Here is a 288,358-nt window from a genome sequence, read left to right on the forward strand (position 1 = left end):
ATAAATGACTCGATTTCGACAGTTCCGTATGATACGGATCTTTGAAAATAAAAATTGACATCTGACGGTTAAAAGTGTATGCACCTATAAGTCATTTAAAGTTTAATTATTTTCCTATCGAGAGAAATACTCATATTGCAATAATAGTAAATCGTGGTTATGGGAATATTACGAGTATATGACATATACTCGGGCACAGGCGTTAGTGTATTGTTATTGTATTGAAAAAAAACAATAATTATAATGTGTGATACTAATGATAATAATAAGATGAAGAATGTGTATGGTAAAATAACAAAAATAAAAATATGTTCTCATTGTCTAGACACGCAACGAATACGCGTAATGAAATGGATTACAAACGTGTCTAAGACAACTTTGCTAAGTAATAAGTATAAACTGTACAGCACGATTCTCTTATTCGTAATTGTGAAAAACTTTCGTCTACCACAACGATAAATAATATTAATATTATTATACCCCAGGAAAAACCGAGTGTGAGTAGTAAAGTTTTAATAACTCGTCGTAATCGATTTTCACAGCATCCTGCACGTGTGTATATTAAATAATATTTCCGTTATCGATAATGTTAAACGTTCAAGTAAATATTAACAAAAAACATTTCTTCGATGAAGTGAACATTTAAAATATATTCAATGAATACTTGACGTCTTACCCAGTGCCGTACCGATGGGAGGTGGGTTTAGCGGTTTAACCCCTCTTCCCCATAAGTAAACATGTTCCTAAAATGATTTCTTTTATGGAATATTACTTATGCCTGATTGCACAAAAATCGTTCGACATTTATTTTATTGATCCCATAACTTATTGGCTCCATAAATTTTATCAGTTAGATAAAATTTTTTATTGTCAGGTAAATATTAAAAACCGTTGCACAGACCTTTATTAATACTACCTATTATATTTTTAATCACATATCATAATGGTTTAGGGTGATTCAATAATCTAAAGATCATGGTTCATAATTATTATTTTGATAAGATGAATGTGTTGATAACTGAAGATATTTGATAATTACGTTTTTATTTTCTACACGAATGCAACATGGCTATGTTGAAGCAATAAAAAACAAATATCTCATTATTTCGTTATTATATTGATAAACTTTCATTAATTTTATTTTATTGAACCAAAATCAGACGTATAAATTAATGGATCAATAGGACTAATGGTCTGTAACTCATTAATGCAATAGGATAATGTGGCATCGTGCAACGTTTATTCATTTTTATTGATTCAATAACTCAATTTATTGGGTCAATGTATTTTTGTGCGACCGGACCTTAATACAGGTAATATTACATTAATAATATTTTTTATATATATAAATAGTAAATCCCCCTTCCATAAACGAATTCTGATTACGCCACTGAGCTTACCCATATAAAATATATAATACCTACACAAATATTCTTAACTCGCCATATCTAACATATAACATATATTATTCTAAGTATAAGCGATAAAACAGAATATACAGTGTATAATGTACCTATATATATAACATTATAACATAATAATTGTCATGTTGTGTAGTTTCAAATTTTATTTAAATGTAATATTTTATAGACTAGTAGTATAAATATTATAAAAGGTATAGTTATAGTATATTCTACAAATAAGACGTTCACAACAATAATCATTATTCTATGAAAATATAGATAAAATAAATTATATCATGGTCTCAATTGTTATTCAGTAGATGGGTTTTTTTTTTATTCGAAATGGTTTCTTGTATATATTTCTTTGTTATACCTGTAACTTTTGCTGTATACAGTATGTACTGTATCTCAATAAAAAGATTGTATATTTTTTAAATAAGACTTCTAATCTACCAAAATTATTAATTGTTTGAGTATAGTTAATATTAGTATATTCACTAATAGGTATAAAAAAATCAGTATACACGCTAAATACATATGCTTATATAGTAAGGGAAATTAGAAAATAATTTTAAGTAAAAATGAAATTTTATTTCTTATTATAATACATATTATTATGTATGAATCATTTTCTAAGCTGTTAATAAAATGTCTGAATTTTTTTTTGCATAGATATCGTTTTTGGAAATAATACGCATATTATTGAGATAACAACATAAAGGGATAACGCATATTACACATATATTATTAAATACCTATTACGCATTGATTGTCATTTAAAAAAATATTGCTTTTCGTATTTAACTTGGCATTAACTTTAGATTTTTTTTTAAACGGGAACTTATATGCTTTTCAATATTTCTATAGAAATGGAAAAAATAGCTTTTGAAATTTAATACTTTATCGAGTATTATATTTTTAGAATATAATGCCATTTTTTATAAAAAGACTTGGGGTAATTCTGGTTTACAGTAGGTTTCGAGTGTTCGATTGGTTAGCTTACTATAAAGTTTGTGTACATTTGAATTAAATATTTAATTGTATATACTGTCGTCAGAAAAAACGGTCTGTTAGTCGGCCTATGTTCTTATAAGGATCCTTCGTATTTTTATTTTTTCAATTATACGGTTAGGCCGCTTAAACTTTTGTCATAAAAATAATATCAAATACTGGTCGAATCGCGTATAGTGGCCATCGTAATTTAATTATTTTCTAATAAATTATTATTAGGCGACAGAGGGATGATAATAAATAATAATATCGATATTATGTAAAATGGGGTTACGTTAAATATTATTTTAAGGTTGCCCATTATGAGTTTGTGTATTATTATTATATCGCATGTTATAATATTCTGTTTGCCATATGATCTCACTCGTGTATTGTACCTATATATATATTATACGTTTTGCGCCTAATTCTTGTTGGAGTGGCCTTTCCCGACCGCTCGTTAAATTTCCAAACCCCCCCTCAATGGCAAAGACTCGACGTTTAACGTCCACCCACAACCTGCGAGTCGCAGATGGACGATGCGGAGGAGCGCACACACTTACGGTCTCCCGTCGGTTTTCTCGGTTTGCGCTTTCCACTTTGCCGCCGTTATAATTGATTCGTTAAACGTACGTAGCATGCGATGAAACGAACGTCGTAGTAATACATAGCCACGCGTATTGTTACATGCCTGAAAAAGACGTAGATTTGTACGATTGCTGCACTGTTGTGTCAATGTTGTTAGTTTTGACTAAAGTCTATGGTATATTAGTTTGAGTATACCGCAACGATCGATTGGGGGAAAAAATAATTTATATGATATCTGTTAGGTAAACATTGAGATAAAGAAATCAATAATTTTAAGAGTAGTTAAAATAATACAATATTATAATACTCTTATGTTATTATAATAAAATTAAAGTAAGATCTATTAATTATATTAATCGTTAATTGCTTAAAAACCAGAATTAATGATAAATAAAAAAAAAAAATTATGACAAGCTATAGTGAGTACTCTTGGTAATTATTTTTATTTATGCGTAACCATTTGATTAGTTATAGGTATGTATAATGAAAAAAAATATGAATAATATACCATAATTCTAATAACTATAAAAGTAACGTAAATAATATGAAATTTGTAACCAATGGCTAGGCACTACTTATATTTTAAATAAAAAAATATTCGAATTTCGTGAGCTAAAATTAATTGAAAAAGAAGCTATAAAAACACCCCTCGAATCTCAAGGAGATTAGTTTTAGCAACTTACGTCTGTTACGGTAAAGTCACTAACAAGTTTTCGTTCATTTGTTAGAAATTATTATAGTCATTGAGTGTATGGAAGAGGTGCATATAGATGTATGTATAATCAATTATATAAAATAAAATTTATATTTCTTAAATTGAAAATTCACTGAACTCAAGTATCTTATTAAAACAATACTTATTTTTATTGTCTTGCACTATCTTCAATCGTTATAGTTGTTGTTATTATTATGGTTACAACTAATAACAAACAGAACACAAATTCGACTCTTTTAATATTTAAACTGAAAATAGTAAGTGTTATTCTAAATAATAAACGTGTTTAAATTATCCACCGTTGTTTGTTGATGTTTATAGTTAAATTCCATTATTATCGCATGATACATATTTCAGAAAATGTATTGCATTAATCTTATTTATTATTCAAACATTTTAAGCTTTTATGGGCTCACGCCTGGAATTGAGTAAAATTATACTTTCACTTGTATTCATATTTATTTAATTATTAACTGTTTTTTTTTTGTGAATTTGGTGCACCAAACAAACTTATAAAGGTACTTATTTTTGACGTATAAAATAATTATTTAAAAAACTACCTACTTATACTTGTATAGAATTTTTTCATTTTTTTGTATTTATTTTATGAAAAAGTATGTAAATAAGAAGTCCACTATTGTTCTTGTTTAAATATAGTGAAATAAGTCACAATTAAAACAAAATATAATTGGTGGTACTTTTATTCTAAAAACAAAAGATATCGTTAAGAAAAGAAACAAATATTTCTTTTTAAATTAAAAAAGTTATACAAAATAAATTTCACAGCAAATAAGAAAATAAAAATGGAGTAAAAAATAAATACTAATATTGTCCAAACTCGCAAACAATTTCATAAGCGTTTAAGTTTATTATCTACACGGCTGTAAATTGTAATAAACAATACATTTTCCATTTATGGTTTACCATTATATCAAGTATACTCGTATAGGGCATAAGCACTATAATGTTTTTTACAATAGTGTTATAAAAAATAGATTTTAGTAGTTCAGCAGTGAAAATAATATTATACGCGTATTAGGTTTATGTGTGAACTGTGCGAGTAATGATATAAAATGATCTCTAGGACATGATGATATTACAAATGTTTGCGTTTGATAAAAATTGAACAAAAATAATAATTTTAAAAATAAACACTTCAAATTTCTATAAAATACACTGATCGCTTATTGTTGGATTCTTGTAAATTCAATCGGTATCGTGATAGTTAAGTATTTATCAGTAAAATTCGCTATAATTTTCAAATGCATCGGTAAGACTATAATATGTCGAACATTTTTATTGTATTTACGCGACTTTAATAATGGCAATGGTATGTAATTGGATTTGGCCTATGGGTATTACAACCGATAAATACTGTAAGCGGATGGGAAATGTTAGAATATTAATAGCTGCGTGTTAAACTATTGCAGGAAAATGCCGTCGGGATTTTATTAAGGTTGTGGTTTGGTCGTTGATGAATGATGGTCATCAGTGTCTCCGTTCACTTGGCGATTTATATTGATACATCATGAGAATGTATGGTACAATGTCATTTTTACTACGATTTCAGATAACATCGTCATATGATGTAGAACGTAATCAATAATATTATTTTTTGACCAATAACATTTTTAAATTTTGATTTAAAACTGAATTTTGACTATTATAATTGCATGATGCATATTTAAAAAAAAATATAAAAAAAATAATACAACGCGTTTAATGCGGTAGAACCTGATTGAGGATGGTTCGTATTTTTGAATAACTTGATTAAGCACTGTCAATGTAAAAACGTTAGATTCGTTGTCAATATTTGCGTGAATCGGTAAAATATATGTTTATAGAAGTTAGGACTTACAATTCACAATTCTATAAGTCTTAAACATAAATATTATATATAATACGTAATACGTATACTATATTATTACATATTATACTTGGCGATTATGGTTTCACTAAAAACTCAGGTTTAAAAAATGATAAAAATAGTTCAATTAAAAATAATAGTCATAAAAATATGAATTTTATTAAAAAGCAAAAAAATTAATTTGAACACAATGGTTTACGTTAAATATTTAAGAAATAAACATTTTGTTCATTTTGATGATTTACTTGGATATATATTAAAAGTAGGAATTAATTATTTAGAAATACCATTCTAAAATGTGTGACTTATTTATAATATATGAATATGCATGTATATTTTTTTATGACATTTACAAATAATTGTTAATAATTTTCAACGACAAATACAACAATATTATATAATATAGAAGTATACTTTCTAAAATTGGGAAATACGCGTTTAAAAAGTAAAAAAACAATATTGACATTTATTTATTTTATTAATAATAAAAATGTCAACGTTGTATGTATTTCTGTACTCAATTGTATTGCATTTTAATATTTTTTGAATTCATATTGTCTGATTGCACTTGTTCTCAATCGGACCGTGAAAAAGGTGAACTGTGCTCAATTGGGTTAATCCGTTCAATGTAATATATTATAATTTGTATTGCTGACATTCTTATAAATTTTTTTTTAATATTATCGTGTATGATAATACATCATCATGATTATATATTACATTGTACTAAAAGATTATCAAAGATTATTATCTACTTTTAACATAAAATTAAATATTTATAGTAAATATTTTTTGAATTAAGAACATTAAAATCCTTATATAAATTGTTTGTTGGGTAAGGTTTCTTAAGTATAATTTTAATTAATATGATTACTGTAAAATAGATTAAATGTATATTATAAGTTCCACCTCAAATTACTATACCATAACTTACTATAGATTGGGTAAGAAAAAAGTAAACAGTTTTTAACATTAATGAGTTTAGTAAAGATTTTAATGACTTTAAAAATATAAAATAGTTTTCGAATTTAAGTTGAAATATGTTGAACGTGGTTACACCATTTAAACTTTTCATCGAAATTAATGTCTATGCATTTAATTATTTTTAAACTATGAATTCCTGTAGAACAGTAATTATCATTCAGCTAAATCGATGGAGTTATTAACAGAGAATTGAAGGTCGTTTGTTGTATTTGATAAACGGAAATGAATATAATAAATTAGTCTTATTAAGATTAAGTTCCAATATACTATTATCTAACCAACTTTTAATTTTTTCAAACAAAGTGCTTCTGAGTTGAATTATTTCCTTCGATTTGAACTACTATGCCATCAGCATAGGACATAAGTTCACCATTTATTTTTCAATTGAAAACTTCTTATTATTAACGTATATATTATGAATAATGTAGGACCAAGTACGGTACTTTGTGGTATACCATGCATAATTAATAAATGATCACTAAAAGTATTGTTAATCCTTATTAACTATGACCTATAATTAAAACATGAAGTAGAGAAGTCTAAGGCTTTTCCTCTTGTAGTTTATACCATAGAAATCTAATTTCTTAACCAATATTTTAAGATTAATAGAGTCAACAGTTATTTTGATATCTAAAAACATTCCAATCACCTTTTTATTATTATCCAGGTTGGTACATATGCACACAATTAGAAAACTTAATTAATATATTTGTTGTAGATTTTCTAAATCTAAAACCAAAATTAATTTACTTAGAAAGTCTTATGACTTTTTCTTTAAATACTGCTAAAACATTTTGGAGATTATGAGAGTCAATGAGATAGGTCTGTAATAATTGCATTGTTTTTTATCTCCAGTTTTATGTAAAGGGATAATAATTGATTCCTTAAAACGACGAGGGAAAATATCAATTGATATTGAAGGTTATATAATATATTAAAGATAGAGGTAATGAAACATATATTATGGGCAGTTGCCATGTTTAAAACTTTATTTGATAAGTTATGTTCATAAAACTTTGTCGATTATTTTTAGATTATTTATAGAGTTTATAATTTCAATAGGAGAACATGGAGATAAAAATATAGAAGCAGGTATAAAATAATTCTTATTAACGCCTTTGAAATCAGTTTTTATTAAATTCTTTTCCAAATTTTTTTTCAGAAATGTTTTTGCTTACATCACAAACATGATTAATAAATTGAAAATTGGTAGATTTTAATAAATATATTGAACACATTTTAGTTTAGAGACTAAAGAAATAAATACAACACCCGTGGACAAGCTATGGCAATATTGTAGGTACTCTAATTTTTAAGTAGTACCTATATAAAAAAATGATTATACTATTGCAGTGATATCGAATTTGAAGTTCAAACTGAGACAAACTGACTTCGTATGATATCCTGATATCTAATACAAATTATTATTGAAATAGCAAATTACTTTTTAACATAATATATTTATACATGTTTTGGACTGGGTACAGATATTTTGATTTATTGACTCTAACCAATTATAGTTAATACTAAATACCAATTACCAACACTAACTATAATGTTTAATCATCATTACTTTACAGTTTATTATATAGGTAGTTATACTTTATAATAAACTACGATAATTATATTATAATATAATTTTGATTTGACACAAAATTTTAGGTACCTATTTAATGTATAACAAAATATACCTAAATTACAAAATAATGACGAAAAACCGAAAACTTATTAAATACGATTCATACATATTCTCCTTGAAGTAGAAAATATTGAGTATTTATTCTTATTGCTGTTTTACAAACACACAAGTTATTCAGTTTAATTGTATATGCACATTAACTACTTACATATTATAATGTATTTTGTTATGCGTATGTATCGATGAGTGTGTTAAATATTATCTAAGTATTTAATTTCGTTATCAACCAATGTAAATGTAATGAATATTATACAATTACAATACCTGATAAACCTGTGTGACCCATAATGGATAGAGTAGTACATCTAATTGGATCGTTTACGCTCACGTACGTTTTCTAAGCATCTGTTAGGAATTATAATACGGAACTAAACCGTAATGATTGTTTCTCGATGAACAAAGTAATCGAACTTTAGCGAACTGGCTGCCTTAGTTTATATGATATTATTGGCCCGTAAAACAGATTCTATTGCGACTAAATTTATGGGAACTAACAACTCGACGAAATAAAAGGAGTCAACCACGGCAGAAACGATCGATTGGACGCTACGATTGTACTCGGACCCATTAGGTACTGGACTTGTTGACTGATGTGTTTGACGTGCCGATAACTTACAATACAAAGTATGTTTTAGATTCTGACTTTTGAGCTTATGAAATTTATAGATTTTACAATGATGGGTGTTAACATATTAACAATTAACATAATATGTAAACATTATCCATATGAGCATGCGGTGTATAATGTACACATTAGACATCCAATTAATTTATACCTAAACTAACTAGTGTGCTGTAAATAAAATATTAACTATGTCAATATTATAATCGTGAACTGATAATTTCGGTAAAATATTAACGCACCAAACACTTCAAATTGTTCAATTATAAAGATTACCGAGAGATTTATTAATTTATTGATAAAGTATTAGTTATATAATATTATAAGTGGCGAATGCTGACTCTGATGTATGGGCATGCTCATTTATCATAATGTATTATAGTTCTATTTAGTTAATAATTAATAAATAATACACATATTTGTATTAATTTATAAATAAGACGTTAATTTAATATATATTATATAAAATAGCACTTACTTAAATAATACTTTAATATTTGTAATTGACTAACTCTTTTAACTAAAATAAAAAAAAATTGTCATTTACTCGTACATGTAAATTTTATAAATTACGTTGACAAAGCGCAACAGAATGAGCATGTTCCGGAAGATTAATACGTGGCTGCTAGTAGAGGGGCTCTCGGAGTAACTAGTTTTTTTTACAGCGATAACAAGGGTCGTATAACTTTGCACACACATTTATCGCATGCTCTGTCATTAAATGTTAGAATAAAGATAAACACAGATACCTTAGTATAACAGAAATAAATGAAATAATGTAACATATTTTATTTCTTTTGAAATACGTAATATATTATTGATTATAAAATAATTTTTGTATTTTGATTAATAACGTTTTTATTTCTAAGCATGCGGCGCATGCCTGGAGAATTCGCCACTCTATATTATTTAGACAATTTTACAACTTAATTGAAATTCAAAAATGAAATTATTTATTAAATCTGTAGTATAAGTTCGGGCGATTCTGGCTACATTCTTTCCCGATAATGTAGCACGTTATTATCTCAACCATCATGATTAAATTTGTAGAGTGCACTTTTACTGGACACTTATAGGACCCAGCGTGCGTTTTAAGCATAATTATGCTGTGCAACGGTCAGACGTTTACCAAAACCCAACTGTTGAAAACTGAATACTTTTGACGATTAGGGTCGACAACATGCGTTTCGAGAGCTTACGATTAGTCTCGTGTAATCTGTTAATGGTAATCGCTCAAATTATATATTACGTGATTAAACGTCTAAACTTGCTTCGATAAATCTGGAATTCGTGTTAGACTTTTAGTTTAATTCAATATTTATATAGGTATTGATGGTAATAAAATGTCTATAAAAATTGTAGTGCTCCAAAATAAACGAGAAAGTCATTTGATTTGGGTAAACACGTATTTTATTGCTATTATTTTAATAAAACATGTTTATTGTATTGCGTGATATTTACGAGGTCGCCACACCCGTATCAATTGTAGTGTTAGTTTTAAATTTCTAACACAGTTGCGTTTAGTGGTTCAGGTTAAATTGTGTTGCTTTTAATATTAAAGTTAATATTATTTAATTACAAAGTAAAAACGCTATTAATGTTCTCTCAAAGGGATTTTATCAATATTTAAATTTATTAATGATGTATCGTAAAACCGGGCGTATAGAAACGTCTATTAATTTTAAAGTGTATCATAAAAACCATTAAATTTGTAAAGCCTAATTGATGATATATACATCACAATCGTCGAGTACTTAAAGTAGGTATGCATATTCAAAATATTTTTATTATTTGATAAATTACCAAATTTATCTATTAAATAATTATAATATTCATTGGTTTATGGTTGTTTGAATTAATAATGCAAATGAAAAATATTGTAAGTGAGAAAACTTTATATATGCACAATTTTAACACGATAATAAGTACAGGTCCATTTATTTTATTATGTTTGTAAGAAGGAGATAACAAACAAGAGTTTGACCATCATCTTAAATAAAAAAAAATACGGTTTAAAAATTAATTTAACAACAATCACCTAATATGTATATGTATTATAGTTATCAGTTGAATCTTCTTAAGTATTCCTCGCAAAACCTCATAACGACCACGATGATGGTAAGCCGTTTGTACACGTCCGCGGTTTTGACACTTGTCCTGTTGATTGCGGCTTGTCGATGGGTGTTGCCGGTGGAAAACGCCAGAATATTGGCCGTACAAACAATAGGCGCCAAAAGTCACTGGAACTTCATGAGAGGAGTGCTCCGATCGTTGGCGGATGCTGGTCACAATGTTACAGTGTTCACGCCGTTTCCGGACGGCGATAGGGAAAACTACACGGAAGTGGACACGTCGAAAGAGTTTCCAGTGAAAACAAACCTTAACCTAAAACGGGTGATGGAGATATACGGTCGACCGGTCACCTATTTCTACGTGTTGACAGACTTGGACAGCATGTACTGCGACGCGGTCTACAAAAACCGACAGTTCGACCGGCTCGTACACGGCGGCGACGGCGGTGACTTCGAAAGGAAGTTCGACTTGATCATTATGGAATCTCGGCACTTAGACTGTACGTCGTACTTGGCTAATGCTTTAAACTTGCCAATCATATTTACGATGCCGTCACCCATGATGACTGCCGCCGAACGTTCTTTCACCGGACACATGTCGAACCCCGCTACTGTATCGCATTATTTGGCACTACAAGCCGTGCCAAAGACCTTCGTTCAAAGGTTCGCCAATGCGGCCTTGTTGGCGTACAGTACGCTTAGGACGACGTACGACGGTTGGATTATGAACATGACCAATCCCAGGCGGTACCAATTGTCACCAAAAGTCAACCCGTCGATAATCTTTCTGAACACTAATCACTTAACCGAAGCTTCGAGGCCTGTTGTGCCTAACGTCATCGAGATAGGCGGAATTCACTTGAAACCTAAAAATAAAATACCAGATGTAAGCAATATATCACATTCAATTGACGGTTCATATTTTAAAAGTTGACTTACAACAAAATTAATTCGATTACATTAAACTATAATACTGATTTTATTTTGCACTGTATTTTTGTTTCAGGACATATTTGAGTTCATCGAAGGAGCACCAAACGGTGTGATTTATTTCACATTTGGTTCGTCTATTAAATTAACGTCATTACCGGTACATATCGAAAAAATATTTAAACAAGTATTTTCTAACGTTTCCCAGAGAGTTTTGTGGAAATACGAAAGCGAAATGAAGGACAAACCGGAAAACGTGATGATAAAAAAATGGTTCCCTCAACGAGATATACTCTGTACGCTTGCGTATATAATATTATAAACCATTAGTTTCTAGAAGAGAAATGACATATTAATAATATTGTTAAAATATATTACAGTGCACCCGAAAGTCAAATTGTTTATTAGCCACGGTGGTTTATCCGGAGTGTATGAAGCAATAGACGGCGGTGTTCCTGTACTCGGATTTCCTTTGTTCTATGACCAGTCGAGAAACATAGACAATTTAGTTAACTCCCGAATGGCTATTGCCTTGGACCTGATGAGTGTGACCGAGAAAACGTTATTAAATGCAATATCGAAAATCATCAATAGTCAAAAGTGAGTTTCAAATAAACTTATATTTAATATTGAAGCTTTGCAGTTTTAGTTAGGTGGTATGGAAAATAAAAAACCTTTCTACGATAAAAATTACATTAAAGAAAAAAGGGTCACGTCTTGTGGAATAGATATTAGGTAAAATTTATGTCTGACTTTTAAAATAATTTTAAAATCAGCACAAAAAAATATTTCAAAATATTGAATATTATAAAATAATATATATACATTTATTAAAATTTTTGGAAATATAGTTTTTATAATCGGAGATCAATCCCATCTGAGAAGTCTTCATTTTTAAAATAAAAAAAAAAACAGACGAAAGTATCTAGGTACTCTATAGCAGGTATAGCAATGATAAGTATGCAATGATAAATCATGGGTTATGAAAAATGATTCTGAGTGAAAATGGTCTGTCAGACTATTTTGATAAATATATATTATTTTATTTTGCAATTTAAGTAGTTTATTTTACTATTGTCTATTAGTAAAACTATAGGTTTGTATTATTTTTTACCGCAAAATTTTATTTGAAAATATCATTATTTGTTTAAAGTAAAATAATATACCTAGAATTTTAAGTAATCACGAATTAAATCATTAAATTTCAACAAAAATATTTTTCATTTAACTATCTTCTAATTTTGTTCAATTTTGAACACATATCTATAAAAATATTGTGTTTACGAATTTCGTGAAAATTTTATTTTAATTGCTTATGAAACAAATTCGTGCATATGATGTATATATAATATTATTTTAAATATCTATAGGAATTACATAAGAATAAAATTACATTACATTTTCGAATTGCTTACAATCAATATTTACCTATTATTTACGAGATGTAAGACTTTCTCCTGTAAAGAAAATTTTCCTTTTGAAAACTTGTTGGTTTTAACAATGATGATAATTGTTGGAATTATAAACAAAACACCCTATATCATATAGTGTATAAGTAAAATGTTCATACTGTAGTTCAGCAGACGCTGACTATACATTATTATAAATAATATAGCATGTATGTTGTAGTATAGTCGGTATACACGCAGTTAATCGTTGATTTATATTACGCCTTATAACACTATTGTACATCGTTTAATTATACTTATTATTATATTATATATGTCCGGTCTGATTATTATTTACCTCCAACTTCTGTATATCTGTGTACCTACTTCAACAAAAATAGTATTATCCAATAAATCATTTTTGTGTTTTCTAGTTACTCGATAAATGCAAAAATTGCTTCTGAACGATTCAGAGATCGACCGATTACACCACAACAATCCGTCGTATATTGGACTGAGTATGTCATTCGTCATAAAGGAGCTCCTCATTTGAAATATCAAGGTCTAAACCTCACGTGGTATCAATATTTTCTATTGGACGTGATTTCTGTAATATTAATTTTTACTTACTGGTCTTGTTTATTACTTATAAAGTATTAAAACGTGTTTTTAAATGCGCTTTGAAAAATAAACAAATCCAAAAAGTTAAAACTAAGTAACTTATTTAATTTTAAAATATTATATTCAAATTTTGTTGGAATATCGTGTTATTGAAAAAAATTAAATACCTAGTTAATCAAATAATTGTATTTCAATAAATTAAGTATATATACCTACATATTAATTTATTTGTTAATTTTTGAATAAAATAAAAAAACTTGATCTGTATTCTGTATATTTTTTAAATCAGAAAAGGTACCGATGGGATCGACATTTTGGTATAGCTCTGCCCTGAAATAGATTACTAGAAAATATATATATTTTAATCAATATATTAAACACATTCAAGTTCAGAGACTAAACTAATAGATACGATTCTCTTGGAAAGGCCATGGCAATATTGTAGATACTCTCATTTTTAAGTCATATATAAAATAATTATTATTTTATTGTGATACCGAATTTGGACTATGTTGTTATCAAATACAAATTATTATTGATATAAAAAATTACATTTTAACATATATTTATATTTGTTTCGGTTGGGTACAGATATTTTGATTTTTTGACTCTAACCAATTTTAGGTAATGCTAAATACCATCATGAATTATAATGTTAACTCATTATTACTTTACAGTTAATTATATGGGTTGTATAATACTTTATAATAAACTACGATGTATTATATAATTTTGATTTAACACAACATTTTAGGTATTTAATGTATAACGTAAATTATTACAAAATAATGGCAAAAAACCGAAAACCTATTTAATACAATTTATATATATTTTCTTTGAAGTGGAAAATATACACTTTTTTTGTATTTTAATTTTCTAATTATTAAAGAACTCAAAAAATACATTTCTAGCCAGTCATTAATGTTATAAAAAATAATAGTTATACAAAAATCAATCCAAATATAATAAATTTAATAATTTAAATAATACATTTATGTACTTAGCGAATACGTCATTTAAAAAAAAAAAAGGTTTTTTAAGTGAAATAGTTTTAAGATAATGTAAAGAAGATAAAATATGTAATTTTATTTTTTAAGTTGTTTATTTGTTCATCAATAAATTCTTGTTTTTTTTTGTATACTTTACTCTTCATCTTACAGATATACATTTATGACTAGACGTTATTTTTATATGTGTATCTATCTGACATTGATTTAAGACATTTGATTTTTTAGAAATTGATGAATATTCGGATGTGATGTATAGAAAAAAGAGTTGAATTTTGAATGAAAGCTTTCACAAAATCCATGTGGCTAATATTTTCATATATTTACATCATATGTGACATATATTAGATTTATCATGTCAATTTACGCTTATCTACTATTGCTACTGTATAATAAGACGCAATCGGAATACAGAAAAGGTAGGAAAAAAATCGTTTACCAGTGTCCGGGACGCATAATCGACGAACTCTGGAAAATATTGAGTATTTATTTTTTTTATTGTTTTACAATACAAACACTCAAGTTATTCAGTTTAATTGTATATGCATATTATTAACTACTTACATATAATATGTTTTGTTATATCTGTATCGACGAGTGTATTCAATATCTTGGTTTTTAATTCCGCTATTAACCAATGTAAATGTAATGAATATTATACAATTACAATAGCTGATAAACCTGTGTGACCTATAACAGATAGAGTAGTACATCTAAAATTGTTCGTTTACGCTAACGTACGTTTTCTAAGCATCTGTTAGGAATTAGGATGTGAGTTGATTACGCGGTTTCCGGAAAACGACCACAAAAACTATAATACGGAAGTAATCGGTAATGATTATTTATCGATGAACAAAGTAATCGAATTTCAGCGAACTGGCCGCCTTCGTTTACATGATATTATTGGCTCGTAAAACAGATTCTATTGCGACTTAATTTATGGGAACTAACAACTCGACGAAATAAAGTGAGTCAACTACGGAGGAAACGATCGATTGGACTTTACGATTGTACTCGAACCCATTACTGGACTTGGTGACTGATGTGTTTGACGTGCCGATAATTTACAATACAAAGTATGTTTTAGATACTGACTTCTAAGCAGAGTTATGCAATTCATTGATTTTACAATGATGGGTGTTAACGTATTAACAGACTAATGTAAACCTTATCCGTATGAACATGCAGTGTATAATGTATAGGTATCCAATTAATTTATACGTAAACTAACTAGTGTGCTGTAAATAAAATATTAACTGTGTTAATATAATCGTGAACTGATAATGACGGTAAAATACTAGCGCACCGAACACTTCAAATTGTTCAATCATAAAGATTACGGAGAGATTTATTAATTTATTGATAAAGTATTAGTTAAATATTACTTAGACAATTTTAGATCTTAATCAAAATTCAAAAATGAAATTATTTATTAGACCTGTAATATAAGTTCGGGTGATAAAATTAGAATTTCAAAACATTCCTCCAGTTTTGCATTACCTAATATTTATTGATAAATGTTTATTTTTACATAGACATTTTTTTAAATCTTTACTACATAAAAAATAGTACATTAATTATTAAGTCTAAAATGTTTAAAATATCTATTATTATTTATTGCATACATTTTATAAAAAACAATTATTTATAAAATATGATGTAGGTACTAATTTATATCTTCTATTATGCGTAGATATATACTTTTTAAATTATAAATAATATTTTTAGCTTATTCAATAGGTATATCCATCTATTATAAATTATTATTTTATACATAATAAAATATTTAAGACATAAAAATAAGATTTTTTTCAATGTGAATTTGACATAAATATTTAGTCAAAGTTAGTAAAAATTATGAAAATGAGCAAATTATTTTGTTATTAAAATTTATACAATATTCAGTTTTTACAGATAATATTCAAAAATATAATAAAAGGTTTCTCTCCTGTGTTATGCAATATTATAAAATTTAAAAAATTTATAGATGCACATTTTTTTTATAGACATTTTAAGTTAAAATTTGGATAAAATTAGATATTTAAACGAAGATTAATGAGTTTAGTTGTTTTTTCGTAATTCAAAAATATTTTTTGAGAGGATTTGAAACATATACTTTCATCATTAAATTAAATAAACTATTTAGGTTGATGTTATACTACTGCCAATTTTTAGTACGATTTTATTTACAATGTTTTACGGAAGTCGGTATTTACTCACAAGTTAGTAGGTAAAAAATTATTCACTATTTAACATAATGTGTTTTAATGTAAAAGCTAAATTCCTACACAAACACAAAAAAAAAAAATGAATTCTGGCTACAGTCTTCCCAGATAATGTAGCACATTATTACCTCATCCATCATGATTAAATTCGTAGAGTGCACTTTAACTGGACACTTATCGGATCCAACGTGTGTTTTAAACATAATTATGCTGTGCAATGGTCAGACGTTCACCGAAACCCAACTGTTGAAAACTAAATACTTTTGACGATTAGGGTTGACAACTTCCGTTCCGAAACCGTACGATTTGTCTCAAGTAATCTGTTGATGGTAATCACTCAAAATATATATTACGTGATTAAACGTAAAAGCTTGCTTCGGTAAATCTGGAATTCGTGTTAGACTTTTAGTTTAATTCAACATTTATATAGGTATTGATGGTAATAAAATGTCGATAAAAATTGTAGTGCTCCAAAATAAACAAGAAAATCATTTGATATGGGTAAACACGTATTCTATTGCTACTATTTTAATCAAACATTTTTATTGTATTGCGTGATATTTATGAGATCGCCACACCGTATCAATTATAGTGTTAGTTTTAAATTTCTAACACAGTTGAGTTTAGTGGTTCAAATTAAATTGAGTTACTTTTAATATTAAAGAATTAAAGTAAAATGACCTATTATCTAATTACAAAGTAAAAACGCTATTTGTGTTCACTCAGAGGAATTTTATCAATATTTAAATTTTTTAATGATGTATCGTAAAACCGGGCGTAAAGAAACACCTATTAAGTTTAGAATGTATCATAAAAACCATTATATTTGTAAATCTTAGTTGATATTTTATACATCAGAATCGTCGAGAACTTCAAGTAGGCATATTCAAAATATTTGTATTATTAAATGACTAATATTTGATATTTTTGAAATTATCAATTTATATTTCTTTTAGCAGATGTGGTCAATAAAAACATTTATGATTTTTTCATACAATTATTATTTTTCTATTTTACCAACCGAATGATGAATATTAAATTATCTGATAAATTATCTCGAATTTTTGATCAATGTTTGGCTCCGAATGTAATAATATTCATTGGTTGTTTGAATTAATAATGCGAATGAAAAATATTGTTAGTAAGAAAACTCGATTATAAGGATGTCGAATAATCGATTTAATAACCTTAATAATCCGATTCTATTTATTTTTACACAATTTTTTCGCAAAAATAACTACAGGTGCATTTATTTTTATTTGTTTGTAAGAAGGAGACAATGGACGCGAGTGTGGCCATCATTTCAAATAAAAAAAAATTACAATTTAAAAATTAATTCGACAACAATTACCTAATAATTTATGTATATGTATTATAGTTATCAGCTAAATCTTCTTAAGTATTCCACGCAAAACCTCATAACGACCACGATGATGGTAAGCGGTTTGTACACGTCCGCGGTTTTGACACTTGTCCTGTTGATCGCGGCTTGTCGATGGGTGTTGCCGGTGGAAAACGCCAGAATATTGGCCGTACAAACAGTAGGCGCCAAAAGTCACTGGAACTTCATGAGAGGAGTGCTCCGATCGTTGACGGATGCCGGTCACAATGTTACAGTGTTCACACCGTTTCCGGACGGCGATAGGGAAAACTACACGGAAGTGGACATGTCGAAAGAGTTTCCAGTGAAAACAAACCTGAACTTAAAACAGGCGATGGAGATATACGGCCGACCGGTCACCTATTTCTACATGTTGACAGCCTCGGACAGCAAGTACTGCGACACGGTCTACAAAAATAGACAGTTCGACCAGCTCGTACATGACGGTAACGGTGGTAACTCCGAACGGAAGTTTGACTTGATCATTATGGAAACTCGGAATCTAGACTGTACGTCGTACTTGGCTAATGCTTTAAACTTGCCAATCATATTTACGATGCCGTCACCCATGAAGACGTTCACCGAACGCTCTCTCACCGGACACGTGTCGAACCCCGCTACCGTATCGCATGTTATGGCACTACAAGCCGTGCCAAAGACGTTCGTCCAAAGGTTCACAAATGCGGCTTTGTTGGCGTACAGTACTCTGAGGACGACGTATGACGTTTGGATTATGAAAATAACCAATCCCAGGCGATACCAATCGTCAACAAAAGTCAACCCGTCGATAATCTTTCTGAACACTTATCACATAACCGAAGCTTCGAGGCCCGTAGTACCTAACGTCATCGAGATAGGTGGAATTCACTTGAAACCTAAAAATAAATTACCAGATGTAAGCAATATATCACATTCAATTAATGGTTCATTGAAAAGTCGACTTATAACGAAATTAAGTGGATTACATTAAACGATTGGCGACTTATCGTTATGAGCAATAATATTGATTTTATTTTAAACTCTTTTTTTCATTTCAGGACATATTAGAGTTCATCGAAGGAGCACCAGAAGGTGTGATTTATTTTACATTTGGTTCGACTGTTAAATTAACGACATTACCGGCACATATCGAAAAAATATTTAAACAAGTATTTTCTAACGTTTCCCAGAGAGTTTTGTGGAAATACGAAAGCGAAATGAAGGACAAACCGGAAAACGTGATGATAAAAAAATGGTTCCCTCAACGAGATATACTCTGTACGCTTGCGTATATAATATTATAAACCATTAGTTTCTAGAAGAGAAATGACATATTAATAATATTGTTAAAATATATTACAGTGCACCCGAAAGTCAAATTGTTTATTAGCCACGGTGGTTTATCCGGAGTATATGAAGCAATAGACGGCGGTGTTCCTGTACTCGGATTTCCTTTGTTCTATGACCAGTCGAGAAACATAGACAATTTAGTTAACTCCCGAATGGCTATTGCCTTGGACCTGATGAGTGTGACTGAGGAAACGTTATTAAATGCAATATCGAAAATCATCGATAGTCAAAAGTGAGTCTCAAATAAGCTTATATTTAATATTGAAGCTTGCAGTTTTAGTTAGGTGGTATGGAAAATAAAAAAACCTTTCAACGATAAAAATTACATTAAAGAAAAAAAGGATCATGTCTTGTGGAATAGATATTTGGTAAAATTTACGCCTGACTTTTAAAATAATTTTAAAATCAGCACAAAAAAATATTTCAAAATATTATATACCTATACATTTATCATAATTTTTGGAAATATAGTTTTTATAATTGAAGACCAATCTCATCTGAGTAGTCTTTATCTTTCAAATAATAATAAAAAAAAAACAGACGAAAGTATCTAGGTACTCTATAGCAGGTATAGGAATGAAAAGTATGCAATGATAAATCATGGGTTATGAAAAATGATTCTGAGTGAAGATGGTTATCTTGATAAATTTGTATTATTTTATTTTGCCATTTAAGTAGTTTATTTTACTATTAGTAAATCTATAGGTTTGTATTATTTTTTACCGCAAAATTGCATTTGAAAATATCATTGTTTGTTTATTTTATTATTTTACATACGTATAAAAATATTGTGATTAAGAATTTTGTGAAAATTTTATTTTAATTGCTTATGAAACAAATTCGTGCCTTTGATTTATATATTTAAATGTATATACATTTTAAAATTGTTTACAATCAATCCAAACTATTATTTACAAGATGTAAGACTTTTTCCTGTAAAGAAAATTTTCCTTCTGAAAACTTTTTGGTTTTAACAATAATGATAATATAAGCCGATCAATTATTTTTGTGTTTTCTAGTTACTCGATAAATGCAAAAATCGCTTCTGAACGATTCAAAGATCGACCGATTACACCACAACAATCCGTCGTATATTGGACTGAGTATGTCATTCGTCATAAAGGAGCTCCTCATTTAAAATATCAAGGTCTAAACCTCACGTGGTATCAATATTTTCTATTGGACGTGATTTTTGTAATATTAATTTTTATTTTACTGGTATTGTTTATTACTTATAAAGTATTAAAACGTATTTATAAATACGCATTGAAAAATAAACAAAGCCAAAAACTTAAGACTAAGTAACTTATTTAATTTTAAAATATTATATTCAAATTTTTTTGGAATATCATGCTATTGAAAAAAAAATCAAATAGGTAGTTAAATAAATAAATGTATTTCAACATATGAAGTATTTTTTATTAAAATTTATTAGTAATTTTTTGAATTTAGAAACAAATAAAATAAAAAAACCTTGATCTGTATTTTTTCTCTTATAAAAGATTAAAAAATCTAAATGGTTTGATGAAATCCAAAGTGAAAAATTCGACAACCTTGGGAAACAAATTCAGAAGTATTATCATTAATAATTAATGAAGATGAGGTTTGAAAGAGCAGAATATTTAATGAAAAAGTGAAATTTCATCTTTGAAGAACCACGTTAATATTCTGGATTATAAAGCTTTTGGAAATTGTATCATCATTTTGCATTACCAATCAATTTTTCAATTTGGCATTCTAGTTTTAGGTGAAGTAACAAATACAATTTTATTATCGTAATAATACGTTAAAACGCTTAAGAAGTATATGATATTGAAACACCCAATTTTTCACCATTATATAAGCGCAGTCAAAGTATGCAAGTAGGTATGCTATAAAAAAACAAAATATACAATATAAAATATAATTACAGTTGTAATATCAATAACCGGTTCCCGCCAAATGTGTTATACTACTATATATCAAAGCTCGTCCGTCGGTTGTTGCAGTTCTCTCGCGGATCTGATCGGATGCTCACGTACTTCCACATAATAAATGTACGAACGCACGGAAGTGACATATAGAAGTGATAAATAAATAAATTATTGATATCCTTATACTCAAATATTGTAACCATGAGTTACTAAACCGAGCAGTATACTACTTTTTGTAATACCGATACTATACAGAAATATAAAAAAAAAAATTCAAATGTCGATCGCGGTCTCTCTGTCATTACTGTTGTGTTTATCGATCGACTTGCAAAAGATTCCGGTTTCGGAGGCCGTCCGAATACTAGCCGTCGACACGGTGGCGGGAAAGAGCCACTGGAACTTCATGAGCTCGGTGTTTATATCGCTAACGGATGCTGGACACAACGTTACTGTTTTCACGCCGTTTTCGGACGGCGACCGGGAAAACTACACGGATACGTCCCGCAAATTTCCAATGAAGCTCGACCTAGATGTGATGCAGACGATAAAACAGATCAGCAACCCGTTTGCGTTGATCGACTTCGTAGCTAGTCTCGCCTGATTATATTGTCCCATTATCCATGGTAATCGGGAGATGACCGAATTGTTAGCTTCCAGAACAAGTGACAGGTACGATTTGCTCATAGTCGAGCCATTAAGTTTCGATTGCGTTTCTTACATGCCACGTTCTGCCCGTAATCTACTCGATCCCGTCAACAATGATGACATTCAACGAAAGGCTATTTACGGGTTATTTGTCAAACCTGTCTCCCGTGTCCAACATATTGGCCAACTATGCTGTGCTCAGCACGTTTGTTCAAAGGTTTACCAATACAGCTCTGTTGAAGTATAGCTTGGTCAAGACCAAGTACGACCAGATAGTCACCCAATTAACATGTGCAAGACCGTATGATCTGGCTCAGAAAGTCAATCCATCCATAATCATCTTAAACAGTCATTTCGCGACCTAGACTTCGAGACCGCTCATGCCCAACGTCGTCTACGTGGGTGGCATACACCTTTAACCCGCTAAAACCATACCGAAAGTAAGTGATCATTAAATTACCGAATAACGTTAGATATTTATTTTTATTTTTTATTTTTTAGAATATACGGGCAAGGCCCTTTGTACATAGTCGAGACAGGTAATAAGTTTACAAAGAAAAAGAGAGAGAGAGAGAGAGAGAGAGAAAATATATATACATATATACATGAGTTCTAAAGAAAGATACATGGAGATGTTTAAGTGTGATATAACAAAGTGAATAAATATATTTAACTATTAGCTAACTAAAAGAGAAAAGTAAGGTCCAAATTGGCATTATGCATAATACGTTTAATTATAGGTTCATTTAGCAAGTAGTTGATAGAACAAAAAAGAAACATAAAATGTAGTAATGGAACGAGTGGTGCGTTGAGGTACTTTAAAGTTATATATCTGATATATTATGTGTGTATGTGTGTGTACAGATGTACTGATGTTCGATTTTTGAAATTTAATTCCTAAAAAGTATCTATGGTCCAATTATTGCATTACCGAAACCTAATTATTTAAAAAAATGAGTTTACATTATATATAATCATGTTGAATGTTAATAATAAAATATAAGATAGTGTTTTTTGAATTTTTAAGTTCAAAACGCTCGGCTATACAAAAATTATATTTAGATTCTAAAATTAACTTTGATAATAAATATTATATTAACACAATAATTTACTGTCAAAAAATTAATTATTAATTGTAAAAAATATGATGTATAGAACGCCAATAATCGTGACATCAACAGGTTAAAATGTCAAGGTTGAAACATGATTATAATTAACAACATTAACACAGTATGTCAGTATCACTATTAGATAAACATATATTATTAGATAAAGTGAGTTTTAATTTCTTGATCATATCAAATATAATGGCAGGTATTTGAAAATATAATCATTAATATGTAATAACACTAATAACTACACCATAAAATGATTTAAACAAGACGTTGTTGACTGTTGCAAATTACGCTATAGGATATATGATATTGTGCGAGATATCAGATTTAGACGTTCGGTAATGGTTATATTTACTTGATTTGTCATTATATTTTTTTATTGCATTATCATTATTATTAATAATATAAAAATATGATTTTATAGCTGAATTCTATTACTGAATAATATTCTGTAAGAAAAATTATAATATATATATATATATTAATATATTTTACTTGGGTAGGGCATTTAAAAAAGGTTTTATAATCTAATACTTAAGACAAGTGAACTAAATTATAAACAATTAATTAAGTAAAACGATGAGAATATCTCAAAGTTTCAAATCTATTAAAATATTTAAATTTAAATTAAATAAAAATCATTATTTTATTTAACTCTACGACATTGTATAAAACGGTTGTTATGATATCGGAACTTTGTATTTAAATAAAAAACGTGTAATGCTTATAAGAACTACATAATTACATAATGATATAAACGTTTTAGAATTATTATAACTATTACTTTTACTATTATTACTGTATAAATTACTAATTAGTATAGTAAGTGTTTGTACTGGTATACTGTACTGCTTAGTTTTATAAAAATTGGTCAATCGGAGAAGGAAACAAATTCAAGGACTTGTATATACATTTTCGCTATTCAAAATAAAAGTGTGTATTATGTTAAGTATTTAGGTAGGTATCTACTATTAAAGTAGTGTGTATATTATGACAAAGACCACGTCAAGAAAAAAAAATTATTTCACCTTGACAATGGACTCAGTATAATATACAATATATATTATTAAAACAAATACCTATAGCATAAATATGTAATTAACAAGTTATTCATAAGTCATATAACACAACACGATCGTAAGACTCGTTAATAATATCTTGACAATAATTTCAGATTTTTTTACGTGGCTAAAGTTATCTAAAATCTATCTAAAAACTGATTTAATAATAAATAATAAACACATAAAATACTAAAATAATAAGCAAGGTGGTTATTGGGGATTTTATACAATTTAATTTTAAAACTAGTACACTCGTACGATTGTTTTTTATATACACGCAAAAATATGATGCAACAAAGATGATATCTGAACATGCAATTTTTTTATTATTATTTTAAACACGTATTCAAAGTATGCAAGTAGGTATGCGAGTACAGGAAAAAATTTTTAATAATTTAAAAATATATAAATACATTTGTAAATATTAATATCAATATCGGTTCCCGCCAATTGTGTTACATTACTAACAAAGGTCGTACGCCGATTGCTGCAGTTCACGTGCAGTGCTGATCGGACGCGTACGCACTTTAGTATACCTAATAGTATAATACACGCTCGAACGCACAGGTTAGTAAACAATAGAAATGACTTATACAACACATATACAACAATTATAGCTACCCTTATAAGCAAATATTTTAACCTCGTGTAACTAAATTAAGTCGTATACCGTTTTCCGTAATACCTACAGAAATAAAAAAAAGCATCGATGGTGGCGATGCAAATGTCGACCGCGATCTCACTGTCGTTGCTGTTGTGGTTGTCGATAGACTTGCGGACGATTCGCGTCTCGGAGGCTGCCCGAATACTGGCTATGGAAACGGTGGCGGGAAAGAGCCACTGGAACTTTATGAGCTCGGTGCTCAGATCGCTAACGGATGCCGGACACAGCGTTACCGTTTTCACGCCGTTTCCGGACGGCGACCGGGAAAACTACACAGAGGTAGATACATCCCGCGACTTTCCGATCAAGCTCAACCTAGATGTGATGCACACGATAAAACATATCAGCGATCCGTTTGCGTTGATCAACCTCATTTGCAAAAACATTCGAGTCTACAGCTCCATAATCCACGGTAATCGGGAGATGACCAAAATATTAGCTTCTAGGACACGTGCCAAGTATGATTTATTTATAGTCGAGCCATTAAGTTTCGATTGCGTTTCTTACATAGCCGACACGCTTGGTGTTCCTGTAATCTACTCGATCCCGTCACCGTTGGTATCATTCAACGAAAGGCTATTTACGGGTCATTTTTCCAACCCGGCTTTAGTGTCCAACATGTTGGCCAACCACGCCGTGCCCGGCACGTTTATTCAGAGGTTCACTAACACGGCGCTGTTTACGTATAGCATGGTCAAGACCAACTATCACCAGATAGTCACCCGGTTGATAGACCCAAGGCCGTATGATCTGGCTTCTACCGTCAGCCCATCCATTATCTTCCAAAATAGTCATTACGTCACCGAGTCTTCAAAACCGCTTACGCCCAATGTCATCTACGTAGGTGGCATACACCTGAAACCCGCTAAAACGATACCGAAAGTAAGCGATCATTAAATTACCGAAGCACGTCTAATTTACTTGTGTGTGTGTGTGTGTGTGTGTGTGTGTACCGATGTTTGATTTTCAGAAATTACTATAATCTAAGTATTAAAAAAAAAAGATTAGATTATTAGATTATGACCACGTTGCATGATGATAAAATAGAAAATAGTGTTTTTTGACTCCTTAGTTCAAAATACTTGGCTGAACCAAAATGTTGATTTGATTCTAAATTAACTTCGTTCAAAATATTATATTAACACAATAATTTACTATCAAAAAATTAATTGTTAAATGTTATAAGATATGGTATAAAAAACGGCAGAAATCGTAACATCAACAGGAATATCGAGGTTGGAAGTATGATTACAATGAACAATACTAATATAGTATTTTAGATAAATATAATATATGATTAAGTAATGTGACATAAAATTAATTAATCAGAAACGATAGAAATGTAATGGCAGATATATGTAAAACATAATATATTAATTTGTAATCACTATGCAATTTATTAGAACGAAAGTCGTTGACCGTTATAAATTATATTATAAAATTTACAATATTATGCTACTCGCAAAGTATCAGACTTAGTCATTAGGAAATGATTATTTAATTAAATTTATCATCACATTATCAATAATTTAAAATTTTAATTTCATAACTGTGAATTTTATTATTAAATAATTAATAATTATATAGGTAGTATTAATAATTCACAATAAATAAATATTTATTATATTTGGATATAGCGTTTTTAAAAACGGTTTGATAGTCTAATATTTAAGAATTTAAAAGTGAAATAAAATACAAATAATTAACAATAAGCTAGTGCTCTATAGATTAAAACAATTTTACTTAAACAATTAATTAAGTTCAAAGTTCCAAAAAGTATTAGAAGATGTAAATTTAAATTTAATATAAATGATTCATTTGATTCTACATCATATTAAATATGATTATAATGTGATCTGCAACGTGTATGATTTAAAAGTAAAATAGGTAGGTACGTAAAAGCTATAATCACCATTTATTAACATGTCGAAATTTAAAATTTTTGGCGTTTTGACCACTTCACTCACTAAATTACGAAAGTAGGTACATAATTTTAAATACTTAAATTGTATATGTGGTAAATCTTGATAATAGAAATAAGATTGTTGTTTACAACACTTAATTGACAATTGAATTTGTATAAGTTTTCAAGAAAAGTATTTTATTTTTATAAAATACGTATGTTACAATATTATACGCAAAATAACAGAAAAAGGAAAATATAAAACTTGTCAATGAATAATTAATTAATTTCCAAATTGTATGCATTTTTAAAAGAATAAAGCGATTTTATTGTATTAAAAATCGTATTTTTGTTTAAAAGTATTGACTGGAATACGAAATAATAATGCATAAAATATAATTAAAAATGTATTCTTAAGTACGTTTTTAAAAATGATAAAGCTAAAACTGAGTGATAATAGTCAACGATTGATATGATATCTGGACTTTGTATTTAAATAAAAAACGTGTAGTGTTTATAAGAACTACACAATAATACAAACGTTTTATAATTATTATCACTATTACTTTTACTATTATCACTATATAAATTACTAATTAGTATAGTAAGTGTGTAAAATGATATACTGTACTGCTTAGCTTTTAAACATTGGTCAATCCGAGAAGAGGACAAATTTAAGGACTTGTATATGAATTTCGGCTATTCAAAATAAAAGTATATATATATTAAGTACTTAGGTAGGTACTATTAAAGTAGTGTGTATATTATGACAGAGACCACGTCACGAAAAAAAATTATTCTGCCTTGACTATGGACTTAGTAAAATATATAATAGATGTTATTAAAATAAAAACCTATAGTATAAATACGTAATTAACAAGTTATTCATAACACAACACGATCGTAAGACAAGTTAATAATATCTTGACAATAATTTCAGAACTTTTTACATATTTCAAGTTAATATATTGAATTACTTAGTCATAATGAAGTCGTATAAGTAAACATACTATTTTAAGATTTTAAAACGAAAACACAAACAAAAAAAAAAAAAAACCGAAAAATCTAAAAACCGATTTATATTAAATAATAATCACATTAACTACTATAGTTAAAACACAAGACGACTATTGGGGATTGTATACAATTTAATTTTACAACTAGTACACGCGTAGATGCGATTGTTTTTAATATATAAGGAAAAAAGCTTAAAAAATATATGATACAATAAAGATGATATTGCTACACGCAATTTTTCATTATTATTTTAAAAACGTATTCAAAGTATGCAACTATGCAAGTAGGTTCGCGAGTACATGCAAAAAATGTATAATTTAAAAATATATAAATAATACAGTCATAAATAAAATTGTTATATCAATACCGGTTCCCGCCAATTGTGTTATATAATTAACAAAGGTCGTACGCCGATTGCTGCAGTTCACGTGCAGTGGTGATCGGACGCGTACGCACTTTCGTAATAGTATAATACACGCTCGAACGCACAGGTTAGTGACCAATAGAAATGACTAATACAACACACATACATTTATAGTAACCCTTATAAGTAAATATTATAACCTCGAGTAACTAAATTGAGCTATATACCGTTTTCCGTAATACCTACAGAAATAAAAAAAAGCGGCGATGCAAATGTCGACCGCGATCTCGCTGTCTTTGCTGTTGTGGTTGTCGATAGACTTGCGGACGATTCCCGTCTCGAAGGCTGCCCGAATACTGGCCGTCGAAACGGTGCCGGGAAAGAGCCACTGGAACTTCATGAGCTCGGTGCTCAGATCGCTAACTGATGCCGGACACAACGTTACCGTTTTCACGCCGTTTCCGGACGGCGACCGGGAAAACTACACAGAGGTAGATATGTCCCGCGACTTTCCGTTCAAGCTCGAGCTAGATGTAATGTACACGATAAAACAATTCGGCAACCCGATTGCGTTGATCAACGTGGTTAGCAAAATTTTTCAAATCTATAGCTCCAAAATCCACGGTAAACGGGAGATGATCGAAATATTAGCTTCTAGGACACGGGTCAAGTATGATTTGCTCATAGCCGAGCCTTTAAGTTTCGATTGCGTTTCTTACATAGCCGACACGCTTGGTGTTCCTGTAATCTACTCGGTCCCGTCAACGTTGGTGTCTTACAACGAAAGGCTATTTACGGGTCATTTGTCTAATCCGGCTTTAGTGTCCAACTTGTTGGCCAACCACGCCGTGCCCAGCACGTTTTACCAGAGGTTTACCAACACGGCGTTATTGACGTATAGCATGGTCAAGACCAAGTACGACCAGATAGTTAACCGGTTTACATACGGTAGGCCGTATGATCTGGCTCAGATCGTCCATCCATCCATTATCTTCCAAAATAGTCATTACGTCACCGAGTCTTCAAAACCGCTCACGCCCAATGTCATCTACGTAGGTGGCATACACCTGAAACCCGCTAAAACGATACCGAAAGTAAGCGATCATTAAATTACCGAAGCACGTCTGATTTACCAGATTTATTATGTGTGTATGTGTGTATACCATAGTTACATGATTTTCAGAAACGACCATAACCTAAGTATTAAAAAAGAGATTAGACTATAAGCACGCTTGCATGATGACAAAATAGAAAATCACTTGTTTTTTTGACTCCTTAGTTCAAAATACATGGCTAAACCAAAAGAATTTTTAGGTTCTAAATTAACTTCGATAAACAATTTTATATTAACACAATAATTTATTGTCAAAAAATTAATTGTTAAATTTTATAAGTTATGATACAAAAAATTGCAGAAATTGTAACATCAACAGGAATATCGAGGTTGGAAGTATGATAACAATGAACAATACTAATATAGTATTTTAGATAAATAAATATATATATAATTGAATAAAGTGAGATAAAATTACTTAATCAAAAACTATTGAAATGAAATGGTGGGTATATGTAAAACATAATATATTATTAATTTACAATCACTATACAATTTATCAGAACGAAAAGTCGTTGACCGTTATAAATTATATTATAAGATTTAAAATATTATGTTATTCGCAAAGTATCAGACTTAGTCATTAAGAAATGATTACATTAATTAAATTTATCATTACATTATCAATAATTTAAAATTTTTATTTTCATAACTGTGAATTTTATTATTAAATAATTATATAGGTAGTATTATTAATACACAATAAATGAATAAATATTTATTAAACTAGGATATAACGTTCTTAAAAATGGTTTGATAGTCCAATATTTAAGAATATAAAAGTGAATAAAATACAAACGATTAACAATAAGCTAGTGCTCTATAAATTAAAACAATTTTACTTGAACAATTAATTAAGTTCAAAAATAAGAACACTTCAAAGTTCCAAAATTATTAGAAGAAGTAAATTTAAATTTAATATGACTGAATCATTTGATTCTACATCATATTAAATATGTTTATAATGTAATCTGCAATGTGTATGATTCAAAAGTAAAAAAGGTATGTAAAAGCTATAATCACATGTTAATACATTTCGAAATTTACATTTTTGGCGTTTTGACCACTTCAGTGCTTCACCCACAAAACAACAAAAATTTATTGAATTACACATGTGATAAATTTTGATAATAGAAGTAAGATTGTTGTTTACAACACTTATTGACAATTGTATTTGTATACATTTCACGAAAAATATTTTATTTTTATAAAATATGTATGAAACAATATTATACTCGTAAAAAAAGAAAAAAGAAAATGTAAAACTTGTATAATTTATGCATAATTTATTAATTTTCAAACTTATGTGTTTTTGAAAGAACAAAAACGATTATATTGTATTAAAAATTATATTTTTGTTAAGTAATTGACTGAAATATAATATAATGCATAAAATATAATTAATTAAGTAATATTTTTATTTTTGCACAAGGATATTTTAGATTTCATCGAAGACTCGCCGCAAGGAGTGATTCTCTTTACATTCGGTTCCACGATTAATGTCTCATCTCTTCCAGAACATATTAAAAAGGCATTTAAAGAAGCATTGGCCGACGTTCCTCAGAGAGTTTTGTGGAAATACGAAGGCGAAATGAAGGACAAACCAAAAAATGTAATGACGAAAAAATGGTTCCCTCAGCGGGAAATACTATGTATGTACGATTTATGATAGATAACCCAACACACTTTTTTAGGGAAAAGTAAATAATAGATACAATTATATTTTTTACAGTGCACCCCAAAGTGAAACTGTTTATTAGTCATGGGGGTATGTCTGGAGTGTACGAAGCAGTGGATGCCGGTGTTCCAGTACTGGGAATCCCTGTGTTTTTCGATCAGCCGAGAAATATTGAACATTTAGTGCTCGCTGGAATGGCGATATCCATGGACCTGTTGTCAACGTCAAAAGAAAAGTTGTCAAATGCCATTTCAAAACTCATCAACGACGAAAGGTAAGTCTCTGATGATATTTGTTTCGTACAATACATACAAATATGATATCTACCACTTGTTTTTAATAGTGTTTTGTTATATATTTTTATCTTATGTGTATTATGTTGTTTATATAGTTATGCAAAAAATGCCAAAATTGCTTCCATCCGATTCAAAGACAGACCGATGACTCCTCAACAGTCGGTCGTTTATTGGACGGAGTATGTGATTCGTCACAAAGGTGCTCCACATTTGAAATCACAAGCTCTAAATTTGACGTGGTATCAATACTTACTATTAGACGTGATGATTGTTGCGTTAACTTTTGTTTTCCTAGTCACATTTTTAGTCTATAAGGTTTTAAAATTTATTCGTAAGTACGTTTTAAAGAACGACAAAGTGAAATCTCATTGACAGTACATACTACCTTATCGGTAATCGGTAAAAAAGTAAACGAAAAAAAATTATAGGTAATAAACGACAAGGTAAAAAACGTCAAATTCATTTTACTTTAAATTCCAAATATTAGCTTAAGGATTATAACAACTCTTAGACAATTGTTAAATTAAATAAGTAAATAATGATACAAATATCAAATATTATATGATAACGTTATTAAAAATATTTTTAAATAGGTATTAGTATATAGGAATTCGAAAGCACGCTTGTTGAAATAAACTTTACATTCATATTATGTTTTGCACTATAGGTTTTGATTTAGTGATGATAATACCTATATTAAATAAGTAATAATATATAAGTTGTATTTGTTAAAACAATGATACCTGTGATTTAACCAAATTTTATCGTTAAAAATGTAATCGTTTTTAATATTTTATGCCTAGTCACTTATACGTAGTTTTGATGAGCGAAATCGTGACGATAGTAATAATAATAGTGAACATAATATTATATCCCTCCTTGTACGTAAAAATCTACTACTTATAAGTAGTATAATAAAAGAGTATAATAAAAGTTTAATATACGATTTTGGATGATGAGAATATGGATAAACAGTGTTGGTACAACTTCCATATAATTTGTGTAAAACGTTAAGCGTCAGTTATATCTTGATCTCGATTTCGATACATTACAGTAGGTACATCTTTACATTATACTAAGGTACCTATTTAATTTAACAATAGACTTAGAATATACTTATACGTTAACTAATATTTAAAATTTTAAAGTAAAGTGTATTTGACGTTTTTGACCCTTGTTATTACCGTGTCGTTTTTTCCTAGATTCTATCTTATCATATAAACATTTGATATTTATTATCTGAATTAATTTTTCTCTCATAATTATTATTATTATTATTTTTATTATTAATTTGTTGATATTGTTATCTATTAAAAAGTAGTTGGTTCACTAAAATAAATAAATGTGTTGTTAAGAAAAAAGTTTTTAATGTATTATAATAATGAGTCGTATATAGGTAATATAATAAACATTATTCTGGTATACTGTTCGGCGCATTGTTAAAACAATTGGTAAATCGAATAAAGAGATAAATTTAAGGACTTGTACATGAATTTTCGTTATTCAAAATAAAATTGTGTATTATATTAAGTACTTAAGTAGGTACTATTATAGAAGTGTGTATATTATAACGGAGACCCCGTCACAAAAATAAAAAAATATTCCACCTTGACAAGAAATTTAGTTTAATGTATAATAAGTGTTATTAAAATAAATTCAGTATAAATACGTTATTAACAAGTATTTAAAACACTCAAAATGAGCGTAAGACACGATTATAATCGATGGACAATAATTCATAGAACTTTTCATGTCTTTCAAGTTAATATAATATAGAACTTCCTTATCAAGGAAGTTGTATAATATATTAATATGTAAAAATAATGTTTTAGAATTTTTAGAATAAAAACACGACCGATCATGCCATAAAGAACAAAAAAGAAAAATCTATGAAAACGGATTTAATATTAATAACAATGAACATTATTAATATACGTAATATACCATAATAATAAACAAGACGATCGTTGGGGATTTGATGTGATTTAATTTAAATACTATAGTTCACGCGTACAACTGTTATTATTATACGCAATAACGGTTAAGAAATATATGATATTATAATAAAGATGACGTCGGAATACGTAATTTATTATCATTAATAAAAAAAAAAAAAAAAACGTATTCAAAGTATGCAAGTATGCGATAACAGGATAAAAAATTTATAAAGTAGTAAATAGTTGTAATAACAATAACCGGTTTCCGTCAAATACGTACGAACACTAACAAAGCTGGTCCGCCGATTGTTGCAGTCTGCGTCCGGAGCTCGTAGCGCGCGCACAGCAGACTCGTACGGTATACGCGCTGTGGTAACCTATTGCCGCAGATACCTATATTATATAGGTGTCCCTGTACAGAAAAATCATAACCGCGCGTAACCAAATCCGACTGCATATCGTTCACCGTATTACCTGAATATATAAAAAAAAAAAACTCCGATGGCGGCGATGAAAATGTCGACCGCGGTCTCGCTGTCGTTGCTGTTGTGGTTGTCGATAGACCTGCAGACGATTCCGGTCTCGGAGGCCGCCCGAATACTGGCCGTCGAAACGATAGCGGGAAAGAGTCACTGGAGCTTCTTGAGCTCGGTGATCAGATCGCTGACGGACGCCGGACACACCGTGACAGTTTTCACGCCGTTTCCGGACGGCAACCGGGAAAACTACACGGAGGTGGATACATCCCGCGACTTTCCGATCAAGCTCAACCTAGATGTGATACAGGCGATACAAATGTTTGGAGAACCGTTCCCGTTGATCAACAACATTGCCACTATCGCCCGATTCTATTGCGACGCAATCAATGGTAACCGGGAGCTGGCCGACGTGTTAGCTTCCGGGGCGCGTGGCCGGTACGATTTACTCTTAATCGAACCGCTGGGAGTAGATTGCGTTTCGCACATGGCCGACGCTCTCGGTATACCCATGATCTACACAATTCCCTCACCGATGATCACATTTATCGAACGGCAGTTTACCGGTCATTTGTCCAACCCGTCTTCTGTGCCCCACATGTTTGCCAACCACGCCGTGCCCGGCACGTTTGTCCAGAGGTTTACTAACGCAGCTATGCTGACGCACAGCTTGGTTAAGACCAAGTACGACCAGATAGTCATGCGGTTTACGGACCCGAGGCCGTATGATCTGGCTCCGACCGTCAGCCCATCTATTATCTTCCAGAACAGTCATTACGCCACCGAGTCTTCGAGACCGCTCACGCCCAACGTCGTCTACGTGGGCGGCATACACCTGAAACCCGCCAAAACCATACCGAAAGTAAGCGATCATTAAATTACCGAATTATATCTGATTTATCTAATATATTATGTGTGTGTGTGTGTATGTCTATAATGATGTTAGATTTCGGATATTGAATTCATGAAAAACTGCTATAATGCAATAATTACTAGAAATTACCGAAACCTAATTATTATTATATATAAAAAAAATCTGTTTTATAACTACTATAATGTATACATTTTCTTAAAATGTAAAAATTTAACTTAAAAAAATCTTATGAATATTTTATATTAGAAATACATACATTGTATACCTCATTAAAGTAAATTGGCATTTATTACAATATTTTAAAACAATTTTTAATCATTTTTCAAAAATCAAATATTACTATTTTAGGTACATAATTTTTAGTACATAATAAGTACACAACATACTTTCGATGTTTGTGATATATAAACACGCTTGCATGATTATAAAATAAAAATAAAGTAATTTTTGACTTCTTAGTTCAAAACACTCGGCTAAACTAAAATAATATTTAGATTTTAAAATTAAATTTGGTAATACATATTATAATAACACAATAACTTGCTGTCGAAAAATTAATTGTTAAATGTAAAAAGTATAATATATAGAACGCCAAAATCGTAACATCGACAGGTCAACATTTCAAGATTAGAGACATGATTACAATTAAAAATATTAACACAGACCACAGTACTACTTTAGATAAATATATATTATCAGGTAAAGTGTTATCAAATTACTTAATTAGAAACGATAAAAATGTAGGTAAATAAATGGGTATAAATAGGTATTTGTAAAAAATAATAAATTAATATGTGATAACTATACATTTATTAAAACGAGAATTCATTGACCGTTGCAAATTACATTATAGAATTTACGATATTGTACGAAAAATCAGTTTTAATCATTCAGAAATGATAATATTAACTTGAATAGTCATTATGATTTTAAATTGCATTATCAATACTATAACGGTTTGATTTTATAAATGTGAATTATATTAGTAAATAATTATATAGGTAAAATTAATTTGATAATCTAATACTTAAGAAAATTAAACCAAAATAGAAACAATTTACAATAAATGATCTATAAAAAAAAAAAACAATTTTACTTAAATAATTAATTAAGTCCAAAGATAAAAATACCTCAAAGTTCAAAAATGTATTAGAAATTTACATTATGTAAATTTAAATTTAATACTGTTTTGTTGTTATTTTTATACTTATTATTTTTGTATTTTATTTTTTTAAAAGTATTTGAATTCCCTGGAATATAATATAATGCATAAAAAATGATTAATAAAATTCCATTATTATTTTTGTACAAGGATATATTAGATTTCATCGAAGACTCGCCGCACGGAGTGATTCTCTTCACACTCGGTTCCACGATGAAAGTCTCATCCTTACCAGAACATATTGAAAAGGCATTGAAAGAAGCATTGGCCGACGTTCCTCAGAGAGTTTTGTGGAAATATGAAGGCGAAATGAAGGACAAACCAAAAAATGTAATGACGAAAAAATGGTTCCCTCAGCGGGAAATACTATGTATGTACGATTTATGATAGATAACCCAACACACTTTTTTAGGGAAAAGTAAATAATAGATACAATTATATTTTTTACAGTGCATCCCAAAGTGAAACTGTTTATTAGTCATGGGGGTATGTCTGGAGTATACGAAGCAGTGGACGCCGGTGTTCCAGTACTGGGAATCCCAGTGTTTTACGATCAGCCGAGAAATATTGAACATTTGGTGCTCGCTGGAATGGCGATATCCATGGACCTATTGTCGACGTCAAAAGAAAAGTTGTCAAATGCCATTTCAAAACTCATCAACGATGAAAGGTAAGTCTCTGATGATATTTGTTTCGTACAATACATACAAATATGATTTCTACCACTTGTTTTTAATGTTTTGTTACGTATATATTTTTATCCTTTGTGTATTATGTGTTCATATAGTTATGCGAAAAATGCCAAAATTGCTTCCATCCGATTCAAAGACAGACCGATGACTCCTCAACAGTCGGTCGTTTATTGGACGGAGTATGTGATTCGTCACAAAGGTGCTCCACATTTGAAATCACACGCTCTAAATTTGACGTGGTATCAATACTTACTATTGGACGTGATGTTTGTTGTGTTAACTTTTGTTTTTCTAGTCACATTTTTAGTCTATAAGGTTTTAAAATGTATTCGTAAGTTAGTTTTTAAAAACGAAAAAGTAAAATCTAATTGATAGTACTTACAACCCATCATAATGCCTATCATCTAATCCTATCATATAATCATTTGATATTCATTATAACAATTAATTTTATTGTACTATTGTTGTTACTGTTATTATTAGTTTAATATACGATTTATATTTTTTGTCGTTGTTATCTGTTTAATGGTAGTTGGCTTACTATAATAAATAAAAGTGTAAGCGAAAAAAAAAATTTATATTATTTAATAATAAGTTAAATAAATATTGTATATAATAACTGTTTATGAAAAAAATTATTGGTACGTATTGTCTTTCACTTTTAAATAACAATTTGTTAAACCTAACATACATGACATATAAATAAATAAGTATACATACATATATATATGTATTTATATATACCTACACATTACATATTATATACATCTATACAAACACTGTCTTAGCTGTAAGATAGAAATAAAGGTACCTATATATGCGTAAGTTGTTAATCAAACATTTGAACTCATCGTATAATAAGTATGGTACACAAACACTTACAAATATAATATTGTATTCATGGATAAATCACCCAAAAAACATGACAAAAGTATCTACTTTATATTCTCACTTGATAAAGATGGAATTGTTCATACTTTCCTTGAAAAAAAAAATGTCAATTTGCACGTTTTAAATTGTTCTAGATCATATAGATTTCGTTGAGGTTGGTCTTCATTCGTATTAAGTGGTGATGACACGCGCTAAAACCTTGAAGTCTTGTTATCGTACACTCTAAATTAATGACTTTATAAAAATTTCATTTTGGTCGACATAAATAACTGAAGAGTATATAATATATATGATACCATACGTCTATCGTTTTACAGACGTAATCGAATCATATATAATATTTATATACGTTTTGTACCTTAGTACAGTTTAGTCTTTAAAGGTTAAACGTTTAACTATTGCAAGAAAAGTGTAACACAATTTTTATGGTCGGAAATGTTTTTATTATATCTAAACACACATAATAAATTATCCACTGAGGTCAGTGCGTGATAACCGTTCGCCTGTCCACGTTTAGCTGTCACAGGGCACAGACACTCATATACGGCATACACTTGCCGAACTCTACTAAAACAGAGAGATTCTCCTCTCCCGTGGTAGTGGTTTTAAATAATAATAAAACATTATTTCGCTTACCCGTATAGTTTCGCTTCTCGGGTCCTACTCAAATTTGTAAATTATATGCTAAAATGTTTATTATTCATATTATATTATAATGTTTTGTCCCTAAGTTACATAAGTATTGTATTATAATGTCAATGACCGTCTACTATGAATATGACAGAGCTTACATTACATAATTCATGAAATAGTTTCTCAAGTCATGCAAAGTTGGTAGTCATGAACTGACTTTTCTTGAGAATGTCTTGTTAATGTAAGTTCGAACTGTAAATTCCTCCGATATACGTTTAGCGAAAAGTTTGTGCCTATTTGTTTAAGTCCTTTACAATATACTATTTTGCAATGTAAGTTATCGTAAACGCTTTTACACTTAAACGCTTGTACAATTAGCTAGTAATAAAGCTGACTTGGTATTAACATTAAACATTACAAAATCATACGTATTAATTTATGGATAATCGATATCAAATGAATCTTTACCATTTAATAAAGGAACCAATTTATAATGGCTGTTGAAACCTTCCTCTTTAACAAGTATCTAAACTAAGCATTTGGTTATCTTTTTTAATTACTTTTGTGTATCGTATATACTTATATAATCCAAAGCTACTGAAGTTGTAATGTTACTACTCTCCTACATAAAAATATAATGATTTTTAATTTCTAGATCTTTTGTGGTATTTTTTACTTTGGAGAGTATACGACTTAATATTAGGACCAAAATATTTTAAATACGTAATTGTCAATTTATTAATTTTAGAAATGTTATTATTTTAATCTACTTTAGATGTACTTTGGTATCAATCACTGCAGTTATCTATTTCCATTATTTGATCGAGTAAACACACATTAATAATAATTATTAATAACTAAAATCAAACAAAATAAATAACGATAACAACAATAATAAAATATTAAGTTTAGAATCATGCCAATGGGTCAAAAATAAAATAAAATAAACTAAGTAATTTTCATACGTTCGAGTTAGTGATAATTATATTATTGTAATATAATGTATAAAATATTTATATACATACATGGTATTGGCTATTTATATTACCATTGATTGCATATTGATTGGTTTCTTTGATTGATTATCTGAATCCCTCGTTGAATTTTTCTCACATTTCTATGTGTCGTTCCCACGTAGTCTACAAGTTTTTTTGTTTGAAGTTCTATGCTCCGAAACCATAATGATGTGTTTTGTGGACTTATAAAGGACTAATTAAAATAATTTCTAATTAATCGATGTAGACAAGACATAGTGAAATATAATATTTAAAAAAATATGTGTACATTAAACATTAAGGCTATATTGTGTATTTATAATGAACAATATATGTGATTCAGTATTTTTTCTGCGTCTCAGTTTTACGAAGAATATATAAAATAAGTAGATATGATAAAAATGCATCAATATGGATTTTAATTTTGAATTGATGTTTAATGTATACTTATAATTAAAAATTCGAATATATCACTCTAAAATAATGATTTTGGTTTCTTTATTGTAATTTAAAACATTATTTATGAGTACTTATAAAACTTTGAACGTATTCATTATATTATTGTATTTTACAAACACAATGATATTTTAATTTTTTTTTTTGACTAAAATCAATTCATAGGTACTACCGTTTATTAATAACTAAAAAAAATTAAAAACTTTAATAACAATATAAAAATAATAAAACGTAAAAAAATATCATAAAATGTACGTGGTTATATAAGCTGACAGATAGTCTTCGCTCAGATTCGTTTATCGTACTGATTTATTATTAAATTCAATTTTTATACGTCATATAGTACAGTGAAGGTACAATCAAAACATATTGTATCGAATTGCGGTAACCTACTTTCACTTTTTATTTTAAACTCATAATGTATTAATTGTCCTTATAAGTAATATACTATATTAGAGTAACTACCTATATGAAAATACTATTAATAAATTTATATTTTCTTCAAATATTTTTTAGTAAAATGCTATTTCAAAACTCACCAACGATGAAGTTTACCTCTGATGATATTTTAATTTTTGAAAAAAAAATGATGATTCGAGAATATAAAACTATATATTAGATATTATATGTGTAATAGTTAAATAGAAATATTACAGTAGTGCTCATGCACATATTGTTCTTATTTTGGCAATGAACTTGGTACGTTTGATTGTCATATAAATAAATAATATACATCCGTTTTTATTTTGAACCAATTCAAAACATGTATCATCACGAAGTAAGTATAAGATACGCTAATAATGTCTCATCGTTTGTAAAATTATTCATCGTAGGTACATTTTTCATTTTAAAAGTGAAAATATACATAACTTCCTAGTCGTAGGGAGTGAATTATCAGAGATTAATAATAGGTACATATTATTTTTGAATAGAAACGGCAGAAACAGTTGACTAGCAGTATTGAAATAATACAATATTATAATTGCTAAAAAGAACCGTAGAACTCGAAACGGCATTGAAACTCAGTTTAAGCTTAACAAATAAACTAGCAGAAGGCATAATTATATAGGTACTATGCAATTCGATTTAAAAATTTATACACGCGTATAGCGTATAACATAATTATATAAGTAATTTAAAACAGCTATTATTAATAAGTAAACGATCTATATGTATAATAATGTACTATGATGTTATAATGTGAAACTTGTCAGCATTACTTTAATAGCTTCGTCATTGTGGGTTGTAAATAAAAAAAAATAAATTGGTACCTAGGTAATATTGTGTACCGGCTCACCGTCAAATGTGTAATAGGTAATCGACGAAAGACGACCGCAGACAGCCGCAATTCGCGTCCGGAGCTGTTCGGGCGTACACGAACTTGCATAATATACTCAAGAACACATGGTAGTGACTAGAGACTTATAGAGGCTTTACATAATAATATAATTTTATAGCTATACTTGTAAGGAAATATCATAACCAGGCCGTATACCGTTTACTGTAGTACCTTCGGAAATAAAAGAAAAACTCCGATGGCGGCGATGCAAATGTCGACAGCGGTCTCGCTGACGTTTCTGTTGTGGTTGTCGATCGACTTGCGGACGATTCCGGTCTCGGAGGCCGCCCGAATACTGGCCATCGAAACGATAGCGGGAAAGAGCCATTGGAATTTTATGAGTTCAGTGCTCAGATCGCTGACGGACGCAGGACACACCGTAACCGTTTTCACGCCGTTTCCTGATGGCCACCGGGCAAACTACACGGAGGTGGATATGTCCCGCGACTTTCCGATGAAGCTCGAAATGGACGCGATGCAAACGATCAAAGACTTTGGAGAGCCGTTCGCGTTGGTCAAGCTTTTATCCAGGCTGTCCCAAATGTATTGCGACGTAATACACGGCAACCGGAAGCTGGTAGAATTGTTAGCTTCCGGGACACGTGACCGGTACGATTTGCTCTTAGTCGAGCCATTATGTTTCGATTGCGTTTCTTATATAGCCGACACGCTCGGTCTGCCGGTGATCTACTTGATTCCGTCACCAATGATATTTACCGAACGGCTATTTACGGGTCATTTATCTAACCCGTCTTCCGTGTCCAATATATTGGCCAATCATGCAGTGCCCGCCACGTTTGTCCAGAGGTTTACTAACACGGCTTTGCTGACGTACAGCATGGTCAGGATCAAATATGATGAACTAGTTACATGGTTTACTGATACGAAATCTTATGGCCTAGTTCCAACTGTCAATCCGTCCATTATCTTCCAGAACAGTCATTACGTCACTGAATCTCCGAAACCGCTCACACCAAACGTCATCTACGTGGGCGGCATACACCTGAAACCCGCCAAACCCATACCGAAAGTAAGCGATCATTAAATTACTGTATTATATCTGATTTACCTAATGTGAGTGTATATAATGATGTTAGATTTCGGAAATTTAATTATTGAAACATGTCTTCGATCAAATGATTACCAAGGATGTCCAGAAATCAATATTGTTTTAAAACAAAATCTATTCAATTAACAGATTGCTTATATTTTTGAAACAGAATTTATAAAAATTTTTCGACTTTGAAAACATATGTTATTTATTTGAATGGCATATTTCACGGTATGATCTATTTCTGTACATACTAAAATATTTTATTTAATTATTTTTAATTGATTTGTTTTTCAAAAAATCATAAACTGTCTACACATCACTATTGATACCTACAACGTATGTTTGATAATTATGATACAATTTTATATTTTATATACGATGAATACACATCATCATTATCAACAATCGCGATTTGGGGGTAATAACCATGCTGATAATGGTGTGCATAATTGTGTTATACCAACAACTAGAGTTCAAAATACGACATTCGTTTTCTATAATATTTAGACTTAAATGGTTCTAGCAATTAATATAATATTTATTCGCTATATTATTTTCTACTATCTATTACACAATAATAAGTTCCTAAAAATGAATTGTTAGGTATGTAATAATATTTATTTACTATCACTTATTATTTATTATAGAATGCGAGATATTATTAAAAAAAGAAGACTATAAAAAAAAAATATTGAAAGATTAAAATTTCAACGTTAAATATCATAATATAATTAAAAATAGATAACTTAATAGATAATTATTAGATAATTTTATATTATTAGAGAAAGTGAAAATAAAAATGTCTTATCAAAAATAATAAAAATGTATGTTTAGAACAAAAAGTCATTGAAAGTTACAGGTTGTATAGGATATTAAATTTAGATATTTCATACTTAGCTGATATATCAATCCAATGGATTATTACATTTAAACTAAAAATTATGAATATTATAAAAATGTCTTTAATTTTATGATTAAAAATTTTATGTAGATACAATTTATTTTTCCTTTATTTCAAAAAATGTTGTAAAATTTTAATTATAATTATTTTTAAGGACATATTAGATTTCATCGAAGACTCTCCTCACGGAGTGATTTTCTTCACATTCGGTTCCACGGTTAAAGTCTCATCCTTACCGGAACATATTGAAAAGGCATTTAAAGAAGCATTGGCCGACGTTCCTCAGAGAGTTTTGTGGAAATACGAAGGCGAAATGAAGGACAAACCAAAAAATGTAATGACGAAAAAATGGTTCCCTCAGCGGGAAATACTATGTATGTACGATTTATGATAGATAACCCAACACACTTTTTTAGGGAAAAGTAAATAATAGATACAATTATATTTTTTACAGTGCACCCCAAAGTGAAACTGTTTATTAGTCATGGGGGTATGTCTGGAGTGTACGAAGCAGTGGACGCTGGTGTTCCAGTACTGGGATTCCCAATGTTTTACGATCAACCGAGAAATATTGAACATTTAGTGCTCGCTGGAATGGCGATATCCATGGACCTGTTGTCAACGTCAAAAGAAAAGTTGTCAAATGCCATTTCAAAACTCATCAACGATGAAATGTGAGTGTCTTCGATGATATTTGTTAAGAATTATACATAATATGATTTTTGTCACTAGTTTTCAATAGTATTATTTGTTATATATTTATTATGTGACATGTGTATTATGTTGTTTATAGTTATACAAAAAATGCCAAAATTGCTTCCATCCAATTCAAAGACCGACCGATGACGCCTCAACAGTCGGTTGTCTATTGGACGGAGTATGTAATCCGCCACAAAGGTGCTCCACATTTGAAATCACACGCTCTAAATTTGACGTGGTATCAATACTTACTATTGGACGTGATGTTTGTTGCGTTAACTTTTGTTTTCCTAGTCACATTTTTAGTCTATAAGGTTTTAAAATATATTCATAAGTTAGTAGATAAAGCTAAAACTGAGTGATAATAATCAAAAAACATTATGATATCTGAACTGTGTATTTAAATAAAAAAACATATAGTGTTTATAAGAACCACGCAATTACACAATAATACAAACATTTTGTAAAACTATTATTATCAATTACTTTTACTATTATTACTGTATAAATTGTTATTACTATAATTACTATTTTGATGTTAGATTTATGGTTGTTGTGTATTCACTAAAATAAGTAAATGTTCAATTGAACAGAAAAAAATATTTTTATTATTATAACGTTATAACATACATCAGGTATAAATCGTTTATAATAATTTTGAACAGACCAGAAAAAATAAATCGTTATAACTAAAAACCATAATATAGCTTTATCCGATTTTGTAAAAAAATTTGGTTCTATTGAAACACTTTTTATAAATGATTAATTAAACATACATATATTATAGGTGTATTTTATACTTATAATTATAAAGTAACTCCAAATATTAGATTTTCCATATTATACACAATTTATGTAAATTACACTATTATAAAACATAGTTCCTTGGGATGGGACCTTACATTTTAGATCACTACAACCGATGTCATAAACGGTTTTTACTGTTGTAATAGTATAACCTATAATACGTACCTACCTAAAGTCTTTAAAATTTTTTTTCATTAAATCGAGTACGTGACTTCTTAATGCCCATTAACTGTAACAATCTCAACAAATTACTTCCCGAGTTGATAATTTATGTATTTTTATTGTATATAATGCGGAATAATGGTACTACCATAATATATTATGTAGTGTATGCAGTTACACAGTAACGACCTCTCTAATCTCCGAATCTCGCTGCGACGTTAAATAATTATTCATCGTGTGTCGTATGTCGTGTTTACAAATGCATATTATAGTCATAGGTTGTACATTGTAAATAATACATTCTTTTATATTCGCATAGTGTATATGATAATATAATATTAAAGGCGTTCGGCGACATCGGCGGAACTCGATTAGGAATTCTTTGTGCTTCATCTGTATACACAATACGTATATTTATATTTTATACTACTTGTATATAAAATATTATACAGTCACGACACGGTTTTTCTGACTTGTCAGCGGATTTAATAACGCCTAAGTATACCGTACAATAATAATACATGATATATCGCGTCAAAATCGCTGTATATCAAAATCAGCCACCACTGTTGTCGAAACGGAGCCCAGACGAGCTTTACAGGTAAGCCTAACTGTTGGCCGAACCAATAACGAACAAATCTTTTGGCCGTTCCGAGATTACTATTTCAATTTGTGGTCAAAAAAAAAAATCGTATCGAAGAAAATAAGCTACAAAAACTTTTTCAATGTCTATATTTATGATTATTTCATTCGCATTGATGATATAATATTACAGTATTCGTAAACCGTTCCCGACACGATGCGTGCGGGATAGCAAATAGGTATAAATGCACTCTAAATAAATTTCAATTTATAGAATGAACGTTCTCCGGTTGTAACGGTGATAGAGCGGAAACGATATAATTTATATCATTCAATAACTAAGTTTAGACTTCACGTCAGTTTGAGTTATAAAATAAATTTCAAATTGCGTTTGATACCTAAGTTTAATAATGACTTTCTGTTTATAATAACCGTAAAACATTTCATCTGACTGGTATTTAAATTCAAATACGTTTTTTAAAAGTTATTACGGTGATTAAAAATTCTATACAATGTTTATTTAGTAAGTACCCATACAACTACTGAAGATGGGAAGAAGGGGGCTACGACTGAATACAATTTTTTAAATACGATTCTAGACTCTTGATACAAAGCTCTACACCCAACAACTTTAATTTTTAATTAAAATATTCAATTTTAAATTTTTTTTTTTTATAATTTTCTTTATGCCAAAACAAAAAAAAAACCAAGGCTCCGGCCAAAAAGTAATCCGCCCACCTCGTGAATTCGCCACTAGTTACTGCATTGAAGTAAATATACACATATTATGCACTTCACATATAAATAATTATGTAACTATAAATATTAACCGAGTGTATTTCAATATTTTAAATAAAAAGGCATTAAGTGTTTGCTTATAGTGTAAAGTTCATTTTTAAATCAATATAACATATATTTGTATACATCATGTTATATTGATCTAATAAAACAGACTTTATCACTATAAATACTAAAATATTAGTGTTTCAAATTATATCTAAAGTGTCTCTCATTAAAAACTGAGTTTGAGTTAATAAATTATTTTGTAAAATATTATTGATAGGTGATAAACCTTTTTTTGTTATTATTATTTAAAAGTACCTTAGTTAATATTTTATCATTAAATTATATTGTTTTAATATTCATTATTGTGCGCGTTGTATGTATTTAACTTGTTTAATTTCATTTTGTACGAAAAATATTACTTATGTTTTTTTGAAATCATTTTAAATTTATCTTAAACTCTAATAACATCGCAGCTATATTTTTTCCCTCTAATGTGAAAAATTCAATTTACTCAATCATTTTACGAAATTAAGACAACAAATAAGGCGAATCAGAAATTAATAATAGTCAATACATCAATGATTTATCTCTCGTCTTAAATTGTTATAAAATGAATTATACATCCAGTTCCCAGTTAAGTTTTCGTTCATTTTATTATACACTAGTAGATACAACACATGTGCAATGGTTCATTTTTCAAAGTACTATTAATTCGTTGTACATATTCATAATAATGTTGTGTTAGCAGATGTCGCTATAATACTATTATTACTAAAACATTACGGTTACTCTATTATATATTTATATAGAACGAAGTATAATTTGAAAATACACATGACCTTTTTGTGAAAAAGTAGGATTGAACATGTCAAATGTTTTCCAATAAAAAGGGCCCCAAACGTAAAAAAAAACCTATAAAATGGTCAAAACCATTTAAAAAAGAATCGTGCTTGATTAATATACTACATTTACGAACGGCAACTGTATAATATTACGTTTATCAAAATACGTAAGTACGATGAATCGAGAGTTGGTATTTATAAGTAGCTTACCTATTATAATGTATTGAAATATTCATTTGATAAAAAAAAAAATGCTTACAGTTAAACACTTCAAGTGCATTATACCTGAATAACGCTACAATGTACGAGTTGTTATCAAAAAGGCTTATAAATAATAGGTATGTAAGATATAATATATAGGTATATATGTAATAACTTTTGTTTTTTTAATAAATATCTTGAAAAAAATTTAAGTATAATATTATCATACAAATGTCAATAATAATAGTAATAAAAATATATACATATACCTAATTAAGAAAAATTTAAATTTACGCAAGAACAAAAATTATTACATTGATTTTTATTAATAAAAATGTAATATATAGGTAGCTAGTAGATACACGGTTTATTATGAAGATATGCCAATTTTACAATACAATTATTACATTTGAATGACGTGTCAGATCATATTGTGATCTACTCCGTTTATTATATTTTTACAATTATTATTATTAAAATACTATTACAGTATTACCTTTGCGTACCTGAAGAAATCATCAAAATCCACGTTAGAATAATGCTAGTATAGAATTATTATAGTTAATTCATTTAGCCACTTAGATATATATTTTTAAATAGGATATTATAAAATACCATAATGTGATAATTGATCACTAATATTGATCGTATGTCTGCGAATTATCTATGTATAATACTCCAATATGACAATATTAATAATTATGGGTACAATTTACATTTCGTTCAATATAATATTATCCTTGTAGATTATTATACCAAAATATAATACATATTCAATATTATACACAAACATGATAATTTTTATTTTTAATTTTATTTAACGTATCATCACACAGTATAATATTATAATGATATGATGAATTAAATCATATATATATATATTATTTAATTCTTCTATCATAATAGTTTTTATTGTAAAGTTACAAAAATGCTTTTTCGTACGTAGATAGATATTATATATTTATTTTACTTTTTATTTTTATTCTTAAACGTTAAAAACATGATACAATGTTGTGCACTCGATCGTAAGAAACACGTACTGCGACAGTTAGATATTATATCAACTGATTTGATTGGCCATTTTATTTTAATATTGCTTTCGGCACGAAACTCAGATCGGACATCACATAACTCACGGTTGTGCGATGTGTTTCTATCATGTTTTCTTTTTGCCAAACCGCCTTACATAATTAAACATAATTAACATATAATTATTGAAATATAAAATATTATAAAGAAAAAAAAAATTACACAAAACTTCGTTGACGACCGTGAGCTATTCATATCGTACTACGTAATTACTAATTACAATAATATTATTATATGATTGTAAAATATAACTACTATATTATTATTAAGTACATTTGCATAATAATATTAAATTATTCCGTCATAATATCTTTGTGGCGGAATAATAATATATGATTAACATCATAGAAATGCGACTACTGAACATCTAAGGTCGTGTGTATAGATTGGTACCTACATATTATATACTTAGGAGCTCATTAGAGTACGACATTGAATATAACTCTAATCATTAATTAATAAAGTAATCTTCAAATACAATAATTATTATCATTATACAATATGCATGATACATTTAATATCACATTAGATTAATTTATTCATAACTTGTACAGTATTTAATTTATTCATTTTCTGTGCTTGGCTATATTTGGTCAGATCGAATACACAATAATTTGTTGGATTGTAACTAAAAATAAATAAATAAATAAATAAAACAACGAAACGAAAAAAAATACATACTAATAATGAAAAAAAAAAATTAATTTAGTTATATAATATTATTCTTATTAAACAATATAAGTTTACAGAAAAATAAAAGCTTGTTAGTTATATTAAAAAATATTTTTAGGTTCTAAAATGGTGTACCTATCTTAGAAAAAAAAAATAATCATAAGCTACTAACAAAAGGTTGCTTTCATGTCATTCAGAAAATCTTCGAATATTGAATCATTTGATGGATGCCATTATTTCTTGCCAATGCTTTTCAATCAAAGGAGAAGCGGTATTGACTCATATATTACATTTTCGTTCGGTAATACCCCTAGTCGTACATATTCAATGTGGTGGGTCCTTACGCCCCAGTTTGTGGATTTATAAAATGTACCCTTTTTTTTTGGATAAACCCTAGTTCATTCAAGGTTGTGTAGGGTTTTAATTTATCTCAGTGAATGATACAGTTCTATTACCTGTACTCTCTTAGTTACGGGTGAAATGGTTTACTAATTAAACCTGTGATAATTGAAGTTTGTACAGTGGATCGTCAAAAATAAGTTATAGATTACAAAAAGCTGTGTAGATCATTTACGACATAACTAGGTGCGCATAATCTTATATTATACATTTAATTATAAAACGCAAACGTATATGCTTTAAATAGGTACAAAATCGATAACAGTACTAAAACGACTGTTATATCAATAAGTCATAAACCATAATTAGTTTCAAATAGATACATTTCGAAAAAGTTTAAATGGAATAAAAATAACAAAACGAAAATTATATACATAATTATTTATATACATCTTGTTTATTTTTACGACAATTTGACATGTCACATATTTTGAATGTTACATAGTTGTATACATCTACTATGGTTATACTACGTGTAATTTATTAAATAGCGAAAGTTATGTCTCGCTAAATTAGTCGACGAAGTAATAGTAACATTGTTAGAAGTACGATCGCATTCGTTGAATTTATTTCTGCTACTATCTTAATACGTATTACCACGTATTAAGTCCGTTTTAAAAACGAAAATAATTTTAACACAAAAAGAATTTTTTCAATTTTGTTTATTCGATTGAACGGACTACATTCGAGAACATATAGACTTTTAATATAAAAACACAAACTTAATTTGTTTTAGACTCGACGTCTGACCGCAGTCTCGAAGGTCTATTTTATATTGGTTACCTATATATACCTTACCTATATAAAAGAAAAAAAACAATGTGTTTTTTTGTCGAGTAAATGATTTTATGGGCAATTACATAAATTCGGCTCAATAGATCGGAAATCGAATTGATTGTGTTTAGGCGAGGAATCAATACACTGCTACGAAGTTAATATTGTTTTACGATGCGACATCGGAGTAATGACGACGGCGACCAACACTAATAGAATATTATAACAACCGCGTTGTAATGTGGTCTCCGGTGGGGTCGTAGTTATTTTACCACCACCGTTTTATCGGTGAATTTTTTCTCTCTGTAAAATATTCTCGATGAATTTTCAACCCCGGAAAAAAAATTTCAAGGCACAAATTTCCCCGGAGAATATAATATAATATTTTATCCCCGGTAACATTCCTCTAGTAAATATCTCAAGTGAAAATTCAATATAGTATTATTTTCTCTATATATTATAATATATTCTAGTGGTGGGGTTTTAGTAATATTCACTAGGAATAATTTAACATGGGCGGGAGGGGATTAAAATATCACTGGAATAAATTTGAGCAGTTACACCGGTATCGAATTCATCGATCGACACCTGTTTCGAGTGTGTGTATGGTTTCTATTATTTTGTAATCGACGTTGGTTTTGATATTGGTTTGTTCACTCGGTTGATCTATACCGAAAAATAATTCTGACGAAGTATAAATCTCCGAATAATTCGAGTGAAATAAAATTACGGTCGTACAGTATATGTTTCGCCGTTTAGTGTACTATATTTTATCGAACTCGATAGAAATTTGGGTTCAAAAACAGACCAAACTTAATTTTTTATTTATTGTTTTTTTTTTCGTTTTTCGTAAGATTGAGCAAATAACAAATTGAGCAAAAATACGTGTAACGAAAAAAAATCTGTTGTTCGTGCTGTGTTGGCCTAAGTACGGTGTTCGCACCTTATAGCTTGTCTCCGGAGTCTTTTCTCATTTATATTTATTTCGCGCCATGATGGATTGAGTTATTTTGAACGCTTGCCATTTGTTGAACACTGAAATAACCGTTTTTGTGTATACGCTTCTAGAAATATTTTTAATGATGCACTTCATTAATATAATCCTATTGAACGTGAAACTGCCAAGTGTTTTAGCGATAACAAAATTAATTCATAGTCGATGCATATCGATTATATACCTATATCAATTATATAATATTTGCGAAAATACATAATTTAGTAAGGCGGATGTTATTAATTATTTTAACAATTAAAACTTGACAATCATAAAACTTATAAATTATATCGTTTGGAAAACATAAATTTAATTATTTTAAATTAAATTTAAGTGCGAAATTATATTATCTGTATTCACAGTTGGAAGAGCATATTTTTATTTGTAAATTGTATTACAAAAGTATTGTTTGAATCTCAACGTTGTATTCAGTTATAATTATGTATTTTTTTTAAGAATTTCTCGTATTCAAAAAAAAAATATATATATATAAAATATGTATTAAATAATATTATATTTCAACACGTTATTTAATTTCAATACGTTTATCAAATAAATTAATATTTTTTAATGCTTTTGAGGTTCTAAAATTAAACTAAAATTAATTTGCTGCATAATTTGTTGAAAATATTTTAGTAATTCGAGTTTTAAATATCTATCTATACCGCGCTATGCAAATTTCTATAGAAAAATTATAATAAACCATATTTTACATAAGCAACTAGTCGTTAATTTTTTTGTGTATCTATAATGATTTTTTTTACGATTTTCATACAATTAAAAAATATTTATTTGTTTTCAGTCTTTAAGCTGGGTATTATATTATATTAATTTAAATAATTGTAGGGTGTTGTATAATTATTAGATGAAAATAATTAATATAAAATCTTTTAATTATTGGTACGAATTTAATAGATAGCCCTAATATAAGTAGGGCTCAGATTTTAAAGCGTAATATGCTTCTTTTTTATATAAGAGATATAAATTTAATTTTTATACATTAATTATTCGTTTCACGTTATTCTGATTCCAAATTATCCAATTTATTTTTGCTTTTTTTATGTTAATGCTTTTTTTTCAATTATTGTAGCTATGAATTTTTTATATGTTTATTATGTTATTGAAATAATAAAAAAAAAAATAGATAATAAGAAATGTAAAAACCCAGAATGCGGATATTGGATTATTATTGTTTTCGTTATGGACTTGTTTATGTAAATGTATTAAACGTATAGATTATCGATTCACATAGGTTCAATAGCCTTCAGTGTTCAGTACCTATACGGTCAGTATGCCTACAACATTGAACATCGATAAATTTAAAATTTAGTGTTGTAATTTGAAGCCGCTTGTACGTATGCAGTATGCACCGATCATTTCAGTGGATGTAGAGAGTTCGTTTTCTATGTATAAAAATATTCTGTAGGGCAATATAATAGAGTCAGTTTTAATACTGAAAATTTTGGGAAATACATGGTAGACGGTAGGTAATTCTTTTTTTAATTTAAATTAATTTTTCAAATTTTTTTATTCATTTTTATAACTAGCATATGTTAATTTTTAGTCATGTTGTTTTTGATTTTTTTTTTTTTTTAAATAAATATGCTTCTTTTTTGATTTTTTAGCCCTACTAATAAGTAATATTGATGTATATACATATTTTTAAATAATGTACTATTTGTGAATTTAAACTATAATATTATAAGGTTACAGTATTTCGATGATATCCTATAACAAAATATATATTAGATACAAAATAAAGAATATATATTTTTTTTTTGTTATTAAAAACGATAAAACTGTATGCAGGTTATAGTGGTTATTGAAAGCGTCCGACGCGACCTAGTGAACGCGAATCACGAATATTATTATTATTTACGGTGGTTTAATTAAAAAACAAATCACTTTGTACACGATACTCGTGTACGTATTACAGTTTAAAATCGATAATATTATTTATTAAATATAAAAACAGTCAACCCTCAGTAACCCGGAGCTCGATTCATTAAGGTTCGAGTTATCAAAAGTCCGTCTCTATTACGTATAGTCGGTGTACCGCGGTGTTCTAATTTTTCCGTACAAAACAGTAGGTGTACAATGATCCGGAAACCGCATTAATTCTCGGAATCACTGCAGGGTAAACGTATATTTCAGAAAGGACGGCTAACCGCTGTAGACGACAACAAATCGTTGACAGTCGATAAATAACTATAATAGAAATATTATATTGATTTACCAAATATTGTTTTATATTTTTCATAATAGTGAGTCGGCGAGCTATTATTTTTAATATCGACCGACATTATTATATATGCGTAGTTACGCTTATATGTTTATATTATGGTATACACCAGGGCCAGTGCCTAATGTGGGCCAGTGGTCGTTGTTGCCAAAATTAAACAAAAAATAATTTTTTATGTGCAATCAATACGCTGTGTATAGATGTGGTCACTGCGATTCTAAATCCCGGTGACAATTTTAATCCCTGTCCGCCCCTGGGTATACACAATATAGTAAAGACTTTGCAGACCAGTGACATCGTTGCAAAACGTACGTAATAATGTAAGAAAAAAGGTTAAAACGCGATTTACCTGTTGCATTTGTAGTATACGATATTAAATCGCCCGTAAACGGTCTCCGCGTATCTGCAATAATATTATTTTGTTCTTAGATGCGGCGCTATATTAGCCATGATTACAATAGAAACAACTATTATTAAAATGTATACGAATCCACGCTGACGTCCGTTAAAAAGTAATATGAATAATAATAATAATAAATCAATAGGACGTTGGAAGTAAAAAAGTTTACGTGTTACGCGTTTCAACCTCTCGTGATTATTATAGTCAATCAATACTTATAATTTATGTATATATGTTACATTTAATGTTTTTTTTTTTTTTTACAAAACTCTGTGCTAATAAAACTGTTACTCGTGTACACCGTCAAAACTTTAACCATAGTTTTGACTTTTGACCTAAATTTGTTCAACCCTTGATGTTTTTACCTTTGGCCGTATCGTCGAGAAAAATCCATTCAGAAATTCGGCTCCGCCTCGTCTTCGACGCACGCAATGCCGTCACACGGAACGAGCTACATTATATATTATATTACATGGAGAGAGAGAGAGAAATCGAAAGAGGTATGCACAAAGTCGTTTTACCGTAAACTACAATAAATATTTATGGTACATAAACTTAGTGGGATACGTTCGATTCGTGATTAACGTTATTCGTTTTCTAGTTAATTTTCTGATAACAGTTAAGTACCTATATATTATGTATCTTGGCATTGCGTACAGCAATTTAGTATGAAATATTTATAAACAAAATAGTACCTACTTTTAATTTTATTTTGAAAAGTATTGACGATTTTTATACGAGTATATTAGATAATCTAGTTATTAAAAAATAAAATTGTTGAAATAAATTGTATAATATATTTCACTGTTTTTTATCCTCGTAATTCTTCAACAATTTAAATTTTTTTGTCCGATAAGATACCCTTATATTTTCGATTTCATTTATCAAAGTAAAATATTTTTTTTTCGAATATTAATGTATGTATATTATATAACTATAAATATTAAATTTCAAGTAAATTTAGTAAGTTAATGAATTATATAAGTATACTTATTTTAAAGTTATATGATGAGTGGATTATATTAAATTCTTACCACTTAGCAGTTACTAGTTATAACTTATAATTACTCCTTAGAAATTCAATTTTCATACATTAAAATTAAAAAAATATATATTTTGCTTATGAATGTGAAAAATATGCCTGCTGTTTTCAGAGTTTTTTTTTTTTCAGAAATGTTTTTTATCGACTAAATTATTATAGTCTTTAGAAAAAGTATTCACAGAAACGTTATTACTTTTTAATAAAAGAAGTGTTTACTTTTAAAAGGATAAATTTATGCATAATTTAATATAAAGTATCTAGAAAGACCTACGTTTTATCATTATTTTATTATATATTACGAACGAAACAAAATTAAAACAAACAAAATATGTTGTTGCTATAGATATTTTAGGAAAAGACAAAAAGTGATTTCGAATTACTAAACAACAATACATTCAAATATTTTATTAAGTCCAACACGTAATTTACCATCTATATTTATAATATACATGTATGTCATATATATTTGTATAGAATGTTTAAAATAGTATAATATAATATATATATATATAATTTTTTTTTTAATCATAATATTATTATTTAATATCATCATCTACATCATAATAATAATTAGTGTTTTTAAATGGAAATAGTTTCATCAGTAAGATATGCTCAACTGGGATATGTCATGTTACTTAAATTTTTACAATATAATATTAATAATCTATTTAATAATAGTTAATGAATAATAATGATAATTATAATAATAATAATAATAATTAACAATTTACGCGAAAAGCACGCGTTAGAAGTTGAATACAAACACTCGACATCCGTTTACTTGTACCTATTTTGGTCAGGGGAGGAAGGCAGTATAAAGACGGGATATCGTATCGTACGGGATTTTTTTGGGTAGTGGTCAGGAGGGGGTGAAAATTCGATGTTCGCGGTGACGTTATATCATTACATATATCGTATACGTATGTACAAGGCACCCCGTTAAATAATTGATCATCGCGTGTTTGCTCTCGGCGTCGTCGTTAGGAAACGCGCCCGAATGACCTCGAGCGAGTATTTTTTTTCCAAATAAAAATATACACCTATGGACGTGGTATTAAATTCGCGTACGACCAGTCGTCACGCGTCCGGTGCCCATTCGTGCGGTATGAAACGGGCGACGAGCGGCATCACCACTAACATTATCAGTAGCGTAGTGTCCAGAGACTTGGGTGGCGATGCCGGGTTGCAACCGTCCGCGTCGTCGCAACTCTGCAAACAGCCGTCGACATACCTAATAATGAAAAAAAAAAAAAAACACATAAATTATAACATTTCTATATACTCGCTAAAAGTCCTAAATACATATTATACAATTGAATTGAATAATAAAACACGACTGTCAGTCGGTACGATTACAACTTATATATATATATATATATACTGACTGCAATGCGTTAACATAGCAATGGTGGATTTAACGGTCGTTTCGTTGGCAAATACAGACAGTCCCGCCTACATTTAATTCCGGAGCTCGCCTTTATCACAGTGAAACAATTTTGTAAAAGGTAGCCGATGTGTTACGACTCACTGTAATTTTGCCCAGCCATCGTTTCAATTTTAAATCCAAAGCTGTGCAAGTTTATGATATTTTTAACTGAGTTAAAGTTATCGAGAAAAGTTTTTGTTTTACTCAATTAAGTTTATAGTTAGGTGTATAGAAGCCAATAAAATATACTAGCTGAGGTTGAGTTACTGTATTATTTTATAGTTTTATACAAATAAATGATCAATAGATGACTTAAAATAATTACCCTTATGGTATTAAAAGTAAGTAATTTTTAATAAACGATTCTATTGAACTAATGGAAAAAAAAGATATAAATTTAAAAATTACGCTTTTAATTTTCTATTGCGCACTATCAATAATCATTTTATTGTACAATGTATTTATAATTAATAAACGTAACATGGATCTAATTGAAAATAATTTATCATTTATTAAATTGGTACCAATAAAATAAATTAAATTAAAAATCTAGTTAATAAAAATTAAATGTTAACATTTAAAATTAACTTAAACTGTTAACTAGTTAATTCTTAGTACTATAGCAATTAAATCAGTCAATAAGGACAATAAGGTTAACATACAATATAGTATATAAGTACTAAATATATCAAAAGCCGTTGAACAATATTATTATTATATGCGTATTAGTTTGCGATCTGTTGACGATAAATGTCACTGCCTTGATCACTAAATAAATATTACTCGCAGAATGTTTCGATATGCTCAGCAATCATCCATAGTGAGTTTCATTATTTATTAAAACGACAGAATAACGATATATTATCCATACTAATCACATTGATTAATTATTTATATCATATTGTATTATATTCCTTGGCCTATTCATCCGAACAACGGATATTCGCAGTGTTCTATACATCAGACCCTGTCAATTACACGAGTTCGTTGTTTTTTGTGAAATACATTGTGAAAAATGAAAATGTGCATATTTCCAGGTTAATCCTAATTAATCCAAACTGTTAAAAACGCACGCAAATGGAATAACTTATTATATTATGGTATACTACCAAGTGCAGAAGTGAAAACAGGGATTCACGAAGTAGTCCGAAATGTGTAAAAATTTAAATATATAATATAATATACCTAATCACGCCTCTTTGTCACTTTATTTAAAATTATACGTAAAATAATATTTTTGAATTTATTAATTTTGAGTAAGACAATGGGTGCACATTTTTATTCATACTATACCTACAGCTGACATTTGAATACTGATAGACTGATTTGATGTCGTCGCAGTACAACAAATTTCGATTTGCGGATGACGTAACAATAACAATAACATCAAAACGAGAACGAAATACAAAAATATTACCATACAATACGGCTGTCGTAAAAATATGTCTCCTCTTTGATCGCAATACGATAATAATATAATATGCAACAACAAAACACCGCCTATAGTACTGAAGCGAGCAAACGAATTCGACTACCTTCCTATATTGTAGGAAACCAAGATATTGAATCGTCTAACGAGTATCACGGTGGCTGGTGACGCACAAAAGAAAAAATAAGTATAATAAACTGGAGAAAATGCGCACTCGATGTAAGAAAAAAAATGTATTAAATAGCACTGGCTTGAGAGTGGAGGAAAATCGATTGAAAACTTATGTCTTCATTTGGACAGAGTGAGACAGCAGGAAAATTGAAAATAAAATATAAATAATTTCATGCATTTTAATAGAAAAATACGCAAACCAGCTGAATAGATAGGTACACCAAACAAACGTAATCACAATGAATTTTTGAATATTTAATTAAAGTTAGTAATCAAACTTTTAAAATATTTACATAAATTTATTCTCTGTAATTTGGTTATCTTTGACGCTAATTATTAAAAAAAAAAACATGAAAACACGAAAACAACGATTTTATAATATTATGTATATTGTATATAAAATAGTTTTTTTTTATTTTGAATTTAAAAATATACATTGTTTGTATTATTTTGTTATGATAACTATAGTTTTAATCGATGAATAACATTTTCTCGTCTAATTCTTTGTGTTGGACTATAATAAAAAACCGTTTTAAAATAAATTTCTATTTCATTAGTAAAATTATTTTGATATAATATTATAGGTAGTTATTGAGAAATAAATGTAAAATGCGTGTTTAATATAATATTTAAAACAATATTTTAGTAAAATTTGAAAAAAAAATCAATCGACGCCAGCACATCTTATTTTGGTATTTTTATATAAAACGGTCTGTACTCGGTATAATAATTTTTATTATATGGATATATTTTATCAACAAGACGATTCGCCTAACTTGATTAACACCATATTTTTCTTTTAGTCAGAATTTGAATAAAAATTCGAGTTAATGTGCTTTGTTAATCACACCGTGTATTAGAAATTAGATGTACTTACTTGTCATCGAAATAGAATCCTCCGCAATGTGACATCCGAATAATTTCTGTGTCTGTGGTCAAAGTTCCGCTATCCAATGCACATCCTCTAACCGTAACGTGCTGTCCGGTTGTTTCTAAACAAAAATGTTACTTTAATATTATAGCGATTATCTAGAACAAGACCACCATTACAATTCAACATAAGTGAAAATAGCTGTAGAAAACGAATAAAAGATGGCATCAAGATAGTTTGTGATTTGATTTAACTTAGCACAATTTATTATGATTGCAAGTCTGTTGAAAATCCTAATGTGGTCGTTTCGTATTGAAATAATATTGTGAAATGTGAAAATAATTGGTAGGAAAATATAAAATTTCTCTAGAAATTATTAATTACTGAAAAATCGTAAAATACAAGATTAATATGATACGATTTTTGGCGCTCTTATATTATATACTCGGCCCGATTCGAACTGTCGAAATAATATATAGAAAACTCAAAAATGAAGAGTTGTTTAGGAACCATAGCTTATAATAAGTAATATTATACTAGGTATGTTGGCATACCATCCTTCCGAAAAAAAATACGATTGGAAACACTATGTTTGAAAATGTATTACCATTATTATTAACCTTTTCAGTCCCAAATTATGAAATGGTCAAAAAAAAATATATTATTTAAATCAAGAAAAACAATAAATTTAAAACTAATTTAGAAAAATGTAACAATATTAGCTAAAATCTGACAAAAACATGTACAGACCGTCGAGACGTCGAGTGATTGAGGAAATTTGTGAAAACAAGAAACAAAAACACTGACGTTCATTTTCCAATGTTTGATTACTATATTATATTATATTTCTGAACATTAATTCAAACAAAACTACCGTTGACGACTATTTTTTTTTTTTATTTATTACTTATTACAGTCATATAAATTTATTTTAAATGTAAATTATACAACAAGACGCATGGTTTTTTGATTTTTCGATTTTGAGAGGGGGTGCATATAGGTACATATAATATCATATATCATATCTTTGACATCGTTGGAGAAAAAAATAGAAAAAATAGAGTACTATATTGTATTATACCGCATGCGTATAAAAATACTCACTGTAGTAACCGGTGAGCTTGATGCACGCGGTAGCCGGAAACAAACCGTTGCGGCCTTTCCGCCCGCCCATGCACGGCGACTCTAAAAGCCCCGAGCTGAAATTGTTGTGGAACGGGTCGTCGCACGCACGGTTCTGCCATTCCAATGAGACACACTTGAAACAATCGATACCGGCGTCTAAAAACGATAGAATCGCGTGCCAATTAACCATAATAATAATACCTAGTAACAAGTAATAACAAGAATAGAATTTCGGTTATGGTTATACTGCGCCTGTTCGTTCTATAATATTACACTACCTACTCGTAGATATTATTATCGCGTTGTCGTCGTTGACTTTGTAGGTATTCGAAACGAATAGGTACTACGACGACGTTATGAGGAACTGATCCTGCTTAAAAATTATCATTGTAACGTGCTTACGCCGCGGTGATTTCTATAGATCGATATCATAATGGGGCGTTAATGTCTATTACCAAGAAGAGCAGGAGAATACTTCTGAGAAAATGACGTACATTATAATATCCTTTTTCATTGAACACAATAATGCTGTCTAACGAATACGAATATAATAATATAACTATAGCTGTGCAGTAGTCCTCGTGCAATCGGTTGCCCATTAAAATAACGCCTCTCGTGTGATTCAAACTTTGTTCAATTTGTCGTTAGAGTTCTACGAACTCGTCGTTCGTAGACGACACGGCGTTCCTTTTAAACCGTTATGTGCGTATTTACCGATCATTTAAAAACAATAATAATTTGATTATTAATCACCTTATAAGATTAGAAAATATAGACTTAAAAACTTCTTCACCTGAATAACCCGAAGTTCACCAGTAAAAAAATGAACTAACACTGTGTTGTATCTCATTTTTAGTGTAGGTACCTATCAGTTCACCGGTAAATAGTTTATTTTTTAATAGCCTTTTTCAATTATTATTTTAATATTAAATGAATGGTTTAAGTCAATAAAATATTGATCATTTTTTTAGCTGTTTTAAAACTCAACTTCGCCGAGAAAAAAGTTGTACTAAAAGTTTTTTTTTATATTAAATTTAAATTTTATTTTCTTGGACGCCACTAATATATTCCTATTTTATTATTCAATATACCTTAGACGAGAATTGAATCCATAAAATTATGCTTATAATCTGATCCGTGGCGTGCTATCTAATTAAATCTAATGGGATGTGCGGTTCTCGAGATCATTGACAGTATCGCCTAAGATTAGCAAGTGTAATTTTTTACATATATATTATATGTATATATACTTCGTAACTTTATTCAAGCGAGCTGCCCATTTCTTGGGTTTTCAGAATACACAGTTTACATAATCAATATTAACATAGGTACTTTGTTTGGTTATACGATTATAAAATATTAGTTTAACATTAAATAAACAGGATGTTCGAAAAATATCGGAAATATAACGTTATTGTGTATTTTATTAGAGTAAAGTAAACTACAGGAAAACGTTAAGTTCATTAACTTCTTTATTAAACAAAATAATACATACATATAATATTCTAACATTATATGAAATAGATAGTATTATAATAATATTAATCTCATCTCTAAATATTTGTATCTTAAAATTTGGTAATAAGACGATAAAACTGGATGCCAACATTTCGATTCTGTAAATTATACATTTTGCTAAATCGGTTATTACTATCTACTTATATACATATAGAAAATATAATATGTAAATAAATGTATTGCGTAGACACGTATTTCTCCTTTAGAGTATACTACGCCGCAATACACATCCATAAATTGTTTATTTAAAGTTGTTTAGCGTTGGTAAGAATGACTTGGACTATAACTAGTAAAAAAACACATTTTTGCCGTATAAATAGATAAACTTTGATCTTACAATATCTCTTTTATTTTTTTTAATATCAATAAAAAAATATTGTTGTTGTTTAAAAAAATGTTGTTTTTAAGTCTTTCAAACTTGAATAACTTTTTTTTGCAAACTTAATATTGGAAAAATAAAAACGACATTGCACGTTAAGGTTTTGTTTGCGGTAAAAGTGTGGTTTTTATCTATAAATGTAGTCTTTTCAGTATTTTTCTGCGCTAAATCGTTGAATTTTATAGTTTCGTAGTTAAACCATATGAGTTCATAAATGTATCAAATATATTTGGACCTAAGTAACTTGGCACTAGTATTAAATAATTTAATAATAATATAGAAATTTAATTAAAATGTCCTATATTGCTTCCTAAAAAAATGAGTGTCACGTTCTTTATAATGAAAAACAAGACGAATAAACACAGTGATTGAATCTAAAATATATGGTAATGCAATTTATTATTCTATACGTAACGATAGTCGAATTGTTTTTATAAAAATCATTATTATTACCGTATTATATTTTTTATATTTAGTTCCAATAGCTAGTTGTTTTTTGAATTAATTTGTCGTATGCAAAAACAAATATTTATCATGTTATATCAACAGAAATAACGCGTTTCCCATAATATATATAATAGTACTTCCTAAGTGGATGAAAACTATGTTTTGTACGATTAATGTGTACATGAATTACCAGTGAACGTCGAAGATAGAATATAATTCAATAGATCCTTTTTTTATTTTTTTTTTACAAAATATCGTAAAAAATCCATTTGCACGGGAAACCATTATGTATGGGTACCTTTTCGCACCCGTTTTGTTATGTAAAATATATCATTTCTCTAATACGTATTCAATGATGCTATACAGATAAATATGATATTTTTTTTTATATAAAATTTGATACAACGATACCGTTATACGAATATCGTGTCATATATTTATGACGCTTGAATATTAAAAAAAAAAAAAAGTAAAAGTTCAGCTTATATTTATGTATAGCTGGAATGTTAATGTTCTGTACACAATATATTTTTGTTATATTATGTACGCCTACTCACCTGCAGGTACTCTATTAGAATATTATATAACGTGGATAAATATGAAGATAAATCCTGTTTTTTTATATAGTTTGGAAGTAAAACTTTTTTAAGTAACTAAACATCAAACGTCCCTTGGCTGCCAGCTATTTATTACAGTTATCGACTTATCGTTGTGCGATATAGAGAAAACTTGCAGACTTTTTACTAGTTTTTTTCTTTCCATACTAATAATTATTAATAAAACTTGACTGCGGAGATGAATTTATTTCTTTTTCTAGTCGTATTATTATTATTAACTTTGCACTTATGTACTAAGATAAGATAAACATCATCGGTAGATTCACTATCGTTACATTACGTACCTATATATTATAAGTATAGTGGCGAGTTATAACTTATATAATTGTATTGAAAATGAACATAATGTACAAAAGATGTATTAAGCATATAAAATAATATTAACTTTCATCAAACTTAAAAATAATTCTATGCGAATAATCCCATAATAATATTAAATTACATTAATATGTCTTTGAGAAAATTAATTCTTCTATTAAATTTTATCACGTTTAAAAATTGGTACTTGCAATGAAATATGCGATCATCATCTTCGAATAATTGTATTTATCTCGGTAAATGCTATTATTTTTATCCATCAATGGTGCATTCATATTTCTTTGCTGACGTATAACCAATAACCATATACATTATTTGCTATGATAGTATGATATATTATATTATTATGATGTATCATTATAATTTATATGATGTATTATTCTGTATCGGTGTACAATTTTTGCTTGTAATAATATTATACAAACTACGAAAATTGACTTTTATTCACGAATAAGTTTTACGAAGTTAATTTATTATATCCACCAGGCACCGACCAATGTTTGTAAACATATCAGTTACCATAATATTATATTTTAAGTGGATTAAACTTGATCTCGGTCCTATGTATTCTATACACACTGTTACTATATAGATTAAGTAAAATAAATACATACACATTTACGATAGTTTTGAACACCGTATATGTCACATTATACAAACATAATATTATTATTTTTTAATAAAAGATTCACTCGCTTTTTGCGTATTATAATGTAGAATATTATATCATGGAGCTATGTATTACATATCCAAGTAAAAAAATATACTACCGTACAGAAAAAGCAAATATTAAAAAAAAAATATTATTAATAGCATTTTGTATGAATTTTTTTTTTTAATAGCATTAAATACCAATTATAGCAATATGCAATACCTAAGTTTTGAACAATTTAACATGTTTCGAGCTTAATAAGTTAAATAATACGAATTTTAGGAAAGTTATACTGAGTAATAAGTATGTATGTACAATGAAATTTGAAATTTGATAATACTGTATAAAAAGCTTTCGAGCTGAGGGGGGAAAACTCCTATCTCTCCTTTAATCCTCAAATACACCTCTTATATAACATAGTATAATATAATAATATGTTCCCTGTATGATTCATTATTTCAAAAAAGAGCGCAAAGCTTATTTAAAAATCATAATAATACTGTTACAGTCTCGCAGAACACGCGATTTATAAATAGGAGAATTAAGTCGTTCTTAATAAGTATGTACAAATATTTAACTCACGATAATCTTGTTTTAATATATAATAATAATTACTACCCTACTTTGAACGTCCACCCGTCATCAAAACATTATATCTTAATTATTTTATAATTATTTTAATACCTAGAAACCTAGTTGAAGTTGAATCGGTTGTAAACATTCATATGCATAAATACGAGTATCTGTCAGAATTGTCTTTTTCACAAGAAAATTCACACCGCAAACGGAACGTCGGCCTATTTCACGCGTTTTGTTTATCCCTCGGAAATTTAATGCTCTTATCCCAAATAAATCGTACGCATTTATTTTCGTCCCGTCACTGATATCCGAACATGGGAACGTTTGTTTTAAGGTTTAACACTTGGTATACATAATTTAATAAGATTTACAACTCGCCTCATGTGGACGGATAATGTAAATAAATTGCAACCAACTGCCGTTTAAAACGTAACAAATAAAATATAAACAAGCATGTACGAATGAAAAACGATAAAAATACAACACCAGTGGTTGGTAAAAAGTAAAGAATAATATTTTAAAAACTATTGTTATGTCGTAAGTATTAATACATTTTCTTTTCCGATTTTTAACTGAACTGACTGATTTGCCATGACGTTTATCTCGTATGAAACGATTTGAACAATATCGTACAGATTACTTGATAACAACAAGGAACCCCGTTGATATATTATTTGCTTTGAACCGTTTGAATCGTTTTCAGTGCAATTTATTTTATTTTAGTTTTTACATCGTTTTAACAATAATAAATACTAGATTTTATTTACGTTACACTCAGTAGTGTCGTATTTAAAGCGAGAGATCTACGAATGATATAATGTAATGTACATGGTTCTTTTTAATTATTATTATTGAAACATTAGGCTATAGGTAATAATATAATTTATTATAAAATTAAATTGTAAAAACGAATAATGCCATTAATTTAAAAATTTTCAAAAAGTTGATTGATGTTGGTCGTCAGGGGGATTCATTTGTATCAGAAACTATACTTGAAAAAAATTAAATTTTAACCCTTGGTCGAGTTTCAGACACGCCACCGAAGCGTTAAATCTGCTATAGCAATCCGTTTTAAATACCTTCTCAACTTTATCGCTTTTACAGCAGGTGTGGCGCGTTCAGAACATGCCAAAATTTATATCGACATAAAAAAATGTTGAATCACCGCTCCGCCGTCGTCGTCATAGGAGATCGGCAGACAGGTATAGTGAAATTTGGTTTTCTATTTTTGGATCACGTACGTAATATTATCAGGCGTTAAAAAATAACAAATAAAAAAAAATGTACATTTAAATAACAAAAAAATAAAAATGCACACAGTAATAGTTGTCAGACAGGGGTTAAGGTTTTGGCAACAATTGGGATTACTACATACATACTGGCATGAGAGCAACTGACGGAATCGAATACAGCGTGCACTGCTAGTTCGAAAACGGTTGATATACATATTATGTTATTATAATGTATAGTTTGACAGATCATGCCGACGGAAATAGTAGTACGATATATTGTCGATATAGTCGACGTGTGTAGTATATACCCACATCATTATTTATGGTATTCGCTATAATAATTTAAGTTTTCAACGAGTGAATGATTTAGTAATTCACGTAAAACTACTTTTCATAGTAGCAATATAAGTATTTACCTAACCCGTTACGATGGTGTGCAAATTAAATTATAATAATAATAAAAAAAAAGGGAAAACAGAAAATATTATAATTTAACTTAATATTACGACAACCGGTGTCACAGTTAAATCATACCTACAGGTATCCTTTTTTTTATTCACTTGGGAATATCAGTGACATTAAAATTTACAACTCTGAACGAATAACGACACAACTAAAAAACACTCAAAGTCTTGTAAATAATAATCCATTTGCGGTGTTACATCAAAATATTATTTTTTAAATTGTATTTAATTTCAAAATGAATGATAATCATTATCAACATGGCTATCTAATACAATTCCGACAAGAATAATTAAATCGAAAAAGTAACACTATATTCTCTCGGCGATTAAACAGAAATAAAATACATTTTTGCATTGAATATTATTATTAAACGTATGGAAATATTATGACACAATCACATGGACAGTAAATTTTCCCTTATATTACTTCAATACGGGCTGTAAAACAATTAGAAAAATTTCGTTTTTTGCGTATGAGGGTGCGAATTATTATTAAAGGTATTTAATATTATATGACTAAACACAGCGTGGTCGACGGTTAAGGGGAAGATAACGACCTACGTGCGGTAAAAACGACGGGGGTAGGTTAGGTATATACGCGCGCATCTATATATAATATCGAGTGTATAATTTGCGTTTAATGAAATTCTAAGGCGTCCGCGATATAAAATGTATAATAAATCGTTGGCCCGCGACGACACGAAAATATATATAATAATCATATCGTAGTTCGCGACTTTTGGCGTGCGTATGTGCGTGTGACGTGTATAATATATATATATATACATATAATAAAGGTATATATGATGGCTTACTGGCGTCGGCTATGCAAGACAGGGTGCAGATGAGAGCGGTGACGAATGACGTGATGCTGTTGGCCGAGAGCATTTCATAATAATAGTAATGATATTGTTATCGTCGTGAGACCGTTGACTACATGTATTATACTATATATATTAATATATGTACAAATAACGTCGATATGTAGTGCTCGTGAGGGAAGACGGAGCTCGTCTCGGCTCTCGTGACCACTGTGCCCGGCGGCGGCGAAAACGGTACTGAAGTCGGCGGCGGCGACGACGACGGATTTCGCGCGAGTGCAAAGCCACGGCGCGTGCGACTGTGCCGTAACGCCGGCGCGGCGATTTTGGCGTACACGCCGCGTGAAACCGCCGCGTCGCGCCACTTACGCCACTGCCCGTACACCGCCACCGCCGTCACCACTGCCTTTAGCACGTAACTATATATATATATATATATATATATACCGAACAGGCCTTTGCGTGCGGTTTGCGTATTATATGCATTATAATGTGTGTGCGAGCGTGAGTGTACGCAATGACTTTGTGTGTATATACACCACTTGCACATGTGTGTGTGTGTGTGTACGCACGCTCGCGGGACTCAACAGTTAATAAGTAAAACGCACACGCCATGTGAGCCCGCCAACGTTGCCCCTGCGGCGGCGGCCGCCGCCTCTGTCAGTGATCAATAAAAACCTGACGTGGCGGCGGCGGCGGTGGTTTACATTATCTATTTTATATCGTTTGTCCAGTCACAAACGCACACACACACACATATATAATACGTGAGTGTTAAATAATATAATAAGTTTACGGGTATATAGGTATACTGTGAATCGGGCGACTTTGACGACCTTTGTGTGCCAACGACCGGAGCGTATACCTAATTGTCTGCACTACCCATATTATAATAATATAGTTACCTATTTATATTATATGAAACGGTTCTAATATAATATTATAGGTACTCTATATTATAATATTATGCCGGTCACGGCGACAATCGGTTTTTTTACGCACCCCGTCGCGGCCAGACGACCGTCTCTCTTCCGATCGAGACGGAGACGGATTTTACTATATATATACTATTATACTGTGTGTATAATAATCGATCCGGCGGAAGTGACCGTTATGACATATTTATTATAAAAACGCACGCAGCGGTAAAACGATTTTATTTTTATTTTTTCAAGAACGTATCGTTTCGTACAACAGCATAATAGGTACAGAACATTATAAAGTATATTAAAAACGGTTTTCTAGAAAAATCGAAAACAAACGAATCGCGTACAATACACCAGGGCACTAGGTTTTATACGCAAGTACTTATACAGATGTGGAGTTTTTACTTGCTTTCTTTTACTGTGGAAATAAACTCACGAATTTCGACACTTCAGGATTGTTCGACATCAATCTCAACTTAGTGGTGTGGCTTTTGTGAAAAAAAAAACTGAATGTGTTCGTACTAAGATACGTTATCCCTGTAGTAACCCGGTCTTTGTGTTTTTTATTAAACTTGAGCTGTTAGGAAACTGTAATATTAGCTATATAAGTTATTATATTATTATACTATATTTATACTATTTTAATGTTGTAGGACTTAACCGGTTTAGAAGAGTAGTGTACAGCATATCTCGAAGAAAATGTTATACGTGAATCTAGCCCACGCGACCATCAGGAGACATCGGAACGTGTTTTCGTCCGATTATGACTACACAAATTAAAATTACAAATTAGTAAGTGTTCTTTTCTACAAAAAAGAAGTATTGTACCTAGGTCATGTAATTAACGAAACCGGTATCTCGCCGGACCCCAGTGAAATCGAATGTTTTAAAAGTAATCCAAAACCTAAAAATGCCAAGGACATTAAGTCGTTTCTGGGACTATTCAATTATTATAGTCGTTTTGTTGATAACTTCGCAAATATAGCTAAACGACTCACATATATTTACTTTTAAAAAAACATACCGTTTAGCAATAAGCAAAACAAAAGTATTATATCGACATATGATCAGTTTCATTATTCAGTATGTAAAACAGCTCATAATTTTCTTTTATGACCCAACATTAACCAATTACATCCTAGAAATACAGACCAATATGTGAAGTACAACTACTACAAGATCCAATCAACATACCAGAAAGTTGTGAAGTAAGACAAATACAAATAAACACAACTATTTTTCATAAACTCGAGTTTCAGAACGCATGGTTGTATGTATTTAGCAGAGAAACAATTTTCGTTACATATGATTCGGACAAAGAATTAAGTAGTCATATGATGGAAAGGGTAGGAATTCTACGCCTTAATGAAACTCGTAAAAGTTACGCAGCACGAGATATGTTGGTACTAGATAAAACTAGTCAAGAAGCATATCCTGCAGATCTTATACCTAGGTAATTCAATAATAAAAACTAATAAAAATATGACCAATGTAGCAACAATGGAATCTAAAAACATTTTAATAACGAAATGGACGACTTGAATGAATTTCCAAACATACATAGTTATATTCACAATTTTATTAATAATAATATACGTAACTTTGGAAATATAAAGCATAAGATGAGCATATAATATATGAGTATATTATGTTTATAATAGTAATATCAATTGGAAATTGTAGTTTTATTTTTTTATGATTAATTTCGTGACACAAACAGTGCAACGACACAGATGTCGTAGTTGCTATTTTGAATTAGACATGATTTGACCACAGACCAATACTGCAGTAATTCTAAATTAACGATTTATCGGGCTATAGTTTAAGCTTGTCTCAGTAAATAGACGTATCTATTAACTTTACCAAGTGTTAATTATTTACTACAAACTTTCCATTACCGGAGAAAACCTACGATGAAGTGGACCTCGTCGTTAAATCGTGCCGAGTCAATCTCTACCGAGACCGGCTCACTACATCTCGCGTGTGTGATGTTCGAACCAACTGCAGTGAGCGCGTGAATCCTTACACGTACAACTCATCTACATAATATTGTCATTTATAAAGAATGTCTCAGAGGTGCCGTTTCACAGGTATTTCGGTCGGTGGACTCCCTACACACAAACGTCTATTCCGCGTCAGGATCATCCTTTCCTCTAGGCAAAACCATATCCGTCCTACAGTACCGAAACAACGCATTTACGTAGATATGTATAAAAGATTGCTCGTTGCATGATAGTAGCTCGTCAGACGATTATAATATCAAACCTACCTACCTACTGTCGAGAAAAGTTTGTTGACAGTGCGACCAATACGAACGATTTGAAAAACCAAAAAAGGTCAGACAAGACAATAACATAATACATAGTATATAAAATATCATATCGTCTCCCTAAACTCTCGTCGACAGGACCCGTGTCGTTAGCGTGGCGTGTCGTGATTTTAAATTATTCGAAAGCGACGATGCAATAATAATATGTACAGGTCAACGTTGGTCACGCACGTGAAACTCTCCTAACGATTTTGAGTTTAGTAAAAAGCTCCCTTTATATAATATATATACTCTGTAGACATTTGTTTAAAACTGCTTGACTGTTTCCACTAGATGGTTGTTCCTCACAAAATTTGCTTGATGTTAAAAAATAAATCGAAAAACGACCTCCTCTAAATGCCGACTCGATTCTATATATTATTATATAATGTTACCCGTAGGACTACGCAAAACTTTATGAACATCACGCCTTTTCTGCTACGCCAGTCACTATACTTAAATTGTACACTGAAAAAGATAATAATTAAAACTTTTAAAACTCGTGATTCTTTTTCACCCGGAATACAAAATATAAATACGACAGGTGTGACGTCCATCTTCTGTTCTATTTGTATTGCCTATGCCTATGTAAAATTCGTTCTATATATTTTCGTATAATCATTATTATTAGCACAAATCGATTGCATATTAAAATAAATATAAAGCTCTACGAGTCCACAGTCCTTTCGGTGTAGTAAATTACGACGAATCCTATTTGTGGCGAAGTATAATATATTATTCTGATGGACTCGTAAAATGTATACATATATAATACAGTTAATCATTATTTTCGATGTCTCTGTGGAAAACCGCATTCCCGCTATGTTCCGAAGCTTCTGCCTATACAACACGAACACAATAGCCCCAACATGCATAATGTAACTGTATTGTTGTACTTTTTTCGTAGATATATGTTGTCGCTTATACGCTATAATATAATATAAATTATAATGCATGAATACACATTACACAGATGTTGTCGCGGATTGATATGATACCTATGCTAATAACAATACTAAAATAGCTGCAATTGCAATGTCGTACCGGTGAATTTGAAAAATGATGATTTACGTCAACCATAATATTAGTTATTACGGCGTATATAATACAGGACGGCCCGACGTACTTTGCAGCGTCCTCCGGTTAGACCGACACAAAACGAAAACGGGAAAAGACGAAAGGATATAATATATATGTATATAAATAAATGTATGTGATTTTTGCGTGCGCGTAGGACGAAACAATAAATCAAGCGAAAATGTTTTCTGGATTGATAGGTTTTATATAAACATTAAACACGCGTATATTATTGCAGTCGTATTTGCAAAGGCTTTGAGCGACGCATGTGTACTTATATTATATAAATATATGTCTACAGATATCTATATATTTTATATACATAAAACAGACAAGCAAAGCTAAACAGCCAAAACGCGGATCTTTTAGGATTTTCAATTGTATTCGTAATGTGTATATACAACTCGGAAATACGGGATTATTTACATTTGCGTTTTTGCAGCATGTTCGATCATAATAATATATAGACTTGCATATTATAGATATTAAATAACTTCATATTATATTATAATTAATTATAGTGATATAGATTATATAGGAGGATGGCTCTCATTTTCTACGACGACGACGAGCGACGTTTGTGCGTGACTGCCACTATGGGTTACGCTATAAAACATATACTATAATATGGTATTCGGATACTTACCATACCTATTATTTAAAAATACTTTTAAACAAAATAAATAATAATAATGTATTGTAACTAATCTAAGTGCAGACGGATATCCCGAAGACAAAAGTGGTGCTTTGAATCTTTTGGTTTTGCATATCCCATTCGATAACTCTATCGTCCATTTTCATATGAAAACTATATTACAAATGACTCATAAAAATGTAAAAGAAAGAAAAATGTTTGACTTTATAAGAATCGAACGATATTTTTAACTAAGCTGATACAATGCATAAAATAATTTTAAACAATATCCCATGATACTGCTGATGAGAGTTTGGCTTGAAAGGCAATCCATTGATGAATTTTAAATTTAAAATCAAAAATAAAATAAACGAATCGTATGTATAATACAAGCTAGGTATATTAAAGTTTTTATTTCGTTTTTTTTTTTTTTTGAAACGAAATAAACTCACGAATTTCGACATGTCCGGAGCAAGGCGTGTTTGCAAAAGTTTTGAGTGACGCGTGTGAAGGTACACATAATATGTGTATATTATTATATAAAAACCAACGCGCTAAGCTATACTAACAGCTGGAATACAAATCCTTTCCAGTTTTTTTATCAGGATTTATCGTACCTAATATATTTACAAGGTGACGTTCCATACTATGGCATACCAATACAGATATCACGTTTGGGTTTGGAACATATTAACCACCTCCGATACAATTGTTTGATTTATAAAATCAATTTTAATTGTTTTCTATATACCTACCTACATAGTTGGTAATTAAAAAATGATTTATTCAAAATTAAAAAAAGCTTTACAACTTTTGACTCTTACACTAGACGTTAGCCTATTAATAATTATATAATTTTTTTAGAAAATATATTCGTTATAATATTATAAAAACAAAAATATTGATAAACATTTATTACTTATATTATTTACATTCATGACACATAAGCTTTTTAAGCCACCCTTTGAATAACCACTGTTAACCTTGTACAACGTACCAATTGTCAACACATATTAAATTAGTTATAAAGCTTCATTTTGTAAGTAACTGTAGGTTGTTTTTTTTTAATATTTAAGTTCCCTAGAACCTTAGAGCTAAGTTGTGACCAAAATTAACTTAATAGAAGGTCTAACTTCACGCTAGATCTTCTCTCCACTTAGTCCAAATTACACAGCAAGTTTCAAAGGTTAATTTGTAAGTACTTTTCAGTTGGTTTTTAACACATGAAAGTTTCTTGGTGCTAAGTTGTGACCAAAATAAACTTTATTTATTTACATTTAATTACTTACTCTTATTTTTTTTTATTAATTTCGCTCCACAACATGAAATTTAGACTAGGTAGAGTCTCCACTTCTAATTTTATATATATGCTTGTAGTGCTTTTACAGTTATAAAAACATTCAATATTTAATTCATTAACTCCCAAAATTGTTGAAATGTTGTGATACATTTTCTAATTGATTGATTTCTCCGTTCATTATTGATTTTGTATGGTTTGAAATTCCGGATCTTAAAGTATTGGCTTAACCTTTTCAACAAATAAATGCAATTCGAAATAAAAACTATTATAAATTTAATCCAAAAGTTTAATATAACCTACTTTTATATTTGGTTTTCGCGTTCTTCAAGCGTAATATCCCTTGAATTTATTTGACGGTTATTCATTTTTTTTTTAGCTTAATAACATTGTAACAATTATTAAATGTATGTAATATTTAGAACTATTCTAAAAATAATTGTTGGTGATTAAACTGAAATTTCTGATTATTTATTATTGTTTCATCAGTGTATTTTGTATAAAAACAAAAAAAATTAAAAATCAAATAAATACAGTATACAACATAGTACAAAAAATGTTGTTTATATAACGCTAATTTTCTAAAATGAATTGTTAAAAAATACTAAAACACAAACAAAAAACAGCATTTTCCTTTTTTTCATACAAAAAAAATTGTATAAAAAGAAATGAAATTAAAATAATATGTATTATACATTTTTACAATACTTTTCATGGTTTTCCTTAGCTACTTTATAGGAAATATTATTAGTAACCATGGGATCCTTAACTGATGGTAACTGAAACGACATGTCTTTGTAAATTATAGTTTTGGTGAACATTTAATATATCATTAGAATAATAACTTTATTTCTTTATATCGATTTGTTTGATAAAATATTTAAAAACAATAATTGATAAAGTATGCCATATGTTTAGTTTTTTTAACATATAGAATAAAAATAGATAAAAATATAATACAGTGAAAAATAAAAACCAACTGATAAAATTATGTATGGTTGGAAATCAGTTTTTAATAATATTTATTAATCGATTTTTCTATACGTCATACTGTCATGTTATATTAATTTTTGTAAACAACGAATGCTTTTAAAATTAAAAAAGCTTACTGAGAAAAAATTCTAAGTGAACGCTGAACTCGTCAGTCATCGATGTCATATATCGGTCTATATATCAACTTTCATATTTTTAATCAGATTAATTACAACGTTTTTAATACAATTTTACGTGATTAGATATCTGTACATTAGTTTTTTTCTAACGTTATTTTATTATTATTATTATAAAGTTTGTATTAATTTAATAATACTTTTGCTCTATCAATAATTAACTTAATGGTTTTAAAATTCAAAGATACATGTATTTTATTTATTAATTCATAAATATAATTAATATTTATTAATTGACTACTGTCAGTTTATTTTATTTTATTTTATTGGAATTATAATTATTTCCATAAATAAATTATTATTGTTATTATTATTATATTATATTTACCTACATAGTTGCTAAATATAGTGATGTGCACGAAAATCAACCGACCAACAAATATTGTTTGAGTATCTATAGAAATATCAATAATATCCTATAATATAATATGTATAATGTAGTTTTGTTGAATAATAAATAAGTATAGGCAACATTTTTTAAACTATCAAAATAATAAAAATGTTTTTTACAACTTAAATATTTTTGATAATAAATAGTGATAAGTGATTACTCTATGAATATTTCTTAGAATTTGCCGCATTTTCGTTATATATTAGCTGCAATTTTTCAACCCCGTGTTAAGTTAGTACATATGATGATAAATTAATGAAAAATTAGAAATTTAGAATTGCTAAATTATTATGATTATAATAAAATTGTATGTCTCTAAAGAAAAACTGTATTAAAAATGTAAACTAATTTTCTTAAACATAGGTACTTCACGAAAAAAATGAACGAACAAAATTATTATTTTTAATAAGCCCTGTTTAATTTTCTAAATACTATCATGTCACTATTGTTTAAACTTTGATTAAAGTAAATTGCATAAAGTTTTAGGTAGTCCAATATATGGCATTAACGTCAGTACTTGCGATTCATTAGGTTGAAAACTTGAAACAAGTAATAATATATTTTTAGAGCTTGTTTATAAGAAACTTATCTTAACTTTAAGACCGAAACTTTTTCAGAGAGTCTTGCAACAGAATAGTTAAATATCCAATGCGTACTTTAAAAATAAACTTTTGACTTGAGCTTAAGAAAAACTATGATAGAGAAATAATATTTAAATATAAATAATCAAATTAAAATTCAAGTACGTGTATATTATATATATCACATTTGTGAATACATTTTTAAACACTGAGTGTAGTTCAGACATTTTTTTTAATGACTACAACTGAATCCTAAAAGAATTTATTTATAAAAAAATTCTTAGTTCTTACATCAAAAATAACGTTAAGATTTAAAATCCCAAACTGAAATGAAACGCCATAATAATACTATTACAATTCTGAAAATATGCAATCATACATTTTAATTATTATCATACGTACACTGCGTAATTATGTCTTCGTTATATAAATTGTACAAATAAATACTATGTTGATTAATATGACAATCAGTTGTATATTATTATAGATTTTTATGGCTATTAAATATTTTTTATACTTGCAAAGTTTAGCGATTTTGACATATTTTAACCTAACTCGTAAGGAACTTTGTATACAATTTTCGAGTTTTTTTAGACACCCAAATTTTTTTTATCAACACTTTGAAAAAAAATTCTCAAAACAATCGAAAACTTCAGCTGTTTATAAATAGCTTAAAAAAAGTCAAAATACCTATTTTGGATATTCAACTGTATATACTATATGGGTATCACTAATATTAACATTTAGTGAAAATTTCAAGTATTTACAGTGATTAGTTTTTGAGTTACAACCATATAAAAAAATCGATTTGGTTAAAAACTGGTTTTGTGTAAAAAATCCCGTTTTACCGTTTTGACCTTTATAATACACCAAGGATATTCACTTTGCCATCGAAAACCATACAAAAAAGCAAAAAAAAACATTATTGACATTATTGTAAAATCAATACATTCATCACTTCGTTCAGAATCTAAAAAGCAAAACAAAAATAGTGAAAAAAATATTATTACCAATAAAATTAATATAAAAGTATAATAAAAATATGTATTTTTATACATAAAATCATAATATTACATTTCTAGGATAAAGTTCAAAGCAAATTTAAAAAATATAATTCAAATAGAATAATAAGCACAACACTAAATCGTCACGTCGTCGAACGTCGTACAAAACTATTTGATGTTCATATAGCATACACGGTGTACAACACTATTCACGACAAAAGCGATAACGGATCTTACCTTGAGTTACAATAATAATGATGGACTTATAAAGATTATATTATTATTTATATTTTTTCCCTATTCCCTGTTCACTGTTTACTAAAAAACCAAGAGTTTGTCCGTAATCATTTGATGTTTTATTTTTCGCTATAATTTACCTAGTTTCTTTATTTTTATTTTCGATATTTTTAATTCGAGATTATTTTTTTCATATTTTTTGCCAGTCACCAAACTTCTTGGTATGCAAATAAATTGTATTAAAACTTCAAATTCTACGTAATAAAAAATATATTAATACAAATTTAAAGTGTATACATACATTTTTTAATATTATATTTTTCTATTATGCGATACTATAAACTTATTAAGTATCTATACAAAATGATAAAATTGAAGACAATTTCTAAATCATCCTTTGAAGTCCATTGGGCATAGCACAATACTGCATAATATATAACAGTTTGAGAACTCCTAGTTTTAAAGGTTATTCAACCATGCATTTGAAGTTTCATTTGATTTTAACATTCTAAATAGAATCTATAGAATCTATATTATACATCTCGCACTTCTAACTTGTCTGAAATAACTTTTTAAACACAAAATAATGACTTGTTGGATAATTTTAAAATTAAGACTAATTGAAATAAAAATCAATATCGGGCTGAATAAAATTAACAATATTTTTAATTGAGTTGTTACACTTTTTATAACATTAAATCTGTGTAGAAATATTTTTAACTGCTTATATTTTAAATTTTGATCATATTAAAATTATATATTTTTTTATATTTTAATTCTTATCGACAGGAAAATGGTGTGTATGGCCTTTGAAAATAATTCTAAAATTTTGTGAAAAATGTAATAGTTGCCTCAGGCAAACTCGAAAATAATTAATTATTTTTGGGCAGAACTTGATCGTTGTGGTAAGTAAATTGTATGACATTATAATTTATAATACACGTCAGCGGTAAGGAATAATTAATTAAATTTAGTTTACAACATAGCACATAACTCAATATACTTGCATAATAAAATAAATACATTAAAATTATTAACGTTGTTATTGACACATTTGTAAAATGGGTACAAAATATTATATTCTTGACATGGCGCATAGGGAAATCTAAAATAGGTGATGTTTCCTTAAACATTTCAAAAATAATAAAAATAATAATTCCAAAATCCCTTATATCAATAGAAAAATATACGTTTTAAGAACAATTTCTACTCGTAAAACAATGGTAGAAAAAAAGAAAAATTTACAATAATTATTATTTATTGAACTTGAATTGACTTTGTTTTTCATCTCTGAAACGAGTATATTTAAAAAATTGCTGATCAGGGTCAACAATAAAAAAAATGAATTATGAAAACATTTTTTATCATAACAATTCAAATTACTTTTAAAAAATAACGGGTAAAAAATGTAATTTTTCTTCCTATATTATGATTCTTAAATCTCTTAAATTGTGTTATCATAATTGATTGTGATGGTAAAGTAATTTTCAATTTCAATTTAATATGAATATGACTTAGAAATTTAATGATAATGCATTTATACATAATAAAATACAAAATACAAAAATAAAATACTGTAAGAAATAAGTGAATGTAATTAAAATACCTATAGGTTGAAAATATCTAAATAAACAATAAAAAATTAGCCGCCAGCCAATAAAGTCACTCCTTGATACGCTTATTTAAATACAGCCATGTATACAACCTATTTAAATGTTCAACGCTAGACTTATGTCCGAAATAAAATACCAAATAAGAAAACGATATTATTTAGAAAATGTAATAAAACATACGTGGTTCGAGATAAATGTTTCGTTGTGAAAATTGCGCTTCTCAAATAGTTTTCTTGACAGTTGAATAATCACTTTTTACTTTCTCATCCACGACGGACGATAACATGGGTAACCTAACGTACAAACGTCGGATTTAGTGCAGAATATAAATTTTCGTGATTTGCGTTTTACCATTTCGTTGGTTGTTTACTTTGTTTTGTTTACTTGTTTTTATTGCTCATCACTTGTATGCGGATTAATATAGCACAGGTTACGCCGATGTATGTAGATTAATTATTTTATGAGTAAACATTTATTATCATGAAAAAATTAAACATTTATAGAAATATATTTTTTTAGACCATTTGAAAATAATTATGGAATATTAATTTTGAAAAAATAAGTATTTTTAGCCTTATTAATTTTTTTTCTTTTTATATTTTTTCAAATGGTGCAATTTTACATTTATTTTTAATACTACATTTTTAATTTTATAATTATTTGTGTGTTTTATTTTAATGTCTATATATATCTTTATAAATATATATATAAACAATTAAAAGGCATAATATTACAACTTATACATTAAAGTTTGTAATTTTTATAACAGTTTAAAATAACGAAAAATTACAAAGTGGAAAGGTATTCAGTAGTACCACTAACTAATACTAATATTTAAAAATTAAATTTTAAATGAATAGTTATCATTAACAATTTTGTTAAGTTATAATTATAATTAGTATTAAACATATAGATGAGTGTGAGTGTTCTACGTGAGTATTTCACTTTAGTAGATCGGAGATCCAATTACAGTAGGTACATATTTTAAGTACTGAAAATAAAACTATTTAAAATTTGTGAAATTAAATTCTGTATTATAAGAATATGAAATAAAAATGTATACAGTCGTTCAAAAAAATCAAAAATTTAAAAAATCTTAATTATAATAAATTAAAAAAATTTCAAAAATATTACAAACTGTCTAGAAAAAGAATGTTTACCTTTACATGAGCCACATCATATTTAATTTATATGCATAAACCTAACACATATAAGCTTGTTTTGCATATTAAGTGGCTGTACAATATTTAGTATACAGATAAGATAAACACAGCGCCGTATTTATGTGAGCTTGATCGAATGCGCGATGTGATTTATTAAAATACCTATAGACGCTACAACGAGAAAATTACAAAAATAAAAAGTCATTCGTTTGTGTCGTCATTTATTTTATTATTTATTTTTTCACATTAATTAACTAAATAACTGAAAATATAACGGCTATTAACACATATTTTCAGAGATTCAACGTCGTATAATTGTTTTAAGAAATAACTTGCACGATTCTATGCATAAGTAACTATAGACTGCCCTGTTAAGGAAAAGTATCGTAACTAGAAAAAAGTTTGAAAAAATGAATTAAAGATAACGAAACTGATAGGTTTCTCAGTTTAATATAATATTTGTGTAAAGAATATCCCTGTAATTATATTGAATAGGCTATAAACTCAATTATCTTTCTTTTAAAAAATCGTAGGTACCAAAATATTAAAAGTACTAAATAAAAAATAAGAATGCCGTTACTTACTATTCAATAATATATGCATAGGTAAAAATGTGTATATAGATTTGGCGTTTTCGCGTAACGTTTTCATGTTCTACCCGAGTTACCTACTGCTCAGCATATAGTATAGCTTATATTGCTAAGTAATAATATTAAAGTAGCTTTTATTCGTATAATAAGTGAATAATTCTTTTTAATTATTATTTTATTGCATCCCTCGTCAAAAAAAAAAAAAAAACTATAAAGGTGGATATGATTTACACCAAATTAAATAGATTAATAAACAATAATAAAAGTATCAAAAAAAAGAAAAATATTGATTTTCATAGCACTTTCACTTAGCAAGGCAATGTATAATATGTCTTACTCAAATTACTTGTTTATTTTATAATACCTAAACAATATTCTAGATTAGCCGGGAAAACTTATTTATCAAAAATGTGCAAAACTAATATTATGTAGTACATATTATATGAATCGTTGCCAAAAGAAAAGCCATTTCGATAAAGTTCTAGGACTTTTTATTTTTAATTTAAAACAAATGTTTGATTGGATAATTCATTTGCTGATAAGTTTTTTTTTTTTATGATTCTCGTGATTTTTTTGGAAAACTACCACGACAATGATATCAATATATAATACTGAAAAATTATATCCGTCTAAAACACAATCTGTGTTCAGCAGTTAGTAATCTATGGAGGTACGGTGTGAAACATTTTACAAGCAATTTTACCATCTAAAAAGAAAATATTTCATTCCATTGAAAAGAATTAGTTATCGTATTGTCGAATATGCCAAATCATAATACGACATAACATGGCGATAAGATTAAACCGCGGTCACACTATACTCTCATATGGATCGCAGTGCAGTGTTAATTTTAGATATCTGAGTAAGATGTTGTTTTTTATGTAGTTTCAAAATAATAATATACATTGTATATAATGAATAAAATATTTTAAATATTTCGTATATTTGAAGAATTCATCACTTCACTATGTCGTATAATGTACCTATTACTTGTACTTTATATCGGTTTGTGTCTCAGGTTAAATATTTGAATTGACTTGTCAAACAAAATAATATGTGATAGATATGAACCCGAGAGTGACATTCCAGAAAATTAGTTTCACGAGAGATATATTATTACATAATATGTTCCTGTATAATCAAAGGCAACAAATGACTTTTCATAATCTTGTGTTTGACAGCTCTCCGTGACATGATTGCGTTTTATACATCGACCATATGATAAATATTAATAAATAATATATGGTTTAATTATAACCGTTTCCCACGCAAAATGTATAAAAATAAAATAAAAATTACTTTTTCATTTCATTATTACTTGGTAGTTGGTAAAATGTTGACAATATTTTATACTTCAAAAATATGTTTTATATTTACAAAATAAAAAACAAAAAATGTTCAATTATTTAAATACTATATTAAAATACTCTAAAAACTCTAAAAGTTGTTAAATATTATTAATTATTAAATTTATGTGTTTATAGATACTATAAAAATTAAAATATATCACAGCTGTACTTTGATACAAAACTAAAAAGGTATACTTTTTATGTATATAATTATGTAAAAAATTAGTAAAAAATATACTTAAGTTACGGTTATGAAGATGATTCCAAATAAAATATACTTTTTCTTCGAGCAGCCAAAATAATATGATATATTTTATTAAGATGAAATAAATAAAAAAAAAGATACTTAAAGTGTATAAGAGTCTTCAAGGAATTATCTGAATTTCGAACAGAACGGACGGCTGATACATTTGATTGTTCTGTATCCATAAAATATATTTACATAGCTTGATGTATAACACGATTTTCATGACATCAAATATAGTGCATTAATCCATCACAAAGAAATGATTTAGTACTAAGAGTATACTTTGGTGAAAAGGATATTTTTGTTGATAAATGTTATAAGATATTCATAAGACAGTAATAGAACTACATCATATACTTACAAAAGAGAACTTAATATAACTATCAATATAATCGAAAATGCATTAATATATTTCTATATTTTTATTTAAATATCACCGTTCAGATCATTACTAACGCTTACTAAATATTATAGATTAGTATAGTAGCGCTTTCGAAAACAAGAAGTGAAATATTTAATTAAATTATCAAAAATATTATTATAGAATTATAATAGGCTTGTAAACCTAATACAAAAATTAACGGTTATTTAGATTCAATAAACAATTTAAAATATTATCATGTAATTTAAATAATAAATTAAACAATTAAAATGAAAAATAAACATATAATATATATTCTATATTTCTATAATCTATATGATACAATTCTGTATGATTTAATTGTACGTGTTTATTTTGTACTTAAGATACATAAATTACAGTATATCTACAATTTACGTCACAAGAGATTTAGAATAAGATTAAAACCCTTAAAAATAGTGTATAAGTATAAAATATAGTGAAATGTGCTCAAAAACCGATTAACCGACAAATCTTAATCTAAGATTGAATATCTGAAGCAGAATATAAATCGCATAAGAAATAATTATGAAAAATAGCCATCAAACTTTGGATTCCGAGCGATGAATATTATTGTCAAATCGAAGAATGTATTATAATAATAATAATGTAAATATCATATATTATATTTTTAAAATTCAAAGGTTCCTTTAGTAGGTAGTAAAAATTAATCAACTAATTATGTGTTTTGGAACGATGTTTTATAATTTTACTTAATGCAAAATAATAAGTAAAATATATTCCCATTTAATAATTCAGTTACAATGCATATAAAATATCAATACCATTATAGCTAGTATATGCATTGAAAAGGGAAAAAGAGTACAATTTTTTCAAAAAATCGATACTTGCTAAAAAATAACTATGAGCGGTACCATGATATAACTAATAAAATTATTTTTAATTGAATTGTGTTAGTATTTGTTTATTCTATTTTACATTTTAGAGTTAATTATATTGATTGTACACTATAAAGTTATAGACTTATAAACTATTACTTAACGTTTCTCAATATTGACTCACTTAGTTACCTTACTACATTTAATTTGTTTTCATTAACTATAACTCACTCAAGGATATAATATTGCAAATATATCGTGGTATTTGTATTGGTGTTTTACAATGATGTTTTTTTTTCCGTGTACAATATTTCGACGATTAGATATTATGAAAAGAGTGCTCCAAATGTTTAGCGTAACTCGTTTATATGGTTTGGAAATCTGATTTGAGTAGTTGGTGCTTTGGAGGCGTATAATAATATAAAACCGTCAGCGTAATTCCAACTCACAACGTGGTAAAAATACTGTGTTCCGCTCAGAATATCTTTATCGAACGTGACGAATCCGGAGATTCGCGTGTGTGTGTCAGGTAATTGGCTAGTGGGCCGGAATGTGATAAATAAACAATAATAACATTCGTGGCTGACAAAATAATCATCGTCAACCCAACCACCGCGATAACAATTTGCTAAAACTTACCGTAATGCGCACCGAGCTATCGCTATCGTTTTGCATAAATCTAAAATCATTAATATTCACCCGAAAAGCATAACTAAATTGGTATGTTAAACAATATTACAATATCATATTATTATAATATAACCGCGCATAACACCGCCGTTGATTATAAATTATAATTAACGATAATACGTATTGGACGCCTTGAATATTGTATAATATAACATGTAGGTATAAGGCGGTGAGCATAATCATTGATAATATTTTGTATACTGTTATAATAATATTGGTGTATACGCGTAGATCAGAACTTTAAACGTCTGTAGTGAACATAAATAGAAAAAATCACACCGGGAATAACCTATAGCACAAAAATAAAAAAATCTGCGTTTGAGAGCAATTTAAAGTTTTTAAAAATGTCGCTTTGAATCGTGCACTCCGCCAGGCGGTCGCCGGTAACACATCAATTAGATATTTTTATTGTATGTATAATATACTTCGAACATAAAATAAAAATGATGATAAATTTAATTTAGATGACTTTTATAGTATTTACGGATATACGGATATACGGCGGGATATTATTATTAATGATTACTAGTGCGATTAGGAGGTGCGTCATTGGCTGCTCGTGGCGTCGAGAAATGTCTAAAATCTTTAAAATATCACCTTCCAACACAGAGTTGTACATTAATCAATTTTAAGTTAATCATTAAAATACGCCTTCACTTTATGTTAGTGGAAAAAAAATTATATCTGATTGTAAAATATTATACAATATTAATTACAAATCATTTTATATTTTGCTAAATATACACAGAGTATTTAAATGATAAAATTTTTATGATATATATTTTGAACAATGTTGATGTTTATATATAATATAGTATATTAATTGATATTATTTTTCGTATTACTATCAAAAAGAACTTAAACATAAAAGGAATAGTTACAGTTGAGAGATCGAAACATCTGTTTGGTTGACGTGCGTAAATGGAAAAAGTATGTCCTCGTTGGAAAGACTAAACAATCTAAATGTCATGAAATAACTGATGGAGTTTCGTCTTGAACTTATGAAATAATATTTATGTATAACCAAAATATGACATTATGTCAAATAGGTATTTATAATCAAACTGTGCACATAAGTCATAACAAAAATGTTCTTACCCTTAAATGGTATGAAATATACACAGAATAATCATATAGCTATTACACCTAGTCAAATTTAAATAATCATTATCAACGAATATTGTGTTACAATGGACTATTTAAACCACATTGTTAATAAAATATAGCGCAATATCAGAAGTACGAGTGTGTTTTAATTAATCTAGAAAAAAACATTACTACTTTTATTTATTTTTTTACTACCTCAATAAAGAATAAAAGGTAAATAATAACTAACATAACGATGAAAATCACGATTACTTAAGTAAATAAGCGTCTTAAAAGAATTAAAGCAAACGTCAAGCTTCAGCTTATGTTTGTGTACTGTTTACATAAAATAATATTATGAACATTATTTACACGAAAAAAAATAATGATGTTCAGTTTATATATTAATATAATGTAGTAATAAAATTAATGATTAAAGAAGTACCAGTGTGCAATGATGGGTTTAAGGAAAATGGCCCAGTCCGCAAATACTATAAAAGCCTAATAAAATGATTACTCAGGCTTACAGCAATATTTCCATTTTTTTAATACCTAGATATTTTAAGTCAATTATACAAATTAGTCATAAAATCGGATCTATCTATTAAATTTACAGTCAACAATATGATATTGTTTACAAAATGTTATTTTATAAAAAATATTCATATTAAAAGAAATCGTATACCCTAACAATATTCAAAGACAAAGAAATAAAAATTTACTCATACCAATAAAATTGGTTATAAAGTCTCACTCTTTTTATGTTGTTAATTATTAATAATACCTATTTATAGTCATAGATACTCTATATTATACAATAAAAATAAAATAATTGATAAATGAATCATAGATTGTCAATAATATACTGGTACAGATGGCCAGTGGTACACGGTTTGAGATTGAATCGGTATAAATCAGTTGTGATCGTGATCCAATAATACGTCATGATTTTTTTCTCAACAGCTTAACAGTCCATTAAGGACTTGCGTTGATACTAATAAGCCTATCTATTTTTCTCTGCCAAAATTCCAGCCTATTGATTGCCCTTCTATCTATCAGTCTCGTGTTCTTTTCTACAATGTCTTTCTATCTTGTTCTTTCTTGGTATGATGAGTGGGTATTTTCATGATCTATAAAATATAATATTTATAGCATTTCCATTGTATTACTCGCCGTAGATCAATATCATTATGATTATAAGTTGTAAGTATAACATAATGTACTTATCTTATAAGATTCGAATGAAATAATCTGATATTGATTTTTTTGAAAAAGGCTATGTGTATAATAATATTTAGTCGATTAATACGTAATTAGATTTATTATTTTGTTATTAAATATAATAAACTTAAGAATAAAAATGGTAACATATAATATAACTTGTTTTATTTTTGTATAACTTAAGCAATCAAGCACAAAAGGATATAATATTTTTGTATACATTAAAATATTTAATATAATATCGTGTTTTTTGGAATTCAGTGACTTTTATATTTTAGTATAGTATCTATGCTATACGTCTAAATATCCAATTTCCGGCACATGACGTGTCTAGAGTATACCCATAACTTACTGTAGATATATATATCAAGTTCGATATCGACACCAAAATTGGCTCGAGACATTGACACACAAAAAAAAAAAAATACTTAAACTTAAATTCAAAAAGTCAGCATTAAATCTAAACAATACAAACAGTTGACATATAAATAAAACCATTGCCAGAACGAGATGTCGGCTAAGCTCTTAGAATTTATTTTAACACCAGCGAGTAATTTAGTAATTACTATATAATATTTTATACACGTATAAATTACCCATGGAATATAATCATTTTATTCGATTTTTTTATAATGATTCGGTCCTTGGCCCTTGTGGAGCTATAAAATGAATTAATTTGACTGTAAATTATAATATAATCGAAATGCGAGGAGCTTGACTGGAGGGATAATTGTGACAGATCCGTTATCAAGGCTTTGTATTTTCCGACCTAACGTCGACAATTTTGTATTGGACACATATTATTTTAGACAGGTTGTATTCTTCATATTATATTTCACATTATTAGCTTAAATAAACTAATAACTATTGTTATTATATCAGTCGTCATGACGACATAAAGTTAAAATAGTTTTCAATAGAGTGAAAAAGTATATAATATGAAATTAAAAGACTAATATTTTGTTATAGTACCTATACATTTATTATATTGATATACAACCCTTATATTTAACGTTTATATTGATACGCAAATTTAAACATTTAATTAACTATTTAGGTATACCTACGAGTATACTTACAATATTTTATAAAATTAGCTCATTTTCTCTTAACAATATTTTTTCGAGTATTATATTATACATATTGCACGCGATAAAAAAAAATATAATATCTCGATTAATTTAATGATATTGAAAAGTTTTTTATGACAACAATTATTTAACTAATGAGACAAAATGAATGTTTCTGTTTAGCTGAATAATATATCTTTAAATAGCGAATACACAAATTATTCTTAATAAAAACAACTTAATGTAGTCAATGTATAAGTGGAGATATTCAAAAATAAAACTATCTGAATATTATGAAAAAAATGTTTTTATAGAAATTTTCTATTACCTACTTCTACAGAATATAATTCATATTTTCGCTCTCAAGGGTTGAATTTGTAAGGAGTCAAAAATTCGTCATAGTAATATGAGCTTTTATTATTTTATTATTCTAAAAACTCTAAAATAAAAACATAAAAATGATTTATAACTCATAGATATTATAATAAAATTATATATTATTTATTGTACCGTATACAAAAGAAAAACAATTGTTTAATTCCCGATAATACATTAAGCGTGCTTATAGTAATATATACATTCGTCACAAATAATTTTCACCTCGTGAACTGAAATGGCCTAACTACTTCTTGCGTAACACTAAACTTCATATTGATAAATCAGTGTATCATTTCAAGTTGATATTTCAGTTGATATCATGGTATAAAAAAAAAAAAAAATTCTCGAATGAAGTGTAGCTAAATAGCCTATCTTATACGCCGTGTCGCCGTTATTATTGATATGTATCTGTTATAAAAAATAAAAATACATTTAAAAATTATTTTATTTTTTTGTTGGTAGTTTGATACACGCCCCTTACTGGTAAAATAGACTCGATATCTGTACAAACGACGAAAGGATTAATCACAAGGATCTCGTGGAATGATTGAATATCTAAATTTAGTGGCCTAGTGCTTTATTATACAAGTAGATAGTAGCTAGTAAGATATTTTATGTTAGATTAGGTAACATAAAATTCTATAATTTGATTGAAACAACTTAGTGTTTTAAGCGTAGGTTAATTTTTAAATTTGAATAGATAATAATTATTAATTTCTAAGTATCAAGTTTGTCTGTATTTTTATTATAATCTAAAATCAAAATATATTCAAATACAATTTAATTTTAACATTAAATTGATCATTAAGTGTACAAAATAAATAAATAAAAAATGTTTTCATGCTTGAATGATATAGAATAAAGTAATAATTATTATTGAAATAAATATCTAAATGTTTATGGTAAATTAAACTTATTTTTAATAATTGTATTTTTATTTAAATGTATATTATTTATTTTACCTAAGATAATTATAATAATGCATCAGAGGTCTACAATTCACATACGTTTATTAATTATGGGCGTTGGTAAAAATAAAAATTAGATGTATTCTACTACTATTTATTTTTTAATAATAACTATTAAAATATTACCGCAGAACATTATGAACTTTTAATAGTTATTGCATGTACGCATCGGACAGTGTTATAAAAATATAATCAACATTTTTCTAGATAAGATAACAGATAAGAACTTCATTGACATTTTATCGAGGTATAATAATATAATTATACTACTTTAAATATTTATTTAGATAATATATAAAGGATAACCAAATTTATCTAAATAAAAAAACATATAATTTAAAGCTTGCATTTATAAAATAACATTTATGCTGTTAATGTATGTGTTCCGTATTAAAATCACAAACATTACGGTAAAAATAAAAACCGTGACATTTTTTAACAGATAATCATTTCAGAATCTAACATATTAAACTCAATAATAATAATAAATAATATGTCACAATAATATTAATAATTACCTATTGCCTTAACCGGTTTCATAATAAAAAATAAATGAATAATTATGTATTGTCATTGATTATATGTATATCGCTATGACATTTTCGTTCATTTGACTGAAAATTCCATAATAATTAGACGACTTTAATCTCGTTATAAATATATATATATAAAAAAAAAATGATAATAAAATCAAATAAATTGGCTATAATAGCTTCGAAAATTTAACACCATTTGGAAATCCATCACAATGTGATGAAAGTATTACAAATAACAATTTCATTTAAAAATTTTGTGAAGAAGATACTTTAATCTACAAATTATTATTTTTATTTAAATAATGCACAACTCTGATATCAGATATATTGAGTATACCTATCTATGTATTATATTTCTCCTTCGCGAATTACCATAATATAGGTTTTCAAAACGAAACAAATACCTATAGGTATCCTAATACATTCAATACCTACTGATATATTAACAGTAATAAATTTATGTGATTAGTCTTTTATCTGATTATCTTTCAAAGCGATTTCCTTTATATTTAATATTATTTATTCCTGTTATATAATAATATACCACATATAAATAATAACTAATAATAAATAATGAAGGTCGTAGCCAGGGGGGTTAGGGTTCAACCCCCCTCCCCGTTTTTTTTTTTTGAAAGAAGTGTGAATAGTTAGAATTTCATATTTTATTACATAATATAACATATTTATACATTAACCCCCCCCCCCCACAAAAAAAAATATTTTTCTGGCTATGGCCTTGTAAATAATAACAATATGACAATACCCGCTGAATATATTGAATTGTTTTATCAAAATCTGAGAAAGGACATCAAAAAGATGATGATATATATAAACTATAACAAATAATATAAAAGTAGCTTAAAAAACATATAATAATATTATACATATTACATAATATACAAATATAAAATATTTGTTTGGTTTTTTTTATTTTGAAGCGTTGTTGAAAATTGGAGATTAACTATATACAACAATAGTGAGTATATATCATCTGTAATATACATGCAACATCGGCATCAGAAATTCCACTAGGGATTTGATATTGGAGGTTCAATAACCCTCTGGGGACCACGCGTGAGATCGTAACAATTCGGTGCCGGCCTCCATTCTTCCTTATTGGATTACACACGAGCGCGGAGCCCCCGAGCACGAATATGTTTCTGCGACGCCATTACCACAATAATAGTCGAGAGAGAAAACAATTCACATCTCTGGCGGATTCGACGTGACTCTAATATCATATCATTGTATTTTGTATATATACGTATGCTAAAGGTACATAAAATTACTATATATATACACTTCCATCATACCTATATAATATATTGTGTTTAAAAGTGAGTGACACGTAAGATCTATAACAGATAAGTTAACTGTATATAACTTTAGTGTTTGTTTTAATACAGATACGCATACTCGGAGATTGTTTTTTTTCGAGAAAGAAATATTCTTGATTTAAATAAAAAAAAAAAAGTTGAAAAGATTTTACGGGTGATACGAGATGAAAGATATTCAGCTCTTGTACATATAATATTATTATGCACTCATGCAGTTATAATTCCCTTATCGTATACCAACTGCCATGTAATAGGAAATGGTTAGAATAAGGAATTTGAAAAAATATAGTTTTTATTTTATTTTTTTGCGTTTAAAAAAAAAAAACAATTTACCTAGAACTGTTGTGTTAATATCGTCATACTTAGAATTAAGTGGGAGACTACAATATCTTATAGCAGCAAATCAAAATTGTATTTATATGTACACTATACATAATATACTATTCATATTATTGTATAAACAATTTAATATTTTATAAGTACGTATCTACTACCGTCTATCAACACATTAATGTATTAAATATACATCACTCATGTCATCATATAAGTATATCTCTAGGTTGAACAGTAAGTTCAATGAAACAAAATAAATATAAACTTTTAATAATCAATAACTTATATTATATCTCTAATAGTTAAATTATAATATGAGAAAAAGTACCGAATCGAAAATAACGTACCTACTACCTAGAGTTTAGTTATTTTTATTTATTTCTTAAACACGAGTAGTTTATATAATACTAATACCAACTCAAATATTAAGGTAACTACGTCACTTTTTTATATAATTTCAATTATATTACATAGTCATATATATTTTAGTTTGTGTAAATAAATAGTTAATGTTTATTGTATGCGGCCTTCATAGTCTTTCGCTTTCTTTACAGATAAAACCTTAATGCACTCTTTGAACAAATAATACAAAAGCTGTGAAAAAAAGATTAAAACAATAAAGTGCAAAACCTGATTCATACATATATTATGCAACGAATAGCTACATATTTTATTAGTGCACTATGGTTAATATACGAGGCTCAAAGAAGACAAAATAGATAATGCAGACAAACAGTGACAATATTTTAAGACTACAGTTTTGATATTTCTCAAAATGACACCTCGTATTGATCGACCGAAAAAGCTATGGATGGCGGATCTCACATAATTTATGAGAACTAATAAAAAGTGAGAACAAACAAAATAAGAGGTATCAGAAAATATCTTCTATTAACTATTAATCAAGAAAAAAATTAATTTATAAACTCAATATGCAAATAAATAGCTAGAACAACATAAAACCAATCAAGAGCCTATAAATTTCTTTTTTAAAAGATGTCAATGTTATTTAAGTTTCTAACCATACGTATACCTATAAATGATGAAAATAATTTGATACTATCAACAAAGACGGAAATAATTAAAAAAATGGCAACAGTATTGCGAGAAGCTTATAGCGTCAAATAATACGAACACAATGAATCGAAAAAAAAGTATGGAACAAATCTGAACCACCTTTACTTCGAAGTGAAATTGAAATGGCTATCAAAAAATTAAGCAACCACATAACTGTAGGTTTGGATGATATTGTGGCTAAAATGATAAAATCAACTGCACAAAAGGATGTTTAATGTTTATATAACCTACAAGATTTTTTTCCAAGATATGGATCACAGATGAATGACCAAAGAAATGACGCGAGTCTATAAAAAATAAACCAATCTGTTAAAAGAGTGACAAAAAAAACTGCGACAACTATCGTAATATAGCCCTAATTCCTCGTAAAAGTAACATCGTGGTATATGTGTTTAGTGTTACATAAAATGCTATAAATATATATGCTTCCAAAAATCTCTCAAGAACAAGAAGGATGTGTACCAGGAAGATGAACAAAGGACCGAATCATAAACATCCGATAAATGATAGAAAAATATTATGAATATAATATATCAGCTATTTACTGCTTTATAAATAAAATTATAAATGAAAGGTTTTGATACCATTAAATGGACTATTCTATGTCTCATTCTAAAAGAAATAGGAGTTCCGGTATACTTAATATAAATAATAAAAATGGTATAATATGCTAATAACCAAGCGTATATCCATGTGGAGTCCGATTTTTCAAAGAATTTTCAAATTGAATAAGAAGTCAGAAAAGGCTGCATATTATTATCATAACTGTTTAACATTTATGGATAATGATTAATAAGGATAAGCTACACAAAATTAGAATAGAGTAGTGTCCATTGGTAGTAAGAGAATGTCTAATTTAAGAATTTTATGAAACGCTGATGACATGGCGCTCTTAGCAAAATCAGAAATGAAAATAGTCAATTTTCAAAAATTAGTATAACAATTTACTATTTTATCATAAGGACATAAGGCATACCTAAAACTTAATAAACCAACATTTTAAATAATCACTATTGATGGTACAAAAACAATACCTCCTAGGACCTAGGTTTTAACTTGTACCCAATATAGATCGTAAAGACTGTATAATTTATCCAGGCACAGTTTTATCAAATAAATGTGGTTCAGAAAAGGAAATCAAATGAAGCTGCGATTGATAAACTTTTTAGAGTATAGAGAATCTAAATTTTAGAAATTGAGCGAAGTTGTATCTAATGAAAAAACTGATATTCCTAAGGTATAATGACACGTCGTTTTGAATCATGAACCTTAAATCCTGTATGCTGACAAAGAATAGAAGTATTTTAAAGGACTGCATATGGAATAATATTAGTAACCAAATGGACCGATCAAAGAACGAATGTATCTATAAATCTATAATACAGGAGTACAAGCCCAAAACATCCCCTTGATTCACAATTCAGAGTCAAATACTTAAATTTGTTGCCTACAATATAAGAAGAGGAGGAATTAAAAATGATTTTATACAAGGAAAAGTCGAAGGAAAGAAAAGTAGAGGAAGGCCCCTGTTTAATATATAGACCAGATTAAAATCCTTACACAAATGTCAATATCAGAAAACATCCGCAATTAGAGAGAATAGAGAGTTATGGAGAAGTTTATCCAATCGGAATAATATAGGTACTTGCACGAATGTCACGACGTTCGAAATTCGAATAAATATTAAAAAGAAAATCGTTGGTATTGGTATAGGTATAATAGGTATATAGTATATTACAGGAAGTGATTCTTTTAAAGATAAAAACATAATTTCTAAAAACATTTTAATTTTTATTTAATTATTATAATTATTATTTTTTAGATAGTTTGAAATTATTATATAAATATATATTTTTTATAATGAATTTGAGTGTTTGATACTCAGATTGTTAAAAGAGAATGTATGCCTATAGACAAAGTTTAAAATAAAATTGTAATAAGTACTTTTTTTTAAAAAGTTTGTATTAACAAAATTACCATAAGTTTGCTAATTTATTATAGGAAAATTAAGTTTTTGTTTGTCTGTGAATATAGTTAAAATAATGAGATGAGTAATTATTTTTATTTTATTTTTTTATTAGGTATTTAGGTATAAGGCTTCAACAGTGAGGTCATTAGCCTACATCAGTACTACATTTACATTAGCACATTACTTATTGTTGTTTGCTTAGCAATTTTTTATTATTATTATTTACCTACATATAACCTTAACTTATTTGATTTAAGATTTAAGTATCGATACCGATAGTTTTAAAAAATTAATTTACGTTATTTGAATATTATACTATTAAATGTTCTAGTGGTGTATTTACGGGGAGGGAGGGAGAAATATCTCCCACCTTGACCTTTTTTTTTAGCTTATATCACTGCATTAGCTTGTATGAAAAGATTAAAAACATATTTAAGAAATTCTATGGAAGTAAATATTCCCTATTCACTAATGAAATATTTGTTATATTTATTAATTAAAAAAAATATATTAAGGTCGATTTACTATTGTAATAATAACTCGTAACAAATCACAATTCACTTATTATTCACACAACGTTCTCGGTTAATAATAATATTATGTTTCTTTGTCTCGTAAATCGATAGTTTATTTTTTACTTACATTTTGATATTACATGAAAATAATGTTTTTCAATGATGGCTTTTAACGCTTTTGCTGCAACAAAATGGTAAAAACTATTATTTGAACATTGAAAAAATATAATATCACTCACGCCCAAACATGTATATTTAAATTTTTTAATTCTCAACGGCTCGCGAATCGCGGCTGTGGAACAAAATTGAAAATACCGTAACGTCGTAGTAGTTGTGGAAACATCGATTATTTCATTTTTATACGGTAACAAACATCGATAGTTCGTGCATTGATAACATTGTTTTCAAGACAAAATTATTATTATTATTTATTTCCTTATCATTGTCACACGATTTGTTGTTTATAAACATTGGACATTAGTCATTCGCGGGTTTTCGATTTCTGAGTTTCAGACGCAACTATTCGAGTTAAAAACTGACGGATTACGACAAGCGTCGACGGCAATATGGATTTCGAGGAATCGTTCATGAACGCTCAGGATTTCGACAATCTCGTTCAAGTGGTAAGATACGCGTGTTTCATACCTCTCAACGTCGGCCATTCTCGATGTTGACATAATAATATTATAGCATTAAACATGACGTCCGTACGATTGTATTACAGGAACAAGCGCAGGAGATGAAAGAGAGCACCACGACAACTCCGCCTCCGGTGGCCAACAAACGAGGACGTAAACCCGGAAAGAAGTCTAGCGACAAAGTGGACATCAGAGCCAAACTAGGTTAGGTTCAAACCCAGGTGGGACCTAAACGTTCGTCGTCGTTATTTTTTGTTTTTTTTTTTTCATACGACGTTAGAGAGGAGCCGGCAAAGCGCTCGGGAATGTCGGGCCAGAAAAAAGTTACGGTACCAGTACTTAGAGGAGTTGGTTACAGACCGTGAAAAGGCAGTTATATCATTGAGACAGGAACTGGACAAAGTATATTATTATTATCATTATTATCTTACGTACATCATAATATTATACAGTTGTTATTGTTGAATGTCTAATAACATTGGTGTGAATGTCTTATTCGGTGTATTGTAACTTTATTTGTGTGTCTTATCATTCACAGTACAGGACATGGTGTGTCGAGGTCGATGAAGGCAGGATTCCAGAAGGTCTTCCAGGGCTCTTAGATGAATTGGGCGCTGTAAAACAAGAATCTGCAGGCGGTGTACTTATTATGTAAAGTTTCATTATTATTTTTATTGTTTGTGCCATTGTTTCCATTACACGTTATGGGTTTGTTTATATTTTTTTCTAAAAACTTTTCAATTTATTATGTTAAAATGTTTAATATTACATGTATATGATATTGTTTTGTTTACAAATAATTAATATTTGATATTAACTAATAATAATATGTTTTACTCATTCACTGTTTTGTTATTATTTTATTTGAATTTACATCATCATTAATCAGCCACCTTAATATTATTGAATAATTTATTTTATAACAATAACTCCAAGTATTTATGTCACCAATGTGACATACTTACATAGTAGTTATGTAACTAATTACATATTTGAATTATTAAATATGAATATTATAATAATAATATTGTACAATACTACAATAACACAGTTACAGTGTACAATAATGAGATTTTATGAATGTGAACTATTCAACTATGAACACTGATGTCAATGTCAATTGTCAGTCAACAGTCACAACTCACAAATCACAATCATAATATTATATTTTCTTTATCAAGAAATAAACTCATGGACTAAACACATTTTTAATTTTTTCTACTTTCAAAATAAATTATTGTGGTTAGGGTCGAAAATTATTGAACAGCCGTGATTTTTATGATATGTTATCACAAATTTACAAATCATAATACTATTAATCTATTCGGTGTTATAAGTTATAACTCATTAGTGGTTTTAAACAAACTGTATACTGCCGTACTCAAGAATATTATGAAGTTCGAAATCAAAATGAATAGCTTGAAAAATATGTTTAGACCGACGAAACCAATTTCGAAAAATGTTTCATTTAAACCGGACGAACTCATATCCAACAGTCAAAAAGTTAGTTCACAAAATTTGAACTACATACTTTTGTCTTTCACAAATATATAATAGATGAATCCGTTAATCATAATATGTTTCAGTTGATGTTGGAGCTTGGTATCATCAGACAAAGTACTAATGGACTCTACCACTTATTGCCCCTTGCTCAGCGATCTTTAGATAAATTGATCAATATTATAAATAAAAATATGATGAATATTGGTGCTCAGAAGATTTCCATGCCCGTATTAATACATAGTAACTTGTGGAAAAAAACAGGTTTGTCTACTCATTTATTTTTATTTATTTGGACAGAAACGCTAATAAATATTAGCTGTATTATTCTAGCTAATTGATATTGTATTGGTAAAAATAAACTTTTAAAATTTTGTTGTTACCACTTCTTTTAACTTGCAAATTACCAAGACATGTTAATACCATAAACATTAATATAACTTAGTAATGTATATAATATCATCAGTGGTATATTGGAGGGTATACGGGGGTATATGGCGTATACTCACTTCTCAAGTTTTTTTTTTAGCGTATAGTTTCTAAATAAAGGCGATACGCGGGTATATGGCCGTATAGCCCCGTATACCTATAAGAATTTTCAGTGATAAAAACAAAATGTTCTGTAAATTTGTAATTTTCATTTCTCAAAATTGATAAACCTGTGCAAGAGCTACAATTGAGTGTTCACACTACTCATGAATCTTGTGAATTTTATTCTTAAAATTAAAATGGACTAATTTGTTATAAGAAAATCAAACATTCAATTCGTTTGCCTACTTTGTAGTTTTTATGATTAATTTTGTAATATGTGAGTAACAAAATACAATTCTCAACACTTGGAATAAAAAATACTCAACATTTTAGTGCATATTTTGACTATTTTGGTTTTAAAGACCATAATATATTTAATTTTAAGAGTACATTTAAAATAAAAAGGCTTGGTTTAATATGTTTATGTTCTTCATTGAGTGTGTTGTTGAAAAGTATTAATTTTGTATATTTGTAATCTGATAATTAGAATAGAATTAGGTTGTTATTTTATTCGAGCGAAGCGAGAAAAAAAATGTTTGATTTATTTTTATTGTTACAATATCATTGACACCTAAGATCTAGAAGGCGTATACCCACAAATATTTTTAGCAATACAACACTGAATATCATATTACTTATATTCAATTCACATTATCAATGACTTAAATTTAAATTTAAAACTGATATTGCAGGATTTTATAGCTATGGTATACAAATAAATTTGAAAATCTAACCATGGTGGCGATGAAATGAATTAGTTATATCGATACTCTATTAAAAAATTTAGAATTTCTAGTGAAATTTATTTTTGTATTAATGGAATTGCCAATTACCATGTATTGTTTTTCTATTTATTATGATTTATCTTGCTATGACTTGAAGAAGAGCGCTCTTAGATTACCTTAGTTTAAATAGGGTGCTGTGAGCCAAAAACGTTTGGAAACCTCTTCATTAACTTGATTTTAATTACCAAAAAGTATATGAATTTAAACATACAATTAATATATTATATAGATAATGAAAAAATGTATAACTTGGTCAATAATTAAAAAATTGAATAGATTAAAATTTTATAGTCAACATGTTTACTTAATACTGTATTATATCGGTTATACTATTGATACATTATTTTTAAAGTATTAATTCTTTAAATTGTGCCATCAAAGTTTTTAAAAACATGAAACATATAAATGATGTCCTTATCGATTTGATTTTACATTGTCAACTAGATGTACTAATTTATTGTTTTCTTCCTTTTACAATTACCTACTTAATATTTAATTAATTTGATTTAAGGTCGGTTAAGCAAAAACATAGAAGATTTATATATAGTGAACGATCGTAAAAGCAAAGAGTTCCTACTAAGTCCGGTAATACATGTATATAATTAACATTATAAGTTATTTACAATATATATTTGTACAGACTCATGAAGAGGTCGTTACTGATTTATTTAGTTCAGATCCTAAGACGTACAAGCAGTTACCTTTAATGTTGTATCAAATTGGCACAAAATTCAGGGATGAGATTAGGCCCAAGTTGGGAATTATCAGATCCAAAGAGTTTCTTATGAAAGATTTATATTCTTTTGATAGAGATCAAACTAGTGCCATTACCACGTACAACAAAGTATGTCAAGCCTACGAAAAAATATTTAAGCATATTGGTGTTAAATTCATAAAAGGTAGAGATTATAATATTATACATACAATTATGCAACCTGCTAATGTTATGAATTTGGTTTTAGTTGAAGGTACGTCAGGAATGATGGGTGGAAATCAATCTCACGAATTTCATTTTCCGGCTGAAGTTGGAGATGATACATTATTACAATGTAAAAAATGTGAGTTTGGAATGAACAAAGAAATGTCACCAGAGTTGGTTCAGTGTCCTAAATGCTCTAGTACTGATATTGAGTTTACAAAGGCTATTGAAGTTGGCCATACTTTCAATCTTGGTACATTTTATTCAAACGCCTTGTCCGCCACATATTCAGATACAGATGGAACTTTGAAACCACCATATATGGGTAGCTATGGTTTAGGTGTTACTCGAATAATCGGTGCATCTGTAGAATGTTTGAGCACACAAGAAATAATCCAATGGCCACGGTCATTATCTCCATTTACTGTCTGCATAATACCAGCTAAAGAAGGCAGTATAGAGGAAAACACTTCATTGAATAACATACAATCTCTTTACAATCATTTTACTAAAATATTTGGAGATGATATTGTTGTTGATGATCGAACCCATATGACTATTGGAAAGCGATTAATCGAAGCAAAGAAATTAGGATTTCCATTTGTAGTTGTTATGGGAAAGAAAATAAATGAAAACCCCTCTTTGTACGAACTGTATGAAGCCAGTACAAATAAGTTAAAACATTATGAACTAAGTAACTTAATTAATTATCTTAAGCAACAATGTTTAGATAAAATATAAGTGTTTTTTAATATAATTAAAAGTTATTTAATTATCTTATTAATTAGGTTTAGAAATAACTTGTGATAATTGTTTTTTTAAATGTTAATGTTAAACATTTACACGTTTTGTTAAATGTATAAACAATTTGTTTTAATTTATTTTAAGTATTTAACTTCGTCTAAATAATATACTTCCATTTTTATATTAATATGGGAATTTATGTTGTTTTTATTCAGATTTGTGATAAGGACTTTTTGGGACTTGTCACTACAAACAAGAATTAAATATTAATATTATTAGGTATAAAAATTCAAAAATACTACTTAATCAAAATTGATTGCCATTACGTTAACCAATGTATAAGTCAATATTCATTAGACATAGTCAGCTTTGTGGTAACATGTACAAAATGTACAATGTACATCATATGTTAAAAAATAAAAAATATTAACACATTAGAAATGTTAATGATATCATAAATCATACTTGTTTTGCCTTTTTTTCTTTGTTAAACCACAGAACTTTAACATAAATGTTAAAAAAAAAAAAAATTAATTCCCTTAAAAAATACATAATTCGAAGCATTTATATTGATATTAAATGTTTAAAGTCTGATACTAAGTAAAGTTCATTTTTACGAGTTTGTAATATAAAGCATACAACCAAAGAAAGTTTAAAAATATTATGCCAGAACAGAAAATAATATGTAGCACATTATAATACGCATGGGACAGAATTTATTTGATATTTGGAAAAAGTATAAAACTAACATACGATTAAATGTTTATAAGCATTATGTTATTTATAATTTAAAATTGATTGACATCAATAAAATACATACCATTGAAACAATATTTATTTAACTGTATTCAAGTACATAAATGTCAAATTGAAATTAATAGTATCTGGTGTAATAAAAAAAAACATTGTTTGAACTATAAATATATGAAAAACATTTCAGATTAAATTTTAATTTTCTCCAAAGAATAAATTATATTTAATATTTTAAAGAGAAGTCGATTTTCTTGAAATTCTTATAACATCTCCAACAATAGGAAACTTATTGATATTATGTTGTAAATGTATTATATGCTATTACTATATTAACCACATATTGCATCTTAAAAACTTTTTTATTCTTAATCAGAGTAACATATTTAATTTTTATTTGAGTATTAATATTTAATTTATTAGCAATTCATAAATGTATGTTTAACTATTTGTCAGCATTAGTGAATTTTTTATGTAAAAATCAATTTGAAATATAAACATAAAATAAAAAATAAAACATGTTTGGTACCTAACGATTAAACTGAATTAATTATCAATCTAATTTTAAAAAAACCCTCAAAAACGTTGTTATAGGTAGGTAATTTAACCATTCACAGGGCTAGTATATACTTTCCACCAAAAATTAAAATCTTAAGAGGACGTCGTTCTCACATGTGTTGTCTCCGTCTTATTCACGTATGACATGGCTAATTATTTTTAAGTAATTTATGACCTTTTTGAAACTATATTTTAAAATGATCATAACTAATTAATAATTAATTAATAATTGATATCAATACACCTTGTATAATACCTATAATATTATTATCTATTTAGCTATTTACTTCACAAACACAATTTTAAATATTGTTATTTTTTTGTTTTGTTTTTTTCTTGTACCTTATAAAGGGTTAACTATTAACTATCTTGCTAAAAGTATAAAAATTACTCATATTAAGAAAATAACTATATGTAGGTAAATATACAGTTGAAATTGTATGTGATCCTTATAAAATAAAATTACAATCATTGGCGTCTACAATGAAATTAAATGTTCTGATTAATCTGATTATCAGTCAGTCATTATTGGTAAATATGAACTATTGTTGACTTATATAATATAATACAATAAACACATTACTTACTTAATAATTTTTACAATTATTAATTTAGGCAGGTACCTGCCCATGAATTGTACTTAGATTTAATTTCATATAATAAATCTTGAATGGTAGATAATTATATATTTTAGAAAAACAGTATATATATAAACATTTTGTTAGAAAAAAAAAATGTTTTTATTTATTTCATTATACCTATAATTGTATAGTGTATGTGTATCTACTAAAATGTACATTAAAAAAAAACTATATATCTTTGATTACCTATTGGCTATTACAATCAGAGAATACAAGTTATAAAATGACAATACATTTCGCCATAACAAATAGGTACCTACTGTGTATAGGTAACATGTAAAAAAAATAAGTATCTATATAATTAAATGTTTAAAAATAAAATAATTAAGGTAAATTACATATCAAGAAAATTTAGTAGTTTAGCACAAAAATACACAAATAGTATAATATTTGTGGTTTCCTTTTGATACAAAAATAATTTGTAAAATATAGAGCTTTTTTGTTTTATTTCTTTTCTTATACAAATAATAATACTCATTACTCATGTCTTATTAATTATTATGTTAAGTATCTTATAACTAACAAAAATGTATTTTTAATACTTAATATTTAATAATATAGTAGATATTGGGCTGCAAGTCGCTATTTACAACTACACAATAATAAATAATATTAGAATTATAATAATAATAACATTTACTTAATGAGCAAACATGTATACGTGTAAAGTATATACTCAACAACTGGATTAGTAGGCGATAGTAATTTATTCAATAGTACAATAAGTTTGAAAAATATAAAATGTATTCTATGTATTTAATAAGGTTTCTTATTAAACAACTAGATTTTTGTTTTAATTTATTTGTTTTGTGTTATCATTTTTATATAGAAATGTATAATTATTAATTTATACAAATTATAGTTTTTAAATTTTATAATTTTAGATTTTTACTACATCGTGAAAGACTGGTAAAACTGGACCTTAAATCCGATACCTACAGTGACACCAGAATGGTGTTACATCAATGATTCCAGAGTGTATTTTAGAGTAGGTACTTAATAACGAATTTGTTTTTTAAACAATTTTTATAGTTTTAAGTAGGTAAGCTATATATTATTATTTATCCAAATATACTCTATTATGTTAATTATAATACAATACATTTAAAAAAATAATGAATTTTTGTCAATATGTTAGAGCTCAATATAGGTACTTGTGTGTTCAAATGAATTTTGGATTTATAAAAATAAATCTGAAACTAAAGATTATTACCTACGATATTAATTATTTTACTTTATAGCTTCGTAATAATTTTGCATAGTTCGTATCAAAACTGTAATACTGGAATCAATTTCATCTTTCATAACACACGTGGGAGGCATAAACTGCAGTATTTGTAATAATGTTTCGTAAAATACAAAAATATGATAATAAAATAAATAAATAAAATAATACAGTTATTACTCAAAATTAATGATGAAAATCTTACTATACATCTGTTTAATTAAAACCCACCGATCTTAAATAAAAGTTTAATTTTTAAGAAATTTTTTTTAATATAGGAAATAGATCGGCAGCTTAGACTGTTTAGAGGATAAATCATAAACATGTCGCTATTGTCATGGGATCGTTTTAGTCTATCGACTCTACACCGATAATCAATCATTTGCCTCGAACTTAAAATAAAGCATGCATACATATTGTTTAGGAAATACATGATCACAATATCACATTTAAAGTGTTTTTCTGTAAACCTTTTTGTCGATTTCTGATGTCATAATTATACATTCTATACTCATATAATACTTATACTATAGTAATTCTAAATAAATGTTCGTCTACCTAATACAATTCAAATTAGTTGTTTATACTGTTTATAAGTGGTGTGTCGCGTTATAATAAAAAGACGTCGAGTTAGAAATAACGGCAAATTCATATAAATACAGTTTTTTCAATAAGCAATGTATTTTAATACCCCACTTTAAACTCTCAACACAGTTGGAGCAGTTTTGGCCATTAGGATAATTTATAGTTTTATGTTACTTGCAAGTAGATATACTCAAAATATACTAAAAGGAAATAAAAATCAAAGAAACCCCAGAAGACTTTCCTTCTCTCACCGAGATGTTATTTAAAACCGAATCTCGCAGTCACCAGTTAGACAAGCTTTTATAAATTAGTAATATATTCATTACTACTTAGCCAAGTATTTAGTTCCGGAGTCAAAAAATTGGTTTTAATGTCCAGATCAGTAAATAGTTTATATGTATTATTTGTTATAAAGTGGTGCAATTCTCTAAAGAGAATACGATGTACAAAGAGCTTTGTTCTTTGTTCGGCATAATCAGCTTCAATTTTATCTATAGCTGTAATCATTTAACCACTTATAACAATTTGATAAAAAAAAAACCAATCTATCAAAGAAATAGTAATTTTTGCTTTTTATCGTTTTGATAATCAATGTTTGTTTGAAAAATAAAAAATAAAATAATAAAATGAAAACTTAATAAATTATGTGAAGTATAATCGTTATTTTATTTTTAGATTTAAAAATAAATTAGTACCTAGTCTATTATCATTACATCGTACAAATTAAATAATCATACTGGGACGTATCTTATAACAAAAGAACCAATTTTAATGTTTTAGAGTGGTGGTTTCCAAACTTTTTTTTCGGGTTATCCTTTTTTGAATCAAATTCAGCCGCAGTGCCTTTCTGTAAATACCATAAAAGACGAAACACTAAAAAATTCTATACATTTTAAATTGACAATTGTTTATTATGAGTCGTAACCGCGGTGCCCATAAAAAGTACTCGCGGTGCACAGTTTGAGAACAACTGTTTTAGAGTATACTTATTATAAAATTTAGCTGTTTTACAAAAAATATGCATATTTACGATAAGAAACTAATAAATTATAGTATTAGAATTTATTATAATATACAGAAAATATAAAAGTTTAAATAGTTGCATAATTATTGTTTTTCTTCTTGAGTTTTTACTATGAAATAATTGTTTAAAGTAAATATAAGAATAACTATTAAAAATCAATCAATTTTTACCTTTATATAAAGTAGCTTATACATGCACAGCAGTTAATAGCTATAAACATGCATATAGTTACTGAATAGCTATAGTAGTATAGAATATACGTAGTTTAACTTCCAACCTTTAAAATTTTTAAAATACATAATATATCATTCGTATGAAGTTCGTGTAGGTAATAATATTTATGAAATTATCATCCAAACAACTGTCTATATCATGGGTTCTCAACCTGGGGGGCGCGCCCCCCTAGGGAGGCGTGACAAAATTTCAGGGGGGGGCGTGAAAAAGTTGGAAAATTTTTTTTTTCTTACTTATGCAAATAAATTCATTTAATAATAATAAAACCCATATTACCTCATAACCTCATATTAATCCATTAACCAGCATTAAAGTAAATTATAACATATATATTATATATCCATATATTTATATATATTCACATATAAATGTTATGCATACGTCAATCTTATAGTAGTGAGGGGGGCGTGAATTCTTACAACAGTTCGAATGGGGGCGTGAACCTGAAAAGGTTGAGAACCCGTGGTCTATATGTAGTTTGTTGTATTAAACTATGCGTGTTAAAAACATAATATGTTGTACTAAAATGTCAATAATATAGGTATTGCAATGTGTAATCATATGTTATAAAAGTTTGAAAAAGCTGCATCATAATTATTGAAGTAGGTATTGAAAATTTATAAAAATGTTTTTAATCGACTATTTGCTAGAAAAACTTCAAGACATACATTTATTTAATTTAAAAAAAATGAATTTTATTCCATTAGCCAACATTTTGAATATTTCTATCATTATTTTAATGATGATAATCTTTTTTAATAATTCGTCAGCAAAAAAATCAACATTATTATTTCGTAAGTATTTAAATAAATCATTATCTCATAAAGCGAAAAACATTATACGTACTTGTAAGTTATATTATACTTTTTAATATTCATTAAATCTACATATTATGTATTGATTTATTTACGTAATGTAGTAGTTACTTTAAGATTTCAAATTATATAAAATTTCGTTTTCAAATTTTTACATGAATAACTTAAATATATAAAATATAAATGATTTTTTTTTTCATACAAAACTATGATTAATAATATTATAGTACACTATAAGATTACTGCTATATTAGCAGACCTAAATAATATTCTTGAAATGTCTTTAAACACTATCGTTTAAGATAAAATTAATTAATCTATGCGTTAAATAGTAGGTAACTTATGTTTTGTTAACTTTCCAGAATATGTCAACGCTTATGATAAAAATTATGATGATTATTTTAATAGAAGTAAAGAAATCAGTAAGACTTTTATAGATTTTATTAATACATTTTATTTGAATATTAACCAATTTTATTATATATTTATATCATACTTCAATTTTTTTTTTTTATTTGATATAATAATTTGGTATTGTTTAAAATAATCTTAATATGTAGCAACGCTTTTATGTATAATTTATTATTAAAATATTTAGTAGATATCAATGCAATAATATAATTGCATGAAAGTCACGACGTTCGAAATCGAACAACGATAAAGTAGAAGAGAGATCGTAGCGTGAATCACATAGATCACCAGTTTTCTTATCATCAAACGCGTTTCATTGCATATATTTGTTTGGTTTAGATTTCGATGCATGATGACTACCGAGCCCACCTTCAGTTGTCAATTTTGCGGTGGTAAGCCAGGCACATCCAAAGAGTTTAAAAACTCAGTTGGATAGTTGGTGGCTTCGTCTTCGTTTGTTACACAATCAATAAATGCAGAGTACTGACGATTTGATTTTGAATTATAAAGTATTTTAGGTCATCCGCATATTTATTCTTAGCAGTTAAAATGGCGCACTCACTCAATCATTCGTTACTTTTGTACCTAGTTAGCAATGATGTTTGGGAATACTTTGTTGTTAAACTCATCTTTCGATGAGATAATATTGCAAAAATATGGTGGAAATGTAATTAAATGCTCGATTCGTCGATAGAAACAAGATCATTGCCAACAATTAGCAATTGGTTGGAAGAATCTTGAGTAGATGGATCGGTCAGCAAAGCAACTTCTATGTTTGCTGACATCAGTGACATCTGACGTTTCTTCACATAGCACTACAGATTTGATGATTTGAGGCAAGTGTTTATTTCATCAGCAACAGTTGATTTTGGAATGACTGGCAGTATTTGGTGAAAATCGCCAGACGGTAAAATGATTGAGCCTCAAAATCATCTCAAGTCTTTGCACAGATCTTTCAATGTTCTGTCAATTTCTTGCAATGCGTGTTTGTGCGCCATTGTGCGTAATTTCCATATGATTATTTTAGACGCTACTAAACCTTTTGTCATTCCGGATTGTGTATAATGTTACATATTGTCAGTTGTTTATTGGTTTCCACATGAAGTATCCAAGAAACATAAGCCACCATTTTCAACATCAATTGTCAATGTATTATATACTTCCTTTTGTTGTAGATTCAACACAATGGCGGATCTAGCATGTATTTACGGTCGGGGCATTTTATAGGAAAATTTATATAATATAGATAAAGCCCCTCACCAAAATTTTTTTAGGATTACTTTTTTCCAACGAGGGTGGCACTATCCCTCAGTGCCCCATGGATCCACCCTTAATTCAACAGGAGTACATACGTTTTAACTGATTGATCTTATTCATGTCTGTGTTCATGGAGCCTAATTTTATTATGGCTTTGTTGAAAAAGATTAGATAATTTGGATCGTGGCAATTGTTTGTTGCAAAAATATATACTGTAGTATCGGCAATACAATAATTAATTTCTATATTTTTTCGATACTTGAATAGTAATTCTGCTATTTGGGGCTGAGATGAATCTAACAAATTAGGTATCATCAAAATTGGTCCAGCCGTTCTTGAGTTATAAATTGTGTAACTAACCCAACTTTCTATTATACACGTTGATTATTCATATTTAAACTGATTCACCATTCGAAATAGATGTTCAGCACTATTAAATAACCATAATATGTTGAAACGCTTTTACATTAAATTTTTTATTGAAATATTTAGTAGATTTCAACGTTTGTGCTTTTAATAATTATTACCATTGCAAGGACTGCATTTAATACAAATGCATAATTAGTGATTTAAAAGTATTTTACTGGTCTTATTCAACAATACGGATACGCAACGAGCAAGTAGATAAGCAAAATAAAAAAAAGTAGTGCTTTAGAATGTAGAATCGACTATTCATAGGCATACACCGTAGATCAACCAGTTCAGTATCCGTTTTACATTATTAATTATTATTATTTGTAATTCATCGTTATAGGTATTACTTCAATTAACATATCTTCGACGTCTCTTGTGACTAATTAATCACCATATTAATGTATTGTTTAACTACTGTATCAACGCTTGTGCTTGTAAATTGTAATTTGACTATAGTAAAATAAATTAAGAAAACAATCAAAATTGCATACTATGTACTTTAAGCAGTAGTTGTTATGTTTTCAGATGAAATGAAATTGACCGTTTTTGAATTTTATGTCACAAAATATAGTAAGTTAATAATCAATTGTTAAACTTAATCAACTGTAACTCGATAGTTCAAAATTTAGGAGACTGAGCTAAGCATTTGATTTATAGAGGTTTTTGATTTAATGTTTGAATAATCTAGGGTAAAAATAAATACTTCGAACTAAAGAGAGATGAAAAATTGTATTACATACATGCATTGTCGTATTTATTATTTATTATTATAGTAAAAGTGTCAATGTAGTAAGTTGAATGCGTAAAAGCTGAGATATAAAAACGTAGGTAATCTTTTTTTTTTACCAGCCGCAACTACTGGAATCATACAATCACTTCTTATTATCGATGAGCGATAAACTCATCGGATTTACGGGATCCATAATATTCAAACTGACTGACTACGTTATACACATATAATTTCAACAACTGTATAGTGTACACAGTACCTATTGCAGAGGTTTATTTTAGTAATCTGATATGATTTAGGTCGAAAAATATTAATTAAATTTAAGATAATATTTTATGGTCGTTAGTTGTTTGATTACGAGTATGTAAATAAATTAGGATATTTATAACTGCTATGATAAATTTATTTGAACTGTTACATACCTAATAATAAAATAAATTCGTATTACAGAGTTTTTGCCATATTGTAAAGTGCCTTCAACCAGCTGACATTTCGAATTATTATCTAGAAGACCAGAATACTTGTATTTTCTTCTAATTGATAACTATATTTCTTAAAATTAATTTTCAAATTTCGTATTACTTATGTTTTAATTCAAATATAAAGAGCTATAAATTACTTGGAATTTTTATTAACATTTATACAAACATTTTCATAAATATTCGATTTCATACACAACTTACATACCTAACTCTTTAAATAATAATTCTAAATGTTTTTCATTACTAAACTATTCTTTTAAGAATAACCTTATATCCAACTAACATTAATTATAAAATCGATCTAATAACAACAGATTAGCCTTATTTGTTGGAATGTTTAAATTTTTGAGTTAATCTAAACTAAATCTAGTTTTCTAACTAACTATGTTCCTAAAACTTCTTTATGATTGTTATTACTTGATAATAATATACTTGTGGCAATTAGGAAGTATGGTATTTTAGTTGATAATTAAGTGTAGGTAAAAACTATTTACGATATTAATTATATTTTGCTTTATTTATGGTCTTATGGAAAGTCAATTGTATCACTATTAATATTGTAGCCTAAGTATACCACACATTTAATATTAAATAGTTTTGTATCTTTCAATAAAGAAATAATAATAATAAATAAAATTATTTATATCATTTATGATCCACTTATTTATATGTATTATTTATAGATTTAGATGTCAAGCGTAAGTATGATATCAAATAATATTTTAAAATATGCTAAAAATGATTTAACTACAATAACAATTTTTGGAGACTACCAATAATTATTTTTTCTAATTATTCTTACTAGGCACTATTTTATGTTATCTTTAATAATTACCTACTCATTTTAGTAAAATGTATTAGGTACATAATATTAAATTAGCTATTTAGCCAGTAAACATGTGAAAGGTTTAATTATGTTTATTTTATAAAAAAAAATGTAAAAATATAATATTTATGTAATTATGTGTTCGAATTAGAGATACACACAAGGATTTTTACGCAATGATAGAAACTATTATATAATTATTATTTATTACAATAGTGATTACTGATTGGAAAAAATTTATCCCGAATAAGACATATTATACAAAACTTGACGATTATATTATTCAAGAATCAACAATTGATAAATACTCGTATAGTTATTTATTACCTGTTTTTTTTTTTTATTTTTTATTTTTGTTTTATGACTTATTCCGAGCTTTGTAGGTCCATCTCCGCTTCCACTACACCTCTTCATACCTTAGTCATTCACCAGTTGTTCTCCTTCTTTTATTTTCAGGAGCTTGTGGTCTTCTCTATACCTCGCTCAATCCACCGTTGTATTGGTCGTCATATCCGTCGTTTTTTGTATGGCTTCTATATTGTGTGTGATCTCATGCACTATTTTAGCCTCTACTCTCTATGCGTGGCCATCAGTCTGCTTTTAAGAACTTCCACTTATGTTTGGTTCATTGAATATATCTTTTGGCTCTGAATTTGTTTTTAGGTGGTATTTTTCTTTCAAACGCTTACAATCTCTTTTCATCCGGCTTTGTTTTTTTTAGATTCTGAACGAAGTGATGAATGTATTGATTTTACAATGATGTGTGTTTTTTTTTTTTTTTTTTTTTTTTTTTTTGTATCTGTGTACAGCATAACTAGTCGAAATAATGATCCAATTTCAAACTATGGGGGTGGTTTCCGATGTAAAAGTGAATATCCTTGGTGCATTATAGAGGTAAAAAGTTAACATTTTCCAACAGTTTTCAAAAAAATCGAGAAAAACAAAAAAAAAATGACGGAAAAACGGCAATTTTTAAGCAAAACCAGTTTTCGACCAAATCGATTTTTTTTTATGGTTGTAATTCAAAAACTAATCACTGAAAATACTTGAAATTTTCACCAAATGTTAATGTCAGTGGTATCCGTATATAGTTAAATTTTCAAAAAATTTTGACTTTTTTTGAGTTATTTATAGACCACTGAAATTTTCGATTTTTTTGAAAAATTTTTTTTAAAGTGTCGATAAAAAATTTTGGATGACCAAAAAGTTTTGAAAATTTAATACAAGGTTCCTTATGAGTTGTTTTTAATGTAGCTAAAAAAAATTAAAAATCGTTAGTCACAATTTTTTTTTATAAGCGTTTTTAGTTCAAATTTTTACGAAATCTGTCGAAAACGCGAAAATTTGCAAGTAATTTTGAAGTTGAAAAATCATAAAATTTTTTTCTTTTATAACTAAGTTTTGAAAATTTGGTACAAGGTTCTCCATACATTTTTCTTCAAATATCTGTAAAAAAAACTCTACCGGATTCAGGCAAAAAAATTTTATGAGTGTTTGAAATTTAAATTTTTACAAAAACCGCGTTAAATAACAGTTTAGCCTCAAACGATTTTTGATATTTGTTATTATTCAAAAAGTATAAGTCGTAGATACTTGAAAATTTTACCAGTTATTAAGATTCGCGTTTTCTTTACGTGATTTAAATTTCAAAATATTTTGACTTTTTTTGAGCTATTTATAGACAACTGAAATTTTCAATTTTTCTGAAAAAATATTTTTGAAGTGTCGATAAAATTTTTTTGGCCCTATCAAAATACTTGAAAATTTAATACAAAGATCCTCATATGTTATTCTTATAGTGATTGAAAAATTATAAGAATACATAGGCACAATTTTTTTTTATTAGCATTTGAAGTTCAAATTTTGACGAAAATTCGTCAAAATTATGAATATTTGCGAAATATTTGAAGCTGAAAAATCATAAAATTTTTTGTGTTTATAACTAAGGATTAAAACTACAACACTAAGTTTTCCATAAGTTTACCTTCAAGTATCTATAGAGAAAACTCGAAGCATCATTATAAGAAAAATTTTAAGTGCGTTTGAATTTTAAATTTTAACGAAATAGCGTAACGATAACGATTTATCCTCAAACGATTTTAAATATTTGTTATTATTCAAAAAGTATAAGTCGTAGATACTTGAAAATTTTACCAGTTATTAAGATTCGCGTTTTCTTTACGTGATTTAATTTTCAAAATATTTTTTAATATAAGCTGGTTTTTTTAAACCACCTTTTTTACCAACCACTAGAAATTATATCCTAGGCTGACAAATCATCTTCGTTCAGAATCGTTTTTCGTATACAATGATAACTATCATTGGATTCAAATTTAACACTCCTATAATATATAATAATGATCCATACGGCACCTAATGTACAGCAGAGCGGTACTCACTTGCCCACTTTTTTGACTTTGTATTTGGCCTAATAAGTACTTTATAAAATCTTAGTTTCGTATTTTTGGATAGTTATATTGACTTAAATAGTAGTACAAAGCGAAATAGCATTTATTTCCAGCCATTATTCTTCTAGTAATTTTTTCGTGGGTATAAGCTTGTTGATTTATATCTAGCTACTAATCAGTAATCGGTATTTAAAGTTTGATACACTTTTGAAGGATAAGTCTCAAACTACTTTCGAATATTGAATGTGTTCTCTTCGAGATGTTATTAAGTATTTCGTGTTTTGATCATTAACCTGTATGCTTCTTTTGATTCGTCAATCAACTATAATATGGTCTATTTGGTTCTTTATTTGTTCTGATATTCAACCCAAGTTCGTTTATGTATACCTATCTTTATTATGAATTTTGTGCTACTTACTACCATATTTCTAGTCATAGCAATATTCTCTAATTTAATTTTGTACCATTATCGTTTGAGACTCTACGTAGATTTTCTTTCGCAATTATTGGTCTGTTTATTATTTCTTGCCCTATTTCTGCATTAAAATTCCTTAGTAGGATCTTCAATTTGTTGCTGGGTATCAAGTCGCACGCATTATCCATGGCTTATTTGTAAAGCACTCGTATATTTTTTACCTTATTTTCTTTATTTTCAGTTGGAGCATACCCATTAATTAATACTACATTAAACCATCGGCATTCCAGTTCAATATAGATGATTATGTTATTTATCGCCTTTAACTTTATGACTCTAGATAATATCTTGTCATCCACAATGAAGTCAACAACCACTTGGTGTCCACTGTGGAATACCGTCCAATTTAAAATTTTTAAGCTTTCTTTTCACGGTCAACTAACTTCTTGAATCGCAATGATGTCCAGCCTGCAATATCGTTCAACCTATTCAATGTTCACACATTCCATGTTCCGATCGTAAAATCCTTAAGCTCCACATTTTTCATCCGAAGCAGATTATTTATTACCCATTAAAAGAATAAATTTCTGATATATATATATAACAGCTACAGGTTTATTATACTCACACATGAACATGAACGTATTTAATCAGTTTATTAAGTGTTACGAACTCCGTACTGTCCGTACTGATATTACATATAAGGTGGTGTGATGACACATCTATATAGAAAATAATTAATACAGGCATGTGAGTACAAGACACGAGAGTGTGGAATATCTTATTAATACAATAATTTAACAATTAAAGTAGAAACATACGTGCCTTTGATAAATAATCAAAACTCGATATCTCTTCGATAAGAATCTCGTGTATAAGAATACACAAGCAGTCTTTTCAGGACCCTCGGATGACGGAGTCGCCATCCTCTCTTTTATGACAAATCATACAAAAAGAATACCGAGACAAGAGCCCGTTAGACGATTAGGGTCTAGGGATATCACAGACATTCTGAGGCAGGTCGTAACACCACTCACAGTCTTGATATCAGTATTTGGAGTCAGATCGCAACACCGCTCAAAACTCGTATTTAATATTAAGCTTATATTATTGTATTCGTGCAACTTATTATTATTTTAATAAACATTTTAATATACCTACACTGAACTAGACGACGTATTCATTCCGCGCGTTGATGTATGTATCAACCGGTCGGGACGTAACATAAGAAACTTGTGTTTTTAATTTTTTATGCAGATAAAAATTATTTTTTTCGTCAATATGTGCAACACTGTACATAGATACGAATGATATGATACTGTTAATTATTCGATAAATTATATTGATTATTAATTATGTAATATACAATAAAATATTTTAATATTTATATTTATGTCTTACGTAAAGCATAAAATGTATAAAATATTTGTCAATACATTATTATATTAATTTTACCTACATATTAATGTATAATATGAATATTCTTATTTGTTCAGGAATTCTAATATCAATATCTGATGAATCACTAAAAAAAAAACTGGACAAAATAGACAACTATTGTAAACGTAAGTAAATACTCGTAGTTTATTGCATATTTAATGAAATGATTAATTATTGTTAAATATTTTATACAAAACATAATTATAAATCATCCTACTAAAAGAAAATTAAAAAAAAAAAACCCATCTCACGAGAAAAATAATTTTGAGTTGATTGTTCAGTGTGTTTTAACATTTCTTTAAATGTTTTACCTATATCTCATTTTTACTTAGAAGTTTATCCTGATCTATGGCATCGAAGGCTTTAGCTAGATCTAAATAAATTATAGCACAATTTTTCCTTTCTTTAAAGTTAGGTTAGTTTTATAGCGTAGATAAGCTTTGTCACATTAGCTATGGTTCGGTTAATGTTTTTATTAGGTCTAATACCAAAGTTATATAAAAAAAAAAATAGATTTTTTGATTCTAAAAAAAATATTACTTTTGGTTTTACGATTTTTACAAATATTTTTGTTATGTTTGAGCTAACTGACATTGGGTTATTGGACGATAATTATTGAAAGCTAAGGTGGAAACTTTTTTATTTAAGTTAACTTTATAGCTACTTTAAAAACATTAGGTAATTTATTATGTGATACACGTAAATTAAAAATGTGGCTTACAAAAGGTTAAGATATATTTTTTTATTAAATTGGAGTATATCTTATCATTCTTCTCATATAGGTAGAAGTTAAGTGTAAGGAGGTTAACCTATAAACAATTAATACTTGTATTCAATAATCAAATATTTAAAAATAATAGACATACCTATACAAATTTGATCTATTGAACGACAGTTAATATCTGAAACATTAGAATTAGATTTTGTACCATTACAACGTGATCATTAATAACTTCGATAACTGGAAGGAATGCCTTGGCTACACCTTACAATATATATTTTACACACATTTTGTAAGTCGAATTTTTTCTTCACCCCAACGGATTCGAGGGGTATACGCAAATTGTGCCAAATGACCTTTCTTTTTGTAATTAGAAGTTTTAGAAATTTTATCTATACTAAATGTCAAGAAATACCAACACGTTATCCAAAAATGTTCATGTTCATAGAAATAAGTTAAAAGAAATTTAAATAGAATTATACCTATATCATACTAAATAGTATAAATGAACCCTTTAAATACCAAAATTCTAAAACAAAAAAAAAAAAAAACGAGAAAAGTTACAAAAAATGTTATTAATAAATATAATAGTAGTCAAACTCCAATTAATGAATATGTGTATTCAAAATATTTTATTGTTTGTAATATTTGTAATTATTTTACTTTATATTTTTTTTCAATTTCTAATTATATTTTATTTTCAATTATTCATATATGGCTGTAATGAATTAAGTATACACTAAAGATAATTTTGCAAATCTTGATTTTTTAAATTTTACCCAGGCGCAGTTTACATTTCACCTTTTTACACTTGATAAAATCTCGGGCGCAGTTCACATGTGTGATTTTGTGTTTACCTGTATTTTGGGCGCGGTTTACAATCGCCGGATTCAAGTTATCGAGGCGGGCTCCACTGTAGTTTATATTCTTATAATCATATAAAATGTAAAAATTCAAACACAAAGAAATCTTATTAAATGTTAAATACAAGTCGTGAACAGTGAACATTTTGGTATATAATTATAAGAATCTATTGATGTTAATTTGTTAGGTTAAATTTAGATCGAATGAAACAATTTATTTATTATTTATTACAATACCTATTTCTTGTTTTTAGAACATTATCTTAGATAAATTAGTTGTGACTATTTTTAATTTTTTTGCGTCTTATACTTTTCCATTTATTTTCCTGTGTTGGTTTCAATTTTTAATTTTCTAAATATCCTATAGGGAACTATTATTTTTTTATGTTAATTTCAAAAGCTTATGCGCCTTGATCACATTAATTATTATAAATAAAATAAATGTGTTATGTGAAAAATACGTCAAACGTTAAGTTGCCTACTAATAATTATTATTTTGAATATTATACATTTATATGTATAATTATTACCTATTTAACAACCTTATTTTAACAACCTTACAAAATAATTGATTTTAAATTTAGATCCAGGAGAGTATAATGAAGAGAAATTTTTAAAAGGTAAGTTTTTAATTTCGTTTGAAATTTTAATTCGTATGTATTTTTTAAATAATAATTTAAAGATTTCAATAAAGGTTTTGTCTAAAGATCATTTGGATTATAATAGCGTAAACATTATTGGTTCACATTGGTTCACTAAACTAAACTAAGTCATTATTGTTAAGTTGTGAATATTTTTTTTTAACAACTGATGAACATTGCTCATGAATCGATAAAGTGTTATTCTAAATACGAGTATTCGATGATTTTTAAACTAAAATTTAAATGTGACATAAATCTTTTACAAAAATCTGTATGTGATAGTACCATATGTGTAGTCGTGTAGACCACATAATAGTTTGCATGGCCGTCCGGATTATTTTCATTTTCATTTTTTTTTTTTTTTGTGTTATTGAAAATTAAATCAACTACTTTCTTTTATATGATAAATACACGAGTTTAAGATTTTTTCAAATATATTATTAAATTTAGATATACATATTAATTGTTTGTAGTATTACACTATTACATCGCGTTAAGGGAGTGTATTTGAATAACTTTGGCGAGTTAAATACATTGCAAATGAATTGCAGTGACTCACAATTAAAACACACTAAAAAGCTTAAATGTTTTATAAAATAAAAATAATAAACTATTACTTAATTATTAAAAATGCAATATATTATATTTTTTATAGTTTACGATATTTATGTTTTAATATAAATATTATATAAATAGGTACATATTTTTCGACCCAAGCAAACAATAAATTGCTAACGATATTAAATGTATATTTTTTTTTTTTTTATTGATGATTAGTATTGGGAAGTAAATTTTGAATCAATTTGGTGATGGAAGGCTTAGTGTGTTTAAATTGATTTTCATCAGTAACTACATTACACAAACACACTACGCTGCGGGACAAATTATCCTAATAATAATTATCCTAGAAGGAACTGTTATTTTTTATGTTTAACTTAACCTATGCACTTTGATCACTTTAATTATTTTGAATAAAAAAAGTGTGATATGTGAAAAATATGTTTAACATAAAATTATCTACTAATTATTTTGTATAATATACATTTATATCTATTATTATTATTTAACAAACTTAAAAAATAATTGATTTTTAATTTAGCTTTACAAGAATCTCATAGCCCGGATGTCGCAAGTAAGTGTTTAATTTTGTTTAAAATTACAATAAATTCGTTTAAATTGTATAAATAAAAATTCAAAGATTTTAATTGAGATTTTATTTATGATTTATTGATTTTTGTTTATAATTTTATAAATATGTCAGTAATATCGTTCATAATAGTATTATCTATATCCTCTTGTTCTAATAATTCGGTTAAATCGTGGACAGTTCGTTGTCTATAAAATTAAAAAATAGCTATACATTGTATTTAAAACTAAGTTGACTCAGTGAGTACAACACACAAACACTTTATGCTGCGGGACAATTTTTCGCAGGCGGATTAAACAGTTGGATATCGATTACTTACATTGGTTAATGAATAATTATCGATTGCTAGACATTCGAGAAATTTGCTTTCATAGTTTTTTACGCTTTTATAACAAGACCATTAAACTATCTAAATACCAAATGAGTGGTACCAATTTCGCAAACATTGTTATTACCCAGCTTATCACAAAACTAAAATTGTAACTATAAGACTTATTATATTTTTTTTAAAGTCGTGTTTCCGACCTAGGGTACCTACTCACTTACAGCCAATTATATGGGCTGATAGTTTATATATATAATTAAGAATGCATCATCATAATTAAATATTTTTAAATATATAATAAGTAAATCTCATACCAGGAACATAACTAATAATAATCATTTATCTCTCATTGTTGTGTACTTAAATAATTTTATTGAATATTCAATGATTAATGAGTATTGAGTATGTTAAGTATTAATAAATAAACACGATTGTAAGGTTTTAAAGAAGATCAAAATGCTCAAGAGGAGCCTTTACCAACTTCTACAAAACCAGCAATGGAAAACATTGAAACAGGTTAATTACCTATTTAAGTTTCTATTTTAGATTGGAGATTGGAATTATATTATAATAGCACAAATCTTTCAATTATACTTAAACGTTTTTATTGCGGACATAATTAGTAATATTTTGAGTTTATTTTATTATTAATGTAAATAAATTAGTTTCGATGAATTAATATTAATCATTTTGTGTAGGTATACAATGCTTTCCAAATTCTATAGGACATTAGATTTCACTAACAATATAACTATTAACAATTTTGATTCATATAATCTAGGTGAATCTGATATCAAATATTCTTTTTTATTTATCGAAAAATGAGGTTTTGAAGGCTTACATTTAAAAGAGTAACATCTAGTAAAAATAATAATTTTTGTTTGTGACTTTGGTAACTTAACTGTGTGACTGAGAATAGTTTAAATAAATAATGTTGTGTACAAACAAAAACAAATAATGTGCCAAACAATTTGTTTATACAGTATACGCCATACGGCTATGAAAAATATTCGCAACAACAATAATAATAATTTGCATATGCGATTATATAAAAAAAACAACAGTAATATTATAAAATAACGCAAAAATTCCAGCAGGCTTACCAATAATTTGGCTGTACACTACCTACTTTTAGAGCGGATAGTACGTAATGTGGTGCGGGATCTGTAATAATAATAATAATTCATACTAAAAAAAATACTAATATGATCATTGATCCGGATCATACACAAAACATCTCTAACTGAACCTGAAGAATAAATCACAAAAAAAATAGCGAATACGACAGTAAAAACACCAAGAGGAGTATGAAAACAAAACTAATGTTTATTCACGATTATTTCTGACTCCTTTCATATTATTCTTTAAGGAAATGTGAGAAGGTATAAAAACACTTTACTGTTGTATTTAATAATTAAATATTTGAAAATAATATAAAAACTATAAAACATATAAAAAGTTGAGCCACTGAAAGACAATTAAATTAATATGAAAAAGGTTAGGATTGGATTTAATACCATTATAACGTGAGCATTAAATAGATTATATTCCTATAAAACGTAAAAATTATTCAAATCATAAAAAATCCTTATTAGTTAAGTAAAATTCAAGAAAAGTTAAAATTATAGTATAATCGAAAGAATGTAATAATGTTAATTTATTGGATTAAATTTAGAGGGAATTATAGAATTTATTTGGATATTTTTTTTTTTTTAGAACATTGGGTTCATTTTTTTGTTTTGTATATTGTCCCATTTATTTTTCTTGTGTTGATTTTATATTATTATATTATTTTCTAATTATCCTAGAAGGAACTGTTATTTTTTATGTTTAACTTAACCTATGCACTTTGATCACTTTAATTATTTTGAATAAAAAAAGTGTGATATGTGAAAAATATGTTTAACATAAAATTATCTACTAATTATTTTGTATAATATACATTTATATCTATTATTATTATTTAACAAACTTAAAAAATAATTGATTTTTAATTTAGCTTTACAAGAATCTCATAGCCCGGATGTCGCAAGTAAGTGTTTAATTTTGTTTAAAATTACAATAAATTCGTTTAAATTGTATAAATAAAAATTCAAAGATTTTAATTGAGATTTTATTTATGATTTATTGATTTTTGTTTATAATTTTATAAATATGTCAGTAATATCGTTCATAATAGTATTATCTATATCCTCTTGTTCTAATAATTCGGTTAAATCGTGGACAGTTCGTTGTCTATAAAATTAAAAAATAGCTATACATTGTATTTAAAACTAAGTTGACTCAGTGAGTACAACACACAAACACTTTATGCTGCGGGACAATTTTTCGCAGGCGGATTAAACAGTTGGATATCGATTACTTACATTGGTTAATGAATAATTATCGATTGCTAGACATTCGAGAAATTTGCTTTCATAGTTTTTTACGCTTTTATAATAAGACCATTAAACTATCTAAATACCAAATGAGTGGTACCAATTTCGCAAACATTGTTATTACCCAGCTTATCACAAAACTAAAATTGTAACTATAAGACTTATTATACATTTTTTAAAGTCGTGTCTCCTATATTCAATGAGTAATAAGTATTTTAAGTATTATAAATTAACACGACTGAAATGTTTAGATCAAAATCGAATTGCTCAAAAACCAAAGTCCTATATTGAACAATCTGAATCAGGTAAATAATCTATTTAAATTTCTATTTTAGATTGCACTTATATTATAATGTTACTAAAAACACACTTGACTGTTGTATTTAATAATTAAATATTAAAAAATAATGTAAAAAAAAAGTCAAGTGGCACTCGGGGACTGCCGCGATAAAGCTATTGCAGTATTACATATTAACACGAAATAAGAAGTTAATAAAATTTAATAAAAAAAATAATAATAATAATATAATATAATATTATTATATTATTATATTATTTTTATTATTATACTGTATATCGTCGCTGAAACTGCAACACCGCATATCTCAAGATTTGACAAAATGCATTTGTTTTGTTGGTAGATAACAGTGAATAATATTAAACTAAATAATAAATAAATGATAACGATTATTATTATTATTATTTTATTTTCGGTAACCATGGTAACAATAACGGGTAACGGTCACGCTTTTTCGTTACGAAAATATATTTTCAGTCACCACGCCTGCGATAAAAGCTATGCAATAGCTTAAAAACTATAAAACATAATATTATATAGAGTTGATCAATTTAACGACGGTTAAATATTAATGAATGAAACAATTTATTTACATATTTCTTTTTTTTTAGAACGTTATGTTAGAAATATTAGTTTAGATTATTTTTCATTTTTTTGTTTTGTTAATTGTTCCATTTATTTTTCTTGTGTTAATTTAATTTTACGTTTTCTAATTTGTCCTATAAAGAACTGTTATTTTTTATTTTGTTTAAAATTGTTATGCATTTTGATCACATTAGTTATTTTAAATAAAATAAGTACCTATGATATGTAAAAAATACGTTAATCGTAAAGTTACCTACTAATTATTTTGAATAATATACATTTATAGGTATAATTATTATTTAACAAACTTACGAAATAAATGATTTTAAATTTAGCTTTAAAGGATTATACTGATTCGGTAACTGAATGTAAGTGTTTAATTTTGTTTGAAATTACAATAAATTCGTTCAAATTGCATAAATAATAATTTAATGATGCCAATAGATATTTTGTTTATAGATAATTTGGATTTTAATAGGTTAAATATTATTGGTTCAAAATGGTTCACTTAACAAAACTAAGTCATTATTGTTAAGTTGACAATTAAATTTATATATTTTTTTTTAAAACTGATGAATATTTCTTGTGAATCGATAAAGTGTTATTCTAAATAATTGGTAATTTTTAACTAAATCGTAACATAATCTTTTGTTATGTTCTATAAGTGATAGTAGGTACAGTGATATGTTTAGACCACAGAATAGATTAAACCAAAATAAAAACTCGTCAAGAAAATACCTAGCTCTTATGGCCTTCTAGAAATATTGTCGGCCATATTGAAAGCGACTATTACTCCAAAAATCAGTGATCAAGAATGTGGAATTAACTATTAAAATCTCAATTTCACAAAACGTTTTTAATTTGTCGTCAAATGATGCTAATCAATAAACGTTAAGATGGTCAGTTTGAAAGTGAAGTGATTTTAACGGCTGAAAACATTGAATTGTACAGTAATAGTATCCAACTATCTCTTTTTTGATTTTCCACTTCCTCTTTCCTCTTTAACGTTGATTTTCATAATCACTCTTACTGTTTTTGTTTCCTCTCGCCTCATCACAAGCCCAAATTATCTTTACAAAAATACTACCTATAGGTGCTCACGTACTTACGTATTCATTCTTTATTCTATCTTCTTTTGTCACTCCACTCATCCCCCTAAGCTAGTGGTTCCTAACTTTTTTGGTTCTACGGACCACTTGGAAAACTTTTGGTACGATATGGGCCACTTAAATTTTATACCTTATTTTTCTTAAAAAGAAGAAACAATTTTTATCACATACTTTAGAATAATATAATATAACCCCTTTTATTATCCTAAATATTGTATTATCGGTTGAAATAATAACATAGATTTCACTGTATAATATAAATGTATACATTATCAACGTACTATACAGGATTGTCAGTATTTGAGTTATACCTCAAAGGAAAATAAAATATTTTTAAATTTTGTAAGTGTGGCTCGCGGATCATAGGATGGGATCCTATGATCTATGCATTCTCATTCCACGACACTCATACTCTGTTCTATTCTCCTGTTAACTATCCAACACTCCGAGCTATATAGCGTAGTGGGTATCACTGCACTCTTGCAAAATTTACCTTTCAGTCTCATTGGAATTTTCTTATCACATAACTCACCCAACGCTTCTCTTCATTTCATTCACCCGCACTTAATCCTAAGTTTTACATCCATGCAAAAGCTCTTGTTCTTTTGTACAAATGATCCTAAAAATGTTAAACTCTCGACTTCACCTATCAAATCACCACCAATTTTGATTCATCTGCTCATCCCTTCAACTTATTGGTCTCTTCACCCAAATTCATTCTCTCTATACTCTGTTTTATTTCTACTAACTCTCAATCCTTTTCATTAAGGGCTAACCTTTACTCATCCAACCTATTTTTAACATCTTCCAGATTCATTCCTTTCAAAATGATATCATACACCATGGTATTTTGTCCTGTATCTTTTTTGTAACTTCATCCATTACCACAAAAAACAAGTAAGAGCTTAAATCTTACCTCTGATGAACATCTACACCTACTTTAAAATAGTATGTTACTCTTACAGACTCTCGACACTACTACTCGGTCCTTCATACATGTCCTGAATCAAATCTATATACATTATTGCGACCTTTTTTTCTCTTTTATGCCCACTTTAAAACTTAGTTACTTTATAAGTACTATTTTTTAGTGCTACATATTCTAAATTTATGAAAGCCGTTTTTATCCTTTTTCCCTGTACTTCTCTACTAGTTGTCTAGTCCAAAAATAATGTCTCCATTGTCGATTTTCCTGGCATAATATCAAACTCATTTTCTGATATTGATGTCTCAATTCTTATTCTCATCTCTATAATCTTTTCCCAAATCATTATAATATGACTCATAAACTATTTTCTTTTATAGATCCCAAATTTTTGGATATCTCTTTTTCCTTTAAATATGGGCATAATAAAACTCTTTCACCAATACTCTGGCAATATTTTCTTCTCTATTGGAATATTATTAAAAAGATCTTTCAACCCTCCTATGTTTCCAATTTCCTACAATTGTCCACACCACTACAGAAACTCAATCTGGTCCTACCCCTTTTTTCATTTTGATCGCCTTCATCACAAAATTCACTTTTTCCTTACTGAGTAGATAAAATAATCCTTCATTCTATGAAATACTCTAAAGCTTTTTTTGAATCCTCTTCGTTCAGTAATCTCTCGATCTATCTCTTTTTCACATAATTGTCTTTTGTTTAAAGTGTTTAAACCCTCTTATCCTAGATTTTTATACACCAGACGGCAGACATTTTGAAAGCACCTGGATCAATTTTTTAACACCTTAGCCAGTCTATAAATATTTTTATCTCCTTACTGTGTTCTTAGACGCTCATATAACTTATCATACTTTTTAAGCTTTGCTTTGCTTATTTTCGCTTTGCTCTTCACTATTTTATATGCATTTTTATACTTTATCTAATAATTTTTCTTCCTGCATTTCTGCCATACCTTAATTTTGAATTTTTTACTTGCTATACTAGTCGGAATCTCTTCATCTCACCTCCAAATTAAATATTTTTCTGGTAAACTACTTTTGGTTTCACCATCAACTTCCTTTGCTAATGATCTATGTGTGACTTATTTTTTCTATTTTTATATGTCATAATATTACATATAGCATTTATTATATCCTCTATATTATAATATATAAAAATATATAAAAGTCTCGTGTCACAGTAATTGTCCGGGATGAACTTTGAAACTACTGGACCGATCTTGATGAAATTTTTTTCTCTATGTATGATTTGGTAAAACTTAAAAGATAGCACCGGAAGTGCTTAAACAGACATTTTGAGATTTAAGATGGAAATTTTTGTTTATAGATGGTTACTAGTTTCAATTATAATAATAATAAGCGTGAAAGAAATTATTAAAACAATTATAATAATATTTATTGCCATGGGAACAAATAATAGAAAAACAGCAGTGGATTGTATTTTCTGGATGCGCCGGAAGGCACAAGCAAAACTATTCTCATTTCAATAATTTTGGCAACCATAAGATCACGAAATGATACTGGCAGTTTCCCGTGTGACTCGCTTCTGCAATGACACATAAGTTGCTACAAAATCCAAATTTTTTCTCCAGTCTCATTCCTCTCGCCAAATCTACGCCCTCCAATCACATTTTCATACTCTACCCTCTCAATGACCCACTTGTCTCTACATATTATCCCCAATCACAGCATTTTCATTTCTTGATATTCCTCGCATCATCTCATCCATCTCTAATCTAAACTTTTCCTTTTCTCTTTCTTCATATTCTACTTGTGGTGGGTACGCATTTTTACGTTTAATACTTTCTTCTCATATACCAATTTTACTTTAATTCTATTACTTTCCTTCCTACGCTGACTGCCTTAATTTTTATCTCCTTATCAAATATAACTTCAATACTATTCCTAATACTTATCCAACCTGAATATATTATCGTATAGCCCTCTCCCATTTCTTTTACTTTCTCTCCTTTCCACTTTGTTTCCTGCACATAATAAATATTTACTTCCTTCTCTTCAATACTTCTGCTAGTTCTTTACTTCTGCTTGTTAATGTTTCAACATTTCAAGTGCCTAATCTCACTTCATACCTATCTTTCATAACTAAACTCATATTTAACCCGATTCACAATGGTGATATCACTACAAATTGACCTACTATTTATTTTGAATTTATACATTTATATGTATAATTATTATTTAACAAAATTACGGAATAAATGATTTTAAATTTAGCTTTAAGCGATTATCGAGATCCGGTAGTTGAAAGTAAGTGTTTAATATTGTTTGAAATTACAATTTGTTCGAATTGTATAAATAATAATTCAAAGATTTCAACAGATATTTTGTTTATAGATCATTTGGATTATAATAGGTTAAATATTATTGGTTCAAAATGGTTCACTTAACGAAACTAAGTCATTATTGTTAAGTTGCCAATTAAATTTATATATATTTTTTAAAACTGATGAATATTTCTAGTGAATCGATAAAGTGTTATTCTAAATATTTTATCATTTTAAATTAAAACGTAACATCTATCTTTTGTAACACTCTATAAGTGTTAGTACCATCATATGTTTAAACCACAGAAGAGATTAAATTCAATTATATATAAACAAATTGTTTAATTTTTAGCTCCCTTATTGTTATATTATATTAATTATATTTATATAAAAAAAAGAAAAAAAGAACGAGCCACTGTGCTTCATCGGACTTTATGTGCTAACTAATGACTTGACTGAACAAAGTTACGAAAACTGTGTAACCAATCTAACCTATACAAACTGAAAATATGCAAAAACTATAAAACTTACGGTGATTCTGAGCATAATGACTTGATGAAATTCACCGAAACATAACCAAACTTTTATGAATACACGAAAACGGTCTTTATCATATGAATAATGGCAACGTATCGCAAAGCTGATTTGTCGGGCGCAGGAGCTTATTTTCACTCCTCGTACTGATAACACAACTGTGACTTGTGAGTACATATTTTTGTCACATAAACTGATAACATACAAATCACAACTAACGGCATTAACATGTTTAGGCTTGAAATACAAATTTAAACAATAAAGCGCTAACAGATCCTAATTGTCTTACATTTACAAAAAGCACTATACTGTTTGGTGATACAAAGTAATCGATTAACTAAAACAAAAATGGAATACACATAAAAATATGATAAGAAAAAAATTTACACAATTCCCTAGGCCTAAAATTAATTGAATTCAAAATTAGAGATTAGACATGAAATTATTTTACTTTGGATAATAGATTACCACAAGGTTCTCCTTTTAACATATTTTTTTTTCAGTTATAGTATGATTGAGAACGTTTTACTTTTTTTGGAGTAGGATTGAGATCGCTTAAAATTGAATAATAAAATGACTGTTGGCTTAAAATACTAGTATTATTAAAAATATATGTAAAGTTTCTATATATATATTCGTAGGTACATAGGTACAACATATAAAACGCTTAACCATGTATATTAGAGGCTGAATAATGAGTATATTAAATATTTTTATCATTATCGTTCAAGCAATTCGCTATCGTACAGTATATAAATTATCATTATTGATGGGTTCAGTAATATGTACCTCAAATAACAATAGGTTATCGTTAAACTTTAGAAATTAGATGTTTAAGCTTACTTAAATTCAATATACTTAGCACTAATTTATGATATCACATCTTTATATAGTGCTTAAAGATCGAATATTTTTTTTTACTTCGCCATTTTCATACGTAGTTTACGAAGGGTTTTTATTGTCATAATATAATACTAAATCATATCCTTTATTAATTTACAAAAAATATATTTTAATTTGCCTAGTTTGCGTAACTAATAATAACTTACATTTTTATTTTAGCTAAAAATTATTGCTTACGAACTTTTATAGAGTTGTATCAAAACTTAATGATATGCTTAAGTAAGTGTTTGAAAAGTTATATTCTTAATACATTTGTTTATTAGTTTTTGGTTAATAAACTCAATAAACTCAATTTACAAAAATTGAGTACCTATAAATATAACAGTTGTTAGAAATATGTTAATATGTTAGCAGTAAAATATAACATTTTTACTTAGATATATAATTAAAATAGAACAAATTTATTTATATAAACGCGAATGTACTATGTCCGTTTGTTCTTTATGAACCACTACAGATATAAAAGTTCATCGATATTGTCAATTCAATACCAACAATAAATGAATAATTGTTGTTGAATTTTAAAATGTATTCGATAAACACAACGAATTAGTTCGACCATTCAAAAAGGCAGTTGAGCGAATGTCAACTGAAGATAACATAGTAAGTTATCATTTAAGTTGACAAACCACCAGCCGGCCAAAACAAAACACAATAACATAACGCATCAACAATGAATAAATTGGTGATAGTTATAGTTGCCTATAAATTTTATAGTAATCTATAAACAGACAAAAAAATCAATAAGAAAATCAGTGCAATGAATTACTTTACATATCGTTTAACGATTCGTTAGGTTAATACAGGATAACAATATCCTGAGTATTATTTGTTAGTTCATTACGATTGGTCAATCATTATTTATTTTCACTCAATAGTGTAATACCATATCGTGTATGATAATTCTAGTTCTTTTTTTATAATATTATATATTATATTTATAATTATATGCATGGTACTCAAAGAACGTCTGGCTGTGACTGTTGAAACTTGTAGACACATAAAAATTAGGGATTAAATATTTATCGAAATCGAAAAACATGTTTTTAGTTACAAACTATGTAAAAAATTATTGAAGCTTTAAAATTTAAAGGATAAAATGATATTTAGACAATATAACCATTATCAAAATATCAATATTGATTAAAAGTGGACATACGACGTTATGCAACTGGACGACTCAAATTATAATGAATTTATTTTTACAGCTAAAATTTGTACTGATGAGAACTCTTGTGAGTAAATCATTTTATTTAATGAATATTTTTTAAACAAAACATACAGTACCTCAAGATCTGTCAAAAATCATAACCTTTTCTTAATTTGAACTTTTAATTACTTACAAATTATAATATTTAATTGTAGGCTATGTTTTCTATTAATATTTTACGTAGTATATTGTTTTTTAGCTAATTTTGTACAAAACAATTTCGACCAAGCCGTTGATCAGTGTGAAATTCAATATTTATACCTAAAAAAACCATTTTACGGTTCTCTAAAAATGATTATCTATTAATTTCAATCAACGGAGCTAAGAATGACATTAAACAATTGTCGATTTTTTAAGCGTCATCTTAGAAATGTTCGACAAAATCTTAAAATCTTTTCAACAATATAATTATATTAGTTTATCAGTTACATCTCTACATAATATTATGACTTTGAAAATCAAAAATCGAAAATTTCAAGGACTAAATTAAGAACGAATTTTTTTTTTATAAATAAAGGGTATATTTTTAATTATCTAAATAAATTAATAAATAGTAGTATAAACAGATTTATGTAATAATTTTTAATTTTTTCATGAATAAAAATATTAAATCAATTAACCAACGGAAATGCATTGAACCATTAAGCCATTAAGGTATAAACTATGTAGTGAATATTTTTACAGGTATTATTCCACCTAAAAATGAGTTAGGTAATTATTTAATTTAATAAATATTTTTTTTAACAAAACCAATAATTACTTGGGCTTTGATAGTCGGGTTCGTGGACTATATTTATAAAATAATTTAACTGCCTTTGTTGTAAATGAAGTATTTTAATTTGTCCTATATTGGCACAATATAATAACAAAACGTCCAAATGGAACAATGACATATAAATGTATAATGCTTTTGGCCTGAAGGTACAAAATATAATACATACAGTATAATTAATTTTTACATGTATGGCTTGACGGCACAGATAACAATAGTTTAAATAAATATTCTAGATTGATGACCCAAATGAAAATAGTATTAAAATGACTTAGACTAATATTGTGGTTCCCAATGTAACGGTGCAATCATCGAAGCTATCGCTACGAGTGATTTGCAAACTAATTCTCGTCAAAACACTAAACAGCGCACCTCGCTACTTAACCAATGACCGGCGCGGCGGCAGATCATCAATTCGAAACCTGACTATAGATAGTATCAGTAATTAATTACTGGACAAGTAGTTATGTTAATGATTAGCATAACTATTATCTCTGAATTACATAACTTGATATATATATAACAATGAACGTCATATGACTAATGGTTGTAATTAAATATACCTACCCAATATGACGATACGCCTATATACTTTGATTGACACACCAAATAACGTAAAAGGGCAAGTGTGGAAATACCAAAAACATTCCGAACACAGTGTGGACTTTGTGATATGGCATCTAGATACAGGCCTGCATACGAATTTACTAATTCTCATTATTCTCTAGATCTCGCGAGGTGCAGTTAGTAGACTAATCACATGTTTAGATGTTATTTTATGTAAGGCGACACTTTAAAAAGAAGTTGATCACCCCTAAGCCTCCATATTAACCCAAGTGTTTTGATTTTATATCGTTGTAATTTAATTTAAGCATACAATGAGGATCGTCATTTATGTTTGCTAAATCAGCAATCAGTTGCGGACTGTTAGCACACCACTTACAGAGGGTCATTCCTGCAGACTGGAGTATCACAGTGACCTACCTTTAGATTGTGAGAAAAATGTTAATTGAATATCATTCAATAGTATTCTTTGGTGTTCTTTATGTTCAGAGTCAATTAATATCTGTCTGTAAATTTTATCAATATTCATGACAAACATGTACAGTCTAAACCGCAACAGTATTGATACTAAATCATCCTGGAGTTCTCCACCATTTGTCAGAGCATCATTTAGTGATAGTATTAGCAGATATATCAAAGACAATTCTTGTTTTCATTAAGAGGCTACCTGCTATCATCACTGCATAATGTTGAAGAATGAAGATAATAACAATTGGTGTATACCGCATCAACATTTTAGTGTTACTACCTAATACTTCATACTCCTGTAGAAATTTAACATATAAAGAGTATATACATAAACGTCAGATAACGCTACTATTACAATCATTATTTCTTGAACACCCGCCTCTGCGCCTTAAGTTTAGAGTTCCCATATGGCACGCAGAACCTCAGATAAAATCTGTAAAACATACCTATGAGACGCTGGGTATAGACAGAGACGTATAATTGAGACCTGATTAAGAAACCATTTTGAAAGTCTCTGGCTGGGATAGTACAAGAGATAAGTAGTAAACACTTTATCGAATAAGAACGAGAGAAGCGAGATGCAATTACCTACATCATAAATGATGCATGATAGACTCTCTATTTTGTGAATGTGGAGAAATGCAGACAGTCAAACATATATTTGAGACAGGTCCCAACAATTATGTTTGAGGAAAGACTGGCAAAATTGCACGAAGGCCTTGGGGAACTTGTTATAAGTCTGTGATTCCTATTATTTTATTAGTGTTGAATGTTGATGTTATTATAATTATTATAACTACTATTACTTATTTATTATCTATATTTTATTACTTGCTTTAAGTTGATTAATTATTTATTTAATTTTAGCAAATTTTATATTATATTATATTTTTCTTAATAAGTCGAATATGTCATAGATATGCATAAATAAATTGAACAAATATATCTCAAAATACATTTTAGGTTTAAACAGAGTTATTATAAATATTTATAATTACATGTGTGCAATTTATTTACAACTACCTGCATTTAAATAAAAATAACAAATGGGTACCTATTATATAATATAATAAGTACCTACCTAGCTTATAATCTAGATAACTTTATACATTTTAACTATATATATTTTTTACAATTAATTAATTATCAAATTTCGTATAAAATATTAAAACATGATTGACAAATGTTTATTGTATACAAAAATGTATGAAACATTAGCAAATACGCGTGATCAAAGAAAAAGAATTTTACATTTTCGTTATAATATACGAGTACACGGACATACTGATATTCCAACAAATTTAACAGATTTTTGAGTGTTGATCGGCGATTCTTTTGGTTATTCTTTGGTAATACTATTAATTTATTGTTAACGTTTGGTAACGTATGCACTACACATGGATATATTTACAAAAGGCTTGCCTGTATATACTATTAAAATAAAATTATTTATACGTAAATATATATTTCAGTTACAACTGTTCCAAAACTTATTCGAATTACATTAAAAAATACTTTAAGTAAGTAATCAAACATCCCATAACATATTAAAGAGATATAATTAAGAGTAAAACAAATTATTACTACTCTATGTCGAGAATGTAATTTTAAAAATGCACTTTAATCAATATTTTTGTATAATAACCAATAAAAAAATAATTTTATTCAACTAAATATGTTTTATTTCATTTGATAACTTTTGATCTGTCTGTTTTGATTAAAAATCCCGAGTGTTGTTGTACTCTCATTTTAATTAATCAAAATGATTTTTATAATTTTAATGATTTTAATTTTATACAATATTATAACTTGACTTTATTGTATTATTTGTATTATTATTTGTACCACTTCTTAGCGGCTGTATAATAAACGATTATTTTAATTTATCTATATTTTATTTTAGATAACCAAGATGAAAATGCAGATGCTACTCCTCGTAATTTCTTTAATGATTATAAATAAATTTAATAAATTTGTAAATTATAAAATATCCATTTTATTTTTATAAAAATTGAAAATATTACGTTTGAATTTAATTGTATAAAATTAATGACTTAATAATATTGTAATTATATAGGTAATTATAATATAAGTTCAAAGGTTAAATCTTTCCTGTTAAAATTGGATGAAAGTAAGTATAAATTGTAGTCTATATCTGTATTTAAGTGGAAAATGATTAAATATGTTGTCCTTCGATATTTAATAAATTTGATTCACACACTTTAACATTGATGTAAGGGTAGACGGTGGCCATCGAACAAGTTCCCGTGAAAACCACACTGGTCCATTTCACCAAAGAATTGATTTTATAGGTCAATTAAGAAAGCCATCACTTGAAATTTAATTTTCTTAAATTTTTTTTTTATATTTTCTATCGTGCCAATATTATACCAGTTAGCTCACTTTGTCAACTGATAAATTTCAGTGATTCTGTTTACTATAATACATATTTTCTTTTGAGTAAGTGATTTTCGATATGACTATTTGAAACTGTCAAATCACTCCAAAAATCAAAATTTTCTAGTGCGAATGGCAAATTTGTTAATTTATTACTAATATACCATATAGTTCTAATCTTGGAATAAATATAGTTTTCAATTAGGAAACCCGAGATTTTAAACACAATAACTTGAATTTGATTTTGTGTATCGTAACCATTTTTGAATGCTTTGTAAAAAACATGTATTTCAGCAATATTTAATTGTGTATTTATATTTTTTATATATCGATGAGTTGATATGGTTTCCATATACCTAACCTATAACAAATTATAGTTTATACAACAGCTCTACTGTGATTCAATTTCTCCCGGTAGAAGTTCATCTCAAGAGAGATTTAAATGACCATAGACTATGCTTGGTTATTATTTATTTTTGATTTAATATAGCAGATAAAATCGCTGGCTCTAATAGTCCAAGTGTTCTTAATTTTTTGTGATTTGTAATAATATGGTTCTTTTCATAATTGTTTTAGATTTGTCAATATTGACCTTGTATAGTAACTTGTTTTACCTCACTTCTTATTGAATACCAAAAGTTTTGATTATATTAACATTTATAGTCATTTTAATTTTTGAGAAGCTGTTAAGTTGGCGAGAGGCTTTGTAAGGTTCATAGATAATTTTAACACCATTTGTACAGCTGAAACCACTCTCTAGTCAAGCAAAATTATTAAACGCTTTAATGTACCTAGTAAATCTTCAAATTTTAAGGTATACTTTTACTTTTGTCTGTGGCTACTATGTAGAATTCGAAGTGCTTTAATTTCTAAGTGTGGGACTAATGATGTATCTCATATAACTGAGGTTAGTCTGTATCCTTCAATTGTATCTTTTATCAATTTCCTACACAATATGAATTTTTATTATAAAATAAGTGTTTGTAATATTTGACTGTTTAGAAACTAACTAATAAATTAAACAAATCTTTTTATAATGTTGGATCAACTATTAATAAGTAGTTTAGTGATAATGATGATATTGTTTTAGACGTGCTAAAAATTTGATTATTCCAACATTGTTAATGTTGTCAATTTAATTTATGGCTATGACTAATTGATGATATGGTATACTAATATTAAGATTTTATGATATTGGATAGTCATTTACGTTATTATCTTGGTTACATATATATATTATACTATACACATATATACTTAATGACTTAAATCTTAATTATGAGTATTATTATCAAGATAATAGGTACTTGTCTTAAAATTGTACAATGATATTTTTAAACAAATATTATATATTTAAAATTATTCATTTTTTTACTGAACACATATTAAAATAACTGAATTGAAGTAGTTTATAATGTATAGTTAAAAATATACTATTTATTAATTAAATAATTAATTTTGGTTGGTTATTTTATATTTTTAGAAAAATTAATTGAAAAAATATTAATAAAATAGGTTCGTAAATTATTATTATTGAATCAGTATTCAGTGCACAAATTATTTAATGTTTATAGTATAATGAAATATTATCATTATTCAATATATTATAATAAAAGTAAATTAAAGATATAATATAATATTATTGTAACGACCTCAAATATTGAAAACACAACCGCCGCTTGATAAATAGGAGAATAACTTGGAGTTGTAATACGTTTGATTTAAAAATATTCAATGTCAAGATTATTCGTGTTGTTCAATACATTAAGTTCAAATAATTAATTTAATACTAGCTGACGTAAATGTGCTCGCTTTATTTCTAAAAAAATCACGCATGAATATAGGCTGTTACAGAGATTTGTATGTAAGTACCCTTTTCTCCTATTTCATGAGATTTTTCTATCAGTCAAACAACAAACGGTACAAATCATCAAGTTTCTATAACACATTAGAATCTATCATTTTGCAACGCTTCACATGTTCAGGCACCTTATCACACACTAAATTATACGTAACTTTGTTGAAAATAATGCAACTAAGTCGATGTTTATATCCTATATGGCTATATCTATATATTATATTAAAGAAAGTCATGTTAAGTACACTATATACAACTCAAGATTGACTGAACCGATTAGACTGAAAATTGGTGGGGTGGTAACTTGGAACCAGGATACGGATATAAGATATTTTTTAAAGTGATAGGCCCAATCCTGGGAGGTGCTCAAACAGATATTTTGAGATTTACGATGGAAATTTTGGTTTATGGTTATGGTTGAAATTATTATCCCTGAATTTGTTACTATTATTTATTTCTATGACGATCGATGAATCAACACAATGCATCACATAGCCAACAAATGTCTGTAAAATAACAACAACAACCAATGAGTTAATTGACAAAGTTTTCCACTGCACGTTTTAACATTGAAATTTGGAGTGTCTATAATACTTCTACGAAACATCAATCCACAACGACTCTACGACGGCACCAGGGTTTCAATGAAAAAATTGATTAAAAAAATTATCGAAGTTACAATTTTAAAGGCGAAGATGTACTGTTGCCACGCATCCCAATGATTCAACAGATATGCATTTCAAATTCAAATGTTGGCAGTCTTCGGTGGGACTCGACTTTACAATGACCACCAACAAATCACAATATAAGAGGTAGGATTTTTAACGGGCCACGAAGTGCACGGGTTCAGCCAGTTTTATATAAAAGAAAGATGGATTAGTTACACCATTTATAACTCAAGAACGACTGAACTGATTTTGAAAATACCTAATTTTATTGGATTCATCTCCGCTCCAAATATCAGAATAATTATTTATATATTGGAAAAATTCACATAAACAAAATTACGGAAATTAAATTTTTATGTCGCTGTCTCTACAATATATTTTTTTTTCGGCTGTGTATCTAGGTTACTGATCTTTTATTATTTTTTCAACGTTACTTTCATCACTTTATTATTACAACTAACTATTATTATTATCAAACAATTTATACACAAAAAATCGTCAAAAATTTCCATCTTAAATCTGAAAATCCTTATTTTAGTACCTACCTTTCTTTTTGAAATGATTACAACCTATTCTCAAACCTACCAAATACATGCAAAAAATATCAAGAAAATTGGCCAAGCCGTTTCGGTGAAGTTCAATATCAAACACTGTAACCGGAGAATTTTATTTATGCGATATATATATATATTACAACACAGCATATAACATTTTTAAATTATTAAGAAATTAATATACATATAATTTTAACAGGAGATAAACTAAGTAAACCCAATGAAAAATTGTTTTATGGGTGTATTCGTAAGTTATTAAAAATAATTTATTTAATATATGTTATACATACAGTGATATGGAGTATGGATATAATTTTTTTAAAACGTTGTTATAAAAAATAGTTTAAAATTACAAAATTGGCAAATGAAACGTTGAAATGTAATGTAATATTTACAAACAATCTGTTTTGACGAAATTTTAACATGAAACTTGTACTCGTTAATTCGTTAATTAAGCAGGGACTGGAACCGTACCGAAAAGAACCGGTTTTGGAACCGGGACTCTTTGAATATTAGAAACCGGAACCTACCTCATCGAAATCTTAATTTCAATAAAATTAAAAACCCGAACCTCACCGGAACCCTTTTTTAAATTATTTTGAAAACCGTAACTTTACCGGTACCAATACTTTTTTGTAAAGGTTCTTACGATTAATTCCGGTTTTGTAATAATTCCATTATTTTTATTTTTCATTAATAAATAATAAGAATTATGAACTAAACAAATACCTACGTAAATATATTATTATTATTATTATTATTATTGCGAGGATTAATATTCAAAAATAATCTTTTAAGTGTCTATACAGAATTCAGACGTCTGAGATGTAAAGTATAAATATTTCTATGTAACAACTGATAATATAAATAGGAATTTCAAACAAAATTAAGTCATTATTTATTCTCATTTATTCTCAATATACACAAAAAGGTCTTCCAGACTTGAGACTTATAGTCACCACAATAATAAGAGATTCATAAAATATGATTATAAATAACTAGACATGTTATGATTATTGATTATGGATAATCTACTTATCTGATGAAACTAATTATATACGAAATGGAACTAAATTTTTCTAAGTATAAAACCTAAACAGGAAACGTAATTTTCATTTTATAAGAATCGAAACCTAAATTTAAAAACTAAAAGGAACCGAAACCAAAATTATGGTTTTTTTTTTAAACCTAAAAGAAGCCGAAATTTTAATTTTAGTATAGGAACCTCACCGGAACCGGAACCGGAAAAATCATCAAGGTTCCAGTCCCTGAATCAATGTAATATTTCCAATATTATTAAATAACTGTTTGTAAACAGATAAAACATAAATAAAGACTTAATATTTTCATAGTTTAAGTAAAGACCAAATAAACTCTGCAAACTCTAAATATATTTTCTAAAACGTTTGGAATCCTGTCTGGAACATTAAGGTTATGGTTAGGTTAACATCATAAATTTGAACAATTTATTCGGTATTTCGGTAGTTAAGACTAATAATTGCAAATAAATACATATTAGTCTTAGATTAGTAGTGTATACATATTTATGAACTTTAATTTTTAGTTATATTAGTCAATAGTATGAATAACGAAAATGTAAGTAAATTTCGAAAACAAACAAGTCTATATTATATATTTAATATTTGTACCTATACAAGTAGTTATTTAACAATATCGGAGATGTTATTTAGATTTTAGGATATAAGATAAATATATTTATATTTAATCAAAAATAGATTATTCGTAATAATTATCAAATTTCACCGTTGTATTTAATTTGTCAATTATTGATTTTAATTTTAAATAAAATACACTACTCGAATCTGAAAAAAAAATGGATTTACCATAAAAAATAAAAGTAAGTTGTATTGCGCATATGCATACTGAAAGAGTTAAAAGTTTAAAAGAAGTCTGAAAATGTGTATTTTGGTACTCTTATTCATTCTATAAACATCAAATGCAAGTAAATGTTGAATGAAATATTGAGTGGTAAAGAGGTAGCAATAAATTTATTCTACTACTGTGCTTAATATTCTGAAAATAAAATTTAATAATTGAAAATTTAATAGTTAATCAAACATATTTGATACTATATGACATATTAAAACATAAAATATTCGTTAGCTCTTTTATTATTAATATTTTATGAATTATAAATTATACCTGAATATACCTCTATAACCAAATACAATATGTTCTGTTTTATTATTTCTAGAAGACTTTAAAAACGGGATGATTAGACTTAATACAAAAATTACAAGTAAATAAATCAATATTTTGTAGTTTTAAAATAGGTGGACTGTTTTTCTTAAAAGAAACAAAGAAAAATCATATTAATAAAACGGTGTTTTATTTGATTTGAAAATAATATAGGTATGTTTTAATGTAACTTTTAAACATAGAATACAACGGTGGATCTCAATCATTTTGCTGTCGCAGGCTGCTTGATGACTTATTAATTTAGAAATACGGTTTAAAAATAACACTAAAAATAAAATGTTTTCGAATACAATATGAGTTGGTATCCATTTTATCGTGGACTAGCAGATAAGAATCATAGAACTAAAATATATAAGAGATTGGCAATAAATAGTTATTTGCGTTTGTGTGTAGTGGTAAGAGATGAAAGAGGAAATTTGTCACAAGCGTTAGTATGTAAACTTATTACAATCATCTAAGAATGTTGTTTTAAAGTCCTACTAGTTGATTAAAAAAAAATAAATAAAAAAATATCAATATCAATTTCTAAATTTACTAAAATCTAATAATTATTAAGAGAAAAGTACTTCCGCATGACCGCATACATTTTATCTCATTGATTTTTTATTAATACTATAATTTTAAAGTGAGATTTAGATCATTGTTCGACTTATATTATGTAAAATATAGTATAATATTAAATGGCTGTAATATAACATTATAACACAAGGGTATAATATATTATAAAAGAATATCGTAATAGAAATATCAATTAAGCACTGAAGAAATACTTAGAATTATAATATAATCACTGTATTTATATCAGCTTTCATAAAAACAAATGTAACATTTCTAAATATTGTGATCTGCATTTTGTTTTATTATTATATTAGCATAATAAGATAACGAAAATAAAACCAATATTTTTTACATAATTAACTAAAACGCAGCGATACCTAACCCTTCATTCAGTACCTACACTTATAATCGAATATTTTTTCCGGTAATGAATGAAATCCAGGCAAACATACCAACAATTTATAGAGAATTAAGAATTTTTAGTTGTTTGTTAATGATTTATAGCATTATTTTATTTGTATGCATGTAATGATATTGATATTTGATTGTATGAAGTATATCTTACATATTTTTCAGGAAACTATAATAAGGAACTTATTACCCTACGTAAGAAAATTATTTTGAAATATTCTGTATCTATATAGTTACTCATATAATTTACAATCTATTTTATAGTATACTAAATATATGGTAAAAAAAATTATAAGGTAAAATTGATAATTAAGAAGTTGGACAATAATTATTTGCTGTCTCCGCTAATTAAGAACGTTGAGATCGAGGAATATAATAGCTGAAACACCAGAAAAACAATTTTCTTTTCGTCGGTGGTAGAACTTGAGTTTCCGGGGAAGCTGGTGGATTACATTCAAAACGCTTCGGTTTTTGATACTACAGCGTGGAAGGCTTCTTAGTGGCTGTAACGGATGTAGTAGCTGCACTAGTTGATGGCAATTGAGGACCAGGATATACCTCAGCAGTTGTTACAACTATCACACATTAACGGTTTAATGGACTATTGTCAGGCTGATGTTGAGCACTATCTGATGACATTAACTGCAATGTGACAGCTGCTTCCGCAATATGGTCGGCGAGTTTTCTTTGCCACTGTGTAGCACTAGCACTCTCTGGAAATTTCTTTTTTTAGACCTAGTTTTATTTTTTGTGCGTTAACGCTCTTGATATACCTCTACCTTTTCTAAGCTAGTTTTCGCCATAATTTCTTATTTATCAGTTTAATAGAAAAGGTGTAAGCCGCACAAGTCTGCCCTGTTAGGTGTTGCTACGGCTAAGTAATGCAGAATACTGAATGCCTTCGTGCTCCGCACTCGTATCTATAGGCGTAGTCTCGCCCACTGCGTCGCTGTGATTGGTTATTGCGCGAGGTCAATAAATGTAATAATATTATTATAATTATTTTATTGCCAATCAAGCGATTACGCAACTTCCGTTAACTTATTTCGTAATATCGAATTTATAACAATTCACTCTACACCCATTTTTACACATATTATTATTATTATTCGTAGAGAGGGGGGGGGGTACGTAAAGATATTAACACATCAAAAATAAAGAACAATAATAATATGATACAATTATAAGGAGTGAATAATTGTTTTATTATATTAAAAAAAATAATAATAATAAAAAAAAAAAAAAATAATAATAAAAAATAATAATAATATCTTAAAAAAAAAAATAATATAATAATAATATAAAAAAAAAATAATATCTTAAAAATAAATCATCTTATTAGTCTTATTTATTTTATGCGTTTTATAAGTTTCGATCAGGGATCTTCTAATGATATTAAAATAATTATAATACAATCAAACTTTAAGCAATAATAAATTAATAAACACTAAAAAACACGACGTTTTCTTATGTTACAGAAGAAAAGATAGAGGATCAAACCGCATTTCCTATTAATGAAAAAAGTAAGTTAATAAATAATTTTATTAAAAATAAAAGGAAGCGTGGTGTTTGCCGTATAATATTATGACCTGCATGAATTATCATCTTCCTGGTAGGCATTTAAATATCATGGATATATTATGATCATTGATCATAATCATTAGTTGATTAATGATTAGATCTCTGTGATCTAAATAATCATCTAGATGGGGGCACTTGTATACTACACCAACTTTATTCTACCTACATTTAGAATAGTCGAAGAGCTTTAGAGATACAAAACTACATCATTTACGTTTTTTTATCCTTTTTACCTGACATTAGAGAAGGCTCTGTGTGAAAAAAATGATAAATAATAATAAAGATAAATAAAATAATAATAGTGACAAACTATGAGCTAAAGAATATAATATTAAACAACGTGAAATATTATTATGTTATATTAGCTTTTATAACCGATTGAGGGCCTTTGCTGCTTCCACTATTTCTCGTGACTTCTCTCTATTTTCACTTCCTACTAGCTCTGTTCCTGTTGAAATTGTTGCTAGATCTGATTTTAAAGTGTCCATATATCTATGCCCAGGGCATCCTCTGGGTCTTCTGGTGATTCTACCATCAGAACTTGTTTACATACGCCATTCTCTCTCCATAAGTGCCCATCCCATTCGAGTCGCTTGCTATACTGATGAATGTATTTAAGTTTGGTTATTGGAATAGCTGGTATATTTTCTCATTTTTTCTTATTCGGTATTCTCCATTTTCGTAGATAGGACCATAAATTCGGTGGAGTACTTTCCTTTTGAAGATTAGCAATTTTTCTTTGTCTCATTTTGTCACCGACCACGTTTTGCAACCATATTCAAGGACAGGGCGTAGATAACTCATGTATAGATTGACCTTTGATCTTTTATATAGAAGTTAAGATTTAAATAATTTTTATAATGTAAAATATCTTTTATTGGCTGCTGAGATTATCAATATTATTTCATTATGCATATTGTTGTTTTTATTTATATTTGTACCTAAACCACGTGAAATAAAATATAAAATCAAAATTATGATAGCCACACAATCCCTTTTTGTATTATTTTTTAAGTGTAATTTGAAAATATCGATTGAATAATAAAAGTAGTTTGCCTTTTTGACTTTTAACAAATGTCAGTGACATATTTAATTAATTTACAATTTTTATAATGTTAATACAGATGTAAAGGTGCCAATGTGTTAAAGGATTATATATAGCAACAAAACCAAAATACTGATATCCTCAGTTATCATTGTCGCCGGATATTATTTATTGGATCAACTGACTTATCATGGGTTGGGGCATCTACCCATAGACTGAATTATTACTTCAGCCTTAGCTATCAGCCTTTCATTCTGTTTTTACAGTGTAATATGTTCTCAACCATGTCCTAGAAGGACTGAATGGCATGTTAAAAAGTAGTCGTTCATTTTTGTGACATATGACATTGGTGGGGCCAAACATGAAACGTGAGATCTTAAGGACTTATTTTCACCCATCTTCTTAGGTCCAAAATGTTTCTATGCATCCAGGCCACGTAATTGCTAGGAGTTCATCTAATGTAACAAGCATCGACAAGAATGTCACGCTCTACTTTACGGGGCTCTGTCTTTAAGCTGTCCTCTCCACTAGGTTAGGAGGTATCGTGCTTGATCGGAACTCTTTTTTGTTCTAACGTGAAAAGATCATCTGTAAGAACTACCGCGAGGAAAAGACTACAGCGCAGACGGTACGATAGACCCATGTCACTTTAAAACCACCAATCTCACCCAAGTCATGAAGTTCCCAAGGATCGTACTTGGTTGCTCTTTCTGACCACTTCGATGAAACGTACAATAGCATACTATTCACAAGGTTCTTTTGGATTTCGAGGGCCCTCTAAGGTTAGACGTGAGCAGTCCTATAGCATGCACTACCTGAGATGACTTGCCCGCGACTGTATTTAAATTTCGACCGAACGTGAGGTGCAAGTCGAGATTAAGTCCCAGGTATTTCAGCTTTCTTGACAAAGAAACTGCTTGACCCCACAAAAACACTTGATAATGGTATGAGCGCTTTTTAGTCAGAATGATAACCTCCATTTTGTGCTGAATAGCTGGAACTCATCAAGGAATATTAAGTGTCTGGAAACTTAGGTGGTCTGCAATCCTTTTTTTGCAGAGTGGTTGTTATCTGTCTAGCTTCCCCTAGTTAATTCGTTAATGCATACCACAAGAATCATTATCAATTGATGTGCAAAAAGTAGCTCAGCTTATCTCCTGCAAGTTATTTATGATATATCTTAAGAGATATGTGATTTGATTTATATTTTTTTCAGAAAAAATACTACAATTTCAAGAAATAGCATTATTAAAAGCGTTATCAATTATTAGCGGTAAGTAATTTAAAATTTTGAATAGGTAGTTAAGATCCGATTCAACATTTCTTTTAATCACCAATGAATTTAGAACCTTTAGTAATTAATTAAAAATTTCTAAGAAAAAATATTAGATTATCAATAAAGAGAAGACGATTACCGTTAATAATGACTTCTTTTTATTCTTTTTTTTTTAATAACATTAATCGTGAGTGTCATTAATGGATGACTTCTTACATGAAAGCATCTTTTTATAAATACCCTTATGTGTTTATTATTATTTAACATAATTAACAAATAAACATTCATGTATTAGTTCCTTTACAACAAATACATATAATTGTGTCCTGTAGGTATATGAAATTATATAATATTAAAAATTAAGAAAAAACATACATATCGTTAACAAATAATGTAAAAATTAAGAGAGATAATATCCTCTTCGGAGAACACCAGAAATTACATCAATGATATTTAAAATAAAACAATGAATAACAAAAATATATTTACAATAACGAATATAAGATCTAAAACATAATATAATTTTATGTATATTGATTATATTGATTCAACAAAGCAAGAATTTATCTAAACTCCCATTTCAAAATCGTTTGTTAAAATGATTTTTGATTTTTTTTTTTTTTACCTACAATAAGAACAACTTATAAGAAACTTTATAGTAAATTTCCAAAAAACTTTTATTGATGTTTAAAAAAAATACTTTTAAAGTTTTTTTAAATCCTTGCTCATTATATCCTTCCAACTTTGTCTGGAACATCCTATGGGGTTTTATGCTTGTATAGCTGGATTTTTATTCTATATCCTGTCTATTTTCCCATCTGACGTCCATTCTAGTAACCACTCTATGATTATTCCCGTGTATTATATTCCCATATGTTTTATATATATTGTATCATCGTCATTTAACCAAATTATTTTCCCATTTTCCATAAAGTTTTAAGTTTTTTTTTGACGTATTTAGTATTTATTTTTCTACTATTATGACTAAATCATCTGCATAATATGTAAATATGTAATCATTGCACATTATTTTTCAACTATCATTTTAATCTCATAATATGCTGTAACCAGTTTCTTTTATGGTCGAGTCCAGAGCTATAAAATAAACCTAACCAAACCCCAACGTTGTATTTCTTTAAGTTCTTATATTTTATATTATTAATTATTAATGTTAATAGTTAATAATATAAAATATTTAAAATATTTAATTTTATTATTATTATTTATTTTATATTATTAATTCAATTATACAAAAATATGTTATTTAATGTTTCCCTTTTCTTAAACCTTCCACAATTACTTTTTTGCTTTTTACTGCTGTAGTTAGTTGTTGAATATTTTGCTCTATTGAGACACTTTCTTCTATGATTTTGCATCTATTCGATTAGTTTATAAGTGCAATATAATATATATATATATTTTTGTTTTACTTTTTTGGACATTTAATTTCCATTTTTTGCTCATTTTTTACCTTTGGTGCTTAATTTCTTTAACTCTTCATACTTCTTACAGCACCCGTTTGAGACAAACAAATTAAATTCTGTACTCAATTTTTATCTTCTCATGTCTCAGTTTATGTATATTTTTGTTCAGAAACATAGTGTTGCTTATGACTTTCTTTCTTACTGATGTATACGTAAACATTTTTTTTCTATTTTTATTGGACTTGATGTGCAAAATGTTACTTCCAATAGTTATTTTATACACCACTTATTTGAATATTCGATCTAAAATCACAAAATTATAATTTTTAGTTTTCTTGCAGATAATCCATCACATACTCTTCAACTAGTCATAGAAAGCATTGTTTGTACTATGTCAACTTTATCTTCTATAATATATGAATAGAAATGTGCTATTATACTATTAAACCGTCTGCATTTAATTTCAGATAACATTTTTGTTACTTATTATTGATTCAAGCTTGATAACATTAGGTCAATAAAATTATCATCATTAATTATAAAGTCTGCCCTACTTTAACGCGTTTATTCAATAATGTATGAAAATTGTCCCTTTTGACTTATATTACCAGATCAATTCCAAACCTACTGACTACTGTTTTAACTCGATAATCGATCGCACGTTCTCGATTCTAATATATAAACCCATAAACTACTCACATTTCTAAGCACCGTTTAATGTTCCAAAATTTTTAGCGTTTTTTATGTAATATGATCAACCCCACAATCACAATCATTCATGGAGGGTTTGGTAACTAGACATAGTGGAGTTGTTAATTCCGTTTCTCTAAGAATAGATATTCTCTGCGGGAATAAATTCAACTACGAAATTGATAAACAATGTTAATATTGTTTTCAGATGGTAAGATTAAACCAACATTTATCCCGTTGTGGTTTTCAAGTAAATATTAACTATATTTAAATACCTACCTATACATATTGATTTTATTTAACTGGACTTATAATATAAAAATGTGTTAAATTGGTTAGAACTTTTTTTTATGTATATATATACATAATTCGATTTTATTGCCTAACAATATATTTGAAAAAACAATTAATGATTTAAGAAAATGTTTTTTTTTTTAAATTTATATATGGTCAGTTTTAACTAGTAAGTAACTTGATTTATTGGTTTTAATGAAGTTTAAATTAACTTAAGATAGATGATTAATGATTATACATTACACTTATAATTATTGTTACCAAAGTATTATTGACTCTGGTAGTATTTTAAATTTTATAAAGTAAGAGTTATCATCTAAGCATTCTAAGCTATTGACACCTTTTCAATTAGGATTTAGAAAAGTCTCGACAGAATTTCACTTAGATAATTATTTAAAGAGTTGCGAATTAAATGCTTACTCATTTATATATTTTTAATTTAAGCATAATTTTTTAAGAATTCGTTGTTCTGATGAAACAATTCCGCATATTTTTTTAAAAATATTTTTAGTGGCTTAAATGATGTTATTAAGATTGTAATTATTAGTGGTGAATCATTTTTCTAACTAGAACATATTTAGAGAACAAATTCGAAAACCTTTGTAAATTAAAACGAATCAATTAATACCACTGGTCACTTTCTTCTATTTTCATATGACGAAGAAAAGCACATTAAATATACTTCAATTTCATATTTACACACCACGTTAAGTGCAAATGAAACGTCAACAGAAACATAACTAAACCTAAGGCCTTAAGGAAGCGTCACGAAAACGTGAGGGTGATCTAGCGTGCCATATACCATTTTGTCCATAAACCAGTGATCCTTAACGTTTACTCCGTACCTAGCCATTTGCTACAATATTGCTTACCTGTTAATAGGTATCTCAAGGTTTGGGTGCATTTGTATGATAGAAAATCAATGCCATCTGGCAAACATGTCACTATACTCATCTCTGAATGTTATCTTACCTAAACTCTAAACGCGTGAGGTACTCTGTTAACTTTGTTATGTTATACTAAGAAAATATTATTTTTTCACAATTTTTGATCACACATTTTAAAAAAATTTCCATTAACACACCATAATATTCATTTCGAAAGTAAACTTAAGTGATTTTCGAGTGTATACTTTTTTTAAAAAAAACTGTCGACTATAAAAATTTATCTGTGGGGTTTTCAAAAAAAAAATTCAAATAATAACAGCAAAAGAGTTTGGATTCAGTAAAGGAACATGTTCACGAGCTGTCCATGAATTTAATGATAAAAGTAATTACATTACATAGATTATATTTTTGATTAATAGACTAAAAAATTAATTTTAATTTTATTTGAAATTAGTTCATAAATAGATAATAATATTATCTAACAAAAAGTATGATACATTTAAAAAGTTTTCTTGAAATATTAAACAATTAATTAAAAAAATATATATATATATACTAGCTGACCCGACACGGCGTTGCCCGTGTGTTACTTTCTTTTTTTGCATTTTCGTATACCGTGTGAGTTTTTAATTTAATCGTATTGATAGTGTTAATATTGTTACAGCAACTATTTATAAACAAAAATTCCATCCTAAATTTTAGCTGTCCCACCCGGCGTTGCCCGCGCAAAAGTCACCTCAGGTGAAAACCGAGATTTTTTTTATATTATATTAATAATAATAATAGCTGACCCGGCAGACTTCGTATTGCTTACTTCATGTTTTGCACTTTGTTGCCCGTTAAAAATGCCAATTCCTTATGACTCAGACTTTGTTCAATACGTTATTTAATATTCGATGGATGATGTTCTAGATTTATCTTAAGTTTTCTGTTGCCCGGAATAAAAATTCTGATTCGCAGCAGTATATTATCAGGTAGGCAATCTACCTGCGGTAGATCGCGGACCTAGTGGTATTTGTACGTAAGTGTATGATTTAACTCTAATAAGGTATCAAAGTTATACTAAGTTTGACATAATACGGTAGATTTATATAATCAATTAATACATAATCCTAACCTAGGTTTTGATTCTCAAAAATCTTGAATAACCCGGCTTTGCCCTTGTACATTTTTTTGTGTTACCTACTATTACTTTTATTTTATCAGTTTTTATATTTATTACAGTCTGCTTTTAGATGTTATGTTGATCCTTGGTTGCCCATGTATTGTAATATTGTAATTTGTCGGCAAAAAATACTTAACATTATGGTGTTATAAAAACCAAAAAAAAAAATATATTTATATTGAAATATTTTATTCATCTCAATAACTCTTTATAAACAGTATTTTTGGTACTGCCTTTTGGGGCTAAAATAACCAAACTACTGGCAGAGCTTACTCTAGAACATGTGATATAGAACTGTCCATGTGAAAAACATTCTTCTCTCAAGTCAATCCCTGTCATGCTCAATGATTGTCCTTGAGACTTATTAATAGTTATAACAAAGCAAACTTTGAGAGGGAATTGTATTCCTTTTAATTCAAAGGGATAATCAGTTGGAATTTTTTTAATTCTCGGGATTAAAACTATATCTCCTCTAGCGCTTCCAGTGATAACTATAGCGTTTATTACATTAGAGCATTAACTTGCAATCTTGGTTACTTTCTGATCCATATTTTTCATACAGTTCATCATTGAGGTACACCTCAATAAATACCAACAATAATTGTCCTGCTGCCACCAGCTCACATTCGACAACCATATTAATTAGTTTTTATTAATTTGTAAGAATTTAAACAATTTTAGATAAGAATTAAAAATAACCGTACATAAACTGGGGTGCGCATATGAAGACGCATTAATAATTAATATTCGAAAAAAATAAGTAAAACACCTTGTCCTCGTGTATGCGTAAATGCGTAGAGTATTTTACGACTTCATGTTATCATGTTTTTATACATAATAATTAGCTGTAATAATAAAGTGATAAATGTGTTAACACATAAATTAAGTTGTTATAGCAACCATTTATAAACAAAAATTAAAAACAAAATTTCCATCGTAAATCTCAAAATCCCCGTTTTAGCAACCCTTTAAAATGCGAATTTTGAAAAATCCTTTCTTAGTGCGCCTATACGTTGCTTAAGGAACCTCTGTACAAAATTTGAAGTCCCTATACCCAGCGGTTTGGTCTGGGCGTTGATGAGTGAATCGGGGCGGTCTCCTATATGTATATAGATTATAGGTGAATATCCAGCTTCCAGTAAAATATGTGATTCTCTGCAGGAAAAATCAACTTTCTAAATCTAAATCTAATACGTTAGTACAATGAATTTTTCGCTTCTTAAATTTTAAATATAAAAAGTGTAGTTTTGGTCAGAAATTTTTAATGGAGAAAAACGATATGGTGTCACTTTGGAATAAAGTTTTAAAGAAAATGTGTACTTAACGTTTTATTGTTTTAGTAATGACACCAGATCGGTAATTTATTAAGATGAGACTTGGATGAACTAGAACCATTCGAAAAACTATATTTTGCAAAATGATAAGAGGTTTACAGTGCCAACTGGTAAAGGAGGTCGTCCAATTGCATGTCATGTTATATGCTAGAGCATCTAAATTTGGTTTTATTTCTTGCTCTAAATTAATATTTAAAAGAAAAAAACCGGTCAAGTGAGAGTCGGACACGCGCACGAAGGTTCCGTAGGGAAAAAATAATACAAAATAAAATACAAATACAAATTATTATTGTTATTATTTTAACTAATGTCAACCAAAATTAGTGTTATTATTGTAACTAATAGCAACCGAATAACTAAAATTTCCATCGTAAATCTCAAAATGCCTGTTAGAGCACCTTCCCGGGGTTAGGCCTAACACTTTTTTGTATTTTTTGTAATAGCGGCAACAGAAATACATCATCTGTGAATATTTCAACTGTCCAACTTTCAAGGTTAATGAAATATAGCCTAGTGAGTGGTGCAGATGGACGGACAGCGGAGCCAAGGTAATAGGATTCCGTTTTACGGTATGGAACCCGAAAAATAACAGTGATTATCATTCACAAATGAACAGTGAAATATTTCAAAATTAGTTTGAAAATATGCTACAACTTTTAGAAGAATCATGTGTAATTGTTATGGAAAATATCCTTATCATTGAGTCATGGTCAAAAATATACCAAAGTCGAACATAAGAAATTTGATGTTCAAAAATGTCTGAAAGATAAAGGTGTTAACTTTTCTAAAGTAGAAACTTGAGCTGAACTCAAAGAAAGGATGAAAATTGCAAAACCACGGGAGAAAGGCTATAATTTAGATGAATTAACTTATAAAATAGGTCACGAAAAGGTCAGAGTTCCACCTTATTACTGCCAATACTATAATATTGAATTGATTTGGACACAAGTGAAAGTAGGTGAGCTGTCTTCCAAAAATATCACTTTCAAAATTATCGATGTTGAAAAACTTATGAACGAAGCCACAGATACAGTCACTCAAAATAACCGGCAAAAATGTGTACCTAATTACATGCAGAGAAGCTTCAAGATATCGACTATGAAAAATGAGGTATTATAGAATTATTGACATTTTATGCCTTTGCTTTGGCATACAAAATCGAAAATCGTTACGGAAAGGCGTTACGGTTACCGTGGTTACCCCTGGTAACGGTTTACAAAGATTTATAATGTGGTACTTTATTGCAGACTCGTATGCAATATGTTTACTTCTGCCGTTAACCCACGCTTGCTTGAATTTCTTCACGTTGACATTCAAAGCACTGGGCAGAAATCACATCGCGTCAACATCCATTTTTTTGTTATAATATATCATATAGGTACCTACCTATATAAAATATAAATATAATAAATTATTATTTTTTATTTAGGTGTACTTGAGTTAGTAGGTAGTAGTATATTTAAGCTTTTATTAACAGTTAATACTCGTACCTTATACTTATTTTATGTAGATATTACTAAATCCACTGTTGTACATTATACATGTGTCAATGAATAAAAAAACATATAAATATCATACAATAAATATGCATTTTATTTAAATCAATAAATTTGTACAATATGGCTACATACCATATTATAATATTTTTTTTTCTATACTCATTATTACTTTTATTGTTTATATTATATTATTTTTATTATTACTTAATAAATTATTGTTTTTATTAGGTATGAACGATGATTTTTTTTTATAAAATACCATTAATTACATGAATACAATGTTCAATGTAAATTTAGGAGTTACCAAATTAAGTTTAAATTTTAGTGAGAAACAGTTTATCAATCATCCACTGGAAATTGCCACATTATAGCGCTCTGTGGTTACCTGCACGTTTTCGTGACGCGTAGAGGTGCACCTCTATAGTAGTCCAAACTAGCCTTCGCCATGGCTGACTAAATATCTTGCGAAGTTATCAAAATTTTGTTATTTCAGTAAATTTAAACCTGAAATCACCATTTTTTAAATTCTACACATTTCAACAATGTAAAATAGAAAATTTTGTAAATTCTTGAATAATTTTTACTTATTCTGGATAATATTTACAATCGGTTATTCATGCGTAGTATGCACAGTAATAATTTTTTACATAAAAAAAAACAAAATATAAATGTTACTATTAATCTTATGATGATAATAAAACAAAATTAAAAAAATACAAAAGAATAGTAGTTTACTTAAATGATTATAGTTTAAGCTATCATAACTATCATTTATCTATTTTTCAATAGTTTACAAGAAAAAAAATTAATATTTAAAAATAATTAATTTCATACATATTTTAATTTTAGATCATGAACTAGTGTATCTAAATAAAGAATCATATCAAAAAGATTGTAAAAGTAAGCAATTATATTGATTATTCTTTAAAACAAAAAGAGCTAAAATAATATAAGTTTTCATACAATTTCGTATTATACATATTTTTTTGAATCTTGTCATTATAATTTATTACAGACATTGATTAGTTATAATTTAAAACAATATTAATATTTTCTTCATAAAATGAATAATTTATTAAATTTAAATATTATATTATTACTTCATCATTGGTTTAAATACCTATATACAAAATATCAACTAGTTCGATACAAGAAATGTAAAATTTGCATTTAAATTGTTTTACTATAAATGATCTATAATATACGTATCTATTTCAATTTCTCAAAATTTGATACTTGTTTATTATGTAATATTTTGGAACACCGTTTAAATGTATGCGTACCTATTATAAATAATTATATAAGACGTAGGTATACGTTAAATATTTTTTTTCAATACTTATATTTTATCTCAATAAGGTTTTTAATGTATTAAATATTAATCAATTAAAAATAAATATTTGTTAAGTTATTTTCAGGAGCGTAATTACGGGTGGGGTGATATGGGGTATAGACCTCCCCCATGTGACGTATTATATACTGTTGTCAATGATGTCTTTAAAATACAAAATCAAATAACTATATAAAAAAAAAAGTTACTATACCTATTATCAAATAAATGCTAAATAGTGGATTTCAATTTTTTGGTTATCATTAATACTTATTTATTTATAAGCATATAAGAGCGCCCGGTCGGTCGTCGCTCCTATTTTTAGTTATTAGTTTATTACAGTGTCAATACAGGTAATTTTTTTTTATCAAAAAACACTCATTATTTCAAAAAGTATAGATTTTTTTTCTAATTTATTTTTTCAAATATATCTTAACTTTAATTTAACTTAAAATTTATTAATAATTGCATAAATTAATAAAGCCATTTTTTTCATGCGTTTTTGCGTTAAAATTTTAAATTTTCGTTGATCCGTTGGCGAGTTATAGCTGCTCAAAGTTTGTTGGTTTTTGAAGATTTTTAGGTGTCAGTACTAATTAATAATTAGCACCGTCAGATCTGGGTTTTTATTTGTAAAATCCAGTATCTATAATAGTAATGAATTCGATATCGTCGACCCCATGGTGTAGCGGAGAATGGGTATGTTATTTATATTGTCACTACTGCCATATAGCTTATTATCAATTTTCATATAATTATAATTATGTAATAACGCAAAAATAAAAGAAAAGATAAAAGAGATTAAAGATATAATACTAAGAATATAATATAATGATATATATTATTTAATTTTACAATGTATTAATTATGTATGAGAGATAAGTGGTCTTAATAAATTGTAAGGCAAACACGAGGGACATAAGCCTTGAATGAATGTCTTAAATATATTTATAAGAGTTATTAGAAGTTATTAATTATTTTTAGTTATCCTAACTTATGTCTTATTATTAATTTAAATTTGCATAATTGCCGTCCTCCTGGTCGTCGGAGGGTCTCGAGGCCGTTATTCGAGAACGATCAAGTATACCGTTGATAAAATATTAAGTGAATCATTAATTTATTAAATTCTAATAAATTAATAGATAAAATATGATACCTGTATAAAATTATAGCTATATAAATATCGATGCGCATGCACCTTATCTTATCCGTAGCTGTCTGAACACGCAGTCGACGTAATAAGGAGAGAAAGAATTATTTTAAATACTCAAAAAGAAACGACTGAACACTGATTAAATTTCGTTTAAAAAAATGAAATGGCACAGTTGTCGCTCGCAGGATCTTTTGAGTATGTGTCGGCTATCTGTGATGTGCTCCTGCACTGGTCTAATCGAATGGTGCTGGTGCACTTATCGCTATGAAAGGTGCTCATGCACTGATCAGAGAAGACGATTTTGGTCAAGCCCGGCAGTGCCACCGGCGGCCCGATCAAAGGTATCGGTGTCTCCAAAGAAAATTGTCTTATTCCTTGGTGACAAAGACCCTGACCGGACCATCCCTTATCTCAGGCGGCACATGAAAGAAATTACATGTGTTGCGCCGTACCGTTATAATCCCGTACAGTGTCCTATACGTGATTAGATAATGGGAATCATTCCAATCATCAGTGACTTGATTTATTGGTGTTTTTTTTGAGCGCTTGCGACAACTCGGCTGTTATTTATTTTATTAAATAAAAATAAGAAATTTACAATCATGATATGTGATAGTGAGCATATCATTACAATTAATTGGACTAATATAAATACGTATTACTAATTATCTACTGACGAGTAATAACACATTCACACTCAATAAACACTTCCCAGAACTTGATAAGCTATATCTCATCAACGGATTAACGATAAATGAAAATATGAATGTGATAATTTATAAAAAAAATAGCCATATTAGTTTATGAAATTTTAAGTATTGGTTGTGATTTGAAAATCAAAAGTCGATAGTGGTTGTACCTAATAAATATAAGGATGAAAATATGAAAGTTCTTAACTCTAGAATAGTATTGATCTTTTATTATGAAAAAAAAAAAAATTAAAAAGGCAATACTTTTTGAAATAATGTGTGTTGTTTCATAAGAGAATCACTCTGTATACTATCAACAACCTACACAGACAATGGACACAGCGAATATAGCGCGACTTATGATAAATCGACTTCTAACTTGTTACTGATTTACTTGTTACTGGTAAGTCATTCACTGAAAATACTAATAATTTTTTATTTATATACAGATTTTTTAAGTTTAAATTTAAATGGTGGAGTCTCACTTGGCAAAACATATAATTATGGTATTGGAAATTTTGTTATAGTAATATATTCATTGAATAATATAATGTAATAAATGTAATAAAGAAAATGGTTTATATCATACTCATAAATTTTTAAAATGCATTGTGTTGAAAAACAAATTAGTGGTAAGGACGAAACGGGGTATGGCGAAGCCCCTATGGTTATAAAATATTCATATCACATCCCATTAAACATTTATATTTAGCTAGGCCACTGGTTATTTTTATATAAATATTCTTCTAGATTTTTTTTTTTTTATATATAATATTAATATGCAAGGAATAATAAAAATAATGACTTTAATCACTATAATGTGCATATAATATAAATTAACCTATTTTCACTATGCATATTAATTTTTCGTTCATACTGACTACTAAATACTTATTTTCTTTTACTTATTCAAAGGTTCTTCAAAGACTTTTTCAAAGGCCCTCAAACGTGAATATTATCCTTGCATATTCCTAATGATATCACCAAGTGTTGGTTTCGTGTAACTATTTAATACTAGTACTATACGTCCATATTGCAACTGGATTTTTTAGTTTTTCTAACCCACTTCAACTATAGATTTACCAATAGTATCATCTGAGAAATATAGAACCATAAAAAACTATTCAACATAAATGGAAAAATGAATTAAATATTCATCTTTAAATCTATTACAGTAGAACCTCGATTATCCGTCCCCCGATTAACCGTCTTTCTCAGTTAACCGTCAGGTCATACTTGCACGGGCTTCTTGCGTGTTGCAGTAAAATCTTATTACCTTGTGTATCCAAGTATGTATGTAAATTGTAAATAATAAATAATAATTATAATAATGTTCCAATAAGTAATAGTGCCAAATTATATCAATATGCATGTTAAAATTATTTTAAAAAATATTAAAAAAATATGTACCTATGTATATTTAAAAAAATTGTTGCTCGCTTAACTGTCTTTTCGATTATCCGTCTAAGCTTCGGTCCCGACACTAATGGTTAATCGAGGTTCTACTGTAATTCTATTATTTTTTTCATACAACATTCATTCACTTCTTTTTTTATAAATATTATAAATTTTAGTTGGCTTTCAATTCAAGTTTTCATTTGAGTCATCTGAAAAAATTAAACCGAGTAAGTCTTCTCACCACAAATATTTAACTCTAATTTTTACAAAATTAAATTATATAGCATAATATTTTTTTGATAGCGTTTGAAGTATCAAACTTTCTATAATTTTTTCCTTGTAAAATCTTAAAAATCTGTAATATACAAAAAATTATAAATTTAATATTAAGTAAAAAGTGTTTTTATAGACAACAGATTTTATTTTTGGGAGTTAGGAAAATGCTATTTATTCCTCCTAAAAAGTATAAAATAAACCCCAGTATCCTTCCTGCTCTAGTATGAATGTCATTAGTTTATTATATATTTATAAATTAATTACAAATAAAGTTTTATTTTACTTTTGTAATTTAGAAAATTTTAGAAAATATGGATAGTGGATACCTTAAGGCTACACAACCATATTTGATTCTTAATGGTATAAATAATATGACATAATATATAAATTACTAACTGAACTCGTTCACTTCGTGGCCCATTAACAATCTTACTTCTTATATGTCTCAAACAGTGTGTTAAATTCGTTACCTGTGATTATACCAGCAGTATATTAATTTCCATATCGAGATTTAACGATTAATTTATTAAGTAATAATCCTACAACGATATTCCATATAGTATATCATTATGTAATTTTATCCGTTTTATAGAGAAAAGTCTGAAAATTCAAGTACTCGGTTAAACGATATATTTTATTGAAATGCTTCGGAATACACAACATTTTTTGTTCTTCCTTCTAGTGAGTACCCAAATAAATCTGAAGGTTTTCCTATTTGTGAGCAAGCCACAAGTACAGCAGGTCCAAGTACAGCTGTCCATGTGAGAAGCATAGATTTTTCAAATTCAGCCCACACACTAGTAGCGATTGTATTTGTGATTTATTGATGGTCATTACTCATTACAAAGGCAAGTCGCACCGACAACTACAAATATTTGAACTTGAAATGCATATCTGTTGAAATCATTGCAAGGATGCGTGGCAACAGTACATCTTCGATTTTCAACTTCCCGATTAAACTTGTGGCTTCGATAATATTGTTCATCAACTATTTTCACTGAAAGCTTGGTACCGTTGTAGAGTCGTTGCGGATTAATGTTTTCCAGAATAATGATAGATACGCAAAATGTCAATGTTAGAACGCGCAGTGCATGCGACTGGTTGAATTTAAGAATTCAGTTGGATATTTGATAACTTCGTCTTGATTTATTATGGTATCGATGAATTAGTACGTCATCGTATCACCTGGAATTTCGTTTAGAATGGTGATATTGATTCCATTTACATCATAGTTTTGGGCTGCCAATATAGCCCGGGCACTGAGCCACTGACGATTTCTGAAATTTTGTGGTAGATTTGAGAAAACTCTGTCAATTAAGTCATTGTTTTACAGATATTTGTTGGTTATGTGATGCATGGTGTTGATTCATCGATCGCCATAGAAACAAATAATAATAACAAATACAGTTACAATAATTTTTTTCGCGCTAATTATTATTATTATTGGAACTAATAGCAATCATAACCATAAACCAAAATTTCCATGGTAAATCTCAAAATGTCTGTTTGAGAACCTCCTGGGTTTGGGTCTATCCTATGTCCGTCTCTTTGTGCTAAGTTGCCTCCCAACCAATTTTCATCCAAATCGGTTCAGTCGTTCTTGAGTTATAAACAGTGTAACTAACACGAATTTCTTTTATATATATAAATATTAATATTGTTTAAATGTAAAATTTATTTTAAAACTTTACAGAACAAATTGTTAAGTATTTTGATAATATTCTTAGAAATGATACTCAAACAAATATTATGGTATTTTACAACATTAATTAATGTTAAAGACATCAAGAGAAAAATACAATTATTATGAATCAATTAATGAAAAAAATTAATTTAAATTTAAATTATATCGATATTTAAGCCATTTTATTTAATAACATCTAACTTCAAGTTACTTTCGGACCACATCTGCTTTCATCTAGTATATTATTATTTTAATACGTTCGCCTATTTCAGTATCAGAATTCATAAAATCAATCAACAATATTATATATTATTATTATATTACCTCACAAACACTACCAAACAAAATATTATATTATTAGGTACCTGTAGGTTAAATTACTTTCAAACTACAATAGACTTCACTTAGTAAATTATTATTATCTTTTATAATCTACATTGACTATTTTGGAATTTGGTAAACTTCAATTCTTAAAACGTGTGTAGAAAATGGTTGTTGGATAATTGTGATTTATCACCGTGTCATTGATTTGCTTATGATTAAATATCAGTTTATTATAACTTCACCCGTTCTTTTTAACTAAAAAGTTGAAGTTAAGTAACTAGATAAAGTAAATTTAATTATCTATGCATCAAATTAATTTATTGAATTCTTAATTCTTCCCATATATTAGATATAACTTCGTGGATTTCACCTATTACTTCCTTTTATGGCTAAATGAGATAAACCATAACAGTATCGGTTTATCTAACCTTGATTTAAGTAAAACATGACTGTATACTCGAGTAAGGGCATAGCGGCTCACGTGATCTAAGTTTTATCGAAATACAGGTATAATACCTACGTCAACTTGAGAATACGCTGCGTATAAACATCAAAATTGAAGTTATAGAATACAGTATCTATATTATAATTTAATCTAATGGATTTTTTTTAATTAAAAATTTGTTTAAATAGTATTTAAAGTTTAATTAAATATTCGTTTTTTAAACTTAAAGCTACTTCTATGAATAATAATATAATTCATTTTTTAGAAGAAATAACAACCATAAAATTTAGCTATAATTAATCAATAAAAAATGTATTAATACTATTCGTATTCAATGAACGTGCAATTATAATTGATACATAATTTTGTTTTAGTGAACGCTTATGAATATGTAAAGCAGAAGGATAACTGTAAGTCATTTCATGTAATATTTTTTTTTTAGTGTAATTATTAGTAGTCGTCTGAGTAATTTAAGCAAACAATATTTTAACTATCTAAAATTTACATTAAAATCACTTATAAATTGAACTTTGTTTACAGATTATAGAATATCTATTCTTTTTAAATTCACGGCCACGTGTCACATATATGTGACATGTGTGTCTGTTCTGAGAGACCGGTGTCACATATGAGTGACACGGTCAATATGATGTTTAAAAGGGAGTTATTTACTCCAGTTTATCCTAACAAATATTATTTTGTCGTGGTTTAATTATACGTAATCTGAGAAATTGATTTATATAGTTGGTTTAAAAATTGGCCAATAGATGGAGTTGTTGTTCCTTTTTTGTCATTGTATGATATATTCACTATCTCATAACTGCCATTTTATGAGATGGTTTATTTAAAGACCACTTAAATTTTACCCCTTGGTCGTGAACGTGTTAAAAAAAAATAATAATTTTTAATACATCACTTTTGCTTAATTTCCAAAATCTATCTACGAATATCGACCTCTTTAATTAAAATACAATTCGTATGTTATTATTGAATAATTGTTAGTTATTTTTGGCATATAAATTAAAAAAGCATAGCTAATTTAACAATGCAAGTATTAAATTACTCTTATTTTAAGCTTTCCATGTTATTAAAATATTGTATATTTATTAATTTCTTACTTTTTAAAAAAAGAATAATGTATTTATATATTATATATCATTATTTATTATCAGGTCGGGCTATGAAAGGAGAATTCGACTATACAACATACGTATTAAGAATAATAACTATGAGTGGTAAAATACACAAATCAAACAATTGCGTTAATATATAATAATATATTATAATTATGTAAATAAAAAGCACTTAATAAAATGGGATTTCTCAATTTAATGAAAGAACTAAATAATTACAAACTTTTTTAAATAATTTTATCAAACGGAATATCAATAATTTATATTTATATTTTATAAAGCATAATATTATTATAGAATATGATTATATTAAATCAAAGATTCGGAGTAAATAATTAATGTTTAATAAAATTTTAATAATAGTACTGAAAATATTCAAAAACTTAACTTAAATTACTAGCTGTCCCGTCAATAGTTTCGCGGTGATTGGTTGTTTATTTTGTCATCAGACAATATGTAAAATTTTTTATTCGAATTTTATCGTTCAATGTGCTCGGTAAGTAAATAAAAAAATTGGTTAATGAAAACGTATTGAAATCCAAACGAATATAATGATAAATATATTTTTAATTAAAAATGAATGTAGGTAAGTACAAAAGAAATGCTAATTAATCTGATGTAAATAAAGGATTTCATACAACGTCTGTGCATATAAGGTGTTTTGTTCTATTTCCTGTAACCTGTTTAAATCAAAGTCATTAAATAATTCGGGTAACCATTTCAAGAAAATTCCACGTATAATTTATTGTCCATGTGAAAAGCACTCGAAGATCTACGCCAACGTACTTAAATGTTAAACCTTGAGCTTTTTTAATCGTAATCGTAAAAGAACCTTTAACAGGAAATTAAAGCCGTTTGAATGTAAACGTCAATTCAATGGGAATCACAGGAATTCATGGAATAAATGCAATTTATACTTTCGCTGGCCCAGCAAGAATTACGACTTCTATAAAATCAATTCGCAAATATTTTATGCGTAGTCTTGTACCGTTACATAAGTTCGGTGGTTGGAGATTACGTAACAATGTAATTAGAGCATCAACTTTTAATTTTATCTGAGGAGGAAGAAGTCCAGAAAGAGAAAAAGAATTGAGAAATTGTAGTGGAGAATTTAGAATGATGATGTCATTGATTTCTTCTGCTGTTACATTTCTCGGAGGGATAATAGTTCTTTCACATAGACACTAATAAGATTTATTGGATAGCTTAAAAATACTAGGTTAAACTACTAATTTAATTATTGCGTTACGTTACTGCTGTGCAAGTATTTGAGAACGTTCTGGCGTAGTCTCTTGTTGCCTTCTGTTATACATTCGAGTAGGATTGGCAGTTCTTTTGACAATGCGTGCTCTTGGCGCACTCGGCATGATAATGAATAAGCAAATTACTCAAAATTTAACTTCGTTAGTATGCTCAATAAATCTTCAAAAAAGTAGTATAAAAAATTATCTTTTATCAAACTTAGCTCTAACTGTGTTAAACTATGTTACTATCGTAACACGTTTGAGTGTTGTTGACATATCGATAGATGATAAGATGTGTATTATTATTTCTCGATAACGTACCTAATTTGTATAAACAGAAATCGATGTTATTAAACTCTTATAATAAACTATACTATATTAATTTGTTAGATTATAGTTTTGGCAAGTGTTTTATTAATTTTTCAAGGCTTTTATACTTATTTTTATTAACAAAAATGTTACTAAAACCTTCAGTAGACTGTCAGGTATAACAATAAAAAAATTCAGCCAAATCGATTCAGTAGTTTTCTCGATTATTGCGGTCGTAGAAAACCCCTTACAATGTTATATAATAGAAGGTACCTACCTATAATGATTATAATGATTTATACTTTTATATTATGGGCGTATAAAAATTAAAGATTTTGTTAATTAAACTATATTAAAATTTGTTTGAAAAATTAACAATGCCAAAATTCTTAATTATTTAATAATTCAATAGTATGCTACCTATTTAAGTATCTAAATAATTCTAATTTTTAGATTGTATGCCATTACCTAAATCGTTGTGGTGGAAAGAACTAAAAGTAGTGAAAAAGTAAGATCTTTATTTTATCTTTATTTTAGGCTTAAAATTATATTATTTTAACGTTTTATTTATTAAATCGAATTGTATCCTGACCATAGGATTATAAGAGTGTATAATGTACTAACAAAATAAGAGGAAGGAAATACTTCGAGGGTTGTATGTATGTCCGGGCATGTGTGTTGAATAGTAAATAATCCATTATATCTATTCAATTTTTTTTTTTAATTTTTACAACCTTTTTTTTGTTACGATTTTAGTTTGTACTTCCAACTCCCATAGATAGACTTTGAGATAGGTAATTTATCTGAACGAAATGAAGACATCCCTACAATATTTACTATATAGGATAGGTTTTTGCTATTTAGAGGAGGGTCAAGTGTGTTGCAGCCCAGGGGTGTCAGAAATTCTGGACCAAACAATTTTATAGTATTAAAATTAGGATACACAAAAAATATTTTATTAAATAATATTGAACATTATAATATGGACGTTAAAAATTTAGTTTTTATCTAACTAATAAAAGGAATATTTGGATTTATTGGAAATTAACGGTGTATAAAAATCTAGATCAAAGGTTCTCAAACTGTGGTATGCGGAAAGTAGAATGGTAGTTGAGCGGAAATTTAAAAATAAATATTCAATTCTGATCTTGTCAAATTTTTTTTATTTAATTTACATCTTATTTAAAAAATCTAATAAATAAAAACATTTAAATTTTAGTATTATACTGCCTTATTATTTTAAATAAGTATATTTTAACTGTACAATTTGGATCGTTCTATTTTTAATTATTAGTGATAAGTGACTAATTAATAATACACGTGGTACGGTACGCAAAAAAAAGTTTGAGAACTGCTGATTTTTATGGTTTTTGTGCCACCCATAATCAATGTGCACTATCGATTCTAATTACATAACGTCAATAAGTTGTAGTAAATACGATGATCTACGACAATTCATCGTTAGAATTATGAGAGATTAGTTTAGAGTAATATATTACATCGATGAACAATTGGGAAACGAACATATTTAGTTTAAAGAATTTTATAAACCTTTTAAAGATAAAAACAGTAGATTTCACTGTATTGCTCAAGAACATTTAATGTATGAAGTATTAATTAATAAATAAAAGATTGTTTTCTTGAAACTGAAATAGTTTTTCACATTTATCTTATTCTTATTTCTTATGATTACAAAAAGCAGTAGCCAGAAGTTATTAATGAGAAAGATTCTTCTTTACCTAACGAAAAAAAAGAATGTTTTTCTATACACAGAGAAGAGACATATTGCAGGCTTAATCAACCAGCAATAATGAACTCAGCATGATATTTTAAGAAGACTTATGCAAATAAAATCAAAAACAATATATTGTAGGCATTTGATTTTAATTACTTGACGTTATTATTTTTATCATTTATAATTTAATTACTTACACTCATACATGCGTAGTTACGTGTTTCGTATATTTTTATAAAGCAAATATAATTTTATGATGTAACTTATACTTGTTTTGATTATTTATATGATTAATTGTTTTTAAATTATAGTTAGGTAATTATTACTTCTACTAAATATGATGGCAAATTTTATGTAATTAGTAAAAACATATATATTCTTTTTTATGTATAAGGGGCCCCCACTATGGAATCTGCCCCTGGCAATATCTATATACGTCCTTTGTCTATTTTCTATTGCATTTTTTCCTACAATATACTTATTATGACGCTTATAAAGATTATAACGTTCTATTAATTACATCCATACAGTGGTGAGCTTTTTTCCAAATATTTTTCCCTGCAGAATTAATTTAAGTATACAATACCTATTCTCGTTTCATATTATATGTCCTAGGTAAAGGAGTGTCTTAAAAGTTTTTACAAGCTCAGTACTTTTGTCCATTCTCTTAAGAACGTCAATATTTGTAATCCTGCCAGTCCATGGTACCTTCAATATTTTTCTATACAACCATAACTCAAATGCTTCTATTTTCTTTGTATTGTGGCATCATTTGTTGTCCAGGATTCCACACTATTTAGTAACTCAGAGAAAACGTAACATCGTATGTATCTCATTTTAGTTTTAATAATTAAGTTATGATTTTTGAAGATAACGCTCATTTTATTAAATGGTGTTCTGCCTTTGCCTATATGACTTTTTATTTCTTGAGTTTTATTCCATTTTTCGTTTACCGTGGTGCCTAAATAGCAATATTGTTTCACTCTATCTATTCTGGTTTGGTTTACATTGAGGTACGCCTTAGTCATGGTGTTCTTGCTAATGCGTCATTAGCAGTGACCATTTGTTTTGTTTTGTGTACATTTATGTTCAGTCCAAACTGATGACTGTGCTACGCTATGTGATCCATCAAGGTTTGCAGTCGAGTAATATTGTCCACTAAAATTAAAGTGTCATCTGCATATTGTCTAATGCTGTTGATTTTCGCTCTATTTAGTTGTATGCCTTCCTCTATCCCTTAGAAAGTCTCATTGAATATTCTCTCAGAACATAGGTTGAAAATTAAAGATGAAAGGATACACTCTTGTCTAACACTTCGTTATATTTTTAGATAATTGGTTGTATTTTCATCTAGTCTCAAACATGATTCTTGTTCAAGTTTTCTTGATGGAAATTGAAACAAACGTATTAAGCACTACGAGTTCATTGTCTTCCGCAATCAATTCTAGCCAATCATTTCTTTTTATAAATAATAATATCAATTTAGCATTACATCTTAATACATATTATACAACATTTTTCAGATTAAAGATTGATTGAAGTATTAAAGATGTTTAGAAGTATAAGCAAATACTTGTTAATGACAGAATAAAAGAAGATTCATAACATTTATTTTATAACCGAATAACAAGAAAATATATATCGTGTTAAAAATTAAAAGTTTAATCTTGTTATTAAAATTATTCAACATATTATTTATTTAAAATTCATGCTTATGGAATTTAATAAATATAATAAAATACAAAATATTTTAATAATATACCTACTCTAACAGTTGTTACCACCACCGGTGGCAACGAAGAACAGTGACCGTGCTCCGTGGTCGCCTCGCCCTGTTTTCTGGTAACCGCGGTGTGCAACGTTTCACTCACCAACGATCGGCCACCGACTGCGGCCGCGAATTGTAATTTGTTTGTCAACCCTCACGCTACGCAAAGTTATACGTTAAAATATTATTATTTTCACCATACAGTATATTTTCAACTATCCGCCAAGCGGATTATCCATTGTCTTTTGCGGAATCTTTTACATACATATATTATATATACAAACATATATATATATCCTTACACTATACATCATTATCGATTCAATCGGGTTGTACTAGCTGAATACTCGATAACGACGTTAAATACAATATGATTGTTAAATATTAATACTTTTTGGTAGTTGTTCATACGTTTAAATCATTATTCGCAGAATTTGCGTATCCATGACCTAACCAAACCTACCCTGCCATCCTATTCCGCGGATAATCGAGAGTATAGTTAATTTATTGCAATATTGCTTCAACCGTGAACCGACACAGCCGATTCTATCATCATTATTATTCATATGATATTATTATTATTATTTTCATTGCCTACGTTTTATTCCCAATTTTTCTATTTTATCTAAGCTACCTATTATACCAATTGCTCAAAGATAATGTTCAATTCAATTTTGGAGAAGATCAAATTAATGTTTATGAATTTATCAAACTTAAACTAAGTGAGGATCCGCTGTTATGTCTGTACAACCCAGATTCTGAGACTAATTTGCACCGAGATTCTTTTTTCCAAAGCTTCAGATTTGTTCTTTTGCTGCAGAAACAGGAGGGTGAGAAATTCCCCCCAATTTTTTTTTATAACCATCGAACACCAGATGCTGAGTCTTGTACCATAGCTTTGAGCTAGAAAAGTTAGTAACAGACAACAGTAAATTTAATTAAAAGATTCCAAATACATTTGCAATTGATAAAATTCAAGATAGTTATAGATTGTAATTGGGCAGCGACGTCTTTGGAAAAAAGAGATATTAATCATACAATATCCAGATAGGCTTTGTTTTTACAAGATTATAACTATCGCAAAGAGCATAGGTTAGGAGCTAGAATGCAACAAGTTAAAGTGATACATTGAGTCGTAATCATATATATATTAATTATTGAAAAGTGTACATTTAATCAAACATTAGCGATTAAACCAAAGTTGTGGCCAAGAAGTTAGAGATTTAGTGAAAATGTATTATTATTATCTTTTATAATCTACATTGACTATTTTGGAATTTGGTTACCTAACTTCGATGTTTAAATCGAGTGTAGAAAATAGTTTTTGGATAATTGTAATTTATCACTGTGTCATTAATTTTCTTATGGTTAAATATCAGTTTATAACAACTTTACCCATTCTTTTCAACTAAAGAGCTGAAATTAAGTAACTAGATAAAGTAAATTTAATTATTCATGCATCAAATTAATTAATTAAATTCTTAATTCGTCCCGTATATTAGATGTAACACCATGGATATCACCCATTACTTCCTTTTAAGGATAAATGAGATTAACCACGACAGTAGTGGTTTACCTAACCTTGATTTAGGTAAGACATGACTATACTCGAGTAAGGGCATAGCGGTCCACGTGATCTAAGTTTTAGCGAACACAGATTCTAGAATTCTTAGAATTCTCAGAACACAAGCAGTATGAGCACCGGAATGGATTGGTTTATAGAAAATACAGTGGACATCTATTAATTGTTTTATATGATAGCTGATCTGTGCAGTAATTTGATTAGATAATGCAATGATGACATGGAATATGTTGGACTAACATTGTTGGTATTAGTCGCACAAATGAGTTGTTGTTTTAAAAAGACTTACAAGTTTCTTAACATGTCAGAGCTCGTTAAACAACATATTGAAAATTGTCTCAAATTAATTATATTCTCTTCAAAAAACAGGAAATCTGAAGGGTTACTTAAATCAGTTGACAAGAATGATATTTCTTTTCATACTTCATAAATAGACCACTATGGACTTTTAAATGCAACGGTAGTTAATTATAGTCACGTATTTATTATAGTTGATGCATTTACCAAGTTCCTCAAATTATATCCACGTCGTATACTTGAAATTTTCTCAAAATATTAATATTAGCATTATCTATACATGATTTAAGTTTCAAAGCTTATTAATAGCTTTTGAGATATTTATAAACAATAGACATTTTCAATTTTTCTAAGTATTTTTTATTTAATTGCCTTATTAATTAGATACAGCAATTACCTTTTGATGCCTTGTGTGTCTGTTTTTTTTAAAATGTTAATATTAAAATTTGCACATTTAGTTAAATGTATAAACAATTTGTTTTATTTTATTTTAAGTATCTAAATAATGTACTTACAGTTGTATACTATTCTAAGTAATATTAAAATTTATGTTGTATTTTATTCAAATGCGTACTAAGGACTTTTTGAGACTTATCACTTTACAAATAAGAATTAAATATTAATATTATTATAAAAATCCAAAAATACTACTTTATCAAAATTGATTGCTAATATTTCGACCAATACCAATTAATTAAATTTACACTGAATCTAAAACATATTACATGCATAAGTAAATATTCATCAAACATAGTCAGCTTTATGGTAACATGTACATCATGTGTAAAAAAATAAAAAATATTAATACATTAGAAATGTTATCAATATTATAAATACTTGTTTTGCCTTTTTATTTTTTGTCAAACGACAGAACTTTAACATGGGCCAGAATACTGATCAAGATAAAAAAGTAATAAAAGATCTAATGTAAACTCCACCAATTTTTTTTTCTTATCTGTAGTGAGTAGGTAAACTCCGCCAGTTATTGAAATCAAAAAAAAAAAAAAAAAAAATGACAGTGTCACAGGGTGCTATAAATAGGTACAACACTAATGGAATAATACAAAGCTTAGAATATTTATGGACATATTTTTGGATTATTAGCTTTAACGATTATTTATTATGATTTAAAATATATTTACTGTGAACGGATATATTATAAATTTTTTTTTTTAATACATACATTTTATACTATTATTTGATTTTTTTCACTGACGGAGTTTATATACACCCTTATAAATGTTTTAAAGAAAATAGAATTCAGTTAAAAAAATACATAGTTCAAAGAAGCATTTATATATTTTATATTAAATGTTTTAAGTCTGATACTAAGTAAATGTTCATTTTTATGAGTTTGTAATGTAAAACATACAAACAAGAAAGTTTAAAAATATTATGCCAGAACAGAAAATATGTAGCATATCATAATACGCATGGAACAGAATTCATTCAATATTTGTAAAAAGTTTATAGGTAACATAAAGTTTGAAGATTATAAATATTATATCTATAATTTAAAACTGATTGACTTCAATAAAATAGCATTACACTATTGACAAATTATAAAATACATACCAATGAAACAATATTTATTAACTGTATTTAATTGTACATAGATGTCAAATTTAAATTAATAGTTTCAGGTGTAATAAAAAAAAAATATTGTTATAACTATGAATTCATGAAGAACATAACAAACACACAGTTAACATGTTGTATTGTAAAATAATACTGATTATGTCATGTAGAAATTATAAATATATTACCCCGATAGTCTAATAAAATAAACATTTCAGATCAAATCTTAATTTTCTTCAAAGCATAAATTATATTATTAAATATTTTTAAGAGAAGTCGATTTTCATAAAATTCTTATAATATCTCCAACAAAAACTTATAGGTACTTATGCTGTAAATGTATTATACTATATCAACCACATATTGCATTTTAAAAACTTTTAGATTAAATTATTATATTTTATTTTTATTTAAATATTAATATTTAATTTATAAGTATTTCATAAATCTATGTTTAACATTTGTTAGCATTGATGAATTTTGAATGTAAAAATGAATTTTAAATACAAACACAGTATAAAAAATAAAACATGTTTTTATACAATTAAACTGAATTAATTACCAATTTACAAAAAAAAAAAAAATGTTATACTTTTATCATCAACCATCTTACTAGTTTTTACTAACTTAATCAATTTCTTGGTGTGGTCCTATGCAAAAATCAAGTATGTACTTATGAAAACAAAATATTTACACAGTTAAACTTGTTCAAGTATGTGATCCGTTTAAGATAGAATTACGGTTATTGACGTCTAAAACGAACTTTAATAATATTATAATTTATAACTAATAATAAAATATAATATAATATAATATTATTAACTTTAATATTATTCTAATTAATCTAATCATCAATCATTACTATCTAGTAATAATACCTATTATTTATCGTATACTTATATACAGGGCTCGGAAGTTATAGCACTAAAAAAAATGATTTTTAGCGCCTAAATATGCACATAAAAACATTAATATAAGCGCTATAAATAGCACTAAAAATTGAAAAATATGCAAAATAAAATAAAATTTTTTTTTATAAAAGTTCATATTTTGATACAATTTTAAAAATAACTAAATTATTGGAAATTAACGGAATTGTCCGATTTAATCGACGATAACAACGGTCTAAGGCCGTTTATGCTGGATGCGTACCATTTTAAAATAAAACAATTTGTTTTCATTCACATATTCGTAGGCGGCTGTTTGGTAGGTAATTTAGTTTTTTCAACAATATGTGTTTATTTCCTTAAATATGCACATTAACAGCATTTATAACTCCTAATTAGCAAAAATATCTCCTATAATATGAATTTATGTGAAAATATACCCAAAAATAGCACTAAAAACCTAAAATTAGCAAAATAGCAGTAAAAACCGTAAATATGCAAAAAATAGCAAAATAAAATTTCGTGTATGACATCAGAGAAGTGTGAAACATATTTGTATCTTACTTTGGATGTTCTAGGACGAACCAATAAAAATATGCATTTGCTAGAACTTCCGAGCCCTGCTTATATACAATAAACACATAACTTTTTTACAACTATTGAAAATTAATTTAGGTAGATAGGTACCTCATGAATTGTACTTAGGATTCCATTTCACATAATACATGTTGAGGAGTATTTATATATTAAAGAAAACAGATATTTATAGATATTTTGTTTAAAAAAAAAAAAAAATGTTTTTATTTATTTATTTTACCTGTATTTTAAAAATCATTATAATTTTATAGTGTATCTATAATGTAAATTTAATAAAAATAAAAATCTCTAATTGTAACAATCAGAGAAAAGTTAAAATGACAATACATTTAGGCATAACAAATAGGTACTGTGTACAACATGTAAAAAAATAAGTATATAATTAAATGTTTAAAAATATAATAGGTAAATTATATATCAAATAAATTTAGCACAAAAATACTCAAATAGTATAATATTTGTAGTTTTCTTTTGATACAAAAATAATTGACAAAATAGAGAGCTTTTTTTGTTTCATTTCTTTTCTTATACAAATAAATACTCTGTGTCTTATGTAAGGTATCTTATAACTAACAAAAATATATTTTAACATGGCAGGCATTAGGCTGCAAATCACATTTTGCAACTACACAATAATACATAATATTTAAATTAGAATAATAATAACAGTTAATGAGCAAACATGTATACGCGTAAAGTATAATTAACAGTTGGGTTAGTAAGTAATAATAATTTATTCAATAGTGTCATTTTTATCCTAGAATAATAATAACAGACATGAATGCGCAACAACGGTTTTTAGTTACTACAATCATCATATTGTTATATATAGAGTTAAGACTTTAAAAAAAATAATAATATAAAGAGTATTGGAGAGAAGAGAATGATTCAGAAATGTTTTGATAAAAAAATTTGTTTACACTTGAAGGAAATAATTCAAAAACAAAACATGTTTGTGCGTTAACATTTAGAGATCGTCGGATCACGCGGCGGTCGCATCTTGCGATCGGCTAACACGGTCCATGCGTCCGAGAACAGTTTATCGTCGTTGGCCACCAAAAACGACATGTAGCATATCTGCTTGACGGACAGGTCGGCGGAACGGGAACACACATGACCATGCAGGACGTTAGCGCGTTCCAGGTCCAACCATCTGGTAACAATAATCCGGGGCGTAGCACTCGATATGTAATATGTGTGATGTGGTGCATGTATGGAGGTGGTGGTTAAAGGTTGGTGGATAAGGTTAAGTGATTGTAGAGATGGTGATGGTTACCTTTTCAGCGACAACGGTCGGTCGGGTGACACTGTCACTCCGGTCGGACCCCACAGCCAGAACTCGAGTAGCGCCTTGCACTTGGACAAAGAGTTGGACCGGTCCTGCCGCAACACTTGCGACAAACACACGGTCATCTCCCACGTGGGCGCCAACAGTCTGAGCACTTTCAGCATGATATCGCAAAGCGTATCTTCCGCTCCCTGCAAAACCACGGAATTCATATAAATTATATAAAAATAATAACGTCGTATACTGTGTATATTTCGCAACAAGTGAATTGCTAGATAGAGAGATAAATGACTCCCGGGACCTCGTCTTACCACCCTTGATCCGAAATCAAGTCAACGATTGAGTTGTTATAAATAATTTTATCATACGAGACGCATATTATGTATGCTAGACAGTGTGGCCTATTTAGGTTTTAAAATATTATGTTATAATAAGTTAGTTTATTTTTTTTTTTAAGAGAAGAAGAGCGGTCGGTTAAACTGTTACTGTCACTGTAAATTAACAACTTATTTATTATAATTACTGCAATATATATAATTTTTCATCATATTATATTCAATAAATTAAAAACGGACATTTCCTTCACTAAAATAACCCCACATGAGATGACAATAACGATCCATTATATGCGATTCAAAGTTAGGGTAAAAGTACACACAATAGGTACTCATGCAAGATTCCAGGATACATATAGAAAAAGTAACGTATTTGAGTATATCTACAATGAATTATTAAATTCTCCATTAGATGATAAACGTATATTATATACGTTATATAATAATAAATTTAACACAAATTTACTTAGTTTTATTTTTACCTGTAAATCGGTTTCCAGTTGAACCATGGTCACGGTCGGGTCGGCACCGAAACTGTTTCTAGTTACTACGAACGATTCCAGGCTATACCGGTTTACATCTAATGCCTGCAGGCCGATCAACAAATTGACAGTTTCGACTAGGATGAGACCAGCTTCCTTGGTGATGTCCGCGTACTTAGAGTTGTATTCTTTGCAATACGATTCGATTGCCTCCATGCGATGGGCATTCCACAGCGTAACGTGAACTGAAATATCACCATTTAAAGGTTTTTACAAGTGTTAACATAATAGGTATTGGAAAAAACTAAAAAGCAAAACAAAACGCGATTCAACCAATATGAGACTGAGATATAGAGACGATATATTTATTTTATATATAAAAACTCACCACCACCGCCCCCTCCATCTACAAAATATAGAAATAAATATGTAAACACACCTTTTTCGTTTTCGGAACCTGGACTGTATTCCTTTTCCACGCGGGTCACGAACTCCGTCACTTTAGTCATGGTGAAATGATTATTCAGAACGTTGTTTACCTCAACTGGTTGACCAGAAATGCTCAACACTACTGGCACGTCGTACCATTTTCCATTGTAGAACTCGCAACCGGATTTTTGCAACCGGCTCGTCGGGTCTACACGAAAATTGGACCATTCCAAGTTTTTTGTCTTCAACGTCGCCAATTCTTTGGGTATTTTTGGACAGCTCGTCGCCTATATATAGATGAAAAACAATGACAGATTCAGTATGTTTTATAAAATCATATCGCAAGTTCACTCCTATACAAGAAATATTAAGTAGTATAATGTATAACATGCATATATTATAGAGGTGGTGTATGCAAGGACTTGACTACACATGAAAATGTAGTAATCAACTATACGTTAGAATATCCTCGCAGCATGCATCTCGTTTAATAGTACATACTTTTATTATTACGTAGCGAAAGTAATTACCTGATCCAAGAGTTTAGTCAGGGCTTCGTGATTGGCGATTACGACGGCATCGTAACTCTCTTCGAGACTCTTATGCCCTGTTGGCTGAGTGTTCCTGATACTGTCTTCAGCTCCAAACTAAAAACACCCCATTTTTAAATGTTTAGCAATTATAAAATTAAAGAAATTTTTTTGGCGGTATTTAACTAAAAATGAACAAATATTTTAAATTGTATTAACTATTTTTAAAGACTGTTATCTTTAGTAAACATATTTTGATAACTTTGATTTAGACAAATCAAAAATTCAAAAACATCATCTCCTTAATAATATATACGTATAGTAAAAAAGATTAGTTCTTAATTTTAAAAAATAAGTTTTGTTTCACTACAGGATACTATTTAAATGGTATAATATAATATCTAAATCAATGGAAATATGGTCCATAGGTATATTTAAGAATTCCAATAATAAGAATTTAAATAAATTTTCTATCAAGCAATAAAAAGTGGAAGTATATATGCTTAGTGAATATGACCTATATAATATAATAATAATAATATACTATCGTTGACTTACATCATCACCAAACTGGATGGTTGGATATATATCCGACTCGGTTTCGCTACCGTAATACTGCATTGACGTTAGTCTCGCCATTTCCGGTGAACTGTGGTCACACTCTGGTGCCGAAAAATTTACCGGTTCATAAGCTTCGTCTGATGCGCTCGAATCGCATGTTTTCGGTGTGTCAGGGTAATCTGTGATTTCCGTAGACGGGATGGACTTTAGCGGCAGCTTTGCCACGGGCGGAAGACTTCTGGGCGGCGGCGGTGGTTTTGTAGGTCGTGCTGAAATATGATTTCAAACACTATATTATTATGTGGCCGGAGTGAACGGGACAACAAATTAGTTTGTTAAAAGATAATGATGTGGGTGGAATATTTCACAGAAAAAATAATATATTATCAGGAAATAAATAGTGAAAACTATAGGTATTCATAGGTATTTAGGGATGAAAAAAGAACCAATATTTCAATTTAAGACTGTAAAATTGATTTAGTTTTGTCATAAGATGAAAATAATAAGTAAATAAAACACTAAAATGACTAAATTTAAATACCTATGTAAATTTATAGAAACATCAAAATGGAATATTATTATTAAAAAAAAATTCAAATTAACATATCTTGCTGACGTTAAGATTGACCTAATATTGTAAAGGTTATACTTTAAAAATGTTCAATTTTTTCAAGAGTAATATAATATACTAAACGAGTTATTTGTCTGCAAAGTAGAAAGGAATATGTAAATTATTTGAATTTGATTAAAATTTGATAAATAGAGTTAGGACTAAGCAAATTTTAGTTTGTACGTAATTAATCAAAAAAAAAAAATTGTTACGATCATTATGAAATAGGTCAGTGGCTGATTTTATTATTATAATTTATAATTACTAATTAGGTAACTATGTACAATAAAATAGTATGCATACATTATATAGCTGATATATTTAATTTATGCATATAGATATTATATACCTTAACGAATGTATAATTAATGAATTAGGTTAGAATGATTTTTTTTCTAATAATATGATGAATGTTCAACGTTTATTAATTTAAAAAAAAAATATTATTTAATCAATTCAAAATAGATTATATGAATATAATATAAAACATACAATATATAAGTATAGACAATAAATTATTTTAACTATATTATTCTTTGATTAAAAATGTACTTAATAAAGGAAAATGGATAAAAAATATATTTAACATAAAAATAATAGCGGAAAAGGTCAGATAACCAATAGATAATTAAATATGTGATGGTGGTACAGGTAGAAACAAATACCTAATACAACAGGATCTATACATAATTAATGACGTGCGGAATTCCAAAAAACACGTTAATTGATTAGATACTAAATATAAACACATTCGATTCATAGACCGGAGACAGAAAAAAATTGTTAAATAGCAAATCACGCTAACCTGGATGATGGTTGGGCAGTACTTTGGCGGACGGATCTTTTGTGTACAGTAATCCATCAACAGCGTAATTATGTATGATTTCCACGCCGGATTTGTTGATGTCTAGCGGATGGATAATTTCCAGCTTGGGCCTGGTAGAAGGTTGCTGTGGTGTGGTGAGCGCCGATTCCCGACTGGGTATCCTCAGAAACTTCTTAATCTTAAGACCTACTTTGGTGGCCTTGCCATATTTTTTCTTTTCACAGGCGGGCCGTTTTCCAGGTAAAGGGAGCGTGGACGATTCGCGCACCGGGTCAACGCTAGAAGTGACAGTAGCCGCCGACGATGGTCGTTCCCAGTTGCCACCATTTCCGCAGTATTGTGATTGTTCTTTTTCGATCTGCTCGCAGTATTCAGCCAAAATTTTACGGTTTGTGATGGTCACGTCGTCAGGTCTGAACTCGTCATCAGAAAACGAACTGTTAGCACTGTGGTAAACGAGTTCAGCACACTTGGCCGTTGTCAACGACGGCGGCGGTGGAGGTGGTTTCGGAGCTTGGCGTTTGATGCTTCTAGGACATTCGGGTGGACTGTTACTGGTAATTGAAGTCTAAAATAAAAATGTTTATAAATAAATGGAAATAATACTGTAAAAAACGGAGAAATATAAATTTTGGAATCAATAAATATTGGAACCTATAAAAACATTTAAAAATTACACTATAGAAAGCAGGAACAAGAATGATAGATAACTGACCTTTTTGGTGGGCGTCCTTGGAGGGGTGTTAGAGGTGTCTCGCAAGGGTAATGAATGGTCTTTGAAGTTATGGAGGAACGATCGGTTCACTGGGGTTGTCGTCGGGTCACCGGGCTCGTCAGAATCCGCTTTACCGTCGGGTTCACCTGCCATTTCTCTGCTGGTTAGCAACGAAGAATCTTGCGGGGAATCCACATGAGCGCTACTACTAATTAGTTTTAGCGGTTCTGGTTTTTGAGACGAAGCACTGGCCAACTTCAGTTTAAAATGCATAGTACCCATTCGTGGAACATTATTTCTCGTTTTGTACGGTACTGTGCCACCGCCCACTATATCAGTGTCAGATTCTCTCGTCGACGAGACGACTTCGGTCGTTTCCTCCACATCTCTTAATATTTCGACGGGCGCAACTGTTTCCGGATGATGAACGAGTTTCGCTCTGGGGATTTCTGTATTTGTCAACGTTAACATTGGCAACGTTGGCTGCGGTGGCGTCGGTTTAGCCTCTTCCTCCTCCGCCGGTAAACTGCACCGTCTTATATTTAAATATGATTCATTGGAATTTGCCACCAGCGAGCTTCTGGTTAAAGTGGGTTTTTTTGTTGTCTCAGTCTTTCTTAGTTGAACGTTTTCAGTATCTTTTTTCTCGATTTTTTGTACTTCCTCGCATGCTGCTGTGGCTACTACAGAGGCGGCGGCAGTGGTAGCCGAAGCAATCTCTTTGTTCTTTAGGAAGTTGAACACAAGCGATTTAGGTGATTCCCCACCAAACGGCTGAATAGTGACCAGTGGCGGTGACTTGTTTTGTACCATTGGTTTTTTCACGGGTGACTTACTGTCCACCACCGCCGTTACAGCTACGACCGAAGGTTTTGCAACATTGGCACCGACGACGGCCTTTTCGGATACAATTTCGGGTTTGCTGTTTAGGTTCGTGTTGGCTTCGGTCAGTCTTTTGAGCTCTTCGTCGTCACCAGAGTCAATGAATTCTGAACTGTTTTCCTCGTCCGATGAATATTCTTCATCAGTCGAGTACTCTTCACCGCCATATCCGATGACTTCTGTCTCGACGATCGAAAATGAAACTTTCCGAGATTTGTCACACGAACCATTTACTTTCAATATACTCTGCGGTGAAAAAAACGAATAAGAAAATATATTTAATAAATTTACATACAAAAAAAATACAGAAGACTTTAGGCTGTATATTAGTGTATATTTGGCGAGAAACCGCGTTTACCTGAGCTGGAGATATTTCCGGTAGTGGTTTGTAGTCAATATGTACCCGTTTAGGCTTCTCGGGGTGCTCCTCTTTGGGACGAAAACAATTTGAGCATAGTTCTTTTTTCCAAGCATTCTGTTTGAATCTCGGACACACATTTTCCGGTGACATTGTACTTCATCAATTGGTTTTAAAGCGAACGACGATGATACATACGACTTTTTCAGATTTTTTATTTGCCATAATCCTGAAAACAAGAATTTAAATTTTGTAAAATAAACAACAACATTACATAATATTGTTGAATTCGTGACTAATTATACATAAAAATATATGATTTATATGATCATGATAATACCAAGTATTAATAACAATAATGAAGGCTGAAGAATCACTTAAAAATTTACATATTAGGTATATATTTTATTATAATATTATCAACCTTAATTTAACATAGTACTGTGGTCAGCTATATTCATTTATCTATGAATTAACAAAACGTATTATCACTAAATCCAGATGAAATATTAGCACACTACACATCCATAACTCGTTTTTATTTGTAAAAAAAAAAAAGATACTCCGTGTAGGTTTCTATATACCTAGAATAATATTAAAATAAGTATCCTAAAGTGAATAAATAATAGAAAGTAAAATTTTTGTGTGAACTTTTTAAATATTATTACGGTGAATTATATAGTATTTAATGGTTTTATGGTTTCTTTTAACATTATACATCACTTATTTACCATAATTTTTAAAATAAATATTTGTATATTTTTTTTAATCACCTTCAATTTATTATTGAATAATTATATGAAAATATTAGTGCAATAAGAGTTTGTTTTAATTTTTATTATTGTAAATAAAATATTATTATAATGTAACATTGGTTAACTATAATATAATATACTAATATAGTAATATAGTATAAAATTAGTGATAATATTTAAAATAAAGTTTTAACACTGGCTTATAGTATTATTATAATGGGATAACGCGATATTTATAAATCATATAACTATATAAGCAAAGATCAAAATGAAATAGAAAATAATATTTCACTCTAAACGCTCAAAAGAATGATACAATCTGCAGCGTGAAATTGTTCTTATATGTTCTATATATGTTTAGAATGTGATTGTATATTATGAACATTTATATTGTACCAACATATAAATCTCGACAGCTGATACCTACATGGTTTTAAAGTATAATAATAAATAAGGTATAATATTATAGTTAGTATTTTTTAGTGAGAGTTTTTTTTTCGAATTTATGAATAACTTTACATTTATTATCACAATAAACACGCATGAAAACACTATTATTCGGAAATATTCTTTCACCTTAACATTAAACCACTTTAACTGTATAAAACTAAAAATAGAAGTATAATTGTTTCATTTTTGTTACTATTTTCACCGTTTCTAAAATTAGTAAAAAAGTCGTACAACGGGTCCCGTATTTTAATTGAATTAACTCGTATCTAAAATGTTGTAGTACGTTAAAAATATATAGCCATATACTATATACTACATAGGTAGTTACACCGCAACCACTTTAAAATACTTACGTCTCGTGACTACTGACTAACGAATAGGATAATAAAATACGAGCATGGATGGTTATTTATTATTATTATTGATTCGTACAATTGTTTTATAACCAATGACGAAAATGGTAAAATGAGTGCTTTTAAAATAACGCCAAGTCATTGAGTTAAATAAAAATCATAGGTACAGCCGTACAGGTATTAGCAGGAGCAACGGCAAAAGCAAAAGCAAAAGTTAAATAGAGCGCCACAGCAAGCAGATTTCGCCTTGAATTTCCTCCTCACGTCTTAAAGTATATAATATATGTATATCATAATAATAATTACTAGTAAGTAATAAGTAATAATACAAATATCACTAACTTGTATAATTCGTTTTATTTATTTACAATTTTTCGAAAATACGAGTCAACGAAATTTAACGCACTCAAGCGTTTATTGCAGTGTTTGTATATTATACACTCATATACTAGAATAAAATAAATAAAATATACCTAACAATATTAGGTATTGGTTTGTTATAGCCCCACCACTCAGGTTTGTTATCGCCCAGCCATTCATATAACAACAGGATTTAGGTTATATTTAGGTATGTGCGGTGGCCCATGGGCGGAATGCATTGTGGGGATCCCTTATGCATAACCAAGAAAATTTATTTTTTTTATTAAAATATCATAAAATCGTGGTTGCCCCTGGGTTGCAGCCTTCTCAGCCCTCCCTAACCTAACCTGGGGCAACAAAAAAAGTAGAGGGACAGATGGAAATTTTTTAGAATCGTATTTGACAGTATTTATGTGGTGATCAAAACTGAATAATAGTGATTCGTTTGAAACCATTTTAAAAGATATAGCAGAATTTTGGGAATCATATAAAGCATAAACATTTTTAATTATATCATTGTTTTATATTTATTATTATTCAATTTTTTAATTTTAATATATATATACTTATACGATGTATTTATTGCTATATGAATGGCGGGGCTATAACAAACCAGTACCCAATATAATATAATATATAATAGGTACTAGGTATAGGTAAGACAAATATTCCAAACGACAGACGTTTTTCGTGACGCCGAGAAAGTCGATCTGTTAAAAATATGATGTTCGCGTGTAATGCTGTGAAGGTATAATTATACGCAAATTGAAACGAGGGGGAAAATTACTATGATAAAAAATGTCCGGTTCACGATTGACATTTAAGTGACGGCGGCGAACGGCTCCATACAATCGAAAGAGCAAACCAAATTAAAAAGTTTGCATACAGTACCTACTTGTATGTATGTATTTAATAGCATAATGTGCGGACTGATGGTGACCGATAGAAACTGCTATAGATTAGCCACTGCACCGTGAACGTAGCTCACACGACTACCGATAGAGTATATCCGTTGTAATACCCAAATAAATAGGTAGGTACCTACTATTATTATTAATACACTGTCCCCGTATTCGTGTTATCACGTTAGTATTCAAACATTTTTTTTTTCTTCGCCAAACTAAATAATTTTTTTTAAATAAAACAATTTCACTAAAGTCATTAATAAAATAATAATTTAATTAATTAAATAATCACCTAATACATCGCAGAATAGTTAAATATTTTCAACTACCTATTTGGTATATGGTGATAAAATAGAATACGGAGACAGTGATGGAAAATATAAAAAAAATCGACGTGTTGTCGTGTTCCTTCAATTATTGTACAATGATATCATAAACTATATTTAATAACTAGAACAGACACGCGATTCGGATAAATCGTAGTTGCTGAAATATTTCATAATATTATAATAAAATAAAGATCGTTGACGTTCGAGCGCGAGACGACGCTGCAGCGTCTACAGCAGCCGGCCATGTCACGGCCCAACAGTACACGTAACCTTGTGGCGAAGCACTGCATAGGCGAGACCGCTATCGTCGTATTGATAGTGTCCATACATATAATATTATACTAAAGTACCTATTAAATTATTTTACACATTACAATACACTATACATGAAATAAATCGATCGGACGCAATAGAGACAAAAAATTGACTATTCAGGCTTATTGACAACGATCGAGATACAACCACACATACAAAAAACCCGGTAGCGATATAGCTTGAAATCCATCGATTCTTCAGCATAATAGATCATTGGAGACGACTTTTTTTGCGTCGGTATCGATCCGCATGTACGCAACTAACCGCAAAGCCTGCAGACGGCGCGTCAATTACGTTGTAGGACACGGATATATAATAAATATATATATTATATTATATATTATGTACACATAATAATACATTGTACTTGTGTACAGGCCGATAGCCAGTTGAAAATCCGATATCGTGGGTGTGTCACCGCCCCGGAGACGCGAGGGAAGAATTTGAAATCCGGATGGGTGACGTGACGGGCGTTTTTCGACGAGATCGATCACAGATTTGCCGACAATCAAATAATATAATATAAAAACAATTGCCCCCCGCACAGTGTTTGTTATTCCAGACGCAAAATGAATAGAACAAGTATGCTATAGCTAGCCCGATGTTTTACCTATAAAAACCACGCCATATCGAGTCGTGTTGCCACTTGTCATCGCACGTCTTATTTCTACTCGGCAATCGGCGCTCAATAGTCAATTGACAATATTTCAAAAATATTTCTTCGAAAATTGTAAAACGTATAGTATAATTATTACAAGCACTAACCACACATAATACACGAATCGAAGATGAAAATCAATCGAAACACAAAGAAACATGAAATCTAAAAGACCTTGAATTATCAACAACTGCTTAATGTATTATATATTATTAGTGCAGTATTATAGTGGTCGTTCATGGTTAGACTTTTATGTCTCCCGGGGAACCTTCAATGACTACTCGAACGAGTAGACTACTCTATTATAACATAATTAATTCGACCTATACATTTGGAACACTGAACCAATTTGAGCTAAAAATTTTAATCGACTTTAATGAATATATTTTGTTTTTTGTCAGCGTTAGGTTTTTTCAGTATTCTAGTGTATATATATTATAAAATATAATTTATAATACAATACAATAGACTATAATAACAAACATTTTAAACGAATCAGCACAAAACAAAATAAACAAAATCACATGTGCTTACAGATTACTGTACCAACTTGAAATAATACAGTGAAGGAGAAAAATTAAAATACAAGTTATTGAACATAGTTGTTTATCACGATGTATTAAAATAATGAAAGTGTACGAGTATTATATACATAAATGTTTTCCTCACTTACATCGAAGGTCCATCTGTAGTAAAATGTAATCGTATAAATATAAATATACGAAGAACGATATTAAACTAAATTAATAAAAACATTAAAAACAATAAAAACCGATTAATTATGCAATGTTTACTAATCGTCGTTAAAACTACGACCATTATTACAAGACTTAAATCAGATGCGCATATGCCTATATAGTATATACATATTTAATTATAAATAGTAAGGAATATAATATTTTAATAACGAAATTACAAGACGGGACCGTGTTGGGTTAGGTACGCGTTAAAATAACTTTATGATGATGAGTATAAATGCTTCTATTAAAACATATAATATAATATATTAAAATATTAAATATACTATTAAAATGCATCATCGAAATTAAAATATTATTATCAAAATCGGTTGGTATTATGGCCAAACATGATATCTTTTACGTAACCACATACTATATAGGTGACTAACTGTAAGAAACTGTAGTATAACACTACGTGTATTATAAACGTCTTATACCTAGCAGTAAATAATAATTAATAGTAGGTATCTATACGGCGTAGGTATATGCGTACGAAACCGTTTAATAACGTCGTCGTCGTGTAATGGCCTGCATAAAACGTTAATTGGAGTTGAGCCCGTGCGGATCATAAATTCCTAGGATGATGTCGGTTTAAACGATTTCCGAACAGTTTTCTTGCGCGCGTGCGACCATCACTGGTGCAATAATCATTATAACTGTCGCAATAATTACAAACAACAGCGGCAAGTCTCTAAACGAGTGTCAATAATGAACACTGCGGCTGCAATCGTGACCTACGGGAGTAACGGTTTTACTAAAGCGATCGTACGCGGCAACAGCGCAAAAAAAATGTTTATAAAAGATAACTTGACGAGATTCCGCAGACATTTGAAAAATAAAGCAAGCCGGTGTGCCAGCGACGGCGTCTCTTATACAGAAATATAGTAAACATTTAACGATACAATATTGATAAATATAATTGATACACACCACACATAACTGCGCACTGCCATTATATTATACATTATATCAACGCCGGATGCGATTTAATTGCTAGTTCCTATTATATGTTCTATACTGCTACTGCACAGGTGTATTATACTGAGTGAAGAGCGGAGTTTCAGTGTTTTATACACGCGGCGGACATGTATAATATATATTATATTTTATATTAAACCAATGAAAAGCGCTGCACGCAATGACAACCAATTCCGAAAAGACCGTGTCAAATATTACGTGTGCAAAGTATTCCACAGTAATATTAAGTACATTAATATGTTTTTCGTACTCGTATGTAATATAATATATATATACATGTATTATGCGATAAAAATTACATCTATTTTATATTTTATAGGCTATAGTACTATACTATCCTTAATATTTACATTTTTATAACTGAAAAAACAATATGTTCGAATTTTGAATTTAAGTAAGTACATCAACATTTTCAAATATATCATTCACTAAATACAAATGGCGATTCTTAATTGAAAATAAAAATTATGTGTCGTCACAGAAAATTCTATAAGTAGTACAAAAATCTTAAAAGAATGAAAATATGGGCTTTGAGTATATTTAAAAATTCTAAATATCAGATTTTAATTAAATTAATTAATAAACAAAAAATGGAGTGAGCGTGTTTGAAAAATTGCCTAGGTATCCTTTATAGTGTACTGACTGATGATGGTAGTAAAAAAACACGCGAAACGTCTCTTATTACGTCTTCAGAGTGGAAATCTACTATGACCATCAATTGATTATGATTATGCGCGACGGCGTCGACGATTATCCAGAAAATGTGCCTGGCCGGCCATGCGGATCGGTCCGATCTTAGGTTCTCACACGCACACACACACACACACACACGTCGTTACAATTATTATGGGCACCGTATATACGTATTATTGTAATGATGCCAACGCGATTTTCGTTTCATTCGACACGGCGGCTATTATGTAGTGTATTTTTTTTTTACCACCAAGTATAAAACTTACCCGACAACGACGGTGTAAGTAATATATTTTATTTACCAACGATATATTATATTATACTTTCCAAAGTCGATTACATAAAGAAAGAAGGTATATTATAATTTATAATACATCCCCGCGTATGAGTAGTACACGAAAAGAGCATCATACAATAATATGATATTGTTATATTATATTTATAAATTATAATAGGTTATTTCTTAAATTATGTATACGAAGGAGCAGAGAAGACACGGCGGCGGCCGTGGGAACAGTGTCAGACACTTAAAACGGAGATAATATTTCAAAGACGGTGAGATATAGACTATATATTTTTTAAGTTATTGCGGTGTTGAGTCCGCTCCCTGTAACGATGACACTTGTACCGGGCGTGTAACCACAAAAATTCTGTTGCTTATAAGTTATAATGTTAAAGTGATACAGCTGGTATAGACGAGACAGACGTATACTCTTGTAGATAATGGAAGTTTAGGTATCCGCTGCCTCTGTAACGAATCGATAGTAACACATTTTATAATATATATTATATCTATAGTTCTATACTCGGGCAGGTGGTGGTTAAATATAGTACGACCTGCACGGGCACTGCATTCAGAGATTTATTTTTATATAATATGCATCTAACTATATAAGTCCAACAATTAGTACAAACTACTATATTATAATATGGATACTAATATAACAATAATAATACAACCTAACAGCACGTAATAATTCCTTGTCGTCGGAGTATACCGTAAAATTACGTCCTACTACCGTTTCCGATATGAACGAATAATTAATAATAATAACAATATCATTTTCGTAATAATAGGTCTGAAGAGGGATGTGATATAATGTACATTGTAATTTCGAAAATATTTTAAAAAAGTTAAATAAAAGAACTCCTTTAAAATTTATAATATACATAGATAGGTACCCTAGAAGACTGCAAAGGAGTTGGTTAATGGTTACACAAAAAAAGCGATCCACGGTTACAGTTTCATTCAATCGGTACGTATTTACGTTTTATTATAGCTGCAATGATGATGACGATGTATAATACACATTAAACGAGGAAAACAATTCAATAAAATTACGATAATCTCGGTTAACTAGTTATCATATAAAATACAATATTTTCTTTTTTATAGTTCACGTCATAATTTATGGAGAAGATAACAAAATAATGTCACAATAAATAATTATCGTTAGCTATACAGACACGAAATGCAGAACTCATAAATTTGATTGTAATACGCTATCAAATACCTACATACAAAAATGTTACTTTAGATTTAAAAGAGTGCCTGTACACAAGGAACAGTGGCCCAAACATGCATTCATTGAAAGATGCACAACGAAATATTAACATTATTATACATAATAGTGTATTGGTTACTGGTTACAAGTTCAACGACTTTTAATCGAATTTCTCTTTCAGATGTTATTAAATGGATACAAACTATTTATATAAAAATAGTTGGCACTAAGTTACACAAGGGAAAAATGATTCCATAAAATAATATAGTATAAAGATTTTCCGATCATTGAATTGCAATACATAAGGTGCCAGCGAGTAACAACTAATATATTATATGTGTACATATTATAATATCATAATAATATACATGCGCGTCTGCCCGTAATTCGTCTGGTCTTAATTTCACAACAATAGACCGTTCTTTGTAAATATATTATTAACTATTACTAACTTAAATTATATTGTCTATATTATTAAATATCTATATATTGCGTGTATACCGAATAATAGATTTAATAAAATATTCAAATGACGGTCGACGAGACGTAGGTAGGTAGTAGGTAATTAAGCACTTAAGAATCTAATAAATTAGTATATTATTATGTTTTAATTGAAAGCAATTGAACGAATGTTCTTATTAATAGAAATAAAAATTAAACAACGAATAAAATTCCGATTTCATTATTACGCTGACCTCTGACAATACACAAGTCTCGTCAAAAAAATTAATTAAGATTATCTACATTATAAATTATAATATTTAGTATGAGTAATTTTGTTTCTCGTGATATAAACATTTACTATAGTGTAAGAGAATAGTAGAAATTTTGCTGGTAAATTCATCAAAATAAAACTTTCAGTAACAATTTTCATAAAATAACTCTTAACTTGGTTTCAAAAACACCGTATGAGCATAAATAATAAAACCAACGAAAAATGTTGTGGGTATTTGCGATGAGTTATAATTAATTTTAATAATTTTTACACAGAAGTTTTCACATGCGAGACACAAGACACGTCTTGGTCCATTGTTTTGTTTTTACGTTAAAAAACCTGTTTGAAGCCCTCGATTTTTTCATTGAAAATCTTGTCATTCACAACACAATTGTTAGAAAGCCAACGAAAGTGACCGGGCGGACGGGTCGTGGCCAGTTTTCTTGGTCGGTGACTGGTTGTGTACCTCTAACCAAGTTGCAATTAATTTAGCCACCTTTGTGTTTCTTGTTGCACACTGTATTATATACACAACATCAAGTTCTGTGTGTATACCATGGTTAGGGTAATACTGTGTAAGTACATTTTCGTGTTTGCAAAATCTTTGATGATTCATTATCCAGTCCCGATCATGGTCATCGAATTGTCGTGGTTTACTTTCCTTTGATTAATTCAAATGGTCACTTTATAAAACGAGTTAAATAATTGGAATTTTCACTTTTATAATTAGATGAGTTATTTGGTTGGCATAGTACGATGTTGTGAACATAAAAATGAAAGTTCGGTGTATGTAAATAATGTATTTACTGAACTATATATATTTACTTAAGTAATAAAAATAATCATTGTTCAATTATTTTTTTTTTAATTTATATAAATTATTCTATGTTAGTATAAGGTTTAAAATTATTTAATTATATATTTTAGAATTATTAATGGTATTGAAAGTGTGAATACTTATTACCTAGGTTTCTTACGTAGATTAAACAAATATTGAGGTCAAGTAAAAATGAAGAAAGTAAAATGCAAAAACAAGTTAGGTTCAGAAATAACAAAGCACACTTTATATACAATATAAATATTAATGCAAGTATACAGCCGTGTTTTATATAGGTACATATACATTATACATAGATAATATATCTTCGAATATACCGTATTATATACTGTTCGTGCTAAATTTGACTTGGCTTCACTGATACGAGAAACGGAAAAATGTAATTAACTAAACTTAATTTAACTACTAACTGTTTTTAAAACAATGATTACTCATTCTATATCGATATCAGATATCAGTTTAACCAATTATGAAGTTTAATATTTTACATACTATTATTTATAATATGTACTCGTGTTATAAATACATGCATACAATATTATTCATGATATTATTCACCAAACCAATTTTTCGCCTACTCTAAGTAGGTACGAATTAGCAAATTGTCACTTACTTGTATTTTATATAACGTATAATCATGTGTCTAATACAAAAATCACTAATACCCAACCTAACATTAATAGTGTTTACTGTAAATTAATTTGTGCCATGATAAACAAAACTACAGGTCACAATTAATGTTAAGATATAAAAATATTTGTCTAATAATACATTTTTGTAGGTAAGCTATTAACGTAAACGTATGATGTAACTTTTTACACGATCCTATCTCAGATGTGCGTCATTCACGAATGTCATTTGAGACTAAGTAGTACACGAAGTTTGGACTGTTAGAATATCTCATCATATACTTTAAACACACCAAACTTTTTAAACCGAACAAAAACGTATATAACTTTGCCAAAGCTCTCTAATGATCTTACGAAACTTTATCCACACAGTTTGAATACGTGCACACAAATATAAATATCCTCGTTTCGCGCTTATGTTAGGAACTTATAGAAGTCCACCTGAATACATATTATGATACCGGACCAAACGTTCAAAAACGGTTTTTTGGAAAACGCGATTGTACATAAAATTATAATGAACTCAACATCTTAAATTGTTACATACAGCTGTCGTTCATTAACGGCTTCAAGTTTCTTAAAAACGTCAAAAACGTCACGTACCGACAATGAAGAATTGTCGCCAGGATCATTTTAGTAAATATATATTAATATACAATATTTTAACATTATGTATGATGATATTCAATAATAATAGTATCGTGTTCAGGCAGTCAGGTGGATGAAAAAGTTTTTAAGCTCGCGCATTATGTAGGTCGTCGTGACGGAAGAATGCGGTTTCGTTAAGTATAAAAATATGTTAAGAAGTATAATAAAAATTAATACATATAATATTATATAATAAACATAATATATGCACCTATGCAGTCAGTTAAAATATAATATAATACTATAGCAAGTAGGTATACGTTTTCCGAGAATCGTTTCAGGAACCGTTGTCACGTTATTTTATATGCTGTGATCTAATATAAAATATAATAGCGTACGAGTATCACAAACGTTTCGACTAGTCTATTATATTATACAGTATTTATACATGCATAATAACATGATAATGTTCATTTATACATTGCTAACGTTTTCATGAAAACGTTTTACTTCCCCTTCCCGCCCGCATAAGTACGATTGACTATTTTACACACATATACAAACGGACCGTATAGAATAATAATAATAATAATAATATTATAGTATAATATAACAACTACACATAAACGCCTAGCTACTTCTACAATCCAGACCCACACACACATACACATCGGCGGTGACGGCGGTGGCGGCGGCGTCAGTGTCGGTATATGACTTGTACGTAATATTATAGCAGCACGTCGGACTAACCCAGTGAGCGAGAATGTTCCGTTATACACTTATACATAAAAACCGGTACCATTCACGTGTATATACACAACCAGCAAACACTGTAAATCTCTAAAAGGACCATTATTCCGGATTGTCACGGTGAACAATACCTATATAACATGATGTATATATAATGATCTATTACAGGTGTATCTAAAATATGTTATATATATTTTTCGTAGTATATCCCCCCAGCAATTCGGAGAACGGGTCGTTATTTGTTTAGTATAATATATAAAAAAAAAAAAAAGATAAAATATTCGTTTTTCGTTTTACTCTAATATGCCTCGAATAGTCGAATCCGCAGTACAAAATGTGAACAAAAAATAACAAAAATAAAAGCGAAAATAAAACGTAAATCAATCTTAACATCTTGTCATCGTCGATCATGCGCGGTTTTATGTGTTTGTGCAAATGTAATTATATACATTAATACACAATATGAACACGTACACACATACACTTTATTGAAATTTTTCTCAAACAAGTATATAAGTATATACACGAAAAAGAAACCATAGAAAGCACGCGCGTTTTGCACTTAATTATATCTTATTGTTTTAATGAATTCTTGGGCTATGCAAGCAATGTATTATTATACTTTATTAAATCTTTATTTTACGACGAATACGACGAAAACGGGACCAAAGCTACAGTAGTGTAGTGTTGCGTATTGCGTTCGTCTGCGCCGTCGCCGCGGCAACAAAGGAAAAACGATTCACCCTCCGAGACCGATTCGTATAATAGGGGGACGAAAAGACTTGAACGCGCACATTTGGGGTGAAAGCCGCCGCTTCCACCGTCATCTCCTCACCAGACCATCCTGTGAGTCCTACCGTAACATGAGAAAAAAAGCCCTTTCCAGACACTCAGACATACGTACGCGTACATGCACACCCATAAATACTATTTTTACTACATATATAGTACACCTATCGTCGAAATATAACTTCTCCAAATATTTACGGTTAGGTTAGGAAATATCATGCGTTGTTAACGATCCACCCCATAGTAATTGGAATTGGAAACAGCAGAGCTGATTACTCGGTCGGTCGAAAAATGTACATAACATTTATTTTATAAAAATAAAAACTATAATATAAACTTACTACCATTCATGGATTACAAATATATTTTACGGTTATTTAACAATCTCGATTTGTTATAAGATATAAATAACCAACACAGAATATTATAAATCTTACAGGTAGTTTAAGTTAACACGTAAAATGTACAAGTATACATTTCATAATGTGTAAACATATATATTAACAAACATATACAGCGTTACAACACCACTACGTAAATAAAATTAACTACACATGTAGTTAACACAATAGCGAATTAATATTATAGATTTATATTTTAAATTTAAAACATCACATTACTTAGTGTTGAAAATTAACATTAGAAAAAAATGGTAGGACTTTGTACCTGTTGTCCTAAGGTACCGAATTAAAAAAATATATTATATGTGTATTATAAAGGTTCTGGATAATTGATTTGATAAATAAAGTATTTTTCGAAGCCTGATAAATTAACTAATTAACATTTAACACAGTAATACGTACTAATATATATACTGTTTAATGTTGAAGTATGTCAGACGTCAGTATATATTATATATAATATTGAATACGTTGGATAAATTTATAAAAATGATAATAAATATCACAGATTAAATAAAACATATTATTTAATCTGTGATAATACAATATAAACATCAACCATAAACAATGATTGAACTTTGAAATTGTCGATAATATTATATTATATTTAAAGTATAATTATTTGTTTTCAAAATAACTGAAATAATTTTGTTAATTATACGAAAAAAATACTTATTCATGTAAGGTAACAAAATTATACACACAAAGACAGTCATGTTGAAAATACCTATACCTTTAATACCTTTAAGCATGTACGTATCTATATACTAAAAATATGTTTATTTACCCGCATTTTATGTAAGTAGGTACTTATAATAATGCGTGTTCAATATGTATTTAATACCTTCTATAAATCTTTCCATTTGGATGAACTAAAATTCGTTAAAATAATAGTTTTTATTGTCCATTTATTATTTTGCTTATTCTATCATACTCTTCCTCGGTCATTCTTCATTACTAGAGGATCTTGATTTAAAAATATATAAAAAAAATTAATGGAAAAAGATATTAAAATGATATACTTTACTGTAAAAAATATTATAATACATTGATAATGATATAAAATTGTTTAATGATACAAATTTCATAAATTCATTAAATAAAACTATATATTAGGTTAGCTAATTAGGTACTCAAATTAATTATTAATAATAACAATAATATGTGTATCTATTAGATTTTAAGTTTTATAAATCATGAATCAAATTAAAACGAGTAAAACATTAGAGTAAAAGAAAAAAAATGCAATACATCAAGTTCCGATCCCTAATGTATTTTATACATATAAGTGATAACAAATAAATTCAAATTTCAATTAAGAATTTTTGAAAAAAAAAAAAACAAGAAACTAATTATTATGGAAACGATTTAGTTTTTGTATTTACTACTATATATACTTCAATATTACAAAAGAAATTAAAATTAAAATAGATTAGTTTAAAAAAAAAAAATAGGAAATATTCAAATTAAGAAAGAGGATATTGATGTTATTTTTGATACTTAATATCATATAGTATTGTAACGTAGCGTTTTGAATTTCTAAAACTACAAATTAGAGTAAAATACGATCTTCTTTCGTAATGATATTTTACGAGACAAAAAAAAATCATGAATAGTAAGTAATTTAAAAATAAAATACTAGCTCGTTAAAAATTGTTTAAAGCACGCAATAAACATGATTAGACAATTATTACCGATTGTTGTATACAACGCTAACACGATTTTCAATTGGCTCAATGATCCAAGTGTCACGAAAATTGGCCCGATCACGTATATTATGCTAGTAGAACGCATTGTCTTCGTGAAACGTTTAGAACACCCTGTACACGTTTCACGAATTATACATTGAAAATATTAGTACTGACATGAATTAACACACGAAAAATGAACGTGGTATTAATTTCCCCACACGTATACGTCATGTTGTTCATAATATTATTAAGCACATCGTTCGCACGACCTAACTCTTACGTGTTATTGCTATATTATTTATTATACTTGTATTTTCTAAATATGAAAACACTGTAACGAGAAATCTCGTATGGAGCTTATTACTTTAGGTGAACGATTTTGAATGAGATCGATACACGGAAATAAACGAATTGTTTCATGTTTAGAACATACTTACCTATCTAAAGCATCGCCCTCGTTAGAATCATGGAATGGCATGTTTGACAACATATGACGGATAAACACGAGAACCTTTACAGAAAAAAATAAACTCATATTTATATACTACCTATCCAATTTTTTTTATTATTATTATTGACTATCAGCATTCAAAATCTTTCACTGTTAACTATAGAGAGTATTATAATACAGTGTGAAGTAAAGTTATAGCTTCTTATAAGTCTACATCATGTCATCATGTGCTTGGTGTCTTTGCTCAAAAATTAATTGAAAACAAATAAATGCTCATCAAAAAATCATATATATTTTATATAAGTATTTAAAAGTTAAAATCAAAGTAAAAGCATTATCAGTGAAGAACTTTTATTTACTCAACAGATAACATAATCAAACATTTAGTATTCAAGTCCCAAATGCTGATTAATCATTTATTGAATATAATTTAATCAATTATTTACATATTATTGTAATAAAAAATATATATATATCAATGTATTATATAATACACTAGTTATAGCGCAATTTATTTAAATAATACGGACTATATATTTAAGATTTTGTACAGAGCACTGCTATAGATACATATAATATATTATTATGAGTACAATCAATATAGTGAGGCACCCAGAGTGTATATCATAATTATTACACTATTTCATAGTATATAAATAATATGAACAATTATATATATATACAAATATAATATTAATAATAATAACTATTCATTTTTGCGCATACTTATTTAATTTACGTAATATAAGACACAGGTACTATAATACGTGGGATACTATTGTTTGTCTGATAAAAGCATGCACTAAACATATGATTTAGGTATATAACGTACTAATTATTATGAACTGCAGTCTGAAAGTGTATGCACTCTGTAACAATGTCTTGTCATAAAATGTGAAAATAAGACTCATGACACTTAACAAATATTGACTTTTGAACTTAAGTGCATATTATAGTCATTGAGTACACAATATTATTAATCATGATTTATAAGTGTAAACAATTTAAAAATAAAAAGTAAACTTCCTTTATAGGTTTTTATAAATACTTACATTTCCCAAAAATAGTTAATTATAATCTCAATAGGTTTCAAATACTTTTAGTAGTAGATTCACTAAATAGTCATAATGTGAATTCAAAAAATATAATATAACTAACTAAACGAACAAACAATGTACTTATTCCAATTTCTTTACATAGCTACAATAACATACCAAACTAACGAATTTCTTAATTTTAATCGTTTTTAATTATATTAAATTACAACCTAATTATGTTATTCCAATTAATTAAATTAAACTATGATAAAATATTAAAAATATAGATGAAAAACCTTGATATTGCCTATTACCTACTATTTAAAATTACACTTGTCATTATTGATTGAGTTTTGTTCGATAATACATTATGATAGATATTTAAAATATGAATATGTATTAATAAATTTTTAAATTTTTACGTAACTAATTATATTCTAATACTAACGCCGAGCAACATTTTTTATCAAACAATATTGTTTTGATCGTTTTAATATCGTATTAATTGAAAATTCTATTATAATATTAGACATCATCTTAATACATAATAAATAAAATGTAAAACTATGTATTTTGTGTATGATAATATTTAATATTATTATACATTTATACACTATATAACTTATAAGTATTGCAAATTTGCAAGTAAATAGTTTTTATTTTAGTAAAATGTATATAGGAGTATCGTAAGTAGATACTTTTAAGTACACAAATTACGATTAACACTATTACAACGACAATCATTATCATTTGATTAAACAATGTGATACTTTTATTGATTCTTATTATTAGTATAATTGAATAACCTATTTATAAAATATTGAAAATAAAAACCGTATGAAAACTATTATTATTTTAGTATAAGCTACAAACCAACAACGCCGTAAATACCATTTAAGCTCTATACAGGACTGCACCCCGCACGTGTAACCATTATTGGACACAATAATGATGTATAATTAATACAATTGCATGAACAAATTATTATAAAACGACTTTTGTCATTATTCAAAAAGATTAATTGAATACACAACTATATCATATTATTTATTATCAACAACATCGTCCAATGGACGAGTAGCGACGGTCAGACATCGGCTCGGACAAAAGTAAAACACGATATCGGCAAACACATCTTTATTGTTTGAAAACCAAATTTTTTGAAAAATTCTCACCGCACCCGATGGCTATAGACCCACAATAATGCGACGATGCCTCATGCCCACGCATTACATCGTTATCTCTAATAGAAATCGTCTTACCTTCTCCCGTCGAGGGCCGCGTACCTAGGTACGACTCCCATTTCACGTTTCGATAATGTGTGCACCGTATCGTTGGCAATAATAATAAAACGACAACAATAACAATGAACCGTAAACAGTATAACACGCCGTGTAACACACCTCTACTATACAATATATTATTATTTATTAGTTATTACACATATACAATCATCAGGCGGTACGTACGTTATTGTGTGATAATAGGTAATATAGGTACACGTCTTGCCTGTTTATCAAATATAATATTATAATAATAATGTGTAATAATTGAATTATACAGCGGCGTGAGACACCGAGTAATCCACCACCAAAGGCACGGGGTTTCGTGTCGGAAAAATTAGGACGCCAACGAAGACTGGGGTTGGTAAAAAAAACGTCTAATCGAATCATCCGATTAGCGGGCTGCGCGTTTGCATGTTTATTATCATAATTATATTATATTATTAAACAGGTATCGTCGTCGATTTTTTTTTTTTTTTTTTTTATTTATTTATTATCATTATCATTATGCGTATACGCTTTTTTCCATAGGTTTCTCGTATGTAGAAACTGTGGCGGCGGCACCAGAATGCGGTCAAACGGGTTTCGTGCGCCACCGCCGCCCTATCGGTGAATGAGAGGCGGTGGCGGGAACAACGTGCGGGTGGTACGCCAAACCATCCCGTGAGAAATAGTAAAACGACGTCTGCCAAACGCATTCGGTACCTCCTCCGACCCTTCGGTCGCACCGCCCGAGGCGGAATTCGGTTGTTAATAATAACATGTCTACCGATAAACGAGTATAATTATTATAACACGCAAATGGGTACTCACTCGTGTACAAATCTTGCCGGACGGCGAATCATAGGGTGTACGACGAATCGATTTGTATGTAGACAAAATATGAGACGGAGATACAAAAAAATGTAAAAAAAAAAAAAACCGTCGGATCACGAGAAAATGCTATGCGTACTTATTGTTATCGTTATCGTTTAAACGCGCGAAATCACTATAACAATAACAAAAAAAAAAACACGCTGGGACGACGATCGTCAGTAACACAACGCACGTAAAAAGTGACACCGCGTACTGACCGTAACTGGCGAACGTCGAACGGTAGAAACGTGAACGGTCTTGCCGCGACGCGCCAGCTGTTACTGCACGACGATTTCATCGCCATCTAGTGGTCCGCGCGATTCCTTACGCAGGTACAAACTGGTTTGCACAATCCTCGCGGTATTATTAACGAAATAATATAAGACACGCAGCAATACTCAGATAACTTTACCAATGATATTGTTTTGACCACAGTGAGTTCCGTCGATCGGTTCGTGATGAAATTCACTTGTCGAATACTTGAATGTAATTTTACCAAAATAATACCGTAATTATATTAATGTTATAAATGTCGTAGCGTTGTGTTCAAAACTACTACCGCCTATTCACACTTCCCACGAACAATAATATTTAATAGGTGACGACTTTTGGTGCGTCACCGGCACATAATTGAATAATTCTCGAACATCGACGCATCATTTCTTCAGTCCGAAACAGCTGCGGCGATGACGATGACGGGCTCAAAAACACATCTGTTATCTCAAGACTCGTTTCACCGGAACGTCATCGCACTGCACACGCACAATTTTGATACTACTACAACTCATAGGTTCTAAAAAGGTTTGATCGAGAATTGGACAACTTTGTGAAAACATTTCGATCGAGATTCAAATGGTGCAGAGGGCGTGAAAAGAGAAACAACAAGTGTCGTGGGTGAGGCTATCTCTCATGGGCTTTATTTTAGTCTTCAAATATAACTGGATTAGGGATCATTAGTTCATCAAAATAATGTAAAAGAATAAATTTTTATTTTTGACATCCCCCCGCCCATACCAAAATCCTACACATTCCACTGATGGCAGTAGCTCGTGTTTAAAATTTAATTGGCATTTGCGACGGACGTGCTTACGTGTCCTCTTCGAAAGTAACTATGCCTGTTTACTACAATGAACAAGTATTTTGATTTGACGGTACGATTTTTTCATACTTTGATATACCTAAATAATATTGTACGTGTATAGAATATGTAAACAGCAAACATATATTATACTGCAAATTGGTATCTACCCTAAAAAATAGGTTTAGTGTCATATTCCTACCATACAATGGTCAATAGGTATCTATATAAATAAAATAATAATTATTAATTTACTTAGAATGACATTATATAATGTATTATGCATTTATGAATTATGATAAATGATTTTCGAATAAAAATGTTTAACTATATAATACATGTACCTATTATTATGTTTATTATGATCCAAGTATATTTGAATTCTTTGATCATAATAATACATTTTATGTGTACTGAGGAGTATATTTTATATATAGGTATATTATATACATATATTATTTCTCACTTCCATGTTGAATGTCAAATTCTATAAAAAGTAAAAAAAAAATAGAATGAAAACCTAATTTAATTCACTATAAAAATAAATAATATAATAATTAAAATAGTTAATTTTTTGTCTGTGGCCAGATAAAATTTATCCATGTGTCGTCATTTGCTTACCCTTGGTACTTATATTATCTATATTATTATTATGTATATACATGTTCCACTATTAAAATATTTTTCACTGATATAACACTATTATAAAACTGATTTTTGATATCCTGAGATATACACAATTCGCGTTAGTAATAAATATGAATTTTTTATGTATTGCGGTAAAATAGAAAGTATTAATAATTTATAACTTAAAAAATACCTACATAATATTATGTATGAATTTTTTCGCTTTTATTATAATATAATAGATATACAAAAAATGTACCAACATTAAAACATTGATTGTCTTATTCCTCAATTTACCTTATCCTTAAACATAGATTGTAGTTCAATAAAATAAATAAATGTGCTCAAAAAGTGGTGTGCTAATTTTTAAGTTTACTTGTTTACTCTTCCATGTATTAGTTATCCGTAAGCAGTTTATGCACCTAATACCTATAACGTATTTTAGTATTTTAGAATCTATACGTCGTATACCTACACTATACAATTGTTATATTTATATAGGTGTATAATCTTTATTTATACTATTAATTACTAATAGGTACTATACTTTTTATTTTTTATTATTGATCAATGATCAATAGTTTTTGTATAGCATGACTAATTTATATTATATAGTTTTTATTGTATTATAAGTAGTACCTAAGATCGAAAAAATAGTGACTATATTAAAATATCATCAAAAAATACATACCGTTAAATATTCATCGTCCACTAGAGCTAAAATTGATACAAATTAGTTAATAAGATGATTTTTTTTTTTTTTTTTTGGACGATTTAATGTCATCAATTCATCATATTATTTTTCTCTTTGTTACATGACCTACTGTTATACCCTACAAGTTAAATTTGTAACGCCTTATGGGTACATTATTTTTTTAAATTAATTTTCATATTTATTTATATAATCGTTAATTTGAATTATAATAGGTATATAATATAAAAACAATGGTAATATATTATGTTGAATACTAAATTTAGTCAAAATTGTAAATCATTAAAAAAAAAAAAAAATACTTATCGTATATAAGAAAAATAAATAAAAATAAGAATATTACTATACTATATTTTATAGTTAGATACTACATAAGTAGGTACTTTTATTTTTCAAAACGTTAAATTAATTTTTGAGTGCCTTATTTATAGAAAATTTAATATAGCATTGACTACAATACTATTAATATTTTATATACAAAAACAAACAACATTAATTTAAATTTATTAAACTTAAATTTATAATCTAAAAGTTATTTTGATATTCGATCAAATATTAATTATACTAAATATAAATATATAATTTCCTTTTTATAATTTTTGTATATATTTTTGTGTTTTAATACTCTTAACATTATTATACATATTTTTTTAAAGTATTAAGGACTAATTTAATTTTAACAAAACAGACTATAGCTATTAATTTTTGTTACGTGTATAATAATAATAATAATTATTATTATTATTATCAAATATTTTAACAATGCAAGAAATAATAGCTTATAAATAATCTGTTTTATGAAGTATAAACTGTGTAATACCAAAAATGTATTCATCAATTAAATTTCTTATAACTTAAAAAATATATATTTTAAATATAATGAATTTGCTTATAGTTTTAAATTTTTTATAATGGTCATTGATCAAATACGTGCTCAATGTTATTAACCATTTAGTATAAACTCGGGAAGTGACAGTACGAGTTTAGTACTTAAATGTAATCATAAGGGCAACCGAAAGTAATGAATTTCATTGCCAGTAATGCGGGTTTAGGGGTCAGTATGTTGAATGAAAGTTAAACAGGTAGAAGTGAATTGTTGTCCGAATAGTATGTATAAGTATAGTGGTATAGAGTATACATACCTAATACCTATACATATATATATCTACTAAATTTTATACAACGCGTGCATCCATCTATCATTCGGTGAAAGGGATAAATAAATTGTTTTGAGATCACATTTCTAAAAAAATTTTCTAAATAGTAATAAAACATGGCATATATATGCGTCGTGTATGTACATACTACACTGTTTTCGAATAAATTTTCTATCGTATTCGTTTCGTATACATGATTAATAATTTAACGATCCATACTTGGTTCTTTCATATCAACATCTGTTGTAGATGTGCATAGTCTACACCATGTTTATAATTTATAACTATTGTATCGTATACCTATATTTGAGTAGGCGGCACTCTTCTCTTGCAGTTCCTCGATACTTAATTTAGCTTGTGAAAAACCAAATACTTTACATACAAAATACATGCACGTATACACAAAGAGAGCGGAATATTACTCAAAAGTGAAATATCTACAATGAGTTAGTTAAAATTTGTATTTTGTTTTAGTGTTTAAGTTTTCAAATCACGTCATCTTTATGACTTAATATGTACCGAGTATTAGTAATTTAATTTTACAGCACGAGAGATAATAAATTGTTTCGTATAGAAATTATACGCACTCAAAAGAAGTATTAATTATATCATTAGTCATTTTCATTATAGTAAACATTACTGAGTTAAAGCGCGCACTGTGTGCGATACGTACAATGTACATGTATATAATATAATATTTATAGAATATGTTGTCATTTATATTAGACGTTTTTCAAATGAACACCCACCCATTGGGATTTGTGAGTGATAGGTGCATAGCTAAATCGAAAAACAATTTACTCATATAGGCTATTATATTAAATTTAATTTAATCATTATGTATACACTAAACACTTACCAATACCTTTATAATACTATTAAATTACTATAATAAAATATTGATGTATTATGTAAATTGATGTTCGATTATTAATAAAATGTAGTTTATGTAAAGGTTTATACAGTAATCTGTATAATGATTAATTAGTAATATTATTGTACTGTGTATTTTAGTTTCACAATAATTTCAATGTATTTTAGTTAATACGTAATTAAAATTAAATTTTATATTTCCAAAAAGATACGAATTCATACCTATAGGTAAGTAAAATCAAATAGGTAGTCAATTTTTTTTTTGTATTTTTCACTTACCTTTTAAAACAAACAATAATTGTTTTAGCCGGTTACAAGGAATACTTGTTCTAACCGTATATTGTATATATAACGACCTACCGGTTATTACGAGGAAAATTCGCTGGTCTTTGAAAACCGTAACCGATTTCTACTGTAGTTCAAACATTTTTGAACATAATTTTTAATAAAAATTACACTTATGTTTTCATCAATATTATAATATACAATCATGTACTATACCACAAATATCTAATTAAAGGAGATCATTTTTTTAAATGCGAAAAATGTTTGAATCTTGTTAATTTTGTTAAAAATGTTATGATATCTTAAAAATGTTACCAAATATTATAAATCCAGAATCAGTAATCACTAATCACACGAATTATTTGATACGAGACAAATAAATATCATATTTAATAATATTAATATAATTAATTGATACAACGACCAAGTACTTACTATATTTTTTACAACAGTCATTTGTTAAATTGTTGCTCATTAAATTGGAATGTAGGAAAATATTTTTTTCTTTCTGTTTGCCTGCATTCTAATATAATATTATAATTATATAGATATTGCGATTGAAGACGTTGATTAGTAATTAATGTAAAATTTAAGAGCACTTAATGTCCATGTAGTTTTTATAAATTTCTCATTATTTCTCGTATTAAAAACATCTACTACAAATAAAACTGCTTTGCAGACTGCAGTGATTTCCAAGTTTCTAACTGATGATAAATATTTCACTTCAGTAAGAGATATATTTCTTTAAAAATATTTCTAAAGTAATGCAAAATGTAAGTTATTTAATTGCAATTAAAATAAAATATATCATTCGTTCGTTCGTTCAAAAACGCATTAAAAAAAAAATAATAATCATAGTTGTATTATAATTTATTACACTATAAAAAAAAAAATAATAATAAAATGAAAATATCTTATAATGCATTATAATATTGTTATTAAAACTTAAACTATTTACTGTGATACAAAATGTTGACTTTAAAATATATCTATGCTATATATATATTAATTTATTTTCCGTTGTCATTAGAATAATCTTTATACCTGCACTATGTTCGTATTTATGTAATTTTCTTATGATATCTACAAGTTTGAGAAGTATTGTTATACTTATCTGAAAATGGTTTTTATATTTAATTAGGCAGGTACATGAAGTTATTTAATTGTTTATTTATTTTACGGTATTTTCAATAAATCCAATTTTATAATTAATTCAAACAAAGTTAAAATGGGTAAAATAATATATGTACCTACCTCTATATTATATATTATATAGACACGAATACACGAGATGTATAAATATTTACCTGCACTTAGTGCTTATAATGTTTTTATGTATTTATATTGTATTTCTTCTCTTTTTTTTGTGCTCTATGCATTTTGACTAGTAAAATCATTATAGCATCTTGGCACGAATGCATTCTTTAATGTATATTGGTATATATATTCACTACCCCGATAATATGAAATGTAATATTATTATTATGACTGTATAGGAATATATAAATAATAAATAGGTAATATTTGTTTTATTTTCGCTTTAAACGGCATGATTATATTTTCCACCAATGTACAATACCAATATATAAAAATATATTTTATTTATTACCAAAATATATACATATCTACTGACAAAAATGAAACAGTTGCCTGTTGTAATGACTATTTCAAGAAAAAGTGGACAGACAATTTATAATTTTGTGTTCTTGAAAGTGAGAAGTTTGCAATGCTGTAAAATACATTTATTTTTACCATAATATTTGTTTATATGTCCAAAAATAAAAAATTGTTCAACGTAAAATAAGTTTGCAGTAGGTATTAAATTTGAGTTAGAGAGGAAGCTGTGGAAAATCCAAAGAACGTATTAATCTGTTGTACGTCAAATTATGCTTCTTGCAAGTAAATCCAATTAGTTATTTACTTTATGGTCATAGTTAAAAAAGTATTTTTACCAAACAGAAATAATGTTAAATAGTTACCAGTAATTTGTTAAATCTTTGTAAGGGGCTATTTGTAATACGATAACTTTTTGTAACTTGTAAGAAACATTATACTTCTACAGTTCTACTACGTGCCATTTGTATTGTTGGTAGAACTTAGATTGTCAGTGCAAAGCAAAGCTTACAAAAACAAAAAAAAAAAATGACCTACTCTGCATTATAATTTATGTTAGTAATTATAACTTAACTAATTAAAATTCTACGATTCAGATTAACCTTAAAACTATTAATGATTGCGTTAATATAATACTGTAGTCTACAATTCGTAGCATTTAAAAAGGAATGTTGAATTTAACAAATAATAAGATAATTGTAAATCAAAAATATATAATATATTGGCTAAACGAATTTGAAATTATGTTGTTCAATTTATTTTTTTTTTTTAATATAGGTATAACTTATTAGTTAACAAATTATAATATTTCAATACGGTATTATTATTGATAAATCTGAAAAATAAAAATCACATAAGACTATAACAGGTAATAAGTACTAAGTTTGTATAATGCGTAATATGCAGTATATAACTTACTTACGTATTCAAAAAAATGTATTTAATATATATTTTATTATACGTCTAAATAACGGTACAGTGTTAGCACCTGACTTCGCCTGGGGAAAAAATTAATCGAAATGCATGTGGCACACCTTTGGAAGAACAAAATTAGTCTATACATGATTTTTTTGCAAAGTCCTCTACTTAGTTAGTCTACTTTTCTTTGACAATTTCGTTAAAATCGGCTCGATCGTTTTGAAGATTAGCCGGGACAGACACTTGAGTTGTATTTAGTTGTATAAAAATATAGATTTAAAATAATTTTATTTTTTGTATAGGTAGTTGTGGATTTTTTTTTTATATTGATAAATAATTATAACAAACACGCAGACATAATAATATAATACCTAAGGTTATTACGATTCTGGTTTTTTATCTTATATATGAAGTAATACTTGTCTTATAGTTTTCACACGATTGAGGACAAACCTATATTATATTATAATTATCATGTCATAACCTCATCAGAACAAATGCAGATGCGATGCATATCATTAAACTAAAAAAAATCGAATACTATTTATATATACCAACATTATATCATACAACCGAACAACGGCGGCGTATTTTTAAGACGCGCATGCCAACATTACATGTTAAATGATAATTATAATTTTTCCTACCGGTTAAAAACGATCTTTTCTATAATATAATAAATCGTCGTCTGCTGTATGCCTATACACACCGTATTGTATTGTATGTATTATAATGTAATATTATAATAATAATTCAAGCAAACTGTTTAGTCTGTGTTTACGACGTACTCTAACAAACTGTACCCGATGTCGCTCATTTATTATTACAATCTGTATATATTTATAGAAAATAACACACCCTGTTGTAAACTCGTAACAATAACACACTGACACACGCCACTGTTTTATATTTAAAACCCGAGCACACATAGCACTCGTGCAACGAAAGGATAACGGTGACGAGTCTTTGACGGAGAGCGTAAGTGTGCGTGGACACCTTATAAATACGCGTCCTTTCGTCGTGTGTATACGAAATCTGTTTTTGTCTTATGATCAGCGGGGGAGCGAAGCCTCTTGACGCGGTAGCCAGCCGTTTAGGTTATATAATTATACAAAGGAAGCATAGCGTGTGTGACGTGCGTAAACGATGATAATATAGTATGCATAATATTCAAAATTATATTGATATATTATATTTATGGTAAACGAACGAGGTGGGGTTGAAAAATAAATTGTGATCTGTTTAAAATCAATGAGTTTTTTTTTTCTCTAGTCTAACGTTTACTCGCGTCACGTAGATATGGATAATAGGAAATGAACCAGATACACCGCCGCTAAACCCTGTCGCGCGTACATAATGTGTGGCTTATGCAGAGACTTCAAAAAGCAGTCACGTCTCCATCCGATACTCGATCGTCGAATATAAATATTGTGTAAACCCTATTTATCTACATACTATGTACTATACTCTAATACGCGAGTAATATACATATTATTATGTTATTGGGAAACATACAACGATCGCAATAGCGATTTACTTATACATCATATTGTTACATTAATCATGGATTATTATGCGTGAAGCTTAAAAATATTAAAACTATAAATAAATAAAAATCGCAATAACTGTATAATATAACACACTGATACATGCTCTTGTTTAATATTGAAACTTTATCAAACAAACATTTTTATTTTAATATAATTATAGGTATAACATTTTATCTACAGCAGTATAACAAATAAGAACATTGGAATTTTACATTAATTTTTTTCTTCGTAGAGTTTAATTTCTACATTGATTTTTTCGATATTTATACATAGTTTGAACTTTGAACAAACATAAATTAATAACGTTAACACGTGTACATCAAAATCATATTACAAGAGTAAGTAATAATTGTTTACAGAATTATTAAACTTTAGAATACAAAATATAATTCTCTGTATTCCCATTTATATAAACGCCTTTAAACAGTAGATGGATATCATATTTTAATGAGATATTACTAAATAGTATAACTTAAATATATATGTATATAATTGTATCAGACAAATATTTTCTATATTTTATATGCTAAACAGAAAATGTATTTTATTCAAAAATAAATTGCCAAAGTATAAAAAATATATCTTCTTAGGTTTCTGTCCTAATATACATTTTATGTCTTTATTATATAAATATTATATACATATGTATATGTATACTATATATATATGTATGTATTAAAAACATATGATATATTATATTATGTGAGTTGTTTTGAGGTCCCCTAAGGCCCAATAGTGACTTTATACTTGCTATGAAGATAACAACAATTCCATTTTTAATTTAAAAAAATATATAAAGAGTAATAATGTTTTTTGTTCACATTTTGAGCCCAAGAGTGTTTGTATAATATATTTTTTGGTTAATTTTGGTTGATAATTAACTGTAAATTCATTATATCGTCTACAACTATTATTTCACACACAAATTATAATTACTATTTATGGTGTACACAATACACTATACAGCTAATGTCAGAATACAAACTACAATCTTCAATTACGAGTGATGTAATTAGTAAAAATCGCATTAGAGCCTTACGTATAATCCTCAACATTTTTAGCACAAAAAATTGTTAACATTTTTATGTCATGTTTATTGTTTTTCAGATCGTAAGAATTTTAATACGCCGGATTTAGTTTAAGTACTATAAGCATAAATATTATCGATTATAATATTTGGTTTTAGTCTTATAAATTATACATATTGCGTGCTATCGCAGTATCACCTATATACATATTACAGAAGCCATATGCAAAAACAGGAAGTTTACTTTACTTGCTTGTCATTTGTACGAGAATTGCTACTGCAGTGGTTGAACACGATTAAAGAGTGAATATCCTTGTATAGAATAATATAAACACGTATTCTGTTTAAAACCAACCATCTCCCAGATGATACATCAAGATAAACGACAAAAGCAAAGAATAATAACACTTTCATCACTACAGTATATGCATATTAAAATGAATTTGAATAAAATATAAAAATAGAAGACACACTTTATTTATTTTCATATTCACGCCGTATATTATGCATGTACAATAATATCTTTAAAATAAATTTAAAAATAGTTGCACTAAGTACTTATTTTTTTGTCACCGAAGTATATGCTAACACCATAAGCGCATATAATTTTAACCGACCGCAATTGTATAAAATAAAGTATATAAACATGTAAATCGTAAATGGGTTGATGGAAATTTACGAAAAATTTATATCCTAGTATGTGGTATAATAAAACTGTATAATACTCCTTATCCCTGACCAGATAAATTCAGTGGGTTTGTATATGGAGAACGGAAGGTCCACTGGAATGGTTCCCCAATGATTTTTATGTCGTACGACCACGCCTTTTACGATTTGTGACCAGACATTACGACTTCTCTTATAAAGTTTTTTTTTTTTTTTGAGGGTAAAAACCTTTTATATAAGAAATTCTCCACACATTGAAGTTGTTGCCTTGTAGTGTGAAGAGAAAATAATGTTCCGACACGTTTTAGTTCATACAATTTTTTTTTTCATTTATTTACAATTGCGTTGAAATGCGCCGTCGCATCAAATTTTTGTAACAAGAAATGAGAAACTAGAAAAATTATACTCCTAAGCATATGGGTATTATACGAGGAATTGAGTACAACTAAACACAAAAAAAAAATAGAACTACCTATATAAACCTAACGCAGGATCCAGAATAAAAGTTCAAATCACGCAATCACTTTATTGTTTCTTTCTATCATAGTGTACCTACTACGTGTACATTTATTGGGTATTTAGGTATATATTTATATATATATATATATTTGTGCGTGTAGAGATACTTACGCCCGATAATAGAAAATGAAGACTATAATTTATAAACTATAATAGTGCCATAATAAATATTAAGTATATCATTCGATATAGAACGAATTGAACATAGACCATAGTTTTTATTCAGGTTTAATAATATAATATATTGATTGGATTTAAATCGATATATTGTCGTTATATGAGTGTTTTATAAGCATTTAGAATCGGCTATAAACAAACCAACTGGTAAAACAATTAGTATTTGTATATAATATACGTGGGAATAATGTGTTATTTTATGATCGCACTTCATTAAGTACCTTTTTATTGTAAAATGTACTTATAATCTATCGTTATTCATTTGTATCGGTGGAAAATATAATATTTAATATTAAAATATCATCTTGTACTAGGTAACAGCGTGTTTGTGATTAATATGGTGAGTATTAATTATTGTTTGATCATTTTAAAATTATTAACATTTCAAATTACCTATTGGCTATTATCTAATTTATTATTATTTTATTTTATTTATATCATATTATATTAATTAATATTAATATGCAATACAAATAAATTTTTTCAGAGAAAAAAATTCATTGGTATGACTACAAATATATTATACATAAGTAATAAATAATAATAAGCTAACTACATATTCAAGTAAAAGTATCGTTTTTTTTTTTTTTTTTTAATAAAATATTAAAGATGAATATTAATAATATTAAAAAAGTCTCTTGACCATTTCCTTATCAGCTGGCATTTTGTATCGGTTAGGTCTAAAAAATTTAATTTGATATATTTTTGAAAATTTTGATGTACTTAATTCAAAGTTTTAATCAGTGGTTTTTCAGTTATTTAAACGTTTATATGATTAAGATAGTATGGTTCTTAAAAAATAGTCTTTACAAATATAAAATAGATGCAATATTTATAGATTATAGACCATTTTTTACAAATTAAGAATGTCAATAAATTAATATAAATAACTACAATTTTATATATAATCTTAGTCCCGAATGTTCCAAACCTATTATTTTGAACATAATATTATCTTTATAGTTTATAGTAGGTATATACAAAATAAAATAATTCAAAAACTTATAGTTGGAATTTTTATTTGAATAGCGAACATTTTCAGAAAATTATATGCTAAATAATTTACTATAGAAAAGGGAGACTTTTATTTAAAAAGCTGAAATTTGTAACCTAACCTAACCTTAGGTAGTTTAAAAAATCTCTGTAATTTTATATGGTATCTTATTTAAAAAATTCAATCAAATTTCAAATAATTTTGTTATTGAAAAGAAAAATAGAGTGAGCATTCTTTGTGAATTACATACATATAACATTTTAGTTGGTGGTCTCTCTGAAACAAAAATGTTTGTGGTCATTGATAAAAAAATGTTGTATACCACTAGTTTACATTATCATGATCATTCATTTTAGTTTATTGTAGGTATAGACTTTTGCAACTTTTTACCAACTTTTCACTTTTGCTATATACTCGAACTTCTCTGTCTTAATAGAGCGACTACATGTAGGTAGTGTTTCCATTTTTCAGACGTAGAAGGTAGACAGTTTGCATTCAACAGAACCAGGTGTTTTGTGTGTTGTTAAAGATAACTTTAATCTTAGCGTGAATTATCTACATATTAATGTATTATATAACATAAATACAAGAATATTACTGAAGTATCAGTAATTGTATGTTTTGGTTTTTTACGATGTTAAAGTTTTTAACTGAGTTATAAATATTTATATATTATATTGTGCATTTGTATATTTTATACACTATTTTCTCACATAAAAATTTAAATATCGAAAAACCCAACGTTTAAACGCATAAATGCTCCTATTTTGTAGTTTTTAATAGGTCAATTTACTCTAATGTTAAAGCTAAGAAGATAAAATTAGTTTTGCTGAATGCAACTATGTTGTATACGTTTGGAAAACGTCGAAAACACAATATGTGTGTACTCTTAATTCAATCACATCAGTGCCGGTAATCTTCATTTATTAACTAATTGGTTTGTACAATAATATATTTCTTTAAAACAATTTCGTATTATTATATTTACAAATAATGTGAAAATAAAACATGATTTCATATTATTGAGTAAAAAATATAAATTAAAGAGATAAATTAGGAGTTATAATAGTTGTTTTTACTTGGGAGTCAATTAATTTAATTTCTACTTTACTCTAAAATAATTACATTTTATACGATATAAGTAATTTTTATTTTATGGTAAAATAATTAAATATTCCCATCTATAATTTATGGAATAATTCAATACTTTCCAAATCGCCAAAAAGATACTGTACCTATAGTTTTTTACGACATCAGTTTTATTTTCTGTTTGAGTGACTGTCAGATATTTAATATTTCTTTACTATTCTTCTCAATGCATTTTTTATCTTTATCATTTTTTCCTTCGTGATTTTTTGTTTTATAATAATTCAGTTATTTTATTATCGAGCAACGTTCTAAAAGTAAGTAAATTTCATTTAATTAAAACATTATTTTCAATATACAATATAAATACAATATTATATATATTGAGATTATTATCAGTTCTAATTTGGACTATTTAATGCTATACAGCGATAAAAACGTTGCTTATAAAAGTGATTCAATTATCTGGCTAGTTGAAAAAGCCACTCATTTATAATGTGCGATTTTGTGTGCTCCATCTAAATACAGAGACATGTGACACACTTAAATTAAGCCATATCGATGGGGTTTAGAAGTCTATGACTTCATTTTAACGACTTAAGAAGATGTCACACCCACATGTGTTATCTTTGTCTTACAAACATACAATATGGAAAATTAATTACTTTTATAGTAGAGTCGATTTTGTGTTGTCAACTTAATATTTTATAGTGAATTGACCAAGGTAATTTAGAAGACAATAATAATAAAAAAAAATAATTAACGTCATTTGATTCTATGATAGTGTTTAGTGATTACTAATAAGTGATGGCCAGCACGTAGTACGACCGTTAAAATTAAGTACATACGTCAGTGACTGAAAAGTCTAAACAATGCATAAAATTTGCCTCGTAACCAGTGAAAACTAATAATTAACATTTTTACTATTCGTGCTAAAAAATATCAAGAAAATAAAATTACTGAATTAAATAATTTTCTCTAATTTTTCTTTTTTCTTTTACATAGGTACATTCCAACATTCCTGTTGTAAAAATATTCATATTGTTTTATTTAGTCTTATAATGTAAACTTATATCTTCTTATATTATAAATATTGTTAGTCAATAACTTTAGTACCTATAGTTGAGGCTCAAATAAATAAATAAAAAATAAACTATAATTGCAGTGCAACAACTGTCATTGGTGACAAATAAATTATCTATTATTCTTCACCTTAATAAACACTTTAATATATGTGAGCTGAATACGAAATAATGACAATGTTAGATGAACATTTCCAAAAATACATTTTTGGAAAAATACGTTTCCTTAAAATATTTAATAAAAATACAATATAATATTATTATAACACGCATTGCAAGTAATTCCATGATATTAAATACATTTTCAAATTTGGAAAATTACTTAAGGTATGTATTTGAGTTTTTTTACATGAAATAGTTAAAAATTTTAATTTTAATTATTAAATTCTCTCAGGAATTTCTTGAAAGTTAAATTTTTTAAATTTAACATCTATTCAAATACGTATGAAATACGAAATGATTTGCATGTCAGCAGCGGTAGACAGTACTTTTTTTGGAGGAATAAATTGATGTTATAGTTTATAATTCATATAAAGGTATTGATTATGTATAATGTATATTGTGGGATTATATTATAATATAGGTAGTAGAATAGTATTTATAAAACTATAGTAATAACGAAACGATTATTTTAAGCAAATTCATGAATTTCCGTAAAGTGTGATATTATATTGGGTTTTCGTAAAAATAATATTATATAGAATGCTATTATGAAAATATTATACATCATCGAGTTGTTGAGGGCACAAATTGTCTTTCAAGACTCAAGGTCGTTTGGGCCACGCGTAGAAGAATGCGGGTCAGACGACTGTATGGCATATGGTCGGCTAAGAAAACTTAATGGGAAAAAACTGAAACGAACAACAACCACGCTGAACAAAAAGTGGACGGTATCCAAATTGTTGTGTGATCGCTTGTGAAACAACCCACAAAAACTACATTACTACGCGTAAAACAAGACGCCATAAAAAACAAACAAAAAAATATCTTACGAAAATATAACGGTCGATTAAGATGCGTGTTACGTTTTTTGTTTATCACACACCTTACAATATAATATTATAAATATATATAAAACATATAAGCATTTTGCTTTTACGGTGTCATTATGTGCGATAAACAAAACCGCCTCTCTGTGTGTAGTGTACAGTGTTTAGACTTTATATTATACTTATCATGGTGTTATTATATTATTATTAAGTACTGCATTTTCTTGTTTTTCGTATAAGACGTGAACGCCGCGTTGTGACTATGTTTTTGTCCACTTTTTTTATCTTTATACCTTCTCATCACAATCTGAATAATATTATTATATCCGTAGATAAATTGATTATAATTTAACAAAAAAAAAAAAAAAAATCACATATTTATAAATAAATATACTGTATATTTTAGTATTCAGGTGTCTTCTATAGAGAAATACCCATTTTTCAAAAAGATTTAACATTTTTAAAAATATCTTTTTCAAATGATTCGATGTCAGTATAGTATCACAAAATATTATTTTCATTATTTTATATGTTATATTGTTATAATATAATACTTAACTGATTTTTTTTTTTTAGTGTCATAACATACCTTTTTAATTTCATATTTTTCTGAATAGGTACTTCTAATTTCGAATGGGTAGTTAGTTGATAATAACTTTTAAAATGTATAATAAGCGTAGTTTAGTGGCATAAGGGCACCCTAAAAATGTTCGTCTACTACTGTAATAATCTAAACTTTAAGTACCCATTTAAAAAGTTATATATATATATAAATATGATTTGTATATTATATTTATAATATGAAATAAAAAATATGTTCTGTCACTTTTACTTAAAAGTTATAATGTTAAAAATAGTTACATTTTTTCGAAAAAACGAGTGTTTATATTTTAAAGATTTACCTTATATTATTTTACCTAAAGAAAAAAAGATGTATTCTGTATTTAATGGAATGATGGGAGAGTATCAACAGGTATAATATAATAAGTAATATATTTCAGCCGAGTCTGAATTTTGTGAACGCAATGTATTTCTACTTATTTTCATAACAATAGTTATTAGAATATTTTGTATAACTTAGTGAATTAAAATTCCAGTGGTTAGTAAGTTGTTGTGTATCTACTTATGTTATAACAAAGCTGAGTGATAAAATGTCACACTCGTCATACAATAATAAGTGAGTGAGTTCTGAGAAAATACGTTTAAATTCGCGTTGTATACTGTGGATTAAAACTGTAATTCAAAAATCACAAACACCACTACACGATGGACAATAGAATAAATAAAGCGAAATTATTAAAAGTTGATTATTTATCTAGTCAAGTTTAAATATTTTAACACAATCATCCAACAGTTAAACAACTCACCAGTTATCACACTAAGTTTTCCATATTTTAATCTAGATACTTCTGCTATAGTGATAATTTATAATTGTTTATAAGAAAATAATTAATCGAATTGAAGAATTAATCTAACTAGAAAGGCGAAAAAGGTTTATTGAGTATGTAGTAAAATTATTCAGATAAATTAATTTTCCAGTAATTGAAAATTGAAGTTATTGAACTGTGTCTACTGTAACATATCATACTTCGGTTCTTCGGCAGTAAGTTTTTTAAACGATTTCCGATAAATATGTATGTAACAGAATAATCATCGTCTCCTAAGAAAAATATTATCAACAATACATTATTATATAATTTAATGAGTATGGCAATAAAATATTAAGTAATCAATGTACAATTTAATATTATAATGGAGTATTGGAGTGCATGAGTGATAGTGTTGTATACAATCATTTTTTTTTTTAACAAATCCCAATGAGTACCTAATGATAACATTTGTTATAAAAACTTATTATTATTTATGCCATTTATGGAAGTAATGCAAAAAAATTATTTTATTTGACTGTCCAAGTGAATATACGTGCTGTACTAGTATTACTAATTATTGAAAAAAACACAAGTATGTTGATTTTAGCAAACTATTGTATTTAATATTTTCCATTAGGAAATATTTTAAATAATAACTTGTCTTAGTGTTAAAAATATATATTTTAAAATTTCTACTGAATATTCTCTGCTTACTTCAATTGAATATATTTTCTTGTATCATTTTCTCTATTAAACTATTATTTATACATCTAAACACTTTTTTTCATTATTATTACTTATCATAAAGCGGTTTTTTAATTTAGCTTTAAAGTTTAACATTATTTTAATTTTATGTCTTTTGAAAATGTATCTGTATATTTTAATATACGAAAATTTGAATCAATAGTTTATTATTTATGAGTATTTCGAGTTAGGATGGTGAGGAAAGTTGAGAGGTGCCTGTGGTTTATATTATGTATACAATATAGAGTATATATTCCTCAACATTTTGCCGTTCTAGTCCGCTCATCGAAAACTTCGAATGCTCATCAATAATAAACTATTAGATATCTGATATTTACGTACACATTTTTTGAAAATACGATATTAAAAATAAATGGGTTGCCGGTGGCGTTTAAAAAGATTATACATATTATAAACAATCACTACGATAAAAAATAATAAAAATATCTACACACATAAATAACTACATCGAATCATGCACAAGAATATGTTTTTACGGAAACATTGAGAAAATGAGATTAAGGACTCGTATAAACTAAAAAAGTGACTCAAATACCAACTTATATAACGAAATGTATATCATGTATGTATGCTACTAGAAATATATGACTAATATCTATACTTAGTAAATGCATGTAAAGGTCAAGCAGCAGGTAGTATATCGAATGTAAATGAGCATCCGTCGAGTTTTACATAATTTTCGTTTTGAATAAAAACTACTGCAGTGAAATTTATAAGCTAATAATATGACATATTATAAGAATATAAATAAATACACTATGTATGAAAAGGATGAATTTTTCAATTATCTCGATTAGATATAAAGAACATTGATGCTGACTAATGTTGGTCAAAACAACTATGCGGATAAAGTTCATAATATGGATATATTCTATTTGGTACCTTTGTAATATTTAAAAGTCATAAATAAATTTCAATAAATATACATATTCATTGAATTTTGTCAGTATAATAATAAAAATAAAAATATATTTTGTTAATTAATAAAAATAAAGCTAAGCAATTCTAAACAATTTTTGAAAATAAAATAAACTTAATTCATTATTATTAGTAATCATGGATGATGGATAAGGATAACGATTAAACTTTAAATTGTGAGGTATATACGTATATGCGTATATACAATATTATAATTTATTTATTTATTAAATGTCGTAGTCACATTGTTTTTATTTTAACATCAATAATCATCCGTTATCATAATATATCGTCTTAATTATCTTTTGTAATTGACAATTTGGTTGAAAGTATAATTATTAAAATCGATCGTTTTTAACTCTAATCATCAGTTAGCTATGAAAATTGTTTTAACAAACACTGGCGTAGAGACAAATCTAAAATAATATTCAACGCGTTGTTTTCGTTTACGGCTACTACATAATATAATATAAAGTGGACAAATATGATAAACCTACATATAGTCATCTCGTTTCGGTTTATTTGGATCGCCGTCGTAGTAGGTATAATAGTAGAATGTTAAATTTGTCTTGAAGCTAATTCGTTTTATAGACCACGCGTATCATCAGTTACTAACGTCGACTGTACCAAATCGAGCGCTGCCGAATAAATTTCAATTTGTCACTATTTATACATATTTATACCTATTGCAGATAACTCGAGACGAACCGTATATATGCGAACGTCACGCTCTGGTTTTCATTACCAATAACGATATTATGAGATAGGGTGTACCAAACAATGATGTTAAGGCCGATTGTGGTTTGTAGGTAAGTACATTGTAATTTGTAATATTATACTTACTCAACACCAATTACATAAAATAAATACAAACATCGTACATACAAAAATACAAATGTGTTTCTCGTCCTTCATTTAATACAATGCAATATTATATTTTAATTTATAATGTAATAATTTTTCGATCGTCAATAATATTAAATAACGATGTTTGTTTATACATTTCAAACCCGCAGATATCACTTTTACATTAATAAATGTATGCGTTTTTTAAATGTGATCTGTTGGAAGTAGTCCGACATTTTCAAACAAGAATTTACATGATTGATAACCTTGCATCCATGTGCGCCCATTAATGGGGAAGTAAGACAGGGTAATATCGTTTCCCTCCCTTGAAAAATAACACTAAATTATAATTTATAAATATTTCCGTAGTACTATTATCTAATGACTTAGACATAATAAATCGAAAAAAATGTTTATAGCTCATATTTACTTGCCGATACTGCGGAATAATATAAATAATACCAATGTAATTGATTATATTTTTTCTCATTTTCTAATATTTTTCCTGTAACTATTAAAGTTAATTTTAATTAACTATAACACTATAATAAAGTATAAATTGTATAAATAATAGCAAATATTTTATATTTATTTGATGAAATAACATTACACCTTTATTTAGCTTAAATACGAGATGTTTTTTATTTTTATTTTAATCTCTTTCTTAAAATTTTACATAATATAGGCCATGCTTGCATCTAAACCTTTAGTATAGGGTACACTAATTAATCACACTAGGCTCAACTTATAATATTTTCAATGAATTTTATGATTATATAATTACGTTTTGTACAGGAATACGATAAAATACTGATTAGTAAGAAAAATAAAAATCATTCATGTGTGTTGAAGTAAATCTAAACAATTTGTATTCAGATTAATCTCATAATTCTGTTCCTAAAACATGAGTCTGCGTACGCCTATATGATAAACGAACACACAATATAATAGCGTTTTAAGGAACACAAAATATTTTCAAAAAATTGTTCGTTAAACTTGCAGTTATGCAGTTGTACAAGCTAGAAAATGTTCAATTGAGATGCACATTACATTTTTTTGTAACATCATGATTATATTATATAAACATCGGACAAAGTAAAATTGTATTATTATCATTATTATATAAACGCCATGTGATATATAATTTTTTATCATAATTCATAACTAATATATAGCTTACATTTTCTTTGAGTTAACAAATGTTTTAGTAATTGGATTGAACATTGAACTATATAATAAATCTAGTATCGACTACACGTTGTCGAGCCGTCGAGGTTATTACTATAGTCGGAAAATTATACTACGATTTACACAGTGTAAATAATATACCATAATACATATTATAATTTCATGATAAATGTTTTTGTAACAGAGATTAAAAATATGAATGAAACACGTGTGAATGTGTGATACAGATGAATAATAACAATAAAAAAGAAAAGCCGATTCCGCATAACCATCATTAGTGCAGCAGTAGCAATGCTACACGAACATTATAAAATTCATAAACAAGTGGAGTTTACAAACCATTAATTATTATTACGATATTTAATAAGATAATAATTGTGATTGGTCAGAGAGGAGAAAAGTTAAAACTAAAAACAGTAAAGGTATTTATTTCATTTATAAACTATCTACCTACGTATATACCGTATGCGCCTATGCCATGATTAGACAGCTAAAGGTCACAAGATTGATTCAATAGACTTATTATTTTTGTTTGAATGTTGACTTTTGTATTAAGTTATAATGATGTTATCCAGCCAAGTATATTTTTGTGTTATGACCAGGACTACAAATTGAATGTACCTGCTAACATTTAAAATATAAGTGAAATAGATAAAAAATAAATATATATAAGTAATATGTATGAATTATTTCCCCTCCCCAAATATGGAATAAAAATATTTATGTATGTATATAAAATAAAAAAATTATATAAGTACTAACATCTAAGATAATATGCAAACATATTTAAAACGGGACTTCGTATTTAGTACGAAAATATGTCTCGAATAAAATGTGTTTAGAATTGTACCCGTAAACGTGCAAAATCATTACTCACAGTTCTACAGGTAATGATATTATTGAGACGAAGAAATTAATCCATGTCGGACAGTGCATAGGTACACGTTAGAGGTGGACCTGACAACGTGTAAAAATGAATTGATAAAAAAAGACAAAAACACGCGTAACGCCGTAACGGTGTTTCACTGTCGTTGTTGTTTGTCAGAGAAAAGACGTTACACAATAATATTATTATAGTATATGTAAGAGGAAATATAAATCAAAAACATGGAATTGAGTGAAAAACAACTTTTATAGTAATTAAAGTTGAAAAAAATTACGAGTCTTGTAACCGTATAATATATTACAGGACGTAATCCATATAAAACCTTTATAAACCTAAATAATTCATAGAGTACCCTAACCCGATCAAAACAGGAAGAAAAGGTGAGATATAAAACCCGAAAAATTGCCCATTATATAGTATTTGGGATTTAACCAAAATGGTTTTGATGGCAATCAAAATTAATTGTTTTTTTCAAAAATTAAGCTTGGTATTATATTATATATGTATATAGGTTACCCGATATGAAGAAATATTATAGTCATCATTACTGTTTGGTTATGAATATAATTGATTTTTTTTCATTTCCAATTTAATCGTATGGGATAATTTTTATTAGCACAGTACTGTGCGTTTCAAAGATCACCTACCTATATACCCTGCATTATTACAATACTTGCGATTTATACTGTGAAAATCCATCAAAACGATACGAAACCGATCACGAAAATATAATCGATGTACAGAAATAATTACTTACCAACCGTTCGGTATTAGGTTGATATCGCAGTAACGACCATAGCTCTGGCGGCGTTGACGGATCACAGACGAAAAGTCGAATTAAAGTTTCGGTATTTCGACGTGGGTGGCCGGTGCCGGGGACGCAGATATATTATTATGTTATAGTAGCAGCAGAGAATCTATGATTTACCCTCGGCCGTCGAGGCAATCGGCGAAAATAAACTGCACCCGACAGAATGTATTATTTCGTCAAGTCCGCGCTCGATGACGGTTTGGAAGGGAGCTGCGTATACATAATAAATGTAATATATTATGTCAGCCGAAGGGTCGCGACGTATTTTTAACTCATTTTCGTTTAAAACCTGCAATACTCGTGTTTTATTTAACCGTAGCTACAGAGGAGGTCTGTATAGTGATGTATACGACCGTGAGTACACGTGGCGCAGACCATAAACCGACGAACGAAACCGCGTGTTTTAATATTATTATTATACATACACCTCATACCGGCAATGGGCCGTGTAGGTACAGCGTTTAAAAACGAATGAAAAGATAAAATAAAAACGTCTAATTGTTATATTTTTTACGCCGACTCGCCCCTATGGTCGGAGATTATACGACAATAATATATTATTGTAAAGCGCAATAGTGATTCGCACGGGGCACAATTATTGTACGTAGGGATACGCGGTATCCGGCTACACGTTTTTTTTTCTCCTGCGTAGACGACTCGCGCCCGTAATTTAATTCGTATTTATTATTTCGTTTACCTGCCCTATTGGCTATTTTACACCGTAATAACGAGTACAATACACGTAAAAATAATAATATATTTTATCAAAACGCTACACAGTGGTGTATCCGTGTATACGCCATTTGTGTGCACAGCTTTCTGACACAAACCCGAAACGGCACGGAATTGATATTGATGCCTCGCATTAATACGACTCTGCGACTGTCGAATCATTACCGCAAACTATACCTACAAATGTACAGTTATTACAACTATTAATTACTACGTAAAATTGATATTCATTGGACTTTAATAAATTTATACAATGTATGTTACTACAAAGCGCATACGGCGAATGTTTATGTGTAACTATATAATAGATAATAATTATTCTCGAGTACACATTCTATATTGATATGACTCTGTCGTCTATAATGCCTAATGTCTTGTACATTAGGCAAAATAACCGCATATATTTTCTGGCCATTCACATTCAAAATATTAATTTTTTTATAATATGTGATTAGCTTTTATTTGTACGCTTTAGTGAGTGTGTGTGAGAAGTGAGGAGAAATGCTCAAATGTGTAAAAACGGAAAAACTATTTATACGATGGAGGAAATTACTGAGGAATAACGTGCGAATTTATGCTAATTACGTGTTAAATATTAGCATAGAAATAAATATAGGTACCTAATTATGTTAGATGGGGCTGAAGAAATATCTCCTAAAAGCGTGAAAATTATGAGGCAATATAGAGGAACCTTGTATTTAATTATTAAAGTTTTGACCGAGTGAAACGTTTTTTTTCAACAATACCTAGTTCAAAAAAAAAAAAAATTTAAAAATCAAAAATTGCATAATATAATTTTTTGAAAAATGTACTATGTATATAATGTGCTATAATTATATAAGTATATTTTGGTGATAATTTCAAGTACTTATAGTTACCTATAATTGTATAGTTGAAGATCGAAGTAGTTTTTGAATTCCTTATCATATAAAAATGTATAAAAAAATACACAAACACATATCATTGTAAAATCAATATATTCATCGCTCCGCTCAAAATCTAAAAGTAGAACGTTAGATTTTTAGACATACAATAAGTGTAAATATACTAGTGTAGTGTGTACTACTAATCATATTATATCGAAAAATATCAATATAATTATTATTATATTATTAGTGAAGATTTATCTAACAATGTTAATGTTAAGATAATAGTACTTTCATCTACGGGTTAGTGTAAATTAATCAAAAGAAAAATACTAAAATTTATCAGCGGAACAAAAATAGTTTGCACTAATGTTCCACACGCGAAAAGATATATATATATAACAACTAAAACCGTTGATTACTGGAAATTTCTCTCATACTATGAAGACAATTAAAAAACATTGTTTTCTTACACAACAAACTTCATTATTTGATAAATATATATATATATATATATACCTATATAATACATCACAAAGACAAAATTAAAATCCAACAATTAACAATAAAGATTAAGAAAAATAACATTACAAACAAAGTGATTGTTTTTGAATAAATTGTAACAAAAATATAATAAAATATTACATAAATTTAATTTATTTAATATTATGTCAAACGACTACAAAATATAAATATTTAATAGTGAGAATGTATATATCTACACAAATGTAATGATTATTGAATAATTTGAATTAACTGAATCAAGAAAGTGGAAGTTCTATTACAACGGTAAATAAGCAGTATACGATACGTTTATCAATTATTATTATTACGATGATATAAACTTCTAAGCGTGTAAAAATAATATACACGAATTCATTTTCACGTTGTATAAAAAGGTAGTAACATTATTATTTTGCTTCAATAATATTAAAGTGAACTAATAGCTATGGACAATAATATACAGTCTATCCAATTAAAATGAGTTTTTTTCTTTAAATTAAAGTATAACAATGTACCTACGTGCATTTAAAACATTTAAAAACTTGTGAGGCATATTATCAAAACCCCATTGTGCGGAGTACCTCTTTAGATACGATCATGTTGGAATTTTAAATTAAATATAAACAAGCGACTCCTCCGAGTATAGTGGAGTGAGATTTTTATAGTAATATGTGATAATATGTACATTGTACAATGTACATCGATTTTACAATTAATAGAAATTCTACAATTTGTATGGTCATTCGATGATCATCATAATAAACAATAAATTACTTTAAGACAGATGTCAAAAAATGCCTAATGATGTACAATGTACATTATTCGTTCATGATTTTACTATTTTTTTTTCTAATGAAAATCAAGAAAATTATTGCTTTTATAGATTTAGGACAATATTTTAAAGTCGAAAAAAAATATTTATATAATACTTTAAATTTTGAAAAAAAATTATAATACAAGCATATTGAGATTTCAGAGTGGTTTTCTAACGTATTCAGCAGTATCTTAAAAATAGCTTTAATAATAATTTTATAAAAAATATGAATTTTTTCAGATAAATATAATATTACTTATATATTTTCTTTAAAAATTAACAAAATAATACCATAATCCATGGAAATATTTTTTAAGTGATAAACTACATTAGTTATAATATGACAATGTTTGTTTTGTATGACGGTAGTATCAATAATAATAGGTATATGTTGTGAGATTGTAACAATATCAAATACGATCACTAAAAAAGGGAAGCACTAAAGTTTTCGAGACTAAAACTATTTTTCGTGCCTTTTTTTAAATTGTTCCAAGAAAAATTTGTGAAAAATATGTTTGTGAATCGTTTAGATATTTTCATTATACTTATAAAATATATTTTGTTCGTATTCCAATTATAGATAACTAAAAATAGTTATAATAAGTTTTTTTGCAATATAGGTATAACAAAAATGTTGTTAGGGACTTTTATACTAAGATATATCTTATAATATAAATATTATTAATTATATATTATTATAGAACATGATACTTAATAATTCGATATTCAATTTTCATATATATTATATTCTAACGTTATTCAGAAAAATATTCACTTTTTAAGAAAGAAAAATATAAGGTATACAAGTTATATTACTTCTTACTATTATTATTTATTAATTTTTTTATGAGTTCTATAATTTTTTTAAATATTTTAGTATAAAATAAATATCGATTTCTATATTGCAGATGATATCTCACTGGGATATTTTTAAATTTAAATCTCTTATGATGGTGAGCTGTGGGGTCAAGATGACAAATCTTGTACTCGAATTAAATCCAGTAGTTAGTAGTACGTATGAATTATGTCAAAATTTTCAACTAAAAATGATGAGTTCCTAAATTTGCAATTTTAGTACAAATGTTTAGAAAAAAATTAACATTATTTAACAAAATAAAACATAAATCTACTCAGTACTCTATATGTCTTTAATAATTAAATAATCATTAATAATGATTAATGACTCTTTATTTTGTTATCTAAATTCTATAGTATCAACTAATCATTAAGTATAACATTATTATTATTATGTAGATATTGAACATTTAACATTATCTACTTATTAATCAATAAGTTGATGTATAATATAAACATTAAGATTCTTAAAATAATTAATATTTTGATAGTCGATACTATTGTCATTATTCTACATTAACATATATCTGCACGTTAAACCTTGGAATTTATTTAACTAAAAATTAAAATGAATGTTTGGTGGTTACAGTTTGATTTTTTTTTTAAGCTCTTACAATATTATAATCAGAATACTTGTTAAGAATTTTTTAAGAAAATAACTTATTTCCATTATTCTCTTCTTCTATAGTTCCAAAGTAACTCAAACTATGTAAGTTGTGCACTTTACAAACATAAGGTGATATACGAATTACGGGCATAAATATTTTCTTTCATTGCTTTATCGAAACATTTGGTAAGCCATGAAAGTATATAATATACACTTTTATTGAACTGAATTTAAAATATTATTGTCTTTCAAAAATCCATTTATTTTTTTTAAACAACAATTAAAGTGTATTGTGGAAAGGATTTTTGAGAAGAAGCCTGAATAAATTTATATTTCATATCCACGATATTCTTTCACTCCAAAAATTTTCGATATCAAACACAAAGGATAAAATAACTATATTGATTTCACGTCAGCAATTAGCACCAAGTACTACCGTCAAAGTCAAAACCTGTGTCCACAACTGTTATGCCAAAAATAATGACCTAGGTAATTTTGTCCGCAATATGCAGCCTTTTTTTAGGTGCGGAGAGGGAGGGCAACATGAAATATTTTGCAGTGCATAGAGGTATTACTATAGGTACCTACTTAAAACACTATATGTACTCTGTAGTACGAAAAATAAATTTTACTAAACTTGTATTTAATATAAACGGAGAGCTAATGAAAACACGTGATTTTACTCAAAGAAAATATGTTCGATTTGTCGCAGTTTTCTAATGAGATAGGTAACAATTATCCACAGGTAAATTCGCGTAAACACAACTGGTTACAATTTTCCACACTGTATATTATGGCCTTATGGGTACATTTAATAAACGCTTGTTTTAGTTATAACGGTTAGGTTTTTCCTATTTTTTATATGCTACTATATTAATTACCGTGTTTTTGAAATCACGTTTTCGATAAAAACATGACAACTGTGAAAATACAATTATGTAATATTATAATAATATATTATATATTATGATACGAATAAATAGATCCACGGTACGCATATTCTTTATATTAAATTATTGTTTAGTGCTCGCGTTCACACGAATAGGTCAAGTTGTATATTATATAAATATATATTATATTATGTGCATATAAAATAAGTATATTATTTTTTATCCCTTTCCTATTTATATGTGTGGCACACGCACGTGTAAGTAAAAATAATCGATTATTTTCCAATTATGATTATTGGTACTTATACTTCATATAGACGGGGTTGTTAGTGATGGCAATAAAAATATATGTCTATATACAAGGTGATTCGCCAAGCTTGCAGCTTACCCTTCTTTTAACCTTTAACGCATCTATTGAATTTAATATTTTTTTAATCTTAAGTACACTTGAAACATCTTATTTTACATTTTTTTTACAATTTTATATATATTTTGAAGTGGTATACAATTTTGTTTTATCATAATATGTCTGCACTTTTTTTTATTGTAGATTGGACGATTTTTTTTTTTTTAATTATTTATTTCGTTATGTCTTATGTGTATCGAAATATATACGATTAGTTTTTGAGTTATTAAAGTTTATGTAATAAGAATAATAGCCCTTAATGATGATTTTATATAAAATATATAATGTGTTGTATTTAGAACTTCGATAGTTTTTAGAAATTATAAAATTATAATTAATTAAAATTAATAACTAAAATTGTTTATTTTTTAGTCCCATATTATTTTTTAAAATCATTACCATGAAATATAGGTATATGTTAATACTTGTAGCATATAAAACCGATATTAGGTACTTATTTGGATTTTAATTTACTTAACTCCCATTAGCATTTTGAAAATAATCATGATTTTAAATCTTAATATTTTATAACAAAAAAATGTGATAATTATTCAGAAAGTTATGAGTTTGTATCACCGCATTAAGATACTTCTTAAATTGTATAACTTTAGTACTCAAACATTTGGTACTTAAGTATACTTAAAATGTTTAATTAATTTATAATTAAAAGAAAAAAGCTGTGTAATAATGTACAATTTTAAGAGAATCACGTTATAATTAATAATAAAACAAACTTTGCACTTATTATAGGCTATAATATGATACAGTGCATGTACTCTCATATTATAATATACTAGTACTATAACTATACTATACTATTAATTATAGTTATTGCGCAGAAGATTGTGTGTTTTTTAACAATATTTATCATCGTACTTAGGTAATTGTATCTTTTTTTTTCTCAAAGGAGCGTACATTTTATATTAAGAAAAGAGAGAAAAAAATAATTGAGATAAAATTCTACACAATAGTTCATGAGTGCACTGTGCTTTACATGATTTTTTTTTTATTTCATTTCGACTCACGTGAAAATTATTTATTTATAAAAAACCACAAATCTATTAGGTACCGTTTTTTCTGTAGTAATACTGCACACTTGCGATCGATAATAATTATATTCTTTGCATTCAGGTTTCGATTTGATACACTTGTCTAAAACCTTTAAATATTTTTTACTAACTAATATATTTTTAGTTTATTATACATACACACACACACACACACACACACACACACACACACACACACACACACAATTTAACTACTTAATGAATGTCTGTAGTATAGCTTTATTTACATCATATCATAAAAAGTAATGTCTAAATTCCGTATTATATAATATGATTAATAAATAATTGTGGCGTATTTTGGTAATAAATTTTTCATTTAGATATTCTTGATATGTATATTGCTACCCATGATAATTTATGTGCGAATCAAAATAACAAATACGTTTAAATTCTATAATACTAGAAAAATACAATTATCAACAGAAATTTAATTTCATATATACTATGAAATCTGGAACACTGTAGACTGTTGCACTGCATGCGTTCTTTTATTATATTGTAATATATACAAGTAAATACCTACTGTTTGTTTATGCGAGTTATTAAATCGGTTCCATGCCTCGTGCTAAAGATATATACACGGTCGGTGCGTATAATATAGGTGTCATTGTATTTCGTGAAATAGATAAATTTTGTTTCTTAGACAATGATACGATATTACAAAATGCGTTTCGTACCAACGCGTTTTTTACCTTTTCCCGGTAACACGTGAGTTTCCCGCGTATTTTTTTTTTTAATTTAAACATTCACTTACATGATTTATATTCGTTCGTATTGTGCGCCACCGAACGACTGCCGTAATACGTGCGAGGTACAAACATGCTGATATACGAGCGGCGGTGGTACGATTTTTCAATCAGTAATAACCGAATAGGCAATACTGCAGCACTCATAAATCTACATGGCAATGCTCGCTTTTAGTCAATACGCTCGTTCGCTAAAATGGTGTAAAAAAAAAAAAAAACGTGAAAATGAAATTTGAACGCGCAGCTGCGACAATTGCACTGCGCATTTAGGGACAAAACGGTTTTCGAAAGTATTACAATTTTCAAAAAACTCGTACTCATGACTCGGTGCTCGTTTTTCAACTGAAATATTGGTGGTGGAAGGGGGGTAGAAGGCAAAATGAAACCGACCAGGGAACAGTGCGCACATAATACGTTTCTATGATGTTAATAAGGCACTAAAAATTGTCGGTTTTTGTTAGACGGTTAACGCCAAGTATAAATTAGTAGATATATATATATCTTTATCTCGTTGAACTAATTTTAAAGTTTCACATGACAATATTATTTTGTCTTATTCCAATATTATGCACCATAAATTGTACTGCTAATCACTACTGTTAATTAATGCAATGATGCAAATTGTCAACGAAGAATCGTTTTTCTCTTTTTCTTAACACTACACCTAAATTGTCTTAATATCTTGAATGTTTAAATTATTATTGATTTTTACTAATATCACTTACTATTGAGTCATTGATATTTGTAATTGTAATTATAGTTTTTTTTTATAAATAATGTGTAGATTAAACATAGAAAACAATTAAAATTTAATAACATCGATTATCTATACTCTTAGACATTATAAAACGATTGAAAAAATAATTTAAAAATGTGGGTATTTTATAAAAGTATATAATAATATTTTCTTAATAAAAGTAGTAGATATCGTTTTTACTTAAAACGGATATTCTTTCTTATTTCTTTTGAACTACTCGTGTAAACTGCTACCCGGTGCTATTATTCCATATTCGTAAAATGAATCATAAAAAGTGAGTAGGAAAATAACCATCGATCATTACGAATATAATACAATAATATTGGACTATATGTCTATATAATACGAGTATATTATACATATTTGATAAGTAAGCACTAAGCAGTAAAAAACAAACAAAAACCAAATGTATTTTTGAAATGTCATCCGTCACGAAATAGTAACAATGTTTTCGCCATGAACGATGGGAGGACATTTTTTTATCTTATCGTATTCAAAAGTGTTTTATAGCCCCAATAATCAATAATTTGTACTAAAATTCCACCTACAATAATTCTGGTCTTGCTATTTAACGCCCCCGACTAAATAATCATTTAAGTTATATTTGATGATTATTTCATAGAATAAAATTCATTATCTTAAAAAATACAATTTTTTTTTTAATTTGTTTTTTTTTTTTTACATAATTTAATATTGTAACAAAACATCGATGCAAAAAAATTAAAAACTAAAACTGTTGATGATTTGTTTATGAGTTATAAGTGTTTTAAATTTAAATGAGTGGAGTGGAGTAATTTGCTCAGTGAAGCGTCTATCCATTACTCGCCACTCATCTAAACTTTTAATACTTCTATTCCATTAACTAATTAACTAAAGTCTGAAATTTTATTTTTATACATGTATTAAAATACATCGAATAATATTCTGCTTAAGAACGTGTGGTTGAAAATGCGTAAAAAATGTAAAAAAAATAATAAATGACAACAATAAGAACAAACAATTTAAAAATTATAATGTTCTTTTCAAAAGCTTTGTTTTGTAACGATTTAAAATTACGCAAAACGTACTAAATATTTTAAACAATATTTTTTTTACGTTATGAATCACCTGATACGTATAATCGTATAATGTTTATTAATTTATTACCTATACCGTATATTATGTACCTAACGTAGTAACGTACATTTACCCGTACCGTTAAGGTACATGACGTGTACCTATACTGCTGCAGCTTAACACACAGTGCACACGCGTTAAATTGTAAAAAACAACGTTACTGCAAACGCGGTTTATTCGTTTTATTATTAAAATAACATATAATATTGTTTGAGGCATAAGCCGACGTGCCGCGAACGAATAATAGGTACGCCGCGAGCGGTTTGTAAGACTCGCCGTGATGTTCATAGACACACAATAGTCGTAATACCATACGACATACGGTTTCGTGTTTATTTAATAATACAATTCACGGGATAACCTATTTATTTTTTTAACTCTGCAGACACATGCGTGCGGTATACGTGCGAATATAGTATTGTATGTAAGGTATTTACCACCGTGCAGCAGTGGTTAGCTACGCCAACGGTATATTAATATGTAATCCGCGAGGTGACGGACGACTGCAACTCGCCATACACAACGCACGCACCCACCCGGTCGAAGAATTTTGGACCGAAAAATAAAAATAATAATTGTCGTATCGATCGTGCCGCAGTGAACGACGCATGATGATAATAATAATAACATATAGTAATATATTACAGGTACGACTGTAATATAATATTAGATAGGTAGGTATAATAAAAGGCGTGTGTATGTACATATATATGTAGTGGTCGTGAGAGAGATTTGGTTAGCGTTTGTTTTTACGATCATATTTTTGCGTTTTTAGTTTTTATGACGCGCGCGCGCTTCTTCTATATTATAATATTCTTCTCGTTGCATACCTATTTAGGGCACATTTAGCCTTTGGGCGCGCACTGCTGGGAAATGCAAGGATTGCTTTAATAACTGTACTCCGCGATTTATATAAGTACCTAATATAATTTACGATCAGAGTGGTCTTGGGGCGGTGGTTAATATGGCTTCGTTTTCGTCTCCCATAGTAATAATAATAATATAGGTCACATGTAATAATACGGGATGCTATATGCAATATGGCTCAGCAGCGAATACCTGCACAGCCGCCATCGTGCAGTATATGAGTGTTGTTGTATATAGCTAGTGGTTGTTTTCGTTTAATAAAATATCTCGAGACGCGGCTCAGCGGCGGCGGGTGACGACGAAGTTTAGAATTTAATATTATACAATAATCAGCCATAAGATTTTATTAATAATTCGATACCTCGATTGAGTATAATATTATACAGTTAGTAAAATTGTATGCGCGCCCGCTACTCAAAATACTCAAAATATCAAGATTGAGTGCGTTGGCAAAACGAAACATATTAATGTGTTTGTTCGTGAAAAAATTTTGATTTATAATTTATATGGTAGTCAGGTATTTCTTTATATAATTATATTGTTACATATACCTACCTATATCTTGCTGATTGCCGATAATCCAACGATTTTTTTTTTTTTGGTTTTTAAATAGGTAATATATGAACATCTAATGTGTGATCCGCATGAAATTCACGAAGAGTCATGATAATACATATTATTGTATAGAAGCAGGTACAACTTCGACGGGACTTATAAGTAATAATAATGTATCACCGTAGAACGTGGATATGTTTTATATTACACATCATGTAATCTATGATACGTAGATCTTTCACGAACTGTGATGAAAAGAAAAATAAACAATACATTATATTGTACCCATATAAAAAGGTAAGTTGCATTAACCTCTGGCCTAAATTTTAGATTCAAAAATAAAATAATTTCATCTGACAAATTATTATTTTATCATTTTTGAGAACATTCAAAGTATTTTGCAGATAAAAAGAAAATATATAAAGAATATAAATACTATAAAATATATTGGGGCAATAGTTTTCAAACAATAATGATGATTTGCAGGCTTTATTTATATTTTAATATTATATTTAAAAAAAAAAGTCGATCTTAATAAATTTTTATCACTGTTTTCGGTAAAAATCAATGGTGCTTATTTTTTATTAATGTATCTACGAGTCCCTTCCTTTATCCTAAAATATCAAATTTTATTTAAATAAAAATATTATACTCTACTCATTAATAGTTTTATTATACGAATCAGTGTTTCTCAACCTCTTTCTATTCATTTAACCCTTGATCTCTCACTACTGCTTTACGTACCCCCAACTCCCAAAGTTATGGGGTACTCCGTACCCACTTTTTACAATGCTATATATTAGGTATATTGTTATTTTATTATTGTTTTAAACACTTATATATTAAGAAACTCCGATTTTTATATATATTTTTTTTTATTTTATGACAAAATGTATGAAATTATTAAATATTTTACAAATAACAAACCATTAAAATATTCGATATCAGATAAAAACATTTCAGCCATTACACTTTATTTTTTCATGTGTTTCGTCATATCTTTTTACGTATCACCGATTGGAAAACGATGATATAAATTAATGTAGATATTTAGTTAAGTTATTTTAGTCGCAAACACTTTTTTGATAAGGTTGGGTGAGACTAGCCTAGCCTCCCAGGCCAGGGATACGATATTAATAATAATATACAAGGTACATTTTATTTAGAATATGTGTAAAGTAGTTATACTCGTACTATACCTATTAATATAAATTATAAATATAGGGCAATAATTATCATCTAATAACGCACATTAATGGTATTTATATTTAGTAAATAAATTTTACGAAATGTTTTTGATGTAAAATTATGACGTTATAATATTACGCTGAGTAATAATTAAATAAATTTACTATAATTTGTAATCTAGGTTTATAAAATAATTGTATGTAGAGTAAAAATTCAAATATCTGGTAAGTATTTAAGAAGTCACTTTTACAATTATTTGTAGGTCTTATTTGTTATTGGTTAAATTTGAATTTAAATAATTAAAAAAAAATAGGTTATTTTGCAAAATTTAAAAACAATAGTTAAAAAAAAGACATTTAAGATCATTCAAATATCTATAATCTATTTAGAATCTAGCAAAAAAAAAATTGTGTGTGAGGGAAATTGAACATGTAAAAAGACAGAAATACGTTAAAAATTGTCTAGAGCACTTATGAACTTCTCTGTGGCTTTGTACTTATTATTAACATTACACGATTGAAATGTATTGAAATGAGAATAAAAAAAAATATATATACTTATTTAAATATTAAAATCTCAAAAACTGAATTTTATTATCATATTACCTAATCATACCATATTAGGTTCAATACTAAAATCAAGGTTCTGATCGTATAGTATTGGAGAATATAACCAGTATATTTGTGCCTACGCGATTGTAATAATTAATAAGTAGACATTATAGAATTATCTCTGAAGTTATTTATTAAAAAAAAGGTCCAAATCGCCTCATAAAGTTCAGTTACTACATACGTAAGGTCATAATATAATAACATATTATAATTTATAGCTAAATAATTTTTCATTACCATAAACTTTCACTATAATATTACACGAACTATATTAATATTATTATTATATCGCAAGCGTATATTATTATTATGTATTAGATTACCTACGTCCGATACGCATGATATACTATACATCTTTTCCGCCTCCGTCTAATGTATTCTATACGACGAGTGACGATCGATCGATTATTGGTGTTACAAATTGTTTATGTCTCGTTCAATTAATATTAGTCAACCATATACGCGATATAAGTACACGAAGGTACATATATATTATAATGGAACAGTCGCTGTAGTTCTTGTTCGTAACTAATTCGAGTCAAGTGAAAATGTGTTATCGACAAGCCTAAAATAACCGTTTATGGATGAAAAACAAATTACTGACCGTTTTGTAATAATATTATATTTATCATTGCCCGCGCGTTACGGTTTGATAGGTAATTGTTTGTTCTAGTGTGGGATGACGTTATAACAATATCTCATAAGTCATATAACATTATATAGTACTTTTATGGCTATAAAATACAATATACGTTTTTATATACCGTTTCTTTCGTTCAGAACATAAAGTAACATCCGTTTTAAAGTCCAGAATTATTAAGAGAGATATATTAAGTTGGGACAGTCAGATAATAATGATGAAAATGGATGAACAGAGTACCAAATGACCTACATGTTTTTTGTTTTTTTTATTTAAAATATAAATGGTTCTGAATCGATTTCTAAATATTTTTCACCGGTGCGAGAAAACCTACTCGACCGACAAGTAGTTAATAATCCGTCAACAATATATGTATAGTAAATACCTACAGGGTGATTAGCCAAGAATATTCAAATATATATTCTCATTTAACGTTTAAAATATAATTTATACTTAAATACTATCATATTTACAAATTATAAAATGTTCATGAATAGGTACAATATAATATTATTTACCACAATAGTTTTCATACCATCAGAGCCCCAATATTTTTCACTCCATGCTAAAGTGAATTGTCCATAGACGATGAACTTATTAATTATTATTATTATTAATTCAAAAAGTTAAATAATTCAAACACTACTCGTTTGAAATTCCACCATAAACATTTTCAAAAAAAATGATCTGATTCAATACATTTACAGAAAGAAAGGGGGGTTTCGGTACTCGTTAAAAAAAAGAAAGAAGTTTGTATCGCCACTGGTCAATTCTTAAAGTGGTAAAAAATATATTTTTAATATAAAAATATAATTATTCGAAAATATATGGTGATCCTTAAGTATGCTTAAAAGTCTCGAAAAAATCAGAATTTGAAAAAGTTATTAATAGATAAAAGGAAGTGCTTATTTTGTTGAATCACTCTGTATATATGTCTTAGAACTTACATAGGTTATAACCCATAGGTTTAACCCATGTTTAAACCATACCTAATATTATGTGCATTCAAAACGGAAATCACTACGGGGGATTACTAAGTTTTTAGCGTATAATAATATTATTATATCGTTGTTTCGTTAACAAAATATATAAAGAGTTTTTCTCTATTTTAAAGTCAAAAAAAAAAACAGGTCGTCTGACGATCTAATAAATCAACTCGCCTACCTTATTTCCTTAACATTTTGACTTAGATTATGTTTGGTTGACGTTATAATAACTTGTAAGTCCGTAACCGTTGTCAACCTACACTTGTTTATAACGTCCTGTAATATTCATGTTATATAATACAATATTTATTAGAATGTATACCTTAGTGCTTTGAAATATAATTTATGTAATATCAACGTGTCAATAATAGTTGTATGTTTAATATTTATATTTTAATTGCTAGTGTATAAAAACAAATTATGTTCGTCAAGTATTTTAAGCGTTTTAATAAAAAACTATAGCAAAGATTTGTGTATACACTATACATATTACGCAAAATTCAAGCATAATATATAGTATCGAGTTTTTTTTATAAAAAAAAATATATATATATGACTTATATGCATAGTTTTTATCTGTTGTTTATTTTTTTTTTAAATTTATATTTTATTTAAAAACAAACGTGGAACTAATTTAATAAATAAATAAATACAATATTATGTTAATACTTTATAATTCAATAAATTATATACTTAAAAAATATAATACCTATTATAAATGAAAAATTGTATACATTTTTTTTTTAAATTTTACTAAAATTATTGGTAAAAAATCTAAATATCATATTATTACTATCATTATTATTAATAACGATGAATAATCTCGATTGGAGAATAATAACCAAATTATCGATTACGTTTGGCGTTCATGATAGGTACCTACATACAAATATACAATATTACATTAAACCGAATATCGTAATAATTTTCGACTGCAGAGCAATATGGGCATATGGCACAGAGTGTATGGGTAATAAACTTATTAATATCATCATCTGCAGTTAATTGTTGATCTCGTATTATTATAATTATAGGTTGTAAGTGCGATCTATTTTAGCAATATTGTGATTGCGACATAAACACTTATACATATACACTTATTACAATAATAATGTTGTTATTATTATTAATTAATATTAATTATTATTGCGTTTCGGTTGCGTAATACGATAAAACTCGGTGTTCTGTTTAGAGCGATAATAATTGAATTTACGCATAATATAATGTTATAGGTATGTAAATAACCAGCAGAAATCATACTAAGGGGACGTCTAAGGTCATCTAAATTATCAAAAACGCCTAAGGTAGTAAATGGGACGTATCTATGTAAGGCTAGCGTAGATACACCATGTCTAAGTAAAATGTTTATTATAAATTATGATAATAATTGTGTACAGTAAACACTGAATTATAATATCTGCAGCCGGCGTATGCGATGTCAAACTGATGGGATTCGCGTGTAGAGGGTTATCGCCTATCAGGGACAATACGGAGATAATTATTTAAACGAGTGTTATGTGACAATTATTATATCATAATAATTATTTAGGATAATTCGATAATATAATGTTTCATAACTGTTTCAATATAACTGCTAACCCAGGTACTTATTTATTTATACGCTGGTGTAAATAGGTTCAAATTCTCAAAAGGTTATTAATCGCAGTCCCTTGATATTTTTAAAAGCATATATAGTATAAACACGTAGTAAAAAGTCAGTAGAAATGTATTAAGTATACTTAAGTAATTTACGGTACTTTTAAACATTTTCTTTAGTTAACATTTCATGAATTATATATATTTTTTATTTTTACTTAGAATGTACAACTGTTATTTTAAAATTTTTTAAAGCACTTATCTAAATCAAAAGTTTTTATTTTTCTGTCAACTAAATAGGTACCAACCATAATAATATTGTACATGACTTTTTTTCTTTTCAATACGACTTAGTATTGTTGATAATTTCAAATAATGATTTTTTTAGATATTTCAAAAAAGTATATAATACATATTATGTTGGTACATCTTAAATTATGTTTTTTGGGAGTTATAAAGTATACATTTCTAAAAATGCATTAATATTTTGACCGATAATTGTTATTGATGTGATGACATTGACGTACCTACTAATATTTTTTATTCATTTTCGAATACAGATGGTATTAGGTTTGGCGGTGGTCAAAATTATACCGAACAACACCGACGGCGGGATAATGCGATAACACACACACACCGTGAGTGAGTATACGTAATAATAATATAACCACGTGTATAATATTATTAAAATAACATTTGACAATCGGTTAACGATTAAATTTAATTAAAAACAAACATCGTATAGATGCAGACCCACATCATTGTATAAGCTAGTTGATAAAAGTTTCTACGACCAATATTAATTTAAAAAAAAATCACGATGAGCATTTTTGTTCGTGCGTTAACGATATTATAATATAAATTTATCATATTATTGACATTCGTCTTATCGTGCGCGAATTTAGTACAAAAGATTTCGTGTTGTTTATACATCGCTCCTAAAGTTAATAAAACACTCTACCTATTAGACGACAATAAACACACTGTGTACAGTTGCATACAACGTTATCCGTTATGAGGTCGAATAGCTGATATGAGTCGGAAGTGAATATTCAATTGCGCTTTAAACGAGAAATGGTTTCTTATATATATGTATAATATATATATTATGTGTGTGTACTACATTATGCGTATCACAGTTACACATACAGGATGATTATTTTAATAGTAAACACCAATTGTCTAGAAAAGTATTACCATTTTTGAAAATATATGTTTTGACTTAATGCTTTTAATTCGAAACTACTACCTATTTAAAAACAGATTGTTAATTGGCCATATAAGTTATAGATATAAATATAACTGTTTGCCGAAAATTTGATAATTTTTTTCATATTATGTGAAATTCTCAAAATTATATTCCTTTCGAAAGAGTGAAAATGTAAAAAATAAATACATATTTTATTGAATGTTTTTATTACCTTAAAATCGAACACAAAAAATATTTTCAAAAATACTTTTCGAGACGATAAATGTTAGTTGTAAAAATAATCACCCGATATACTAATATAGCATACTATAGTGAACCTACAGTCGTCAGATGATGTATATTTAATAGTAAAAACCGTACATGACTTGCACTACATATTTAAAAAAAGTATAATCGGAGACCTAATAAACTTCCTAACGGTATTATGATATTTAAAATGATTTTATTTCATTCAAATTTTGTATTTGAATAATTTGTTTCTATATACTAAATAAGAATTTCGATATAATTCACTCAATTGTCGTGAAACCATTTGTATAATCAATATTGTATTTAAATGTTTTGAATACCTATTTAAGAAAAATGTATATAGTTTTTTAGAAATTATCTATAAATATGTCGACGTATAGGTCACATTACTGCACTTAACGTACACATTTTTCTCAGACGATTATTCCATCCATAAATTTTTTTTTAAACATGTTTAAAAAATAAGTACATATTTTGGTTTTTGTATTTAATTAAAACCGGTTCTCTAATAAAAACTATTTGATTTTCTGTAGTCGATTGCAACCATATAGGTATACAAGTAAAAAAAAATTATTCGTTTTTTTATTAAAATTCAAATTATAGAAAAATTATTTCGAAATGACATCTGTGGGTAAATAACTACATACGGATTGAATTCGTATAACCACGAATCCGATCAATTCGGTTATGGATTGTTTACACGCACACAACAAACAAATACTCTTTTATTAGTATGAATTGTTATTATACGAGTCTAGTACCTATATAATATTCTGCAAGATGTCGATAGTCGATAGATGGGTCGTGGTACGACGTCGTCAAATTTTCGAGTCGAAATCATTAGCGGGCATTTGCAGTACTAATGAATAATGACTGAAATACGATAATATACACGTTAATATTATTATATCATACGATGTTTCCATTCGTGTGACGTTTTAAAGCCGTAACAAGGGTTAGGCCAGGTCGGGTCGGAACTCAGCGGCGGACTTCGCGGTGAAACGGCCGTTTTCACACGTTAGCCACATAAAATTATAATAAAGTAGGTATTTACAGGCGTATCTGGTACATCGTATAATATAATATGCATTTACGTATATATAATAACCTCGGGTGACACAGCTGCCGCGCCGTGCGTGTACTCGGTCGCACGACGGGCGAAAAATGTTTATCGATTGTGTATTAAACTTTGCCGTAATACATAACGTACAAAGTGTGCGCCGATTCAGCACTTATACGGCAATATACTTTATGGTCCTGGCCTTCATATAAATATAATATACACTATATTACGATAATAAAAATAGGAGACCACTGGGACCTTTTGCACGCGCGTATAATGTAATATATGTATATATATATATAATAATATTATATATATATATATATATATATATATATAGAGCTTTTACGCGCTGAATTTTCATCATTTTGTTCAAAGGTGGCGTTTTATATTGGCCAGTTCTTTTAAGCATTGGTGATCTCGAAAAATATTAACATTATTGAAATAATTATACTTTTATTGTTTTGTATACCTATCTGATTTTTTTAAAAATTTTGTTTTTTGCATTAGCTGGTACCACGTTAACTTTTAGAATATTTTTCTGAGATGCACGATACATCACAATATTGAGAATTTGAACATGTTAAATACTCCTCCAATAAAGTAAAATAACTATAGTTATAAAACTAGTAAAAATATTTCAATATTTTGTTTTAAAGTAACTTAAAATCATGTTAAATTTATCATCGAATACAATCATATGGTATACTATATTATAGAGTTGAATATATTTAGGTATGTAATATATGTATATTTTATTTTGAACAGTATTTATTGTTGTTAGTAATGAAAACAAAATCACTCCGCAGTATTTTTAATAAGTATATAATATTTCAAATCTAAAAAAATCCAAAAAACTGTTGAAACCACAAAAATCATTTAATCGTTTTTCTTCTCTACGCGATCTGAGAAGTGCATGAATTTTACGAACGGTTTATTCATTGTGTTAACTTATCTCATTATTTCAATGACATCGTTAAATATTGTAACATTTACTTTTACTTTTTAGCAGCAGAGACAAAAATCAAATACCTGCAGTGTCAGATTTTTAGATTGTTATACAAATATATTTTGGTGTATAAATAACATATAATTATTATAAAGTTTCTTGTTTTGTAGCTGTAATGAAGATTTTTTCCAGTATTTTAACTAAGAAAACATTTTGAAATGGCGCATGTTCAACTTAAATAATACACGAAAAACTGCATGATTTATTCGCGTATACTAAACTGTATACCTCATAATAATATGGAATCTCGTTAGAACTAACGGTGCCAAGTCATTTTATTGAACGATCGTCAAATTGTTATTATTAGTAATGTCGAACTTTGTATTTTTATAAGTATAATAATATCGAACTTTATACAGTTTTCCAATCGTTTTTAAGGTCCATAAAATTTCACAACCCAAAAGTAGGAAGTCATTTTATTATCATGCTCAATTACGTTTGCTTAAAATTGATTTGTGTACTCGGACGTCATATTATTATGCATAAAAGGTACTCGTACGCCTGATCATAATATGACCTGTTGAAACCTACGCAATTTGTAAAACAAAAAAAAAAAATATGTGAATATTTTAATACTTTTAGTTAGATATTATGATATAATATAGTTACCGACTATTACTTGTAATAATACGATGTTAAAACAATCGCGATGTTTTGTGTTACGGTTGAATAAAACTAAGCTAATCTATTCGTTATTATATAGTATTATTACAATGTTTATGCAGTACATATTTACTGCGTTTATCTATGTGTTCTTCGTATGTACTAAATACATATTATTACAATAAGCGTTAAGCGTATAAAATGGTAAAATTTTCAATCATTTCTCGAAGATCTTATACATACATACCTATATATAATACGTGTGTATATACAAAAAACAAGTATTATTTCATGGGAAAATCTCATAAAACAGAAAATAATCATCACGCAACATTAGAATTTTTAATAATATAATAGTTAATATTATTTCTATGTAATATATGCACCTACTCTGGGATTATTGTACTTAGAATTCGACTCGTTTCAATATTACAGTAGACTGCCGACACATTTTTATATTATTATTATAATATTGTGTGTACTTAAAATCAGTATCATATCTAATATCTATATAATATGATGCCGGCAGTGTTTCAAAGAAAATATTGTGTAACGATCACCCTACTTCCAATTTGCTCTATAATTATTATAATAATGTATAACAAAGTTATAATATACAGACAGGTAAAACAATTAAAACACGATCGCATTATACTCGCAATGCTGCACAAAATACTGCGATGTGCACTATATTTTACGACAACATAATATTATATAGGCGTGGGCCACCTATTATTTTACGCACGCCGTTGATGTTATGATATTTATTGTGTAAAAACGGAATTCTCTAAGAATCGATTCCGTAACTATTACTATGTATAGTATATTAGTATAGTGTATTATAGTTATATTGAAATAACATAATATTATTACATAAGTGCGTCAGTGAACGAAACATAATATATTTTGAATATTTTGTACGATATTGTTTTTCATTATAAATATGCTAACACCCCCCCCCCCCCCACACACACCAATATACACACACACTCATCCCCACACAACACCCGGAGCTCTTTCACAGGAGTTAATGTACCCGTGTTTAATAATGGATCGAAAACGTGTGTCCCGCAGTAGCTGATTAAACTACGTTTTTCATTCACTGTATCCGTCTTGTAAGGATATATAATTCCTGCGCGTTGAATAATATAAATGCACGCCAAGTCGCGAGTTTCGATTACCGTCGTAATAATAATAATATGCACATAACCTGCAGGTGCGCCGAACCTGTAGTCTTACAATGACAAATGGGAGGTGCAAAGTGACATGTAATATATAGGTATAGTGTTTAATTTGCAAGCGGTCTGCCGTTGTAAAAGGTCCCAGGATAGGTCAGGGGCAATAAATTAGCAGAGTATCAGAGATAAAGTGCAATATCAGAAAATGTTATACAAAATAAGACACGGGCACTTAATACTTAATATTATCTTCAGTGTGCCACGGTGTTAAATTTAAATTGTTCGAGAGAAGGTGAATATTTTAATAAGCTTTTAGTCTACAACGTCATAGACGTTTTTTTTTACATCGGTTTCCCTAACATAACGTATACTATTTAGATTTGGGTTATTTACTGTGTCTCGTCACAAATGGTGTGACGACTTGGTCTAATCATCTGGAATCCTCTCTCCCGAAAAAATATTTACAAGCTCCACAAACAAAGCACGAATGCTTATACATTAATAAATTTCTCACGATTTTTTTTTTAAAAAAAGGTTATAAAATAAATAAAGGAACAACTTCAGTCCAACCCTGTGCATTTTGACACACTGATTACCAAATCTACCAGAGTATATATTATTGTATACTTTATATTAATTTCAATTTCGTATAATCGTATAATATATAATAAACTACGACGATGTTTCGTACCTATGATATCATTTTTTATTTGCATAGGTCAAGTGCTTAGTGAAAATATTATTGATATTATAGATATTATAATTATTGATATTTATATTGTTTTTTATACCTATACCAAGCATTATAATATTATACTACATAGATTAAAGAAATTATTTTTAATTCCCATTTTATTATCGATGTACACAATCGTATTATAATTAATAGAAAATAAAAATCATCACTTTAGCTGCTTGCAAAACGACTGTAATAAATTATAATAAGCACGTTTAATCGGTTTAAGTGTTATTATAGGATATACACAAATTGATGATAGACTTTATAGCAAAAATAATATTGTTTTAGTATTTGATTATAATGATTAATGATATAATGAAGAAACGGATGAACTCTGTTAGCCTGCAAACTATCTTAGAAAAAACAAAAAATGTACGCGATTATAAAGCTTTACGTTTAGGTATAATTAAAAAGGAAATCCTAAAAGTAAATTATTTTAACTTGCAGAAAAGGTCATTCAAATAAAATGTCAAGAGGTGTTTAAGATTATTTTAATTCTTTATAATTTATGTTTTATACTGAATTACAGCATCAGTATTTTAGTGTGATGATTATTGATTTATACATTATATCACGACTGACATATATTTTTCCATTTAAAATTTGTAGAATCAACGTATAAATATAGGAAAACATTATCTCACAAACAAGAATAAAAATAATATTTAATAAAAGTTTTACGAGTAGATGAATGATTTGATAAAACAATAGAATGGGTAACAACTAACAATTATACGTTATATAGTGTATACAAATTATGTGAAACGAACCACTTTTAAAAAATAATGCAAAGCACTATTAAGAATTTAAAAAGATCATGATTATATTTCTGAAATGAATTTTTTTCCAATCTTAGATATTATTGCTATAACTTTACTTTCTATACTATTATAGTTATGTAAGTAAATCGTATTTTTTTTTATTATATTCTGATTAAATAGTGAAAACTAAAAATTACTTAAAGTTATACGAAATATTTTCAAATTCATGCAATTATTATACTTTGTAAAGATACGTATATGAAGTGAAGTTTGTGAAGTTTTATTCTTAAAATAATATTTGTACCAATATATCTGTCTATTATATATGTACTTGCAGAACAACTTATATTTAGCAATAAATATCAAAAGTTCATATGATATATAGTTATTCTAAAATAAATGGGGTGAATATTATTGAATTGTAATACAATTTTCAATATTTAAGATTACCTACAAATTCGAGGTATAATGATAATAATATATTACAATATAACGATTATTACTGTTTGTATAATCAGAGTCTATGCCTATTCTTCAGTAAATTTTTGAAAGATATTTTTACGGAATTCGTTAAATATTAATATGGTAAAAGAAATACGAGTGTTAGGCATTTTCTCCAAAAAATATCAATAAGATTTATTATACTATTTTGTATTAAAATCAATTATAAATGATTTCGTAGACGAGAAAAAAAATAATAGACTCGTTGGTCGTTAATATAAATTTTTGATCAGTGTATTTTTTTAACATTTAGCTGAAAAATATTTATCGCATATATCGAACTCTGGAACAATCAAATTTATTTCTCATTGATAAAATTCGGAAGTATTTTACAAAAATATTTAGATCGTGACTAATCGACGTACAGATATTGAAATAATGTAGAAAACTAGCAATATATAGCAGCTGGGACTATAATAAATACATTTAGTACTAATATAATACACAATACTGGTATTATAAAATATTATAATAGATACCTATACCTACTCGTAACTACTACAATACAATCTTAAAACTATTTTTCATCACATAATATAATGTAATATGTTTTACAGTTGAACTGGTTATATACATTTTCTAAATAAATAAAAAATAAAATTTTTTGAAATTTACTTATACAATAATATATATTATATATTTACGTAACAATAGATTTTTTAACAACCTTAGACACTTACTTAAAAATGTTACTAAATATTTGTTTAATTTTTTTGGTTCTGATTTATAAACATTTAAAACATCTGTAGAATTTTTTTTTAAAATATATGTAGATAAAAAGTTATAATGTTTGGTCAAGAACATTGATAATCTAACACAAAATTCCTCAAAAGTTGTTCTTATCATAATTAAAAATATCAAAAATACATAATAATATGTACTTTTTTTTGAAACATTTGAAGTTTAAATTTTAACAAAATTAGATATCACTCCAATTTTAATAATTGATAACCATAATAAGTTATTATTTATTACTAATTATTAATAATTAACCTACTCAATGGTGAAGTGCATTCGATAACTATTATACGATTGAGCGAACACCACAATTTTTTTATTTTATGACCTATTCATTACAATTTATTATTCATAAAATTTCATACTATTTTATTCGATAACATTTATCTACAAAGAGATATCATCAGACTAGCTAAATTTTTCAACAACTTCATAAACAGCTACATTGACCTACAACAATATTATTTCGACTTAAAACGTATTTTAAAATATTATAAGAACGTAATAAAAAAGAATAGTTAAAAAATATTAATAAAAAAAATTTCTAAATTCTAATTGTATACCTAGCTATTTTATAATAATAAAATTATGCGTATTTCATTAAACTATTTCAAACACATAAAAACACGAAAATTGAAATAGAAAATGAACGCATGTCTGAAATGATCGTCCTATTTTAATATTGGAGATTGGCCGCGAGTGTATAAACAACACAAGTTTTCGTGTTTTCGTGATCGCATTCGGATAAAAAAAAATTCGAGCATAACGTATGTAAATATTAAATACCATAACTCTCGCTTGTGGAATTTTAAGATACGCCGAGTGTTTTGCACTTACATAGACGCGATAAATAACAATTATCTCGATTTGTATACGATATCCTGCAACAGAACGACAACAGTCGTAAATACGGCTTGCATCGGTAAACACGAGCTGCAATAAAAACACCCATAATATTATATAACAATAATGATTAATATTACTACATATATCGTTAGCACACTATCGTCGTTTTATTTTTAAAAAGCCTTATTATTGTACAACAAATAACCATACTCCGACACTGTAATGTTATTATAAATATAATACATAATATACTTATAGTATAGGTCACAAATGCGCAGGCTGTGCAGGTCACGTAATATAATACATTGATTTTTTTCTTTGATTTATCGATTACGATGAATCGAAAACATTTTCATTAAATAAATTATAATGTTATCATCTGTGCTATTTTTTCAAATTGAATAATCAAAAATATTTTAATAGCGAAACACAATAATATGATGTACGTTAATATGTTGTAGTAATTATTAAAACGGAGTATCATACCACCACCATAATAATAATTAATAAAATATTATATAATTATACATAAATACATAATATAGTAGACAGATATATATTTTGATATTTCATGTCATGGGTTGGCGAAAAAAAAAAATAATAATAATGTTACTTTGCTTTGTAAGTTTATATATTTATATAGGTACTTACATGGAGAACGATTTCGTTCATTTTTAATTTTTCTATCGGTTGAACGAAATCACAGCACCAGTTTCTTTGTTTTCTAAGACAAGAAAGATTAAAGAAGCTACTTTTTTACTTATCAGAATAGTTAATTATTTAACTTTTTAATATTGTAAAAGATAAAATTGAAAATTCTACCATCATTAGTTCATTGTTACAATTTTCATCAAATTTTAAATTAGAACCATGATACAATATATGCAGAATAATTAGGTACAACTAAGTTTAACTTACAACAAAGGTTTAACACATTGTTGAAGAATGAAGGATTCTCTTTTCAAAAACATAAAAATCAAAACCAATGCCCAACTATTAGTTCATTATTTTGTAAGTATGATGATGTTTAACTTATTAACTTTCCATACAAATACCACGTGAGAAATGGGAATTTTTATGATTGAAATAATACGGTTCAAAAATAATAAATTGCAGTTCCTAATGTCTATTGGCTATTTGATTAACAAGAAAGCAATGCGTGATCATATATGATTAAATAATAGATCTATTATTATATATTAGATATGCGTATAATATGTTTTTATAAGGGAAATGTTGAGAACTTAATGTTATTATTTTCCTTGGCATGTCCATTTGTCGAACATTCGAACACACTAATAATCAATAATAACGTTGCAGATAAATAAGTATGTGCATCAATATATACTTGTAAGCACACACGGTGGTAAAATAGTAGGTTAAAGAGACTTGATATACAGAGATGGATGTTATACTATAGACAGTCGGAAGAGTGAGAGTGATAGCGAAATACATATGTACTTTTCGGTCGAAAATTATACGGTGCGAGTTTTCACGGGGCGCATGTAATTATATTAATATGTAGGATGCTATAAAAAAAAAAAATAAAAGTAAATAGTATCTCCTAATGCGAAACAATAATGATATAGTGAGGACGGCGATACTTAAGATTTAAATCGAATTCTCCGCCAATATGGGGTTTTTGTTCGGCAATAGCTTATTAATACATATTTTCTTTTTATTGTATACGAAACTTATAACTAAAAATCGTTATTCGGACATCCGCGTAGGTCGAGTTCTGAACTCGGTTAATAGATTAAGAGGCCTGAGAGATCGACGAGACAATATAGGTACGTAATACAATATTTTATATAATAATATGATTGACGGTCGCGGACCGAAATGAGACGTCTGATAATTATTGGTGTTCTAACACGTTCGAAGTGGGCGTCGTTCGAGTTAGTTTCGCGTGGCCGTGTTTGTATACTAATAATAATAATAACGTAGTGTAGTACATCGCAGCGCGATTCGGGGTAAGTGAAGATTTACAAATTGCGTAGAGACTTACGAGGTTTACCGATAGTTCAAACCGTACAAGAGAATACGTCCAATTACAATAAACACAATGTACAGCGCGCGAACGCCGTTAATGGATTTTTGTTTATTTTTCTAGTACACATTATTCGGGGGAGTCCCGCGGGTAAATGTTTAGATCCGGTCGTACGCCGTAATGCCGAATCGACAATAATTGGCTTTCTTGAAACAGCAACGATAGATGCACAGCGGATACAGTTTTGAAAACATCGCCATTCGCACTCGACCTACGCGGTTCGTTGTTTTTGCTTTTAAATCCAAAGTACACAACCGCAGCGCAAGTCGCTACGAGTTTTTGGAATATTTTTTCTGCAAACGCGCGGATCGCAGAGAATTCTTAATAATATTATCTTGACACATCGGACGAGAGAAATTTATTATTATTACGTTTTAACTATTAACACGTTACGTTCTAATTTTTTCTTGGGGTCTCGTCAATAGCATATTTGTATTATAATATATGCGATATACCTTACAGTTATGTTATCGCCATTAGTTGAGATTTGCGGAATAGTTAAAAGTATTTTTTTTCCGATAAATATGATTTAAATTCTCTGCAGACGGCTTTATTCTACAAGTCTCTCGCTACGTAATATAATGTTATGTTTGTTGGTCGATGTTTATTAATAATTTGCGTTTTAGCGTTAAATATCAACCGAAATCGAACGATTTAATACTGCGTAGAATTTCCTTTAATCCTTCTAGGTAGGCAATCAAACTGACATGCAGTTATAGTAACGAATCTCAAACGCACACAACACACGGCGTAATATGATTGTTTCAGAGTTACAGTTTTATAATTATTTTTTTGCAACATTCAAACAAAAGAAACAATAGTTGTTATTTACCCTTAAACTTACACAGTGATTATCCGATTTCCGCGAATAAGTGTGAAAAATTATAAAATTTAATTCTATATTTGTAATTTTTACATTTACACAAATAAATGTTCTACGCATTTGTGATTTAATATTATTTATTTGTTTATTATACGAACTAACGTAAACATGACGTTATAGTTGTAAACCAAATATACACGTCTTGTAATTAAATCTAATTCAATCGAATTCAAATGAATTTAACGTAAGCTAAATAAATATGTTTAAATAATAATAATTGAATCTGTTATAATATTTAAATAATATTATGCATTTATCGTTTACCGAATTCGTATACGAACACAGACATCACTTGTTTTACAGTGTCCAGTATTATAATATTATGTTTCAAATGATTGAAAATCGAGAAGGTAAAAACAATTAATGAATTTAATTTATACGACAATCACCAGTGTAAGTCGGAACATTCTTCTGAAATAAATAAATTACGTTTTCTTCAGGAAACACCAAGGTATATGTATACAATATTAATATTATTATATAAATCACCGTGTACATCACAATATTCTCTCTACCTTAGGTTCTTCCTATCACACGTACACCACATTTATGATATCTCCGAGAGCGGCAAAACGTCCGTTCGTGCTTGGGTAATAATATATTAACCGAATACATAAATAAATGGGAAATTTATAGTGGTTAGTACTATACCAGTAAACTATAACCTATATAGATATTATAGTGTTTTACGGAGACGTTAATAAATTTGTTTCGTACAGACCATGCGACCAGCGGAAAATACAAGTTTTCGCAGTTCCGCGCGTTATTCCAATACATGATGGTTGTTGCGATTTTAATCAAATAAATATAGTGATAAATTATAGTGCTTATTATTTTTTTTTTGCACATGTCATTTTTTCAACGATGATTTCAACCGCGTTTCTGCGCTTAAGTGAATCGTATAATACGCCTTAGCCGCTATATATAGTGCGTAGATCTGCTTACATCGATCATTGCCGTAATCTTTTACTGAACGTTGACGGTTACAAAACGGACCGTTGAAAGAAGACAACCGTTCGCGTGGAGACTTATGTATTACCGTCGTCTGCTTCACGTGCGATATGACGATAAACCTCGTTTTTATTATATAGGCTTGATGTGATGCACTGAAGCAGAATTTATCATTTTTATTCTGACACACGACAAAAATTGAATAGTTTATCACGTACTACACTATTTACAATTATTTACAACTATATATTCATAGTTGTGATATACCATGTATTATATTCAGTCAAATGAATTATATATATATATTATATATATAGTTATGAGTTATCAAAATAAAAAAAGACCTTTGTTTAATTGCAATTATTTAAAGGAACAAAATAAAATGTTTAAGCCCAAATAGTAACGAAGAAATGAACACATTGCTGGAGGTTTAATTAATATAATCGCTATTAATATTAAAACGATAATATAATATCTAGATTGACATTCCCATAATATGAGAAGTACTTCCTCATCAATTTTGTATATTTGCATAAACTATAATGAGGCAGCGTCCTGCGGATGCACACATAAAATATTAATTATTTATCACCTATTATTTATTTACACTATCAAAATTCTCAATAATTTCTATTATTCTGTCAAAACCTAGAAATTTATTTCAATGGATACATTTTAGTTTTTGTGAAATTAATTTACTGACTGCAGAGCCGCTAGGATATATTTTCAAGCATGATATATGGGATGAATATTGATATTGAATAATATGTAGTATAGGTATATACCATTATATTATTACAGTAAACAAGAATAAAGCAAATAATCTTTACAAACTTTAACAATAATTTAGTAGTTAACTACAATTTTAAATGGCACCTATAAATGAAAATAATAATTTAACGGCTAATTGAGTAGGAAATCGTTTTAATTACTACTTAAACAAAAAAATAGGTTACCTGCAGCGACGTACTTTATTTACAAATGTTGCTTTCGACGATAAATTAGAATTATATGACAGTTATTAAAAAAGTATGTTCATATTAAATATTATATTACCAGCTATTAATAACATGTATAGATTTTTGAACAAAATCAGAAGTAAATTAATTTATAAGTTATAATATTATTCTACAGTTTTGGTACATGATTCCTCGCAGTAGTACTGGAGTGTTCCGCATATTTTATTGCTTATAACTATAAAGTCATAACTTTATAAGGCTCTAAAATTATTATGAGAAAAATTTAGATATTTTTATTTAGACTATTAAATAAAATATAATTTTCCCAGATTTATTATATTATTTATATCAGATTATTACACATATATTTTATTACTATAATGGAAGAAATCCTCATTACTAAATAATTATCCAGGACATTTATAGTATTTTATCACAGAGTTGACTAATATAATACTGTGGTTTATACACTTCTCGATTGCTAGGATAGCTGTTCTTGTACAAGTTTATGGCTAACAATAAAATAGTGCAATATTATGTGTCTATACTATACATCTTTGGTAGCTGTATACCTAATACCCATAATAAATTAATAATACAAATCGATCGAGACTAATAATATTAATAAGTAAATTATAGACGAGAATCATAAATAATAATTTAAATGCATAATTTTTCTTGGAATTGAGATAAATTCATCATCATCATATACGCTTTGAACGAAAATTATATAAAGTTTTATATGTATTTGTAATTTTACCATATTTGTACGACTAAATACACACAACCTTTACACTGAGACTTTGACATTCACGTCAATAATATTATTAATATCATGATATGTTTGCGTACCAGTAATTATTCTCGGAAACCGAACGCATGTTTTAAGGTATTAACATATGCGTACATTATTAAAATGTTCAAAACTTATTATTATGTATGCATTGCTTTACTTATTATTTACTATCAACGACAAACAATAATATATATATATAATATATACATTTATAAATAGGGCAGTGAAACGGAATGATTGCAGTATTTAATTATTATTTAAAGAAGGAATTTATTTTTATCTTAACAAGTATAAATATAAAGTGTATCAGTACTACCATTTGCGTTTAATAAAAAAAAACTTTTTTTCTATAAACTACACTTACCAAATGACCTCCATAGAAATAAATGCATTCTTGTAGCCGTAAATGAAAGTTTATCATGTCTTCTTGCAGCACATTAACGGGTATTGTTTCAATCTCGTCTCGAATGCGTAGTTTTAGAGCTTGGATAGATCTCGCAGTGAATTGTCCTTAGAAAATGTTGAAAATCGGGAGATAGGTGGCCATGGAATATCCCCGTTCCGCGAAATGAGACAGTCCGAGAAGAAAGCATTCATCGAAATGTTTGAAATATGACTTGTTGTTTTATTTTTCTGAAAAACAGTGTTACTTGAAAATGGGTAAGTTGTGTTTATTCTAACAGATTATTCTATTTTCCGAAATCGCTCACCATACCGTAGGTTTATGAAAAAGTGTTTAATGAAGTAAACGAAGGATTTGGACCAATATATAATATAATATATATAGATGTTCTAAAGATTTGTTTATTCACAAAACCCGATAGGTGGAATTGCACCTCATCGCCCATTCATAATTTGATACTTGGTTATAATATTCTTTAAGACTTCTGAACATATCCTCACAAAATCAGAATTTTCGGTGATATCACTTAGATTGAGAGATTGCATTATATAAATTTTGTAACGATGAAAATTGAGATACAAACGGAGAAGCTTTTTCACCAATCTGGCACCTATTGCAAGACGTCAGGCATGATGTATGGCCAATCGGCGACCGGCATGGACCTTTATGCATCGCCTGTCGAACACGTTCAACGCTATTAGGGGTTCGAACTGTTTTCGCACTTCCGACTTTTTTCTTTTGTCATCGATCCAGTTTACTCGACATTGTTTACCCACGTCTAAAATGCTGATTGAGTGATGTTACGAAATTACGTCAAAAACACGAAGTGTTTGTAAAAAAATCTCGCCGTTTGATAATAACCTTTAACTGTGTAGCCGCTTGTTTTACACCTGTCAAATGATTCATTGTTATAAAATATTAGGCTGTGATAATCACGACGGGCCAAAGTCGATATAATAATATATAAATATAAGTCATATATAATATGTATATTGTATATATATAACTATATAAGTATAATATACGTTAATTTGAAATGTATAATAATATATCAACACGAACATTAAATTTCGAAATTTAATTCGTATCGAATTTTATAAGCTTAACAGTAATAACTAATATTAAACAAAAGTACATTTCATGATCATAGTTCCGAGGGATGTGTTTATTTTATTTTTATTTTGAATTTATTTAAACATTCTGTTCTTATTTAATATTTTAAGTTCTAACCTACACCATCTTTCTGCATTTTTTGGACATTTGACCATGGATATAAATATAAACAGATTTTTTATTTACCATGCTTTTGTCTGTAATTATTATTATTGTATAAAATGAAAATAAATAAAACAAAAAATGATTCAATATTAGATTCTGAATACAGCGATGAATGTATTGATTTATATAAATCGTATTCACACGGCGTCCTAGGTAGGCAACTATACGGGCACACATCGTTCGGTTCGCGGTCCATATTATTATATTCTGGACGGCGAACATTTTACATCTCCCGGTGTATCGAAAGTAAAGTTTGACAACCTATTCGTGAATGTTAAGAAACTAGCGAACATTCTAGTTTGTGGTGTTCAAATAGTTTATATTTATCTATGAAATGTTATTTTGTGCAATAAAAAGCACAGTACAATCAATACTATGTAAAACACAAATACAATATTATGTATTAAAGATGACCTACCGCCGCGTATGTGCGTAAAACAATATTTATGTATACAGTATGGATAGTGTAAATGTATAATATTCACGGGTACAATATGAATATGTAAACGCTTTGTATAATATTAACAAAACAATGGAACACTAAAAAGTAAAAATCAATAATTCTGTTACACCGGAACTCGGAGAACACGGGAAATATGGATATTTAAAAATGAAAACAATCGGACGGTGGAAGGATTTAGGATTAATATAATGTCTAAATTTTATTAACAATTCTACGTCGATGGGTTTCAAACACGAATTACGTTGTTTACTATTTTCACTTCTATCGGCGTATTAGAAATTACGCCTAGTAAATAATAACGAACAAGTTAAAACCATTTATAACTATTTGTGATGTATTGTGTATAAAACAACGTTTTAATTCACATTTGACTTTATGAGATATAATATGTGTAAGTAATCCACGCCCACGTTAAAAGAAACAAAATTAGAAATGTATTATCTATTTGATGTATCGTAAATAAACTTTTTAGGAACTATCCTAATCGTGTTAAAATATTATCAGCCACGTACAATGTGTTGGCGTTTTATTGAGTATTTATTTTCTACAATGTTCTAAGAAACAACGGTCCAGTTCAATTTAACGAAGAGTTATTATATACGGTTTATTACTATAATGATTGATCATTTGTCCGTTCGATGGAGATATATCACAATTACGACAATATTGTAAAAGAGCATACGGCAAATAGATATAGACGGTATAGTTATACGGCTCATAGTATTCTTACACTGTAGGTAAACAGTTTCTTTGCAACAATAATAATTGTAGAATGTCGAAAAATTTAGATATAATGTTTTATACTATTAATTTATTATTTTTTTCATTTTACTCGTGTATCAATTTTATCATTAAATTCAAATTTATGACGTTGGCATCTTTAACAACTAAAATCTGGAAGATAAATGCAATAAATACCTTTTATAATGTAATATTTTAAACTGTTTAATTAAAAAATTGTAATAATTGTTGACGTTCAACAATTTTAAAATTATTGTTTTTTCTAGTTAATATCAAATTCAACATTCTGTAGAGGACTTTTAAAATAAACAAAAAAAATGTTTGTTACGTTATTAAAATCGTACGTTTATAATAATTCTATAATTTACTGCAGAGTTTTAATAAATGTGTTAAATTATGTTAATGCAAATTAATTATATAATTTATTGAGAATTTACTCGATTTTATACTGCTGTCCAATCAATCGCTATACGTATGATTTCCATACGTTAATTTCGTTGTAAAACTTTTGGTCGGAACCTACGTCGTGGGCTAATTCAATTACGCCGTATATACGTTTATTGCTGTAAATTGTGTCCCCTCGTTGGATGTTAAATCGCGCTTAAACGATAGCGAATGGCCAAAATCGAATTTACTGATTGCAAAGTTTGAACGTCCGAATTACAAAGACAGAGTTTGGGTGCCGTTTAAAGTACCTACCTTAAACCAATTTGTCGGATTTTCGCGGTAGCGGTTGACATTTTAGCGTAATGCCGCGGGGTCGTGGTTTTATTGTGTCCTTCTTGTACCTATATATAAAGCCACAGCTATATCCCCACGACGTAGTATAATAGTTGTAATTATTCGATTAAGGTACGGAATTCACGGAATAATAACGTCCAATGAACGAGGTACAAATAAAATAACAACATGTATATTTATATATTATATTAAATGTGGTAATTATTAAAGGTACGATATAGACAACATTTATAATCTCTATCAAACCAAGTAAATGAAATCAAATAAGAATATATTATGCGACCTCGAATTCGAGGTGCACGAAGTTATCAATGAATACAATTTTTTAGTTTTGAGTGTTTGACACAGTTTTATTTTTTAGAACTTTTATGTGAAGTGCGCTAGTATAAAAAGCTTAAAATTGACTATGAAAATATAACTTTTAAGAACTCACGAGGGATAAATATTTGTTTGTTATCAATGGAAAAAATAAAACCTAAATGTTTAGTTTGTTAAAATGTTATTGTAGTAATAAAATAATATAATTAAAAAATATACAAAGGCATCACATTGTCATACCATTCGTCCGAATATAAAATTACATTTATTATCAGCAGCAGGCATAATATATTTTGAGCGAAAGTCCGATGTATACGGTGCACAAGTCCCTTTTCTCTTCTCCGAAATGGTTTAAATGCGTCCTGACAATAGAACTAAAAATTTGGTTCGGAATAGGAGGTCTTATATAAAAAACCAAATTGTTGGCTACATTTCTACATTCTTGTTACAAGAAGCGTCACCTATTTAAAAATAACATATTTATAATTAACCTATAAAAATGAATAATAATATTAATAATTTAGTATTTTATCAACTATAATATATATGACACATTGATATAATAATATTGTAGTACATACAATGTAGGTACATATGTATTATGTTATTACCAATGATGATAATTATATTTTAGCTTTTTAGTAATTATTTAAATGACTAAATAATGAATGACAATGTCAGGCAGTGTTAAATAATTCATATAATTAATATAGTATATAATTTTAGACAAAAGATAATTTTTACCCTGTCTCGACTTAGCGTGTCGTTATTTATTGTCTTATTGATTCATATATACATATATATACCTACTGATAAGCATAAACGAATGGACAAATTGAATTGAATTTAATAACTTCCAAGTTCCAATATATTATTTAATTGTTAACAAAACTGAATATTAAAATCCTGTAAATTTTATAACCTAACTGTATTTATATCTATCATTTATTAATAAAACAACTTGACAACACTTACCAAAATGGAATTTGTGAAATAATTTATTGTTTTATTGATTCGTAACATTACCTAACCTTGTATTTTTTAGATTTTTACTTTTTGAAACATCCAAGAACCCGCCTGTAGGCTGTAAGTATTTATAACAATTCTTCAGAGCAGAATATAATATTTTCAAAGTTTTGAAAATAATAAATATTAAACAGAAAATATTAAATTAACCAGTTATTAATTATTTACTTGTAGCTTTTAAAGTCTAGTATTTAAAAATTCCTAACGATAAACAAAATGTAAAATTAAACGTAATTATTATTTAATGTATACTAATTGCTGATAAACAAGTATATAACAAGTACTTCGATGTTTAATTTATTGTATGAAAAATCTCTCTATAAATATGCGCACTGACTGGCACGCTGAATTAGAATTTAGAGCACTTAATTATTCCAATCGTATGTCATAAACTCATAAACGAGTGATACAGTATTTTACGATTATACGATTGAAATAATTAAAAAAAAAGTATTTTTTAAGTATATAGCTCTTAGCTTTTAATATTCGTATCGGGTCAGTAGGATACAAAAAGTTAATTCTGGTATCGTTATATAGATTAAGTAAGTAGTTTAATAGATCACGCGTTTTCGGGATTTTTAAATGGTATTTATACATTTTACGATTTTTAAATTCGTAACTGGTGCTCGGAAAAATCAATAAATTAAAATTTAAAGTAAGAGATGTACAGAATTTTAAATGACAATAAAAGATGAGCTCATATCTATGACAGAATAATAATGTCACAACAAAATATCGACTACAGTCTACAACAGACCTATATTATAATGTCAACACGACTAGACACAATACAAATACGTGTACTGTACATGCGTATTATAACAGAACGATATGAAAAGCGAAAGTGATATTCGATGGGCTGATCGGCCCACTGTATCTCTAGGGTACGACTGGTACGAGGCATTATGTTTTAAGTGCTGAAATCGTATCAGTGATCTGATAAAATTTCGACAACGTGTACGTTTTTGTAAAGTGAATAGAAACAATAAATTGACGGTCAAATACCTAAGTTTTTATTGATTCATATTTTCACTTTTCAGTATTCAGTTGTATTTGTTCAGTATTTCAGTATTTCAGTTGGTTTTTCTAGTACTAACAATATTAATTTTAATGTGGATTAAACATTATAATATTATATTGTTATTTGTTGTTACTCGTATGACTTGTACAAACAATACTGATAATATGATTTATTTAATAATATTGATAACGTATATCATATCCCCCCGAGTCCGTGCTCAAGGCCACGATCACCGAATTTGAAGACACAGCAGTGTCTATGATCTGGTATTTATCAGTAGTATAATAATGTTTTGATTTTCCACCATTTAAAAACCAACATGATTCTGTATTTCAATTGAATTTTCACGTTTTCCAAGCTATAGGAAATATATATTTTTCGTTTGGTTATTTTTAATTTGTTGACATAAAATATTATATATAACTATAAACCATTCAACTAGGTAGTAGGAATTATTATCATAAACCGTTACGACGAACCTCCTGCAAAAGACTACACTACATTATTTAAACTCGAAAATAACAAACGCTCTAAGTATATTATGTTATATGCACCCGTGCCAAACGTATTTTAATACGTCGCCTACAGAAACGTATAACATAAACGTCGCACTTTCGACGTTCAAAAGCTTCAAATGTCATATAGTGATATTATTATAATAAGTTCCACACGCCTGACCGTGATTGAGATTCGATCCACTTACGTTACATAATAACAACAATAGTACATAATTCTATATGCCCGTTATAAAAAAATAGTATATATTTATATTTATATTAATATTTAACAACACGTAACGCAGCACACGGTGGTTTTTCTATGGCTTTTGAATTGTGACGACAGATAAAAATAACAATTAGTAATAATTATTCGGTAAACAGACACGATTATGCACCTACCTACGACCTACACATTTCTAACATATATTATTAAAAAGCAGTCGTTTTATGTGTAATAATAAAACGAGTATAACGGACAGAATAAAAATAATAATGTTGTCGCAAGTCACAATACCGTACTATAAATATTGTAGTAGAAATGTCGGCCCACGCTATATAATAGTTAAAATAGTTATATGCCTATATATAGTTATTTAGTTAAATACAATAGTTGAATTTGTTTTGGTAACTCAAGTAAGTAAATAGAAAATACTAATAACTTTACTATTCGTTTAATTTTTTTAAACCGTTCATCCAAGTATCCAACTGTAACGTTATATAAATCATCATGATGTTTACATTTCGTCATATAACTAAAAGTTGGTACTTGAAACTTTAGTGTTGGACGTAAGACTAAAAATTAATAATAATAATAAGCTAATCAAATTGGTTGACATAAATAGGCGTTTATTCATCTTATCAGTTATCGGGTATCCATTGTCACTGTCACAATTACAATTTTAAGGCCCAGGATAAAAATATTTTAGGAGAACATTCTCTGTAGATATCAGTGCAAAAAGAGAGTGCCTTAAGCGCTTATATTTGGAAATTAGTCCCCATATATTAGTTGACGTCAATGTAGTAAATTATAATTTTCATTGTAGATTTATTAAAAAAAACTTAAGTGTCTCTCTTTTTGAAAAAATATGTAATATCGTTAATATTTTGTCAAATCGCAGCCCATAAAACACAATACTAATCTTATGTTCTAATTTTGAGGTTTATTTATTTATATCGACTGACAACGAGTATCATAATAATACTTTATAATGAGAAAAGTACGAAATATATATTTGTGTTTGTACATTGTTAATATGTTTGAATGTGTATTTGAGAACATGTACCTCTGTTAGTTTTCACTTCGAGAAATAATGCTTTGCTAGGGAAATAATCGTTGCTAAAAAAAGTTGCAGTTTTTTCGTTGCTCACATTTTTTCGATCTCCCAATACGTGACATAAGATAGATTATGTAAAACATTGGTACTCGAGTCTATACTTCAATAGCTATAAATAAAGTCAGTAAAATTATAGATGCATCATGCATACACCGATTAATGCAACATTTAAGTACATTCATTAAATAGGAAAAAACACTGAAACCGTAAATAATGAAATATTTTGTTTTGTATCATACATATTCATATGAGTTAAAAAAAAAAAATGCACCTAATAAAACTATAAAATTAAAATTTTATTTAATGAAACTGATATCACTTAAATCTTTTGCTTTTGTACGCACAATTTTAGTCACTGAATACATCACTGTAATCCGTTGCTTAACTTTATTATATTCAATTAACACCTAAGTTTCCAATATTGAATTTATTTTTCACAATTTATGTGTATAAGTATTTATTTAACATGCTTAATATTAATTTTCCCTTCAAATTCATTTTTAAGGAGAGAGCAATAATTAAGTATAAATAAAAAAAATAACATCAGCGCGCGAAATTTCAGAATATGTATATGGGGAATTAAGCTGACGTAAATATAATATTATTGTTAACCATTTAGCGGAGCAGTCACTATCGAGTAGTTAAATCTTATTAACTTTATACATGATAATAATTAACAACAAAAGTTTACTGATGACACTGAAAAAATGAATGTAGTATGACATTTCACGTTAGCACTGTTGAGCATCACGAATTATCAGTGGCGTAGCCAGGATTTTTTTTAAGGGGTGTTTTTTTTATTTGGCAATAAAATGTACCTACCTTGTGATAGATTTCACACTCGTGTAGTATAACCGCATGATTATAATTATCAATAATAATAAAATAATAAATTAACTGAATGGTAATGATTATTACCATAAAACAAGAACAAAATTTTAACTATGCTATACTTATCAGACAATGGTAATTATTTTGATATTTTACGGTACCTGGTAACGGCTGCAATAACGATCGCTATTTACATAATTCAAGTTATGTCCGCAACACAGGGTTTTGTCCATAACTTTTTAACTAATTACACGAGTTGTGTCCTGTAGATATTTTTGTGTAATTGTGTTACTCGAGTTGTGACTAGAAGTTTTTTGAGTGATTTACTAGTTGTATGTTTACAAACAAAGGTTAGTTTACACAAATAAAATTGTGTTCCGATATTTTAAAATCAAGAAATGTATCCAATACAAATTACAATATTATACATACCAATTAAATTGTATACAAGAATATATTTTGTTTCATCATATTAATAACTATAGTTTAAATAAAATATAAAAATTATTATGCATTAAGCACTCTCAAACTTTTTTTACACATAAGTTATGAATAAACACATAAATTGTAAAAGACATCAAGGACACACCCATGAATATCCATAGACGTAGAGCAGAGCCATCTAATATTTATCAATGTTTAACTCGGATTTTACACAATATTTTAGTAATTGAAATTATAAATTAAACACATCATATATAGATAGGCAACACTTACTGTCAAAATACTTATCTAGTGGATAGAATTAAAATTTAAATAATGAGTATAATATTATTAATTAATTTATTATTAAATACATAGGTATTACATTTTATCGGATATTTACTCCCAACAGTTTTATCTGTAGTTACTAGTTTAGTAGAATTTTAATTTTACATTAAACTTATATTTGCAGAAAACTTTCATTAAATTGTAATAATGTATGAAATTATCAAGTGACGAACGATACGTACTATTCAAATTTAAAATTAGATATATAATTATTGATTCTCACGAAATTGAAATATTAATTCTCATCCCCTTTTTTATTATGCAAAACCCAACAGTTATAATAACGTCGATAGGAATATTGAAAAAGACGATGAACTATAACAGAATTGTACGAAAACTTTACTATTCATGTTAAGTTATTCCGCTTAATTTAACAGTGTCAAAAAATCATGACTACATAAATATTATCGTACAGTATATCATCCTTAAACCTACAAAATAGCGTTGTAACTCCGATTTTAGCTGTGGAGTGAAAACATGATTTAACTATGTAAATAATTATTAATAAATAGTTTTCTGCAATAATATATATACATCATAGACGCGTACATAAATTTAACCTTTCCGAAAACCAGAAGACCAAAATACATTAATATCGCGTTAACTTTTAATATAGTGTAAACATTTCCACATTGGTAAGTGAAGTGCCTCTAATACGACGTGTGTAAATATTATAGTATGTATATATTTTAAAACGAGGAAATTTTTTTTTTCGACGGGTACCGAGAATTCGAGTATAAACTTTAAAGTATTTAGTAGGTATATGAATACAATTTCTTATACATTATATTATTACTAGTTGACCTGGCAAACGTTGTATTGACCGTAAACATTTATTTTTATTTGCTTATATACCTATATATATCTATAATATTTTTTGTGGTACCGCCGGTACGTAACCAAAAAGAAAAAATAACTATAAGAGTACCAACCGAATCTAATATGGCTTAGATAGCTTTCGTGGTTTCCGAGATTACCGAGTTAACAAACATACAATCGTTTTTGTATGGGTATTAGCTGTATATCTAAACTTTACCCAGGAAAAAAACCGAACAAATATAAAATACAACACATGTATAGCGGCGCGTATCTAGGTTTTAGTGTACCTACCTCTGTTAACGGGGAAATTGGCGTCGGTGTACCACGCTTTGTGAACTAATTCCGCCGAAATGAGATACTAGATTGGGGACATTATTTGGTATATTTTCAAACGTGGTTTAAACTACATTTTTAACAATCTCAGAGATTTTCGTCAAAATCGGTCAAATATTTTTTGATCATACATAAGCTATAAACATAAATTTATGTGAATAATATGTATATGGATTATATAAATTTTTTACTTTTGTAATCAATAATTGTAACAAAAAAAAAATTCAATTTTGTAATATTAAACGCTATTATTATACGAACCACTTATAATAACTCATTTATGTTGAAAAACGTAGCTATAAACACTAGTCTTTTCGAGCTCTAAGAAATATAAATGAAAATGTTTGTGCCAATTGGATAATTAATGATTCCGGAAAATAGCAAACACTAAAAAAATACACTATAATTGTTATGTGTTAGAAAATATATAGATAAATACGGTTAGATACTAAAACTAGATAGATAAAATTGCGAATGATACCTGTATACGACTATTAGTATATCGTTTGTACATCAAGAAATATATGAGAGGTCACTATTTTTGCAAAGATAGGTACTTTAGAAACTCAGGAAGTTTTCAGGAAGGAGCATCACAATTTGATACATATGGTTATCAAAAAAAAAAAAAAAAAAAATAGGCAAAAATCAAAGAATTAAATTAAAACGAATAAAAACCTCATTTAATTTAATGTATCAAAAAACTAATTTCTCATCTGTGTACCAGATAAAACCCGTGTATTCATCACATATACATATTATTATTATAATAATATCTTTAACGGCGGTAATCGGCAGAGGTTTGTATCAATATCTATAAATTTGAAATTCTGATGTCGAATTTCAGACCTCATTTCGCGTACCAGAATGTACAATGTACGACGTACCTATATACTTTCCTCGCATAAATCGTAGCTCGGTCGTGACATAAATCCTGCGCGGTATAAATAATTTACACATCATACCTACGAATGATATTAATATTAGAATAATGGAGCTATTTGCCTTATTACGTCGAGCTGGTCGTGTATTTATACGGCCTCTGGCGTCATCGTCTTTATTATGGAACGAGTAGATTTCAAAAATATTTCTGTAGAAACTGCGCACGGTATTTTACGTATGTTTAAAATACATATACCCGAGTCGCAATAACTCGATAAACTTAACAAATTGATTTTTTTTATTCCCTTGAAATTCTCATAACACTCGACGTATAACTCGAATATAAAATTCTAATAAATAGCGGAAAATTTTCGGGCGTGTCTGTAATTTTGCTTAAAATATGTAGCGAAAGTGCTTCTGGAAACGAACTTTTTGCAATGGATAATATGTAAGAATATAGTAAAATATTATAAAAGAATATTATCTCGATGATGCTTTTAATATGAAAAAGACAAGATTATTTTTCGGTTAGTGCTGATGATCCTGTATAATGGCCATTGAATACTTATCTATAATCGAATTGACTTTAAAATAATATAACTTTATCATGTGTAGTGAATGTTAGTGTATAAAAATCGTCGTGATGTATAATATCATTATATTATAACACTATATTATTTATAATACACGTTATAATGTTATATTATGTGATATTGTATAGTCGCACGCAACCGTGAGTCGATATTTTCCTCTCTTTATTTCTAAGCTCATCGTGGCTAGCAATTAAAAACTTAAGGACCTCGTTTTATACGGGTTCACTCACCGTAAATAATGCGTACGGAGTTTATTATCAGTCCGGTGGATTGCTGATGAATGGCCTTCCGCGTGACAACGGGACGTTATTCGGGCCTTTCCTATTGTTTGGACCGGAAGCGCTTCCGTATAGACAACACAAAGCAGCCGAAAGCATGATATCTTGCCGCCACTCGATTTCGGTGGGCGTCGTCACCATTGTCACAGAGGAATAATTTCACCCGTCCCGCCGTGAAATGAAATCGGAATAATAACAACCATAAACCTTTGAACATGTTAAACGCTGTGAATAATAATAATAATAATAATAAAAAAAAAAATAACCGAAAAGATACACAAATATATAATAGTATATAATATTATTATGTATATATTGCCGGGAGCAGAGAAGATTTATATCATCCCGAAAAAAATATAAAATAAAATCCGTACATTAAAGCTGAACGGTGGTGTACAATAAACGGCGGATGGGCGGACGCGTATAATATACAGATAAGTGAATGGTGAATAAAAATCACAATTGTGAAAAAAGCTCTTTATCTCGTTTGTATATTTTGCATGCCTTTTCTCCGTTTATTCGTTTTTAACTCGTATAAATAGATGGTTTAATACGCGGAAGTATAAAAACCAACAGCACCTAATTCATTTTTGTTGTTCGTCAGTGATGAATCATCGCCGTATAATTATAATATGTAGGTACTTGTGGCGACCACTGTGCTTCTTTATTTTTCCATTTCTCTCAATTTCACAACAATACCGATATTTAAAATAATTATTATAGTATATATAGTTTACTCATCACTTGCATACAGCATATAATATTACGTTTAACTACTTTTAGTCAGTAATCATTAATTGCGTTGATTCAATTTTTACAGTATTACTTCTGATCTGAGTACCTAATTTCGTCTAAGAAATATGATTCAGAAATTTGAAACGCGTCAAAAATTATGCGTGTAAGCACTGTAAACTAAATCAAAATGTTTCAATAAAATGGAAGGCTGCATAATTTATAAGTGGCTCAATAATAGGTAATAAAATATATAATGGTAAGACTACGCGTATCGAAATTAAATAAATCAAATTATATAATAAATTATACAAAACAAAATAAAAGGCTGCGTTAAAAATAAACGAAGCGAATTTAAAATGTAATCCGAAAACGAAGGATTCGAAGTCAAATAAAGTGTTTACGACATTGTTTATTAACGTCAAGTAAATCATCGTCAAATAAAGTAAGTTCAGTAATTAAGTACGCAAATTACTCCAATAAGCACAAGACAATACAAACTTGTTAAAAAGTTAAAGCCGAGTTAAAAGGTTATTTTTTTACTCGTCAAGTTAGTTAAATATCTAATTAACTATAGTTAGAGTAGTGACAACTACTACATCGATGTTAGCTTTAACTAGTTAACTTAAAGTTATATCATAATATGTAGTAGGTCAAACATATGTGCTATATTTTGTACACGTTTTTATCTCTAGTTATATCTTTTATAACCTTAAAATCTTAAACTAACTTAAAGATGTGACGAAAAAGAGACTAGAAAATACATTACTATCCAGAGTAGAAGGGAGAGAAAGAGAATAACGTCAACGTAAAAACGTATTTTTCGGGGGTCGTCGAAATCAAAATCAAAACGAACTCGTACCGTCTTTAAATCATATTTATTTATAATAATTACGAATAATTTGGATAAATATCGCGGGTATATACTAGCTATATATGCCTACACGTACGTATTATATATCGTACCTGCATATTATATATACATTTAACATCGCGATACATAATATAGCCATATATATATATACATATAGGTCGTACACGGTTGTTTGGGGATTACCGTATTGTAATTTCGTACGGATTTTCGCAATTCATACAAATGGGATTTTAAATACGGATTACGTCTACTCGGCGCGAAGCGCAATAAGCGCGCTGCAGGTATAATATATGCGTATGTAATATTGATACACGCGTATAATTTATAAAATATATTGTACGAGGATTTATCGTGCCCGTAAAATTTATTATTATTATATTATAAACGTGTGCGACAGTAAATCTCCTTGCCAACACGTACACACCGCATATGCCGGCCGTACAGATAATATGTACATTCCGATTTCCGATAATATAATAACTATTCACAATAATATAGTAATAGTTACCGTGTGTATAGCATGTGCGGCTGCGGTGTAACGCGACCGCGAAGAGTGTACTCGAGAGATGAAGCCGCGGAGATAGAGAGCGTCGAGGAATCGAGAAAAGCGGCTAAGGGCGAGTAACGTGTTCGTGTGTGTGTGTGTGTGTACCTAACCTATCTACCTGTAGAGAGATAATAATATTATTATTATAAATATGTTCGACACGATGATAGATGCAATCGTCGTATAATACGACGATATTCTCGTCCTTTTACTTTCTCGATGACTCCGAAGAAAGTGCAGCACTCTGCGCTCGCCGAGTGAGTTTTAGGTATATACTCCTCTGCGTACAGACCTGTCGTGTGCACCGGTGCGCGTACAACATAATATCAATATTATTATTATATACGCAGTACTACCTATAACCGATACGTACACGTGTCCGACCGGCGGAATCGTTCGGAGCGAGGAATGAAATCGAAGGGCCGTTTAATTGGTTGCCCGCAGATTATGATCGACTACCGCGGCAATTAGTGTACATAAGACGCGTACAATAATAATAATAATATATATTACGTTATAATATAATACGTCGGCGCGGATATCATATATAATGTACGTACATATATAGGCATCGCGTATATGCGGCGAGAGAGAGAGAAATGAAAAAAAATAAACGTCGTCCGTCGTTGCGGGGAGATCGTTAATTTCCGAGGGAAATCGCGAATCGTCCGGGGAAACGACGGTATATAACTCTCCGAAATAACTGTGCGCGAAAAAATAATAGTAGTTGTGCGTATAAAAAGCGGCGTATACGCGACGACTATATATTTTTATAATGATGTGACTATTATAATAATACACGAGCATGTGATCGTTGCGCATTGTGCGTGCACCTACCCTATTAATTCCAACGACGATTGCAGCGTCGACGCGAAAAGGAAATATTATAAACGTTTGACACTAAATCCGATGACGACTACGCCGTTTCGTATAATATACGACGTTATGACATGTAATTCGCGTGCATAAATAACAATATTGTGATACGCCAATACGCATTGATAATAAATAATTAAAATCATCGATCGACGGCGATACGCACACAATCGTTGTTAGCAGTATACGTCATAATAATAATATACTAAAAGTTTCACATTATAAGAACAAACGCGTGATACAAACCGCGAACAGAAAATAATATTATGTTAGTATTATATTATCATTATAAACTAGGGGGCTCTGTCCCCTGCTGGTTTCAGTCACCAACCTCCCGGGGAGTCGACACCTCCCCCTAACAATCTCACCAATCGGTTCACGTCGATCACCAGGGTCGACCCTTTTTGTTGAGTCTTGCGATTTAATTTCTGTGATTTAAAATATACAAAATGTTTTTTAACAGTAGAGAGTTATAACTTTCGAGTATTTATAATTTAATTGTAATAATTATATATTTACTGTTTGGTTGCCGCGGAAAATTAAATGTATATGACATTTTTGGTTTTAGTGATTTGTATTCACATTGAATAGTTGATAAATAACGTGCCTACCTACAGTAAATATATAACTTCCGATATTTTTCAATTTTAAATATGGGTTCAGTGATTTGCAACCATAATTATATCTAAGTGACTTTGAATTAGCAGTATAAAAATTATACTACGAATGATCAATACTTATCAAATATTATGTAAGAATTATGTCACAATACTAAATATAATTCATTACTCAAACAATTATATTAGCTAATAAATATAATAACATACAATATTTTTTAAATTATTAAACTAGAAGAAAAATAAAGCAAAACAAATTTTTGATGAAATTTGTCATTTTAAATAAAAAAAAAATATGTAATTTAATATCCAAAAAATAATAAATTTTTTGTAGATAGTGATGGCCACGCGGTGTCATCTAAGTTATGGCAAATGGCTATTACAAAAAATGAAAATTCTTTAAAAAAAATGTGAAGTTTCATTTTTTTGAAATTTTCTTTTCAACATTTTTAAAACTTTAATGTTCTATTGCCTACGTATGCTATACGTTATAATTATGTGCGTATTGCATATATTGGATTATAATATGACGTATAATATTGTATTGACCCAATTTATTTCCGATTCATTCTACGCATACAAATTTAAAATAAGCTCCGACGAGGTGAAAAATGAACTTGTAATAATAATGAACTTTGATTCCGCCTGGGATTAAACAGAATTTATTGACGTAATGAGAACTATTATCCTTAGAGTGCAGCTGTACACAACAAATTATTTAGGAGCAGGGTACGCGTCGCGTTTGGTCGTAATACTATAGGTACTCACTATCCATAATATTATGCTTGATGAAAATAATAGAAACACCGACACAAGAACTATAGGTTTTTTACACATGTCATAAATACAATTCATAATAAATATTTCATATTTTAAAATATTAATCGAAATACACGTTAAAGCACTGTATAATATTTAATTTTAAATGACGGTTAGAATATCGAAATGCGGCTGTTTATTTAAAATCTAATAAAAAATTATACCTAACTTAATCAGGGCACGGGTAATACCCAGTGGCCCGTAAAAGTCACGCTTCACAAGCGGCCGTAAAATAAATCCTATTATAATAATATGTGTGTAAATAAGTTCAACATTAAATTTTTATTCGCACAGGTTTCGGATCTTATTGGTATTCATAGTTTCAGAAGTTCGTTAATGGATACGTTATTTCTTATTAAAGCGAGGAAGTTAAATAAAACATTATCATACAGCATATATATTTAGTAATTAATTCAAAGCTAAAACCTGACAAATGCATATTTTCGCTGAATATACGAAAACAGTATCCGAGCATGGGTGGGATGTAACTATATATAGTAAAACCCGATAAGTATATAAATATTTATTTTATAGATATTAAGTTTTATAATATTTTGTCCGTACATTCGTTTTGGAATATTGAAACATAAATGTAAACAATTTTCGTACGATAATAAGTACGATGCGATGTATGCTGTACAATTTATTATATAATAATATTATATTTGTTTGATCTTTACAAATTTCCTTTGAAGAAAATATAAAGTCGTGTAATATATATAGTAATATATACAAACAATATGAAAACCCACTTATATCTGTATAATAGTACCATAGTAATGTTTTAAAAGTTCATTAAGCTAGAAGGGGTATTAAAATGACTAGGTACCCATACTGCTTTTAATCAGTTTTCTATTTTAAATAATAGACGTTTTGTGTTATAAAATTCCATCATTTAAAATAAAAAAAATAAAAATAAATAAAATAGCTAAAAGTATATCATGTATACAAAAATAAATTTTTATCAATGTAATTAATACAGAAAATACACGCTTAGAAATATTTAATTCCAACAATTCAATATTATTATAGATAGAGCCATAGAAGTACGTACTTATTATTCTTAAAATTAACAAAATGCTTGTAAAAAAATAAATAGGTACTCGTAAATATTTATTTTTACTAAAAATTGCGATCGAATAATTTAGATCACATTTATATAATAATATATATATACAAACAATTATAATTATACCCTTTTGAAATCTACCTGGTCGCTAATATAATCTGTAGAAAAAAAATTTACCCGAACAAAATTTGTTATCTTTAACGCTACTAGTTTTTCTCCTCATGTTACTCATGTTATACATTTTTCTTACTCAATGTGATCACAAATCGTACATTTCTATATATATGTACGTACAGCCAAAATATCATAATATTATATCATGTGTTAGCGTATAATTGAACTACAGTGTACTGGTGTATACTGTACGCATACGTCACTGAATGATCGAGTCGTTTAAAAAAGATAAAGAATTGAACTCATATCGTGTATCATAATAATATAGGCTTACTGCAGTAGAGTAGTTATGTTGCGTCGTTGTCACTGCAGCCGTTGCAGATCGTTGCAGTTGACAACGTCAGTGGGAATTTATTACAAAAATAAAATGGATAATTATTGCAATCGACGGCCGACAAGCTGTGCATATTACATGACCATATAAGTCATAATGCGTATTTTATTATAATTTATAATGTGTGTATAGGTAAAAGTATAGGTCAATTTATGCTTAATAATATTAATGTAGTGACAAATTGTACCTTATAGTGCACACGAGTATACAATACCACAGCAATAATCCTTAACCATTCTAAGAATCTAAAAATACACGCTTTGAGTCGATATTATTATAGAGAAATCAATAAAATGAGTATGTTATAAAATTCTATCGTTTTTTTTTATTTTCATCCCGATGTTTGTATTAGTATTAAATTTTGAAAATTTTTTCAATCGAAATTTATATTGAGGTAATTATTTAATACCAATTATACATTTATTTTTAAAGAACCACTGAGAAAATATTATACATTACACTAATAAAGTTATGCATTGTATTGGTAGTTATCAATGGTCATGCGTTATAAATTTAAAATATTTGTAGTGAGCATAATTCTTTAAATAATTAAATTTTAAAACTGGAATGAAAAATACAATTTAGATTGAATTTAATTAGGATAATATAATATTAGAAAGGAGACAATCGATATAGTAGTGTTGGCTTAAAGGTAAGAAAATATTTTTTTTAAATTGAGTCTCTTGAGTATGAAAAAGCAGGAAAATTAAATAACAAAAATTACAACATCCAGTATACCAGGTACCTACTGCAATTGAATAGGGTACACGATTAGGGATTTTGATTGAACCCTAACTTTAATACGTGATTTGGTAGCAAATTATAACTCAACCGCAGCCTGAAGTATAATAGGTACGATTAAAAGTCGACTAACATTAATTAATTACATTTGGACAACAGGATTTGATACCATGGTTGTGTAACGTCCCAATTGGTAAGTACCAATAATTACAGTTGAATAGGAAATTAATTTAAAAACAGAAGCACATAATGATGGGGTGTTTTCCCATTATATAGATTGTATAATTTATGAGTCGGTGAAATTAAATCAGAATTTAATGATGCTGAGGAATCCACATGGGAAAATTTTGATAGTGAAAAAATCTAAAAATATTCAATAATATATGACCAGTTACTCGTAAAAATAGATGAAGAAATAATAATAACCTGGAATTGAGAGATCTAAAAATCGAATGGTTTTAAGATTTTGCGGAATGTTTGAGATGAATAATGTTGTCATGTATGATTAAAATGTTACCTAGTTACATTATAAGAACAACGTATACGACTTGGAACGAGATGAATATACGCGTCGAAATAATAACCATATTTTTACTGACATCCGAGTCCAACGAGTTATTGAATATTTCATTCGACATTGTTGAGACGTATATCATTTGGTATATCATCTGGGTTGGATTTAACTGAATGTAATTTTAATAGAAGAAAAAAAAACATAATATGCGAAAAGTATAATAATAAAAATTGAAAATGTAGTATAATACAGGTACTATTGTCGTTATAAAAGATATCGCCCAATAAATTTTTCACATTAGTCTCACATATTATTTAATCGTCATAAACGTGACATGGCCTTTGAACCCGAATCATATAACAACGTGTCTGATATATTTTTGAAATAAACCAAATCTACAAAATATGTAGTTTCTCGTGTCAATTGAAACGAGAATAGTTATAACCTATAACCTATGTATAGAAGTATTATATTTGAAGCATAGAGCATTATTTTTAGATCATCGTCAGAGTACACTGAATTTGAATATTACAAGATAATTTTCCAATACTTATGCGGTGTATTTGCAAAAAACAAACAGAAAAAAAATGAATAATGCGAACGTAGGCCCTCGAGAAATGACGACGGTATACGTCGGGTGATCTATATAACTGCACGCCGGTGATTTAAACGTACTTCAATAAAAATAAAAAAACACACTATTTACTTGCTGTTATCGCCGCAAACGAGGTCGACGAATTATTCGGTAAAACGTTTTCGGCTGTTTGGATTTACAAAATTATTATAATAAAGTTTACGTGTAGAATGCAATTTAAACAGCAGCAACGCTATTAGATCGTGAATAAATCGTTTACAAGAACAGGATATCGATGGTTTATTGTAGATGATACGGTCGAATAATCAAAAACAAACAAGGACAACTATTACGATATCGCGTTCGCATATAATATTATTACAATAATACGCAGTGGCCATCTTCGGTATAACAATATTATAATAAAAATATAAAAATATACGTAAATCACGTACAAAATACCGCGTAGACCACTTCCGAAATCGCACCGTCTAGCCGAGTGGACTAGTTCATGTTTTTTTCCATACGAAAAATATTGAAACTAAGTACTTAATATTCTTAATATTCTAAATATACGAGTATATGTATTTATATTTTTTACAGTCGAATGTCGGTCAAAAATATGTTTCGTTAGTTGTTTGTGTTTGTACATTATCATAACTCATTCGAGCCTCGAGGCTGCATTAATTGCTTACAATATTGTCACCTCCTCACTTTTCAAGTACTTTTTTCTTCATTTTCATATTATCTATTAGGACTGATATCTTGTATTTATGCATAATATGCTTTAAGTCAGCGTTCACCAACTGGTAGTCCACAAGAACATTTTGATGGTCCGTGGGTAATGTCGTTTGTCGATAGAAAAATTACATAGTAGTTATATAGGTAGTTGTCTATAGTTGCATAGTTTTTATAGTATAATGTATAACTGTACAGGCAGTCCTTAAAATTTAGAGTTATGGACTTAGTGGTTGGCGACCGCTGCTTTAAACAACCCAAACATATCTTAGTATTTATTGTAATTTTACAATAATATTCAATATAATGTAGGAATGCATACAGTTACAGTATAATAATTAATAATAATAACAACTATTTACCTTTTATCATTACACACAAAGTAAATCATCTTAAAAAGTGATTATCCGAAACACGACAGATTGTAAATACATAAACATTTTCAAAACATTATCTGATTAACAGTTTAAAAGGAAAATGAGAGATTCTTATTAAAAAAAGAAAAGAAATTAGTATCGCTACGAGACACTATTCTTAATGGTCATGGTCATCAATATTTGAAAATATGATCCTCAAGTATACTTTTAAATTCCTATAATAGGTAAAAATTTAAATATATTCATTATTTAAGGGAACATAATATATACATTATACTGTAGGAGTCAATATGGTCCGTGAACTAACTTGTATTATGTAAAAATTATTGACTTTATTAATTTCAATTTAGTTATAATAAATTAGTTCTAATAACAAATTCGAATATCTATCGGTGATAATGCGCGGGGTCTTGGCACTTTTGAGCCATATTATACTCATCATGCGTGTTCACATGTTACTTCTCATTACGTATCCCACGTTTTACATCCATAATAATGTGTCAGGAAATCCAAACAAATATACAACACATCACTCTGTTGAAGACTTAATCTAACTTAACTTGAAGTACACCTGTGCATTATTACATTTATACATATATATATGCAGTAAATAAATAATAATAATAATAATAATAATGGGAGTATGTATATGAAAAGAGCGAGTTGCTCAATCGAAATACGTCATCTCCAGCAAATTCTTTGTGGTATATCTATTGTGTCATTGACACGCGAGTGGCTTTAAACAAAATAATAGTGAAAACCCAAACACATGCACAACAATGATTGAATATAAACGCTTTGTGTATAATGCATAACACTACGATATTATTATTATATTATAGAAAATGCGACTGTCATAATGTTTAATATTATATAGGTAGATACACGTTAGCAATTATTGTATTGTTCGTTTGCTTTATAATTGGTCGCATAATAATAATAATCGAATCGTTTTATACACATAAACGGTGACCGACATAGTTTTTTATTTTTATTTTTTGTAGTCATTGTTTGAGATAAGTCTGCAAAAAATAAATATTATAATTATACGACAATTTTTTTTTTCTGTAACTCGCTGCGCGCGCGGGAATATTAAGATATTTTTTTTTAGAATTGACACAATTAATTATAAAATATCTACGGCGGAAATTTAAGAAAATGTCGGTAGCGATGATATTATTATTAAATTATTAAAACGTTGTAACCAACATATTTTGATAATAATATATTATATAATATATGTAACAGAAAATCATGACGTGAACAATAATTGAAATAAAACACAATACCTTTTTTGAACGCATTGTTTCCAGAAAATAAGTCAACATAATAATATCATTGTATGCTACTGATTTAAACTAAAATAAACAGTGTTTTGTATAACACTAGCATTTGATAGTTACATCATAATAATATTATTAGGCTATTAATGATAGTTATTATATGTTTACATTTAACTATTCAATTCAAATATGACTTTAAAATATAGGCCATATATCTTATAAATTTGAAGTTCAGAAATAAAAGTAATAGTTTATTTTATGCAAATTTTTAATTAGCTCTCGAAGAGAGGTGTTAACGAAATACCAAGATATCGTCTTAAGAAATTAGTATAAGTCCATTTTATAATTAAAAAAAAAAAATCACAATTGAGTATAACGAATTCGAGAGAAATAGGTCGAGCATGAAAGTTTTTCATAAAGACCGCCTATTTTACTGTTTATTTTATTACTATTTTTTTTTTTTTTTTATACAAATATTATGATGTATTTCCTGAAACTATTAGTACGGATTAACAATAATTTAACGTATTTGGAAGAAAATAGGTCAGTTATGACAGTTTTTTACTTAAAAATGTTATGTATAAAAGAAGTGACTCAAAATACAGATTATCAATGATACGAGAAAAATTATTTTCAATACTTATTTTTTTTCTTTTACAAATATGAGTTATTTTTTCAAAACGTATCCCATTACCTCGTATAATGAGATTCGTTTATATTCATAGTATTATCAATATATTTATACAACAGTGAGTTGGAAATAACTACTTACAGATTTTTATTTTTTTAATTTTGTAAGGTATACTTAATTTATTATGTCATATTTAATTGATTATATACATAAATTCCAAAAATCAATTTTAGAGTTATAAATGCATAGTACATAATAATATGAAATCACAACTTTTGAATAATTGTTAATTACTATTACTGTTTACTGTTGACATAGCATTTATTATTATTAATAAGCAGTAATAGCATTACTTGTATGGGCTAAAAACTATTTATCTATTTAGTATTTTAATTCGATAAAACATTTACTTTCTATTTTAATCCAAAATTAAGCTTGTTTTAGGGTTCATGTTAAAGTTTCGATAATATTAAAGTTTTTTTTTTTTAAAAATAGTACACCGTTCATAATCATTTAGGTATTAAAAATAATATAGGTGTTTTTGAAGATATATTTTATTTACTACTTCTGATGTCAATCCGTAAAAATTAAAACTATAGCTACAAATGGTACAATAGAATTGTCGAAACAATCTTTTATTTAATTTAAAGAAATATTTTCAAGTGTAAGACATAAGAAAAATTAAACGCACATCGACCGTTTTATCGTGTGTACTTGAGAACATACGAACTATTATGGAATTTTGTTCTTTTATTTTTAGTGCCGATTCTACTGTTTTAATATTGTTCTACGTTTCTAAACTGACATCGCAGGTTTCGGACAATTCCCAAAGTCATCCGAAGATGTGGCAGACAACATTCCAGACGGCTTTCTTGACGGAACGGTTGATCTCATGCTAGTCACACCGACCGGCGTGCGTGTGGGGAAACGGTTTGAAAAAAAAATTGAAAAATCGAAATCATTGCCGTGTGTATAAAAATAACAAAGCGAAAAATTGGTCTAAAGAAAAATTAACGGCAAAAACAGAAAAATTATGCTCCAAACTGGTTGTTGAATAGTCGGAATTATATTATTACTTATCTCGTTTTCTCTGTGTTACACTTTCAAGAAAGTCAAACGACGTGTTAATAAAATTTAATAATGAGTACCACGAGAAAGTGTTAACAGTGAATCTGAATCAGCCATTTTAACTGTAGATATGTCGACTATTAAAAAGTGTAGAATTTATTAAACATAATTTAATGAAATACGATCGCGATATATGGGAGGAGTTAGGTGATATTTGACAACGATTTCAATCTTATATCTTAGAAAAATCGATTGTCTACTTAATAAACTATCGTGTTTATGGACGGTTTATTTTATTTAGGTTACTATATTAGTACATATTATATGATAATAAAGTATTTTAGAAGTAGTCTATTTTGTAACTTGTATAAAAGCCATAATATAAAATATACAGATATATATATATAATATCAGTTTAATGTCGAGTTTGTTAAATTAAATTTAAATTTTCACTTTTTTTTGTTAATTTCGAGTGATAGCTATACAGAAACTTAATTATGAAGGTAGATAATATCATTATATTGTACTATTTCACTCTAAATTATCACATGCCTTAAATATTTTTCTCATAGTACTGCAGTAATGTGTTAATTAATTGTTTGTATTAAATGTATTTTTACGTTTAACATCGATATCCTTTGAAACAATCAAGTGCAGTAGGTACTGCAATACGTATACGCACTGAGGCTTGACTGCTAACACGTGCATTGCTGCATTTAAAAAAAAAATACGATACAAATATTATGAAAAACCGGGTAGAACGTTGCGGTAAAAAATTTTATACTTGGAATCGGATGCAAACTTTTAAATCCTCCACGGAACACCGTGCGAATATGTACGTTGGGTTGTATCATAGTATACATATGTACGCGGTACGCCTATACTGAATTTAAAAAGTTTTTTATTTTTTTACTCGATCTCTGTATATAATACTCCCACGTACTGGATATGCGTGTAACGCATCCACCAAGTATTGCGATTCTCAGAGGTGCGCGATGTAACCGTTTTAAACTTTTTATTTGTCTGAATAAAAGTCACACTCAACAAGTGCAGTGCGAGCGTGGATTAAATGGTCCGTTAAATATGTTATTATATGAGTTGTACTACTGTATTGTAGTTACGATTTCTTCGAACTTAGCGTGTTGTCATTTTTTATATAAATATATTTTTTACGACATTTCATGTAACAATAATGTCACGTAATATACTCAAACGGGATAGTATGTATCGTGGGCGGACGACCCAGAATAATGCGTACCTACTCGTAGTGCAAATATCGATAAGTTGCAGTGACGAATAATAATAATTATAATAACGCTCACCGCCGTCGGCATCATATAATTCACTACAGCAAAATGTGCGCGTAAAAGCGTCGTATACGACCAACATCAGCTACGATGATTGTCGCACGAGATTAATATTAATGAGACGGGTAGAATGGTCGGACGGAAAAACGGTTAGAGGGGCGTACCGCAATATATTATAGTGATTATATGCATTAGCAATTATGTAGTATACGCGATAATAATGTTATGGATACTTATTACAAACGACTGTCCTGCGTAGGAGTATGCAGCCAAACACAGAAAAAAAACTGTATGTGCAATGTTGGTCAAATCGCTAATAAGTTATACCCAATATATAACCGTTTATATTTTATTTTTAATCATATTATGCACGCGGTGGTTCAAAAAAATGTCGGTCTAAACGTAATGATTTTTCAGATCATTGGTTTACTACAGAAGTTACATTTCGATTAAACGCCACTATATCCGATTAAATAAATAACGTCGATCGACTACAATGTAATATTGTCAGCGGAGCAAGAGTCCGAGACTATTCTTTCATCTCGTACAAAGTTAAAATAAAATAATCGTTGAAATTTAATGTTTTTGTTGGCTATAGACGTAGTAATTCGTTTTGACGTCTAAACGAACAAAAAAAGGTCGATTGATATTGATCACAGCGATATTACACTCCTCACCGTGAAAACCTCTAAATAGCGGACGTTATTTCCGGGAATATCGGAAACACTGAACAACGGAGGCTTTTATATGATATTAGTTTTTATCTAGGCTTTAAAATGGGTAATTGTTAAATTTGAATTCAAATTAATTGTTGAGCTTTTTAATAAACCGAAGTAACTGATTATTTTTAATGAATTATAATATTATTATACATATTATACTAATATGTAAATTGTTATTCATTTTAAAAATAAATTATGTTTATACAATTATAAATAATTATAATAGGTAATTAAATATATTTTAGGATATATGCACTATGAATGTGCATATATTATTTAGGTAATTATTACTCATTAATTTATCCCGATAGCACAGTTAACTACATAATATTAATTCACCCCCACTTCATACAGTATCACTACTAAATAGTGTACAAAATATCAGTGACAGAGAGTGTAGGTATATGATATTTAGAAGTTTTGTAGTGTTATATTTTCCTGTACAAGCTATCCGGCGAAGGAGGAGGCGACAAAAAACAATTTTGTAAGTACAACATTATGTTGTTATCGTTTTATAAAATTATTGGCGCTTATTACAATAATATAAAATATATTGTTATGCCGAAGATTTCGGCTGACGTCCGCAGTTATAATGTCTATAGCGGCTTATTCTTATTATCGACTGTTTCTTTTATCGAGCGGGGAAACGAAAATGGTTACTGTACGGCCTTTGTTTGGACTTGAGATACACAAAAGGACAGTAATTATATTAATATAGCCGAGATGGAGGCGGTGTTGTCGCCGGAAGAATTATAATTTACGACGAAGCCGCTGCCGCCACCGCCACCGCCGGCGACGACGCGCAGTCGAGAGAGACGGGTCTGTCAACCCAGTGACCGACTGGCGAGAGGCGACAGCCGCCGCAAACGGCCTGATTCACTCTCTCTCTCACCTCTACAGCCGTCCATCATTAAAACTATTATTACTACGGAGACGTTATGGTGTATAGGATTTCATTGTTGTCGTTTTTCAGCGGCAGGTAAAATAGCCACATAAAAAAATAAATAAAAAACGAAAAACGAAAACTAACGTTTTGATTCAATATATAAAACGATATAGCGTACATACAATATTATTATGCGTACCTTTTTATATCATGTTATCTGTCCGCATGGAATAATAATAACAAAGCGGTTCTCGAACGGGAAAAATCATTTCCGACACTGTTTAGAGATTTTCGTTGTTGCTGCAAACGCGATTTTGTTGCGATATTTCATACGGTTTGCGAAAAATTAAAGTGTAAACCAAAGTGCAACATCGTCCTGAACTCAAACGAAGCACGCCCATCAATGCAATGGCGTATTTAGGAATTTGGCGCCTCGGTATTCAAAACAGTACTGCCCCTTTTCCGTTAATATTTAACAAAATAGATATTTTTATAGGCACAGATATTATATAAAAATACTATTTTTTATATAATATCTGTGGTATTTGGTGACGTCAATGATATACGATTGCGAACGATTTTTATCGAGACTGCCTTTTAAAAAACACGATTGACGGTTACACTGGTTACAGTATAACAATAACGGACCCCTGAAAACGACACGTTCGCGAAAAAAAGTTGCCAAATTTACAAATCATAATATTACGATAATATGGAAATTCCGAGCTTGTGAAACGAGTATGAATGCAGTATATATTTTAATAAAATGAGTCGTTATAATGATTATAACAATATTACAATAACATATAACAATATTTCAAAACAATTAGCTATCATTAGGAGAAATGAAAATTTAAATTTAAATGTGCACATCAAGCGCTTCCCATTTCAATTTCTGTATATTTCTAATATTGTAGTTTTTGATTTAAAATTTTTTTGTAATCATAATATTCTAGACTTCATGGTATATATTGTATATTATAGGTATACATTGATATTACGTCAATGTTATACATTAATATTATCACTTATCACCATTTGTATTATTATTAATAATATTATATATTCCACGGTTCAAGATAATGTTTAACGTATAAGTTTATATAGTATATAAGTCGTATCTCACATGAGAAATTCGGACGATTAGACGATCTTAAAATATATACCTTATGCACCGATAGACAGCGTCGTATGACTATTGACAACGTTATACTAAAATGTATCCAAAATTGTGTGTGTGTTTTTTTTTTTCAATATAATACAATATATTTTATAAAATAGTAGCAGTCTGCAATCTTGTTCCACTTAATGATGTAGTCACCCATAAGGTTAAGTTATAAAACCATTGTAAATAATTAATCTGATTGATTTGATTTGATCTGTGTTATATTGTAATACCTACTTATGTCTTATTTTTTATTATATCTATTGATCATAATAATTTTCCAAGTTTATTTTAATTTTTTTTTATTATGTCTTCTATTTCATTTGGACGCAGTATATTTTATGAAAATATTGATGTATAAAAATTGATTTTTTAACGAGTATAATATTTAGTCAATTAATTATATTTATAACTTATAACTTATAAGTATTCAAAACTAAGATAAGCAAGTAGTTACAGGTATAGTTGCAGACCGTTATTTTGATGTGTACTTCATTTCCACTACACTCAGCTGGTCTAAATTTTAATAGTTATAAATTATAATTTACAAGTTAAAAGTTATAACTCATAATTAACCAACTACTTATTTGAAATTAGATTTGTGTAGAATAAAGATCAAATTTCTTAAGCATAATGGCACTGTTAGGATAATTCATTCAGTCTTCACTGTAGTTTCTGGACCTATATTTATTGTACATAATAATAATATAAGACACATGAATATTGAATATATATCAATAAATAATTAATACCATTTTAATTCGTAAAGGTACCAAGTATGCAGAAAAAACATTGCCTATATATGACTATGATATATATATATATATATATAATATATGACTATGATATATATATATATAATATATGTATATGGTATATCATATATTATTATTTATTATGTCAGTAAATATAGGTACTCGCAACTCGCTGCAGTATGTTTTGCTGTTTGAAGTATACAAGTGCATTATTATTGTTAATCTAAATCGAAATCTACTGAAAAATGCTTGAAATTTTCAGTCTATATACTTACACTACAATTATTCTGTAGTACACACAAATAAGAATAATATATAAAACATACATTTCTATTTCCGTGCTCTACATTATTATATATTTGTCATAAATATATTTTTATGAGTAACTCACTATTACTCTCGAGTTACACTCTTATGCTTTATCATATTTTCAAATGCAAAACATAATATAATATTATAATGTACAAATTATTATATATGGACGTAATATAGTCGTAAAATCCTTTTCCTTTATCCACCCTTCTTTATACTGAGCATATATACATATTACGCTTAACGTTCGAAATCCATACACACAACCTTTTCGTTTGAATGTAATTATTATTTACGACTGTAACACACGGGCCAGTACTGCTGCGGCCAGTCGAGATTTCAGAATATTCCTGAAAAGAAATTCGAAATTAGGTAAAGTCCCGAGTTCTTGATTTGTGGTTATCTCAACAATCGCTAGAATAAATACCGATAAAAATACCGGTTTTTAATTTACATGATTTTGGATTGCTAAAAATGTGAACTGATTTGAAGGATAACAAAAAAATTAGATATCAACACATTACAGCGTTCGAGTTGGCCAAAATGTGTACATTGATGTATATAAACGTTGTATAGGCGAGTTCATCTACATAGGGTGATTTTTTATAGAAAAACACTCATCATGATTTTATTCATATTTTATAATAAATGATAACTGTTGACGTTTTAAAAAATTATACTATACCGTCGTTTCGTATCGTTGTCGTTTAAACATTCAAAAAAGTAAAACATTATATAATATAAAAAGAAAAATATAAGAATATAAAAGTTGTTTTGTGATGACTTCAAAATACTTATGTAAAAAAAAATGATCTTAAATGTAAATCTTTTTTCAAAATAAAATGTTTAATGTTTTACGAAACACCCGGTATAATATTATAATATAATATATGTCACCCGCGGAGTGTGAGTAATATAATTAAACCGTATCTACGTAATATCTCACATCAAACAGCGAGTAAAATTATCAAAAAATGAAAAAAAAAAATAAAACCAGATAGGCTACTAGTTTAATAAGTAGGCTACGCGGACGTACAACACTATCAATAACATATACGCGTCATGTGTGCATGTCGTGTCGTGTCATAATTAAATTTGCCAACGATCAAACGTAACTTACGCGAAATTATGGCGTACGTAAATTACGTACCTGCGGGTATTAATGTCACGACAGAGGTGTACTACAGTTAATAATATTATGACGTGCGGTCACAATAATAATATTCATAAATCCAAATTTTTTTTCCTCTCGAAAAGTCGTTTTTAATCGGACAATGTATAGGTATATAATATTATAGTAGGTAGTGGGTAACCTATACCTACCGTAATAAAATTATACGACTACCGATACGCACAAGTGATTTCTGGTTTGAAACGCACGTCTGGCTATTTACTCTGTAAAACGATTTATTTTTTTTTTTTCAAACAAAATTCGACCGGACCAAATGACGACCGCGTACGTTATATTATTATGTTTATCATTATTATTGTACATGTGTACAGGTAGATAGTATATGGCGTACGCACAACCTTTTCTGGTGACTGCACAAGACCTTTGATATTCGCTACGTTTCGGTTTTTGAGCGTATAGCGAATGAAATAAAAAAAAAACCAACTGCGGGGCCCCGACGAATGCATAAATAATTTTCCCTCGGCGTCGTATAATTTATAACATTATGATGGGTAGGTACTGCAAAGGTCCAGTGGCTACAAATATATATATATATGTATGACACCTTGCTTTAATCCCGCGCTACAGTTATATTATGTCGAGTTATTAATTCGAAAATCCAGTAAATTGCATAACACAAACTTTAGATTTGCCGAGACGCGAATAATATACGCGATGGTTGTGATATGGAAATTACATAATATATTATATTATTGTATTGTCCCCAGTCCCTATATAGTATAATGACGACAGTAACAATAAAAAATATACTTCTCCGGGACATAAACCCGCTGCCGAAACGAGATAGTCATCGCACGCGGCAGAGTTTTGATTAGACCTTAAAAACTCAAACGAGAATAAATTCTTAATTTATCCGACGGCAGTGCGAAATGCACGATTTTTTATTTCAAGCATAAATTTATTGTGGCAACTTTGGTGTCATCAAGCTGAGCCGAGCGCGAGAACTAATTATGAATAAATAAAAGTTAAACTTTTTCTTTAAAAAAGATAAATAACTCACCGTATAATTAATGTATATAACCCAATGAAAAGGAAAATATGTTTTTTGTTTTTCTTAATTATGTAATATCTTATGTACATACTAAATTACATAATTTTTCGTCATATAATAATAATGACACATTTACTTATTTTATAAAGTATAAAAAAATTCAAAAGTTTTAATATTTTAATCACCACAAAAAATAATCAACGTATCAACCCTATAGTTAAATATATAGTATAGTATTGTTTTGTGCTCACTCGAATTTAAATGTCGTTCTGTAATGGCTCAAGTACAATATAATAATAATTGATAGCATGTGGCTTTTATTTACTCGTACAAAATAATCCTTTATTACATTTAAGTAAAAACATTTATAAACTTATCATTATGTGAGTATCAAGGAATTATAATTATAACATATTTTTGTAAAATTTTGTAAAATTGTGTATTTTAATTTTACAACAAACGTAATAGAACTGCGATTTGAACATATTAATATCTGCTCTGTTGAAGTAATTGTTACCTACTTTATTTATTTTTTTGTCAAATTGTATTGCGATTTAAAATAATGTTGAATAAATTTATTGTGTATTAAAAATCCAGATTTATAATCATGACGTTTGAAAGATATAAATAAAAAAAAAATAATTGATTGAAACTCTAAAATGAAGGTTGTTTGACAATTTTTTTTGTCAAATTTGAAAAGAGTATCTTAAATTGGAACATGAAACTTAAGAGATTAAAAAAATTAAATTTTGTACTTACAAGTATTTCGTACTTTTTGTATCACACATAAAACATTTTATGACTCAAATATTTTTTGAGTATATATATTTAAACTCGGTACCCGAGAAAATAAAAAAAAAGCTCAAAATCATGATATAATATAATTTGAAAATCTGATATTGAAATGCATTATACGCACATTCGAAGCATGTTGGATATGCGCTGTCTGAGCTGGATGCAGGGAAAAAAAATATTACATGTTATCTTATTACACATGATATTTAGAATGAGTCTGCTATTACCACGTATTCAAAAGACTATTCCAAAACTTATTGTATTTCAAACGGAGAACGAGCTGAATAAAATAAAAAAAAAAGAATTCACAACACGAACTGAAATGCTAAGCGTCCTCGAAAACTATTAGGAATTTTTCACATTCTCACTATACACTAAAACATAATATACTTATTGATCAAACCGACTATATATGATATTCGCTCACGGAAAAGGTTGAACATGTTGAAGTTCCTACCCACCTACCTAATTTCGACTCCTAGAAATGTGTTTTATGTTGGCGTGTGTTGGCGATGGGGTCGAGAGGGTGGGTATCCAATAACTTTTCTACCGCTCGTATGACGTGTAATCTAAAACGGTGTACAATATTATATTATTATTGTATAGAATTTTTTATTTTTTATTTTATATATATCATAGACGTCCGTCCAGATATTATAACGATCACAGTATAAACTACTTTTCTGTATATAAAAGTATATATAATATGTACTTGTCGGTACTGACTCTGGTATTTTACTATACGCTGTATATAATGTATAGTGAAATAAATAATATAAAAATGTGAAGAAAATAAGAGTAATGATAAAATAAATTAATCGAAATAATATTATGCAGAAAAGGTAATGTCAGCGACACACTACAGCAGACGTGATTGAGTCTAATCTAAAAGTATTATAATCTTGTCATTTTTAAAAAATACGTTTATTGACTTATAAAATTAAATTCACAATATGGTTATATGATATAATGATACAAATTAGATATTGGTTAAACTGTTCAAAGTTCAAAAAATCTAACTTAATTTTAAAAAAAAAATCCGAAAGTTTGAAATTCAACTATAGTTAATTAACATTAGTTAATTCAAATTCAAAAGTAGTTGGAATTTCAAAAAAATGTACAAGCTCCGAAAAAATCATAGTACGTCAAATGTCGTGAACAGTAAACGTAAAGGTGTTTATTATTAAATTTTTATTTTGTTCGCATAATCTGTTTTTTTTCAACGACTCCTCAATTTTTTGCTCATTTATTTTTTTAAAAATAAATAGTTGAATTTTTGTTGTTTTGGATTTTAAACGGAGCGATCAATATATTGATTTAACAATGATCTATTTTAGCAGTTAGGTATCTATTTTGACATTTTGTTACTTGTAAAGGCCATAAAATATGATTACATGTTTTACGAAATCATAAAATAAAAATTGTATAAGGCTACAAATGTGAAGAACACATAAGTGACAGTGTAAGTATTATGTTGTGTTCATTAAATTAAATTTCAATTTTCACTTTCTTACATAAGCGGATCTATGAATGTATCGATTTTATGATGATGTGTCATATATGTGTTTGCGTTTTTTTTGTATTAGTCATCACCTTTTAGGATAGTAAAATTCTTTTTTTTCTGTATTTTACTTAGTAATAAAGAAAAACCTAAATAAAAAATAAAAAAAATAAGGAAAAACAGAAATTTTTACACTTAACTTATTATTTTCTATACTTTGTTATTAGACGAAACTAAATAACCATGACAAATTGAAAATTCCATCTAGTGTTCATATTATCAGTATTTATATGCCGTTTAATTTTCAAAATATTTTAACTTTTTTTAGTTATTTATAATCTATTAGAATTTCTAAATTTTACCTAGTTTTATATTTTTAAATTTCAATACATTTCTTGGTAAAAAAATTTAAAAATAAAATACAAGATTTCACGTGAATTATTCTTATATAATATGTATAAAATATGAAAAATACCTTCTTTTTATATGAATTTATTGAAGTAAAAACTATAAAAATTTTTTTCAAAATAGTGAAAATTAACAAATTATCTTGTAGTAAATAGTTCATAAGATTTTTAATATTCATAGCTAGAATTGAAAATGTAATAAAATGTTATACACAAATGATTTAACTTATTTATGATAATTTTATTTGTCGTATTATAAATTATTTATAAAGATTAACTTACTTGTATATAATTATTTTGGCTTTAATATATTGTTAACAAAATTGACGTTAAGTCGATTTTGAACACTATTATCGGTTTGACATTAGGTATTACTGAATTGTTCGGTTCGTGTTCCATTCAACATACGATAAAAAAGTACATTTTGAGTTTAGTTCGATATGTATAATTATTAAAAACTTCGTTTCTAATTCGATTCAAAATCATATTTCTGAGTTAAGCTCACCTCTAATAAAAAATTAAGAGTTGGTTGTGGTTTTGAGTCACTAGCGGTTCACTTCAGTTGCTTAAAGTTTCTTATAATCTTGTCAAAACAACTTACTTATACATTTTTAATTAGAATTATCTACGCGCCTGTACATTATTTGAAAATTTAATATTAGAAGCATTCTATTTTAGGCTGATAGTTGTGGTAGTGAATAACTTGCGCTTTAAGTACTTCAAATCTCATGCAGTTCTATTATTAAATATTAGTATGCTGTTGCATAAATGATGTACAGTAATTTTACATAAGGTATAACAAACAGGCGATGCGCAAATGCATCACTCAAAAATCAAACAATGCGAAATATTGCTTTTTGAAAAAAGGGTCAAAATGAACAATAGTGATGCACAAACAGTGCAATGCCGACGTAAAATACTGCACTGCGTACGTTTCCCCTAAGGGAAGGCTCCGCATATTATTTAAGCTAGTCCCTCCCGGAGGAGTTGGATACTTGGTATCAAAGTCTAAATCATCTCCATATCAGTCATCACGATAATATAATATTATTATACAAAGCAAATCAAACGGTATTATCTGAATATTTAGGAATTGGAATGATCTTATTATTTATGGACTTATTGGACTTGCAGGGGTACAAAATTATTGTTTAATTATTGGAACCTTTAATTAAGTAATTATATTTTAAACTAGAAATGTCCAATTACAGTAGTTAATTTTCCTGCACTAGTATTTACAATAAAATAAATTAATATGAAATTCACATTAAATTATAACTACAACACAGTACCTAGGAATCTAATTAACGATATAATTAGTTTACAAATAAAACAATTACTAATAAATTATATAAGATAAATAACAGTTGGTTTGATTAAAATAGAAGTATTCTTGTAAGATAGAATATTTACCTAATTAATTATTAAGTTAAATTATTTAGGATATTAAAAGAGTTAATATCTTAGTATTTTTCAAGTTAATCTATAATAAAATTATGTAGTAACTTCTTTTAATCTAATTATAAGAGTATTTTGATTATAATTCGAACACTACTGCAAGGTCATGTAAAAAGTGGTTAGTTAATTATACGACTAAAAATATGTTTAAACTTTTAACTACTTAAAACTTTAATTTTTTTTAATACCTAGTTTAAAGTTTTATTAGATACTGTACACTGTACAGTGTATATTGTATAATACTGTGTATTGTGTGAATTGTGGTTTATTTAAAATAAAGTATGTTTTCTGAATTTATAATAATTATTTACAATAAGTGCCTACAGACAACCCCTAACAGGCAAACACCTTATCGTAAATTTCGGCTACTAATATTATAATACAACTTACAAGATAGTACATCGAATATTTGTGAGCTATTTATAAGTATTCAATTTTCAATTTTTTTTTTTTTTTTAAATGTTCCATTAATAATTTTTCGTTAGATAGAAATGCTTAAGAATGTTACACAATGTACCTCATGAGTTATAATTTTTTTGATAAAAAAATATCGAAAATCAATAATCACAAAAAGTTAGACTTAAGACAAAATTTATAAAAATCGCGAAAATTAGCATATTATTATGTAGTTCGAAATACATAACATTGTATGTTTTGATACTTAAGATTAAAAAAATTGAATACAAGAACTTTTATAAGTTTTTCAACCTATGTATAAAAAAAATTCTACTCGGGAGCAAAATCAATTGTTTATGAGTACTTGAAATTAGTTTTTTACGAGATTACAGATATTCAACAATAAAATAATTAATAATTCTACTCAAACAATTTTCAAAATTGTATTGTACTTCAAAAATAATAACAGTAGATACTTGAAAATTTCTCAAAATATTTATATTATCATTATCAGTAATTGATAAAATTTAAAAAATATTTTAAATTTTTTTGAGCTATTAATAGGCATGATAAATTTTAAATATTTTCTATTTATTATTCTATAATTTAGTGTTCATAAAAACTTAGTTAAAATTTTTGAAAATTGAATACAAGACCCCATTATAATTTTTCTTAAATATATGTATAAAAATATTAAAAATGTATATACAATTTTGTGTGTGTACATCATTACAATGATTAAAAAAATGAAATACTAATTATATCATAAATGCAATATTTTCGGAAATATTTTATCGGACTACTGTAATACACTAATACTAATAATAAAATAAATGACTTTAACGTCTATAATATTAAAAAAATATATCATGAAATATACTTAGTAACATGTCATTAAATTCAAATTGAACACACTGTTAATAATAATCCATCTAATAAACAGCAAAGTGGTATCCACTTACATATATTTTTCATAATTAAAACATAAATTTAAAATAGGTACCCAAGTTAATTTATAACGTTAAATATTTTCAAAAATCTATGATACTAATGATGACTATAAATCAACATTTTTCATTTTAACTAATAAATATTCATAAATTTGTTTTCTATATTATTTACAAAATAAATATAAAAAATTATGAGAGTTGTAACTTCAGTAAGTATAGTTAATAAATTGTTAAAATAAAAAGAGTTTTTCGTTTTTATTTTTAGTTCAAATATTTGTTATTTCTTTAACTATAAATTATGAACAATTAATTTTATTGCAGCAATATATACTATACATTTCATACGATACTCGCATTTGTAAAAAAAGTTATAAAAGGAATCTATGTACATAAAAAAAATAAAATATTTAGCGTTTATAATAAGAAAATAAAAATTACATTTTGTACTTTATGAGACTAGATATCTATAGAGAATTAAGATTTATTTTCAAAGATATCATAAAAATAATCAATTTGCAAAATAAAAAGTTAATATTATTAGTTATTACTATTTTATGGTATATTGAATAAAATAACATAAAATCAAATTTATACGTATTGAATTTGCATTCAAATTATAACTAATTTAAAACACTTAAAATATCTAAATTTATACACTACAATTATATTCCACTTTTGCAGAGGCTCAAGTATTTAGTGTTGAACCATTATTCAGTATAAACACATAAAAAATTAAATATTAAACATAAGAAAGAAAACCTTGTGAGTTAAGTACGAGTGTCACTAGTGCTATCCGATGTCGAGTAAAAAATACCGTCAATGCGGCACTAGTGCCACCTCCTGTGGTTTAATGGACATAGAAGTCTTCGAGGACCTTGATGAAATATTCAAATACATTATAACCTAATAGACTATAAATGTAACAAAGTTGAAAGTGATGTGTTTTAATGTTTTATATTAGGTAAAAATAAATGATATAAATAATATTATAATTAATTACAAAATACTAAACTTTTGAAAACCAGTCTGGTATTTTCTACAGTAAATTGATTCATTTCTTCACCGTATTTGGTCATTTTTTCCAAGTATTGGCATAAATAAGTAGATAACCTTTTACTTCTAAAATATTTATAAACTGGATATTCGTTAAATATATATTTAATAATATTATTTTTATAGATGAATAATTAATTTGTATTTTTACTGTGATTTATTTCCCAATCTAAGTACTAGGCCACTAGGTATAGTACACTGACCAATCATAAAACTTTCAGTATGATGGGTAAGCTTAGAAGTATCTATAATGACTATAACTTATGTGATGTATACGTGTGTACATGTTTGGAAAAAAAATGTTTTGTGTGCGGATAGTGGCTTCACCAAAAACTAGGTTACCTACTGGACCGTAAATAAAGTCTTTGATTTTAGACGTACATCTCCTTGAGCTGGCCTTAAGTTATATTGTGCACTGCATGTTTTATAGTTGTAAAATATTATTTTATAAGATTCTATTAAGTATAAGGTATGTTTGTGTTTAAAAAAAAATTATAATATATTATATACTAGCGTTTGAACGTATTGTTTCATAATTTAATTATGCAGACCACAAATTTACATTCTAATAAAAGCACTTGACAATTTAAATTGTGTGCTGAATTGTTTACATATATTATTATAGTTTGCTTCTATAGTTTAATGCTTTGTGAACGGCATAGCGTTTAATTAATACTACTTATGTGTGGTTCTAAACAGATGAATTTGATACGCTTAAAATTATGCATTTTAAACAACGAGATAATAAATAATATTATGTGTAAATGGAATTTAGAAAATAAATTCACAATAAAATTACATGGCATCAACCACGGTTTTCACATTTCACTATAATAAACCTTACGTAAAATCAAATAAAATATCAATTATTGATTCTTTTATCAATAGAGTTGATCAAAATTTGATGTAAGTTATCACAAGTCACACAAAAACATCACACAGTTCATTAATAAGGCAAAAGAGGACGACATAATATTCGCCTCCTGCCGGGATCATATTTTCAACATCAAACAAGTTTTCACCGACTGCTCGGAAAAGAGAAAATGTAAACTATTATACCAAATACTTAAAAAAAAAACCCCGCCAAACAGCAGTTAACACAATTATAAATTATATCATATCTGTCTTAATTAAAAATCGTTATTGAAGTACAAGTGCTTATTATATTCAATCGAGTATATATAAACAGCAATAGGTACCGATATTGAGATATTGATAATAATATAATGATGAAAATATGAATAATTTATAATAATGATAATAATAAATGGAAGTGAATTATGTAGTGACTAATAATAACAATCTAATGTATATAAAATCGTATAACGTATATTTTTTAAACTTCATGTTGGCTCATCGACTTACACGTTAGTACGTTAAGTCATATTAATATTATAAAACTAAACGAAGTCGAGAATACCTATAGATATTTGTATGTTTAAAAGTCAGCATAAGTATTTATTCAAATGCTTTGTAAAATTACAACAATTATACCTTTTCAACGTGAATTAAAAAAACGTCTCCCCGGAATTGTTTTTATTTAAATATTACCGTTTTGTATTAAATACCGAGTCGTCTGTAGCACGTATTTTCGCTATAAACAAAACGTTGATATTTGTATGTGTGTGTTTAATTAAAGGATAAAAACCAGTCTGAATTCGTGCATATTATTACAAACCGCGTTTAATAATTAATCATCGAGAGAATAAAAAGCGTATGGCACAACTGGCCAACCAACATTATAATATAGTGAGGTACATAGGTACCATAATATACATATATTATATTATGTAGTATATGATGTATCAGAATATTTTTAATTCGAAAAGGACTCAAAAAACATGCAATAACATGACCGAAAAACAAAACCAACAAAAAAAAAAAAAACCCTCAAAAAAAAAAACACTGTCGACTGCGCGATAAATCGTCATGTACACACCTTACTCGAAATTAGTTTCATATATATATTTTTTTATTATTATTATTCTGATAAATTTAGCGGTCAAAGGGTGGTGGTTGTTTCGATAGTAACGTTGTCGCCTAGGTTTGAATTCTGAGATCAAACGATTAAAATATTAATATTACAACAGTCCGTTTTCGTGAGTATTTAACGAGTTACCTCCACGTCCTCCAGGCACATGGTTTCTATTTTATGCAGATAAATTTTGTTTTGCACAAATGCACAATATGACAAATAAATTATAAACAAGGAATTAATATTCAACCACAACCGAGTTCGTGTGCTTACGTGGTACTTATAAAAAAACAATGACATATTATTATATTAAGTATTGTACACTGTAAGCTTATAGCGTCATTACAGTTACATTATTTCAGTGGACCAAATATGTGAACGCCGAAGTACTAATGAAAAAAGTTCAAGAACGAAGAGAGTGCGTAGTTTGTATCATGTCATCGAAAACTGTCCAAGAGTACTTATGTTGCATTATCATTATATTTATATAGGTACTATTAGTAATTACCATAAATTATATTTTTTTGATAATGTAAAAAAAAAGAAAATAAATTAATCAAGTCCTGGGGAGGGTGGTTAGAGATTGCCCTCATCACCTCTCTCAACAAGCTCTCAATAAGCTAGACATTACTTATAATTTATATGGTATGAAAATTCAAAATACTTGAAAATATGATGATCACAAATATTCCAAAAATTAAGGATTTAATAAATTTCAAATCATTATACATTATTGAAGGATAAAAGGAGATCTCCAATTTTACATCAAAGTTTTTGTGAAATTTTTTACCGCAGTAAAGCTGTATTCGACGGTTCTACAATGCTGCTTTTGTACGCAAATACATTTTCTTTCAGTGGTTTGTCGTATAAGGGTAGTTGCTCGTCTCGGAATTCGTCGACATTGCAGGACGAATTCTTACTCCATCCCGTGAGCGGTTTGTATTGTTTCTGGATATCAATTAACTGTGGAGGATCAGATCGCATTCTTTGCAGTTGCTTTTTGCGTTCCTACAGTCTTAAATTGAACACAACAACTCATTGTAATTACTACAAAAAACTAAGAAGTACATTGGATTTGCATATAAGCATTCCCCGTTGGTTGTCTGTTTCGTGAAATGAGAACTTTTCATTAATTTTTATCATGTTTCTTTTTTCATTTTTTATAAATACATATCAATATTACATTATGAGTGAAGCTTTGAAGATTTAAAAATATAGACCAATCATACGCTTCAAATAAATACATTGTCTATAACTACCTCATGCTTTCGTAACTACTTAAAGGCTTATTCTATTTATAATAAATATAAACATTGCGCTAATATAAATTGGACTAGTGACAAACTAGTAATGAAAAATATTTAGTTTTTGTATATTTGATGTGAAATCCCTATCGACGGTCGGTTTAATATCTATTAAGTACTTTAGACGTTATTACGTCTTATAATATCATATTTGTGTTACTTGAAACCATTACAAGTACCATATATTACCCCACCAATATCCAAATTAATTCAGTAAAAAAAAATACTTTCTAAACTTAAGATAAAAGACGCGAGAGTTAAAAACTTAGTCGTTATTATTTTTTTTTTTTTATCTAATATAAGTAAACAAAAAATCCATATTGTTTATAAATGCAAATTGCAGTTTGCATGCGTCCTACAGAACTTTTTCCTAAGAAAAAAGTATCAAACTATTTAATTTTAAAAATAAATTTTTTATATATATTCAACGTGATAAGGATATTTATTATTTTGTTTTATAATAATAGATAAAATCGTAATTTTAAGTACTCTTTTCATTCATGAATAATGCGTTTATGAGGAGTGCCGATAGTAAGTACCTATATATACGCACATATGTATATATATAATATAATATACAAACATACATGATAAATTGCTCACTTTACGATTACGATAATAATAATAATATATAAAATGAAATATTATTTAATTCAAAATACGATACGCCTAATAAATTAGGGTCATTAAAACAAGCTGCACTTATCTTCACGTCGGCGGCGACTGTATATATATATAGGAGGAGTTTAGGAGTTTGAATTGTTAAAATAATACAATATATGTAGCTTGATTCTTTTAATATAAGACACTCATTATTTGGATAAGTATTTGTATTTTAAATTTTATTTAAAATATAAATGAACAGAGTAAGAGTGAATCAGATATCAAAATAAGTATTAAATTAGTATACCTATTATTATTATTATTGTTAATATTATTATCAAAATTGGTCCACCACTCCGGTAATGATTATAAATATAAAAACTTATAATTAATTAATTATTCATTGGAAAATTTAAATCAGGTTTTTAGGTACCTATCTATCGACATATAGAATATCCTGCTTGTAAAATTTAAAACTTACTCAGTAATTAAAAAAATACTCAAGCACTTAAAAAACTATATATATATAACTATAAAAATATAATTTTTTTTTCAAAAAGGTGTATAATTTTAAGATAATTACTGGTGTAAGTCAAATATATTACCTACCCCGTGTTAAAGTTTCTCACATGTTATCACAACGAATTTAATATTATGCATAATATACTATAATGAGTGGATACTTCTACATAACCTTCATGCAAATATGGTATTAATATGTATATGTATTGATAAAGTGTGGAATAGAAAAGTTCAAAATTAAAAAAAAAAAAAAAACAAAACATAGTTAAATAAAATAATATTGTTATTAAAATTATTTTAACCGACACAAAAGTATAATATTATACGCATTTGATAACATACCTGCAACGGATTTTTATAATTGCTGGAATAACGCGTGGAATCAAATCTTTTACGGTGGGATTCTGCAAGCCACTTATTTTATATACCTATACCTCTTATTCAAACACCGTCGGGTGCGTTAAACTCTAGCGGTCATTGAAGTGTTGTAGGTCACACACACACACACAAACGTATTATATATTATATTTACGCATATTATTCATATATAATATATAGGTATTTTGTATATATTATATATTTTATTATCTGGGTCGGGGTTTGCAAATTACAAGCGGCTTGTGATGACAGTTAATATATACACTTTTAAGTGTATAGACTGTAATGCTGGTGTGTGTGTGTGTGTGTGTGTGTGTGTGTATTTACATTACATAGTGCAAGCAAAACGGGATGGGTTTTTTTCGGTGCTTATTTATTTTTTATTCTGCGTTAATGGGCGCCGACGACTGACGAGTACTTCTATTACAATACATGTATCGAGATTTTTTCCTCCTAGTTTCCATGTGATATATTATACTGAACATTGAATAGTCCTACTCAGGTTAGGTTAAGCCCATGAAATTAAAAATATTAACTAACTAAATTACAAAATTGTTGCATACATAGTTCATAGTATATACCTAATATCTGTATAATATACTCATAACAGTAGTAGGCAAAATAAAATAAAAGTTTAAAAAAATAACATTTAGCCGAGATTTTCGATGTGTTTTTAATACAGGTATTAGATATAGTATCGGAAAGAAGT

General features: G+C 28.0%; 9 protein-coding genes, 6 long non-coding RNA genes and 1 pseudogene across 27 annotated transcripts; 9 read left to right on the forward strand and 7 right to left on the reverse strand.

Moving 5' to 3' along the window:
- Nucleotides 1-8,523: 8,523 nt before the first annotated feature.
- On the forward strand, nucleotides 8,524-14,102 carry LOC114132600 (UDP-glucosyltransferase 2-like; annotated as a pseudogene).
- On the reverse strand, nucleotides 11,657-18,608 carry LOC114132607 (uncharacterized). 3 transcript variants are annotated; one of them, XR_007603926.1, is made up of 4 exons: nucleotides 18,463-18,608; nucleotides 17,240-17,496; nucleotides 15,451-15,576; nucleotides 11,673-11,806 (listed from the first exon to the last, which is right to left on the reverse strand). It is a non-coding gene; the product is annotated as an uncharacterized LOC114132607 (long non-coding RNA). The 3 variants fall into 3 exon arrangements; XR_003593063.2 differs by lacking the exon at nucleotides 11,673-11,806 and adding an exon at nucleotides 14,224-15,354; XR_007603927.1 differs by lacking the exon at nucleotides 15,451-15,576 and having other exon boundaries at nucleotides 11,657-11,806.
- LOC114132603 (UDP-glucosyltransferase 2-like) lies at nucleotides 18,307-21,228 on the forward strand. Its single transcript, XM_027998117.2, has 4 exons — nucleotides 18,307-19,387; nucleotides 19,530-19,749; nucleotides 19,834-20,053; nucleotides 20,841-21,228. The coding sequence occupies exons 1-4, from the start codon at nucleotides 18,473-18,475 to the stop codon at nucleotides 21,124-21,126; spliced, it is 1,641 nt and encodes a 546-aa protein (XP_027853918.2). The 5' UTR covers nucleotides 18,307-18,472; the 3' UTR covers nucleotides 21,127-21,228.
- A 3,096-nt stretch (nucleotides 21,229-24,324) lies between these two features.
- Nucleotides 24,325-33,078, forward strand: LOC114132605 (UDP-glycosyltransferase UGT5-like). 3 transcript variants are annotated; one of them, XM_050200502.1, is made up of 5 exons: nucleotides 24,325-25,498; nucleotides 28,995-29,597; nucleotides 31,050-31,269; nucleotides 31,350-31,569; nucleotides 31,687-33,078. In XM_050200502.1, the coding sequence occupies exons 1-5, from the start codon at nucleotides 25,265-25,267 to the stop codon at nucleotides 31,961-31,963; spliced, it is 1,554 nt and encodes a 517-aa protein (XP_050056459.1). In that variant the 5' UTR covers nucleotides 24,325-25,264; the 3' UTR covers nucleotides 31,964-33,078. The 3 variants fall into 3 exon arrangements, with proteins under 3 accessions (XP_050056459.1, XP_027853922.2, XP_027853920.2); XM_027998121.2 differs by lacking the exon at nucleotides 28,995-29,597 and having other exon boundaries at nucleotides 24,331-26,101; XM_027998119.2 differs by lacking the exon at nucleotides 24,325-25,498 and having other exon boundaries at nucleotides 27,613-29,597.
- Nucleotides 33,079-33,813: 735 nt separating this feature from the next.
- Nucleotides 33,814-44,147, forward strand: LOC114132604 (uncharacterized). Its single transcript, XM_027998118.2, has 9 exons — nucleotides 33,814-34,866; nucleotides 36,191-36,410; nucleotides 36,491-36,710; nucleotides 36,828-37,101; nucleotides 40,051-40,060; nucleotides 41,178-42,076; nucleotides 43,156-43,375; nucleotides 43,456-43,675; nucleotides 43,795-44,147. The coding sequence occupies exons 1-9, from the start codon at nucleotides 34,030-34,032 to the stop codon at nucleotides 44,060-44,062; spliced, it is 3,168 nt and encodes a 1,055-aa protein (XP_027853919.2). The 5' UTR covers nucleotides 33,814-34,029; the 3' UTR covers nucleotides 44,063-44,147.
- Nucleotides 44,148-55,096: 10,949 nt separating this feature from the next.
- LOC114132617 (uncharacterized) lies at nucleotides 55,097-67,058 on the reverse strand. The gene is made up of 4 exons (XM_027998132.2): nucleotides 66,736-67,058; nucleotides 59,694-59,870; nucleotides 58,596-58,710; nucleotides 55,097-55,923 (listed from the first exon to the last, which is right to left on the reverse strand). The coding sequence occupies exons 1-4, from the start codon at nucleotides 66,806-66,808 to the stop codon at nucleotides 55,770-55,772; spliced, it is 519 nt and encodes a 172-aa protein (XP_027853933.1). The 5' UTR covers nucleotides 66,809-67,058; the 3' UTR covers nucleotides 55,097-55,769.
- A 955-nt stretch (nucleotides 67,059-68,013) lies between these two features.
- Nucleotides 68,014-68,567, reverse strand: LOC126549957 (uncharacterized). The gene is made up of 3 exons (XR_007603932.1): nucleotides 68,496-68,567; nucleotides 68,329-68,434; nucleotides 68,014-68,255 (listed from the first exon to the last, which is right to left on the reverse strand). It is a non-coding gene; the product is annotated as an uncharacterized LOC126549957 (long non-coding RNA).
- A 1,931-nt stretch (nucleotides 68,568-70,498) lies between these two features.
- On the reverse strand, nucleotides 70,499-74,440 carry LOC126549955 (uncharacterized). Of its 2 annotated transcripts, XR_007603928.1 has the most exons (3): nucleotides 73,287-74,440; nucleotides 72,976-73,214; nucleotides 70,499-70,903 (listed from the first exon to the last, which is right to left on the reverse strand). It is a non-coding gene; the product is annotated as an uncharacterized LOC126549955 (long non-coding RNA). The 2 variants fall into 2 exon arrangements; XR_007603929.1 differs by lacking the exon at nucleotides 70,499-70,903 and having other exon boundaries at nucleotides 72,586-73,214.
- Nucleotides 74,441-94,182: 19,742 nt separating this feature from the next.
- On the forward strand, nucleotides 94,183-95,228 carry LOC114132609 (REPTOR-binding partner). Its single transcript, XM_027998122.2, has 4 exons — nucleotides 94,183-94,369; nucleotides 94,471-94,588; nucleotides 94,665-94,786; nucleotides 94,923-95,228. The coding sequence occupies exons 1-4, from the start codon at nucleotides 94,313-94,315 to the stop codon at nucleotides 95,037-95,039; spliced, it is 414 nt and encodes a 137-aa protein (XP_027853923.1). The 5' UTR covers nucleotides 94,183-94,312; the 3' UTR covers nucleotides 95,040-95,228.
- Nucleotides 95,229-95,352: 124 nt separating this feature from the next.
- On the forward strand, nucleotides 95,353-99,322 carry LOC114132620 (probable proline--tRNA ligase, mitochondrial). The gene is made up of 5 exons (XM_027998134.2): nucleotides 95,353-95,887; nucleotides 95,971-96,148; nucleotides 97,712-97,785; nucleotides 97,841-98,099; nucleotides 98,163-99,322. Exons 1-5 carry the CDS (start codon nucleotides 95,663-95,665, stop codon nucleotides 98,858-98,860), a joined length of 1,434 nt encoding a protein of 477 aa, XP_027853935.2. The 5' UTR covers nucleotides 95,353-95,662; the 3' UTR covers nucleotides 98,861-99,322.
- A 5,174-nt stretch (nucleotides 99,323-104,496) lies between these two features.
- On the forward strand, nucleotides 104,497-143,919 carry LOC114132624 (uncharacterized). Of its 6 annotated transcripts, none has more exons than XM_050200504.1 (24): nucleotides 104,499-104,674; nucleotides 105,058-105,117; nucleotides 107,303-107,347; nucleotides 108,673-108,687; nucleotides 113,135-113,203; nucleotides 115,247-115,282; nucleotides 116,403-116,435; nucleotides 117,214-117,291; nucleotides 118,775-118,807; nucleotides 119,405-119,458; nucleotides 120,372-120,404; nucleotides 124,326-124,358; nucleotides 125,972-126,031; nucleotides 127,021-127,047; nucleotides 127,707-127,733; nucleotides 130,299-130,346; nucleotides 130,730-130,762; nucleotides 130,904-130,957; nucleotides 134,503-134,550; nucleotides 136,522-136,563; nucleotides 137,658-137,687; nucleotides 138,971-139,015; nucleotides 141,335-141,391; nucleotides 143,717-143,909. In XM_050200504.1, the coding sequence occupies exons 1-24, from the start codon at nucleotides 104,506-104,508 to the stop codon at nucleotides 143,767-143,769; spliced, it is 1,182 nt and encodes a 393-aa protein (XP_050056461.1). In that variant the 5' UTR covers nucleotides 104,499-104,505; the 3' UTR covers nucleotides 143,770-143,909. The 6 variants fall into 6 exon arrangements, with proteins under 6 accessions (XP_050056462.1, XP_050056464.1, XP_050056463.1 ...); XM_050200503.1 differs by having other exon boundaries at nucleotides 136,519-136,563; nucleotides 143,717-143,908; XM_050200505.1 differs by lacking the exon at nucleotides 117,214-117,291 and having other exon boundaries at nucleotides 104,497-104,674; nucleotides 136,519-136,563; nucleotides 143,717-143,919.
- Nucleotides 143,920-146,046: 2,127 nt separating this feature from the next.
- Nucleotides 146,047-146,491, reverse strand: LOC126549554 (uncharacterized). The gene is made up of 2 exons (XM_050199045.1): nucleotides 146,392-146,491; nucleotides 146,047-146,345 (listed from the first exon to the last, which is right to left on the reverse strand). Exons 1-2 carry the CDS (start codon nucleotides 146,489-146,491, stop codon nucleotides 146,047-146,049), a joined length of 399 nt encoding a protein of 132 aa, XP_050055002.1.
- Nucleotides 146,492-148,926: 2,435 nt separating this feature from the next.
- LOC126549956 (uncharacterized) lies at nucleotides 148,927-153,427 on the reverse strand. 2 transcript variants are annotated; one of them, XR_007603931.1, is made up of 4 exons: nucleotides 153,270-153,427; nucleotides 153,041-153,135; nucleotides 152,765-152,954; nucleotides 148,927-149,191 (listed from the first exon to the last, which is right to left on the reverse strand). It is a non-coding gene; the product is annotated as an uncharacterized LOC126549956 (long non-coding RNA). The 2 variants fall into 2 exon arrangements; XR_007603930.1 differs by having other exon boundaries at nucleotides 153,033-153,135.
- On the forward strand, nucleotides 149,534-162,163 carry LOC126549954 (uncharacterized). Its single transcript, XR_007603925.1, has 7 exons — nucleotides 149,534-149,587; nucleotides 152,309-152,365; nucleotides 153,434-153,484; nucleotides 156,361-156,396; nucleotides 157,159-157,221; nucleotides 159,126-159,180; nucleotides 161,931-162,163. It is a non-coding gene; the product is annotated as an uncharacterized LOC126549954 (long non-coding RNA).
- Nucleotides 162,164-167,497: 5,334 nt separating this feature from the next.
- Nucleotides 167,498-192,434, reverse strand: LOC114132599 (uncharacterized). Of its 2 annotated transcripts, XM_050200500.1 has the most exons (11): nucleotides 192,159-192,434; nucleotides 189,012-189,085; nucleotides 174,133-174,361; nucleotides 172,893-174,020; nucleotides 172,157-172,745; nucleotides 170,739-171,010; nucleotides 170,181-170,297; nucleotides 169,661-169,937; nucleotides 169,222-169,466; nucleotides 168,393-168,595; nucleotides 167,498-168,269 (listed from the first exon to the last, which is right to left on the reverse strand). In XM_050200500.1, exons 3-11 carry the CDS (start codon nucleotides 174,283-174,285, stop codon nucleotides 168,077-168,079), a joined length of 3,177 nt encoding a protein of 1,058 aa, XP_050056457.1. In that variant the 5' UTR covers nucleotides 174,286-174,361; nucleotides 189,012-189,085; nucleotides 192,159-192,434; the 3' UTR covers nucleotides 167,498-168,076. The 2 variants fall into 2 exon arrangements, with proteins under 2 accessions (XP_050056457.1, XP_027853906.1); XM_027998105.2 differs by lacking the exon at nucleotides 189,012-189,085.
- An 18,565-nt stretch (nucleotides 192,435-210,999) lies between these two features.
- LOC114132626 (uncharacterized) lies at nucleotides 211,000-225,568 on the forward strand. Its single transcript, XR_003593065.2, has 3 exons — nucleotides 211,000-211,149; nucleotides 211,300-211,416; nucleotides 225,182-225,568. It is a non-coding gene; the product is annotated as an uncharacterized LOC114132626 (long non-coding RNA).
- The last annotated feature ends 62,790 nt before the right edge of the window (nucleotides 225,569-288,358 follow it).

The sequence above is a fragment of the Aphis gossypii genome, chromosome 2 (assembly GCF_020184175.1).
Source record: "Aphis gossypii isolate Hap1 chromosome 2, ASM2018417v2, whole genome shotgun sequence".
Taxonomy (NCBI): Eukaryota; Metazoa; Arthropoda; class Insecta; order Hemiptera; family Aphididae; genus Aphis; species Aphis gossypii.

Bases quoted from the DNA above. Each gene is read 5' to 3' on its own strand.
- LOC114132603 (XM_027998117.2), top strand. From the start codon at position 18,473: ATGTATATGTATTATAGTTATCAGCTAAATCTTCTTAAGTATTCCACG. The intron at 19,388-19,529 runs GTAAGCAATATA...TTTTCATTTCAG, and splicing joins CTAAAAATAAATTACCAGAT to GACATATTAGAGTTCATCGA. The intron at 20,054-20,840 runs GTGAGTCTCAAA...TGTGTTTTCTAG, and splicing joins AAAATCATCGATAGTCAAAA to TTACTCGATAAATGCAAAAA.
- LOC114132605 (XM_050200502.1), top strand. From the start codon at position 25,265: ATGGTGGCGATGCAAATGTCGACCGCGATCTCACTGTCGTTGCTGTTG. The intron at 25,499-28,994 runs GTAGATACATCC...AACTACACAGAG, and splicing joins ACCGGGAAAACTACACAGAG to GTAGATATGTCCCGCGACTT. The intron at 31,270-31,349 runs GTATGTACGATT...TATTTTTTACAG, and splicing joins CCCTCAGCGGGAAATACTAT to TGCACCCCAAAGTGAAACTG.
- LOC114132604 (XM_027998118.2), top strand. From the start codon at position 34,030: ATGGCGGCGATGAAAATGTCGACCGCGGTCTCGCTGTCGTTGCTGTTG. The intron at 34,867-36,190 runs GTAAGCGATCAT...TTTTTGTACAAG, and splicing joins CCGCCAAAACCATACCGAAA to GATATATTAGATTTCATCGA. The intron at 43,676-43,794 runs GTGAGTGTCTTC...TGTTGTTTATAG, and splicing joins AAACTCATCAACGATGAAAT to TTATACAAAAAATGCCAAAA.
- LOC114132617 (XM_027998132.2), bottom strand. From the start codon at position 66,808: ATGCTCTCGGCCAACAGCATCACGTCATTCGTCACCGCTCTCATCTGC. The intron at 59,871-66,735 runs GTAAGCCATCAT...TATCGTTTTTAG, and splicing joins GTCTTGCATAGCCGACGCCA to ACGCCGGTATCGATTGTTTC. The intron at 55,924-58,595 runs GTAAGTACATCT...TTTCATTATTAG, and splicing joins GGATTCTATTTCGATGACAA to GTATGTCGACGGCTGTTTGC.
- LOC114132609 (XM_027998122.2), top strand. From the start codon at position 94,313: ATGGATTTCGAGGAATCGTTCATGAACGCTCAGGATTTCGACAATCTC. The intron at 94,370-94,470 runs GTAAGATACGCG...ATTGTATTACAG, and splicing joins TCGACAATCTCGTTCAAGTG to GAACAAGCGCAGGAGATGAA. The intron at 94,589-94,664 runs GTTAGGTTCAAA...ATACGACGTTAG, and splicing joins GGACATCAGAGCCAAACTAG to AGAGGAGCCGGCAAAGCGCT.
- LOC114132620 (XM_027998134.2), top strand. From the start codon at position 95,663: ATGATATGTTATCACAAATTTACAAATCATAATACTATTAATCTATTC. The intron at 95,888-95,970 runs GTTAGTTCACAA...AATATGTTTCAG, and splicing joins TCATATCCAACAGTCAAAAA to TTGATGTTGGAGCTTGGTAT. The intron at 98,100-98,162 runs GTAGAGATTATA...ATTTGGTTTTAG, and splicing joins TGGTGTTAAATTCATAAAAG to TTGAAGGTACGTCAGGAATG.
- LOC114132624 (XM_050200503.1), top strand. From the start codon at position 104,506: ATGTTTTTAATCGACTATTTGCTAGAAAAACTTCAAGACATACATTTA. The intron at 130,958-134,502 runs GTAAGTATAAAT...TAATTTTAACAG, and splicing joins CCTGTTAAAATTGGATGAAA to GAGATAAACTAAGTAAACCC. The intron at 134,551-136,518 runs GTAAGTTATTAA...TATTATTTCTAG, and splicing joins ATTGTTTTATGGGTGTATTC to AAGACTTTAAAAACGGGATG.
- LOC126549554 (XM_050199045.1), bottom strand. From the start codon at position 146,491: ATGGTTGTCGAATGTGAGCTGGTGGCAGCAGGACAATTATTGTTGGTA. The intron at 146,346-146,391 runs GTAACCAAGATT...TAAACGCTATAG, and splicing joins TGAAAAATATGGATCAGAAA to TTATCACTGGAAGCGCTAGA.
- LOC114132599 (XM_027998105.2), bottom strand. From the start codon at position 174,285: ATGTCACCGGAAAATGTGTGTCCGAGATTCAAACAGAATGCTTGGAAA. The intron at 169,938-170,180 runs GTAATTACTTTC...ATCTATATATAG, and splicing joins TGACTAAACTCTTGGATCAG to GCGACGAGCTGTCCAAAAAT. The intron at 169,467-169,660 runs GTGTGTTTACAT...GTGATATTTCAG, and splicing joins AGGTTCCGAAAACGAAAAAG to TTCACGTTACGCTGTGGAAT.